Here is a 265,582-nt window from a genome sequence, read left to right on the forward strand (position 1 = left end):
AGGAGGAGCACGTAGGTTCCAACTTCTCCAGCCGGCAAAACGCCTCCCTCTGCGCTCCCTTCACCGGCAGACAGAATAAATAGAAAGTGCAGAGCGCTGGAGGCTCGCTTTGACGCCAGGTATACACGTTGCATGCTCTTGCACCTGGAGCAGAGCATTGCCATGACTTCCTTTCATGCTGCATGTGCTTTCAGAATTCAAGTGAGCATACAGTGACATCTAATTGTGACACAGAGGCATTTAATTAGATTAAATGCTCTAGTTCGATATTTCCATTCTTTGCAGCAGTCACAGCTTTAAACAAACACCTTAGCTTGAGAAGGTAACTTGGATTCTTTTTCAAAAAATGATGGAATAAACGTAAGGGCAGATAGAAAGTGTTTGTAGTATGGAGTGGAGCAAGGTGCTGGGTTTGGATCTGTTTTATTCGACACATACCTCTTTGTGAGCTAGAATCAGGATTCAGGTAAAAGTCTTAGGTTTTCAGCACAGATTTTTCTTTTGTTTGCATCTCCAACAGCTGAAGCATACTACCTTTAACTAGCATTTCATATGGTAATGAGCTGACTTTTAAATACATGGAAAACGAATCTATAAGTAAAGAAAGCTGTATGACGCTTCTGGTGAGTCACTGCTGGTTAATATCAAAAGTAGATCTTCCACTGCAGTCAATTTGTTTATTGGCTGTAATTGTTAAGTGATTCCATATGACTGCATTCCCATTGCTCTTGACATGCAGATGCTGGGTGCTGTCTGAAGCTGAAGGGGTGCTTCCTGAGAAGTGAAATATTTCAAGATCTATTTGTACAACCAGTCTGTGGTATTTTATTGGGAAAAATGTGTTTGAAGCAATTAAATTAATTCTTCTCTATTATCTTTCAGTAGACAATTGACAAAGATTTGGTAGTTTGCTTAAGTTATGTTAAGCTACATTGTGTCCAACCATCCTAGGTGGCTTGCCAGTAATCCTCTGGGATTCTAGATGCTTTCTTTGTAGAGTCTATGAAAGTCACTTACACTTTTAAATTAGCTGCCTTTCTGGTACTGTCATCGTAGTATATAAGCAAGCAGCAAGAAGGCTTTCAGTGGAACACCATCTGAAGTTTCTGTGCTTAAGCTGTAGCAAAGGTTAATTTGTAGCAAGTGTGCAGATGCCATTTTTTAATATGAAATACTGACTTCACTGCTTTAAAAGTGTGGATGGATAATATAGATGGTTATTTGACATCTGCTTTTATTGGAAAAGAGGAATAACTGTTCATTTGTGTTGAGATAATATGTTAATATATATAGAATATGTAGTGACTAAACTGCATATTTGAGAATTCAAGGATTTGATTTGTTTTATACAAACCAAGATAGTAATAGAGCATTTTGAAATGTCTTGTCATTGATGCCTCTGTGCTGTAAGTATGTTCTGTTTTAATCTGGTTCTAGCACACATAGCGTGTGCTGGCTGCTGCTGGTTCTGAAGGCAGACTGGAGTAGTGGGTGGGAGGTGATTTGGGTTACTTTCCTTCCTTGGATTTCTTTCCATCCAGCTTTTCCATTGCTGTTTTTCCTTGCAGTCGCTTTGCCTCTCTTGCTTTCATTTCTCCAAAAGAAGATAAAAACGTCCCACTTTGTAGAGTACTTTCACATATAAAAAGGGTCTTTTGCTGAATGCTGTGTCAAGTATTGCCATGTATTTCTTTTTTCTCCCACAGTAGAAGAGGAAGAAGTATTTTAAAGGAGTAGTTCCTTGAGCAGTAGAAGCCTGGTTTCTTACGCTTGGTTTTTTGGTGGTTTGGGTTTGGTTTATTTTGGTTTGTTTTGGTTGGTGGTTTTTTTTTGTTTGTTTTTTTTTCCTTTTTTTTTTGTTAAATCTCATGTTTGTAATGTGAGGTGGTTGTAATTTGGATGGTTGTAGGCTCTAATGTGCTGGGGTTTTTTTTGGTTTTGTTTTTCCTGTTTGAAACACTTAGTCTCATCCTTTTGTGGATCATCTAACATCTAATAAGGTCTTAATGCAAAGTGCAGCCTTTCCTTTGCTCAGGACACTCAGAGCATCTTGATTTCATCTTGATTCTTAGGCAATTATGTTCAAGACCTTTTACCCTTCTGTCAAATTTGATTGAATTCAGCCAGCCAGTTTCTAAGTGGGGGAAGCCCCCATGCCAACACTTCCTGCATGACACTGATTTCCTTTAAAAGCTTTAACTCAACATTTCACATTTTTTCTTTTACAACAGTCTTTTTTTCCCTGTAATGGATCAAGAAATCTATTTCCCTGTGCTTTTAATGTGTTTTATCCTACTTTCTTTTCCTTGTACTTTCTCAGTTCTTTTTTCTTGCTTTCCATGATGGATGTGCTTTACCTCATGCCCTCTGTTTTCTGTTGATTTTTCTTCCCTGCAGAAGATGATGCATGTAATCCCAGACGTTCTAGTTTATATATATATATATAAAACACTTAAACTGCTATCAGCCCACTTGAGTATACATTCACTTTTCACCCACTAAGATCTGTAAGTCTGTAGTTTGGAAGGAAGTAGGGGGGGAAAAAAGGGGGGGAGGAGGCAGAAATGCTACCTACTTCCCAGACAGAGGATATAACTAAAATATGAGGCTCTATTGCCTGTAGGAAATACAGGATTTGAAGGAAAACTAGGGTTTTTTTGTGCTTTTAGTGGTTGAGAAGAGGTATCATGATGGAAGTCTTGTCAGGTTACTGTTGCTGCATTCGAGTTGGACCTTTTTATAACCCTCTGCTTGTGTGTCTGATGCATCTTATTGTACTCTATTTAACTGCTTGGTGAGTAAAGCACCTTTTATAACTCATGTTTTGGTTTTTCTTCCACCTTGGAGCCTCTGACTGCTGCAAGGGTGATAATACCTCGTTTCCAGTTTTTGCTTTTTTGGACTGTGTCCCGGATTCTCAAAGATACCAAGGCGCCAGATTGAATAGGAGTGCTGTGTTCCAGTACATCTGTGAATCAGACTCTTTAAAGTTTTTGGGGAGGGATCTTGAGGTCGTCTGACACAGATTACAGGCTATATATTTCATGTTTACAAGAAGTGGTTTCAAAGAAAAAGAAGAGAAAAGAAGAGATGAGACTCGAAGAAATTAATGTCGTACTTACTTCATGTGACTTTGCAAACAAAATCATTTTTCCTGCAGAGCCAACTCCTCCTTTTCAAACTACCCAGGTGGTTATTCAGTGCCATGACCTGCATCTTCTAATGCAAGTTGAACAAAGCATGTGTTGGAAAAGGGTGGCAAAAGGAAAACTAATTAGCATAATTAGTCTCATCCCCTTGATACTGGATTTCTTAATTCTGTGAATTTCTTTAATTAATTTTTTTAAAATCAGTTAAGGGACAGAAAATGTCATCAGGACCGTGTACATTCCAAAAATATATATTAGTTTAGGTGCTTATGTTTTTGAGGAATGGGAAGCTAAATTGAGTGCTGGCTTGCTTATGCCACGGTGTTGGTGCAGCAATTGCAAGCATACAGAGCTGCAGAGTAACAAGGGTAGTTACAGTTTAACAACACGCTTAAGCAGAGCAGAAACAATTGAATTAATTTTTACACCTTGCTGTTGATTGACTTTTCAGTTAGATGCTATGGTTGAGACAAGAATTTAGTCTTCCAACAGCAGACTCCGTACAGAAGTACATCATAACTGCCTGACACTTAAGGCTTATTAAAAAACGAATCTATTCTAAAGCCAGGTGGATTTTTTTGGCATCTAATAAAAGACATTAAATTCTCTTGAAGCATTTCTTATAGCTAGGGCATTTGTACTGTCTTTTCCCCCTTTTTTCCCTGCTCCATGGTAAGCTGCATTCATTTGCTGGGAGCATTAATAGAGTCTCTGTTCTCTATCTGGCTCATGTTTTCACAAATTTGGAGAACCTCAATGTACTTGAGTCCAATTTGGTAGAAATTGGTCAATAGATTTTAAGTTGCTGAAGGAGCACTTCTCACAAATACTCTGCAAGTGACCTCTTAAACTTTTGGAGGAAACAAACTTGAAAATTGTTGGGTACTCTTAAAGAAAAAAGCTGCAGGCATAATTCTTAACCCTTACAGTTACAACTGCTTGTAGATAGAAGTGTATGAGGACAACAAAGCCTGATGCTAGACTGAGTAGTACTAACTGCTATTACTCATGTAGTTAGTACTGCTTCTGCAAAGACAGTTGTGCCTTACTAATCTACTAGGGGTTTTGATTGCAGTAATAGCACAGCAGATTAAATTTTAATAGGGTTCTAATTTGCATACACTTGTGAAAGGTGTAATTGAAGGTTGCTCACAGCAGGCTATTAAATAAAGAAGCCATGATGTGAGAGGTAAAATACTTTTATGGGTCACAAAAATCTCTCAGATGAAATAGCAGAAATAAACGTGAAGTTATAGGAGAATTAATGTTTTGTCTTAAATCAGGAGCTGTTCCATATTTCCTATTAATCTGCAGAATTTGGTTTCTAAAGTAGAAGTATTTACTGAGGATTCAAAACTGCGTAGCCAAACACAGAAATACCAGAGAGGTCATGAGAGAAGCAAGCTGTGTGAGAGAACAGCAGGCTGAGGGGAAGCTTCATTGTTGGTATATGCAAAACAGTGTGGTTTGGAGGCAGAAAATAAGATACCATTTATATGTCTCAGAAGTTTCTAAATTAACAGTATTACTATAACAAGAAAATTTGGGCATTGCTGCAGTTGGCTGAAGTATTGTTATCCAATTTACAGCTCTAGTCAGAAGCGGGGAAAAAAGCATCAAGAAGTGTCAATCTCCACAAATTCCTTAATTCTTCTATTCAAAGTGTGTTATTAACTATCAATTAGCTTAAAGGAAAAAAAGATAAATTACAGTGTTGCAGAGGATTTGATATTAAGGATATGGCAGAGTTTTTCAAAGGATTGAAAAGATTGGAAGGATTTACCCAAGGAAATGTATTGAAGCTATGCTTTCTTTGCAAGCAGAGGGGAGCTGAGGATTTTCCCCTGCTTCCACTCAGTATACCTGTATTTCTCTCCATATATGTATAGATGTAACTGTCTATCTACCTGGCAGTGTTGGACTAGTGCTCTTGAATACACAGAACCAGCTTAAACTCCTTCCTTTATTTGCTTCAAACCAATAGCTTGAACTTTGCTTTTTCTCACCAGAGAAGACTGCTCAAATAAATTAATATTCTTCGGAGTGAGGTATTCTCAGTCTTCTGTAGCTGAAATGAATGCTGTAATTTCTGGGCTTTGGAGTCATCTTCTGGCTGTTTGATGTAATGAAGTATTTTACACCAAACGAAACACTCCACAGCAGGAGGATGATGACAGGAACTCCTACATCAATATGTTGAGTATGGATATGGCTTGTAGCATGGATGAAAATTGATGTTTGAAGAGAAGCTGTCTTAGGCCAATCCCTCAAGCATATACATATATATATATATACTGAGGGTGCATGGCAGAGGAGCATGAGCATACTTTTTAGGCTGGAGTCATCTTTCAGATTAACCCTTTTATTCAGTATCAGCACTGTGTAATAGATGATGGAAATTGAAAGAGTGATTGACACTGAGGTACTTCTCTGGTAGCAATTGGGCTAAATGCTATATTACAGCAGCTTGTCCAGCAGTACCCAGTTGCTACCTCCAAAGGAATGGCTGTGGAGTGGCCAAAATCAAAGTTAACAGCTGTATCTCTACAATGTGATACTGGGTTTGAGGGCCCAGAATCTTTTACCTGCAGGCACATTCAGGATGGTGATGTGGATTCAGATAGGTTGTCTGCCGCATCAGCTATGCCGGATAAGCAGTGTCACTATTGAAGGGCCATTGTTGGTGGCTGACAGCAGGTTTCCAAAAAAGATTCTTGTTATCACAAGGCAAAACAACACCCTCCATGGTGATTTTGGCACAGACCTTCAACTACTTAATATAAAAACAAAAACAAATTTGGAATTTAATGTCATTTCTAGTTTGATAATCTGTGTGAAGTTAAGTAGTTGAGCCAGCTCTTGTACAAATGGCATGCAGAGTCAGCTTTTCAGTAAAAAAAGGAAATGCTTAACTTGTTAAATCTTGCTCAGCCACTCACCAGCAGTGTGTGCAGAAATGCTTAGAGAGGTCTTTTACGCACAGCTGGTTCTGCCTTTTTGTTGATATTAAAGGAGAAGGCTGTGATTGATAAACTTTTCCAATTGTAATTCCATGTGAGAACAAAACCAGAAATACAAGCTCTCAGGAATGAGGGCTTTACAAAAATTAATGTAATTTGTGGGGAGGAAGTTCTCTCTTCTGTGCCTCCAAGCCTGCCTGACGTGGCAAACGTCAGGCACTGTAATACAAGACAGTGATATTTATTACCTCTTAACACTCAGCAACCTGCTCTGGTTGATTCTGCTCTAGGCAACCTCAAATGTTCTATGATTATATGGTCTTCATAGCAGGAGAGAAAAAATATCTTACAAATAATTTGGGCGAAGTGATGGATGGCCTAGGCTGCTGGAGAGGTGGCGATGAAAGTTTCTGGCATTGCAGTCTGATCTGAATTTGCTCTTCTGAAAATACATCAAAAATGATACAAGAAGTATTCTGGCTTGCAGGGGTCTATAGTGCAGCTGAAGAACGGCTTTACATGGCAGAATACACATGCATATCACTCACTAGATGAACTCATGTTATTCCATAGTCTTGGAAGATTCAAGACTGTTGTGCTCTGGAAGCTTCAGATGTGGCTACCCCCTTGAAACAATGCTGTCTGCATCCTCAGGCAAGACCACAGAATGCATTCTGTGGCTCTAGCTAGCATGAGTGGCCTGTTAAAATCTGAGTTAGAAAGGAATTACGGAATGAACTTCAACCAAATCTACCTTCAGCAAGTTCCATCATACAGGGAGAGGTTCAGTCTAAAAACAATACACTTTCTACCAGCAATGATGTTTCCAGTAGGGGAAGTTGGAGGTCAGGGATTATCTGTGGCTAGCCTTATCTAGCTAGACTTATCCATTCTACTTCTAACTATAAAAACAATTCAACTTTTTTTTGAGGAAAGGAGAAAAGGATTTATTAACAAGGAGAGAGATTTTTTTGGGTTGGTTTGGTTGGTTGTTTTTTTTTCTAATTGGAGGAGAATAGGACCTCTGTTCCATACCTGATATGCATGTCTTTAAGCTCTGGAGAGGCTTGTATTCCTCCTACACAGTCATCTGTCTGATCTGCAGGAAGGTTCGTAGACCTTCATTACTCAAACCATTACAAGTACTGGCAGTATTCATGAAGAAAAATCATTACAGTAGTGCTATTAAGTCAAAGAAGAAAAGGATCTCTTATGGGTTCTCAGTCCTTCCTTGGTGCCTTGTATACCAATTCTGTTGCACTTGAGGTAGATGGGATTGATTCTTAGGATCTACCATATTTGATAGCTTCTTGAAGCAGTAATACATTTACAGGCTGTGTTTTGGTAAACTCCAGGTTCCTCATGAGCTCACTGTCTACTTATTCATTAGAGATCTGCTTAGTGTTGCCAAAAGATTGTTCTCTTGAAACTTGTGGAACATTCTGTGATCCCTTTGCATGTCTGTGGTTTGGTTAGTGCAGCATAGCATATCATACTTGGACTGATTTTCTTGCAGTGGATCCATGTGGCTCAGTGATGAGACATCTTAATGACTGCATAGTTTTGTGGCCTGAAATTTTTCTTAATTCTGAGCTGCTGACAGCAACTGAACACGTGCTCTCTGCCTAGACATTAAGAGATTCCCCTTGGGAAACAGCCACTTAATGATCAGTGTGTCCTAGAGCAATAGCTGGTAAGAGGTTTCATGCAGAGTAACTTATTGGTAGAGAAAAATCCTTGTTGCTTTGAACACTTTCAGACTCTTGCCCTGTCACATGAAATAGTCCCTTAATTCTGCCTTTCATTGTTGCTGGGAATACATAAAAAATCAAAGCCATATGTGTATAGAAACTATCTAAATGGGTCAGCTTCTGTGTCTTTTCAAAATGTAAGCACTTTCCCCTAGCTCAGTGCCTGCATGTGGGACACTGGCTACCAAAGCTGATTTTTGAGCAAAAATGTAGCATCCAGCCCTTTTGATGTAGTAAGAAGCAAATGCTTCAGTTTTTCAGAATTCCAGACCATATGCTTGTTGTAGATACTCAAGTCCATCCTTGACGGTAGTGAGCTTCTTTACTCACAGTTAGGTATTTTTCCTTTGAAACCTTCTGTGTTATCAGAGAAAGAATCTTTTCAGAAAAAAAGTTTAACTGTATTAAGTCATGAGATAAGGATGTGATTTTAAAATGCAGACAGCTAGAAAAGAAAACCATAAGAGCTGTGAGATGCAGTCATAAAATGCGGTGGATGTTGATTTACTGCTCTGGTTGTTGGATGGTTTTTGTTCTGAAGCATGTTAACTAGAGAGCTAGGGATGCTGCCTGATAGTAACCTTCTAGAAGGCTGAGAAAGCCTTTGAAGGACAAATTCCTCTCTACCTGTTTTATGGCTCTTTTTTTCAGGAATTCATAAGCTCATGTTGCAACACTTTCAAGCGTGCACTGTAAGAGTTTTTTTAACTTTGGTTTCCCACCTTCCTCCAAAGTCTGACTTGCAGTGCAAGGGTTTTCTGATGTTTTTCATATATTCTTTTTTTTCTGACTTGCAACTTGCCTTTTTTGCAGGTTAGCAGTTTATGTTAATTTTCAAGGTGTTTTTGTCCCTTTAGATCCCAAGCCACATCTGTTAGCCTTATTTTTAGAGTACTTGGCTATCTCTAAGCTTGAGTTGCAGACAAAATGATAGATGGGTTTGATTTCATGTTGGAACACGAGTAACCCTTTGGACACTGTTGTTGAAAGGATTCTGGAGAAGCCTGATTCACCTGTACTTGAGAACAGTACTTTGATTCAAAAGCCATACTTCAGAAAAATGTGGTGTGTCAGGACCTTATTTCTGTAAGACTGTTGGAGTGTTCAAATATCTGGAGTCTTAAAGAAAGAAAATGCATGGTCAGTGCAGAGTTACAGCCCTTGGAAAAGTGCAGACATTTTAGGATGCCTAAACCAGACAATGAAACATTTGAGTATATAATGATAATAATCTTCTTGTTGTTCAGATTGGTGGTTTGGGGTTGTTTGCTTTTATGTGGTTTACTTTTTTCCTTAATGAAAATTTGTAATGGGTACATAGTGTTCTCACTGTAGTGTATATTAATTTTGGGTTAGAATTATGCAAGCTTTAGAGATAAGATTCAGTGACATGCAGATATATCTAAGAACTACAAAATCATAGGTTCATTTGGAGGTTTAATTGGACAAAATGATGCTAATTACTAATATGTAATAATATTTCTTTTGTTACAAATGCTGTGGGGCTTGTTATATAGATGAAATCAAAATTGAGTGCTTCAAAATTCACTTGGTATCCAAAGTTGGTGAAAGTTTATAGTAAAAATGAAATATTGTAATTGTTGTGTATTTAGAAAGTACAAATACTGCTAATGCTGTTATTATGCAGCTGTTAGGATTTTAAAGATATATTCTGTAATTAGAAGATACTCTGGGGAGAGGAATTAGTCTGTTAAAATTAATTAGCTAGTGTATGAAGTGGGCAGATGAGTGAATGGCATCCAGTTTGATTCTAGTCCCGGGCAGATGAGTGAATGGCATCCAGTTTGATTCTAGTCCCAGGCCAGTACAAGCCAAAGCTTGGTATTTTCAGTGGGTTGTGCTTGTGCATTGTAAAGCTCATCTTCAGAACTGGTGTTAATGCTACCACAGATCAATGAGGAATCAATTGATCTAAATCTGTGGTAGCTTCTTCTACTGCATTGTATAACCAACCACTTGAGGTGTTCCAAAGTTTCTGTGTCAAAAGTACAAATTAGAACTGTACTCTTGCCAAGTCTTGAGTTTCAATACTTCTTGAAACTTGCATTTATTTTTAGCATATCAAGCTTATTAGGGAAGTGTATTTTGAGGATTAGCTACATAAAAACCTATTTAAAAAAGCATGGCCTTTAACAGTCCTCTCCCCTACAGCACACACTGTGATTTCTTCTTCAGTTTTCATTTGTCAATGACATGACAAGCTGTCTTTGGCTGGTGAAGCCAGAATTAGGTCATGATACAGGACTCCTGCATAGTAATTTTCTAGCATGCTTCTGCTGGGATGCCACTTTCAGGCTTTCCTAATGATTCAAAAACTACTGCTCCAAAATCCCAGGTAACTAATGTGTATTTTTTCGGAGAATAATTTTAGGTAAGTTTGATTAACATCAGAGAAATTAATGTGCTGAGTCTTTAGCACAAGCAGCAATGTTAAGAAGACACCTTACTTGTGAGGAAACAGTTAGGATGCTTCCCTTATTGAGTGTGAAAGCCAACCTAAAGCTCATTAAGTTTGCAATTCATATTTTCAGTTAAACAGCTATAATTTGTCAAGTATTAATAGAAAATAATATTTTGTTTTGACCTGTTTAATACACAGTGTGTTTCATTCCCTCTGCTGCAGCTTGGAGTTGTTCCAGAAACTTGCAAAATGAAATTAATGCTTGTCAACTTGATTGAGACTTGGCTATCTTCTCATCTATTCAGAGGAACATGCATGAAAATGAGGAGAGAAGGAGGGTCAGCCTGATTTTAGTGCTAATTGAGATATGATGTGTCCAGTGTATGAGACTCTAGGATAGAAAATACAGACTTCAGACCTCAGGGATCTTGTTTTTCAAGAAGTGGTGGATTGCTAACATTCAGTCATGGAATACAACAGCATGCTACTGGTGGTGGACTTTTACCATTTGGAAAAAGGTGTTAACTGCTTGCCACTTTGGACTGTGGCTAACAATTGTCAGGCAAATCATAGCATCTAGCTACCTTTTTTTTCCTAACAAATAAAATGGAAATAACAAGGTCAAACTTCCTGAGAACATACCTTTCTTCAGTGTTTAAGGACCTTGTCTGTGTTCTGATTTGTAACGTTTTTTTGTTGTAGTAATAGACACTTCTAGAAAGTTAAGTGAATGACAGGAAAGCTCTCTGAAGGATGTATTGTGTGTCCTAACCCCTGCCACAAGGTAATGCTTGCTCTCTTCCACCATTTGCAGTGCCTTGATACCCTTAATCTCTTCTCCCTGAGCCTGGTGGTGTGTTGCAAACCTCCGCTGATGTAAGGCAGCTAATAAGAATGTCAATACAACTTTTTCTTAAGCTAGCAGTTTTCAAACCTTCTTTTCCTTGAAGCTGCAGCTTGAGAAACACCAGGTTGCTTTACCTAACCTTGCTCTGTTGTACCTCTGTGCACACCCACAGGGCACAGCTGAGAGTGAGGAGTGTAGAGAGGAAACAGTTCACTCACCACTCTCAGTGGAGAAAGGAAAATTGCTAAAACTGTTGCTTTTCAAAAGGGCAGAGATGAGCTTCCCTTAAAGAATGCTGCCTAATGCCTTCTCACCTCAGAACTTCACCATCCTTGGTCTGTCACACCTGCCCAAAATGGGTCCAGATGTTTCTTAAGAGCAGAAGAACCCTGAGTCACTTTAACATTCTGTTCTGACATGCACATAATGGATATCTCACAGAATTCCTAAGTTACTCTTTGTCAGAACATTTTGAACTTTCAGGTCCTAGAGACTAATTGAAGTGAACATTTCACTTCAGCCCTTACTGACCTCTGCAATCCACGTTAGGGCTTGGGATAGTGGTTGTGTTCACTTGGCCATTAAACAACTTCTAAAGCTCAGCTCTCTGATCTCAAGAGCAGTGTTCTTAATGGATTTTTTTTTTTTTAAGCTGGCCAGAAAAAAAAGACAGCAGCTACTGTCAGAAGTATTGAGTAGTGTGCAATGTGCACAGGCTAGTTTAACTTGCTCCTAAATATAGTTCTTCCAGATTCTTCTGAAAATAACTCTCCTCCAAAGAATAAAAATCGACACGAATTGACAGCATATTTTAGCAGTCATTGGCAAAATGTAGGTTTCTGCTTTTGGAGCTTTTAGTTAAAAAAAAAAAGTAAGCAAACCATGATGGAGTCAGTGTCCCTAGAGGTGTTTAAGGAATGTGTGTACATGGCACTTTGGGATGTGGTTTAATGGCCATGGTGGTGTTAGGGTGATGGTTGGACTCAATGATCTTAAAGGTCTTTTCCAGCCAAAACGGCTATGATTCAATGATAATTTAAACTCTTCCTAGTAGATGATGTATGTTGCTATATTACCCTGTCTTTGGTTCTTGAGTCAGATGAACACAACAAATAAGCATTTCATTTGACTTCTGGCATTTTTCCTCATCCCACCATTCATTTCTCCTCTTTTCTATGGGATTGTGATGTTTTGCTTGCTGAGGTGGTTTGAGGTTGAGGTCTAGTTTGAGCAAGAGACAACATCCTCAGTTGTGCAAACAAGTTACTGTTCACAGTTCTTGCCTTTGTTCCTTGTTTAGTGAACCAGTAACTAAAATGCTTTGTTCTCTCCTAGTGGTGGAGGTAAGTCTTCTCTGCATGATAAAGCAGAGTGATAACCTGCAGGACTTGTTTTAATCTGTAAGTGTCATAGACAAGGCTGGCAGGTAAATGTATTACAGACTTTTACACCAGGTATCAAGCTATGCTTATTCATATTGGCAGGTCACTTTAATGTGAGTATGTGGAAGGCTTAATCATGTTAGCAGCCTAATTAATGAGTTGCATATTAAAGCTATTGCTTGGATTTTTTTTTCTAATTGCTGTAAATTGTAATACTTAATTTTCTTTCTATTGTTGTTCTAGTTGTAAGGCTTATCACCTTTTCAAACATTTTAAAGGTAGGAGTGCTAATAAGATGTGTGATGTGCTTATTTTTGTAAGCAGGAGTTCATCATTATGTAGCTAAGCCAAAATCTGCATTTAATAGCAGTTGGATTTTAAAGTAAAAGATAGAAATTTGTTGCAAAATTAAGGAGATAGAAATTTGTTGCAAAATTAAGGGGATAGTAAAGGAATCTTGGTTTGACCAGTAAAGAATGTAAAGACAATAAAGGTTAGGTTTATTTGTAATAACTAGTATAATTTAAAGAACTAGAGATATAAGGAGAAGGTAAAATTTACTGTGGGAATTTTGACTTCCTTACATCAACTTAATTAGTATCAACTTCCATATACATGGAGTGTTTTTAGTGTTGTTTTTACATTATGTAAAGCTTCCTCAGGAGAGAATGTTTTTAAGTAACTCAATGCATTTTTGTATCCCTAGGACTTCAGAGAACACCTTTCTAAACAAAACTTAGTAGTTACTGCTAAACATTTTTTTGCTTGTGCCTTTATTGTTATTCAAGGCAGAACTGTATCGAGAACAAAATAAACCCATAAGCCTGAGTGGTTTGTGTGCTTTTTTCATTGTAACTTTTTATTAAAACAGAAGAAACGCGCCCAAGTTCAGAGGAAACAGTCATCTTTGGTGACAGGTGATGTATGTGTGGAATCCCAAAGGATTTCTGTGTGACCATGGACAGCTATGCTGAATATAAATATCCTGTAACAGCCTATAGCACTTAGAGTTCTCATCATGAAAACCACATAGAATTTTTAGAGCTTCTCTGCTCTCTTCAGAGCCTGGGCAGCAGCGTTGCTAAGGAATAAAACTGTTTGGGTTCATCCTATTATTGGCTCAAAACCTGAAGAAAGCAATAAGTAGAAATGAGGTTTAACAGGTGAAAAAGGCATGAACAGTGTGAGCAGCTCCAGCATCACGTGTGGCAGTTACATTCTGAAAGAGATCTGTTCAGCCTCCCAGCTGAGTCCTAAAAATTCTGCCACCAGATTAAAGGAAACCTTGAGCATAGCTGTCTGCAGTAACAGTCATATTGCTGGAAATTGCTAAATCACTATTGTAACATCTTAGTTTTGTCTTGCCTGTTAATTTGCCATGAGCTGGCTAATTTAGGCAAAATTGTAAGCCCTTGTAGGTATCATGATAATCCAGACCATAGTGATTCTGGAAAGAGATTGTAGGACACTGTGTTCTTTTTCATTTCCTTGGTTGTACTGCAAGGCAGGCAAATGCATATTCTTTTGGTCACAATTAGTACATCTACTGAAGTGCAGGTCCTTTCCTAAACACTATTGCTCTGTGATAAGAGCATTATTATTATGACTGTGTATTTTTTCTGTCAGAAGAGCAGTAGGAGGAATAATGCATTGAAATATACCAAATTATATTTAATTTGTTGCTTAGCAGCCAAAGAAAATTATGGAAATCTGGGATAGATATTGCTGTAGTAAAGGGATTTCAGATCAGCTTGTCTGGTTTTGTTGTTGCTTAATATTATACCAAAGTTCAGATTTTGGGGGAGGGAGGTGTCTTTTCCCAGTTACTGATGCTCTCATTAGCCAAAATCAATTTGATTAAGCCTGGAAGGCTATCAGGAGAGAAGGGAGAGAGGGAGGGAGCAGGGGGGAGAAAAATGAGCTAAAAACAGCTCTCAGCAGATGAGCACTTGAGTTAGGTAGCTAAATGAGAAGACATAACATATCCCTAGCCTGGGTGTTCAGGCAATTCCCTGGATCCTACAATCATTAAGGTCATCTACTGGTGTAGTTGTGTGCACACCTGCACACAGGTTGAAATTTACTTCTGCTATAGTAAGTGTATCATAGCAGTATATATGATTTGGAAGTAAAAGATGTAATTCTTTTTTTCACGTTTACAACTAAATAGCTGAATGCACTTCAGTTTCAGATGTCTTGATTGGGAACTTGGAAAGCAAAGTTTGTATGTGTTAGCAGGTATTCCTCTAAATATAGTCAATAATTCTGTCTTGCCCATTTGCTGTATTTTATCCAATGGCAGTTAACAGTTGTTAAAATGCATTTGAATTATCAGAAGTTTTGTAGCATTCTGTCAAATTATGTAAATTCAAGACATAATCCCCACTCCCCCAATTTCTTTGTGAAGAATTCAGTAGTTGCTCATCTTTTTATTTCCACAAACAAAAAAAGGTATCAAAGTATATTCAGTACAGTAAAGATGGACATTGAAATATTCAGTACTTTAGGCACTTTGCATTGTGCACGTTTGTTAGTCTTAAGATTATCAGAGTAGTTTAAAAAGATACAGGGCATGGGAGAAAAAGTGAGTGGTATAGAGAGTTAAGATGTGTGTGTGGATATACAGAAAACTGTGGCCAGTAGGAAAGCAACAGGTGTCTTTAAAAGCATGATCCTGTTTTCCTCTCCACTTTTTGTATTGGTCCTAAAGTTGACTGCAGAAGCTCTGGCAACAGATCTCAGACCTAAGCCTCTTTTCTGTTCCTTTGGCACTCTGGGTGAGGTAATGCATTCTCTTCACCCAGCAACGTGTAGCTTTTTGGTGACTGAAAGAAGAAACAGTTGGAGATCCAAGCTGCCAAAACAGAACTGGAATGCAGAGGGGAGACAGTTACGACGATAACAAGTGTGAGGATACATGAGGAGATAAGATTCAGAGAGAAACTTAGTATGAGGATGTGGATGAGGGAAAAGTAAATAAATTGATCTCAGTTGAGGTTCATCATTCTCAAGACAGGTGAACACAATGCTGGATTAAAAACCAAAGCAAGACACACAACTATCACCACCCAATAACTCCCCTTTTCCTCTTCCTTGTCTGTCCCCATGAAAAGTGTCTCTGATGCTTCTTATTCTATCTATAGTTTATGTAACTGTTCAAAGCCAACATCCCAAAGTGTTGTTAAAAGATTGTAAATCCATTCTCTCCTTTTGATAATACAAAATAAAATACTCAAGACACTGGTTTGACATCATGTAGGGCCATAAAGAAAGGAAGCTTATCAACTGTACTTGAAAGCATAGTTTATGATGTAGTAAATGTGGCTTCACTCCCTTCATTAAATATAGTAACAGAGAAGTCAGGAAACTTGCTTTTAAAATCAGGGTTGTCTGAGTTATTTTGTGAATACCCACACCTGTACTGAAAGCTGCCTGGTGGAAAAGGACCTGGGGTGAAGCTAAATAGGATGAGAGGGGATGGTTTGAAGCTGTAAGAGGGGAGATTCAGACTGGATGTTAAGAAGAAATCCTTGCCAGTGAGGGTGGTGAGACCTTGGAACAGGTTTCCCAGGGATGTTGTGGGTGCCCCCTCCCTGGAGGTGTTCAAGGCCAGGTTGGATGAGGCCTTGAGCAGCCTGGGATGGTGGGAGGTGTCCCTGCCCGTGGCAGGGGAGTTGGAACTAGATGATCTTTAAGGTCCCTTCCAACCCAAACCATTCTGTGAAAATCAGCAAATAGTTGCATAGTTGAAGACCTGAAGCATGCAAAATTGCATGTACAAGGGAACTATTGTTTTGAGTTGCACAAAGCCCTTCAGTCGCATTTATGTGCAGTGTTAGAACTGGAAAGCAGAGGAAGAGTAGGACTTAAATACTTCAGCACAACCAAATGTGAACAGTTATATGGAATTTACATGCAGCTATGGGTTTTAATCAAATTTTCAAAATAGACACAAATAGAGAAACTAAAAATATTTATAGTGCCCCTGTACTAGCAAGGTTTATGGTTTTGAAGGAGAGATAACCTGCTACCAAAAAAAAATTAAAAAAAAAAAAAAAGATGATGAATCCTGTGTAGACCAAAGGTGATTGTTGTGCTCCTGATTTTTATACTCCCAAAAGAGTAGAAACCATGAATGAAAGACCATGCTGTTCAGCCTGAATTGGTTACTGAATTCTGGGTGAATGGCTGATTTTTATTTGCTTGACAATCCTTTGAGAAGTGTAATGATTTGAAATAGATGGGGCTTGTCTCTCTTTACAGAGAGGTGTTTTATTTGTGGGTTGGACGTGGTTTTCTTTCAGTTCTGATTTTCACTGACTGTGCTCAAAGACTGGAGAACGAAGGGAGAGATGAGCAGCTGGGAGCTATGCATAGTGGGAAGAAGATGGCATTGTTCCCTGTAAGAAATACTCGTGATTCAGTTTGGACTGCTCGTGGAAAAGACAGCATGCTTCCATTTGATCCTGCTTCTGGTGCTTTAATACAGTTATGTTATGTACAGAAATGTACAGACTCACTCGGGCATAATGGGGTAAAGAAATGAAGATGGTCCATTAGGCACCTTCCCACCCCTACAGCCAGCAGTATTTCAGGAAAAAGAGTAAAAGCAAACCAGATTTCAGACTGAACGTGTCTTCTAGGGAAGCAAAGCTTCCTAATTTCCCCTCTCTTTTCTCCTCGAAGACAGCTTGCATTTCTTTGCCAGCACTATTGGGAAAATTGTTCCACAGAAGGCTCTGAGGGTGTTTCTGGAAGGAGTAGCACCACTGCCTAAAGAAATGTTAACTTTATCCATGGAAGCAGCTTATCAGATGCAAATATTTATTCCTTTTTCATTAATCTAGTAGGGATATGCGATGAATACGTAAGACAAGTTGGTTGAAATATTCACTCCATAGTGCTACTTTCACTGCTAATGCCTATTAAAAGGAAACTACAGATTTCATCAGCATTATCCTACCTCCCTCTGTACTAAGCTTTGGTATCTCTGAGAGACTGGCAACGGGAGACAGGAAAATAAGAGACAGAAGAACACAGACAAACATTGGCATTAGTATCGCCTACGCCTGTTTTGGTAGGTATTTGACAACAAATAAGGAGGGTTTTGATGGGCTGTAATTAATTATTTTGCATCTATTAAATAATGAATACCATTACCATGAGTATGACAAGCAGTAGTTTTGTATGACTGTGCATGCAAATCGCCCCTGGCAAGTTTTCTTTACATATACACAGTCCCCCTTAAATAGGGGAAAATCATGATATTACAGAGGAAAGATTGAACAGTTTTGAAGACTGAACTGCTGAGGGTGAAAAGTAATAGAAAGTGCAAATGTTTATGGGTAGAATAGTGCATGAGAAAAGCCTGAGAAGTGCAGGCTGCTCCAGATGGTGATTGCCAGGCAAAAAATGAATCTGAATTCTGTAAAAGGCACATTGGATATTAGGCTGCATTAGATGAAGTATTTCTGAAATAGCTAGAAATAAAATAGTGCTGTTTTACAAAGCACTGGGAAGATCTAATGGAAAAATGCTGTACTCAGGTATGATATAGAATGATTGCAATATATGCAGCTGAGGACTAGGAGAGTGATTTAGTTAATGCACAGAGTTAAAGTTTAAAGGAGTTGTGACAAAATTCCCTCTTCTTGTGTAAGTCCATCAGAGGTAAACACTAAAGGAAGAGGAGTTACTAAAGATACTAATGATGGCAACAGAAGGTTGGGCATGAATTACGTTTAAGTTGGAAATTAGGAGGAATGTTTGATCATTCAGAGTTGTGTTTCAGTTAAAGTTTTATCCCTTATAGCCCTTCAGGAGATATCAACTGGAACTTGGTTAAAGAAAAATCATATGACAGGATTGGCCTTGTTGGACTTCCTTACCTAAATCTGGCTGTATGCTGCTGTTTGAGCAGCACTATAGAGCCTTGGTCTACAGCTGTGGCTCCAAAGCACTTCAGTAACAGAAGGAATGATGCACATCATCCATATTCTATAAATTCTTCCATCTGAGAGGTTTACTCTAAGCTGGCTTTGTGTATAACCTGAAGGAAGTTCAAGTCCTGGTTAAAATGTTCCCTTCTGCAGAATGGTATGTCAAGATTTGCAGTCCCAGTATAATGCTTCAGGCTTCAGTACTTTCTTTAAAAACAAACAAACAGACCCAAACCCAAGCAACCTTTTCTGCTTTGACCACTGGCTCTTAACTTGGAAAACACAAACATTCAAGGCAGCTGTCTCAAGTGGACTGGGCTTTCAGAGCAGATAACAGGAATTTCATCTACTTAATGGTGTCATGCAGTCAAAGAAAAGGAGAGGAGACAACTGCAGCCATGACCTGACAAATGAATGTGCTGTGGTAACATACAGAAAATACTTAGAAATTATAGTTCTATGGATTAAAAAAGAGAGAGAGAATAAATGTACATTCTGTAAAAAAGAAGTAAGAAAACTAAACCAACAACAAACCAAAATCCAGAGGAAAGATCACTTCAAATAAATGATTGCAGATAAACTATTTACTGCTCTTGCCTAACTACTTAGGTTTAGTAGCTAAGCTCCAAGAGGAAGGTCTGCATGAACGTGAGTTCAAGGACAGTGGAATGCAGTTTGAGTACTTATCTTTTAAATATTTAAATTTATGAGAAAGAAGTGTAACCCCCTTATCACAGCCTTCATGAAGTGCATTTTTTCTTAATACTTTGCAGAAAATGGTTCATCCAAATAGCTAAATAAAGAAATCTGCACCAAACTATCTTGCTGAGTATTCTGACTCCCAACAGTAGCCACCAGCAGCTGCCCAGAGAATAGTGACAGTAGGACTTGCCAAATGATACTTCCTGATATTCATTCAGTTTCTGAACATTTTCATCTTGAAGGTTTTGTAAACTTCTGGGGATTAGTCTGTTTAGGTACCTGGAATGAATCTTTTTCACAAGTGCTTGTCTGGTTTTCCCTTGACCTCATCACATAAAGCTTCTTGCCCCTGGCACAGAGTCCAGGGGGCTGCTGCTCATTGTTTGAAGTCCTACCACATTTCCTACCTTTGTATGATATCCATGTGTTCTGTTGGAAGAAACTATGAATACTTCATCTCCAAGGTGTTGCCACTACAGATTTTGCAGATCTCTGTCCCAGCAGCTCCCAACCTCTCTTTTTTTTGCAAACAGAAGACTCCCAATCTATTTGAGCCTCCTTGTGTGGAAGAAATTCACGCTGTAGGTTGCCCTCTCAGAACCCTTTCCACTTCTATGTCCTCTGTTGAGAGCAACAGGAAAAAAGCTTTGTGCAATGTTTAAAGTCTGGAACAAACATAAGCTGATAGATTTACCTAGAATGACCTCTTCCTGGTTTGTACTCTTTTCCTTTCCTAGTATTTCCTTATTTTCCTAATGCCTTGATTTTCCTGGTTTGCCTTTTTATGGCAAGCTGCTGCTTTTATGGAGTCATCTAGCATAACCCCACTCTTCTGCTCCTTAGTGTTGCTGGTCTGCTCAGAGCCTCTTATATTATACATGAAGCTAGGATTAGCTTTCCATAGGTGTATCGTTTTACATGAATCTAAATTGAATTTCACTGGCCATTTTATGACCTGATCACTTGGACTGATAAGGTTTTGCTGGTCTTTAAGGCACTCATCCTTACTGCTTTTAATAAGTACATATCATCAGTAGATTTTCTCACCTCACTGATGTGCTGCCATCCCTTTCTCCTACTCTCTTGTCGTGTTGCTTATGCATGTGTTCAACAGGACAGTTCCCACTACAACCCCTATGCAAGTGTCTTCCCACCCCTGTGAGAGCTGAGCCTGAACTCCTATTCCTGGTTCGTCTGTTGTAATCAGTTATCTTTCCATGCCACAAGCTTTGCTTGTAAAAGCAGCAGCTTCATTTCCTGAGAAGCTTTTACTGAGGAATTTTGTTTAAAGCCTTTTTAAAAATGAGTAGGCTTTGTGTGCTTGGTCACCCCTGGGCACAAGGTTGTAACCTGTGCAGAGAACTTCAGCAGGTAAGGTGAGGCTTGCCTTTACAGAAGCTATATTGGCTCTTCACTGATGGCTTGTGTTTAGTGAGATGCCTACCAATTCTCTTCTTGACCACACTTTCTATTACCAAATCTCAAGTCTTGCCCAAATGTATTCACCAGAACTTTTGTTTCTCAAGCTTGGCATTGCATTTGACAGCTCCAGTGCCAAAGCAGTTTAGTCACTTGGTTACTTCATCCTGTGTTTCATCAGAACTCTTGGGTGAATACCATGGAGCCTAGGCAGTATGTTAATGTGTGTGTTTGTACCACAGCTTCCTGTTGTTTTCCTCTTAGTTAATTCCTTTCTGGTTGGCTCTCTGTAGGAAAGTGGGTTGAATGTATGATTGGGATATACATTTTGAAACATCTCCTTTCTCATTGCTTTGATACTGGCATTACTGTGCCAGTCTCTCCCACTGACTGTTGGATTGGATCATCTCAACACTAACAGAGTAGCTCCAAGCACGTGAGTTAAACCTTAGTTCATCTAAACACATATGTGGCAAGGACCATCTCAGTCCTAACAGAGTAACTCCAAGCATGTAGGAGTTGCCACGTTGAGTTAAATATTAATTATCTAAGCTGGCACTAGTCTTTAGTGATAGCCTGGAGCTTAAATTGGAAATGAAAATACAGATGACATAACCAAAAGAGGTTTATCCATGGTTATTTTTTATGGCCTTTTGATAAAGGTTTTGATTGGAAATCTTGCAGAAAAGCCAAGCAGTTGGGTATTTTTCAGTGCATCTGTCATTGTGGTATATAGGGTAATGCAAGGAATTTATTTACAGCTTAGTTCTTGTGTTTACTGGGGGAAATAGACATATTTAGCTTCTTTTCAGATCATTTCAAATCAGGCAGCATAGTGGTACAAAATTACTACCTCATTGAAATCAAGAATTTACTGCAGAGAAATATTATTTGAATTAATTTCAATTTGTTAGCTTTTACTGACAAAAAGGCAGAAGAGTATCTCAATTTGCTGTATGAATATTCTCACAAAGCTTTGACTGAACCATGGAATCATTGTGTAGGTTGGAAAAGGTCTTGAAGAACATCAAGTCCAACCATTAACCCAGTACTAATCCATGTCACTAAGCAGCACATCTGTGCACCTTCTAAATACCTGCAGGGATGGCCACTCAACCACTTCCATGGGCAGCCTGGTATGATGCTAGACAGTGGTTTTAATTATCTTATATTTAATAATAATATGTTGTAATTATGTCAAATTGGGAAGATAGTGAAGGAAAGAAGTACAGCTGGAGAGAGAATTTTCTAAGAAGCATGGGCAGTGAGGAACATCTTTTTATAATGAGAAAAAGTAATGCTAATTAGAAATGTAGAGTGGGCTTGGCATATCGTCTCCTGTCATCTAAGGAGTGATTTGTGCTTAAACTTAGTATTGATGCAAGGATTTAACTAGATTTAAGATGGAGCTTGGCTAGTTTAGTTCATTAGTAGGATTTTACAGTGTTGTCTTCTGCAATGCATAGGATTAGGTTTGTGGTTTAAGGGTGACATATCCTACCCAAACTGCTATTTATCTACTCAAAATGTATACATCTCAGATAGTCAAATCTATTTCTTTTCCAAGGCTGCTGAGCACCATGTGTATAAATACATTAAACTCCACCCTGCCTAGCTGAGACCTTTATCTTGAGTCACCCCCATGTGATTAGAGGTGCTTAATTTATCTAGGTGTCTGGACAGCCTCCTCAATTCTCTATCGTTCCCAGGAGAAACTTGAGAAGATGAGCTGAGGATTAGATCTGTGACTGATTTCATCTCATGTCAGAGTGGTCATTACTGTTCCTGACTGATGGAGCATTCCGTTTGTTATGCCATATTGCAGCACTGAGAAATATGAGTGCAGCACTCGAGCTGGGTGATGTAAACCTGTGTCTTCCAGTTTCTAGGGGAGAAAGGGCTAGGCAGCAGAGGAAAAACGCCTTCTGAGTAACCAGCACATTCAACTGGAAGGATGCATCTCAAATTTCCTAATCAGTAATTCTGGAGATGCTGTTATCTAATGACAATTTTAATTTTTTTATTAACACATAATTATTTTCTTAGATTAAGAGCTGGAAACTTACTTATGCCACTGGCAGCTAATTTCTGGATGAGATTTGGCTTCTTTATTTGCTTGCTCGGTTTCAAGGGCTTTCACACAAAAGCATTAAACCACAGAACATTTTGATTGCTGCAGTGAGGGAGGCATGAATTCATTCCTCTTAATCTGGCTTCAATCCTTTGATCAGTCCTTCCATTCCTCAAGTGGGTTCTCCAAACAGCAGGCAGTTGTTCTGGAGGCAAGAATCATCCTTCCTTTGGCCCCTATACTTCAAAGAGAATAGAAAGAGAGTAGAAATCTGAAATACATGGAGGCCTTTTAGATTGTTGGTTCCATACATCCTTAGTAGGGGAAAAAAAAAATCAAACCAGCAAATAGAGTGGGTTGCTCTTGATAGGCAGCTCTGATTTCTGTGGAAGTGCAGACATGGAGCCAGGAAGGGTGATTTGCCACTGCCTGTCCTCAGAGACTGCTCAAGTGACTGTTGCTGTCTTCCCAGCCATGTCCACTTCCCCTTTTTCTGTGCTTGAAACCAGTATTTAGTAATCGGGTTTCTGCACAGTTTTATTCCAATAGTGTGTCCTAAATTCTCCGATTATCTACAGCTGACAAATCTTAAATGCAGAAGGAATTACTGAGTTCCTTGGTTCTTCTATTACATACCTCAGAGGCAAACAAGTATCTTTATTACTCGGTAATTGTATGTACTAGTTCAAAGTCTAACAATTCTAAGCTATCTTTTCAGAGCTCCCTGTAGAGGCAGCTAAAGATAATCTCATTTCTCCATCCCAATTCAATCGCTATCAGCCCTGCTAAATAGCTGTTTAGAGAGAAGGAGCTAAGTTTATTAACTCTTTTACAAGGTCTGCCCTTCCTCTTGGCTGACTGAGATGATTTTTTGCTTTATCATAGAGAATAAACAGATTCACTTTCTTTCATTTTCTTTTTCATGTCTGTAAGTCCTTCGACTCCTTCAAAGGAGTCAGCAGAGATCTGTGTTGACTCAGTCTTTCCCTCATCACAGAAGATGCTGTGGTTGTCACATGTCATGGTCCTCAAGGCCATGGATGTTTTCCCTGCAGACTGGGAACACCTTTTTTTCACTTATAAATATTCACATGCAGGTTTTTTGGTAGTAGAGGTTTAATAATGTTGATGCCATAAGGTGCATGTTTACTGTCTCTTTATTAAGAAGTCTGATGTTAAGAGGAACACAGTCCTGAAAACAGTCTTCTGATCCCATAAAGATGACAGAGCTTCCAAATATGTCTAGTTTGCCTCTTCTTGAAGCTGAAATGGCTTCTCCAGTTTAGTGTCGGTAGTTTTCATTCCCATGGATTTTGTGTTTTCCTAGCCAAAATCAGAAACTACAAGAATGTGTGAATTTCAGAATGTTCTTATTTCATATTTGTGCCTCCAGTTATTTGAGCTGCTGACTTGAAATAGTTGTTGCTTGAAGCATAGCACAAACATAAAGTCAAGTTTCCAAACCTAAGGTCAAGAAGGTGAATGCAATCTTTCTCTGTCTGTCTATGATTTCTGTTTCATCCCAGCAATTTCTAAACTGCTGTCTGATTTGAACAATTTTCACAGGGGAAGAGGTATTTGAAGCATTTTTGAAGTGCTGCCCGTATGAAAATGTATGTCTTTGCAAATGTTATGGGCAATGGAAAGGTGACAGGTATTAGTTTACATGTAAGCAGATACAAGAAACCAGAGAGGAGAGGCATCTTACAGATATCCCAATTATGGGAACAGCTTTAGTTAAAGCTCACAGTAAAGCATGACACAAAAGCCTTGGGAGGAGGAGCTTTAATTAGTTCCAGTGTTCACCAAAAAAAAAAAATTGTTTTCTCTGCAATATTTATATCTTCCCTGGCAAGAATATTTCTCAAAGACATAGACAATAAAATTAAATTCTGGCTAGAATTAATCTTAGTGGTTAATGTCAGGGAAGAATACATACATAAATATGAGGTCTTTAAAATGCTGCTTGTGAAATGAAAAGGAAACATAACTTTGTCTGAGAAATAAGTTTTTCTTCACAACTCTATTTTAAGGTGTCTAAGTTATGGCTTACAGAAATGATGAAATACTAGAATTCATTTATTAAAATAATAACAAACTTTAAAACTTTCTTGCAAGAAGTCCCCACTTGCTACATAAGTTTACTAAATGAATATTGATTGTTTTTATAAGCCAAGGGTTGCAGCCTTTTTTATCTTTCATCAGAGTGTAATGACAGAAGGTGAATTCTTAATAAATATTGGCATGAGTGGTTTCTTCTATGTAAAAGTTCATTTATTCTTTGGAATTCTTAGAAATTAGGCTAGTAGGAAAGAATTCCTATTGCAAGTTCTTTAATGAGGTCTTGAAAAGAACCTAATTTCAGAATACCTACTTAAAGGACCAAGAGTTTCAGAGTCTGGACCTTAGATCTCAACCTTCAAAGGACATCCAAACTAGAAACTTAATTGGGGGGGGAACCCAAACCAAACCAACTCTAACTTGCAAAACTGAATTTGTGCAGGTCCAGATTTAGAGTAGGTGATAGCAATGAATAATTATCTAAATGTGTCTGAGATGTACCCTCCCCTGTGAGACTGTACCTGAAGGGGGTTACAAGAAAGATGGGGAGGGACTGGCTGCAAGGGCTTATAGTGATAGGACAAGAGGGAAAGAATTGAAGCTTGAGGAGAAGAGATTTAGACTGGAGCTTAGGGAGGAAATTCTTGACAGTGAGGCACTGCAACAGGTTGCCCAGGGAGGTTGTGGATGCCCCTCCCTGGAGGTATTCACGGCCATGTTGGATGAGGGCTTGAGCAACCTGGGCTACTGGAAGGTGTCCCTGCCCATGGCAGGGAGGTTGAAACTATATGATCTTTAAGGTCCCTTCCAACCCAAACCATTCCATGAATCTATGTAGTTGAAGATTTTACCCAAGAAACTACTGTAAAGCCTCTACCTAAAATAATGAAAATTTAATGGGGAAAATTATTTACCCAAACAGCTCTGCAGTGGGAGGAACCAGGCACGGGTGACTCCTCCAGTCTTTGCTTAGCAAATCTTTTAATCACTTCAGTGGGGAGTTTTTGACATACTGAGTGAAGAATTGAAATGATCAGTTTCTAGCCTTCAACAATATAAATCATCAGTGGTTCTGGAGTGTTGAATACTTAATAACATCTCTGTTCCAAAGCAAACAACTTTTCTGTGAATGTTAATACCTTTTTCCCCACAGCATGTCTGTTCAAACATGGTAAGTAGCATAAATGGCAGGGTTGTTCATCCAGGGTGGTTTTTTGCAACAAATTTCTGTGGAATTTTGTTGTTCACAACAGGGAAAAGTTCTTCCACATAGAAGCTCAGCTAGTGATGGTAAGGTGATTGTTACACATCTGTACATACCACTTGAAAGTTGGTCTATCTTAATTCTTCTTTTAAAACTGTGAAAAAATAAAACCAAACCCAAGAATCCTATTGTTCATGGGTTTGATATCCTAGCAGAAAATGCTTTTAGGCCTTTGGAATCATAGTGTAAAGTGCAGTGAAAATTTCATTTCTAAATGCATGGCTTAGCTCTGGCTCTTCCGGTGCTAACATCACTTCTTCAAACACCTGGTAATGTTCTGAGAGCTACAAAAAGCTTCTGATAGTTGCTATTGACACCTGTTGGTTTCCTGAGTACTAGTTAGTATGGTGTGTATCACTGGTGGATTAATGTATGGGAACTGCATAAGTAACTCCTGCACTGTCTGCGGTCTCTCAGTCACAGCCCCTCTGGCATTGGTCTCTTTACCACTGCAGGTTCCCAACATATTTATAATTTCAATAGCATCCAGTTCCCTTCTCGAATTCAGGAGTACAAGGAAAGGCTCAGCCTGTCGTGTTCCTCTTCCTTCCTTTCCTCACCCCTGCACAGCCACTCATGCCTTTCATTTTTGGCACATCATTGTTTGGTATTTACCAGCTGTGGTTTATTACCAATGGAACAATTCTTCCTTAATCGCTCTGCCTTCAGGGGGCTCTCCACTTGTGTCTGGGGAAAAAAGGGCAGGCTTTGGTCACCAGGGGTGAGCACTTGTGTGTGTTCCCTTTGTAAGGACAGCTCTGTTGTTAAGGCCAGGCACTGTGTGCTGAATTCTAATGCCTCTGTGCCAGGGCCAGCCCATTTGGGAGCCGGCTGGCCTGGGAGGTGTTGGTTGCCATTGCTTAGTGCTGCAGCCTGGAGCTGTCTCAGCGTGGGGAGGGACTCCTGGAAGTTGGCACCGACCCACTGCTGGTGGGGAACGTGGCAGTTTAGTGCCCCAGCCAGGGTGGAACACCACTTCTTCCCACTACCTACTAGGTTACTTTTCTTAGCATCTGGAAAGTCCAGGTGCCTTTTCTTTAAATGTTTGTCATTCAGTGCCCCAAGATAGTGTCCTTTCAACAGCAGGTTGTACCCATGCAATAGGAGTGTATTGGCATTCATTGCACATGCATTTGGTACATCTTATAAAATTCAGTTATTAAAGTGATTTGCATTTAATGGGTCTTTTCTTGAACTGATAAGGGGTCATGTAACAAAGGTAACTTCATAGAGAGAATACACAAGGAAAAAAACGTAGAAAGCTTCCAAAGGTAGTGTGTTATGATAGCTAAAACATCAGAAGATGTACCCTTAGTTCTGGTACTAAGGTTTTGATTTTAAATTAGCATTGGATTAGTTATCTGTCTCTGTCAAGACTATAATAGAGAGCTTTTGTTGCAATCCATCATAGGGCTTTTGTGTTCCACACTGTATATAGAAACTGTTAACAGGCAGACTAGATTAATGCTGGGAGAAAAAAAATGTCATCAGATAAAGCATAGGTCTCAAAAAGCAATTTCAAATCACATAGTGTGTTATGCATTAATACATTTTTAGCTGTTGGGGAACAGAGGAAAACTTGTAATCAAAAATTAATTTGAGCATTCTTGGCTGTACCTAAATTAGGACCCAGGATACTTCCAAATTTGTTTTTTAATCAAATGACCTGACAGCAGCTCCCTAGGAGAAAACTAATGAGCACAGGATAATCTGAATAATATTTAGTAAAGGTGAGCAGACATGTTGCAGCTCTCTTTTTTTGAAACCTTAAATGTAATAATTTAAAAGATTTCTCTCCGTGGGTGCATGTATATAATGCAAATCCATTATGCATATGTTTTATATTTTTTAAATTAGCTTCTTCAGAAAGCTGAACAGAAAAACTAATCCAAGCAGTCCCTTTAAACTGATTAATACCCTAACAAAGTGCTTTCTCCATTAATATATGGACACATATCATGAATTGCATTAATTATTTTGTTGCTGTTGTAAGATATCATTAGAGCTGATGTTTATTTGGGGGCAACAATTCTCATCTTTTCTGTGAAGTAGTCACAAGAATGGTTTTGGTGAGGCTTCACTGTAGTTTAATACAGTTGCTTAAGTAGTTCTGTATCTTCCAGAGTTCTGGTGTCCCCAGCATAAGAAGGACACAGAACTGTTGGAGCGAGTCCAGAGGAGGGCCACAAAGATGATCCAAGGGCTGGAGCACCTCTGTTATGTGGATATCTTGAGGGAGCTGGGGTTGTTCAGCCTAGAAGAGAGAAGGGAAGATTCCTGGGGGGACCTTAGAGCTGCCTTCCAGTACCTGAAGGGATCCTACAGGAAGGCTGGAGAGGGATTTTCCACAAGGGTGTCTAGCAGTAGGACAAGAGGGAATGATTTGAAGCTGGGAGGAATTTCAGACAAGTGTATAAGGACTCAGAGGAAGCTCAGAGGTATGCAGTGGGTTGTAGCTGGAGCCAAGCTTGAAAAGCTCTTCCCCAACAGAAGTGGAAGCACAGAACTCAGTACTAAGTGGGTGCTGCATGCTGCTGTGCTGTACTTTGTTACGTGTGGCTCGTTGACTCTTCCCTCTTGAGGTGTTTCACTCACTGAAAATAGGCTGTTGCCAACTCCAAAACCTGAGGTAGCCCCTGTACTTAGGAGCTGGTATGTCAGCTCTCTCCCCTGAAATACTGCTGTTGGTTCCATTAATGAAGTTCTGCTTGCTGCACTGATGCCAAGGGGCCATATCCTGCAGCGTTATCCATACAGAGAATTCCGGAGTCATCTCTGTGACAGCAGCTATTTAAGATCTTTTGGAAAAGCTGATTTATCACAGATAAAGCTCTTAAAAAGTCAGCATATGAATAATTAATCTTTCCATTTCTTCCCACTCTTAACTTCCTAAGATTATCTTCATTTCTGCTATATTATTTCATGATAGTCACCACCAATATAAGGCTGAAAATACAAATATTTTTCCCAGTGTATAAAATTACTGCCCTTTTGGTTTAGCTGAAGAAGGGTGAAACTCAGAAATTCTGGAAGTTTATGTCTATAATCAAACCCATAATTTTCACATGGGTTTTTTTCCATATGTTTTAAGGAAGAGTGTGCCTCTATGTGCATGCATGGGGGACAGATTGTTGTCTTATGATACACATCTGGGGGAAAATCCACTGGGTGGTAGGAGCTGAAAAGTAATTTTTTAGCACTGTCTGTGAGTATGCCTTAGAGATAGACTAGAACTCAAGTCCTACCTATTTTTGTTGCTGTGTTGTCTGTTTTCAGCTGATCTGATGTGACAGATGTGCTGAGATGGTTACAGATTGTTCTATAGGAAGGAAATAATAATTGCCACAGACTATTAATACAGAAGTCAGTCAGTACTAGATACAGGCTAAAAATTGCAAATGTATTTTAAACACATTTTATAATGATAGGGGTTAGGTTGGGGTTTACAATCTGTTCATCATTATCTTGCAAATCAAAGACTTTCCTGTGCAGTGATACTAACGTAGAGGCTTCATTGGCCCACTGACATAAATCCATCCCTGCATAACCTTCAGCAATCTAGACAACATTTGAGAGTCTGTTATTGGTATTCCTTCAGGAGCAGTGTTTTACATTTGTGACTCCAAAGTATTATTTTATTAATGACTCTGTAGTTTAATAAACAAACTAATTGCCAACTTCCTTTATATAACCTACATAGGCATTGCTCCATCCATTACCTGAATGTGTAGAAGGTCTAAACAGGTAAACAATTCCTTTAGCACTCATTTTTAAACAGCAGTGATGTCAGTACCACTTTCTAGTATTATATTTTGCATTTACTTTCTTTGACACTGCTTTTTAATTACAAGAAGGTTATATTTTGCATTTATTCTCTTTGACACTGCTTTTTAATTACAAGAAGGTCATCTTTTCCTAGTCAGTTGCAGTTAGGAAAAAAAAAAATCTGAGAGTGAGTTGCAGGAGACTGAGATCTGAGGGAAGGGTTCCAAGGAGATCCTTCTTCCCTCTGTGCCGTGGTTGTTATCAGACAGGATGGCAGAACTGTAATTTTAACACATTTTAGGTTGAATTGTCAATTTAAGACGTCAGTTGTCATCTTGTTGATTCCAAGGGGATGTTAATTGCCTTTGGGGTTTTAAAGTCATTGTGTTGGCTCAGCAGTAGGTGGTAGTGGCCTACTTTCTTGAAGACACCATACTGTTGGTGTCTGGTTTTTCCCAAGCTTTTACTTGCACTTTGATCTGCAGTGAGAGCTGCAGAGAAACAAACAGAACTGCATGAAGTCTTTGCACATCTGCCTTTTTTTCCATGGGAGAGGTGTGGATTATAAAATCCTCATCTGTGGATTTTCTGCAACTGGTATAACGTGATGATGATGTCTCACAGGGTGATTAAAAGAAAATCTGAGAAGAGAAGGAGCTTGTGGTGTTACCTGATACAATTCCGATTTTACCAGGTTCATTAACACAATCACAGAATGGTTTGGGTGAGAAGGGACCTTAAAGACCATCTAATTTCAACATGTCTGAGGATTTCTCTTAGCTGCTTTCATTCTGTCCCAAAGTCCACAGAGTGGAGATGCACTTAGTCCATGATTATGTAAGCAAATATAAAGCTATTGTATATTCTATTTCTGTTTCTCAGGGTGGATGGGGGAAGTGTTAAATTGATTGTTGCTTTTCAAATTGTGGTCTGTTCTGCCAGCAGCTAGAACATGATCAATTAAATGAGGCATATGCAAGGCATTGCTGCTGGATGTTGTCAAAGGAAAATTACAAGGAGTAGGGTAATATTAAGGCATAAAGATATGCTATGGTTGGAATGAATTTTAACTCCATGTAAGCAAGGGCATTCACTGCTGCAGTATTTGTACATGAGATGGAAGTTATAAATGAATGTCTTTCATTAATGTTAAGAAAATATCAACTTTAGTAGGGGTGAAATGTAACCTGGTCAGAAGTAAACTTGCATGAAATTTCATTGGTGTTCTGAAAGTAAAGCTGTAGTTTAATTGCCAGTTAAGCTGCTGGGTAGATTGATTAATTAGCTACTTCTCCCCACCTTAATGTTGTGCTTTCATTCCTACTTGTCTTACTGTACTTGCTAGAAGAGCTGAATCATGGCTGTGACAAGTGACATTCTGGGTATTTCACAAGCTTATAATAATGTAACATTTCTTCACACGTCTTGCAACTCTGTAATGTATCTACAGGAGCATGCCGAAGGGAAAATGATAGCTCTTTCCTACACCAGAGGTCCCCAGGGTCTTCTGGTGGCACCAGGAGCAGGGCTCCCTCAGCTCAAGAAGGACCTCAGGGAACTGCTTGAAAGAGGCCAGCGCAGAGCCACGAAGATGATGAAGGCAGTAGAACATCTCCCTTGTGAGGAAAGGCTGAGGGAGCTGAGGGCTCTTCAGCCTGGAGCAGAGGAGCCTGAGGGGTGACCTCATTCATGTTTATAAAGATGTGCAGGGCAGTGTGGGGAGGACGGAGCCAGGCTCTGCTCAGTGATGTCCAATGACAGGACAAGGGGCAAAGGGGGCAAGCTGGAGCAGAGGAGGTTCCATGTGAGCTTAAGGAAAAACTTCCACCGTGAGGGTGACAGAACAGTGGAACAGGCTGCCCAGAGGGATTGTGGATTCTCCCCTGCAGACATCCACCTGGATGTGTTCCTGTGTGACCTGCTTTAGGTGATACTCCTCTAGCAGGGGATTTGGACTTGATCTTTTGAGGTCGCTTCCAGCCCTGGCGTTCTGTGATCCTGTGAAGCCATCCCAGTGAAAGCTGTGGGGCAGCATGACTGCTGTTGTGGCTGTGGTGTGGGCACCAGAGGCAGACTTCTCAGCTGCTGCCAGCAGTGTTTGAGAAGCATGAGACAGATTGAATTGTGTCACCTGTAAGCTCCCTGACAGCTGCAGAGGGCTGTGCAGCACACTCAACAACTGGCCTGTTGAAAAAGAGGTGCAGGCAGATGTCTTCTGAAAAGGTATTAACTAACTTGCATTAGTGCTATTGTTCTGCAGTTTTTGAAGTGATAGGAATCGAGTGAAAAAGCAACTAAAGCATCTTACCTAGCTCCTAAGAAAGCCTGTAACAAAGCAGGGTAGATTGGTAACATCATCAACAGTCCTCATGTAAATGTGTTTGTATGCTGCACTCACACTCTCTGACTGTGTGTGTGGGATGAGGTCGTGCCAGCCTTTCTGGGGCTGGTAAAGAAGATTAGGGCTTCTCAAGTGGATTCAGAGTACTTCAAAGGAAGCCTAGGAAGTGAGGGAGAAGACTTTTCGGTGAGGCTCTGGAGTTTGGGTTTAAGATGGCTCAAGAGTAAAGTACTTCAAGTGTAAACTAGTGCCACTTCCTAACAATTGCCTCAAAGATGGGTATGGGACAGTAGGGAAGAGAAGATCTTAGTGTTTGAGCCTTGCCTTCCCTTCCCTGAGTTTTGAGCTGGGAAGCAGTGTGGCTGAGAGTAGGGAGGGCTCTAAGACTGTGTGATAGGAGAAGTGTAAGCCTCTGAGGAGGTGTCATGTAACCCCTCAGCCCAGGGATCTCTTCTGCACTGATGAGCTGCTTCTCTCTTCGAGCTGCTTGGGGTTATGAACAATTTCCAGGGCTTACTTGGGAGCAACATGGTACCAGGATTTTATCATCTAGGAATGAATTTTTCCTTTGCTGCCTGAGTGGCTTGGGTAATGTATAGTTTGAGAGCAAAGGGTAGGGGGTTGTGTACTTGCTTTTAACCTAAAAGATATAGTAGATTGTAACAATGCCTTCTTTTTTTCCCCCCACTCTTTCACAGCTCTAGAGCTGCACAATAAATATAGTGAGTGCAGAATTTTTTTTTTCAGCTTTCTTGATCAGAACTGCATTAGGAAAGACATCTTTAATAGGAGTGAAGAAATGGTTTGGTAGAGCTCTGTTTGCTGATCACACCTGTTGCTCCCTGTGTTGGGATCACTAAATACAACTGGGGAGGAATCATCAAGACCTTCTCACGGTGTCAACAAACTCCAGTGAATATGTGGTCTGTAGTGGAGAAATTACCAGCAGGTACTGTCGTGGTATGCAGCATCCTGTGGCAGAGTTCCACAATTAGACATTGTGTGAACTGCCTTGCCTTTGTCTTAAGCATGTATGAGTGCTGTTTTCCTTCATTCCTTGCTCTTGTTTCTGTGGGAAGTGGGGAAATAGGGAAATAGTCTCTCTTCAGGCTTTGCAGAGTTTTCAAACACGATGTATGAATTAGAAGGTGTCAGTTGCATCTTGCCATTTGTTTGCCTTCCAAGCTTATTCTTATTTTAAAATTATACTTTTTACCATTCTTACTGTTCCCTCTGCTATCTTTTTGTGTGACACTGTGTCTTGGGCAAGACCATCACAACTGTGTTATTCAGATGTTGGAAAATGGTATTTGTGGGGTTTGGGGGCAAAAACAAGTCAAAGAGCAGATGATCTTTGAGGTCCCTTCCAACCCTAACAGTTCTCTGATTCTATGATTTTCTGTGAATTCTAGAGAAGTCAAAGCCATAAAATTCCCATTGTCTGAAACAGCCTTATTCAATTTCAAAGATGCACATTTTGCTGTTTGTGCTGGGTTTGGCTGAGCTGGAGTTAATTCTCCTCAAAGCATCCTTCCAGTGCTGTGTTTTGCAGCAGTAGCTGATAGCACAGCAGTGTTTTGGCTACTGTTGAATAAGTACCCAGGCTGAATAAGCATCCAGGCTTCTAAAGAATCTGTCACTTGAGCATCTGAAGCTTTATGATCTATGCATGCTATACGCTGGATGTGTTTTTCCATGAATGATACAGAATCAAAGAGGGAGAGCAATATCATCACTAACTAACATCTTGATTATGTAAAATAAAACAAAAGAAGTGCTCTGGCCATAGCAAGCTTTTATGGTTGTTATTTGCAGGTGTTTGGGTTTATGTTTATAACTCAGCTCTACCTTTGATAGACAGAAATAGGGATTATATGTAATTTTTTGTTAAGTGTTTTCTGTGGAAATATATCTTGACATACTTGTTTGGACCTCTTTGTAAAAGACTTACCTACTGTGCTGTTTCTACAATAGTATCATTAAAGCAGTAATCAAGAAAGGGCTTAACTCTGGGATTAATATTTAATTGCTTCTGTAGAACATTGCTCATGTATCACTTGTTGTGTTTCTTTGACAGTGACAGAATGGTTCCTTTATTTTCTGATAGGCAACTGCGAGCATGAACCTGTAGTTAAGGCTTTCTTCAGGGTCTTTTCAGTGTGGGGAGAGGGGTTGTGCACTCCTGTGACAGCAGCAGCTCTGCTGGTAGGGCCAGTTTGATGTTCCTTGCTTCATGTTACACCTGTTTCTTGTACCAGCAGGTGTAAAGCCTCACTTTAAATTACAAACACTTTGTCATTGCTTCTGCCTGACTTGGAAGATTTGGGCTATGCCTAGAAAATCAAAATCTGTTCTTACCATTTGCCTCTGCCCCATGAACACTTCCATAATTTTTACAGTTAATATTGAAAAACTAAATGACAACGTTTTAAGAAGTGCCTAATCTTTTTTTCCTTAAGGCAGTGTCTGGAGGACTTATTTTAATTGGATTTTATCCATCAAAACCAGAAAGTACTTTTGATGATTCTCAAGAAAATAAGGGCAGTAGGCATGGTGTTAAAATGCAATGAATGAGGTCTCATCAGATCCTGGAAGCAGAGGTGTTCCTCAGGATCCTGCCTCAGCAATGAGCCCTGGCTTCAGTGAAAGATTATACTCCCAGGGAAAATGGCAAGGGGAAATCTAAGCAGTCTGAGAGAGGAAAATACCCCATTGCAGTCATCTTTGACTCTTTTAATTGCCTGTGCCATTCTAGGTCAGCTGATTTCAGCTCTGCTACCATGGCCTTAGTTGTCCTTAGCCAGAAGACATCTCTGTTTTAAGCAAGTAAAGAAAGAGTGGCTGAATGCATACTGTAGGGAAGATGCATTCTATGGTGCAGTATGAAGGCCTAGCAGCATCCTGGGAACATTTTGGGATAGAGCTTCTAGGCAGAGGGCAGCTGAAGCTGTGGCAGGCTGCTCTGGTTGAGGGGTTAGGACTGCAGGTTGCGCTGGGGAAAACTGTCTGGAGAAGGTGTAATCTCTTCTGCAGTGGGCAAGGAGACAAACCAGTACCAAGGGTATCCATTCTCTTTGTTGGTCATTCAGAGTTTACATGGCATGATAAGAAAATTACAGAATGTTAGGGAATCCATTTTTCATGAAGAAAAGTTTTAGTAGACATCTTAATAAGCAGCACTAATGAGATGAGAGGCATAACTTGCCCCCTGGGAAACTCTTTCCAGTCAGTGCTGTGGGTGTGCAGAACATTACAAGCCTGGGATTCACAGCCTGAGATTATTCTTATTTTGTCTGCAGAACCAAGGAAGACTCCTGATTAATGTAGTGTGGATTTGGAAAGGTGCAGAGGGTTAAGATTCCTGAGTCATGGTGGACTTTGCAATAGAAGTGAGGAGACTTTTGCATTTGGATGATGTCTTCTTAGCTGAACTTATTACCAGTAATGATGTAGGTGGAAGGGGAACATCTCTTACCTTGATTAGGTGTGATTTAGAAGTGACATTTAGACTAGAAGTGTGACTCCTGCTAGCAACATGACATATCATATCTACCTTTCAGGTGGAATAGGCAACTAGTTTGACTTTGACCTCATAATGAAGGGAATTTTCTCTTGGACTTTGCCTAGCCTGAAGAAGGAAGTAGTCCATCAAGAAGCAAATCATTCTCCAGTAGTCATTTTGTACTGCAAAGATCTTCCTGTCCTTTTTTTACAGGGAGAAAAAAGAAAAAACCCCATGAATTGTAAAAAAGTTATTTGTCACTTCACCAGCATCTGAGTCAGGTAAAGGTTTAAAGAGACAATGAAATAGTCTTTCACTGGGCAAAGAAGAAAACATTTAAGTACTCATAGAGCAATGAATTCCCTCGATGCTAGGGAGGTATTTTTATCTCATTAGGATTAGTCAATTTGACTTCAGACATAATCCCAGTTTAAAATATAATTAAATTTCTGACAATATTTTGTCTTCTTTCTTTGCAGGTTTGCTGGTCCTCTGACACATTTCAGGATGCCACTGGTAAAAAGGAACATAGACCCCAGGCACCTGTGCCACACAGCTCTGCCCCGAGGTATCAAGAATGAACTGGAATGTGTCACCAATATCTCCTTGGCAAATATAATCAGACAACTGAGTAGCCTAAGTAAGTACATTGTCCTGATAGCTGTATTTAGAACTAATGCATTTTACAGTCACAGCTTTTGTGGTGGAAGCAGGAACAGCTTTTCACATCCTCAGGAGAAAATTGCAGCTGAGCCTTGAATCTGCTCCTTCTGTGGCTAGTGCCTAGCATGGATTTCTGTGAAAGAAAGAAAAGAATTGTTCTAGCAGCACATCTTAAAACTCTTCAGCCATGTATTTCTGTTACCAATGGAGCATGACAGAAAAGGATATCTGGTAGTTAATGAAGTCACTAATTGCTGACCTTAGAGCAATCCTTGAGTAGGGAGTAAGATATAATGAGGAATATATCAGTGCTTGCTTCACTCTCCTAACTCAAACCTTTGGTCATATTGGGGTTGTTCATTAAAAAATAAAGTAGTTGCCTTTATAAATAATAACCCCAGACATTTATTTATTGCATAGTGTTTCAAACAGGTCAAGATTTTTCTTCTTCCTTCTCCTTTCTGTCAACAATTTTTCCTTTGGTGCACTCGAAGGGAGTGAATGGTTCTCAGGCTCCAGAATTCTGAAGGTATATTTCGGAGAAAGCTGCTTTCTGGGTGGTTTTAAGTTACAGCAACTTTAAGAAGTTGTGAGAGGAATCAGCATGATAGGATTTTGAATTTCCAACACTACAGGTGCTTTCTAACCACTAGGACATTAAATATTGCTACCAACACATTAAATATTAAAATGTGCATCTATATACAAGGTGAAAAGTCTTTCAGCTCTGTCAGTGTCATAGGTGATGTAGCCTATATTTGTTAAGTAGATTGATTTAGCTACTGGTTTGATGGTGTACTGTATGGTGACCCTGTTTTGTCAGCCTTTCAAAGCTCCTAGGGTGCTGTTAAGTAGAGAACTCTTAACTGAGGACACTGAACTATGCAGTGGAGACAGAAATGCTTACAGCACATAAACATGAGCATTATTAGGTATAGCTGCTGCAACAGCCAGGAAAATAACTTAATTATTTAAATTCTTTTCAGTGAACCAAGAGCATAGCAGATTTGGATGCAGTATAGGATCATCAACTGTGGTCTTACTTCATTCTGCCACATATAGCACATTTAGAGAGGTACCTTCAAGGGAATGTAACCCTAATTATATAAAATGGGATGCCTGCAGTCATAGGGATGAGCCCTGAATTAGCTGGTTTCATTTGAGAGGAGTTTCTGTCATGAACTTGTGACTCTCTAGTGGTCAAAAAGGTGTTCAGTGTTGGAAATGACAGGGAAGGGAAAGGAGGAGGGGAAATGCACTCATTTGCTCTGCCACAAGAAGCCCAGAATAGGTAATTCAGGATTTTTGATGAGCAATTTAAACACTGATGAGCAGGACTTGTTACTTCAGTCTCTTGTTCTTCCCTCCAAATAGCATCATAATCTTGTAGGTTTTCTACATGCAGTCTTTGTATCAACTGAAGTAAGTTTTTTGGTGTTTTCAACCAAAAAAAAAAAAAAAACAACACCCACCATTTTTTCCTCCAAAGAGAACACCTTTTGCAAAATAACCCTTAGCTCTCAGCAGTGTTAGGGATTGCTCTATAAAAACTGTGAGATCCTGTTACAAAGATAGGAGTACCTGTGAATTGTTTTTGCTTTTCTGCCACTTTGGGTCAGTGGCAATACAAATTCAGAGCAGAGTTAGGAGTTCTGCCGTAGGAATTTTGTCTCTCCCATGCTTAACCCCAGAGAACCAGTCTTCACTTGTTACCAGCCCTCTCGCTGTCACCGGTGCACAGCGAGGTCTGCTGGCATGCAGACAGATCTTGGGAGCTGCCTGTGAGTCACAGCCAGCAGGCAGGGTTTCACAGTGGTCCCCTGGCAACCAGCTTCTCCCTAGGCCTTCCCTTTTTGTTCTCTGTGGATAATGCCTATGATTGAGAAGCAGCCTTTAAGCTGTAGATGAAATGAGGCTTCACTCAGAGTGGAAACAGAGTTCTGGTAGGGTTTCATTTCCTTTAAAGCTGCTTTGGCTTTTGACCATAAAATGATGCAAATTTAAATGAAAGGTCTTGGACCTGGTTAGCACTTGGTCATTTCTGCCTCTAAGATTTTTCAATTACAAGCCCTCAAACAGAAGGTTTAGTGGGGGGGGCTGAACTAGGTGATATTCAGAGGTCTTTTCTAACCCCTGCCATTCTGTGAGGAGAACATGTGTGCAGAAGCAATACCTACTGCATGACAGGAATTCTGCTTTCCTCTGTTTTAACAGAAAATGAAAAGAGCTTTCCATCAGCACGTCAGCAATAGCTATGTGCCTCTGTACAAATTCTCAATCCTTTCATATTTTATTTGATGTGTTGCTTTTAATTGTTCAGTTTGAGAATTTTTTTGACCTTTAAAAGGAGTAGAGATGAAAGGGTGAAATACTTACCTCTGCTTTGAGTGATAGCCCTTGCCTTTCTCCCTGGAGCATGAAAACACATCAGTCTGTCTTGATAAAACATCAAAAATTGCAAGTAAGTAATTTTTTTCCCCCTGTCTATTCCCAGTCTTGCCTAACATCATAAAAGGATCTGCCTTTTGACAGCTTTTCTTAGCACTGTGGCAACAAAAACTCTCTGGACAACAGCAGCAGCTGTTTTGGTTTCCTAGCCATTTTTCCCTGTTTCTTGCTTTCTGACTGTATCTGCTTTGGAGAAGTGCTTACATATTTTTTTTTTTTCCCCAGCAACACTGCAGATAAATTCATGCTCCAGGTCTGCCTGAGTTGGTTTATGTTGCTGTATGTCAGGCTGTAGCATTCCAGCATATGTGAAGCACAACTGAGAGCACTGTGCAGCTGTGCCATTGTTAGAAGATGGATAAATAGTTCTCTTGTGCATGGAGCCTCCTCACTTTGTTCACAGCTATTGACCAATCTTGTTTTTCCTTTTATTCAGCTGTTCCCTGGGCACAGAATCTCAGTGCCACACAAGAAACCTAAGTGATGGGGTTTGTTCTTGGCCCCAGTGTCTGACACCTCCATCTGGGGAGGAGAACATTTCTCCTTTTGAGTATGTTCCTTTAATGAATATTTATATTGCAGGGATTCAGAACAGGGCTTTTATTCAGTCATAGCAAGATGTCATCTCCCTGTTTTTCCCTTCTACCTCTGGATATATATATAGAGAGAATGCTGCATAACTGTTTGCTAAGCTCCAGTGCCTTTTGTGTTGGTGAAAACAGTTTTCAATTAACATTGAACCTTCAGTAGCCTTTCCCCTCTCTCTATATTTCCTTTGTACTCTTTCCTATTCTTACCCTGTTCTCCTAGTTAGTTACTACTTCTCCTCACCCCTTATTTGTTAAGTTTTCAGGAATGAAGCCCTGTCTTTCAAGCTTATTAATTCTCCCCCTGTTTTTCCCCCCCCCTCAGATGCTTTTCACTTTCCTTCTGTATTTTTGGCTTACCGTGCCATCCCCACAGAGGCTTTTAAACACTGCTCCTCTTGTGAGTGACATTTTCACACCTCAGGAAAACCTTGTTTGCCATGTCTGGAGGTGTTAGCATTCAATAAGTGGGAAATGTTTCTCCAGAAATACTCAGCAGCAAGGTGTCTGGACTGCAGCTAATCTTTAGAACCAGTCCTCTTCATCCTATCTGGAGATCCTCAACACATTGCGAGGCCTCACTTATTGAATGTGGGCTGGCTTGTGATCTGCTTGGATTATCTTTTTATTTCATTTTATTTTTTTCCCCCTGTTTCAGGTAAATATGCTGAAGATATCTTTGGTGAACTTTTCAATGAAGCACACAGTTTCTCATTTAGAGTCAACTCCTTACAAGAACGTGTAGATCGCTTGTCCGTCAGTGTTACGCAGCTCGATCCAAAGGAAGAGGAATGTAAGTGACCTCCTTCCACTGTCTTATTTTGGCACTCAGGCAACAGTGACCCATGAAATGGAAGTAATAATGGTGTCAGTTGTATTTATAAGAGCACAGAGAGAATAGCCCATCCCTACTTCTGCTGCTTTTTATAGCTTTGGGCAGCTTTCTGAGCTCAACACCTTCAGGGTTACTCCATCAATTTGCATAAAAACTACTGCAGGACTCTGTGTCCCTTCAGTAGTGTTAAGTATTAGTGTTAACAATATTAATATTATAGGAGTGCTTGGAACTAAGTTTTTGATTTCTATTTTTTTTAACCTTTCTACTAAGACCTATGGGACATAACCATTTGTCCAAGCAGGGTTTTTTTGCATTTTAACTTGTTACAATCTTACTTTCTCCACCAAGTTATAGTTGTATAGCTCCATTTGTTGACATTATATATCCCTTTCTTCCTAAGTAGCTCTAAGTACTATAAATATTGGTTAGCACTGAAAGAAAGTTCTCCCAAAAGTCACTAGGGTATGGCCCATGCCTATAAGATAGAATTTGTCTTGGATTTAAATGATGCATGGGCTTGGTGGTGACTACAGGAACACTGACCACCTAATAAGTAAATGAAGGCTTTTTGCCTTTGTTAGTGGTCTGCTGGTTACAGGTGGAACTACAAAAGGTCTTGTAACCCCAAACAGTTTTAGGGTGTTCTAGACTATATAGAATCATAGAATGGTCTGGGCCAGAAGGGACCTCCAAAGGTCATCTAGTCCGACCTCCCTGCAGTCAGCAGGAACATCCTCCACTAGATCAGGTTGCTTTCTAAAACCTGGAAAGTAGAGCAACATCTTATCCTAAAAATTAAAACTCCAAATTGCTTGTGGGATCCAATTTTGAAGTATAGGAAACTCTTTCAGATCCCAATGCCTAGGTGTAACAGGAGAAAAGAAGTGCCAAACCAAGAGCATGGTCTTCAGGCTGTCTTTAGTTCCCAATGTTAAAATTTCAGTAATGCCAAAATTAAGTTAGGAAAGTTTTGGTTCTGTGTTTTGTGTGACATTAATTTTAGGAGCAGGTTTTGAAAGGCAGCTGTTCACAGAGCAGATTCTCTACAAGATCATCGTGGCTTGCCTAGGGGATTTCTGACATTAATGGGATTTTCCAAGTCTCTTGACAACAGAGCATAAATCATACCCATACACCTCTTTCCCCAATGAAACACCAAGTTTACTATGACTGGATAATGACAAAAATCCATTTTGTGTACAATAACACGTCAGCAATTGTAATCTTGTCAGAGCTGTGATAGTGCAGTGTTAGTGTCGTGCTGAGTTTACCCCTGGCAGCCTGCTTTTTGGTTTAAATCAGAGTGGGATGTATATGTTGATATGGCATGTCCAGTGTGGCAGCCATTCCCACTGCAGGAAAATGGAGAGACCATTTGAAATCATTGAGGATGGGATAAGATAGCAAGATGGAGAATCATAGAATAGTCTGGGTTGGAAGGGACTTCCAAAGGTCATCCAGTCCAAATGGCACTTCCCTGTGTGAATGGCCGTGGACAAGTCTGGCTGGAGGTTTCACTGCTAAATATCCATAGGTGTTTGATGTTAGAGAACTGCTAGAAATGTTTTTTAGCAGTATGTAGTCCCAGTTCAAGAGCTTTCCACACTGCTGTGTCTACTGTAGCATTTGCTATCTGTGCAGCTAAAGGAAGGGACAGACATTGCAATCGAAGAAGACAGGACTGAGAAGAGGTCTACTCAATCAAGTCTAGAGTGGCTAAGTGTGACTTGAATCTGATACCCTGGATTTATCTCTCACACCACAGAATGGCAGTGCCTGCAAGTACTTCAGAGAAGCACATGCAGTCCCCAGTGTCAGGAACTACTAAAGGACTGATTTTTTATTAACTTAAGAATATCCACTCCTCCAGCCATACCCAGTGCTCCTTTTCACAAACATCTGCTTGTAATGAATCACCAGATGAGGACAAAGGAGAGGAGAGGAAATTCAATCTTGTATTTCCTTTAAAAATTAGGGATCAACAAAACTGCTTCTCCTTCAGTATCCCATTTGGAGCTCTGCATTTAGCAATCCATCACAAATAGTTTGGATTTAGTCCTGATCTGGGCTCAAATAGCTGGAAGATGTTAATGCGTGAAGGTGTGGGGAAAACATTTGGATTTACCTTTCTTAACCCTCTAGGCAAGAAGTAAGCCCATTTCAGTACTTCTGCTCAGCTAACAGCATGTGTAAAATGGGCTGTGCTTGTAAAATGAGTCTCATTTGCTAGTTCTTTGCCAGCAGGCAGTAATACAAGATTTAATGTGTTCCTTTGGGCCCGTGCCATTACACAAGAGGAAGAAATTAAGATTCATTTAAAGCTAAGTGGCATGAACAAAACCAGTCAGATTCATTGAATGAGATGCAGATACTTGACAAGATGTTTCTGCTGGAGTCAAAGTAACAGAAAGCTCTGGATTTTTTTTTAATAGCTTGTGTGTTTTCTTATTTTGAATTATTACAATACCTCTCTGAAAGAATAAAACCACATGGATCTAAGGTTGAGATTGTGTCCTGAAAGACCTAACTCCTGGTGTACAATGTGTCTCAGAGGAATTGCTATGAAATGAGCTTTGACTTTAATTATTACACTGTTTTCAAATTCTTGCTTTCTCAGAATTACTGATTTCATATGGCAATCAATATTTTTAATGTAATTTATCCTTTTTATATACATGTGCTTTTTTTCCCCTCAGAAGAGATACATCTGTATTATTTATAGAGATGTTATTTAATATCTGTTACTAGGTGTTCTTTAATTTACTTTGTAGTCCAGCCCAAAGACAAGCCAGTTATTCTATCTTAGAGAATCATAGAGTTGTTTGGGTTGGAAAAGACCTCTAAGATCATCAAGTCCAACCACTGACCTAACACCACCATGGCCACTAGACCACATCCCAGCATGCCATGTCCACACACTTTTTGAACACCTCCAGGGACAGTGACTCCACCACCTCCCTGGGCAGCCTGTTCCAATGCCTGACCACTCTTTCAGTGAAGAAATTTTTCCCAATATCCAACCTAAACTTCCCCTGGCATAATTTCAGGCCATTTCCTTTTGTCCTATCACCTGATACTTGAGAGAAGAGACCTCCTGCCCAGTTCATTGTTGATTATAAATAAAAATGGGCTGGCATCTCTTGTTTCAAAGCAAAACGTATAAAAGGTTGATATTTTAGCTTTCTGACAGAGGTAATTTCTACATTTGTGGGTAGTGTTGTGTACAGAAAGTTAGGCTGACTGATGTAATTGGGTCTTTCTGTACAAGCCAAGTGACAGAGTAAAGATAAACTGCCATTTGTTCAGATTGTTGAAGGAATGTTTGGCTTTGATTGTGAACATCTGAACGTTGAAGGAAGTTATTTAAGACTCCGTTTTTTTGTTCCTTGGAGTAACCAGAAGTGATGTAACAGAGGGACCTTCAGGCAAATGTGTCCATGTGAAGTTTAGGATCTTGGGCTCTAAAAAAGTTCTGGAACTACTTAGGAACTGAGCAACTGAAAGCTTAAATTTATCAGCATCAAAACAAATGCCTGCAGCATTTCCAATTCCTCCTTCTGCCCTGTCTCTTCTCACACCTGAATTCATACATCCAATTTGTCTGACCTTGTCCTCTTGCTGTGCCAGTTTGTCCATCAGCCAAAACTAAGTGGCTGGGTGACCAGCTAGGTTTTCACGTCCTCTCCCCCACTAGAGGTGGCAAAGCCATGCAGGGCTTCTGTTCTTCAGCCAGCTGGCAAGCTGCAGCAGATGGCTTTGTTAGCCAAGGTGTGCACAGCCCAGGACTACATTGCGCTTGCAACATGAGATTTACCTGATCCCTGTCTGTAGGTGAGTGAATGAATCAGTGCCACAATTCTCAGTGATTTGTGTGCCACTGCCTTACTCCTGTTGTGCTCATGCAGTGGTTTTGAGCAGTGGCATACTTTGCACTCAGTGCTGGTCATCAGATAGCAGCATGGGAAGTGCTGTTAGCTCTTTGAAGTTCCACACTGGACGTTTTCTGTGAAGACCTTTGCTATGCCACTGAGCAAGAAGGAAATCCAGGCTGCTTGTTGGGGATTGATTGATGATCCTCAGGTGTCTTATCCCCTTGTACATGTTTACAAAGAGTGGAGATTTAAACAAGAACTTGGAGATTGTGAATTAGGCTGGCAGTGTTTGCTCACTGAGATTAAGGAATGCTAATAGAGAATTTACAGAGCAATGCTTATCTCAGTAATATGGTGTCACATTCTCTGTGGGCATTTTAATAGTAAAACAAAGAACTGTTTTCATTTATTGGCATATGTGAATTTGCTCCATTGCTTTCAGAATGCACACAGGTTCAGAGAGAAGTATATTTTTAATATGTTGGCTTAGTCTCCAGTAAGAGACAGTTGAAAGCCTTGCAGGATTGCCAAGCCACTCTGAACAGGTGAGATTTGTAAAGCCAACAATTCAAAGGGGAAAAAAAAAAAAAAGCTGCAGTATAAAAGAATCTAAGAGTTAGGTTTTCAGATGATTCTTCTGATTGTGAACTTCTGCCAGCAAATAAACTGTGTTTCATGGCAGGTACAAAATTAAACATGATTATTTATGAGTGCAGAAATTGAGACTCCTGGCTGACATTCATACTTCATAATGATTCATTCACATGCTTAAAAATGCTCCTGAGCAGCTAATTAAAGGTATTAAAATAAGAAAAGACACTGCAATTAAATAGAACCTAAGGGTAAAAAAGGGGGAAAGTTTTCAAGCCAGCTGTAATAAACTTCAAAAGCCAAAATGAAAATCAGCTAAATCCCATCTTTTGCATCACCAAGGATACTGCCAACACACTTAGGTAAGAATATAGGATATTCCAGGAATTGCAAGCCCTCTGGAAAACATCCCTGCCTTCTGCCCCTGGTCTCTGTGTGTGTTTATGTGTGATTACACTTGTTACAGGAGCCAGAGTAAAATGCAGCTTTCAGCTTACACAGATGAATGCTTTACATTGCTGCTGAATGCCACAGTGATAAGGGAAGGGGAGTGTCCTCTCATCTTGAGTAAAAGGGCCCCATTAGCAACCTGTTTGTGTAAAATAAACATAATTATTGCTAGATAAAAATGCCTGTGCTGAAAGAACTCTCTTGGCTAGTATGTCTTAAAACTGTTTCCAGTACTGCTTGTGATTTTACCAAAAAGCTCAGACCAATGTGGTGCTGCTGCTGTGTCTAGGGGAGGCCTGATGCTGGCTGCAGAGTTTGTCTTGAGACACACTTGGACTGCACAGATGTAGTAACTGAAGATCAGAGAGGGAGAAGAATATGAGACTGAACATGGACATTGCTTCCAGAAAGTTCAAGTTTCAGCAGTTGTGGTCACTTTTCCATTATTAATCTTTTTCTAGATGTTAATGATTGTGGAATAGAAGAAGATATATGGGCTTTAACAGCAGCAAGTCAATCTATCTCAAACCACTGTTTATTGTGTTCACCTAGTGATGTTTGCCTTCAAATCCTACATAAACATCATTGATTATTCCTAACTATTGTCTTAAAACCCCAAGGTGTCTCACTTGAATTGAGCAGAGGAGTTCTCAATTAGCCTGATTAAAAAGCTATTTGACTAGTTTCATGTGTTGGAACACAGTATCAGCTCTCATTAAAACTCACTGATAGCAGTAGCACAAGCTTAGGTGATTTGCTGGTTTGGCATCTCAGTTGGCTTCCAGTGGACTTGCCCCCTACATGCAAGGAATACAGAGTTTGGCTTGATGATGGTATAAAGGTAACTACTTCTAGCTAGAGAGTAATCTTTTAGTACCAAAAGCATTGTGAAATGGAGTTAGTAAATGTTAGTAGGTAGTTCTGAACTACAGGATGATATTTTATAGCTGCAGTAAGCAATTTATTGAGCTGCTTTGGAGAGAGAGCTCTGTGCATGTGAGCAAAAGTGTCCTCTGAAGCTAAATGGGAGCAAAAGTGTCCTCTGAAGCTAAACAGGGGGAGCAAAAGTGTCCTCTGAAGCTAAACAGGGGCTAATGTGCTAGAACATTCCAAAGGTGGTGTTCAGATCATCTGACAAGGCGCTGCCGTGAATTTGTATTTGCTGTTAAATGTGCATGAGGGTAGTAGTAATGCTTAACATTTATGTGCCAACCAGCATGAGGCAGCTCCAGATGAATCCAAGAGAACTGTCTCTGGCACTTTTTAAAGATGGCAATATCCCCTTTCAGTGTCACTGCAGGACATTACGATGAGGAAAGCTTTCCGGAGCTCCACCATTCAAGACCAGCAGCTGTTTGACCGCAAGACTCTGCCGATTCCTTTGCAAGAAACTTATGACATTTGTGAACAGCCTCCTCCACTTAACATCCTCACCCCTTACAGGTTAGTGAAATAAAACTAATCATGACCAATTGCTAGCTTATTTTGTGTAATAGAAGTGCTATATCCTGGCAGCTTGCTCATGTTGAGCAGCACTGCAATGTTTCAGGAGCCACGCTAGAGAACTGTGAAGCTGCTGGAGAATACAGGCAGCAGATGATGTTGTGTTAAAACTTTACTCACGTTTTACCCCAGTGTAACAATGGTAAGAAAAAGCCTTTTTTATTCTCTGTACTTATTAAACTGCTTTTGGATACAAAGTGAAGAAAAGCAGCAGTTGCAACACGTAGGAAGAGAAGTCTTTAATGGAAACAAGTGTTGTGTGCTGTCCCAAATCGATCTGAATCAGTAGTTGAACACGAGCAGCCACATAAATTTGCTCACTGTTTTAAGAGCAAGATTTGAGTCATTGGAATGGGAGTTCTCTGATTTATAATACTCTTTATTATCTACTGCTTGCATTAAAGTTGCTGTTCTAAAATCAGGACCTTGAATACAAGGAATGATAGTAAAGAATGATGGCACTGAAGGTCAACGTTTGTCTTTTTCATGTTCTTCAGTAAAATATTTCAGGATCTGAGACACGAAATATTCCTTAATGTGTCTTCCCTTTGCCTTGCTGTTTGGATTCATGTCTTGTCAAATAACTAGCATGCCCTGTTTGTCTCATTTTGTTTCAGGGATGATGGAAAAGAAGGTTTGAAGTTTTATACCAATCCTTCCTACTTCTTTGATCTGTGGAAGGAAAAAATGCTGCAGGACACCGAGGACAAAAGAAAAGAAAAGAGGAAGCAGAAGGTATGTGTGTCTCAGAGGAGACCTTATTGTGGCCTTCCAGTATCTGAAGGGGGACTACAAGAAAGCTGGGGAGGGACTTTTTAGGACATTTGATAGTGATAGGGCTAGGAGGAATGAAGCAAAACTAGAAGTGGGTAGATTCAGATTGGATATTAGGAAAAAGTTCTTCACCATGAGGGTGATGAGACCCTGGAACAGGTTGCCCTGGAAGGTGGTGGAAGCTTCATCCCTGGAAGTTTTTAAGGCCAGGCTGGATGTGGCTCTGGGCAACCTGATCTAGTGTGAGGTGTCCCTGCCCATGGCAGGGGGGTTGGAACTGGATGATCCCTGAGATCCCTTCCAACCTTGACAATTCTATGATTTTCTGTGCTAGCTTTGTTTAGCTTCTGGTTGGTTGGTTTTGCCTGTAATGAGTTTATATGCAGTTAATAACAATCCAAGCTTTACAGTCATCCTAACTGAGCTAAAACTGAATTCTTTCAGCTCCATCAAATTCAACAAATAACACTGAATAGTGACTGGAAAATACATAGAAAAGCCTAGAGCTTTTGTGCTGGCTTCATGTAACTAGCAGCAGGTTTGCCAAGGCTTGTAAGCATTCTAGCAATGGCTCAGGAGAAAAAAAAAAAGGAGAGTACAGCAAGGGTAAAGATTTTCACTGGAGGACTTCTTTATAATACAAAATTCTGACAATCTTAAGGTCAGAAAAGCTTGAATGACATTTTAACAGATATGTTTACTCTAAACTAGAAAGAAAATAGTAGGAACAGGACACTTTGTTTGTATTTTCCTAAAAGTAAACACTTATACTAAGGTAATGCAAAAGTAAGAGTAAATATAAGTGTCAGAGCCATCATTTCAGTCATAGAATAACAAGCTGCTTGTACAGTTATTTTCCTCTGTATTACTCAGCTAATTACCCACTAGACTGATGGTTCAGTCTTTTTTGGTTTCAGTATCATTTAGACTGAAAGCAAATTTTCCTTGCACTTGAGTTTGGATTGGTTCTGGGGTTTTTGTAGCCAATGTTTAAATGCAATTAATTAAAAAAAAGCCACTGTCTCAGTTATCAGTTTTCTTTGCACAACTCTCCTACAGCAGAAGAATCTGGATCGCCCTCATGAGCCAGAAAAAGTGCCAAGGGCACCTCATGACAGGCGGAGAGAGTGGCAGAAGTTGGCCCAAGGTCCAGAGCTTGCAGAAGATGATGCTAACCTCTTACATAAGCACATTGAAGTTGCTAATGGCCCAGCTTCACATTTTGAATCAAGGTTTCTTTCTTTTTATGTATTTATTTGTCTATCCTAAGTACTGCATAATTCCTACTGCATGGTGAACGTGCTTGAGAGATGGTGAATGGTGAGCTGCTGCTGCTGCTGCTGTGCTTGAAATGCACTGGAAAACATTGATTGAGGTGAAGCAAAACTGAGTATTAAGAGTATTAAGACACTTAGGCAGGGTGTCCTTAAAGGAGCAGTAATACTCCTGTTATTTTGAAGAGTACCAGGGATCCTTGGCATTCATCGTATCTTGGAGGATGTGGTGGTGCCTGCAGCTGGGAGAAGGAAGCTGTAGTGTCACTTGCAAGTGTTGCAAGCTTGCCCCCAGGTGTCTCACTGCATTCCAGTCCTGACCTACAAAATGCCTTTTATTCCAGTCTCTTGGTTTTTCTCAAGCAGGCACTGCCAAGATTACATGGTGGGTGTGATGTGAACAAAGGTCCACTTGGCACTCCAATGAGAACGCTGAGCTTCTCTTTACTCTTGAGCAAACCCCAGATTTGATTGACATTTCTGCTTATAGTCTATTACAAACCCCAACCTGCTGGATTCTCATTTCACAGCACGCATTTGCTGGTGGCTAAAAGTAGCATTTCACATGGCAAACACCTGCTGGCTTTATGCTTCTGGTGCTTGTGCAAAATTGAGTCAGTTTTACCAGCCAAGAAACATCTCACAAGAAAGAGGGCTGACAGAGAATATTATTAGAAGATTTTGGGGGTATGTTTTTTGGGAGTTGGATTTCTTAATTAAAAAGTATTCATTTTCCTGCTCTGGCAGGGGGGTTAGACTAGATGATCTTTCAAGGTCCCTTCCAGCCCCTAACATTCTGTGATTCCTCCAAAAAAATGTTTCATTTTTTCCCCTGTCCTTCACTGGCCAAAAGTGCACCATAAGAGACTATTTTGTTTTATCTTTATAAGGCCTTCAAACAAACTTAATGATGACAGTGGATAATTGTGCCACTTATTTACTGCTGCTAATCAGTGTTAGGTATTTGTATTATCTTCCTTCTATCTGTTGTACACCTACAAAGGTCTGAAGTGGGAAGTTCTCTGTATGTGTGGAATATAGATCCTCTGACAGAAGCTCAGCTAAACTACTCAGTTGTAAATTCTACCATTCTGGCATTGCTGGGTGTTCCATGAATGCTATAGAAGGATATGGTTGCAGATCTGTAGGGACTGAGGAGCAGGAGCAGTTACTCAGTATAATGTGTTTCATACCACACTCCGGTGTCCATGTACTGCTGATGGTACTGCTAGCTGAACTGAACTCAGTGTGACTAACAAACACATCCTGTAGAAATGATCTGATCTATCAAAACCATTAAAGCCTTGAGCTGCTGAGGCAGTGACATGGGAAGTGGGATCAATTAGTGAAAAGCCACGAAGCCCAGTATGACACATCCACGCAGTTCAGAAGTATTACTGAGGTACAGAACAGCAGCTGAGGGCACTGATACTTTTACTGAAGGTTCCACTGGATCATTTTTCACTGTTTTCCTGCAGATCCCAAGCATATGTGGACCATATGGATGGATCATACTCACTTTCTGCATTACCCTATAGCCAGATGTCTGAACTTCTGAACAGAGCCGAGGAGCGAGTGTTGGTCAGACCACATGAACCACCACCACCACCTCCCATGCATGGGGCAGGAGAGGTGAAACCTGTGCCTCCTTGTGTTAGGTATGAAGCTGTCAAAGCTGTGTGTTCATCACAGCTGCTAAATTGCAGCTGAGTTTTGGGTTTTCTTCCCCCAGGTCTGGATGCATTCCTGTGTGATCTGCCCTAAGTGATCCTGCTTTGGCAGGGAGGTTGGATCCTGGAGGTCCCTTCCAACCTCTACCATTCTATGAATTTTGGTTTCTATTTCTCTGTGCCTTTCCAGAACTGGATGCACAGCTATTTACTAGAGTGAGGCTCTGGTTGTCACTCCCCTACTGTTATATACCCCAACATCTTACCTTTTGGTCAAGTACATACATCTTGGAATAGAGGACAGTGAATTCAGGCATGGTTGTTACACCAGCAAGATGTCAATCTCTTTACACTTCAGGAGATTATACACAGAAATGCATCACTCTTTAGATCCATTTTTCACAGCAGCTGAAATAAATCCTCCTGTGATCTTTCAGGAAAAGAATTTTACTGTTCCCTTTTGTGTTCTTCAGCTCACCTGAAGTGCACTGTAATGAGTATTTAGCCTATAAAAATACCCCTCTGGGCACAGAATTGATGATCTTTGATATTAGCCTCACTCATCTTGTCATCAAACCTTAAATATGTATTTCAAATGTAACCCATCCTCATTGCTTGTACTGTTCTGTTACATGTTCTCACGTTGCAGAAATGAATCTATTGCTATTTTTTTCCCCACTCTCCAGCTCTAATAACTTTGTCCTGTTATTGGATGTTTCAGTTCTACTACTGGCTTGGTAGAAAACCGTCCTCAGTCACCAGCAACAGGCAGAACACCAGTGTTTGTGAGCCCCACTCCTCCTCCTCCACCACCACCACCTCTTCCATCTGCTTTGTCGACCTCATCATTAAGAGCTGCAATGACTTCTACCCCTCCACCCCCAGTCCCACCTCCTCCACCCCCTCCCACAGCTGCTCTGCAGGCCCCTGCCATGCCACCTCCACCAGCTCCCCTCCAGATCGCTCCCGGAGTCCTACATCCAGCTCCACCCCCAATTGCTCCTCCCCTAGCACAACCTTCTCCTCCTGTCACTAGAGCTGCCCAAGTGTGTGAAGCTGTACCAGTTCACCCAGTTCCTCCACAAGCTGAGGTACAGGGACTTCCTCCACCACCTCCACCTCCTCCCCTGCCTCCTCCTGGCATTCGACCATCCTCTCCTGTCACAGTCGCAGCCCTTTCTCACCCACCTCCCGTTCTGCACCCTCCTCCCACAACCATTGTCCCTGGCACTCATGCACCCCTAATGCCTCCATCTCCACCATCCCAAGTGGCTCCTGCTCCCGAACCCAAACGCCATCCTTCGACTCTTCCTGTCATCAGTGATGCGAGAAGTGTTCTGCTGGAAGCCATACGGAAAGGTAAGGTGTGGCTCTTGAGGGGCAGAGGAGTCTCAGAAACTCACTGTAAATACACGTTGGCTCTGAGAGATAGAGTGTTTCACATGGGCAGGAAGCTGGAATGCATCTTAAATCTGTTCCTGCTTTCTGTTCTCTACAGCATATGCAATGGCAAGGAGACTGGTTGGTTGTTTTTTCAGTTGGTGACTGCACCTCTCAGGTGTTTAGTTTGGATGGCAACAGTGGTTCTCTGGGGAAGGTAGATTTTAGAAAGAATAAGCTCGTGTCTTTACAGGTAACCTGTGGGGATGACCTCTTTGTTTACCTGAAAATGTTGCTGTTTCTGAGCAGTGCAGCAGAAGAGAATGTTTGCAAAACAAACAACAAATAAAGGAGAGCCTGCTGGTATAGTTTAGGTGATTCCCGAAAATGCTTTCAGCCAAGTTCTGCACAAGAAGCAAAGCCTGAAGATACCATGGCTTAAATTCCACCTAAGGACCTGTGCTTGTGTTGCCTGACAAGAGACTGTTAAGTACAGGATGTAAATCACATTTGGACTGTGTTGGTCCATGGTGTTGTGACTATAAAACCAAAATACATCCTCTCTGTCATGTTTCTAAGTTCTGGAGCTCATTTTCTCATTCTATCAGTAGGTGGTTACTTGTCTGTGTTTGATCTCTAAGTAATACTTTAACCCAAACCAGATCATTGCAAACCTGTTCCAGTGTCTCACTGCCCTCATGGTGAAAAGTTTCTTCCTAGCATCCAATCTGAATCTACCCATTTCTATTTTTTAACATTCTCCCTAGGCCTATCACTCCCTGACACCCTAAATCCCTCTCCAGCTTTCTTTATACACATTTATGAGATCCCCTTTCAGTCTTCTCAAGACTAAACAGCCCCGGGGCTCTCAGCCTCTCATAGAATCATAGAATCAGCCAGCTTGGAAGAGACCTCCAAGCTCATCCAGTCCAAGCTATCACCCAGCCCTATCCAATCCACTAGACCATGGCACTAAGTGCCTCATCCAGTCTTCTCTTGAACTTCTCCAGGGACGTCGACTCCAACACCTCCCTGGGCAGCCCATTCCAATGGGCAATCACTCTCCCTGTGAAGAACTTCCTCCTAATATCCAGCCTATACCTCCCCTGACAAAATTTCATAGGGGAAGATTCTCTTCATGGGGGAGATGCTCAAGTCCCACAATCACCCTCGTGGCTCTCTGTTGGATTCTCTCCATCAGTTCTCTGCCTTTCTTGAACTGGGGAGCCCCGAAACCGGACTCAGTGTCCCATGATCTCCCTTGTGAAGAGAGACTGAGAGCCCTAGGACTGTTTAGTCCGGAGAAGAGAAAGCTAAGAGGGGATTTGACTGATGTCTATCAATATCTGAGGGGTGGGGGTCAAGTGGAGGGGGCTAAGCTCTTTTTGGTGGTGTGCAGTAATAAGACAAGAAACAAGAGGTCCAAGCTTGAACACAGAAGATTTCACCTCAACACGAGGAGAAACTTCTTTACAGTGAGGGTGACAGAGCCCTGGAACAGGCTGCCCAGGGGGGTTGAGGACTCTCCTTCTCTGGAGACTTTCCAAACCCAGGTGACCTTATTGTGGCCTTTCAATATCTGAAGGGGGCCTACAAGAAAGCTTGGGAGGGACTTTTTAGGATATCAGGTAGTGATAGGACTAGGGGGAATGGAATAAAGCTGGAAGTGGGGAGATTCAGGCTGGAAGTGAGGAAGAAGTTCTTTCCCATGAGAGTGGTGAGAGCCTGGAATGGGTTGTCCAGGGAGGTGGTTGGGGCCCCATCTCTGGAGGTGTTTAAGGCCAGGCTGGATGAGGCTCTGGCCAGCCTGATCTAGTGTGAGGTGTCCCTGCCCATGGCAGGGGTGTTGGAACTGGATGATCCTTGTGGTCCCTTCCAACCCTGACTGATTCTATGATTCCTGTGCGGACTCCCGTGGGTGACCCTGCTTTGGCAGGGGGGTTGGACTCGGTGATCTCCGGAGGTCCCTTCGAGCCTCTAATGCATTGTGATTGTGATTGCGATTGCGATGATCACTCCCTGCACGATGGAAGGAGAGCAAGTGATGTGTCTGTGGTGTGTCCCTCAGGCATCCAGCTGCGCAAGGTGGAGGAGCAGCGCGAGCAGGAGGCCAAGCACGAGCGCATCGAGAACGACGTGGCCACCATCCTGTCGCGCCGCATCGCCGTCGAGTACAGCGACTCGGAGGACGACTCGGAGTTCGATGAGGTGGACTGGCTGGAGTGAAGGCCCCGGCCTCGCCCTCCCCTTCACAACCCAGCGCTGATGTCCGTCGTGGTGCTTGTTCTTTGACAGTTTGCTGGTCATCTCTCGTGGGGTTTTGTTTTTTTTTTTTTTTCCCCTCTGTATGTTCTTTTCTTTCCAGACTAAATCCTTGGGGTTTGTTGTTTCTTTGTTTTGTTTGGTTTCGTTTTTTTTTTTTCCTTTTTTCTACTTTTCGGGTTTACAAAACCGCTCCTAGTGCAGCTTGGAAGCTAAATGTTTTACAGTGGCTTTTTCTTACACATCTTTTATGAAAGAACAAATAACTTTGTTCCCATAGACCACTAAGTATTAAGCATGGGCAGCTGTTGGTAGAGTAGCAGTTTCAATTCTTTGGCATATCTTTAACTGTGCACTTTGTGAACTTTTTAAGTTAATGAAGGCGACTGAGATTGACATTCCAAGGGCAGCTGTATGTACTAATGAGCCTTACTCCTGAGAGGGTTTTAAAACACTAAACCTGGCTATCAAGGTATCACTGCCTCCATTACATCTGGACACTAGAAGTACATATAGTTAGCAGCACTGAACACACTGAAAGGAAAATGGATTTTTTTTTTGGGGGGGGAGGGGGGTTATTATTGTTTTATTGTTGTTTTTAAATAATTATGGCCTTATTTGAATGTTTAGAGATTTCCTCTTCCCGTCCTCCCTCCCAGGTACATATTGTGTGGTACTATTTTTGCCTGCATAATAGAAGTTTAATTTTTTTTTTTTTATTATTTTTATTTTTTTTTCTCCTTGTGAAATCTTTTGACTTAAACATGCTGTGTAACTTATGTAACTGTTAAAATAACAGTTTGGTTTAATAAATGGTTCATTTTAAATGTTCCTAGTTGTTGTTTTCAGTGAAGCCTGCTTTTCCCTGGTATACAGAATTGCAGGAAACATCCAGTTGGAAGACACCTCCAAGATCATCTGGTCCAACCCTCAAGCCCTAAGAGTCAGGCCCACACACTGCCCACACCTCCAGGGATGGTGACTCCACCACTGGACAAGACCATTCCAGTGTTTGAGAACCCTTTCTGTGAAGAAATACTTCCTAATATCCAACCTGAACCTCTCCTGGTACAGCCTGAAACCGTTTTCTCTAGTCCTTGTGCTTGACACCAGGGAGAAGCGGCTGCCCCCTCCTCACTCCAGCCTCCCTTCAGGTAGTTGTAGAGAGTGATGAGGTCTCCCCTCAGCCTCCTTTTCTCCTAAGGGATCCTTGAATATTTCAATGATTTAATTTGTGATCTACAAAGTTACAATAAACATTCTGCACTTGATCTAAGGACTGATGTTAAACAAGGGAACACATCTCATGAATGATGTCTTGCTCTGAAATCTGTCATCTATTAGTTAAGAAAAGATTAAGGTACAAAAGCAGGAGCTTGTGACTTGTACATTTGAAGGTTGGTGGTTTTTTAAGAAGACTTTACCAGCAATGTATCCTGGGCAGAGGAGCTGGAGCAGTCACAATCCTGGTTCATGCAAGATGACAACACAGGTGCTGCTGCAGAAGCATTTGTACTGCCTGGTGTGATTCCCTTCAAGTCTGAGCACACACTCAAAAGCCTGTTGAGAAGGGAAGTGTGAGAGAGTGCAAGAGCTCTCTTACCTTGTGATCTTGTTCCTGGAAGCTGGAATTGTGTAATAGAAACAAGTGTTGAAAATCAAAATGTGCTTTCTGAAGGTGGAAATGAACTCTTCTGCAGACTGCAGAACCGATTGCGAGGACATGTGGTTATTAACCTTGGGCAGAGGTACACTCTGCAGGTGGAACACCATACAGCTGCCCTTCCACCTTCACTGGCACCATCTCAGCCCCCACTAGAGTTTGGTACATTCAAGACTTTTTCCTACCATGGCAGCAATGCCTTTGCTGTGATTACAGAGAATTGTGGTCATGGCTGTTGAGTCTGCCTCGTTACAACTATGGATGGAGTTCTTCTCTCTATGCTGTTCTCTCTGATAGTTTTCCTCACAATAACAACCTCTGCTCTGTTCTGCCATTCTCAGTTACTTCCAGAGTCCATGTCCCTCTCCTAGCTCATCATACTGTTAAAGAAAAGGAGTCAGAAACACCACTGCATGAATATTTGATAGTCTAAGTGTTTCCTTAGATCTCTCTAAGCCTAAATTTCCAAATCTTGCCCAGTAACTACATCTGAGAGATCTCATTTACACAGCTGTAAAGGACTGAGCTCTTCAAGCCCAGGTGCAATCCACACACCTGCAGCTACCCTTTAAAGCAGGGAGTCAGACCTGCACTTCATGCAGTTGAAAGAAGAGCTTCTGCTTAAATGCCATGCCTGAGCAGTTCTGCTAGCTGCAAAATTAGACTTCAACTGCTCTTTATACCTGTTCCTTGCTGAACTCTAAACTGATTTTCCTGGTGGATATTGCAGACAGCAGCCTACAGTGTCACTTAAACTCAGCAGCAGCACGGCTGTGCCCAGGCTGTAACTGTTCCAAGTAGGGGATCTCCTCATGGCACCACTGCAGGTGTGCTCTGAGTGCATCCAGGGGCTGTGAACTGGGAGTAACTTGCCTAAAGCAAGGAGACAAGTTAGCAGGGGGAAAAAAAAAAAAAAGAAAGAGGAAAAGAAATTAAAAAATAAAAAGAAAGGAAAGCCAAAAGGCCCTTAGGTGATTGCAGCTCTCACATATTGGATTTGAAGGTATAAAAAAAGCCCTTATTGACTAATGGTTGCCATTGACCTGCTTTGCTGTCCTGGTGGTTAATAATATCCCTTGCAAAGAGGTAGCCAGGGCAGACAAAGCACTCATTTAATGTGGCACAGTCACACCAAGTAATGAACCTTGTCTGGAAAGAGTCAAGAGTTAAATTCAGTTAACATTTCAAAGGCAGGGTTCTTGGCCCTCTGCCACTCCTAGGGCTCTCTGCCATAGCAACTGGTCTCCTGACAGTGATAGCAGGATTCAGCAGCAGCCAGAGGTGATGCTTGCATTTGAATATCTGCATTTATAGATCCACTCTCAGCCAGGCACTTGCAGTTCCAGTGATTTGTGTCCCTTCTTAACTGTGGTCCCCGACCGCCCTTTTCATTTGGTGGAATGCTGTGCAGAGGGCTGCTGGGCTATTGATGCCTGTGATTAGGTGGTTAATAGATGATTGATTGCTTTGTCTTGGAAGGTGCTAACCCAAGTTTTCCATATTGAACTGTTTGCACAGTCTGTTGTTTACTTCTGTACATTTACAGCAGCTGGGTAAAAGCAAAGGCTCAATGTTTGCCACAAAAATGAAGTGTCAGTAATGGTCAGCTGGAGCAAAGAGAAACTTCCCACTGGTCTTGAACTGTAATTTGAGACAGTTAAAAGTCATCTGCCCCTCCTACTGCAAAATGGAGAAAAAAAGGAACAAAATGAGAAGTGTAGAAAGAAGAAACAAAAGTTACTTGGTGGCAGAACTGGAGAAGAAGGCTGGAGAGGTGCAAACATTGGTCACCTGGAGTTTTGATTAAAGGATGCAGCAGTAGCAATGGCACAGCCTCTGCAGCCAGACCAACAATAAACAGGCAAATAGAAGAAAACAAGTACTGTAGAAACAAAAATCACACAATTCTGGTTCTCTATGTTTGTTTTTTTTTAGTGATGGGAACAGCAACCATTAAATACCAGATGTCATTAAGGGATTATGTTATCTCCCATTGAACTGGGATTAAAAAAAGCAGGAGGCATTTTAAAAGAACCTTTAGTGGATAACATCATCCTTGCTGCGTGTGGCACAGGGCTGCTCTCCTCAGCTTTCAGATGGACACTGACACAAAGCTGTCCCCAGACTAATGCAGAGTCAGTTTCAAAAGGTGCCTGAGGGCCCTGAGTGTGCTAGCAGGTACCCACAGCCCTAGATGTGTTGCACTGGGCATTCTCCAGGGTGCTGGCACCATGCTGGTGGGGATGCAGCTGCCAGCCCTCAGCCACGTCCCCCTTGCTTTACTTGGTGGCCATGAGCCCTTGGCTTGCTCAGAGGCTGCAGATAAAACACTGTGTGTGCTGCCACATCTCAGTGTCCCCAGCCCATGGGGCACCACATGGGGGGCAGGGTGTCAATGCAAGCTTTGAAGTACTGAAAGCCAGCATTTGCACAAACCAGAGCAGTGCTAAGAGGAGGCACAGCCCCAGCATAGCCTCACACAGCCTCAGTACTTCCTCGCACAGCCGAGATCTGCAGCATAGCAAAGCTCTGGTGGAAATTCGACTCGAGCTCCATCAAGTGCCTGCTCCCTCTCCTCCCTGCAGGCTGGGAAGTTTCACTCTCACTCCCTTTTGCAGGTGGCAACATCAAACACCGAGAGACAGGACTCACAACAAGAGGCCGAGGGCAGCAATTGTCATCTCCTTCTGGGGGCACTCAGCTGCTTTTCCCCCTTCTCCTTTCCACTCCTGACTACTTTTCCCACTTGAAATGGGAGATGCCTGCCCATGGGACACCTTTCACACACCTTTGTGGCTGCAGCTGGGGCAAGCTTTCCTGATTTTGTGTACCTGAAAAATGGGTGTGAATTGATGTCAGAGCAGATCCCCTCACTTGTTCCTTTGGTAACGCTTTATGGACAGGCAAGAGGCAAGAAACTTGGGTATGAGGAAAAATCTCTTTATTGAAAGAGTGGTCAGGCACTGGAACAGGCTGCCCAGGGAGGTGGTGGAGTCACCATCCCTGGAGGTGTTCCAAAAAATGAGCAGATGTGGCACTTTGGGACGTGGTTTAGTGGGCATGGTGGTGTTGGGCTGCTGGGTGGACTTGATGATCTCAGAGGTGCTTTTCAGCCTTAATGATTCTGTGATTCCAAAACTGCTTCTTGGGTACATCACCAGCCCTTGGCAGACTTTACTGCCCTCCCATCTGCCCCTTGAGCTGCTGGGGACAGCTCTGCCTCACCCAGGCCAGCTGTAGTGAGCTGGGGCAGGTGTCAGGGCTTCAAAAGCAGTTTCCTGGAAGCTGCTTTTTGACAGCACACAGGGAGTGCTCCTGTGAGCAACTTGGTCATGGCAGGGCTGACCTCATGCCCCCTGCATCAGGAGGTGCTTTGGGGAGCAGCAGGGGCAAGCCCCTGCCTCAGCAGTGACCACAGTGCCCTCTGCCATGAGGCCCTAGCAGGTCTCACAGGGACTCACCAAAAGGGCTCTCCTGGCTGCAGCCACACCTGGCCAGCACCCTACACTCAAGCTAAAGTGAAGTCCTGCTGGAACACCCTGCCCTCATCCACTTCACCTCCCAGTGCTGGCATGGCCAGTGACACCAGTAAGGAGGTGTTTAATGGAGGTCTGCTGGCAAAATATCCTCCCCTCCCAACACAGGAGTGACTGTCTCCAGGTTCTCTGGTTTTAACAGCCCCTGCATTCCCCACAAATGTCATTAGCTGGATTGATGTGGTCACTGAACTGCTTGACACAGTATTACGTTCCCAGCAGGAAATGATTTGCCATTCTGGTGAAAATGAGTATTTCCTAGCTTTGTCAGCACAGGGAATTACCTTATCAGGGAAATAATAACCAGCTGAGCTGAAGGAGGGTTTGATTCATGGTAATTACTGATTATATGCAGATTACTTTATGGCTTTAATTCTTTGCTCTCCCACTGTTTGCTTGCTAAACCTCTCAATATAATTAAAAAAGGGAGTGAGCCTACAAGCATCTTGTTTGGGAGGTAAATTACAGAACCTGATTTATTGATTACATCAGCACCCAGTTCACATCCCCAAGGCTGCAGCCCTCACCTGTGCTTCTGCTTGGTTTTACTGGGGCTGGTTACATGATGCTGTTCCTTCAGCTCACACTATCAGCCTTGCTAACAGAGATCCCCACCCTGGATGCAAAATGGGATCCCTGGGCTCTTCCTGAGCACCCCAGCACTCAAAGGATCCCTGGGCTCTTCCTGAGCACCCAAGTATTCAAAGGATCCCTGGGCTCTTCCTGAGTGCCCCAGCACTCAAAGGATCCTTGGACTGTTCCTGAGCACCCCAGCACTCAAAGGATCCCTGGGCTCTTCCTTGAGTGCCCCAGCACTCAAAGGATCCTTGGACTGTTCCTGAGCACCCCAGCACTCAAAGGATCCCTGGGCTCTTCCTGAGTGCCCCAGCACTCAAAGAGCAGCCCCATTCATGAGGCTGCATCTTCAGAAGTGGTCTCATCCCTGCCTTAATGTCCACAGGGATGCTTTAATCTTTCTGTCCTGCACAGGTGGATCCACCAGCAGACTTCTACCTGCCTGTGCAGGATAGCCACCCTTTGGACTCCTGAACTTTCCCTTCTCTCTTTGCACCTCCTAAGCCTTTAGAAGAACAACATCCCCCTTGCACTGCCCATCCCCACGTTTACCACCTTGCTTCCCTGCCTTCCTTCAGTGCAAGAACAATGATGAAAATGCAATTATAACAAAATAAATATAATGACAAGAGACCTGCTCTAATGTGGCTGTGTGCTGTGGCAAGGCTGCTTCTCCCCTGCCTGCCCCTCTTGTTTCCCTCACACCCACCATCAGATAGCATCTGATCAACCACCACAAATGAGCAGAATGCAGATTAGGTGTAATTTCCATGCCCTTGGTGCCTGGAGGCAGAGTGTGTGGTTTTGCTTTACCACTGAGCTGGCTGCCCCGGGCTTAACCATAAACCACTCCAGGACGTGCTGGCTCTGGGCACTGGGGAAGCTCAAAGCCTCAGGCAGTCCCTTAAACTCTTGCTGGGAGGCAGCAGCTGCCACGGCCGCGGAGCTGGGTCCCTTCACCGAGCTGGAGATGCACATCAGGAGGTGGCAGCATTTCCCCTCCTTGCAGAGTGCTCTTTGCAAGAGACAAGAAGCCCTTTCTATTACTTTTGCTTTCAAGGCTTCCCATTTACCACTGATTTCTAATTTTAGCTCTTCCCTTCTTTTCCTTCCTTTTTTCCCCCCTTTCTTTCCTTTTTTTGTTTTTCCTTTCCTCTTTTTGATTTTCTTTTCCTCTTTTTGCTTTTCTTTTCCTCTTTTTGCTTTTCTTTCCCTCTTTTTGGTTTTCTTTCCCTTTTTTCTTTTCCCCCCTTTTCCCTTTTTGTTAATTTTTGGAAGGAGTTAAAAGAGGTAGCAAATACGCAGCAAACTGTCGAATGCCAGCTGGAACAGCATCCCAGGGTCTCACCCCAGCATTGTTGGTCACCCCAGCCCCAGTGAGGATTACACTGAAGAAGAGAGAGATCCCAGGTCACCCATGTCACCCATGGAATGCTTGCTGCAGAACCAGAGTCCCTGTCTGCTTGAGGGGATGGAGGCTGGATGCCTCTGAGCACTGGGCTGTGGTAGAGCTCCCCTCAGCCTCCTGCTCACCTGGAACATTTTTAATAGCATGGAAAAGAAATGCTCTCAGAGTCTCCTTTCCCCTTCTCTTCAAGCAAAACCATCACAAAGAGCCAGCTCTAAACCAGCACAAACTCCCTGGAGTTGTGGGGTGCTGCTGAGCATCTTCATCAAGCTGATGTTCACAGAACAGCAAATGCTGTGGGGAAATACCAGCAAGGTAAGAGATTTCCTGTGGCATTGGTCACACATGCCTGCTATGTGCTTTACCATGAGCACTGTAAAGCTGGCTCCCAGTGGCACAGGATGTGTGCAGTGGAGGCAGGACAGAGAGTGTGCCACAGGTGTGTGCTGCCAAAAGTGAAAGACCAAGCAGTTGAGTCCATAACCCTAACCTAAACCCTGGCTGTGGAGCAGGATCACATGCAAGGGACTTGGTCAACCTACTCATCGCTGAGGACTCAAGGCTTGGAGTCCTGCAGCAAACTTAGTGCTGTGAACACAGTATCCAGCTGCACACAAGGCACAATGTCCTCTAGAGCTAACAGCCATCTCTGCCCAGGCACTTGGTGCCCCATGCTGCCCTGCCTGCCCCAAAACAAGTGCCCTGTGACCCCTTTGCTCCATTTCCACTGCTCAGGGACCCTTCTGCTTTGCTTCCTACATGCAGCTCTTGTGTCACTTTGCACAGTGTGTCCATGGGATGGGCCTGAGGCTCAGACATCCTTGGAAAGACACATCCAAGTGACTCCAGCCACAGTGAAACTTGCTCTGTAACACTTCTGATCTTCTAAGTGGCACGAAGGCTTCAGTCAGCATTTAGGGTAGTGAATGGATAGGGTTTCTGCAGGGGTGGTCAGGGCACTGTGCAGCTCCTTGAGTGTTGGACAGAATCACAGAACGTCAGGGGCTGGAAGAGACCTCAGAAGATCATCCAGTACAACCCCCCTGCCAGAGCAGCTCACACAGGAACACATCCGGGCAGATTTTGACTATCTCCAGAGAGGGAGACTCCACAACCCCCTGGACAGCATCTGGCCCCTGGTCCTTATTCAAAGCATGTCCTGTCAGCACCCCTCAGAGAGCCCAGGAACCTGAATCATTGCCTGTCTTTGACCAACTCGGCAGCGCGAGCAGATTGCCTCCCCCCAGGTTTTCTGCAAGGTTCTTTGTCAGAAGTTTCTGCATTTCAGACAAATGTCTGCTGCTGTCACCAAGCCTATAGCTCTGACAAAGGCAGCTATTGATCTGCTGGGATGTGATCTATCCTGAATGAGCACACGCAGCTCCTCACTCCTCACCTCCTTATCTGCTGCCGTATTACCTATCGATTCCCTTATTTGCTCACTGTTTACCAGCTGTAGAAGTTGGTGGAGTTGTTTGGTGGTTTGGGGGACCAGCCTTCACAAAGGCTCTTTGCTTTACTCCAGTTTTCCCAGCACAGCTTGGCTGAAGTTTGTCAGAGGGATGGCATCTTGCCTGCTAGTTTCCAGAGGTTCCCTGACTGGTCTGAGCAGAACAGGAACTGGGTGAGCTCTTGAGATCCTTCCCACCCTGATCTTTCTGTCAAAGCCACAAGATCTGTCCCCTGAGGCTGCAGACAGTGACTTGTGCACACACACCATAATTCTGCTGTCAGACACCATTATAATTAACATTAGTTAAAATTAATGGCTGTATCCTAATGAATGGCCTAGAAGTTGCCCCCATTTGTTCATCCACACCATGGTGATTTAATTAGAAGTCTCTAGTGCCATGCCAGTTGCTGCAGAGCATGTACTGGAGCAGCTCAAGGAGGTTTTCTTCCACTTGCTGTTATTCACTTGCTGGAAGCACTCCACTCTGCCTGGCAGGGGTGGTCACACACATCATGTTGATGGGAAAAGGCTCAGGTCAGTGGTGCTGAGCAGGAGCTAGCAGTCTGATACTAGGAGCTTGCAGTGATTCAATAACCCTTCCCTTCCATCAGCTGTAAATAAAGAACATCTCCATGGAAATCACTTCACCTGGGACATTTTTCCTAGGCTGTTATTTGTTTGCCACCACTTTCCAAGCACAGCTTTAGCTGGAGAGGAAAGATGTGCTACTCCATCTCTTTGCACAGCATCTCAAGGAAAGAGGGCTCCAGCTTGTACCTGCAGGTACAGCTGTCCTCAGACAGCTTCAGCCCTTTCTCTATAGCATCTTGGAGGTCAGCTGGGTCCAATCATTACAGGAAATGTCCCAAAGCACCTCCTACAGTGAGGGATGATTTGCAGCACTCCCTCCTCGCAGTGGGCTTGCACACAAGGAAGTCCAGCAGAAGAAAACTTGATTTAAAGAGGATGTGTATATGCACAAGAAAATAAACTTGATTTAAAGACAATGTGTATATGCACAAGAAAATAAACTTGATTTAAAGAGGATGTGTATATGCACACACAGGCAAACCCTGAGTTTGGTGCTTGATGAAGGAGATGCTGGCACTCTGCAAGAAATATTTTGGGGGAAAAAAACCTCCTGCTGTATTTATCCATAAACAATTCTGCCTATATGGACTCCATTCTGGTGCCTAGACACTGGATGAAGTGGAGAAGAATTGGAGAAGAATTGCTGGCCCTAGGAGGTTGGCAATACATAACAAAGTCATCACAAAGTCTGGCCTAGACAGAAGGGAGGGAACTGTAGCATCTGAAGTATCTGACCACCTGCTCCTCAAGGATTTGCAAACAGCAACTTAAAGAAGTCCTTGTGGCTGTACCAGTGACATACTAAAACAGTGCTGGGGGAGACCTCAGGAGTTTATTCAACCTGTTGTTCAGTCTGCAGACAGACTCATTCTCCCTGGGTTGCTCCTGGTGGATGTTTGCAGTTTGCTATGAGAGGTTTCCAGTGAGAGAGAGCCTTACAGCCTCCCTACACAGATTGGTTTCATTCTCCTTTATTTCTGGCAGTTTTGCAGAGTCAGGCCTGACTCTTCCTGGTTGCCATCATTCCTTGTTCCATCATTCTGGCCATGGATGTTGGATGCACAACATCCCTGTTCCATCATTCCAGCCATGGATGTTACATGCACAACATCCCTGTTCCATCATTCCAGCCATGGATGTTGCATGCACAACATTGTCCTCTCTTTTAACAGCAGCTTTCACATGCTGAATGAGCTCCCTTGAGCCTTCACAAAGAGTGGCATGGGGCTACTCCTCTTCAGGTGCAGGGCTCTGCACTTGCCCCTGTTGAACTTCATTAGGTCCCTCTCTGCCCATCCCTCTGGGCTGTCCAGGTTCTGCTGAACTGCAGCAGAGCCCAACGGTGAGTCAGCCGCTCCTCCCAGTTTGGTCTCACCAGGCTGAGGGCACAATCCCTCCCTTTACCCAGGGCTTTAATGAAGATGGTTAGCAACACAGAGCTTGCAAGCAGCTCTTGAGACACACAGCTTGCTGGAAGCTGCACCAAGCAATCTTTCTTCTCTCTCCTCTGCTTTTCCAGGGGTGAGCTGGGGGAACGGCCCCGTCAGCCGGAGCAGAGCGAGCAGGCTGCAGTGGATCGATGGCCCAAGGTGCTGGAACAGCCAAGAAATGGTGGCTATGGATTTATGCAGGGCTATAAATTTGAGAGAGAGGTCACCTGAGAGTAATCTTAAGCAGCAGGAACAGCAACTTCTTTTCTATGTGGCAGCTAAGAGAGGTGAGGCCAGGACAGGCAGAGTTGTAAACATGGCATTAAAGCGTTTGGGAAGGGAGCAAAGGCAAGATGCTGTAAAAGCTGGCTTGGGTCGTTTCAAAGATGTTTTTATTGCCCGTGGGTGATACATTCAAGGACATAAAATGTAGATTTCTCTGTCTCAGATTCTGATTAAGAAAGCCAGCAAGTTGCAGGGCACAACTGGAGTTCCTCTGAGGGGCAGCAAGGCAAGAGCTGAGGAGGTGCTTGTAGCGGAGCTGGCTGCTGCAGCTCCCCTGAGCTGTCTTGCCCAGTTTGTGTCCCCCCCTGCTGCTTCTGCCTGCAGCTGGGCAGCCAGGATTCTGTGTCTGTATTAAAAGGGAGTCATCACCAGAAGCACTGCCATGGAGAAAGAGCCTCTGCCTCCACCAAAGTGTGGTAGTTTTAGAGTTAGGAGCAAGGGCTCCTAGGATGGATTGCTCTGCCAGGTAATGGTCTGTGCCATGGAGCAGCTCAGATCCCTGGGAGGAAGGAGTCCATCTTCAGCCATGCCAAGCTGGGGAGCTGCTAATTCTTGAGTTTACACCTGGTGCACTCACTGATCACACTGCAGCCCCAAACTCTCCCTGCAAAAGGCTTTCTGATGTGTTGATTTTGACAGCAAAATTTCATCAACTTGCTTATTTTCTTTGAGCCATTTATAGGAACAGCAGGAGTACAGGAAGGTGGAGCCCTTCACTTATTTGTCTCCCATTTTTCTTATTTGCCACTGCACAGTGACATTTAATGCAGGATACACCACTGCTTACCAAAATGAGAAATGTTTCAGGAAAAATCCAACTTTCTATTGATTAAGGCAAATTAGCAGAGTATCAAAAGTCAGAGAGTGATATTGGGAAGCAACAGGCTCCCCATATTTACTGATACTCTCAATTGCCAATGGTAGAGGCCTCTTTTGACAGCAAGCTTAATATTACCTAGATGCACTTCCTTCTATAAATAGCAGCAACAACTGGAAGTGACAAATGGCATCTGCCTGCAGGTATGCAATCACATCAGCTCACTGTGATGCAAAGGATAAAGTGTCACTGATTAAAAACACAAATGATTAAAATAAAAAAAATCAAAAATTTCAGTCCCCCAAAGAGTGTCATAGATCTAATCACATTTTATAGGAGGCTCAACCTTTATTTCAACAATCTACGTCTTGGAGAATGTTTTCAGAGCCTTTCCTTCTGCCTGGGTTTTAAGTGTGATTATTAATCTGCATGCCATCATCTTGTCAGTGAGAAAATGAGCACTGATGCATGCAAAGTATGTCTTGTCTCAAAAAAAAAAAAATCAGGAGGTTCAAGCTACTTTTTAAAAACCCTTTTCCAAATCTTCACCAAAACCAGACTCAACCTTTTGATTAAGCTCCAACCTCAAGCATCCACACAACAAGCAGGACACTTGGGAAAACAGCTTTTCTAAACTAGACAGGACCCAGACAGAGAGTAGCAGGGAAAACAAATAATGAAAATATTCCCCCAGATCTGAATTGCTTTCCTTCTCCCAGATTTGATTCACCTCCTCCTGACTCCATCTAGCCTCTGTCTGAAGCATCATAGAATCATAGAATTGTCAGGGTTGGAAGGGACCTCAAGGATCATCCAGTTCCAAACCCCCTGCCATGGGCAGGGACACCTCACACTATAGCAGGTTGCTCACAGCCACGTCAAGCCTGGCTGCAAAAACCTCCAGGGATGAGGCTTCCACCACCTCCCTGGGCAACCTGTTCCAGTGTCTCACCACCCTCATGGGGAAGAATTTCTTCCTAACATCCAATCTGAATCTACTCATTTCTAGTTTTGTTCCATTCCCCCTTTTTAATTCTCCTTTTGCATTTTTCCCTTGGTAAATGACTACCACAAAAGCTAGCTGAAGAGCTCAGGAGCAGCTGAACGATCAGAAATTGTTTTTACCTCATTAAAATAATTTAAAATGCGAGCAGCAGAATGGAGATTAGAACTTCCAGTGCTTCACTGGGTGCTACTTAGTACCTGTGGATCATTACATTGATAAAAATATGTACAGGCTCACTGTCCAGGTTTAGAAGTGTTTTGTCCTTTTGTTTGCTTAGCTAAATACAGAGGTTTTATTTGACCTGTGATTTCTGAATCCAGCTGGCTTTTTAATACCCAGTGACTCACACAAAGCAGCCTGCAGGGTCAGTCTCATTTTCACTCTTACACCACACAGAAAACCAAGCAATGTGTGGTGGGGGACTTTCAGCCCAGGTCTTCCTCACCAGAGCTGTGTTCTTCTTGTAATTGCTCCCACCAAAATGAGGGAGCTAATCATCACAGAAAGAGGTACTTCGTGCAAGCCAAATTGCCAGGAGGCACTGCAAGTCCTGTAAGGTTTTCAAGGTTAGTACTAAACCATCAGTTTCTCATCAAAATTGGAGCTGGGGCCAAGGGCTTCCTGCCTCAAAATGGTAATTGTTTGTAATGAGACACTGTCATTATCTTGGCTGATGTGCAATAGAGCATCACTGGCTTTAGTGGGAGCAGGCTGGGAGTTCTCCAGAGCAAGCCTGACAATATTTCATCTTTGGCTTATTTCAGAACAAGCCAAAGAACTTTTAAGGGTGGTAAAGAAGGAAATCTCCCTTCTCTTCTCAGTAAAGGCTACATATCATATGTCATTATCAAACCATAAAGGTGCCAAGGTAAAAGTGCCATCACCTGAGAGCAGGAGGAGTTTGTGTGTCCAGACCCTGCAAGTGTAAGACCATTTTCTAGAACAAATGCCTGCTGTGGCCATGAAAAAAACTCAGCAAGGAAATTACAGGCATCAGGCTGTACACAATTCCTGGACTTCCTCCACCAGGATTGCAGCCCTTCTCTTTCTGAAGTGAGGTGTTGTCTGGGGAGACAGATTATGGAGCTTGCTTTATGTTATTCTGCTCAGGCATCCCTGCAGGTCAGGACTGGTTTGGAAAATGAAAGGCCATATTTTCCTGCAAGTGGACACCAATTCCACTCTCAGGGCTAACCAAAGCCCATCAATAAGTTCTCTCCTCTTTTGCCCTAGCCTTTCCCAGAAATTATGAGTCAGCAAAAGCTTTCTGAACAACAGTGTGCATCCAACCCCCCATGTTTGTACTGTCTCAGCAAAAACAATGGCTAAGATCATCATAGCCCAAATTTGCTTCCTGGAAGAGGGAAAAGAATGTTCAGGGAAATACCTTTCAAGTGTCACATTTTTAACAGGAGGGATCCAGCTTTATTTTGTAGGTAGAGTGAATCCACTGGGGAAAGTGCCAAAGTGAAAATGCAGTCATACAGTAAAAGAATGTAACAAAGCAAATAACATTGTTGGGCTGAAAATAGAAAAGCAGCTCACCTAAGCCCTTTTCACTCCTGGTTTATCACTGAAGTAGGATTCTAGCCACTGGGGGATGTTGAAATGTACTTTTTATGCAGGTTGTCACTGCTTGATGAATTTATGCTGGAAACCCCTGACACCCAGTTCCTGACAGAATTAATGCAGGGAGGTGGCATCAGGGGTGGTCTCTAGTAGATTGTGTCTCTCTCTCTTCAGGATCTAAATATACATAAGACATTTCTCTCAGGGGTTCTTAGAGCCAGTAGTGGTCTAGAAAGCCTGCACAGGGCTCCCAGGAGCCTGCTCAGGTACTGCTCAGCACCTCACACTTTGGTGCAGGTTTAATGCTGGGGTGTGAGAAGCTGCATCCCAACCTAGAGCACTGCCTGCAGGAAACAGTAGGGGAACTGATGGCAACTCTGCCCTCAGGTCCTCACAGGAATGACAAAGATTTATGAGACTAGAGCCCAGCAGATGGGAAGTTTCCCAGTTTTACCAGAAAGTCTTGCCAAATGTCACCAGTTTGAGGCACTGGCTGATCTTTTCCCTCAGCAGTCACTACTGTCGGTGATGCAGCATTTGTGGCTGGGGCTCTGCAGGTTGCTAGAGCAGGGCTAGGATGCTCCAGCCAGCAGTTTGATTCCCTGGCTCTGCAGGGGGAAAAGAGCTTAGCACTCCATGTGCACCCAGCCACAGAGCTGGAGGGCAGGCTTTGGTCCATGAGATGTAATAGATGAGATATGGGCTTAGAAAGGGTGGGATGGAGAAGTCTTTCTCACTAGCAATTTCAGGGGGTTTTATTTGAGCAGTGTTTTGACCTATCATAAGATCTGGTTTAAGTCATATTTGTAATATGTCTACAGCTGATGACTTGTGTGCCTGATGCTGTTCATCCATCACAACATCACACTTGGGACTGTTTGAACTGATAAGAAGGTTAGGGCTAGCAGAGTCTGGGATACAGTGAAAGTTGTAAATTAAATGTTTCTGTATTAGCAATGAAATGATCATTGTCTTTCAGAGTCCTTGCACTCATACAGACGCAGCACTACTGATTTGCAGAATCACACAGAATCACACAATCACCCAGGTGGGAAGAGACCTCCAAGATCATCAAGTCCAACCAATCACCCAACCCTATCCAATCAACCAGACCATGGCACTAAGTGCCTCATCCAGTCTTTTCTTACGCACCTCCAGGGACATCGACGCCACCACCTCCCTGGGCAGCACATCCCAATGGCCAACCTCTCTTTCTGGGAAGAACTTCTTTCTAAGATCAAGCCTAAACTTCCCCCTGCATAGCTTGAGACTGTGTCCTCTTGTCCTCTTGCTGGTTGCCTGGGAGAAGAGACCAACCCCCACCTGTTTGCAACCAGGATCACAGGATCAGAGGATGTTAGGACTTGGAAGGAACCTCTGGAGATCTTCCAGTCCAACCCCTCCTGCCAGAGCAGGACCATAGAATCCAGCATAGGTCACACAGGAACATATCCAGACAGGGCTGGAAAGTCTCCAGAGAAGGAGACTCCACAACCTCTCTGGGCAGCCTTTTCCAATGCTCTGTCACCCTTACAGTGAAGTTCTTCCTCCTGTTGAGGTGGAACCTCCTGTGCTGTAGTTTCCATCCATTGCCCCTTGTCCTATCCCAGGGCACAAGTGAGCAGAGGCTGTCCCTGCCCCTTCCTTCCTGACCCCCAGCCCTCAGATATTCATAGACATTGATCAGATGCCCTCTCAGTCTTCTTCTCTCCAGACCACAGCCTTGCTGAGCTTTGTTGGATCCTTGTGACCCCAGGAGCTCCAGCAAACAAACGCTCGATGCATCGCCCTGTCAAAAGCTGGAACACATATTAGTCCAGACTTTATATGTGGTACTGTGCACAGAGAAGTTATCTGCTTCAGCCCTTACACACAAGTTGACAAGATAGTGATAAGCTGTAGTGGAACCAGGATGGAAATGTAGCCTAAGTATAAATAAATAAGCAGCAACACTGCCTCTGAAATGTGCCACCCGCATTACTGCTCTGAATAAATCAGTCACCAGGGAATTGGAACCTGAGCGGAGGTTTCTGAGCTCTGGGCAACGTTGACCTCTGATGGGCTCTTTGAAGCCACTAAGCCATGGGATCATCAGAAAACTGTATACTGTTCTGAGACAGGCAGACAGCAAAGATGCACTTAAATGATTTTTCTGCAACATGCAGTCAAAAAAAAAAAAAAAAGGAGGAGGAGAAACAATTCAGGTTCCTCCCTGAGCTCTGGAGGATAAGGAAAGGCAATTTATTGTTGTATATTACTGGCTTTTAAGAAAGAATATTGTGACTTTTTCCTCCCCTTTTTTCCCTTTCAGTGTTAGACTTAGAGAGGAACAAAAGAGCCCAGCTTAGAGCTGGATTTTATCCCCCAGTCCGATAACTTTTTTATGGAGCATTAGCACTGAGGGCTAACTTACAACTCTGAGAGGAAAGCTACTGGAAACCTGGAGAACAACTGCAAGGAGCAGCCTGTTTGTCTGGGCTGTTTGTTTCTTTGGTTGCTGAAGAACAACAAGGAATTTGTGCTCTTCCTTACTCTCTCTTTGCCAGAGTAAAGAAGAGAACAAACAAACAAGCAAGCAAGCAAGCAGGAAGGTGCAGTGTTTCATCTCCATAGCGAATGATGATCTCTTTAGGCAGAATTACATAGGAGAGCTTTCAAAAGCAAACAAAGGGACTTTGCCCAACTGGCAAACCCTGCCAGCTCCTCTTTATTTCTGCAAGCTTCAAAAGACACCAAGGATGTCTGAGACGTCAACTTCTCTTTTATTTGTATACAAAAAAAAAAAAAAGTTATAATTTATCCATCTTGTGCAGCAAAGTCTAGAGACACACACACAGACACACACAGACACACACAGACCCCCTCCCCAACACACACCCCTACAAACACGACACAAACACAACTTCCTTTCTCCCTGTGCCCTTCAGGAAGGCAACACTGTTTTGGCAGGTCAGCAGCTAGAAGTAAGGTGCTAGAACGAAGCAGCGTTGGAATGTCTTCACTTGACAAACGTGTGGGGTGCAAATGTATTTACAAACACCTTGGGGTTTGTCACAGCACCCCGAAACTCCGTACCCTGAACCACTTTCAGAGACACCAGCATGTGTAAAGTGCTAATAACTTAAGCATGTTTCCCACGACCTCACGATGTAGTTTGAAGTTTAGGACAGGCACTGGGTAAGATTGTCACTCGGGGTGGGACGACAGAGAGAAAAGTCACTCAGACATCACTGGGGGACCGAGAGCGGAAGGACACTTTAGCCTGAAAGCAGCCGCAGAAGAGCACCCACATGGACCTCTGGATTTCCTGGTTCCTGTAGGCGTAAATGATGGGGTTGATCATGGAGTTGTAGGTGGCGGGGAGAAGCGTGGCGTAGGTGTAGACAGAAGGGTAGTCAGGATCCCCCACTACACAGTAGATGGCAAAAGGCAGCCAGCTGGCTCCAAAAGTCCCGAGGATTATAGCGAGGGTAGAGACTCCTTTTTTGGTGGCCACATAGTGTGAAGCAGTCAGAAAGTGCTGCTGGAGAGCTATCTGGTGGGCATGCCTGCAAACGATCTTGCAGATCTCAATATAGAGATGGAGCATGATGAGGAAAATGAGGAAAAAAGAGGCGGAAAGCAGCGTCACATTGCTCTTGGTCAAGGGTCTGACGACGCTACAGGCGGCGTGGTCATGGAGGCAGTTCCAGCCCAGGACGGGGAGCAGTCCCAGGCAGAGAGACACCCCCCATGCACCCGCCAGCATGGTGTGGATGCAGAGCACTGTCCTCTCCGAGTAGTAGGTGAGGGCGTTGTAGAGGGAGAGGTAGCGATCCACCGTGATGGCTAGCAAGCTACTCACGGAGGCGGCGAAGGAGGCGACGAGGAAGCCCACCGTCAGCAGGCTGACCGTCTCGGAGCGGATCACGTACTGGAAAACGAAGTTGAGAATGAGGCCGAGTCCGGCCAGGAGGTCAGCCGTGGCCAGGCTGCCCACCAGCACGAACATGGGGGTGCGCAGGGCGGGCGAATAGCAGATGATGGCCACGACCAGGGCGTTCTCGCAGGCGATGGCGGTGCCGGAGACGCAGAGCATCACATCCCAGGGGTTGAGGGCAGCGGGCGCGGGGGGCCGCGATGACAGCTCCAGCGAAGCGTTGCCGCCGCCGCCGCCAGCAGCGGCCGGCAGCCGCGGGGCGGCCACTGCGCTCTGGTTGAGGCCGGTCGCTGCCTGCATCGCGGCGGTGCGGGGGCACAGGCGCTGGGTTAGCGGAGGCGGCGGGGGCGCGCATGCCGGGCGGCGGCGCCGCGCCCGCCCTGTCTGTGGTGCTGAACACGGAGAAGTTTCCCGCCGGCCCGGCCGCCCACCCGGGCCCCGCCCCGCCCCGTCCCGCCCCGGCCTCCCCCGGCCGGCGCCGTTTGGCGGGAGCAGGCGGGGGCGGTCCCCGGGGGCGGTCCGGGTTGCGCGGCGCTGGCGTCAGCGGCGTTCGCCGGGGAAGCTGGAGAGGGGGCACGGACGGCAGCAGCTGCTGTGCGGGGTGTGGGACGGGCAGTGAGAGCCCGAGCAAGGGCTTTCGAGGGGCTCGGGGTGGGCGCTGAAGTGGGATTGGGTGGCTCTATGGCGTTGAGGCGGGAGAGGCATCACCGGCCGTTGCTCCCCGGCGGCGGAGCGAGCCCGGGGCGCAGCACGGCCCCGGGACTGGAGGCTTGCTCAGGGGCGGGAGTGGAGGAGGGAGCAGCCGGTGGCCAGAGCAGCGCTGCTCCGTGCCGCTCTCCTCTCCCGCCGCTCTGAGCAGGTTTTCCCGTTCTGATGGGTTCGTGGGGAGTAAAGGGAAGTTTGGTGTTGGTGCAGCACTCGCGGTGACGGCTCGGAGCTCCCCGGGCAGCTTTTGCACCACCCAAGGTAAAGGTGTCCGAGCAGCGCTACGGATCGCTGTGAAGAGCCCGCTCCGTGCCTGCTTTCTCCAGGCAGTACTTGCGCTTGGGTGAAGAAGCTGTTTACCACTCAGTATCGCACGATGTCCTGAATTCCCCCAAAACAGTGAGGTCAAACCAGAGAAGACCCAATTGCAGGAACAGAAAAACTACCACCTCTCTCCTGGTCTCACCCTCGGTGTCTCGCAATGAACCCGCAGCAGATCTATTTATCCTCTGAAGCAAAGGGTGCCTGGCTCATGCCAGTCCCTGCCAAACCCAGTGTCAGACAAACGCGGCCAGCAGGTAGCTTCCACCTGCAGCAACGTAGCTTTTCCAGGACTGAGGGGACAATCCGCAGGGTGCCTCGTCCCCCAGCCCCATCCTAGGACAGCATGTTTGTTCTGTTGCTGCTGATCAGAAGAATGGGGGATGGGGGAAGACCTGCTGGTTATGGAAACAGCATGCAACACATTTAGACACTATTGTGAAAAAATCATTGGAAGAAATAGAGTCCAAATAAAGAAGTCATGCAGGACATGCCATGGGGGAAGGTGGGCACGTTGGAATTAGAGTTGTCAGGATTTGTTACATCCATCCCCATTCATTACATCCATCTCCATCCCTGTCCTCCTGCAGGCTAAACACTGTTCTCAGGACAAAGTGAGGACATTTTGTATCTCTGAAGTCATTGCTTCCCAGGCTTTCTGAAACACAGGTGTCAGAACAGTTTAATTGGAGGCCCTCTCAAAGTCTGTGCCAGGTTCTTACAGAGCTCAGTCAGCAGTGGTAGGTATCACCCTCACCTCTCACATTGTTGAGTATCAAATGGCAGGGGTAGGGACCAACCCCACATTTAACTAATATGCTTACACCTCCTTAGGAACTGTTTGTATTCCCAGAGCTATCATTAAAGGCCTTTTTCTTTTTTTCTCTCAGTACATCTTGTATCAGTCATTCCAACAAAAGGGGAGCCATCTGAGTTTCTCTTAATTTTAACTGGTTGTGGGAAAAAGAGAATTCAAAGAGCAGATAAAGGAGCAGCAGAGAGAGAAGTCTGGCTGGACCTCCCACATTGCCATCAAGATGCTTCCATCTTGGCCTCTCAGCTGCGACTGGATCCACAGACCACACAGGAGAACAAAAAGCTGTGTCTCAGCAGTGCACACCTAAGCACAGCATATGAGAAAACTCAGTAATTATCTCAGCACATTTCCAAAAAATTAAGTAGCAACAAAAATTAAAAAGTTGCTGAAATAAATGATCTAAAAGCTCTCTGCTTGGCTTCTCCATCTGTTCTGAGAGCTGAGCAATATCATGCTGTAATCTCAATATGTGATTACTTAATTTTGGTTAAGTATGGATTATTTTGATAGTGGGTGCTCTTTAGTGATCAATGAGTAGGCTGAGTAGATGTGAGGCATTATGAAATGTGCTTTACATACCATGAGCTGGAACAAAAAAGCACTTCAAAATATATCTTTCCAGTAACACACTGAAAATATTGAAGAGTCATTTTTCTTCTGGCAACCTAAAGAAAAGCAGGAAGGAGGGGAAGAGAGAGGGGGGTAACACAGATGGTGAGCTAACCAGCACTGACATTTCAGAGCTTTCTATGCAGCTGGCATCAAAAGATGCTTTAAACACTTAGCAATGCGTTTAGGGTTATGAGTCCTCTCCTCCTACTTCAGATCGGATGAGTTTTTGATGCATCTTTGACCCCTTCAGCTGAGTCAGGCAGGGACTCTACCTTGGGACATGTCTCTGCTGACTGCTCACCACCCAGAGACATTATTTTTCTTTCAGGTGTTTGAGCTTTCATCAAATATCTTGGAAAAGACCTTTAAGATCAAGTCCAACAGTAACCTTGGACTTAACAGTAAACAGTAAACCTAACATTGCCAAGTCCACCACTAATGTCCCCCAGCACCCACCACATCTACACATCTTTTAAATACCTTTATGATTAGTGACTCAACCACTTCCTTGAGCAGCCTGGACCACTGCTTGACAACCCTTTTGGTGAAGCCATTTCTCCTTATGTCCAACCTAAACCTCCCCTGCACAACCTGAGGATGTTTCCTCTGCTCCTATTGCTCCTTACTCACCTTGCTCCAATCTGCTTTCAGGGAGCTGTAGAGAGCAATAAGGTCTCCCCTCAGCCTCCTCATCTGCAGGCTGAACAACCCCAGTTCCCTCAGCTGCTCCTCACAAGATTTGTGCTCTAGACCCTTCACCTGCTTCATTGCCCTCCTTTAGATGCACTCCAGCACCTCAAGGCCTTTCTTGTAGCAAGGGAGATCCAAGACATGAGGGAAGAGTGTGAACTAAAAAGACACAGAAGGTAAGAGAGGATCTTGTTTGTTAACAGTGAGAAAGTGGATGAAGAGCTACTACAGAGAGGAAGGCTGAACCTTCAAGGAGTGGGACATGACACTGAAAGCAAGCAAGCTCCCTGCCCACCAGTGGGCACACTGCATATATATTTATATATATACACACACATACCTGCTGGGTGTGTAGATAGGTTTGGTACTTTACATATTTTAGTCTGAGCCTTCCAGATACGAATACAGTTTGATATTTCTTTACATGGCAGCTTGGCAACACTTAGCAAAGACACTTTGTCTAAGAGAACAAATTAAGGCATCTTCAAAACAAGTCTGTTATGCCTCAGCAGCCTGGGCCCCTGCCAGCAAGAAGCAAATTGATGATTATTTAGCTGTGGCAGTAAACTAGAAATATAGATTCTCAGAAAATTTCTCCTTTTTGTTTTTGTTTTGTTTGCATATAGTGGTTTCAGCTTTAATATAAAAATAAACCAAAGATAAAAGTGGCAAGGTTGAAGGTGATAGCATCACAGGGTGGTTACAAAGCAGAGTGTAGGGACTGGGATGCTTACATCTCCCAAAAGAGCAGGAAAAGCTGGAGAAAATGCCTCTTTCTGACTCTGCAGGGAAGCACACACTCAGCTCAGCAGTGGCAAGTGCAGGGGCAGGGCCCAGAGGTGCAATATCCATCTGGGATGTATCCATCTGAGCTCCCTAGGAAAAAATCCTCATCCTGATGTATATCACAGAGCAGCAGTTTTCCAAACAGATGGACAATTGCTTCATCTCTGCATCCCTGCAGAGGGGCCTGCTTCCTGAGGTGACCATCAGAATGGCTTTTTAATACACATGTTCAGGCTCTCACTATTTCCAAAGAGCCCTGTGAGATAGCAGAATGGGTTTGAAACCCAGTGCTGGAATATAGAGAGCTTTAAACTCAGGCTGATGGGGTGAGTCACTAGCCAGAATCTGTTAAAAAAGAAAAAAAAAAAAAAGAGGGAGTTTGAAGAGGCAGTAAAGTGCTCTAGGGAGGGAGGGAAGACATAAAACACAAGCTGAGTGTCAATACTTTACTAAGGTGTTGATATATGTGCTAATTGGCAGCATCCACTTTTTATCTAATCAAGGAAGTGTGTATATGTGCCATGAAAACTAAAAATCAATTGCTTCCTGCTCTGGCCACTAACACAGCAGCACGATGCATGGCAGCTGAGCTGAGCTGAGCTGAGCTGAGCTGAGCTGAGCCTTCAGTTCCTCTTCTTGGGAATCCTGGAGTTGGGCAGCCTACCTAAGAGACTGCTCCCTCATGGACATCAGCATTTCAACCAGGAGAAAATGCAGGAAACATCCCTGGCCACCAGAAATCATGGCTTTCAGTGACTAAAAATAGCAAGAAGGCCTTTTTTTTTTTTTTATAGTCCAGAAAGTGCTATATTCAACTGGAGATAATTTGATGGTAAATCACGTTCTGACAAAGAAGAGTTAATCACTGACCTCAAAATTAGCTGTTGCCTAGGTACCCCTGGTCAGTTTCTGTTGACATTTATGTTGTGCAAACAGAATGCAATGCCAGCCACCCAGATGTATATTTAGGGCTCTGAAATTGCTGCTTTTCCAAAGTATGATACAATGGCTGGGAACCTGAGTTTAATGGGGGAAATGTTGGTGCCACCTGGACACCACTCAGATAATTCTACAGATGCTCTTGCAGGTACAATTCCAGAAATGTTGTAAAAAGCTCCCAAGCAAACTGTGCTTTCCTGGGGAGAAGCCATCCTGGTTAAAAGAAGGTGCACAGGTAGCTCTGGCAGCTAGGCATTGCATGCTGCAGATCTGACTAATGTGGTTTGTATGGCTGCTGCTGCAGAAGACAAATCACATTGCTCAACCTTTTCTTTCCCTCTGGGCTGGGATTAGACATCCCCCTTTGATAGGACAAACAGAATTTTGGGTTTCTCCAAAGTGTGTGACAGGGTACTGTGGGACATGGTGACATTAGGGATTTGCATGACCTGGTGTCAACCAGGAGTAGGGGTCAAAATCTGATTCCTTGTCAGATCACAGCAAGTAGTGCAAAGTTGGGGCAGAGGGGAATCAAAGGCTCTTGTCTTTGCTCCTAGTAATTATTACTATTTTTTTTTCAGAATCATTCAGGATCAGCAAACAGGAAAATGGGAAAAAAAAAAAAGCCCAACCCTAGGAAAGTTCCTATCCAACTCCAAGATTAGTGGTGGTGTAAAGAGCAAAAAGACAAGCTACCACTCTGGGAAGGGTGAGATCCTCTGTTTGAAGGATTGGCAGTGGAGCAGATGTATTTCAGTTACAATTAAAGGCCCCAGGAGCCACTGGGAACAACGCACAGAAAGTCTCCCTGGAGAGCGCAGCCCTGTCTGGGAAAGCTGCAGGTCACAGGAGGATGGTGGTTGACATACATGATGCCATAGATACAGTGACATAGGGGCTGATATACATGAGTCTCTTCTTTGCCCAGAGAAGGACTGGCAGACCTGCCATATGAAGAAGGGCTGACAGAACTGGGTTTGTTCAGCCTTCAGGAGAGAACAGTTAGGGGAGACCTTATAGCCATGTACCAGTACATAAAGGGTGGCTAGCAGGATGGTGGAGACTGTCTTCTTGCAAGGAGTCCCATGGAAAAGACAAGGGGTAATGGGTACAAGTTACTGCTGGGGAGATTCCCATTGGACTCCAGAAGGAAATTTTTCACAGTGAGAACAGTCAGACATTGGAATCATGTCCCAAGAGAAGTGGTGGAACCCCTACACTGCACAGTTTGAAGACAGCTTGCCAAGGTGCTAGGCCAGCTCCTTTCAACTGCACTATCACCTAGAAAGGTTGGACCAGATGATCCTTGAGGTCCCTTCCATCCTGGCATTCTGTGATTCTCTGACTATTCCATCTGGGTTTTGGATCGGGTAGGATCCACATCCTGTGGTCATCATGAACCTCATGTACAAGACTGACCTCTCATAGGGATCTTCTTGAAGCTCAGGGCTTGCTCATTTTCCTTTTTCTCTGTGTGTGCACAATGTGCAGGTGTGTGAGTGTGTGTGCATATAAATCAGGCTTAATAATATCATCAAATTAATTCCTCCTGTTGCTATGGGAACACACACATCAAGAGTGTGCAGCAGAGGTTGGTGGTAAGGCTGACATCAGAGCAGATCTTTGGGCTTCTCTCCTAACACATTTTCTTTTTTAAAAGCAGACTGAGGAAAAATCAGACCAACAGCACATGAGAAAAAACAACTTGTCCCAGCCATAGCTGCTACACTCTCATCTTGTTAGAGCAGGGAGTCAAGGTGCTGAGGCAGAAAATATGGAATCATCATCACCAAAGCAGCTGATATAAATTTACCTTTATTTTGGTTGTTTCCCCAACCTGCTGTTACCTCTTTGGCCTTGAGATTCCCCACTTGGAATTCATCCATGCTCCAAAAATATCTGGATATGGAGAGAAAGGCACTGGATGAGTCACCAAAAATCCAGGCTGAAGGATTTAAGAATGCATTTTAATTACACTTTGCATTAATTTAGTGCTACCTACAATGCCTTTCATTAAACAGGCATTTATTTTTAGCACCAAAACACAACAAAACAGCCTTTATTTTGGGAGTACTTGACTGTCAGCCTATGCAAGATTCGAGAGGGATATCCAGCTGTAGTCATCATGATGTAGTTTGTGGTATTATCATTTGCCAGCTCCAGTTGGGACTTGCAAAGACACAGAAGGGACACCTGTGGTTGGGCTCAATGATCTCCTGAGGTCCCTTCCAATCCCTAACATCCTGTGATCCTGTGATTTGCTGGACATCAAGAACTGAGGAACACCAGTGCACAGAAATGAACTCAGTTCCCCATGAGTTTGAGGCAGTGCACAGTGAAAAGGCAAAGCTGCTGAGTTTTTAAAAGCTGTTTGCAGGTCACTTTGAAAAAAACAGCTCTGGTCACAGTTAGCTCCAAAAAAATCTACTTTTGAACCTGATGGCTTAGCAAATAATCATCTCATATCAAATATCCCTTTCAAAGCCTTAATGCTGGGACATGCAATGCTGATATGGCTGAATACAAGCACTTAAATAAAGGTTATTATTTCCAGGTCTGTGGGGAAAAAAAAAAAAGGCAGCAATAGGGCAGCTGTGTTCAAAACATGCTGAATAAAGTTATTAAATGCTGATTCTGGTCACCTGTTGCCTTCTATTAGCTTGCTGCAAACCCAGGAATCGTTCCTTGGCCCAATGGTGCTGGCAGCACCTTCTTTGACTGGCTTCAGGGGCAATCATGCCCCAATTCCAGGGGTGCCACTGCACTCTGCTTACAGTACCAGGACAGATAATATATCTAATGTACAATATGTAGTAGCTGTAGAATATATACAATCCATAGATATGTAAATGGTGAATCCTGTCTTCCTTATAGCAGCCAGAAATGTGGAATCATAGAGTTGTCAGGGTTGGAAGGGCCCTCAAGGATCATCCAGTTCCAACCCCCCCTACCATGGGCAGGGACACCTCACACTAGATCAGGTTGCCCAGAGCCACATCCAGTCTGGCCTTAAAAACCTCCAGGGATGAGGCTTCCAGCACCTCCCTGGGCAACCTGTGCCAGTGTCTCACCACCCTCATGGTGAAGAATTTCCTCACAGTATCACAGTATCACAGTACATTAGAGGTTGGAAGGGACCTCCAGAGATCGTCGAGTCCAACCCCCCTGCCAAAGCAGGATCACCCAGGGCAGTCTGTACAGGAATGCATCCAGGTGGGTTTTGAAAGTCTCCAGAGAAGGAGACTTCCTAACATCCAATCTGAATCTACCCACTTCTAGTTTTGCTCCATTCCCCCAGTCCTATTTCTTCCTGCCACCCTGAAAAGTCCCTCCCCAGCTTTCTTGTAGCCCCTTGCAGATACTGGAAGGCCACAAGAAGGTCTCCTCAGAGCCTTCTCTTCTCCAGACTGAACAGTCCCAGCTCTCTCAGCCTGTCTCCATAGGAGAGGTGCTCTGTGTTTCTATGTTGAAGGCATGGCAACAGCAGCTCCAAGTGTCTTGCTGCCCTACCATGAAAAATTCCAGCCTGAAGAGTCTTCAAAGGTCAGCAAAGGCACAGAACCCAAAAACTAGGACTCTGGAAATGGTCAGGGAAGCACAGTGGATGTCACTGCCACCTGTTCTGCTGCTGAGAAGATAAGCTGACACCACAACCACAGTGTGAGATGCACATGTGCTGCCTCCAAGTGTTTCATAAACGTGCACAATCCCCTGGATACATTTCAGAGGAAAACACACAGGGGCAGTGACAGGTTGCATGCTCTGGTTATTTTTTATGCCTGTGTGCACCTTGTATGATGTGTGATGGGTAATGTGTCAGGGTCTGCAGGATAAACACTCTAAATGAGGCACATTTTCAGCTCAGAAGGAGTGAAAGGTAAGCCAAAACACTCAAAACACAAAGCAAATGCAAGTCAGCGCTTTCCTGAGCAATCTTACTGAGTAATCTCAAATGTCATTTCTGCCATCAACTCTTGATGATTCATCCTTAACCCAGACTGTTCCATCCTGGGTTTTACTGACATTTTCCAAAATGGTCTCTGTCTGGTTGCTGCCAGGTCAACAATGCCTCTATTCCTTGAAACTATTTGTTAAACTATCGACCAGATCCTATCTGCTGTGCAATTTCAAAGTCTCTGGGAGTCAATTTATCTAGGCAGCCCAGGCTCAGGCTTCAGTGCTAATGGAACTAACTCCAGTTCAGAAGAATACACCCTCTCTTTTCCTGAAGTTAACGATTTTCTCAGCTTAAAGTATGGTCTGTTGAACTCTCTGCTCTGAGAACAAGTTAAGTTCCTGATTGCTTAAGTAGAAAGTTATTTATTTTATGCCTGGTAAGACTGAGCCTCGACTCATCCCACTCAATACAGCATTCCTGTAGTGTTGTAGTTATTGGGTAGGAAGGATGAAGTCAGAAATTTATTCTACAGAAGTCCTGGAGTCTCCATCTAAATATACAATCCATCAGCAACAGCCACCTGAACCTAAGCCACCTAACTGTGAGGCAGAGACCATGCCACTCCTACAGCCAAGGTGCATCAGTGTGCCCCAACTCCTGCCTACCTCACCAGCACACCCTGGGTGGGGGGCACAAGGGCTCATCATCACTTGACAGAGATGTAGAGAAGAGCAGGGATAAAAGAGTGTAAATTAGTGAATGAAAGCAAGCATGCTGTTCACACTAGGGGAAACGAGGGGAAGCCGTGGTGAAAAGAGGATGGGGAGAACAATTATATCATGTTCCTACTAGAACCTGAAACCAACACAGGATTCCCTGGACTTGGTGCCCCTTTGCCAGGGGATACATACATATATATATATACAGATACATATCTGGTGTAGGTGATCCTGCGCTGGCAGGGGGGTTGGACTAGATGATCTTTCGAGGTCCCTGTGAAATTCTGTGATTCTGGGATACATATACAGTATGGCATCAACCTGCTGGTCCTGCAGACCAATCTGCACCTCCAGAAAACGGCTCTGTGAGTTTCAGGGCATGCCTGCTAGGTCAACGTTTGGTCACCTCAGCCATGTGCCTGGTACGCATGCCCCTCTCCTCAGGCGGAGAGCAGACAAGCCGGAGGCCTGGGTGGTAGCCCCGTGCCGCACTTCTCGGTTACAACAGCACGTCCCGAGGCCACAGCAACAGGAGCAGCTGGAGACGCTTGTTAATGACAAATGTGACCTTTGGAAATGGAAATGACACTTGGCACATGTATCTTCCAGCCGAGCGCTGCGACTCCCGCCGGGGTCCGTGTGGATGCAGGGGGTGGCACACGCTGCCTGCGTGCCATGTGCTGCGAGCCCGAGCCGGCCTCCTCCCTGCCACGGCAGCCCTAGCCCTTGTCCCCACGTGTGCCTGTGCGTGTCGGGGTGTGTGAGAGGCTGTGCTGGGGCTGCGTGGCACGGCTGCTCAGGCTTTGCCAAGCCACCCACCTGCCTGACAACGTGCAAGCCGAGCGTCCGCGCCCGGCCGGGCTCCTGCGCGCCTCTCCCGCTCTCCCTAGCAACTGAGCCATGACCTCCACACCGGAGACAGGCGGGGGTTGGTCTCTTCTCCCAGGCAAGAGAGCAAGAGGACGCAGTCTCAAGCTGCGCCAGGGGAAGTTTAGGCTCGAGGTGAGGAGAAAGTTCTTCCCAGAAAGAGTAATTGGCCAGTGGAATGTGCTGCCCGGGGAGGTGGTGGAGTCACCGTCCCTGAAGATGTTAAAAAAAAGACTGGATGTGGCACTTGGAGCCATGGTTTAGTTGTCAGGAGGTGTTAGGTGATAGGTTGGACTTGATGATCTCTGAGGTCTTTTCCAACCTGGTTGATTCTGTGATTCTGCTCAGCCCTCTACCACACTTTGTTGTTCAAATACACCTCGCTGAGGTCCTGCCCTCTTCTCACCCAGGCAGCTCTGTTTCTTCCCTTGCTTGCCTTTTTTCCTCTCCCACTTGCCTCGCTGAGATGCCAGCTCTCGCTCACCCCTGTTTTCAAGTCCATTGTAACAGGAAAGAAGGGAGAGCAAAAGGAAAAAAAAATACTTAAAAACTCCCCTAGGCCATGCTGTGGGAAAGTTATAAGAGTTTTGGGGAAAACCAATTTCCTGCCAGATGACAGATCTAAATCCTCCTTCAATCCCTGCCTCTATCAGGAGAGGGAGTTGTCCCTCTCTTGCTGAACAGGGACTTTGGGATCCTACAAAATGCCCTTGTGGGCTGTGGAGAAAGGAAACAGAAACTCTCAAAATAGGATGCAGAGCCTTAAAGCCAACGTCAGGATTTGTAGCCTGGACTTGTGAACATCTGAGTTTATTATCCAAGTCAGGGAAAAACCTGGGAAGAGACAGGCATGGATCTTTTATCATAATTATGGGAGAAATTACTATAGGATTTTTGGGCTGTGGAGAATGTCTGCATGCAATGAGTTGGGATTAAGTTTCACTTAGAGTTGAAATCTCAACACTTTCCTTTGTTTCTTCTTTTCCTTTCCCTTCCTCCTTACATGATTCAGGCTGTATTTCCAGGGAAATATGTGAAAAATTGGACATACTGGGAAAAAAATTAAACTGATTGATAGATGGCAGCTCTGAATACATCAGTAATAAGACAAGCAAGGCAAAGTAAGAGACATGCAGACTGAACAACAATGTGCAGACCCTGCTCTCCTAGCACCTTTGGCATACTATCAAAATAACGCTGAGTTGGGATTTTACCACAGCTGAATCACTGTGTTGGGGCCACCAGACTCAGAAATCCCAGGAAAAGTGGAAAGGGCCTCTGTGGAACTTCAGATCCCATCCATTCATAAGCTAGTGACAAAAAGAAGCAGGATCAAGCACAAGTATAGGCTAGGGCGTCCTGCTGGAAAGCAGCTCCATGGAGAAAGACCTTGGAGTCCCAGTGGACAGCAAGTTCTGCATGGGTCAGCAATGTGCTCTTGTGGCCAAGAGGGCCAACAGCATTCTGGGATGCACTAAGAGAAGTGTGGCCAGCAGGTCTAGGGAGGTTCTCCTCCCCTTCTGCTCTGCCCTGGTGTGTCGGTGTGAGCTGAAATTCCCCCCCCCACCAACAATAACCAGGCTAGCTCAGTCTGGAAGCAAATGAAAAGCTGTATTTACAAGCAAAGTCTAAAATCTACAATGAAATGCAATGAATATGTAGAAATATACAAAATTCACAACATTCACAAATATATACAATCAACAGAAAAGCACAATCGATCTCCCTTTGCTTCCCCTCAAGGGGACCCTCCCAAAGGGGCCTCTCTCTCTCAGGAGCTTCCCCCCCAGACCCTCCTGGACAGAGAAGCAGAGTTAGTTAAGCAGAAAGTTGTTAACTTAGCTGCCAAGGTCAGTGTGTTATCTTCAGCCAGAAAGAAGAAGAAACAGCAGCCAGACAGCCCAGCAACTGCCCCCACTGCCGAACGCAGAATGTGCAGAGTGCCTACTTTGTTTTGGGTAATAGTTCTTAAACATTTCTATCTATCCAATGGAAGTGTTTAGAACAATCGTTATTTTGCTTTCTTACACCCAATAGTGACTTATTTACATTCTTTCACTTTCTCTGTTCTGAACTTTGCAAGGAAAAATTAAAAAGACAGTTTCAAACCACCACACCTGGTGAAACCACACCTGGAATACTGTGTCCAGTTTTGGGCTCCCCAATCCAAGAGAGACAAGGAGCTGCTGGAGAGAGTCCAAATGCCTACCCCAATCCTTGGAGAAGCACACACAGTAGGATGCAGTGTGCTGCTACAGCAGGACAAGAGACAATCAGAGGGGACCACTTTAAATGCTCTCCTACTCCCTCAATCAGAGCAGTGCTTGACTTTCTCTAGAAGAAACAATTTTAAGCAGTGTCTACAATTTGTTCAAGCACTAACATCCTGTACCCAAGTAGAGCACTTCTCAAGAATACGTTACCAAGACACAGAGAACTCAAGAGAGACAATGTGCACGTCTGTAGCCACCACAGGAGGTAGGAAATCAGGCAGGGCAGATGATCACAGAATCACAGAATGTTAGGGGTTGGAAGGGACCCCAAAAGATCATCCAGCCCAACCCCCCTGCCAGAGCAGGGTCACCTAGAGTGATCACCCCATTCAGATGATACATCGTATTGGGGTTTAATACTACTGCCTAGTGAGTGTTAGAAGAAAAGTAAGAGAGTTCCACTCATGGGGATACAACCTGCATTTAAAAAGGAGGGATAGGGGTTGCTGAAGAAAGCATTAAGGTTGTATAAAATGGCAGAATTTAGAGACCTTTCAAGAAGTGAAAGCTCCAAAAGGATCTGGGCAAACTGCAACCTGTGGCACAGCTCTGGGTAAGAGAAAGGACTCTGAACTGCAGGTGGTGGAGAAGGAAGGGGAAGGGAAATTAACAACCTACCAAAACCCAAGCAAACAACCAAAACCAACCCCAAAGTAAAGTTGGACAACAAAAGAGAAACCCTAAAAAAAAAAGGAAACCAACCCAAACCCAAACCTGGACTGGCATCAGAGAACCTTCAGCTCAGAAATTATGTTGCCCTAATTGATGTCTGTACCTCCTGATGCCACAAGAACCTAAAGTCATTATTCCCCAGGTGCACCTTTTAGTGCTGGGTATTTCAGTGCAACCTTCAAAAATACTGAAACAAACTAAGTGTATTTTGGAGGAAAACCAACACATTTCTCATAAATATCTTATTTGGCCACATGGGTTAATGTTAAAGGTGATCACCAGCACTGAAAAGTGAAAAAAACAAACCAAAGCACTATGTCTTCAGAGCCAGCACAGCACATTTTTTTGGTGTGTTTATATTAATTTTACACACTTTTGCCTCAGCTTCTGGAAGGGGAATACAGGCTTCTAACATGGTTAGGAACTGAACTGAACCTTCTTATCACAAGAACAGGAAACAGTGGGCAGCATGTCTGGAGTCTTTTGTACATCTGAATTTGTTAGATGAGAGATCAGAACTATTTTCCTTTTACATTAACCCTTTACCTGCATCAGGCAGCGGATCTGCTGGGGGGACCTTAGAGCTGCCCCTTCCAATATCTGAAGGGATCCTACAGGAAGGCTGGAGAGGAGCTTTTCATGAGTGTGTCTAGCAAGAGGAGAAGGGGGAATGGTTTGAAGCCGAGGGAGAGCAGGTTTAGACTGGATCTTAGGAAGTTCTTTGGTAGGAGGGTGGTGACACTCTGGAACAGGTTGCCCAGGGAGGCTGTGGCTGCCTTCTCCCTGAGGGTGGTTCAAGGCCAGGCTGGATGAGGCCTTGAGCAGCGGAGTCTAGTTGAGAGGTGTTCCTAGGCATGGTGGGGAGGTTGGAGGAGATGATCTCTGAGGTCCCTTCCAACTTAAGCCATTCCATGATTCTATGATCTCTTCAGGTTATCATTCAGGCAGTGTCGAGCTAGGAGCCCTGGTTTGTGTGGTGGTTTATTTTTTAAACAGTTGAGATGAGCACCCTGAAGGATCCTTAGCAGCTGCTAAGAGTACAATGATGGTAGACCACACAAGCAATCACCTCAGTATTAAATCAAGTATCTCATCACATGAAGTAACACACATGGCTTAAACCCCTTGAAGCAGCTAGGAGGAACAAGCAGCAGTTCCTCACACTAGAAGATTCAAGGGGATGCCACACCAGGGCTGCTACTGCACACCTTTAGAGAGACACTGAAAAGCCTGGCATTGTATCACAGATAATGGACTGAGATGTCATTCATCTCTCAGAACCGTGGAGACAAAACCCTTTAATCCTCTTTTCCTGAGGAGTGTTTGAAGTGCTGCGAGCTGACATGTTTTACATTAGAGCTGGAACATCAACACAATTCCTCTATTTTGCAACAACATTAGATGCTGAAAAGGAAGCACCATCCTTCCCTAGCTGTGGTTAAGTGGTAATGCTTTCAAGGGCAACATTTATAAGTTATCAGTATCCAGGAACAACAAAAGGATTGTGATAGTCTGGAAAAGGTTCTTGCCATAGCTTAAGTGGAAGAAGAACAGCAGGCATTTGCCTCTCTAGGAGCAGGACTCCAGCTCTATCTTTTTTCCAAAGCAAGCATTTATTTATTTTATCCAATTTAATTATCTCAATTTATTTTTCATGTTGGGCAAAAGAATTCACTAGAGGGGCTTCTTTTAGATAAAAAACAAAACAAAACAAAACTGAGTTTCAGTGAAGCATTATCTAATGTGCACATTTCATTCCTGCACCTCCTAAAATACATCCATTGCTCTCAAAACAGAGGCTGGACATCAACAGTTTGGTAGCTTCAGGGGCTGTGTTCTCTGACTGCAAACAAATCCCTGAAGAAAGTTTGTTTCCTGTCATGGAACACAAAGGAAGCAAACTATTCTCTTCTGATTCTTATGTAAGAATCACTTCAGCTTTATTAGCAAACATACCAGTGTAAGAAATTAATACAACCCCCCCCCCCCCAAAATGCAATATTCTCATTGCCATAAATTGCTCCACACTCCTCCTTGACTGCAGCTGCTCAGATTATTCACTTAATCTCTTAGGACACATTTTCAGCTGAGGAGTAGACATTAAATCACTTTTTTTTTCTTTCCTGCAAAGCACAACAGTGTAAATGGACAATAGAAAAGGATAATAAATAGAAATGTTAGATAATCAATGTATTACTGCAAAATAACAAACCCAGACTGCCTTTCTGAAATTGATTTTAATGACCTCTCAGGACAGCAGAGCCTTGGCAGAAGAACCCAGCTGGTTTTCACATGTATCTGTTTCTGATGTACTCTCGGTACATGAGGAAGTCATCTTTGCCCAGGGGCTGCATGTTTCCTCTTCCAGCCTGAATGTGTGCATGAAAAATCTCTATTGATTTCCTATCAGCTCTTGGAGGCTGGACTTCATAAATATTGTCTTGAGAAAAGGAGGAGATGGGTACTCTGGAGAACAAAAACAAAACAAAACCAAACATGTAAAATATTGTGAACTTTAGGTACTAATTTTTCAGAGAGAGAGAGAGAGAGAATGAGAAGAGTATTTAATTTCCTTGGAATATAGATAAGAGTCAATGAAAGGGCAATTCCCCACTAGATAATTCATTTACCTAGATTTGTATCACTACTGCAGACCTGAGAAGACCCAGCTTTCCAAGTAGGGTAATTAGGTAAAGTCATCACTAATCACATTACAGAACACTTCCACTCTGTCCTCATTTCTTCGTCCTCCCTCAGATCTGCTATGGTCAAGCTGAAGCAGATCTGTGCCATGCAGTAGAGCAGAAAAGCTTTACTGAGCTATCCAGCAGTCAGTACCAATTATAAACAAGCAAGTGATTAGATGCTGAACCAACATGTAGAAAGAATTTATCAGGTAAGAAATTCCCATCTAATTTCCAGCAATTAGACAACTCATTACCAGCACCAGCACCCTGTACCTTGGGACCACTCATGTTTTATTAAAGTCTTTTTTCAAACAGCTTCACACAATAAGTATTGTCTTTGAATCCTAAAACTGAAACACACTCAGCAGAAAGCCATGAAATTTTGAAAGTTGTCAAGCACCTGAGTTTGCCATGACCTTTTCTAAGCACTCCTGTCAGTCAGAAGCTGGTGTTTGAACTCTAACTGTTGGCAACTGCACAGCCAGCAGGTCAAGGAAAGTGATTACTTCCCTCTATGCAGGGCTTCAGAAACCATTGCCTGGAGCACTGTGTCCACTTCTGGGCTCTCTAGCATGAGACAGACAAGGAACTATTTGAGTGAGTCCAGCAAAGGTCACCAAGATGATTAAAGGGTGAAGCACATGGCATACAAAGACAGACTGCAAGCACTGGGTTTGTCTAGCCCAGAGAGGAGAAGCTGAAGTAGACTTCATTGCCATCTGCAGCTACCTAATGGGAGGGTGTCTGTGGAGCCAGACTCTTCTTGGAGTGTGTGATGAAAGGCCAAGTTTCACAAAGGGAGTGCAAATTGCAATGTGGGATATTCTGATCAGATATCAGATATCCCCACTGTGAGTGTTGTCAGTCACTTCTTGTTGCTCAGAGAGGGAACCTCCATCCCTATGGATATTCAAATGTACATAGCCCTGAGCTTTCTCATCTAATTTGGTCCTGAACAGGGGACTGGATCAGATGACCTCCAGGGCCCTTTCTAGTTTTCAGTATTCTATGGTTCTAAGCCAAACTCTTCAGTATCAAACGTGCTCCACACAGCCAACTGCAAGGTAGCAACAGAACTCTTTATACTCACCCATGGTGTAAAAGCAGATTGCTTGACAAAGCAGCCACAGCTTCTGCAGATACTCACCTAGTTTAAAGCAGTCAGGCTGCCTCTAGCAGTGGCACCTGACACTAGCACACTGCACTAACTTACCCATGTCACTATCTAACACCAGAAGAGTGAGTTAGTTAGTTAGTTACTCAAATGCAGCTGCCCTGTCTAGTCCACCAGCAAGTGACCAGCTAAATAAAAGAACAAACCAAAGCCATACCCCTGATTTGATGCCCTCTCTATTTATATCTCTCAATATATTTATGTATTTCTAAAGACAGGATATCTCTGAGGCGCTGGTGAGTCAAAAGTAATTTCCTTAGGCATAATAGAAACTAGGACAGCAAAGTGTATTTAATTTTGAGTATTTAGTAACTAAAGCTCAATTTTCCACCTACTTGCTTCAACATGATAAAAATATATTGAAAGAACCTCATGTTCATGCATGCCAGTTTTTATTAATAACCCTGTATTAAGCTGTAACTATTTGTAGAGTGCTTGTATTATCCAGTCAGTTAATTAAAGCCATTTCTCTAACACTATTCATGTAAAAATCTAATCTACTTCCTAAGTCTAATATCTTACAATGGACTCATGAAGGAGAGCACATTATTTATGACTTGGCTATCAGATCTCCCTAGAGACCTATGGCCTCCCAATGAAAATTACATAGACAGGAACATAAACACCATATGGAATACTGTGTTCTGGGCCCCTCAGTTCAAGAAAGATCTCAGGGAACTGCTGGAAAGAGTTCAGCACAGAGCCACAAAGATGATGAAGGCAGTGGAACACCTCCCTTGTGAGGAAAGGCTGAGGGAGCTGAGGCTCTTTTACCTTGGAGCAGAGGAGACAGAGGTAACTTCATTCATGTTTATAAGGATGTGCAGGGCAGTGTGGGGAGGATGTTCTGTGGAGGAGGCTCTGTTCAGTGATGTCCAGTGACAGGACAAGGGGCAAAGGGTGCAAGCTGCAGCAGAGGAGGTTCCATGAGAACATAAGGAAAATCTTTTTCACTGTGAGGGTGACAGAACCCTGGAACAGGCTGTCCAAAGAAGTTGTGGAGTCTCCTTCTCTGGAGACATTCAAAACCCACCTGGATGCATTCCTGTGTGACCTGCTCTGGCAGGGGGTTGAACTGGATGGTCTTTTGAGATCCCTTCCAACCCCTAACATTCTGTGATTATGTGTCATTATTTTCACCCCACTTGTGAGCAGGCTTCATGGTGTTATGGTTTCACCCAGAGTAGCATCAGCTCTACAGTAAGAGAAGATACAGCTAAAACCTTCAGTTGCAAGCAGCATGTCCCATACTTTGAAGGAAAAGTGCACAGTGATGTGCTTAGCTCTCAGAAATACAGCAGACATCAGTAAAACTCACCACATTTGTTTCAACATTGATTAGTTCTCCTCAAGTCTCCAAAGCACAGCTAAAGAAGGAGTCAAAATGTACTCTGTTGCCTTGTTTGAAGCCTGAACAAATGCATCTGATCTACTCTGGCACATCAGTTTTTGTTTGTTGCTGTTTGAGGGTTTTTTTCCCCCATAAATACTATCTCTTTAAATTACTTGCTGTGCTCTTGAAAAGGCTTTCAACAGAACTCTTCTTCCCTAGGCACCAACATCTCCACCCAACAAGGTTTCAGTCACATTCTTTGTAAGTGAAGAGGGCTGAAAATGAAGAAGCTTTCTCTGTCTAGTAAAACTGCAGCTTGTATCTTGCAGACCCAACCAGCAGCAAAACCTGGACTGCATCCTGGTCCCACAATTACCTGAAACTCCAACAGCACATGCAAGTTCAAAACTTAGAGAAAAAAAAAAAAAAAAAGAGACCTTCTTTACCTAGCTATACATCCAAAGGAGCATTTTACAATCCAGATTTGAAGCAGCTTCTCTACAGTGCAGACAGAAGGAATATGAGAGGTGGTCAGAACACCTGATACAGAAAGGTGATCTCTGAGGAAAGATGAATCTTTTAAGAAGGGATGACTTACACTGACCACAAACTCATTCAAAATTTAGAGATCACAAAACAAAAAAACAGGACAAAACAAACCAAGTATCAAAAGAACTCAAAAAGAAATAAAGGGGAAAAAAAAGAAGAGGAATACTGTGCTTCTTTTTGGGAAAGGATTTACTTTTTCCTGTTATTTGAGGAAAACAGTTCTCTCAAATTGATGAAGAGACATTCATCACTTCTAGAGAAGACAGAGGGACAGGTTGAAGAAGGGTACTGAGAATATTCATGAAAAGGTCTGAGAGCAGATGGGCCAAGGTGCCATATAGTTTAGTACTTTCTGGTTTTTGCTAGAGACTGTTAACCCTACAAGATCCCCAATGGAACAGAACCATAATAAACAATTTACTGTCATGTTTCACAGCATTTTGTTACAGGAAATGATTTGGGGGGTTTGTTGCATTAGTCTGCTGCAGACTGATGGGCTGAAGTGATCTATGGAGCACTGTACCAAGTAGCAAAGGCTGCAAAAGTAAATGAAAAAGTACAGATAAGGAAGGTGGGAAAGAGCAGGACCTCCCCCTTTTGGTGGCAAGGAGCTGTTAAGACTTGGCTCAGCTATTTTGGCAACTTCTCCCATTAAATCCAGTCATGCTGGGACTTAAATCACAACACCAAACCATTTTACCTCACAAACTTCAGTAGAACATTTCACAAACCATCACGACCTGGACTTCCTTCTTTCAGTCCCCCAGCCAGCTCTCTTCTGGAGAGTCCTACAACTCTAATCATGCTATTCTCCAGAAGTGAATCAGAACACTGAATTCCCTCTTTGGGAGGGAATCAAACTCCTCATACTCCTAGACATAAGAAGTACACAATGGCAGTGACTGAGAGTATGTTTTTCTACAGTAGTATTTATACCACCCCACAATGAGTACAAAGGAACTAGGAACAGCTCTACTGTGTCAGTAAAGCTAAGCACAGCAAAGTACTCAAAGTCTCTCTTCACATATGAGATAATAAATTGTGCTAAAAGCAGTCCAGCTCTTTTTAGCTCTAACTCAAATTTTGCCCTGTTTCCCTTCATTGAATTTCTATGAACAAGGAAAGGAACTTCAATATCCTTCCACACTCTCTACTCCTCTTTAGTATTATTTCACTGCATCACTGTAGTCCCTGTTCAAGTATCCACTTTTTGTTTCTAACCTATACTTAGAGTTTCTAAATTTAAGCCAGAAGTTTCTCTTCAGTATTTCCACAACACATATTTGAGTTCACAAATATCACTGTAGTAGCACTGTTAAAATAAGAAACTCTGACATCAGTGACACAGATGGGCAATGAGTGCACAACACAAAGCAGAAATCAATTCCCACTTGACCTTACTTTCTCCAGCACCCATCTGACCTCTCTCAAGGCTCCTGAAATGTCCATTAAAACAACTACAGGGCACTCATAGCTTGCTTAGAACAAGATAAGTGCACACCAAAGACTGAGTTGCAGCTTTGGAGGTTGTTTTGATGATGAACACCACAGGTCAACCAACCCCTTTCAAACTTTCTCTTTCAAAAGCAATCACAGCAAGAAGAATTTTGCCTTTGTGTTGTGGTAATTCGTGACTGCTAAGAGTTTTGAATATAAAAAAATCCTGGCATTGCAAAAATAATAATCCCACAACAAACATCAAAAAACTAACTCCCTCCCCAACCTCATAAAAAAACCCCAAACACCCAAACCAGTAACTTTTAAAAAGTTATATGGGAGAAGTAGGAACCTAATTCTTCATGCTATGCATTGAATCCCCTTGTGCAGTAAAAATAATAGAAGTATAACTCTCAAACAATTTAACATCCTATTTACCTGGTGATTTTTGAGGTCTAATGACAAAAGTAAAAAGAAACAGGCTGAAAGGAAAAAGAAAATACTTACAAATTTATAACTTTATCCAGGTGGTGCTTTGAGCAAAATTGCTGGCTGCTCTTGTCTATTTTATGCTGGCTCTGTCCCAGTTGAACAAACCTAGGAGAAGCAGGACAACAAATCAAAGAAAGTTAAAGAACTATCCCCCAAAACTCATCAAATGAAAGAAAATCACACCCCAAAATAAGTCTTTGAGTCACGTTATAGAAGTCACTGATCATGGACTACCTCCCTGGTAAATTAATTTGCTGATTACTCTTGGGGAGCTGACAGTTCACAGCTCCTTCAGGAGAAGCAGTAACTGTCTTGTAGAGGGTTAAAGTCCAAGTTATCCTTGAATAAAGGCAGCTGGGTTTGTGTAGTTGGGAGCTAGGAGGTGGGACCTTGATGCTTGCCTACCAACTCTTACCTCTAGCTGCTCAGCGTAAGGCAGCAGCTCCCAGCTGCTGAGGAGAGCCTGCAGGGGCCATGCAGTGTGGTGCCTCACAGGGCAGCAGTTTACCTCCAAGTGCAGGAATTGGGTGAGAAATGGCAGGACTTTAAAGATCATCTTCTCCAATCTCCCTGCCATGGGCAGGGACACATCTCCACTAGCCCAGGCTCCTCAAGGCCTCATTCACCTCCAGGGAGGGGACATCCAAAACCTCCTCGGGCAACCTGTCCCAGTAGCTCCCCTGTCAAGTAGCTCTCCCTGTCAAGAATTTCTTCTTAATCTCCAGTCTAAATCTCCCCTCTTTCAGCTCAAAGCCATTGCTGCCTCACCCTGCCACTACAAACCCTTGTAAAAAGTCCCTCCCCAGCTCTCCTGCAGCCCCCTCCAGGTAGTGGAAGGCTGCTCCGAGGTCTCCCTGGAGCCTTCTCTTCTCCAGGCTGAACAGCCTCAGCTCTCACAGCCTCAAACCACAGTCACTCAGACACATCTCCTAACTTCCACTGCAAGGTGACACAGACATCTGAAAACGTTTTTATTTTAAACCCAGAGGAGTTTATATACACCAAAGTACCTCCAAAATTCATAATTTAAACAAGTTTCATCAAAGGCAGCACTTTGACAAGCTGCTCAACCAGCTCCAGTTAGATTTCTGGTGGTAATCAGTAAAAGATATCTCACCTAGCATATATTGTGAGATCATCCTCTGAAGGAACATCTGAAAGATTGACTCCATACACATCTTTGGTTGATTGCACTACATTCTGGAACATAAGATTCAGACTAAGTTTACTGTAACAACAGGCAAAGAAAAGTTTGCTTTCAAGGAAGGAATTCTTTCTGAGCCTGAAAAGCCTTTCAGAAATGCAGTTTCTCTTACACCCAGTGCTCTGACCTTGTGCATGTTCTGTTTTTTTAAAGCAAAAATGATGTACTCAAAATGTTATTCAAGACATGTGTTCAACAAGGAAAGGAAAAGCTTCTTGAAAAATAAGATCAGATAAAACATCTTAGGAGAATTAATTATCTTCATAGGGCATTGAAGGATGTAGATACTAAATTCTGTTCTGTGTTGAAACTCAATATAGAATAAATCATATTTGCTGAGAACATGTTCCCACATTTGCTTTCACATTTCCTGCTGTCAATTGTGAAATTAATTACAAACTTTAGGTTGAACAGAACTATTTTTAGTTTTATACCTTACACAAACCTGCCAGCCAACTACTGCAAGGATCCAATGCACTTGCAATACTTCACTAATTGTGTCTAGTGATTCAGTGTTAAATTGAGGGGTTTACTGACAAGAAATGTGTGACTGCAAGGAAGGTAACTATAAAAATAGTTTTCTTCTAGTTAAAAAAATCCAAAGTCAAAGAAGAACTTTGGAAAGATATACCCTGTCTTGAAGCAGTATAAAAGCATCTTGTTATTAACTAATAATCCAAGCTAGAGGAGAGTAGATTTAGACTAGATGTTAGGAAGAAGTTCTTCCCCAGGAGGGTGGTGAGACACTGGAACAGGTTGCCCAGGGAGGTGGTGGAAGCCTCATCCCTGAAAGTTTTTAAGGCCAGGCTGGATGTGGCTCTGGGCAACCTGATCTAGTGTGAGGTGTCCCTGCCCATGGCTGGGATGACCCTTGGGAGCCCTTCCAACCCTGACAGTTCTATGATAATGTTATTATTTGAGTTAGTTTTGTGTCTTTGTTTGTTCATTTGTTTCACATCAGACCATTTAAAGATGTTCACATAAACCAGGCTGAGATTTAGCCAGGTTGAAGAGGAATTTACAGTTACATCCACCTTTGCAAGTGCCTGCTACAGTAACTTCTTACCTCTGTGATTTTTACACTGTCTCCTGTATCAGTCACCTTTACTGGAGTTGACCGTTGAGAAACAGTGCCTTCATCTTCCTTGTCTGTCCCAGAATCATCTTCAGAACTACTTGACACTGCTTCCTCACTTGGAGGTGGAGGAGCACTAGCAGCTGTTTTGCGCTGCAGCACAGTTTCCTCTCTGTTACTCTTGTTCCTGTTAGGAAAGGCAGTGAGCATTTATGAAATCAGTGAGATATCGGCAACAAGTATTTAATTTAAAAGCCCTAATTTTGGTTACAATCTTCCTGGGGGAAATAAGCATCCTCTGGAGCAACTTGTTGCTTATCTTTTGATTCCCCCAACTGATTTTTCTTTAATCTCTTATCCCAGAGCATTTAAAGAGAGCTGGAAGGATTTTGTCAGCTTTTCTCCACCAATTCTCTGCTTTTTTACTTAATGATAGAACTAAAAATGAAAGAAGGAAACTAGCTTTCTTCATATTAGTCCCCAAAATCTTCTGCATAATGTCACATTTTTCCCTTGCTTTTCTCAGCTTAGCATTTAACTAGCAACATTTATTTCTGCAGGGTGTATTTCTCACTCCAGAAATTCTAGTCAATATAACGAGCCTTATTTCATTGAATCATAGAATGGCTCAGGTTGGAAGGGATCTCAGAAATCATCTCCTCCAACCTTAGCATTCTTCCAAATACAACATCTATATTTTAGCAGGCTAACACTGGGCTGAATTCAATCCATAATTTATTGCTGGTTCAGGATATGTTCTATTTATTCACAGAATCACAGAATGTTAGGGGCTGGAAGAGACCTTGAAAGATCATCCAGTCCCAACAACCCTGCCAGAGTAGCATCACCTAGGGCAGATCACACAGGAACACTTCCAGGCAGGTTTTGAATATTTCCAGAGAGGGAGACTCCACAACCCCCCTGGGCAGCCTGTTCCAGTGGTCTGGCACCCTCACAGTGAAAAATTATTTCCTCATGTTTCCATGGAACTTCCTATGCCTCAACTTCCACCACTGCCCCTTGTCCTGTCATTGGGCAACACCAAGAAGAGCACAATTTATTAATTATTTTTCTTTAAAAAGACCAAAATAATATATGCTTTCCTGTCATCTTTGACAGAGAAATATGAGTAATATGAAGAGATGACCACATTGTAACAGCCTCTGTATCTTCTGGATAAAATTTTCTCATGGGTTTCACTTAGAGAAGTAGAAGAAACCAGATAAAAAGAAACAAGTCTGAATGAAGAATTCCCAGTGTCAAAAATCTCAAATTAGAGATGATTTTCACAGTGGACAACTCAGCAGCTTAACACCAATGATTTATTTCCCATGTAACAGAGAATAGTCTACACACACATATGAAGTTTATACATTTGCACTACAATGTTAAAGCAGAACAGCATGTCCTGCTTCAGACTTACCCCAACACTGATTTTCCAGTTTCATCAGGTTTACGAACAGTAAATGGACTTGGATCAATCCCCACATTTTTAGGCATAAAATCTCTAGTAAAATAGAAAGGGAAAAAAAGTGTTCATGAGCATAGTTCAACACATAAAATGTCATCATTTTCTTGACAAACCACCTCTGAATTAAAAACCAAACAACAAACAACAAGCCCCCAAAATAAATACCGAGTTCTAACTTCGTTACTACAACTCATGTAAATATAGACCCCCTAGGTACTAAAAAAACCTCTCAATTGCACCATTTGGTCCCATAAAACAGCTGCAAACATTACCATTTGCCAGGGAGGCTCCAGCACTGTGCTCCTCCATTCCTGTGCTGAAGAAGCTCTGTTAACAGCTACCTTGTTTTCAAAATGCTGCCCAACACTCAAATTGGGTCAAAAAGCCACATGAAACATAATCTGCCTGCAAGTCTTTAACTAAAGCATGATTAAGAGTATGCTTAGAATATCCATCTGACTGCTGCCAACACAACAATCTCTATCCAGCCAGCTGTGAGAACCTGATGAAGAAAACAATTGTAAAATGAGAGCTGAGCAATTAGAAAGCAATTGCTTTGAAGGTAGCTTCTGTGATCTGCGTCCACAGAGCTCACTTCTCCCGCTTCAAACCATTCAAAACCTCCAAACCATCTGACATCCCACAGTGGAAAATAACTGGAAATTTAAAGTGCTGTCTTAACAGATATTTTTTAGAGTAGCATTTCCATGTCCCTATTGTGATTTAGTTTCTAGAATTTGCTAAATTTGCTAAATGTGAAGCTTAAAACCCAAGCCCCCCCAAACCAAACACCCTACAAAACCTATGGTGTTACACAGATTTCATAGAATCAGAGAATGGTCTGGGTTGGAAGGAACCTCCAAAGCTCATCCAGTCCAACCCCCTCTGCAGTCAGCAGGGACATCCTCAACTAGATCAGGTTGCCCAGAGCCCTGCTGAGCCTCACCTCGAGTATCTCCAGGGATGGGGCCCCAATTACCTCCCTGGGCAACCTGTTGCAGTGTTCCACCACCCTCATGGTGCAGACCTTGTTCCTAACATCCAATCTAAATCTGCTCTTCTCTAGTTTGAAGCCATTGCCCCTTGTCCTATCACTACAGGCCTTTGCAAACAGTCTTTCTCCATCCTTTTTGTAGTCCCTGTCAGGTACTGGAAGGCTGCTATTAGGGCTCCCCAGGTCTCCTCTTCTCCAGGCCCCAGCTCCCTCACAGCCTGTCTTCATGGCAGAGGTGCTCCAACCCCCTGCTCATTGAACCAAACAAATCAAAAGGACATAGAATTGACACCAGCTAAGGATTTCTAATGCCACCCTCCCCCCACCATACCTTGTAGAACTGGTCATTGCCAAGCAGAAGGTCTCATCAAAGCTGCTGAGCTCATGTGGCCGAAAAAACTCATTGTGAATATCAATTTCCTCTTCATTCTTGTGGAATTTCTTCACTGTCAACTTGCGTCTGTTTTCAGCACATATCACTGAGGGGGGAAAAAAACAGAAAGATCTTTTTACTAACAGTTACTGACTCTCTAAAAATCTAAACTAACAGTGGCCTGCCCACCTAGGCACCCTAGTTTTTCTACAGTCACATTCTCTGTTAAGACAAGAAATATGATGTGCAGAAGATGCATAGCACATCTTTAATAAATATGCACCATCAACCATCATCATGAGACCTTTTTGTGGCCTTCCAGTATCTGAAGGGGGCTACAAGAAAGCTGGGGAGGGACTTTTTAGGATGTCAGGTAGTGATAGGACTGGGGGAAATGGAGCAAAACTAGAAGTGGGCAGATTCAGATTGGATGTTAGGAAGAAATTCTTCACCACGAAGGTGGTGAGACACTGGAACAGGTTGCTCAGGGAGGTGGTAGAAGCCTCACCCCTGGAGATGTTTGAGGCCTGGCTGTATGGAGGTCTGAGCAGCCTGATCCAGTGTGAGGCCTCCCTGCCCACGGTGGGGGAGCTGGAACTAGATGATCTTTGAGGTCCCTTCCAACCCCGACAATTCTGTGATTATGTGATCACTAGATTTCCCATCATGAGGACAATTCCTAATCAAACATGCTCCACAGTATCCTGGAGACACACTAGTTAGCTGCTGTCATCTCTAAAAGGAATGTAACCACCAGCATGTCAACAGGCAAAGGAAAAGTAAAAATGGAAGAAATAAGTGTTCCCTGGCACAGACATATGGAGGTCAAGTTTTAGCCAATTAGGTATCACTTGCACCCTGCACCTGAAAATTCATAGGGATAATAAAAAGACCCCAACATTTAGGAATAATTTGTGGTGTTTTTTAGCCCAGATTTGGGATCTAAAGCACTTTGTGACTAAAACTTCTTCAAGATACTCCATAAAGCAAGGAGCAAACATAGTTCCTACCTTCATCAAAAGGAAGAGGCAAATGCTTCAGCACACCTGTGGTCCACCAGTAAGTATAGCTGGACAGAAAAAACAGACACACAATTGATACAGAAGATTCAATCTTGTAGATTGACAGGAAGAAATAGAACAGCAAAATACCTTCTCCTGCTCTGGGACAGACTGAGGGTGTTCTTGTGATGCAAATAAAAATCAGTGGGAAGTTCCCAGAGATGAGGCTTTCCTTCTGTAGGCTTGAATACTCCCAGGAAGAGATTGATAGACTCTTGCCTGTCTGCATCTGTTAGACAAGAGGTAGACTTAAACACTGCAGAGCTCAAGTCCATTCACACATTTGCTTGTCTGTTGTTTGCTCCTTACTGAGTATGCACCTCCTATGATTTCCACAGGGATCTCTGGGTTTCAGCCACCAAGTTAATTAGACCTGACCTTCTGCCACAGTGCACTGCACGTGTGGCAGGCACCAGCACTGCCTCTTTCCTTGGCTTCTCTCACAGGTGCTGAGGCAGAAGCTCTGCTTGCAGGCTTTGCAGAAGTAAGACCTCACGTTGCAGCTCCATTTCCCACCTCTGCATGTATGTGTGTGCATGAAGCATGTATTTATATTTGTTTCATGGTGAATTTACTGCAGTCTAAAAAAGAAGGACTTAATGAAATTAAACAGTATCCACACAATAGTTAAGTTTTCCACATAACACAAATTATGAATCCTTTGGAGTTTTCTACCCAAAATATCACAGCACCACTATAGTTGGTAATAACCTTCAAGATCATCAAGTCTAAGCATATAGCAAATAAAATGATAAAATTTCACAAACACTCATTTGGATTTTTTTTTCCTGTTGGCTGAAATCATCAGTTTCTCTTGCCATATTCTTAGTGTCATCAAACTAAATGAGACAAGTGCTAAAATCCAGTAGTTAACCTCCCACTATAGATGCAAGATGACAAGAAATATTGCTGTTCACTTCAAAATTGCTGTTCATCTTTAAAATCTCTCTGGCAACCTAGGCACAGATAGGATGAGTTACAATAGATATGAAGAAAACCTGAACACTCAGATGAGGGCTGCTGAAGTGAGTGAGCTGTAATAAAGACAGCTTTGCAAGCAGGAGCAGAGGAAGGCTTACACTCAAGGGATCTTCAGATATGGGGGAGTATGTGGAGAACTGAGCTCTGTTTATGCCCTGAGGAATTAGCACGTGGAAAGCTCTCATCTCCGCTCCCGCTGGCACTTCAGTAATCAGGTGAGGAATAGTTCAGACAGGTAGTGTTACTCCTTCAGTCCTCTCCACGCTTCAAAAAGAGTGTTATGAAGTGTCCTTTTCAGCAACACACTACATCAAAAAGACAAACTGAAGACTCAGTACACCAGAAAGCATGTGAAAAATAGGCAGAATCCAACAAAAGGGTGGTACGACAGCAATGGCAAAGTTGGCTTCTGGCCACCACCAAAGTTTCTGTTCCCTTCTCCCCAGAGTTTGATTGTCTATTCCTTCTGTGCAACATATAATAATTTCTATAGAGAATTAACAGACTAGCAGCTGACAAATGGTGCTGTGTAGGAATCTGGTGACAAAAGGGTACTTTGCAGAAGTGTGCACCTGTGGAGGTCAGTATTTGGAAGGGGGACCTTCAATAGAATCAGTTACACGGTGTAACAGGGCAAGGCACCAGGAAAAGAGAAAGAAATGGGAAACCTCTTGATGCTGCATTGTCTGAAATGCTCCATAACAACTGTTCATTAAAGCATCCTTACCTTTCTTCCACAGCAAAAAAAAAAATTGCTGTAAAATGTCACATTGCAAAAGGACTCAATGCTCTATTTTGCATTTGTTGTTTCAGGTGTGTATAGAACCCACAGCCAGGACATTTATCAGAAAATATCCTTCTCCTGTCTTACTTCTCAGCTCATAACTTAAAAGAAGGTAAAAAACCATAACATTAAAGACTCTGTGCACAAGTCTTCAGGCAGGCACAAACATAAGTGTGACTGGGGAAGCAGACAGTTGAAAGGTGACAATCCTCCCCCATTGCCTTACTTTAAAGGTTGAACAATTTTAGGACTTAATTCGGAACACAAATACCGAAAGCTTTTGTCTTTCTTTGAAACACGAGCCAGAGGAAACAGGATATTGACCTTTTCAGATCAATTTTCTTATCTAGATAGAAAAACCTCTCTTTTCAGAAATAAATCAGAATGTGACAATGTACTGTGGAACTCAAAAGAGCAAGCAGGTTTTCTCCTTTCATTGTTAACAACAAATGTTAGAACTCTGTACAAGGAAGGAGAAAGACTACACTGATTTTTCAAGAGGTACTGCAATGCCTGTGTGTATCATCACACTTTTAAGACCATCTGAAAAAAAAAAAAACAATACAAGAACTGAAGGGGACATTTAATTGAATTAGCCTAAAATAATCTGCTGCTCTCAATCTGAGTGTGCAGTGCACTACATGACAAATCACTAAATCATGAGAGATTTAGTAATAGATAAACAATCCCATTTAGTAACAGACCCTGTTACAAAGCAGTTTACTATGTCCAGTCCTGTTTGTGGATAAATATATCCAGAAACTTATTATGGGTGTGGAAACTCTAGCACTGAAGCCTGCAGATTTGATATGGCCCTGCATAGGCTGATCTAGTTGGGGGTGTTCCTGCTCACTGCAGGAGGGTTGGAAAAGATGACCTTTGAGGGTCCCTTCCAACTTGATGCAGTCTGTGATTCTATGAATAAGTGCAGTCCAGCAAATCAGAATCCTGTTCTAAAAATGCTCCCTTTATCTCTGCTTTCTGAAAACATTTAAAGAACAAAATTCTCTCTCAACGTGCCACGACAATTGAAACATCACAAGCAAGATGCTTTTAAAATAATGGCTTAAAAGTAAGCACTTAAATTTACCTGAGAAAGCATTACTATAATATCTTGAGAGTGTCTGCATAATATCTTTGGAATGCTGAGTCCATGGAGCTATCTTTCGATAGGTTTTCACTCTGTGGACAAGTTGAGAACCTCCATATTGCAGGGAAAGGGTGTCCCCATGATCTTCATATAACTCTTCAAACAATCTGAGGGAAAAGCAGAATGTGTCATCTATCAAACTGCTGAAAAGAGCTTTTTAAGAGACCAAGCAATAAAGTCTTTCTGATTAACAAGCAATACTCCTAAGTACTTCTGCCACTTTACAAAGCCATTTTATTTATTAAAACATTTATTTCATTAAAGCATGCTATGAACTTACAAACATTGAAACTTCAAGCTAGGCCTCCATTCTTTCTACAGTTAAATACATGGAGATTTTATTCAGATACAAGAATTGCTAAGACAGTTTAGACTGTAGGATTTCCACTAATTTATAACACAGCAGAATTCATTCACACTACAGATCATGTGCTTCTGTAGATCCATGAGATGAACATGTCCTCTTCATCTGTGGGGCCACCTGCACAAACTAAGGTATTTAGAACACACTACACAAGACAGAACACATCAATATCTCAAGGCTGTGTTTTCAGTCAAGTCCACTGGGAATGAAGTTAGCATAACTTTGCAAAAATCTCCCTAGCTACAATAATGATGGCCAAATAAAACACAACTTGGAAGAAACAGAAATGGCAGTCAGATACCATTTATTGGAGCTGGGAAAACATGCAAGAAGGGTTGGATGTTGAGAGGATCAAGGAGAGCTGCCTAAAATCAATGCAGTCCTCTAGTATCAAGAAGCTGACAATAGATTCCAAACTGAGAGCAGCCCAGACAGTAAAACTTATCAAGAAGCTCCCTGTCATTGACAGGAACAAGGCATTTGTCAGTGATTTTCTGAAATAGGAGCTGCATCTCCATGTTCCAAAACTATCAAACCACTGGTCAAAACCAGCAACTAGGCTGTCAGCTTCAAGGAATCAGCCATCGGCTTTAAGGAATAAAAACCACATCACCTCAAGGACTCTTACATTAATTTCTCAAGCAAGTTAAGTAGCAAACCCCCTGACCCCTAAAACATCTCAATTTAAATGCTGAGTTTTCTTAAAATAGTTTGAGGATGTTTGAATATTATTGGCAGTTGAAAAAAACAACTTTGCTGTAAACCTTTCTTCAATAAATCAATTAGCACACTTTTTTTCCCCAAAGTAGGAGATAGCTAAGTAAAATGTACATGTATAAAATGTCAGCCTGACATTCTCCATAAAAGCATGTACTTATTTCAATTTTCTTTTTGACTCAAGCAAGTAAAGTTAAGTATAAAAGACCAGGATTATTTTTTTTTTGTTCAATTTATTTACAAGGAAAACTCTTGGCTTCAAGTTTAGGCCTACAAAGAGAACAAAGTCAAGCAGTTATCTTGTAAGAGAATGTACATTTTATTACTGTATCTTACCTAACAGCATCAGTGTCAAATTGTAAATTGGGTTTATCAATCAGTCCCAGTGAATAGAGTTGGTATGCCAGAGCACATTTTCCCACCATAAACTGGGCTGTGTTGGTGCGGTCTAAGCAGTCCACACAATTGGTTCGCAGAACTCCGGTCTGATAAAACAACCCAAACAAGAGATTTTTCCTCATTAACAGATTGCTACACTCATGATCATTACGTTTTTCCTACTATCCAAGACTTGTCAAATTTCAAATTATGTCACTTCACAAAAGACATCTCTAGGAGATGTTCAGGACCAATTAATCTCTAGCAGCCTACATCAGATTGCTGTACTGCCTACACTCCACATATTCTTGCTTCTATCATGACTGCATCTCTCCTTCAACTCATAAATGCTGTTTACTATAAATATTCATTTAAGAGCACACTGTGAATAGCCAACCAGATATTTAAGTGAAATTGTTCCCTGGTACCTTGGGACTGATGATCTACATCACTGTAGCTAGGAATTAATAAAGTGTATTTTAGTACCTGCAAGCGACCCATGGGAACAACATAACCTCCCAGTTCATTCCACCTGAAACAAAGCAGAATGACTTAGAAATCATTGAAGAAAATAACAAAGCATGCCATGCATTGATCTGTTCAGTGAAAAGAGGTGACAATTAAAACCCTGCCAGCAAGAAAAACTGATGTCTCTGAAGAGCAGAAAGCAGTGAGAGCTCTGTGCAGCAGTAAGATGTATTTAAACTACACCGCAGAAAAATAAAGTAGAACAAGTTAGTCTTGAAGTAGAAATATTCTTCAGCTACACAAAGTACTTCCTTTGCTCCCCATAATGAGCAACAGAAATGTTGCCAGACTGGGTCCTGAGTGCACAAAAAAATTAAGTGGGTACAATGGCAATGACTGAAAGGTAGAGGCATGTCCTACACAGTAGCACAGCTGGTTGATTCACGTCTGCCCCTCTCCCTGGTTCTAGGCAGAGGTGCTGGAGATAAACACACATACAGATCGTCCAGGTCTTGCAATCCTGTAGAGACCTTAACTGTACCCCAGTGCCAGAGAACATAAATCAAAAATTAATGACATTCTGAGGCTGAGGAGCAGTTATACTCAGGGTAAGACAGCCCTGAGCTACTGAGTATTTTCAGGTTAGCCTGACCAGAGCACTGGTGCACTGAGGCTATGCACTACCATTCAGACTCACCAGACTTATCTCTACAGACTGTAACATTAAATGGATGTTATCGATCTTGTTCCTGCTAGTTTACAGTTGCCATGTTTGTTGCACTGCATGGAAGAGAAAAGCTGCAAGACAGCCTATCAAAGCCTTAGCTCAGACCGTTTCTAAATGAAGACAGGCTAAAAAAAAGGCAAGGATGCCTATTTAGGTAATGATGAATTAGATCACCAACATGAAAACTTGACTCAAAAATTTATTGCACTTCTAATGTAGAAGTTGTTTTACTCCTGGATTTTCAGGCATGTGGGAGAATTCAGCTAATTAAGCCACTGTACTTCTGCAGCAGGCTAAGCAAATACAGTTTCTAGTTTTGAAAAAGTTTTAATTTCTGTATGTATGAATACCATAAAATCCATTGGAAAACACTGGACTTAGTAACATTTACATAATAGTTGCCTCAGGAGTATGCTTCAAAAGAAGCCATTTACTAAATTCCAAATGCTGTTTGCTTTGTTAAATTTACCCCCAAATGTAGGATTCCTTTGGTTAAGGTGAAAAAAAACCAAAACAACAAACCAAACCTTTAAATAGATACAGATGGCACAGATCACAAATTACAAATAATGGCTTGAAGTAAGACTTGATTTTAAGTGGAATAGCTGCAGCAGAATTGTACTCTTGCAGCGTATTAGTATTTCTTCGCATGTGCCTCTGACTCCAATCCTTTCAGCTGTAATATAAACTACATTTTTTCATATTAATTTAAACCTCAAAATAAGAAACAATGTAATAGAGAGAGAAATTCTAGACAACTTTCCAAGGGAGTGATGTTATTCCTTATTATGCATCCATTAAATTCTAGGTACTTTTCATCTGGCCGCAAGATATTGCAGTAGGAATCACATCGGTTCACAAAGAACCCAGTCTTCTTTACCACACTTTCTGCAATCACATTCAGTCTGTCAAGGACATTGCAAAGTTTGCTGAGGAGAGAGAAAAAACAACCAAACATCACAATCAAGATTTGTTAATACTTTAAAAAAAAAAAAAGAAAAGAAAAGAGTACACTGCTTGGAAAGTCTTTTAATAACAAAAATGACTGAAAGGAAGACTCTTAACAGCTTTATCCAACTGTAACTCTGCCTACAGTTTGATTTTTCAGACATTTAACTGTATCTAAGCAATTGTAGATTTAAAATCATAGAATCATTAAGGTTGGATAAGATCTCTAAGATCATCGAGTCCAACCATAACCCAACCACCATGGCCACTAAACCACATCCTGAAGTGCCATATCTACAAGCTGCTCGAGCACCTCCAGGGATGGTGACTCCACCACCTTCCTGGGTAGCCTCTTCCAATGTCTGACCACACTTTCAGTAAAGAAATATTTCCTAATATCCAGCCTAAACCTGCCCTGGCACAACTTAAGCCCATTTATTTGTGCCTTGTAACTATTTGTACCTTTAGGAAGACATTCATACTCTTCACATGATACCAATACTTTATTCTGTTGTCCAAAATCATAGAATAAAAAGTTGGAGACCATCTTTGCCTTTCTAAGATACATGCTTCTAATAAACCAAATTTTTATAACATTAATTCCTTCTTTTCCGCTTGGAACAGGAAATGGAAAAGACTGATTGATATGAACACCTTTGCTTGCCAAAATATTATAACTCAATAAATGCAGTAACAAAATGCAGCGTTTTGACTAATTCAAAACAAATAAAGCAAATATTGATGCCTTTTCCTTTGCAGAGAAGTTTTCAAGCCTTGCTCTGCTTTGGTAAGAAACCACAGAAAACATCCTTCAAAAAGCTGAGGTTTTATTCTGCCTATACATATTAATAATATTTTGCCATCATTCCTAAGCTTACGTAGAACTGAAAAGCAAGACAGTAGCATGCAGCTCCTTGTACTGTGGCTAAGAGCAGCAGTACAAAGAAGGATTTTTTTTCTACCTTTTGGTGTATTTGGCCATATCCCAGGGTATATATATAATTGCATGCTCTGGGGGTAAAAACTGGTTGAGATACGTCACAGCAGCAACAAGTTCTTCACTAAGAATCCTTTCATGTTTTCTTTTTTCACGTTCCTTTAGCAAAAAGAAAGAGAAGTTAATGTTACAATTCTCATTACAAATGTACATCACCACATACACATCAGAAATTAAACATCAGCAGGCACTTCTTTATAGCCAGTACAATTAAATTAAGGACAGAAGAGTCAGAAAAATCTAAACATTCTGCATTTTTAACAATGTGTATTAGTAGCAAAAGCCACCTCTTTCAACTGTGCATAGTCACTGGCTGAAAAATGGAAACCTGTAAGAGGAATGAAGAAGCACAAGGATGGCAATACAGAGGAAATGGATGGACATCATACTGTTGGAGGGGATCCACAAAGGTATCTGATGAGAGGGCTGGAGCACCTTCCCTGTGGGGACAAGCTGAGAGAGTTGGGGCTGTTCAGCCTGGAGAAAAGGCAGCTCTGGGAAGACCTTATAGTGGCCTTCCAGTACCTGAAGGTGGCTACAAGAATGCTTGGAAGGGACTTTTTACAAGAGCTTGTAGAGATAGGATGAGAGGGAATGGATTGAAGCTTGAGGAGGGGAGATTTAGACTGGAGATTAAGAAGACATTCTTGAGAATGAGGGTGGGGAGACACTGGAACAAGTTGCCCAGCGAAGTTGTGGGTGCCCCACCCTGGAGGTGTTCCAAGCCAGGCTGGATGAGGCCTTGAGCAGCCTGGGCTGGTGGAGGTAGAAGTACTTAGCATTGGTGTAAGAAGAAACAGCAACACCTAAAAAGCTGTTCAGATTTGGGAGATTCAGCCCCCCCCTTCTTTTTGCTTGGGTTGTTTGGGGGTTTTGAAGCTATATATAAAGTAAAAAAAGGGGAATTAATTTTAGCATCTTAATATTGAGCATGTACAGAGAGGGAAATAAAGAGTTGTATTATCCACCACTGTATCAACAGCCCTGTGAATAAAAGCAGGTAATGATTCACATTTCAAGGTCACACGAGCCTAGGCTCACACTACAACAATGGCTTTTGAAAGCTATGGCTGCAAGAGAGAAAATCATTTTCTTGTGCTATCCAAAGCTGATTCCACAGACTCTTGGACAGTCTTAAAAGAACTCCTACACAGGAAAGCTTCTAGAAATAGAAAATAGTTTTAGCTAGTTACCATTTATTATAACCCTGAGTTTTGAAATGCTTCCTTTTGTATTCTCCATATTTTTTTACATTAGGAATGGATCCTACATGCATAGATAGATCCTTCTTTCAACTGAATAAACTTCTACATGATAAATTAATTTTTTTTAAGCCTAGAAGTAAATATAGTATGATTCATGCAAAACAAACCAATACATTAAACTTGGATGTGGAAACAGAAAATAGCTGGATCAGAACAAAAAAAACCCCACAAACAAAACAACAACAAAACAATCAAAACCCCCCAAACCACAGAAGAACCCCCAACACAACACAAGATTTAATAACCAACATTACAGAGCCACCCAGAACCCAGCCTTTGCACCACAGCCTCTCACACATCAGTGAATTCAATGACACCAACTATGACAAAGCTCCCCCTATTAGTCCAGCTCTGCAGCTAATGGCACTGCCCTTTTTCTCTCCCACTCATACTTCCACGGCTCTACCAGCCAGAGCAAAAAACAGAGGATAAGTCTTTATCACAATAAAGACTTATTTACACCTAAGGAGTAGCAAACCCACAAAAACAACAGTTAAAGTTTTTTGAAGGGCAGCTGTGGAAGCAATTAGAGACTTTACCATGTAGGATGAGATTTATGAAGAAAATATTCCATCTATAGGCTAATGTTAATTTAGAACACAAGCAAAATTAAACAAAGAAATAACCATAATCTTAAAAATAAGAAATAATATAGAACATAATCAAAATACTGCACCTTCACAAGGTTCAAAATAATAATGGGAGAGCCAAATCTCTGAAGCATTTGGTCAAAGTGAAGAGCAGCAACATGTGCAAAAGGATCTGCTTGGTCCACTGCAACAAATACATATTCAGGATGATATTAAACAAGCTGTAGAGTCACTTAAAGATTCTTCCCTCTTCACAAAACTCATACTAATTCTGATAGTAATGATACAACTCCACACTTTCCCCTATTTTCATGCAAAAGGTCTTAACATAAAAATCTTCCCTTTTTCTAACTGCATTACTAACCAAAACTTTAAGATGCTTACAAAGAGCAATTATTCTGGCCCCATTAAAATTAGCCCAGACATTTTTCACTACTTTCAAAAGGTTTGACATTTTATTTGCAATACTGATAAATGGAGCTAACTCTGTGTACAAAATAAGCAGAAAGCAAGCTGATAACTTCAAACAGAAGTCTATTCTGGATTCCATTTCTCAATATGAAGTCTAAGATGAAGATTTTTTTTCTAATCAGTTTCATCAAATGCAGCTTTTTAATAGGGTTGAATGTTTGTATGCTGTGATTTATAACAAAGAGCACTGATTTACCTTAAATTATGTCTTCCCAAAGAACAAATGCAGGATAATTTGTTCATTTTTGCAGATTGACTTTTCACTTACTGTTGCAGGTGTTCTTTTAGAACATAGTGCTAAACATAATCTGTCACAAAGAATAACTTGTACATACATGTTATGGGTGGCTTAGGCATCATAGTTGAAATATCCTGAGACCAGTACAGAGGAACAGATCCTCGAACCTGAACATAGGAAGAATAACTCCCTCCAGAAAATGACATAACTGAAGCATCATAAAGGATTTGTTCAGTTTCCACTTCATTGGCAACATCTCCCTAGGACAAACAGAAATACACACATGACGTGGATGTGACATTTCAGGGCTGCAAGTGTTACAGAGAAGTGATCATTACACAGTGCAATTAAACTGTACAACACCAAATCATAGCAGTGAGAACATCCCTGGTTAAATTCCCATTTGAGCCTAAATGTGTATTATCAGATATGGCTTTTTCCCTCCTATTTGGGAAATTACATCATCTCTAAGTGAAAAAAAGAAACCAAACATAACAAAAAATGCTGATTAAAACTTATTATTAACAGCTTTATTATCTCAATTAAAAATGTCATGACAGCTGTAATAACAGACTGGATGAGGCCTTGAGTGACCTGGTCTAGTGGAAGGTGTCCCTGCCCATGGCAGGGAGGTTGGAACTAAAGGATCTTTAAGGTCTCTTCCAAGCTAAACCATTCTATGAATCAAATAGCATGATTTACAGCCAAACTTTTAACCACCCTTTAAAGCATTTCAGTTCTCCAGTCAGTCAAGCTCAGGCTTGCACATTGTTGGGGAGCAGGAAGGAATCCCTCATATCAATTTTCATTTACCTCACAGTTTGCTCCTCGTTTCAGGAACCGTGTTCCAGCAAATTTGCTTGACCTTCTGGCTATCAGAGTGACATATATAGGGCGACCATATATTGACAGTTCTTGAGAGAGAGGTCAAGGTTTACATCTCACAGGCAACTTTTTGTTCACTACTTCACACATGCAAAAAAAAAAAAATTCTACAAAAGGGTGTATGAACCTGAAACATCCGATTTTCTGAAAGCTCCTTAACAGCTGAAAGACATCACTGCCCTTTTGAACAATCCTTCTTAAGAACTCTGCAAAGGGAATCTACATTACAATATATCAACCACTTCTCACACCATTCAGCAAAGAAGTGTTTCTATTTTATGAAGTGACAATGGAGGCTCTGGTTTGAGTTAGAGCACAGCTAATACCGGTCAGTGACTTTAGTTTCAGTTAAGACTCTTCCAAGTAACTGCACTTTCTGAGGTTAACAGCATGTTTTTGCAGACAGTGTCTGCTTCTAGCAGTGATGATGCTCAGTGTTTATAGTTACTACCATGGCTCAGTATGCAAAAAGGCTCCAGCCTATGGAGCAAGGTCACTGCTAAATCCTGTGTGCCATGGGGTGCAGAAAGTAAAAGGCCACACCTACGAGTTTTGGGTCAGCCAGGACTGCTAACCTGAGCTGGCTCACAGGTGTAGCCCAGACCATAAACACCATGCTCAGTCTGAAGTGGGAAGTCTTCTGAGGACTGAGATCCTTCTTCTCTGCCTTTTCCTCATCCTTGGAAGAGGCTTGCTTACCATCCCACTCCCAGGGCCTGCTTTCCCGTTGATGGTGACTGCTGCACATTCACTGGGCTGGGAATACCTTCACACGCTTTGTATTGCTATTAATTTGGCTGTTTCACTACTCTGTTATCATTTAAATCCATGACTCTGCTCTCCTTTTCCTGATCCCTCTTCTCTGCTGGGGAGGGGTCATCAGATGATGGAGTTACTGCTGTAGTTTAGTGAGCTAAATGTAGACACCAATCAATAACTCTGTTATGTAAATACTTTTCCATTTTAAAGTAGTAATTCAATGTATTTCATATGGTCATTTGAAAAAAAAATTTAAAACATCTATAACCCAACATTTATTACACCAGCAAAGGATACTTGATTGCCCACAGAACCCATGAATAATATACAGCAGCCAGTCACGATGAACAGTATTTTTCACTGCCTCCAGAAGCTTGCCATTCCACACATACTTTTCATAAGGCTTGCTGCAAATCCCAAAAACACCTAGGAAGTTGTTACAATGAAAATGCATTAGCAATTAAGAAACAAGCCTTACCTAAATATGATACTGTTTTAAAATCCAGGTCCTTGGACCTTTATTTTGATTATCCCTTGACTGCAACTCAGCATACAATTTACTCAACATCCCTGAAGTTTGCCAGACACAGATAAAATCAGGCACATGCTGAAGAGCAGCATTTTGGAGGATTTACAAGTTTTCTATGGTTGCCAGCCACTGTAGTATTTGATTTTCTTCTGATACTTCCAGTACTGAAAAGAGATCTCTGCATGCTAGCAGGAGAGGATTTGATAATAAGGAAAATGAATGAAGCTGTGAATTCCAGTTACAGCAAAAACACCCTCAGAGGAGGACTTTATAAGGTTGTCCAGCTCTGGAGTTACCTATTAGGCTCTGCAAAATCATGCATAGCCATGGCTCCCACTGCACAAAGCATGTCAATCCCCTTCTCACATACTTGAGGGTAGTTTTCCTAATTTGCACTGACACCACAAAATGCACCTATTGTAGACCTGCAAATTAAAACTCAAGTTTCTGATCTGTCTGGAATCCAAGCCTCTTTCTGTTTAAAAAAATCCAGATCAAGATGAAAATTGGCACTAAAAAGGTGGCAAAGAGAATTGAATTGAGTCTGAATCTTAAAGAGGAGGAATAGGACAAGAACTCTATTACCTATTCTTTTCAAATGGAGTTTCTGGCAGGATGAGTTATATCACAGCATCTCAATTAGAGCAGCCAAATGCTCTGCTGGGGGAGTTGTTTGGGACCACTTTTACAGCAATGTATTCCTTATGAATCAAAGGCAGAACTGTTATTTCTGATATTTCACAATTAAAGAAAAAAGTGGTGTCATACAGAATATAGAAAAGTAAAAAAAAAAAACGTGTGGGGGGGGTTAAAAGCATTCAGACAATTACTAAAAGTCACAGGCCAATAAAACATGAAAACCATTGGCTTCAAAAGAATGAAATACAATATTAAGAATTTCAGGGAAAATTTTGTGTTTGTGTGTGTGTGCACATGAAAGGGAAAGAAAATACTTTTCCTGTTTGACTGATTATCTTTACACTCTTATGAATATGCTGGACCCAAACTGAAGGCTGTAGTTTCCAACTGAAATCAGTAGTTTCTCTTAGACTTCCTGACAGTGCTTGCTACATCAAGTTGATCCTAACTTCATACAATTCCTCTGTCATCAATATTTTCCAACATTAAAAAAAGGGAAAAAAAGATTTATTAGTACTTAATCTGTTGTTGCTTCCCACTCTCTTTGTAATTCATTCCTGTCGGGAGTCTCACAAGTCACTTGAATAATCAGTTCCTGCAAAATGTCAGCATGCTCAATTATCTCCCTGACTTGCAATGTAAATTAACAAATAAATGACTAATCACCTCTAGAAGTTGTATTATTCAAACCCTGTAATGGCTGCTTTATGTGATCTTTTATTAGCTCACGACTGTTATGAGCAACACAGAAGGGTCAAATGTTTCTCAAAACTCCAGTGGGACACATTCTAGATGACCAATAAAATTCATTAGGTGCATTTGCTTACCACTTCCACCCTGTGTTGAAAGTCCTTCATCTTCAAATATATCAAAACTCTCTTGTCGTGTCTGGGTTGTTTCAGTTTTTAATGTCTCAAGTGGCATTCTCAGGACAGTGAGATTATACTGAAGGGAGTGAGACAGATCATAGCTGTAACTGATAAGACAGTTAACAGTTATTAATCAACTGTAGATGCACAGGGGTTTTCTGAAAGTCTTTCCCTTCCATCTGTACTTGTATTTATCACAGTGCTATTTTAGCCATTAAAAGAAAGGCTTTTAAAGAAGATACATGGACTCTGATCCTATAATGCCAAAGGATACAAAAGAAGCTTTGCAAACATAAACTGTTTACAGTACAATACCTGACACTGTATTTATGTTCTTCTTGGAACTGAAACTTGAACTGAATGCCTTTTTAACAAATTGTATCAAGAAACTTAATTCACTTTGTCCCAAGAAGCAGTCCTGAAGATCAAAAACAGCTATTCCCACAAAAGCATCCATATATATCATGTCATTTTTCTGATTTAACTACTACTTGAATTTAAAACAGCCAAAAATTTGGTCCACAAAAACCGGATCTGTTGTCAGTATTAAAGATATAAGATGCAGAATTTGTTACTGTTATGGAACTAATAAATAAACACTTTTATTTGTTTAGTAGCTACTGTGTTAAGGTGCATCTGTGCTGCAATCACAAATTGGAGGACAGGACAAGCAAACCCTCTTAAATTTAACACTTTTCCAAAGGAAATTTAACACTTTTCCAAGGAGAGAACTTGGCAAGGCTGAACAGTCAATGGAAGCTGTAGACATTTTCAGTGCCTACCTTCTACCATGCCACTAACAGTTCTATAGTCTTTGGCTTCATAAAACCAAAATCCTGATCAATTTGCAGAAGGAGAAAGCAGGTGCAAAAGACCAGATGGAAATGAACAACCAATGTCTTATTTCCCCAGAATACCAACCTAAAGATCTCAGGTATCAAAATCCATACACAGAATCTTAAAACAAGTGTAACTATACTTTTTTTTTTTTGAAGGAATTAGTAACTGATACCTACCTAAAATAGAAGTTGCTAGAAAGGTCCACATTTTGAAAGATTCTCAGATACCTAGCAAAATAATTCAAGTTCAAGGGAAAATTATTAGTTTAAGCAGTTAAACTGTGCAGTGGGTCAGTTAATCACCCTTTACTCATAGGATTCCAACAGCACAGAGTCATTAAATAATCTACTCAGCACCTGCTGAAGGGTACAAAAGGTCTCTTTAGGTGAGGTCAAAATGATGCTAGAGCTACCAATAAAAAGAACAGTGCCCCAAACCAGTATTAGCACTACTTAGCCCTCGTAAGAACAATGATTATACTGGTTCACATTTGCTAGGATGTAGCTATGACATGTAGGTGACATGGAGATGTAGACAAAAAGCTCTGGAAGACTGCAACAGTTGTATTTACCTTGCAGGTTACAGAGCACATAATTTGTGGCCCATTTTTCAATCTTCCCCAATTACTTATCAACTAAGATAAAATGGCTTGAATAATGTACTAACAGAAGGGAATCCGTGACCAAAATTTCTAGTTGCAGTTCACAATTGCTTAGAAAATACTCCCTGGAGGTGTTCAAGGCTAGGTTGGGTGAGGCCTTGAGCAATCTGGTCTAGAGGAGGTGTCCGTTCCCAGGGGTAAGGGGGTTGGAACTAGATGATCTTCAAGATCCCTTCCAACCCAAACCATTCTACAAATCTATTATTTACCTGGCTTCATCAGGATGAGTGACTCTAACAGAATCATTTGGAATGTAGATCATATTTGTATCTTCTATTTTATATATTGCATGACCTCCAATATCTGCCATTTTTCTTCTTTTTGTTATTAACACAATGTAGTAGCCTTCTAAAAATCTGACAAAACCTGTTAAGAGATCATTAAAAATGCTATGAGGTTGATGCTTGCCTTGATTTCACCAAATATATTTAGAAAAACAGCTAAGCAATGAAACAGACAATTTTTACTTCTTTTTTCCCTTCCACTGTGCATATTTCTAATATCATGTAGCAGATATAAGACACTGGAAATTCTGAGTAAATTGCTGTCTACTTATAATAGTCTTATTTGCTTTTTATAGGACTCTTACCATTCAGAGCAAGGCATAATTAATTAGTTCAGATACCAAAGATTAATTTTCCAGGGCAAGGAGCAATCCCAATCCTCAATTTTCTTGCCAGTTTTATGTATTGTCTACTGGGGAAGGCCAGAGAATAGCAAAAGGAGATGAGAGTACTACAACACCTTTAAGCTCTCTCTCCTTAACAGGAGGGAATTAAATTGTCTACAGCAACACCTCCTCCAAATTAGCCATTCAAAGCATCATTCTTTCTATTTCCTCTGTCAGATACCAACACTTGGCCCTGCTGAAGTCCAGAGGGCTAAGGAAGCAGAATAGGCAGTGTCTGGATTACTGCCTATAAAAAGATAAACAGAAATACATAACCACCTCAAAATCAAATTTGTTTCTAATACAGTACAGGCAGTGATACAGCAGCACTAACTTTTAATAACTAATAAATCACATTAATTAGCTCTTGGAGGTAGCTACTTTAATATAATAGTAAAGAGCCTGAAAATCCCTGCCACAGTGTCAACAAATATATTAAGGGGAAGGTGGGGGAGCATGTGTGGAACCCTCACAATTCACTTTTTCACTTGTATATTCAGTTCTTTCAGCTTTGCATCATAAATTAAAGAAGAAGGATGAGCAAAGCACACGTTTCCCTCCCTGTCACTGCTGGAGGCTGCAATGTGATTGAGTGAACTGCAATCTTCTCTTCTGCCTTATTAGCCCCCCTTGGAAAAATGCTCTCACCTGCACAAGGACAAGAGACCCTGCTGACAATAAGAAATAAAGCCTTCCATTTGAGGCAGCCAGACTATTGAATTGCAGTTGTTAAAAGGCAGTCAAAGTTCTTCCTGCATCCTCCAGGTACTGAATTCACTTACGTGAATAGTCTTTATCCTTTGAATTTCACCCAATATCATACACCAAAGGCTGATTAAGTAACCCAACCTTTCCTCCTGCCTGGTCCTCTCCATCTAAAAATTATTTCTACTTCTGAACATTAATGAAATAACCAGAGAACAGAACAAAGCCCTACAAAAGATAGCCAAAAATCTAGAAAAGATAGGTCCTGCCCTCCTGAGCTGAGCCAGGAGGCAGAAATGAAGGACCAGCTGCAGTCCCTCAAGTTACGTATTTCTACAGGTATGATTTGGGTAGGATCAAGATGGAAGACACCTACAACATATCCTTTAAAAGAGCAAGGACAATCTGAAGATCACTAAGCAGGTTACTTCTTAAAAAAATAATTTAGAAATCATTTTTAATAACCAATGAATCTGTCCAGCTATGGAACAGAAGGTATCCTGTTATGAAGAGCACATATAAACAAACATAAAACTGGGAAGCAAAAATTTTAACTGAATACAACCACTTTCCAACCCAATATATTAACACATATTTACAGAGTGAGCACTGATGGCTTGTGCAAAAAAATAGCCAATGCTGCAAGACTGTTCTTTAGGTTAATAATACTCTCAAATTAATAAGGATCATCAACTTCATTTGAGGGATTTCTGAGAAATGTGATCCATTGAAAGGTTCCAAATTGGGCAAAAAGAATATAGAAGAATGTTTTCTTAATCTGCCACTTTACATTAGAATACTAGTAATTTTTTTTGTATTTTGGTTGTTAGACAAAATTCAGGAGCATCTTTTAAAGTAATTGCATTCTCTGCCCTCTCTGGGATCAAAATCTTTGGATTTAGACGCCCCTGTGTATACTGATGCAAATAAAGCACATACTGGGGGCTGTTAGAGCACACACTACCACTTTGGAGACATGACCCATCAATATATTGACCTCAGTATCTGACAATAGGCAGGAAAGTAGAGACTTTCAGATGAAGCTGGAAGCTATTAAATCCTTGAAACAGTTCTCTAGGATTATTGACAGCTGATCAGCATTTTAAAAGTCAGAACTGACTAAGACAGCAACTCCTTGTTCAAACATGAAAAAGAAATATTTCATCACTGCAAAATGTTAATCAAAAAGGAAATTAAGTCATCTTTCTGAATAGCATGTGATGAAGAAATAACATTTAATAAAGGATATTCTCTCTTGAAACACATCCTGTATGCTCTGGAATTCAGGAGGCTAAGTTCCATGTGATTTGCATCCTACAATCAGCTGAGTTTGGTTAGATCTTCAACCAAGCATTTAGAATTTGGCTACTTCCTAGACCTCTCTCTTAGTGGCAAAAAAAAAAAAAAACAAAAAACCAAAACTAGCTCCAGCACACCTCTCACCTCCATCCTGGTCCCCTCTTTTCACAAAATACATAGGAACTTATTTGCTATTGAGAATGAAATTTCTCAATCCTCACCAGCTGTCAAAAATAACACCAGGGAGAGATACACAGCATGACAGTAAGAAATAAAAGGATTTGCCAAACCAACCCAAACACTTACCTACTACACCAAAAGCAGAGACAGCTCGAGATAACCCAGAGGAGCCTTTCTGCCCAATCTTTGTTCTGTTTCCCAGGTCTAAACGGCCAAGAAGCTCCCTCACCTCTTGCTGGGTATACACATGCTTTGAAATAAAAAGTCACTCAAGTTACTGCTTTGGTAGTTAAGTGTCAGAGAATAGCACTTAATATACAATAAAGCAAACTTCTGCTCCACGTCCTGTGTCTCCTTTTTCACTGCTACCAGCAAGTACAACATGTTTTCATGCACAAAATTCACTGTAAAAGAACTAGTCATGATCTCATGTCAATTCAAACATTTCTACATCTCAAGTGTTAAGATTTTAAACTATATAAAGTTCCTGGAAAGGAATAAAGTTTTAGTCTATTGTGTACATTAGAACTCCTGTTGCTGTTGTTTATTTTGCTTCAGACGTATCAGAAATACTACAATGCTGGATAGATAGTACAAAAAATGTATTTTGCACTCAGAACAGCATAGCTGAACACAATTCCATATATGTAAGCACATATGGAATAAATGGAAAAACTTGCTGCTTGGAGATCTTGTGGCTACTCCCATACTATCACTAGTTATTTTCATTCTACTACTGACATAGGAGAGGTTGAGAGTTGATATTGATCAGCTTGCTGAAGAAAAAGCTCAGAAGGGATCTTATCAATGTGTATAAATACTTGGTGGAAAGGAGTAAATAAGTCTGAGGCAGGCTCCTTACAGTTGTATCCACTCAAAGGAAAAGAGGCACTGAGAACCAACTGAAGTACAGGAAATTCCACTTGAAGACAGGAAAAAACTTTTTTACTGTGAGGATGGTTGAACACTGGAACAAGCTACCCAGTTGTGAAGTCTCCTTCTACCTTCAAAAGGCCACTGGGGATGGTCTCACTGAGCAGCCTAATCGAGGTGATGTTGCTCAGAGCAGCAGAGTAGGACCATCTCCAGAGATCCCCTCCAACCTCAACTGCTTTGTAATTCCATGACTCTGTGACATACTGTTGTTGGAAACAGATTACATGTGTAGTATTGAAATCCAGTTCAGTATAGACAGTATGATTTGGAATAACTGAATAAAAGCCTCCCACCATCAGTAGAGAGACACCCACCTTGTCATCAATTATAACCAAATCCTTTGGTTCAGTGCGGTCTATTTTCAAAACACGGTATTTGGTTTCTGCAGGATTGCTTCCAACCAGAAAATATCTCTACAGTAATGGAAAAAAAAAAAAAAAAAGTCTGAATTCCATACAAGAAAAAGCAACCAAAGTCCACTGCAACACAAGACATCAACAATGCCATTTACACAATTCCTAGACTGGATCCTTTCCAACCAACAGCAAATATGGTAATAAACCATTCTAGGCATCAGTACTTTAGGTAAATACATTTGTATGCAATCAACCCTTACAATTTCAAAGACCTCATTCTCTCCACTCTACAAGGAGGGAAACAAATTAAGAATTGAAGAAAAGCAAAAATCTGTTTAGAGAGAGGAAAAAACATAACTTAGAGTAGGCACTGTCCAACTACATCCTGCTCCACCCATTACTGTCTTCCCATTTGCTTTGTAAAATGCAGCAGAAGCTTATACACACGAGTTTGGAACCTTCCACGATCCAAAACTACTGTTGCTATACTGTAGTCTGTTGCTATTTCTGCCAAATAGTCTTCCTACAGGAAGGCTGGAGAGGGATTTCTCTTAATGGTGTCTAGAGCTAGAACAAGGGGGAATGGTTTGAAGCTGAGGGAGAGCAGGGTTAGACTGGATCCTGGGAAGAAGTTCTTCGGTACAAGGGTGGAATAGGCTGCCCAGGGAGGTTGTGGCTGCCTCCTCCCTGGAGGTGTTCAAGGCCAGGTTGGATAAGGCCTTGAGCAGCCAAGTCTAGTGGAGAGGTGTCCCTGCCCATGGCAGTGAGGTTGGAGTAGATAATCTCTGAGGTCCCTTCCAACCTAAGCCATTCTATGAAAGGGCATCAAACTATAAATTAGAGGAGCCAGCAGTAAGCACACAGGCTGAAAGACTGACTTTCTCTAAGCAGCTTTCATTTTACTAACTCATTTAATCAGTGTGGTGCTACCACACAGCAAGGTGTAACTCATTAATAATGCCCAGCCTAGTAGGAAAGCATGGCAAATTCATGTGGATCTATGCAGCCAGCTCTTAAATTTAAAAGTCACATGGATTTAAGACGTGGGAGAGGAAAAGCAATAACACCGTTCACACAAACCTCAGAATTTCATGATTTATACCAAGTAGATGTTAATAAACATCTTTACTCTCAGAATGTTTAAGGTGAAAGAAGAACTTAAAGACCTCTTCAGCTTCTTTGAAATTAGATAAGCATTGAGTTCGGTAAGCTCTTAAAAAAAAAATTGACTTTTTAAGCTAGAAAAGGAAACACCACCAACTCCTGGCTCCACCTTGCACACTGACATTCCCGTGCTTACTCATGGCACATTTTGCTATCTACTCCTAAATAATGGTACAAGAAGGCCCTTCAAAGCCATGCCATGGAGCACTCCTGAAGCCTCTGAGGCAGCAGTTTGGCACAGGAATCTCTTTCCCAGTTTTTTAGCAGTGATGTGATGCTGTTCACAACCCAGGCTCCCCAGTCTGCCCCTCTCAGAGTACCCTCTGCAGGAGATGCTATCGAAACTAACAATGCAAAAATCAAACAACAACAACAACAAAAGACATTTCAGGATTAGCTGCTTCTGCTGTGTAATTTATCCATCTACTGAATAAATAAATGTCCTACTGGATGATGTGGAACACAAATAAAATCACATCGCTGACACGTACCACAATTAAATTTGCCATCACATGAATACTAGGAAACAACAAAGATAAATACCAAATCAACACAACACTGAGCATGTAACATCAAGGAAATTAATTTCTGAGGCTGCAATATCACTGTAAAATTAATCAAATCTAAAATGCATTTGTACTGTTTACATCTATTTTGATTATTAGAAATCATTACAGTAAAATAAATGAGAAGCAATAAGTAAGATACAGAAACCTTTCTGAGAATTTCTATCCTTATTCTTTTATTCCATTTGTTACTAAATTGAACTGAATAAATGGAAGAATTTTTCAAATGCCTCCAACAATTCTACTCCACAGCAAAGCCAATGCATGGAGATAAATGGACAGCCTTGACCAACAAAGTATTTCTCAGTAGAATAGTATACAAGGAGAAACAGTGCAGAATTCTTCATACTACTCTTCTAAAGTGCTTCAACCATCAGCTTAGATGAAACACAGTTTCCAGATTTAGTATGCCCTTGGCCTTTGCTGAAACTTGGTATCAAGTGCACTTTGCCAACCATAGCAGTGCACCAAGCAGCTATGAGATCTGGACTTGCACAATTATCACTAAGCAACCACACAGTAGGAAGAATCATTACTCACTTCCACCTGGGACAGAGTTTTAAACAAAGCAATCTAATTGAAAAGCTTCACACCCTCTTTTATTAATGTTTTGATTCAGCCAAACCAATAAAAATAGCCTCTTCTGAAAGGAGTCTGAACGATGTGCCCAGGTCCCTCCCTTACAGAAGCTGCTCGGTAGCCCCGCAGCACGTAGACACGTGCCTCCAACACAGGAAAGTATTTCTGTGCCAGTCACACTTTTTGTCAGACTAAAGAAACATGCTGGGTTGCCAGATGAGAAACCTTCATGTGAACATTGACTTTGGATCAGCACACCATCATCTCTCTGCTTTAATTTAGGCTTCACCGGGCAGCGCAATGGTAGCTGTCACCTGCCATCAAACCTTCACAATGGGCATAAAGTTATGCAAGAAAAAGCCTCTTCCTCAAAATCTTCTGGTACTTCTAACATGTACAGAACTTGACTGTGGATCAGAGACCTTCAAAGAATAAACAAGACGTCAAACAGAGCTTAAAAAAGGTACAGGTTCAGCCTTTTTTCTCTGCTACATTGAACGGAAGAAAAATAATTACACCCGGATATGAGATACAGAAAAAAAAACTCTACTATGTTCTTTCTTTCTATCGAACCTACAGCTGCTTTTCATCTCTCACAGAAGCTGGTAAAATGACATGAATAGAAGAGATGATAAAGGGCAAAGAGAGGTACCTGAAAAACAGCAAAAGTTCAGCTGGCATGCTTGGCTGCTTCCTGGAATCTGCTGAAACCCTTCAAATGAAGCTCTTTCAAGATGAGAAATTTCAAGGACATACCCTGCCAAGCACCACTTTCAGGGCATGTATGAGTAACCACCCACTCTGCATCCTACAGCCACAGCATTCTGACATTCCCATTTGTCCCAGCACAACCAAAGTCTTTTAATCCAAACAGGACTTTGCCTCTCGTTGCTCCACTGAGAGGATCCTCAAGATTCTCCCTTCTAATTTTCAGCTAAATCTACTAATCATCAATCTATACATTTTCCTTTAGCCAAATACTTCTCCCCTCTTTATAATCTGTTCTGCTGGAAATCTTTCAGAAACAGAAGTAACTGGATGCCTTTTCAGCACTCACCTCAACAGATTAAAGAAATCTTTCTATCTCTTTGCTCCTCCAAAACATCTCTAGCATCTCAGTTACCTCACTGGACCTGTTCCTGGTTGAATTCTTAAGTTAATATGCACAGAAAATGTACACAACATACCATACAAGGTCTTATTATGGAGCTACATTACTATTTCTCATCAATGACCATGCCACAAAAGACCACATCTGCCTTTTTCAGAATTGTATTTCAGCAGTAGCTCAACTTCTCACCCCTTCTTCAGATAAAACATCCCCAGATCCTCATCCTTCTCCTCTACTGGTTCTGAAAAACACTGAATGAACTTCTCCTGGTGTGTAATCTATCCTCAGGTGCACAAACCTTCATAGCATATCATTCTATTTTGAATTATTTACTTTACCCACTCTTCAAGGTCATCATCATTTCTTGCTATCTTCTGCTCTCATTATCCTAATTATTTGCAATATTTCAAAACTCTAATCAGAGCTGACCCACATTCAGGGTTAAGCAAATTACTGAAAGTGATGAAGTATATTGGTCATAAAACCATTACTTGAAAAAAAAAAAATCAGCTTTATGAGATGATTCTCTATTCACTCCACACTAACTTCTCTACTAACCTCCCTCTTTCCATTAGCAAAACCAGAAGTTTTCTTTGTGGCATTGCACCCCCATAAAGGATTTGGTTGAAATGCATAAGGCCATTTACTTTTCAGATGAGTATGTGCAAAACAACCATCTTAATGATAGCAACTTTGTAAGTCTAGACTTCATTTTATGTGATTTACCTCAATTTTCAATTAGTTTCCTACAGAAAATTATGTACAGGACTTCAGAATGGATTAAATATTCCATTTGTCATGTTCCTGTCACAGCCCTACCTTTGACCTAGCTACCTGAAAATATTTACAGTCATTCCACTTTTAGTATGCCTATGTCTTCAAATTTGCATGTTGAATACATTTAATTTTATTTCTACCCTAACACTGATTCTTCCCTTTTTCAGAACCTCACCCTCGTTTCTCCTTTTATGTTCACCCCTCATGCAGTACATTTATACTCATAAAGTCTTACTTTAAACAAGGGAAAACACTCATTTAGTTTTAGGTTCATAACAAGCATTGCTTTGAAAATAAAAAACAGCTATATAAAATGTCTATTTTTCTTCATCCTTCTGATACATTTAAAGATATAAAATTGTGATCGTTACCCACCAGCCTTTCATCATCATTCCATCCAGAAAAGCAGAGCATCCTGTTGATCTAGTGACTACTTGATGACAGCCAGGACAAGAGAAATAAAACATATGTCACCAAACCAGTTTAGGCAGACACCTGAAGGCACACCTTCCATATGCAGTGTGGTGCTACCTTCCTCCTCTGCTACCAGCTAATGACTGCCTAGTAGATTGTTTACTGCTTTCAACATTTTTCAAATGCATCAGAAAATCACCTAGAGAAATCAGTGCACTTCACAATCCTGCAAAGCTTCTTTAGCTTTTTCTGTGCAACCATCTTCTCCATTAAAGTTTCTCCCATTTGACCACAGCCTAACTTCAGCGAATCTTGGATTTTGTTAATATAAAAATGTTCAAATTATTTGTAAAAAAAATCCCAACAAAATAACCCACAAACAAATGAATTCAACAATGACAAAAACAAACAAACAAACATAACTAATCCCAAAACAAACTACTACATAGTTTTCCCTGGGGAATAGGGCAGAAAAATCTACAGGTAATTATGCTAGTCACACTGCTTAATAAGCTTGTGCAAGTCATTTGGATACTGTGGAGATGGAGAATGTAGAAGAACCTGATTAGAATAAAATAGTATTAATTAAGCCTCGTAATAACCTGAAAGATAGGCAAGTGATATGCCTTTAGAGAGGTGGCACAAATTGACTTGTTCAATGTCACACCACTTCAGGGGAATGATAATTTCCAAAGAACTAACCCACAGCTTTCAGGTGGGCTTCATTTTGGAGGATAAAGAAAAGTTCCATCTTCTCTGAAGAAGAAAGGAAAACATCTTTTGTTTCTTCTTCTTCTTCTTATTGCTCCTCAAATATCTTTACTGCCCTCTGGTGTGCAGTTCAGCAGTAAAGAGATGCAAAAAATAAAGGATAATTGACATTGATCTGAGTACAGTTGTTTCGGTTCATTTTTCTGACTACTTCTAAACAAACATTCAACTTCCCTGGACAAACAGGAGACACAATGCACATCTCCATGGTATTTATTGACCCAAAGCATCAGTGTAGAAGGTAGGTCTTAGAAACTACCACAAATATAAACATTACCAGAAAATACAGAATTTTGCTCCCTATTCCTTCAATTGACACTGTGAATTCACTTCTCCTCACCTCTAGGAGACTTTCTTGTTTGACTCCAATATTACTAACAGAGCCTCTCCTGTTTGACTCAAATGATGCTGCTGTACTCTTAAAAGATAACAACCAAAAAATCATCTACCCTAAACCATTTCCACTTTCTCATCCTTGAAATCTCTTCCTGCTTTAACAGAGAGGTTTTACAGGACTCAGCAGTATGATCAGTGTGAATGCCACCATTTCTTCCACTGATGACAAGTCATCCCTTCCTTGCACTCTCAAGGTTTCATGCAAAGAATCTCAGAATAGTTTTGTGCTACCTTGCACCTGATATAACTCTGGATCCTACAGGCTTATGTTGTATTTAGCATGCATATGGCCTTAGGGAAATCAGAAGAGTAACCTGAACCTGGAGAAAGCTATTCAATTTTATGTCTGTGTGATGCTTCCAGACTGTCACAGTTGGAGACTGCATGATTGTCACATTTTATGCATGAGGGGTACCTCGGGGAGAAGCGAGAAGTTTGCCAGCTGCCCAATGTGACACTGAATCAGCAGCAAGTTCCCCTTTAAAATTGTCTGTGACCTGATCAAGTCTGAAGTGCCTAAATCATGTCCCTAAGCACCAAATCTACACATCTTTTACATATCTCCAGAGATGGCAACTCAACCATTGCCCTCGGCAGCCTGGGTCACCACCTGACAACCCTTTCAATAAAGGAATTTTTCCTAACATCCAACCTAAACCTCCCCTGGGACAACCCAAGGCCATTTCCACGTGTCCTATCACTTACTACTAGGGAGATGAGACCAGCACCCTCTTCATTCCAACCTTCTTTCAGACAGCTGTAGAGCAATGAGGTCTCCCTTCAAGCCTCCTTTTCTCCAGACTAAACCACCCCAGCTCCCTGGGCTGCTCCTCACCAGACCTGTTCTCCAGACCCTTCCCCAGCTTCATTGCCTTTCTCTGCACACGCTCCAGCATCTCAGTTTCGAAGTGCTGTATGCTAACAGGAATTTTAAGTTATTCGCATGTTTCGGACGTGTGAGAAAAAACAACCCCGACAAAACAAAACCCCAAAAAACCACAACAAAATAAGAACTTTTGACAAGCTGCAGGCAGCACCACCGAGCAGGGCCGGGCCAGCCTGACAGCTCTGGCCCAGGCACGGCGCTGCAGCCCCCAGCGCAGGGGCCGTCAGAAGGGGTTCGGGGGCTCCTCCCCTCTCCCCGGCGGCGGTGCGGACGCTACTTACAGCCCTGGTCTCGTACAGCACCAGCTTCTGTACTGAGCTGATCATGGGCGCGGCGACAGCCGCCGCAGGCATGACGGCCGCGAGGGGCCCGAGCCTTGTCACGGCCCCAACGCACGAGGGGGACAAGATGGGCAGGGGGCTACCCGTCAGTAGCCGAGGGAAAAGCCGACTTCCTGCCGCAGGCTGGGGACAGGGCAGGGCAGGGCAGGGCAGGGCAGGGCTGGGGACCGGGGATCGGTCCCGCCAGCACAGGGCCGAGGCGCGGGAAGCCGGAAGTGGGGGCTCGGTGCCGCGCAAGCGCGAAGGAGCGTCTGGGCAGCGCCTGAAAGGTGGCGGACCGCGGTTCTCCTATAGCGCTGCTGCCGGCCGGGCAGCGCGGGTCAGCGGGGTCGTTGCTGCTCCTCCCGCCCCTGCTCGTTACGCGATCCGCCCCAGGATCGGTTCCGAAGCCCCGTCCCCTGCCCACTCCGCCCTGCTGCCTGCAGGAACCCCCACGGCGCATCCCTCTGAAGGGTGTGGGGGGGTCCCCTCCTGCATCCTCCTCCCGAGGAGGCGGGCGAAGGGAAGCGGGGTGGTGCTCCTTGGTTGCCCGGGCTACTGGAGTACACAAGCGGGTGGCGGCGGGGTGCGAGCAGCGGCCTTGGTGTCCTCGCTAGTCCCCTTACTCCCCAAGCTTCGCTTAGCGTAAGTGTCCCCCACGCCACGCTCCTGTCTGTCCCTCAGAGCCACCGGCACCCTCTGTGGGGGACTGCTGGAAGGGGCTGGAACTAAGCCCCGGCAGATTTTAGTCAGGGTGAATGGGCTGTATTATTCCTTTGGCTTGGTTGAGGTGGGGTTTGTAATCAGGAGATAGCTCTTTAAAGGCTTGGGAAGGAGTGAATCCGATGGAAATCCCAGGTGAAGTGCAGCCAGTGAGTTCCAATGAGAGAGATTGAGGGTTGGTTGGTGTGAGGTGGGGTTTTTAGTATTAAAAGACTGACCCTCGTTCTGAAAGCATCAGAATGTTTCAGTTTGATGTTTCAAAACAAGCTTTTTCAGACTTTCAACCCAGAAGTTTTTCATTTAAACATTACTGAGGTGGGCAGGAATCATTTGAGACCTATGTAGCCTTCTAAAGAAAGGCGGGGGGGGGTTAGTTTGCCTTCTTCAAACATGCTTCATCAGGCTCCTCATGTTTTTGGACTCTTACTTGTTTGAAAGGTCCAACTAAATTTTGCTCCAGCTCACCTTAATTAGAAACTTTCAGTTTCAACATTGCTGCATAGCACTGGATGTGCAATCTCTTGGAGTCCTGGAAGGCCTGGAATATATGAGAGGATTACAGAATCTATCATGAACCGTGATTAGATATTGCAAAGCCTTATTCCTGTACCTGACTGTGCACACAGTGAGTGGTTGCACTGACCATGATGGCGCTCTACTGCGTCTGAAGCTGACAAGTGAAGGTCTTAGGAGGGCCGTGGTCCACTGCAAGGACCTGAGAGAAGTTACAAGTGTGTGGTAGTTGGAATAGGAAGGAAAAGGCAATGAGAAAATTACATGCTGCTCAGGCACTTGAAGATCAGGAAGAATTCATTTTCCAACAACCATATAGCCGTGGGTGGGTATTAAGGGTGGTTCTGATACTCTTATTTTTCAGAAGCAGTTCATCACCCAGTAACGGGTGCATTGTGTATGTTCTCTCAGTGCTTTGTGTTCTTACAACAGCTTTCATTACAGAGCAATTCACCTGGTATCACATAATTATTCCGTTCCACCTCTAAGTATGTGTCATTTCACACATGTGTAAGCTATTGTATTTTGTAACAGATTCTTTTTTTTTAGCTCCCAGTATTGGATAACATGGCTTCACAAGAGGAAAAACAAGCTCAGCCCTTTGCAGGCATCTTTGATGAAGATGAAGCTGAGAAATCCTTTCTGTTATCCAAGCCTACTTGTTTACTTATACTTGGAAAGCCAGTAAGATATCTGACAGATTTTTTCTTCAGATATTCTGCTAACAATCTGACCTTTCCATTCAAAACATTGCAATGTGTCAAAGTGAGAAGAGAACAGTGTTACGAGAGTACATTATGATTTATTTATGCTTTTTTACTACCTTTCAGTTGCAAAATTTATCTAGGGCAAACAGACTATCAAAAAAAGGTCTTTAAGTATGCTCTAGAAAAAAGGGCATAATTCCATTCAGGTAGCTGTACTCTTAGAGGCCTCATTATTCTTGGTTATATTGGTTCCTCATGATTCCTTTAAGTGATAAAATATTTTGTCAGCCTCAAAACCAGATTTGTGGACTAACGAGGGCAATTTTTAGTCATAGTTTTAGGCAAAGAATACCAGCATTGCATATCACACTCAGAAGCTTCTGAACAGGTTTGCCTCAGAATTTGCTTTGAGACTGAATAGATTAAATTTTAGTTCTAGAAAGTTTCTCTTAGGTATTTGTGGACAAATCATAGCTGAGTTTTAGATAGAGTTACTTGGAAACAAAGTCAGTATAATTCCTTTAGATATAATTAACTGCAAAGGGCAGTAATTATATAATAATGCTAGGCAGTATGAAATAGAGGAAGGCATTAAAAAGAGTGTTTCTGTTTGCCTAGTACATAACCCTACTGCTGATGGTAGCTTTTAACTGGGTTTATTGTGTGAAAATATATTCTTTGTTGTGTAATATGTTTAAAATGTTTTCCTTCTGCTTTTTCTTTTCCATTTTTCTTTTCACTTCAAGGGCTCTGGAAAGCAAACATTAGCTAGAAAACTGGCACAAATGTGGAAATTCATTTTTATAGAAGGTAAACATACACTATATTTGAAATATTTTATTGGCTGCATCAGACTTCTTAGTTTTGAATATCCTTGCTGTTGCTTGTAATTCAAATTTAATATTTAATTTTAGATAGATTGTATAAAGACCAGGTTTGTAAGAGCTTTTTTTAAAGCAGATGGCTTCTTCTAAAGCTTGATTTTAAAATTTGGGAAGTGCTTGAGCTCAAATACCTCTGGATTACACAACAGTAATACTTATTTTCTGTAAATCAGTAGTTAAAATAATCCTACAAGGCTGCTGTTGTGCATTTGTCTGTAGTAGCTCTCTGGTTAAACATCTACCAAGACACAGAAGGCATCAAATTCTGGGTGGACAAAATGTAATAATGGCTCTAAATATAAGGGCTGTTCATTGAAAAATGGTCTGGCTGCTTATAGCACACATACATACTCCTCTGGGTGTATGTATCTGCATGTACATGTCTGTATATAAAATATTGTTTATTAATAATTTCTCTCTGATCTGCTTCCTCAGCTTCAGAAGTAATTCAAATGAATATTCGTGAAGAAACAGAATATGGGCTCAAGGTAAAGATCTAATCTCCTAGAAAGTTTTGTCACACTCTTGACAAATACAGGTTATATAAAACTGTTTTTTCATTTTACCTTAGTGCCAAGAATTGCTTTTTAAAGGTCAAAGTGTTTCTGAAGAACTGGTTACAGAAATGATTCTGAAAAGGATTGAGTCACCAGAAGTTGCTCATTTTGGTAAGTATATTTAGAGTCTTAATAAAATGAGCTAGCTACGATTTGGACACACTTTGCATCCATTACTGCACAAATACAATTTATTTTATATTAGTGGTAGCACATTTTCTTGTATTTCTCAGGTTATAGAATATTCATAAACTATGAGTGCATTTAGGGATTAATTTACCACTATGAGAGATCAGAAAGTGTCATACCAGTCCTATGCTCTGTTAGCTGTAGTCAAAACCAGAGAAATATGGAAGAAATAAGAAAAAAGGAGGTGATGGGAAACAAAAAGTTGAGGGAAGAAGTAGCAGAAGAAATATCAGTCTCTTATCCACATGTCAGGACTTTAACAAAGGCCTGAGGAGATGTCTGTGTCTTCTGAGTTCCCTGCTTTAAGGCAGTCTGGTGATGAATGCCCAAAAAGTGTATCACAAAGATCCTAAGCCTGTAAACATGACTATAAAGTTGATAGATTTGGTTCTTCTAGCCAAGCCATTTTCTGCATTACATTCCAAGGAAGGAGGAATCTTCTATCCTAATACCTCATGCAAAGACTGCTGCTATGTTTTAATGCTGCACATTCACTTATATGTTACCACATAAAACTCTAAGTGTTTGGAGCTTGCACCATTTGTCTAGTGTCAAAAATGGTGAATAAAAGCTTGTTACATTTTAGGCACTACAATGAGCTGGGCAGGTGGGGTCTGTTTGTTAATGTGTATTAACTGAATTAACAAACTGAGAGTCTTACATGGAGTTGAAAACACTTTTTTGTCTGTTTCATCTGAAGTAAGATGTAGGAGGATGATTTTTTGATGGTGTTATATCACGTGTATGGTTTAAATTTATTTCACTAAACCTATGTATTGTTTAAAGGGGATTTGTATAGCCTGTGTTGGGCATAACCTTCCTAAAATATATATTTAATAAAATTTATTTGGCAGGTTATGTTCTCAGTGGATTTCCTTCTCTCTCAGAGGAATACATGACAGTTTGCCAGCAAATAGAGAAAATAAAGAGTCTAAAATTAAAACCAGACTTCCTGATTAACATTAAGGTAATGTCACCCTACCCCCTAATCTGAAGTTCCAGGAAAAATATAATATTATTATAGCAGTACAATAAACACCTGGTTTCCTTTTAATTATTCCTTCCAGTGTTCAGATTATGATTTATGCCAAAGAATGTCAGGACAAAGGCAACACCCTGATTCTGGGCAGGTATACCAGAGGAACCAGTGGGATCCTGATGTTATTGGCAAGCATAAGAAAGAGAAAGATCAGCAGGAAAAAGAGAGTGAAGAAGATGATGAAGAGCAAGAAAAAGATGAACAGCAGGTAAATATTGCTAATTTCTAAAGAGTGCAAAATATTTTAATCTACTATAGACAGACCAGAACAAATTCTGATATTCAAAAATATCTTCCTACTACTTTATGAATTGATTTTGCTTGATTTTAATCTTAATTCAGTTTCTGCTCCACTTTAGAGAGATGTGGGATAATACTTAAGTGGTTGGTTTAAATGAGTGCTGATCAAGGCTATTGTGTAGCTTAATCTGGGTTCAGTCTGTACCTAAGAAGTCACTGAAATGCTTCTTGCCATAAGTTAAAAGGGAGAGTTAAAATATCAAAGTTATCAGGAGAATGGTGACTCTATATTGACTCTTCCTTGGTCTAAGCAAATAAAAGAGTTCTGAGTTCTGTTTATTGCAGCAAGTTTTAGTAGTACTTTCAGGATACTAGCTTGTATTCTGGATTTGGTGGGGTTTGGGTTTTTTTGTTGTTTTGTTTTGTTTTTCATGAAGGTATTAATTTTGAATTCAGGTTGAATTGTTCTGGTTTATAATGGTGGCCAATGACTTATCAATGGAAGCTCCAGGCACAGTCCTCTCAGTTTGCAGAAACTATACTTCACCAGGATAGGATCATGGTCAGCAATCACTGGACTCATACTTGTTGCAGTTCTCTGGAAAGCTACTTTATTTACCTTTGAGTAAAGGCAAAAATGAGTTAAGTACATTATTTTTGTACATTGAAATATTTAACTATTCATTCTGCAGACTGCAGAAGATCCACTTCCAACGTCAGAATTTTTGCATCAATTAGTGCAGAGGCCAGAAGATATTCTTGAAAACGCAGAGGAAAGAATTGGAACATATAAGGATATAATGCTTCGTCCTTTAGAAGTAAGAAAAAGCAAAATAATATGATTATGCATAACAAAAGATTATTTTTTTAATATCTTGCACTGTTGGGGTTTTTTTTTTTGAGTTTTATTGTATGGAAGTGGGTACAAGGCATGCTACAAATATCTCCAGGGTCTGAAATTCACATGGAAATTAATGATTAAAAAGATTGTCATCTGATTCTAGCCTTTGATGTGTGTAGCAAGAGAATGAGCTTCAATGGCATTACGTGGATAGCTATACTCATTTGATGAGTGTGTCATTGTTCCTAAACAGGACTGGATGGCTGAACAGGACTGTCAATATCTCATTGAACTGGATGGTAATCAACAGCCAGATGATCTCTTTATGGTAAGCAAGCTGGAGGTATTCAATGCCAGGTTGGATGGGGCCTTGAACAATGTGGCCTAGTGGCAGAGGGGTTGGAACTAGATGATCTTTAAGGTCCCTTTGAACCCAAACCATTCTATGATTCTATGCAACAGCTTAGTCAACCTCCACTAGAACATAATTACTTGGTTCTGTGGATTGTTTCCTTCATTAAGGTGCTGGCAAAATTTTCAGTTGTGTGTAAAAGTCATTTGAAAGGCTTAGGATTCACAGCATAATGAGGAGATAGAGAGGCTGTGATTCAGCAGTTTGCACTGCCTGTATATACTAAATATGTTAAAACTAGGCTCAATAGCTAGTTTGACTCCAAGCTAATGTACATGTAGTCATTATATAAATAATAAGCTGCCACTTAAAAAATACTTTGGGGGTCCTTTTGGGTCATAAAAGCAGTTTTGGTTGGTACTAAGAGTTATTTTCTCTTCAGTCAGTGGTAGCTCGACTTCAGTCTCTGGGTGTTCAAAATGGAGCTCCTATAACTAGACTTCAAAGTGAGGAAGAGGAAAGTCAGCTAGAGGGATTGGAGAATGTAAGTGTGCTTTTCTAAAATAAGATTGATTGTAATAATTATAAAAATCAAATATATTTTCTGCTCTAAGCTTGTAACATCTTTGTTTCACAGCAACCAGTTTGTGCAATAGGGGCATTTTTCTGAGCCTTCATTTTCCAGAAATGTGAATTTAAGACAATTCTGGGACTGAAATCTACTTAAAAGAGTATGGGGGAGGGGAGGAAGTTAGATGTTTATAACAAAATTTTGTGTGTCTTTAGCATTTTTAACTTCCGAAAATAATAAACCAAGGCTACAGGAACTATTTCAAGTACTGTTTGCATTAAGTAAAATTGAGTCACCAAACAGTTTTCTTCTTAGGTTTGCTTATTTTCCAACAAAATATTTCAAACAAAGGCTCAGCACAAGGCATATGTAGCTTCAGACACAAATTTCATATGCTGTTATTGCTGTTTTAACAAACAGGATGAACTCTTCAGGGTTCTGTCTTCTTACAAACTGATAGCACCTAGATATCGATGGCGCAGGAGCAGGTGGGGGCAAGCATGCCCTGTGGCTCTAAAGGAAGGTGATATCGTAATGGGAAACCCAGACTTGGCTGTCAGGTTAGCAGAATTTGAGGCTTTTTATTTTATTGCTATTTTATATGATGTCTGTATCTCTTAGCTTGTCTTCTCTTTTAAGTTTTCTAGGTAAAATGTATGTCCTATCATCTCCAGAGGCACTGAAAACCTTCATGTTGAATCCACGGCCCTACCTGTTACCCCCAATGCCACTTCCTCCTTGTAAAGTACTGGTATTTGGTCCTCCATTCTCTGGAAGAACAACTATTTGTAACCTCATTGCAGACAAATATAAAGGGAAGGTAGGTTTATAAATGTCTTCTGTATCAGTTCTGAATGTCTTCTGAATCAGTTAAGCATATTCTTACTCCCGTTGTGATATTAGCATACACATTGCAAACATATGGATTACAGAGGAAATATAATAATGAAATTAATGTATATAAAAATATATAAATATTTATCTACCCTCTATTCAAGACAAATATTTGTGTCAGCTATTTGTCTTAGCATAAGAATTTCTGTCTTAGAATAAGAACCATTCTACTCCTGTATCTGAGATAATTAAGTGTAAGTGCAAATCATTTTTTTCCCCCCCAAAACAACTCCTCCGCACTTGAATTGTATGTCAGTTTGAAGAGCTTTTCCAAATTATTTTCCTCGTGTAGAAGTTGGATCAGATGCTGTATTTCTCTTCTGTGGTATTTGGATTTTTTTCAAATCATTTCACTAGGTTCTTGATATGGCTGAACTCATTCAACCCTGTATGGAAGAATTAAGAGAAGAAAAGATGGAGCAAGTGCGAAGGGAAGCAGTAGAAAAGGCTATAACAGCGGTGAAAAATAGGTTGGAATTAGAAAAACAGGCAATAGAATCAGGTGAATAAGGTGTTCCATGGTCTTTGAAAGTAATGTTATTTGTTTTATATTATATAACTGAAGCAATTGCTGTCACATTGACTTACAAATTGTCGCAGAAGTTGTTACGGTGGTTGTGCATTAAATGTGAACTAAAAGAACATGCAGTGAAGGAGACAGCTGAGTAGAATTCAGTAAATCCTCTGAAGTAAAGGGCCAGAAGTATTTAAGAAAATCTTCTGAATTCTTTTTGAAATAAGAAATTGGTTCTGACTGAAACTAGCTGGAAACTTTCCATCTGAATGACCTTCTGACAAGTTAAATGTCTGCAAAATGGATATTTTTGTCATGAAAGTAGCTTGTCATCTAGGCTGATATGAAGCCACAATCCACAGATTTTCCACTTTGGAGTAGCACTCCAAGATTCTGACTCAGGCGTGAATTCAGCAAATATTTTGGAAAGGTGAAAACAATGTGTTCTTTTAAGCTCTTTTAAACAACATTTGGATTTTATTTGTGCAGGAAATTTAGTTGGTTTTTTTTTTTTTTAAGATGATTTCTTATGAAATGAAAATTTTCCATTGAACTGGAATTGCCTTTTCCATTTATCTCTAGTTATGGTTCAAATGGACAATCAGGCCATTTTGCTCTTACTCAACTAAGCAAGGACTCATCCTATTTGACTTATCTTTATGAAATACCCTCTAGAACTGCAATCAGAAGATTTGATTCTTCCTCAGTGTGATTGTATAACATTGCTTAAAATGATCAATGCAGTGAAATTATGAAGTGGCTGGATTTAGTTGGTCTCCTGACCAGAGAAAATAATTATTTCAGAATTTTATGAATCTGCATTGTTAGGTATGTCAGAGATAACTGCTGACCACCCAGAAGCTCAAGTGGTGGTAGAAGAAGCCGTAACTGCTGAGCACCCAGAAGTTCAAGCAATGGTAGAGGAAACTGTAACTGCCAATCACCCAGAAGTTCAAGCAATGGTAGAGGAAGCCATAAGAGGTGCATCAATCTCTGAGGTTACATTGTCACCTGAAAGATATGCTGAAGTACTGGAGAGGGCTATTGCAGAGGTAAAGCTAGAAGTATTATATAGGAAAACACTTCTTTTTCCTCAGCCTCTAATAGTTTTTATATTATTGAGAGATGTTCTTCATTTCTCTGTTTGAAAAGGAACTTTTTACAAGGGCTTGTAGAGATAGGTTGAGAGGGAATGGATTGAAGCTGGAGGAGGGGAGATTTAGGCTGGAGATTAGGATGAAATTCTTGACAGTGAAGGGTGGTGAGACACTGCAGCAGGTTGCCCAGGTTGGTCATGCATGCCCCCTTCCTGGAGATGTTCAAGGACAGGCCAGGTAAGGCCTTGAGCAGCCTGGTCTAGTGGAAGGTTGGAGGGGGCAGAGGGGTTGGAACTAGATGATCTTTTAAGGTCCCTTCCAACCAATTCTATAGATCTATGAAAGATCAGTTTAGTTGATATCACATTGTGTAAAAGCTTATATAGGATCGAGGAGAGACTGAGGAAGATTATGAATGTCAGGTCTATTGAGGACTAATACATAACATACACAAATTTCTGTTGTGCAAAATTCCTGGGCTACAGATTGTGAAAAGCTGGGAGAATTACCTGAGGGAAGTATCACTGTATGCATGCCCTGTTCTTAATACTCTTAGTCACTATTAAACACCAGCTTCAAGCTTTTGAAAAGAATTTTATATGAAGTTTTATCCAAGAATCTTGAATTGTTTTAGATTTGTTCACTATTGAAACTGAGATCTAAATTCTTTGTGGGCAACCTTAAAAAAATTACCAGCACATTAATCTCTTTCTGTTTAACATGTTTTTATTTCAGACACATGAAGTTCTAAATGTATTAGCTTTATTCACCTGAAATGACACTAGAGAAAAATCATAACATTTAGGAACTTGTATGGTGCAGTGTTTTTGAGCAGCTTTCAGACTATTTTAGTCTTTTTCTGTTACTCAACCTGACATTTTGTAACAGCTTAGGAAGAAGAACAAAGATAGGTTTCCTGGTGCTCCAGAAAAAGGAGGATGGGTAGTTGATAACTACCCTCTCTCAGCAGCTCACTGGTCAGCTTTATTAGAAAAAGGACTTTTACCTGACACTGTTGTCTGTCTGAAGGATACAGAAAGAGATGGTTAGTAAATGCAACTTCCTATTTTCTTTCTCTATGTTAGTGCTCTACTTAAATCACACTTCTAAGAAAGTTGTGTATCATCTATTAAATAATTTTCCTAACACAAGTTTAGTCTTATACAGATACATAAACTACTGTTGTGTAATTGTGCTGCAGGAGCCTGTATTCTGGCCAGAACATACTCAGCAAACAGGGATGAAATCAATGCTAAGATTTTGAAAAGGCTAACAGATGAAGCATTAAAAAAGGAAGAAGTAAGGTAAAATATTCCAAGTATCTGAATGTATAAAAGGAACACAAGAAGGTTCTAGTCTTACTTGGCGTAAAAGATATCAGTGCATTTATCAACAGAAATGTACTAAAACAGTACTCTAAGCTTACTAGTGATGTGTAGGAAATAATCCAATATGTGTTAATCTCATTTAGATCAGTAACTATGGTGGCAGTAGATTCTCTTGGTAAATGCATTTTCAGGAGCCTTTCATTAGCCCAGCCTCTTGATGCAGAGTCAATTACACTGTAGATTAACACTTGATTTTTATTTTGTACAAGCCAAATTATATTTTGATTCCCAGCAGTGTATTTCCACATCTGGACTTTACATTTAATATACCTGCAACTTGTTTCAGTAGTGTTTTAAATAAGACTTGAGATGAATAATCTTTTACTTACAGGAAAGAAATGCAAGAAATACAGACATCAGAGGAAAATCAGTTTCTAAAGGCTTCTGAGGAGAAAGGTGAAAGTATTTATCATTTGCCTTCTATTTTCTCTAATTATGTGTTCCAAATCATTTAGCTGTTTGGGGTTTTACATGCATTTTATGGGTTTGATTTCCTTTTTACGTTCAGCATCTGGAAAAACGACTTTATAGCTTTGCTTCCTTCACTGATTCAGACACTCATTTCTATGTGTCATTCTTAATGGATGTTACAGAAGAGAGAAGTGTATTCAATCTCCCAGCACAGTTGCAGTTTTCAATAAAGGAAGGAAAGGACTCTCTATCTCCTCTAGTAACTTTTCTAAGTGGATTATTACTTGGATGAAACTTCCTATACATTAAAAGTATGTATCCCCTCACAAGTTAAAGCATTGTTATAACTTAGCCAATAGCTAATGACAAAATTGCAAAGCTGTCTGAAGCAGTTAAAGGAATGGAAGTTATTTCAGAATTGACTCTCTTAACATGCATTAAGAATTGCTCAACCTGGTAGCAACAAACATTATTGAACTGCTGAATCCAGTAGCTCAGTACTAGTGAGGCTGCTGCAGCACCATGTCCCCAGGACCCATGCAGTAATAGTTTTAATTCCCATTTTCCCTTTCACTCTATTTTCCATGCTTTGTTCCTCCCCAATTCACTCTGATCCTTTCTCCTTGATTTTAGTCCTTCTCAGAAGTGCTTCATAATGTTATAAGTCTCACAACCCCAAACTACTTTTCCTGGCATCCCCAAATGAATCTCATACCCTGCAGGCAGTAATCCCTCGGAGAGGGAGAGCTCAGTAGATCTCACACACAGACAATGCCTTCATCATCCTCTTCTAATGACCCTGAGGGGAGTCAAGTCAAGGCTGTGTTTGTTCTGATTAGATTATTTGGGTTCCACCTGTCATGGTTCTTCCCCTCCTTCTTGCTTATAGAATCAAAGAATCATTTAGGCTGGAAAAGACCCTTAAGATCATTGAGTCTAACCATTCACCAAACACTACCAAGTCTGCGGCTAAACCATGTCCCTAAGCAACATAAAAAATAATGGAATTATGTGTATTGCATGAGATTTTTCCCTATAATAATAAAACTTTTTTGGTAAAGACTTTTTTATTTATTTCTGTTTGACAGAACTGCAAAGATCCTACTTTGCTATCAAAGTTATGCTGTACTTTGTTTCTAGTAGGTTGGATTTCTACACCTCAGACTGCTCTGTCAGTTGCTTTAGAATTAAGTCCAGTTAGTTTTGGTATTTTTGAACCTCAACAGACAGAAAATTTGCAGGGTTGCACTTTCCTTTTTGCCTTCTTTAATCCCTGCCTACTTCCTTAGAAGAATGTTGCTGCCTGATTTGGGTCTTCATCAAGATGCAGTACCATGCATGAGTGTCTGCCTCTACATTAAGAAACAGGCTGGGGACTTCAGAGCTTTTTCTTCCTCTGCTGTGGGATCTCAAGTTTTCTACACTAAATTATCATCTAGGGCCTGGAGCTGGAATTAAAAATTGAAGCACATTAATTCCCATTTCTTTTCTCTCAGCAGTGAGGGGGCCTAGACTGCTTTTTAAGGTCTTCCTTTCAAACAGAACATACTGGCTCTGTTATGTCTAATTTTTAATTAGGTAATATTTCACCTACTCTGAAAAAAATACTCTTGTGCAAGAGCTGGCTGAATTACACATAAATTTCTAAACAAATGCTACTTTATAACCTTTTATAGTTTCTAATGAAACATGCAGCTCTCCTCCAAAGTGAATGAGTTCTCAAGTATTAAATATGAAGAGTTCTACATAGTTACTCCATCTCTGTCTCAAACAACAGTTTGTCTTCATTTTGAATATCTAACTCATTTTGATCTGAGTACATCCAAACAACAGTTATTAATGATAGAAGTAATCATGTCATATAAACACTCGTGCTCTTGACACGTGTAAGTCCTCCTTCAGAGAAGTTCATGTTTTCCTACGCCTACATTTGATACCAATAATCAAATAGTGACTCACCAAAACACTTCACTCATGCTGCTCTTAGCCTGGCATCTGCTTTATTTCACATGTAGTGCCATCAGCACATTGACTGCAGCTTTTCACCCATGTGACATGTCTTTACAAAAATACAAATGAATGATATGTTCACAGTTTGGGGAGTGTGTGTGGGGGAAGTATATAACAGTTAGTTACAGTATCAAAATGAAAACTCAGAGCCCCTCTCATGCTCTTTTTATGTCTCATGTATCAAATGGGCATGGTTTGAAGCTGCACCAGAGGAGGTTTAGACTGGACATCAGAAAGCTTTTCTTTACCAGGAGGATGGTCAAACCCTGGAACAAGCTTCCTAGGGAGATAGTTGATGCCCCAAGGGTGTTGGTTTAAGAAGCATTTAGATAATGCCCTTAGCACAGCTCTGAATTGCTCAGGCAGTTGGACTAGATGATTGTTGTGGGTCCCTTCCAACTGGAATGGTATGTTCTATATAGATGTTCCTAGTCTATATTTTTTAATAATTGCAATTTTTTGTAACCTCAGTGGGACACAGAAGTAAGTGGGATTGCTTCAGGACTGAACATATTCAAATTTAGAACACTGTGTTGAAAAAATGGTTCCAGTAATGAGCAAGGTATTTATAGATGGCTTAGTAAAAATGAAAGTAAATGGAGATGAAGACTTGGGGTAAACTTAACAAATGTATTTAAGTGAGTTGCAGAGCTGAGTTCAATGCTGAAAACGTCTATCAAAGGTGTACAAAATTTCTGTGGTAACTCTTGCCTGTAGTATCTAGCTGAAAATTATAGGCCCACATCTTTTCTTCATGTCCCTTGACACAATTATTCTGAGCTTAAATTATTTTCAGGTCTTTCTTACTGTGTTTAAGCATTTTTTTTCTTAGTAGCTTTGCATGAGTATGGATTTATTTGTTCTAGGAGACAGCTATATGACTTCATGAGAATGTATTTCAGGCATTGTAAAGTTACACAGCTTCAGGTAGATCTCTGGGTTCATTCCAATCTTCCTAAACTAAAACCTGGCATATTTCCTGTCATTTTTCAGCAATAAAATACCCTTACAATTGATCTTATGCACTGATGCAAACAGTAGTGTTTTTAGTATTTCTTTTTCTGTCGTTTGTCAGCCTTGCTTTTCTGCCAGAGATTACCTCCTTCCTTTACCAAACTCAACAGGAGCACACACATACATGCCTGTGTCTTAGTAGCTCAGGGTGGGATATTAGCACAACCTGATTTTCACTGATGTTTCCCCTGCTACTCTTGCTATTTGGCCAGAAGCTCTTGCAAGAAACAAATGGGTAGCTGGGGCTGGTAACTGAAGCTGTTGCCTGTCCTTCACAGCTGTTAATATCAATATTTGCTATAAACTCTTTAATATTGATTCCCCTCCACCTTCACATATTGCAGATGGTGGAGGATTGAATCAATACCGATCTCTTTAGCTTTTATTTTTGTTTGTCTTTTTTTATTTTCATCATTGTGTTAAAATCAGTGATTTTTAAAACCAACAAATATGATGATTAAACCTATCCATATTAGGACATTTCCTCCTTAGTCTTTGAAGAGAAAAGCTTTTTGGAATCAATTTTAATTATAACATTTACCAAGGAGTTGGATGTGTGCTCAGTCCTACAGCCTCTAAGTATATTTGTTTTGCTTTTCTTGGCTGGATTGCATTCTGATTTTTTTTTTTCTACCTCTAACTGGAGGCCTTTCAGTGGGAGAGTTTGAACAAGGACAAAAGATAACAAATTACTTGTATCATAAACTTCAAAGCAAGTTGCACTAACTTCACAGTTTGTTCAGTCTTTGAGCAAAACTGCATGATCTTCAAAGCCTCTTTCTGCATTTCTTCATAAGCCAGGTATGATAATTACATTTTAACACTTGTAATCACAGCATTTTAGGCAGAGAAACTTCAGCTTTCATAACAGGAAGGTAATGAGTGACTTTCTCAATTAGAGCCCAAATAGCTTCAGTTCTTAAATCCTCTTAGTCTCTCATTCAGCAAAATAAAGGCTAAGGTATATTGGTTTAGTACAACTAAGAATTCCTTTGCAGGAAAAAAAGTAACAAAAGCCTATGATTAGAGTTTTCAGGTTTTCTCAAAGCTCTTATGACTTTCTGCACATCTATTAGAAAAATGACATTGTCTTAATTTAATTCAATGTCTGTCCATCTGTCTTCTTTGGCACTATCTAGCACCAGTCTTGTAAGTGAAATCTCCTAAGTGTTTAGCCAGTGCAAAAATTAGATATGCTTAGCTTCTTGCCACAGCTATTTCTTCTGAGGCATCTGAAGAATCTGCATGTTGACAACCTTAAAGTGTCATCCATTTTGCACTTATTTTCCTGCATGTCATCTGCCTCTTGATTTATTTATTAGAGAGCATCACAGTTCATTTTACTTGACTGCATTCCTGTATGTATCAAAAGCAAATAAAGAACTAGAGTAAGTGAAGCATTTTCTCAGTTTGACACATGCTAAAAGTTGTGGGGTTTTGTCTGCTAACCACATAAGGTGTTTGTTTACATCATAGAATTTCCTGATTCTGCATAAATCAATGTCAATGTTTCCAGTCTGGTTTGCAAGATGTTTGTGGTTTCTTGGCAAAATTAAAAAAAAAATAGTGTACATGAAACCAAACACTGTAATTTCAGATTTTCATAGAATCCTAGAATGGCTTAGGCTGGAAGGGACCTCAGAGATCATCTACTCCAACCTCCCTGCCATGGGCAGGGATGCCTCTCAACTTGGCATGGCTGCTTAAGGCCCCATCCAACCTGGCCTTGAACACCCCCATGGGGGAGTCATCCACATCCTCCTTGGGTAACCTGTTCCAGAGTCTCACCACCCTTGTACTGAAGAACTTCCTAAGATCCAGTCTAACCCTGCTCTCCCTCAGCTTCAAACCATTTCCCTTGTCACTAGACACCCTTAGGAAAAGTCCCTCTGCAGCCTTCCTGTAGGATCCCTTCAGGTATTGGAAGGCAACTGTAAGGTCCCCTTGGAGTCTTTTCTTTTTGAATTACAATCTTGTTTAACAGGAATGAGTTTGGGGTAATTGTAACCTGAGATGTACTAGTGGTGGTTTATTATTCTAGCAGTGATCTAAAGACATAAGGAAGGCAGGGCTTGTAGGAAAAAGTAATATTCTTTATTGACAAATGGATACAGCTGGAAAAATTACACCAGCCTTCAGGCAGACACACCCTGCTTCCAGGCTGAAGTGCTTCACCCAGTAGGAGCTGTTCTGTAGAACATCAAATGTGCTCTTTTGCAAGGTCTTTTTTTGAGCATAGTTTGAGCACAGAACACACAGATTATAATGAATGAAAGGTACTCATATGTATAGACAGTGAACTCCATAAAGTACTCCTCACTTTATTCCTCACTGATCAGGTAGCTGAAGATGTTTTGGCCAGCGTGTTATGTTTTGAGTACTAGAGAAACTAACTCACTCCTTTTTTTTTTTTCAGGTGATCAAGTGTAAGTTTTGTAGAGTGATCCAAAAATAGTTGTATTTCTATATTGCCTCCATCATCCCTCAAGATGGTTGTTAAAATTACTAATGATTGTACTTGTGCCAACAGAAGTTGAGGACAATGGCAAGCAACTTCCACCTGAAAGTGACCAAACACCTCAGAAAGAGCCCAGTGACTCAGCAGGTTATGAAGAAGAATCCAAACCTACAGGTGGGCCTTGCAGCACATAAAATCTCTTTTAATTTCTACTACCAAGCATTGTGTGCCTTCCTTTTCTGCAAGATTTGAAAATTGAACGTAAATATCATCCCTTACCTTTTTTTTTTCTTTAAAGCCAGGTTCAAGTTACCTCTGCACTTCTAAATGCAATTAAAACCATGTTGTTATTTCCTGTTAGAAATAAAGCCCCAGGTTTGTGCACTTTCAAAAGCAATCTTAAATTTGAATGAAAATGATCAACACATGTCCTGTGTTTTCCTTCATCATCCATTGTCCTGCTGATGGCTTGCTAGAATTCACATGGAGTGATGTTTTCTTCTTTTTAGTATAAGGTAAAATTCTGCAGCATATGGAGCTCCAAAGAATCATGAGCTAATGAATATAATACCTGAAATCCTATGATTTCTTCTCTCTTTGAAGGCAGCTCATCCTTAATGGGACAGCCTTCTTTTTAAAAATGATATAGTTTAGCTTTTATCTACTAGAATTTTTAGAACCTGTTAAAGTCTAAAAGAGAAATAAATCCAACATAAACTATTTTAAACAGCAAGTTGTTAAATATATACATTTTTTTATGCATTAGAGTCACCTTAATCTGTAAACCAAACTGCTTTTTCCTCCCTAAGCACCATAAATCTGTGCAGATGTATGTTTGTCAAAATAAATTTCACTGTAATATGCTGAAAATTAGTTGGCAGCATATGTTTATAAGTAATTAAAAGTCTATATTAAAAAAAAAAAACAAACAAAACCAAACCTACAAGGTCTATTTCAAAAAGACAAATGAAAATCTCTGTGTAATGAAAGAGATGTCAGTTCCAAGGAATGGCACTGTCACTGTTCCTCTATGTTTTTTGTCCTTCTGTTTATTTTGATAGCTAAACTCTAATGAAGAAGGCATGCTGGCTTTTGGTTTCTCTGTCCTAGCCTTGGAAGGGCTTAGAGCGTGGAGGAAAGAAGGCTTTTTTCATCCTTCCAGTTGCTGAAAATGGACTGAGGGCAGAACAAGTAATATCTAATACTAGCAGAACACCAGAAAAGAGACATTCAAGCCTTTCCTTCCCCAGCAACTCAATTGGAGAACATGGGGGCAGAAAGCCTTTGAGGATTGTTTGTCTCTATGGTAACTATGCAAAAGCAAAGACACAGCAAAAGGATATGAGAGACTGCCACAGAGGCATTCCCTGTGAAAACTCCAGATCTAGGGCTGGTGAGGATTGTCAGCTCTGTGATAAGGAAAAGAAGTAACGAGCAGCACTGTTAGATAGGCCACCACCTCCTCTGAAGGAAACCTGTTTGCATTTTGAGATTATTTTTAAACCATTTCCTGTCTTTTCAAATGTTTTTCTTGACTATATTTCTTTTTTCTTCAAGAATGTCTTCTCACTATAAGTCTTCTCTGCAAGCAGAATCATTATAACTTATATCTGATGGCAAAGGTAAAGACAAATCTCACTTTAAAAAAGTTTCAGTATTTTTGATCCCTGAGACCCAGTCTGGAACTGACATGGAGGCAACTTTTTTGTCATAATAAGGTTCAAATACCTGAACCCAAACCAAACAATGTTTAGGTTGTCCAATTTTGGGGCTGTCCCTTTTCCATAGGAATGTAATCCTTTTTTCTTTGTTATTTTTCCCCTTTTCCGGGGGTAAGTTTCTCCAGTTCGCTTAGGTTTGTGTGAGCTGTTTAAAATCTGTAAAAAACTGCTGCTGGATACATTTCCTGAAGCAGGAGAACTCTCAGATAGAAGTAATCTAGTGGAGTTATATGCCTAGAGTAGAGAATCAAAGCTGGAACACATTCTGGTCCATCATTTGGAATACTGTGTCCAGTTCTAGGCTTCCCAATCCAAGAGACAGGGATCTGCTGGAGAGAGTCTGACAGAGCTACAAGGAGGATTGCAGTACTTGAACATCTGTATTATGAGGAAAGACTGAGAAATCTGGGGCTGCTAAGTCTGGAGAAGGCTGAGAGGGGATCTTATCAGTGTCTATAAAATACCTGAGGGGTGGGTGTCAAGATGAAGGTGCCAGGCTCTTTTCAAGTCGTGCACAGTGATAGGACATTAAACAATGGGTAAAAGTTTCCACCTCAACATGAGGAGTCACTTCTTTATGTGAGGGTGGTAGAGCCCTGGAACAGGCTGCCCAGAGAGATTGTGGAGTCTCCTTCTCTGGACACTTTCAAAACCCACCTGAATGTGTTCCTGCCCTAGGTGATCCTGCTTTGGCAGGGGGATTGGACTTGATCTCTGGAGGACCCTTCCAACCCCTAACATTCTGTGATTTGCTAATTTGGTAAGGCCTGTCAGGAGAGGTGTAAAATAAATTGTGGGAAAGCACTCTATTGAGTGGATTTGTTCAATATTCTGTCTCAGATTATATCAATTATTCATTTAAATCCATTATTCTGCCTATATATTTCCAAAGTTTCATGACCTAGTCAGAACTGAGAGGTTTTTGAAGGACAGGACTATAAAAAATGATCCAAACAGTACACATTACCATCTCCCATACTTTATTGCTTTGGGTCACAAGGCAGCACATGTGATTTCTACAGTGCCAGGGATAACACATGCAAAAAGCAGTTAGTGCAGCCTAGCTATTAGTGTATCCTTGGCTGGCTTAAAATCTGTGTTCCTAATAAAATTATCATTACATAATGCATTAGAGTTGCCCAAATGTAAGCAGGTTTTACTTGGCTACATTTCTGTCTCCTTTGGAACACATCACTGCAGAATGCAACATAATTAATTGTAGCATTTACACAACATCTTTTAATCTACATAAAAAAGGAAAGCATTTTCATATTCCTATTTAGAAGCATGCCAAAAGACAGAGATATCAATGCAGGGGCTAATTAATGGAATGCCATATGTAGAATGAATTTACGGATTAGTAAAATGAAAATGTTCATAAACATTTTCAAGAAAAGAATGATTTCCAACTCAAGATCAAACTACTAGAAATCTACATGATGTTTCTGCTTAATGATATGCCCTTTTGCACTCCTGTTTTATGTTTAGACTAAAAATAATTCAAATAGAGGGAAATTTGGCCACTGATGTCAGTCTAATAGCTGTGGAGCTGTGGTGTTGAAAGCTTTAAAAGAGAAGAGATTCATTAAGTGTTCTTTGTTATAAAAGAACACAGAAGTGCTTGCCAAAATACTTATTTGTTAACCTGTTTTTTAGAAGTGACTCAATTAATAAAATCAAGTTTTGCAGTCCATCGTGGGGACAAGTAAGGTCATGGTGAAGGCCAGCTGCTCCCAAAGGAACAGGGAGCTGGGGCACAGTGTGCCATCAGGACAGAGCCCTGCAGCCAGCACTGGTTCCACCACCCCAGCCAGGAGCAGGACAGCTCTGGCCTTAGGCACTGGGTGCCTCCCTGGGGACAGGGGTGAGCTGAGGCTGGGGTGAGATGTTGTTCCATGGGTAGGCCCAGCTTGGCAGAGACCAGGGCCTGGTAGGGCTGTGAGGAGCTGAGGACCTGCCCTGCTGCAGCATTGGTGGGCCAGTGGCTTACACAGGGTTTTGGGTCCTGGGTGCAGGTGGCAGGAGCCCCAGGGACCTGGGCAGGGAACAAGCACACCCAGGGCTGCACTCAGCCAGAATATGAGTTGCTATAGAGGGTCTAATTTATTTCAAATGTCAGTTTATCATATATATAGTAGAGGTAAGTGGGGATTGTGAAAGAGTAAATGTTTGAGCCTCATAAAAGAAAGAATAAAATTCTTCCAAGTATCTAGAAATGTACTGTATTTCTAGAGGAGTGCACGTTAAGAGCCAGGCCCATGAGGAGATGTGGGCATTGCAGTGCCCAAAACTGCCATACTAACTTCTAAGTGCCTGCTTTCATACATGGGATGAAGGGTTGTAGAAACAGGCACAACGAGCAGCAAACTGGCAAGGGGCTAACCTTAGTGAGCCATGAAGGAATGGCAAAAGGGGGCATGCATTTGAAACTCTGCATCTTCATTTGGCTGATGACTAAAAGATGGAGAGTCCCTGACTTGCTCTTTGGCAATTAAGTCACCAGAGGCAGGGGACTGGGTTGCATTCTTCTAGAAGACAGGAGTGCCACTGACCTTTGATGCTATAGCTTCATGAGTAGCTTAGACACTCAAACCACAAACATCTGTTTGATGTGTTCCTTGTCCTGCAGGCACTCACCTATCCCAACTGCTATTGATGCTTCCAGGTGATGGTTTAGTTGGCAGCATGTTAGGCAAAAGTTAGGCAGCACCTCTGCTCCGGCCATTATGTTTAGTCCTGTTCCCTGCTGAATGTTACTGGTACCTAATCACTGAAATCCAGCTCTATTTTGGAAAATTTCTTCAACAATCTACAAGAGAATATTGAGAGACATTCAGCTCTGGGAGGAAACAGTCAATTCCTTAAAGAAGGGAATTGTAACAGGGCAATCTGACTCTTCATGAGGCAGAAAAATGGTTTGGATTTTTCAGGTTGGGGCAAGCTCAAATGTTACAGTGCTGCAGCTTCACACAGTGAGCATTGACGTGCTTAATGCCAGGGAGTAAACATAAAACTCTGTCTTTTAAATGGTTTGGGGGGTTGTATTTGAAAAAAAAAAAAAATGGACAGATCTTTTAACATACAAAGCATTGCATAAGGCTTTCATTTTTAGTAATGCTCCTTTTTACTTGTAGGAAGTTATGTAAAGAAAAATAGTAGTAATAGGCCTTTTTTTGTCAAAATCAATGAAACTGCGTTGAAATAGACTGAACCTGTTGTTGCTTCTGTCAAAATCTGTTCCTGCCCTTTCACTCAAAACAAGATAGAAAGAAGAAAAGAAAAGGAAAATGATAGCAAAGTAGAAAATCACTCCATCCACTGTTCAGGCTCTTTCTTGCAGCTTCATTTCTGGCAAGAGATAAACAGCGTGCACCCTGTGAGTCCCAGCAAGCTTACAGCAGTGTCAGACCATTTAAGTCATTGCTATCAACTGCTTTCCTGTCTGTTAGGTGAAGGCACTGATAGCAGACTTAATTAAACATCACACAAAAGAAAAAGTACACGAAAAAGAAGAGAATCAGGATTGAAAATTATGAGTGCAGGAAATGGGAACAGCAGCAAAAATACCACATTGCTGCTGCTAGAGACTGTTGGTGGTTTAGTAAGGACAAGGTGGTGATGACACCATCTAGGCACCTCAGTATCCTCTTCTAGCTGAGCCACAAGGTTGTCTCAGGTCTTCAGGGCCTTACAATGTCTAAATGGATGCTAGTTGCAATCTTAGGAACAAATTAGTATTTTTCTCCTTTGCTGTTGATGTGTCAAAATCAAGCTTTTAATTCAGAATCTGGTTTGAATGCCCTCAGGCTTCTCCAGCAAAATGGATGGCAGTGGCAGCAGCTACCCTTTGTTATTTTGCTCACCCATTGTGCCAATCCATCTGGTATGGTTTTGCCACATTTACCATGAGTACCATATGCAAATGTGGTTAAGTAATTTGACTTTGTTTGTTTTCCTGGAAAAGCCTCAGTATATATTGTAGCAACAGAATGAATTTGCCATTTTCAAATTGTCTAGTGCTATAATAATTGGAATAATAAATGGAATAATTCATAATTCTAAGGGGGTGGTGAGTGGGAGGAAGCAACATTAAAAAAATATGCCACCACAGCTGAGGAAAATAAAAAGAAATCCTAAAGCATAGTGATATTTTTTTCATGCAAAACATTTGAGAGCATCATTGCCTTCAATGCACTATCTGATTTTTCAGAAATTGTACTACCTGAGTTTGCAGAGGATGATTTCCCAAATCTACCAGAAATGGAAACAATTAAAAGGAAGCTGGACCTTTTCATGCATGACTGGCAAACAGTGGAGTCAGAAATCAAGCAGTCATCTCTAGTTCAACTTGTTGGTTTAGAGATTGCTGAGCAAACTCCAGAAAGTTTGCTTAATCAAATTGTGCTGGTTATGGAAAGTAAGTAATACTGTTTGTGATTTGCACTTCTAGTTTGAAGAGCTTGTGTGATGAATATACTGGGTGGGGAGGGGGGGCTAGATTATGCTCAGTTCTGTATTATTCACATGAAGTGGGAACAGGACATGCTGTGTTCTGTGGGTGACATGAAAAGCACACTAGCAGCCTTTAAGGCACAGGAAGAGTGAGGAATATATATATTTGACAAATATATGTATCTATAGTTATACAAATGTCTGCTTAATAGCTGCCTAAATGTTCTGACAGTGCATTTCCCCAGTTGATTGTTGTATCTGATCATGTTAGGATACTGGTTTGAGAACTGGATAGCTAACCAAGGGTCCCTTATAGACAATATCCATGGAAGTCAATGAGCCCTTCAGGAGCTGTAGCAATCTAACCTACCTACCTGCAGAGATTGTCTTTCAAGCCTGTACTTTTTACAGTACTGATTTTTTTTTTTTTTTGGGCAAACTTCCTTTCTTCACTTGTGTGCTCCTGTCTCTAACAACCACTGGAAAAATTATATTAATACATTTTTCTTGCTATTACAATAATTTAGCTGGTTTATTAACCAAAACACCTATTGTGCTAGCTTTATAACCAAATAGAATTTGACTGATTTTCCCCTCCTGCACAAATGGGCAAAACCTATTGCAAACAGTAATGGCACTATCTCTGTGTGTTTATGTAACACATTTTTACTACAAGTTCCCATTGTAAAGACCAATTTACTTCAACCCAAAAATTACCAGTAGAAATTTCCATTGTTGGAGGAAGCAAAATATTAATTCCTACATCCAGGGAGAACATTTTATTCTATGAGTGGAGGAGATGCTATATACAGTTGACATGATTTGCTTTCATGTGTGTGCTTACTTCTAACAAAGAGAATGTATTCTGGCCTGGCCAAGTAAATACTGAAACAGGAAAAAAAAAATTATCCTTTTCAGAACCTTTTAAATTCCATGGTTGGGAACTGTCTGCTGAAGACTTACAGGAGGAAGAAGATGATCTGGCTGCTGAAGGGGAAGATGAAGAAGCTGAAGAACAAGAAAATGAAGATGAAGAAGAAGTAGTAAGTGTTCTGGCTTTGTCTGTTTATGCTTTTAATTAATTTATTTTCACTTCGAACATAACCCCAGAGAAGTCAGAGTTTGCAGCTGATTTTTTATGGTCCAGTTTCAGCCTTCTTAGGAAATGAGTATCAGCACATGCTCCAATACACTTCATTGTATCCCTGTGTTCTGGCTGATGGTAGTTTTACTCCAGTGAGAATCATAAATACCCCATGCTAAGAGAGAGAATGAATGTGCCTAGTTCTGCCAGATGGCAAAGGGGGTTTTGTTAAAGAAACAAATGTGAACTTTGATTTCTGTCAGCTAACAATGATTTTGTGAAGCATTACATAAACATCAGAAGATGCAGAGTCCTGATGTGCAATCCTCTGTTTCATCTCAGCTATTGATACTTTTCAGATGCCTAATTTAATGAAATTAAAGCTCCAGCTTTGCCTTGCTTATATTTTCATCCTATATTTGAAGGTTCCCATCCCCAAATCTAACAGTACAGGGTATCCATATAGTGCAATATAGCAGTACTGAATTGATTTATTTCTTTTAAATCAGTTTTATTGGGTAACTATTCTGACTTCATAATGCCATCTCTCACTGCCTTTTCTGAAGAAGTCTGCTTCTGCACATTTAGAAGCAACAGAAAAGGAGTTTCCAGAACACAATAGGAAAAGATTTTATTATAGATATTTCTAGCCTAATTTTGGTCATCAACAGCTAACTCTGATACCATTTCAAATTTTAAATGATCATTCTTTCCTCAGTATTTCTCTCACTAGATTGGACAGTAAGACTTTCATAATATTTTCAGGATGAAGAAAAAATTAAGGAAAAGAAAAGGCACATGGGAGACACAAAACACTTTTGTCCAGTCAGTCTGAAAGAGAACTTTGTCCTTTGCCCAGGACTCTATGAACATGCAGCTAAATATCAAGAAAAGCTTTACTACTTTTCAACTTCTGAGCACAGAGAGAAATTTTTGAAGAACCCAGAAGATTATGTGGCTCACAATGAACCAATACAAGTGAGAAGCTTCAAAATTATTCTAAGTAGATAATAACAGATCAAAATGATAATTTATAATTGTTAATTATTGCTGGGTTTTTTTTCTAGGTAGCAATAAATACATCAGGCAAGTCCTTGAAACAAAATAAACCACACTGCTTCCCTAATGACTCTTTATTACCACATTGAATTAATGATGCAAACAAAGCAGAAAAGAGAGGAAAATTATACAGGCTTACAATAATCGTAACAACATGTCATTAACAAATCACACATATTGGAGGAGTCTTACTCACTTTAAAGCTTTTATTTTATTTGTAAGTGGAAGAAAGATAAAAGAAGGGAGAATTTTACCAGTATTGTCTAATGAAGATTCATTTGTACCTACAGTGCCTTTGTTCAGTATTTGCAGAGAGCAGGTTGTCTGTTTGGAACAGCAATAGAAAGCCTGGGAAAAAAAATAAAATGCTAAATCATTTGACTGGTTTTGGTGCAATTTTTAGAATGGAAGTGGAAAATGGTAGTAAGTGTGCTTTGGACTCCAAACTGCTACAAAACATTCAAATTTTTTCCTGTAGGCTCCTCCGTTACGGGTATGCTTAATTGGGACTCATGGAGCAGGTAAAAGTACTTGTGCAAGACAGGTAGCAGAGAAATTGGGCATCTTCCATATTCAGTTTGAAGAATATCTTCAGGAACTGATCTTACCCAAAACTAAAGGGAAAGTTGGGGCCAGTTTTGAAGAAGAACCTGAAGAAGATGATGATAAAATCCCAATTCTAGCAGAGGAACTGGAAGGCTTCTCTCAGAGCATGACTGAAACTGAGACTGAAAAAAGCAAACAGGTAATAATCAGATTTTTTTTTTTAATGTCACAGATCGTATTGGGTTGGAATCAAATGAAGATAGTGCTTTAAACAATAAATGTTTCAGGTAGCTTTTTCTTTCCTCTCTTACCTTTCTCCTTTTCCTCTCTTTCCTTTCTCCTTTTCCTCTCTTTCCTTTCTCCTTTTCCTCTCTTTCCTTTCTCTGATTGTTTTGGTCTTGTTTTCATTATTTTTCTTTCTTTTTGTGGATTTTCTTTATGCAAAGGAGGTGGAGTTAACTGATGAGGAAGAAGCAATCAAAGCAAATCTGGTGGATAATGAGGCACTGCCTGCAGAAGTCCTTGATAACATTGTTCCTGACTGGTGGAGGAAAGAGCCATTCCGGTAACTGTAATTAGATTCTCTCTTTCTTTAATTAATCTTAGGAAGTATATCATCCATTGTGTCCACAATTACAGGTAACTATTTCAGAGATTATTTCAGTGCTCTTGTTATGAATCATGACCCACCTCTCATTCTTGGTTTTGTTGCTGTGTTTTAATGAATATTTTGACAGTAACAGAGTATCTCTTGGGCTCTGGACAGAGCTGGACAGAAGTACTTAATGACTTGAATTGGATTAAACCACCTGAATAGCTGGGTGGGTTTCATTGGTTTAGAGGCCAGAGATGTAGAGAAACCTTTTGTGTTTTCATGTAAAACATGGAGAGCTCTAGCTGAATACAGCTGTAAGTAGTGGTTTCCATATATTCCAAATATTGTGTGAAAAGCACAGATAAGTATCTGTGTTCTTCACAGAAACACAGAATCAGCTTAACTTGTGCATGCATCAGAATCTGCACTCCAGTGATGTATCCAGCACAGACTTCCTTTCATATCAGAAAGCACATCCATAACAGTGATACATGTGGATTATTGTTGCATAAATAAATAAGATCATCAGCTCCTAGAAAGAAGACTGTCTTTTTAGGATGTCATGTCAGCAGTAAAAAAAATCCCTTTTTCCATATCTTACTTATTCCATTCATTTACATCCACTTCCAACTACATTGTGTAATGACAAATACCTTGCTTTCCAATTAGGTCCACAGGATTTATCCTGGATGGTTTCCCTCGTACTTTAGATGAAGCTCAGTATTTGTCAGAGAGAGGACTCTGTCCTGATGTTGTAGTTTTTATTGAAGTAGAAGAAAATGACATTCTTGATCGTCTTTTTCCTCCATGTCTGAAAAAATGGAAAGAAAGACAACAGAGAAAAATGGAAAAGAAAAAGAAACTGAAATACCTGAAAGCAAAAATAAGGGTAAGGTTGCAGTCCTGTCTACTTTTTCTTTTTTTTTGTAATTTCAGCAGCACAGGTCTGCACACAGATTGTAAAAACTCCCAAAGCAGTGAAAAGAAATGGATAAGGAGCCAGGAGACACAGTAACAGCATTCTCAGATTTACCACAGGAATCAACCAGAGTTTGGGGCTCCTTTCCTCCTCTGTGCAATTAATTAGTGCAGGAATATAATTATCTTGCAGCCCAAGAAATGTCTGATAGAATGGTAGACATCTGATAAGTCCTGGACAAAAGGCAACTAGGTGTAGAATGTGAATATGGCCATAAGAAATATTTTTGCTAACATATATTGCAATAGAGTTCTCAATTACACACTGAGTGTTCTTCCAGAGCACCCAGTTGTGAGGAAGTCAATGAGCAAACATCATTGTCTTTTTATATCTTTTTTCACTAACAGGATGAGAGTATTGCTAGAAGAAGGGAAGAACTTTTAGCAGAACAAAAGCAAAAGAAGCAGGAGGTAAGAAAACAAGTTCGTAAAAAGGATTTGAAATAGAAGTGTTTGCATTCGTGTCTTAGAAATCTCTAGAACTTTTAATCACAGATTTTTCAGGGCAATGCAGAACACTAAAGAAGTTAGAACACTAAGAAGTTTACTGTGAGAGTAGTGGAACACTGAAACAGGTTGCCCAGGGAGGTGGTTAGGGCCTCATCACTGGGGATATTCAAAGTGAGGCTCAACAGGGCTCTGGGCAATCTGATCTAGTGGAGGATGTCCCTGCTGACTGTGGAGGGGGTTGGACTGGATGATCCTTGGAGGTCCCTTCCAACCCAGACCATTCTATGATAGATTGTCAGAAAGTTCTACTTTCAAAAGTAATTTGACATGATGTTTAAATTGGTTTAGAAACTATTGAGTCATGAGCACTAAAAACAGTTTTAACAGAGTTCTCTACATGGCTCCAATTTAGCAATATTCTTACTTTTTATGTATCTAATTTGTAAGCATGAGAGTAGCCCCACTAACTGCAATTATTAGGCATGTTTTTAAGTACCCTGTCAAATCCAAGGTTAATCCAGAACAGGACTGTGCCAGGATTTCTGCCAAAACAATTACATAGCATCTTTATAAATGCATTGGTGTACTACTTGCCTGCTCCTCAAATTCTGGCAGCTACCCTTTCAGCTAGCAAGCTTGTTTAGAACAAAGCCCTGCCAAAGTACAGTACTGTGGCTGAAATAAAATACCCCTCTTATCAAAACTGCAGTGTAGCACTTGGGGTTTTTAAAGCACTCTTGGGACTGGTTCAGTGCTCTATGTGCATTGCAATACCTCTGTATTTTCTTTTGAGATATGATATACCACAAAATGAAGATTTGTTGAATTAATGATTTTTCAAGTTATTAAAAAAAAACCAAAAATAACCCAAACAAACCACATGTTCTTTCAAAACAACTGTATCATAGACATGAAACAATAACATATTTTACCTTTCCAGGCTTTAGCAAATACAGAGCATTATGAAGCCTCTGAGGAGGAAGATGAGAATGAAAATGAGGATATTGAAGCTATACTTGAAGAAGAGTTTTTAGAAGAAGAAGAAGAAGAAGAGGATGAGGATGAAGAACAGGAGAGTGATGCTGTTGAGCGCATACAAAATGAAATTACAGAAAAGTTTGAATCAGAAATAGAGAGTTTGCAAGCTGTAAAGGTACCTGATCTGCTCCTTATTATACCTAATAATGCTACAGATATTATATGTAAGGTGAGAAATCCCACAGCAGTAGTATCATATAGTATGGGTAGTGAGACACTGGAACAGGTTGCCCAGGGAGATCATGGATGTGCCTTCCCTGGAGGTGTTCAAGGACAGATTGGCTGAGGCCTTGAGCAACCTAAGCTGGTGGGAGGTGTCCCTGCCCATGGCAGGGGTTTGGAACTGGATGATCCTTAAGGTCCCTTCCAACTCAAACCATTCAATGAGTCTATGAATCATAGAATTACACATCAGAACTGGATACTGATAATATCCCCTAGCTGCAGGTCCATGTCCTTCCTGTGTTGAGGGCTCCAGAGCTGGACACAGTACTCCAGGTGAGGGCTTACTAGAGTAAAGTGGCTTCTCAAGCTTTAGCTTTATCATGGTAGATTCCTCAGAGTTAATTATCAGATTGGACTTTTTTGGTTTGTTGGGTTTTTGTGTTTGTAATAGTGTGATACTTACTAATTTAAACTGCAATGGGCAGGAAGAACAACCGTCACCTGAAATCAAATTTTGCTGCTTAATGGTGACAACATGCTCAAGAAATCCTTGACAGTTCACAGAAAATCTTGCTGTCAGCCATTATTAAAAAAAAATCTGATGGTGTTAATAATTCTAATAGCTCATTATGTTTTCATTACCCAGGAAGAACTGGAAAAAATGTCAGTCCCACAAATGGAGATCAGCGGAGGCCGGAAGCCTCGCGTTGTGCTCTACCAAACCTACAGCAAACTGCATTCTCTGGTGGCAACCCGTGGAAGCATTTTTGAGAAGTGTTACCCAATAGGTTTGGCACTTGCACACAAGATGCTGGTTTTCTCATATAAATTTCCAAGTGCTTTTGGTCAGTGGGATCCAGTCAAGGTAATGTTCTTAAATAGCTGAAGAATATTTTCAAGAAGTAATACTTTTAAAAAATATCTTTCATGTGAAAATATATCCAGGACCTGAAGGGGGCTACAAGAAAGCTGGGAAGGGACTTTTTAAAAGGGTTTGTAGCAATAGGATGAGAGGAAACAGCTTTAAGCTTGAGGAGAGCAGATTTAGATTGAATATTAGGAAGAAATTACAGTGAGGGTGGTGAGACACTGGAACAGGTTGCCCAGGGAAGTCACGGATGCCCCCTCCCTGGAGGTGTTCAGGGGCAGGTTGGATGAGACCTTGAGCAACCTGGGCTAGTGGAAGGTGTCCTTGCTCATGGCAGGGAGGTTGGAACTAGATTATCTTCCAGGTCCCTTCTAACCCAAACCATTCTATGAATCTATGATTGCTCCCAGGCCAGTGACATGGCTTCCCCAGGAAAGATAGCAGCCTTGGCACCTGAAAGAAACATATATTGGTTATTATTTACTGTGCTCATCAATCAAGTAACTTTTATGCTTTTCATATAATTGTCATATTCAGTCTTCACCTGTTCCAGATAATGTTTATCTTCCTTTAACCTTGGCCATCAGAATTGTATACATATCAGCTCTCATTACAGCTTTATATAATCAAAATGCTGAAAATGCTTTAGGATCAGAATTGCCTTTTCCATGGCTGCATCAAATTGGCATCTAATAATCTAGGGACATATTAATAGAAGTAAATATTTCTTCTGTCATTTGCAATTACTGAACCTCAACTTATACATGAAATTCCTATTAGTCCCTACACGTTAGCCCTTGCACTTTGTTCTCTTAGATTTCACTACATTTTTTGTTATTCCATTTCTCCATCTATGTGCAGTGGGGTTTTTAGCAACCAAAAATACAATTCAGTGAGATGAAAGAAGTCAGAGAAAGCTATTAGATAAAATCAGAGTGGTGTGCTGATCATGAAAATGTATATGTGGTAATAATGGAATGGAAATAGAGTCATTTGGAGGGTATTTTCAGATATAATTGATTAAGGACTGGAGTTGGTTTGTGGTTTGTTTTAGAAAGGCAGATATGCCAATTACTTTTAGGTAGGGGGGAGGGAAGTAGTTATACAACTGATTAGATAAGCAGAGAATAAATACTATGAGATGAGGGAGGAATGGTAGCAGATGAACAGGAGAACAGACCCCTGACAACTTAAAAATTGAGGGAAAACACCCTGAAATGACTTTGTGCAGGAATAGGAACCTCAGAATCAGAGAAAGTTTTGGCAAGGTAATGCCATGCAGTAGGACAGTGACATCTCTTACTGCAACAACCAGATCACCTTACCCCTATGTATTTACTGACTCCTTAAAACAAAGATTGTGTTTCCCTCTGCAAGAAGCTGAGTTGGCTGTCCCCCATTATTTCATATGTGTGCCTGTAACTGCTGGTTTCTTCCTCAGCATATTTCAGTTTGCTTAAGACAGGGTCAGATTTACTGCCCTACGTTTGCCACTATCCAGGCTGGAGGCCGTTTCGAAAATGGTCACTTTCTTCACCTTCCTTTTTTGTGGAAGGCAGGCCAATAGCTTACACAGTGATCAGCAGCAGTTTCACTCCTGAGTCCCTTTAGAACTGTGAGGTGAATGCTATATGGGCTGGGCAATTTCTTCCACAGATGCCAACAGTTTGTTCTAAACTATCATTTCTCAGCACTTCAAGGCAGTTCCTCCAAGAAGGGCTGCAACAGGGACATGACCAAGTTCTTCCACAGTGAACACTGGTGCAAGGAATTCATTGAACATTTCTGCAATGACCATTCTGCCATTAGTGCTCCTCTTACATCTCAATGAGCCACCAACCCTACAGACTTCCCAGTAGGCTGTGTGATGTATTTGAGAGGATTTCAGCAGCAGTGCATGGATTTTAACACAAGCTTTTTTTCATTTGCTTTGTGATTTTACCCTGCACCATACTCCTTAAGTATTGATATTCTTTTTCTGGTTTCTTTATTTGTACCTGACTTCTGCTGAAAAAAATATTCTTAGTACATCTACTGTCAGGCAGATAAGAACGGCTTTAATTGATGTATGAATAAAATTATTTTCTTTATTATTTGAAAATGAAAACAATATATATTATCATTTTGTACCTCTCTGCACTTGATGGCCAGAAAGTGTTATGGTACCACCTGCTGGAAACAGTGAATATTCTTTCTCTCTTCAATGCTTGCTTCATTTTTTTTGTGTGTGTACAAGAATTGCATGTGTATGGGAGTTCCTCAGAGTCAGACAACACATTATGTCCATATGTATGAATTTCAGGATGCTTTGATGGTTTGTTTCATGCAGTTTTTACTCCTCTAGCTACAGGATGGAAGGAGAGGAGGCTTTGTCAAACCTAATCAACTGCTTTCCATTTTCTATGTGTGCAGCTCAGTGAAGGAAATGCAATCAGGCCACAACAAAGTCATGAAAAAACAGTCTTTCCTCTGATCCATCGACAATATATTTATTTCTTTTCAAGTAAAGAGAATCAAGAAACATTTATGAAAAATCCCATCAAATATATTCGGCAGCCAAAACCTAAACCAGCTGTGCCAGTGAAGATTGCAATTGTAGGACCTCCAAAGTCTGGAAAGACTACAGGTAGGAGCCAACATTATCTCTAAAGTAAAACTTTATCTGATGACCAAAGCTGTCTGTCATTGCTGCTAGTAAGAAAACCACAAACCATTAAGGTCATTGGGCTCCTTGCTTTTCTTGCTGGACATAGAATCCTTTATTTATATTCTCCAATGTCTCATTTTACAGTCAGATATTTATGCATATTCCTTCTGAATTTTATCCCAGCTCCTTAAGAAGTCAGTGAGCTGGTCTGGCCCTTAGAAAATCCAGATTTACACTCTTTATACCTCTTGCATTATTTCTGAATATTTTCCAATTGTTTCTTATTTCAGTCAATATGATCTAATGTAAAACAAAGAAACAAAACAAAGAAAGGATAAGGGCTGGAACCCAAAACTCCACATTCCCCAGACTCTTTCCAAACTTTAAAAAACCCTCAGAATTTCCATCTTTTCTGCACTTCCCTTCTTCCTCTGTGACTCTTTCAATCCACAGGTCTCATCTTTTTACTGAGGGAGAAGAATAATTCAGTTTACATGATAGATTAATAAGAAGAAATGGGTTCAAATTATCTCATATTAAGGAGGCAATTTAAACCATATTTCCCATTTCCTGGAAAAATTATCTAACTCTAAGCTGTTCTGTAGAAGAGGCACAATGGAAGTGTGTTTTCTAAGATATTTTGTAATAATATTGACTATTGCTGCTGAGGTTTGTGCTGAACTGAGCTGTAAGCTCCCTGGGCATGCTCTGCACATCTGCCAGGCTCTGAGCCCTTTGGGGTGACCTAAGCAGGTGCCTGCTAACTCATGGGAAATGACCCAGGGAATGAGCTGAGCAGCTGGCTTGTAAGACTTAAGGACAGACTGCTAGGTTGTGGTGTTACTCACATGAAAATTGTGTGCTGAAATCCAAATGTTTTGCAGTTGCCAAGAAATTTGCAAGCGTGTATGGGCTGCTGCGCCTGAGCATGGGAGACGCCATCCGGCTGGTGTTAAACAGCCAGCCAGAGAGCCAGCTGGCACTTGGGTTAAAGTGGCACCTTCACAAAGGACAGGCTGTGCCTGATGAACTGGCCATCCAGGCTCTAGATGTGGCTCTGATGAATCACGTGTGCAGTACCGCTGGGTAAGAGTGGTATTTTCTTAAGTTTGGGTTTTGTTTTTTTTTTTCAAGACATGCCAGTCCCTTCATCGGCTGTGATTCCCATGTTCCCATCACTGGGTTATGAATTACAGAAATATTAGATATTAGGAAGAAATTCTTTACACTGAGGGTGGTGAGAGTGCAACAGGTAGCCCAGGGAGGTCGTGGATGCCCCCTTGCTGGAGGTTTTCAAGGACAGGCCAGATGAGGCCTTGAGCAGCCTGGGCTAGTGGGAGGTGTCCCTCTCCATGGCAGGGAGGTTGGAACTTGATGATCTTCAAGGTCCCTTCCAATCCAAACCATTCTGTGAATCTATGAATACACAAAAAGTGTTTCTTCTAGATGATTAAAAAAACTTTTCGAGGACTTTTGACTTTGAAAACTACTCCTCCCAATCCAGGTAGAGATTTGCTATAATAAAAATTATGTTTCTCAATGACTGGTGTGTCTGAATTTAAGTCCATTTTCATAGGTGGCATCCATCCTCTTACTCCTATCTATTCTCCATTCCTACATCTTTTGTCCTTTGTGTATTTCCTCACTTCTATTTTTTTATTCTATCTACCTGATTTTTTTTTAATTATAATTTCTTAAAAGTGAGGACTGTCTCTGTTGAGTCAGGGCAGTGATAACTTCATGGCATGGATATAGACTTTTGCCCCAGGGATGTACACAGTCTACATGGTTAATTAGAAACTGACTTGATAGGAAAACTGCCTTTCTGTTTTCATGCAGAGTTGTCATTGATGGATATCCTGTAACAAGAAGACAAGTGAACCTCTTAGAATCAGCAAGGATAATTCCAGTGAAAATCTTTGAATTAGAAATGGATGCAAAAGAAGTGTTCAGAAGGGCACTGCTGGATGAGGAAAGCACAAATAGGTAGTGATGCTCCCTGACAGCAATCCTTTTACCCACACCTCAGTGCCATGTCTAGAGAGGCTGCATCTAACCTGGTGCATAACCCAGCCATGTCCAAACTCCACATATGAAAAGGCAGGGGTACAAATCCCTCTACATTCTAATGCTTTGTTCTCATAAACCAGAAACAGTGACATAAGAAACTTGGGGCACCCTCTGGTCAGACCCCCAATAGAATGACTGAGGTCACAGATTTGCAGTGCTGTGCACTCACTGCTTACTTCAGTTGGTTTAATGAAACCATGCAGCAGAAATCTGACTAGGTCAGTATGCTGCTGAAGTTTAATATTCATCAATTATTATCATCATAAGGGAAACTTCATCTAATGAGCTTCTGTAAGTCTTTGAGTTCTTCTTAAAAGATGGGGCAAATGTATATTTGAGTAACATACAATTCCTCAGTTACTCTCTAAACCTTTAAAATCAGCTCACTCCCTTCTTTGTTTTTCTAAGGAGATAAAGATTCTGTCCAAAGAGCTGTTGGTTGTTTTGGAGGAAAAGCAGTAAGTAGTTTACAAATGGACAGAGACTTACAAAGAACAGAACATTCACCTTAAAATTAAATTGTATAAGAACCTGGTTCTCATTAAAAGGAAATGTTTCTAAGAAGTTCCAGATAGCTCAGAGTGTCACTGCATGTCTCTTTCATTTTGTCTCTTTCTTTTTATCAAGTAATCAGTACAGTCTTTACTGAAAGTCTAAAGACACTTTGCATTTAAAAAAATATTAAATTAATGCTGCATTTCTGAAAATATTTACTTTAAACTTTTCATGTTAAATACCAAACTAATTACATTTCATATGGTTAAATACAAATCAAATATACAATATCAGATAATTATGAATGATACAACTTGCAGAGAAATGAATCCTATTAAAACAGAGGTTTGGTTTTGTTGGTTATTTTTCTTTTCATCATTTAAATTAAGAACCAGAACTAGAAATGATTCTGTGTTCTAGTCAAAATCTCTCTTCTGGTCTTGCATCAGATGGATTATTTTCATTTATGTATATGTAAATATGACAGTTTTCAAAATATATCCAATGATATATCTTGGAAAATATAATCACCCTACTTCTTGATTTCAGACAACAGCATAATTAAAAATGAAGCCTGTTTTTCAGTAAACATTTGACTTCCATTTCAGAAGTCTCACAGCCTTTTGTCTAGGGTACAATTTAATGGTGTATTGTTTGTTTGTGTCAGTTAAGATGTGCTGATACATTCCAAACCCTTTACAGAATGAGTGAGTTGTGTTTGGGGCAGAAATAGCAAAAGTTTTGTTCTTTGTTTCTGAACCTAACTGATCAGAAGTGTGCTACTTTTCATATGTAACTGGTAATAGTCTCAGTAAGAAATTTGTATTTCTTAAATATGTTCAGCAGTAGCAAAGAAGCAAAATTTTGTGACGGGGACTTAAACTGAACTCCAGCATTTACATCTGAAATTGAGTGAAATGATCTACTCTTCACACTTAAATCAGTGTTATTTTTCATTGTCTACAGACCACCTTACCCTAAACATGACAGCTTAGAGAGTCTAGCTGTTAAAAATTCTTGCTATAAGCAGCACATTGATGCAATTAGGACTTACTATGAGAAGGAGCATCAGAACTGGTGTGTGATTGATGCCTCACAGAGCAAATGGTGGATCTGGAACAAAATACTGCAAGAAGTTGAAGTGGTTGTTAAAGAAATTCAGATATACCTGGAAAGAATAAAAGAAGGTAAAAGAAAAGCAAAGTTTCTCAGAATAATATTTGTTACTTTAAGAAGCTGCTTGTAATGAGTGCAGTTCAACTTTAATTTGCTTTTGGGTGAAGCTAATTCTTGGGCACATATATGTCCTCAATTTTTTTGATGTCATCTTGAAGAGAACAAGAGCAAAGCCAACTACAGGGCAGTCTGAGACCATCCTCCAAAGAACAGGGTAACAGAACACAGCTGAAAGAGGTCAGAGGTCTTGTGGTCCATGGTAGCTTCCCCAACACTGGGTGATAAATCACAAAGGGTACCCCAAACTGTGTAAGGGGGACTGTGACTTGCAGCTTCACTTTAGTATCAGTGGATGAAGAGAGAAGGAGAGGGGAAATGTTAATTATAAGTTCAGAATTAAGGTTAAATATGCCATCTGAGTTAATTTCTGTGCTGTGGAAGGAAAACCACTTGAGTCTAAAATGGCACAGTTCCCAATTGAATTTTTGAGTGTCAGCACTGGTCAGGAGTAAACAGGCCTTTAAAACATGCCTGTAAAGTTTAGCCTGAGTTCCTCTGACAGGCAAACAGACTTCCTTATCTTCTATCCAACCATTGGTTTCAACTTCTACAGTTCTGTGGCTGCACCCTCCTTAAAAATTGCATCGATAAGCCAAAAATAGTTTAAAATGCAGTTAACTTTTTTTTTTTTTTCATCATCTTGGAAAGCACAACTTTTAAAATGTTTGGGCTTCATATGACATTGCAATCCAGACTTTCAACAGATTTCATCCAGACAAACTTTAGCATTTGCAAGACATGGATGAACAAAGGGGAGGCTTTCAACACACCTTGTGTTCTTTTCCACCGATGTAAAGAACTAAAATAATAGCCAAAATGTTCTTTAGCAACACAATGGAGTAAAACAATAAATCATACATAAAACTCTCCCAGGGAAAACAGACTAACGCATTAAGTATGCAGAGCATCCCACATCATTAATAATAATTGTTTCTGAAGTGCTAGAAACATTTGATTGCAATTGGTAAAACAGGTTGCAATTTAATAGGTTCAGTTTAATATTAGCCTATAAAAACTGGCATTTGAATTCTCATTATTTCCTATCATTTTTCACAGTGAATTATAGTATCTTCTGAACTGTATTAGGAATGTTTTATGGTCCTATGCCTTTCATTAATGAAACATGAATTGCTTTCATTACCAGGCAAAGCAGCTGGCATTGCTGATTTGTGTATCACCCCTGACGAGCTGCAGCACCGGCTGGGGGAGTTTGGACAGTACTGTCCTGTCAGCCTGGCAGAAAAGGGGGAATTGGTTGATTGCTCTGCACTGTCACTGCAGTTTGCTGCAGAATTTCGAGGGCACTATTACAAAATGGCTTCTCAGGAAGAACTGGATGTAAGTGTCAAGCAGGAAGAGGGGGAGACATCATTGCTTAGATTCTTTGATTCCCCACAGAAACAAGGCAGATGCGAACTGAATTAGTGTCGTTAGTCTTCAAGCTTCTGCTCTGTACACATCTGCTGTCAGATCTCTAGGCAGACAAAATGCAGCACAGAGTCCACACAAATTGGCATAGATCAAACACTCATTCTAAAACAACTGTGTTCTCCTTTCTCCATCTGTTTTGGGGAGACTGGGGGTGAAGAGTGGCTAATGATAGCAATAGATAGCGATGGATGGTGGGTGGACAGTGATGACTTCAACTGAGAGTGGGTTGGAAAAGAAATTAGTTACTCCAGCACACCAAGAGAGGTATTGTAGAAGAAACAAGTATCTAAACTGTGTGAGCCAGTCCTTTGGAGCTTGACTCACAGTGCTGCTCACACTATAAAACCATTTTCTTTCTTCTTCTACAGAAATTTTTGAGCCAACCAGAGGTTTATGTGCCTCCACTGGCACCTCACCCTCTCCCACTCCCAGATATGCTACCACAGAAACTGACTGCGGCAGAAGTCAAGGCCTTATTCCCAAGCAGTGCTGAAATGCAGGGCTACTGTCCAGTCACTTACCTAGATGGAAAACTGAGGTACACCACTGCAGTTCTCATACTCTGAATGTACAGCCTGGCTCTCTTACATTAACATATTGATGAGGAAATACTTTCAAAGTACTTTTTAATAGCATTCAGGATTTGGACAGGAAAAGCAATTACAGTTCTCTCCATTGTGGCTGCACTTTGGAAATCAGTGTCACATGTTTTGAAACTCACAGGGCTACAGGTTCCACAAGGCTCACAGGCTGACTGTCTTTTGTGATGAAGACTGCTTAGATACAAGTTGGGTTTTCTTTATCATAAGCCTTCAAAAGTTCAAATAAATCTCACAAAACCTCAGCAGATGCAAACCCACCTGTTACCATCTCTAGAAAAGATCCAGAAAGTCCTACTGATATCCTCAGTGTGCTGGAATTACTCATCAAGGTGGAGCCACAGTCAATTCTATCCTGCCCCTTCTTAAATCTCCTGAACAGCTACAATTGACATCTTAACTAGAGGAGCTCTGAAGAAGCACTTTAATGAAAGCCCCTTAAGAAGCAGACTTTTTAGGCAGACTCTTGGATTTTGAGCCTTTTATCTGTCAGTCAAGTGATGGAAACATGGATGATCTAATTGCAGCTTTTCTGTAGTTCTTACACTTGCTAAATAACCAGAAGGCTGCCAGTAGCTCATGAATTTACACCTCATGAATGATGTTTTACATTTCTTGTGAATTAATAGTCTTTCTCACTCTGTTTCTTCAGGTATGAAGCTTTGGTGCCTGGCAGTAGTGAGTATGCAGCAAAGTATCAAGAGAAGGTATATGTTTTTGAAAGTGAAGAAAAACTGCTGAAATTCATGAGGTGAATATACTAACTAACTGGCTTTTCATCTTTAATCATGTCAAGGTTTATACATCTTTAAAGTGCTTCCTTTTTATCTGGTTAGGTTACCAGAGAAGTACTGCAATCTGAAGCTTCCACGTAAACTGCCCCCAGTAAAGGAGCCAATACTCCTCACTGCACTTCCTCTGCTTGGATACCTTGAGCAGGCCAGTGTTTGCTTTTCCATTTTAAAACCTGATTTTGCAATGTATTGTGTATCTCACCCAGTTTAATTCTTTTTTAATGCACTGGAAGTCTTATGTTTATTAACGGGATTATATTAAATTGAAAGTTGTTTACTTATGGTTGAGAGGAGAGCTTTAACATAATGAGTGTGTATGGCTTTGATGGGGGAAACACAGATGGAGGCCATCAGAGGGGAATAGTAAACTGCAATAATATATGATGGATTCTCTGGCTCTTTTGTTTATCACACCCTGTAAGATTACATTTTGCTTTGCTTTTTAACACCATGATAGACACAAGCTTACCTGGAATCATTTAAGGATAGATGGCTACATTTTGAGACATGAATATGACATTAAAAATGACTCATGATCACTTCTCTCCCTATTTTATACTATTTGTTATCTCCTGCAATTCATCAGCTTGGGAATCATGCTGTATTGTTAGATTTGCAAGACAACAGGATGAAGTTTGGAATATATATAGGTGTAGAAGAGTTCTGTAATGATCTTCTAAAACCATTTTCTTTCTTTAGGGAGTAGCAACTTCTCTAATAAAAGCTCTGAGTGAAGTAGGCTGCTTAAAGCCCAAGTTTCCATTCCTAAGTGTAAAAACCACTGCTCTGCTGTTTGTCGCCTGCCATTTAAAAGGTAGTGTATAAATTCATGTGCTATAAAAACAGTGAATTATATAAATGCAGGAATTCATCTGATACAACACTGATAACCAATTTCTGTAGTTTTCTTATGCCCAACTTGGGAAAGTACCATTATATGCTGATTAAAGAACTTGCTGCTAAGTTTCTTGGCAATATGTAAGGAACAGGGAGGAAAACAAGGTTAATAGGATAAGTAAAGTGATCTCTCACAAATCATGAACTTCAGTGACACATAGAAGACCTGCCATTTTCCCAAAAAGCCCTATTTTTGCTTGGGCTTAGTACTGATACACCAGTTTTAACTGTAGGAAAGGATAGATGTTCACACAGATTTAATTAGATTTTTCAGGGGGTTTTAACACAGGGCAATGAAATGTTATTTATCAGTCTGCTTAGTTGTGAAATGACTTGGGAAGACCTGAATCTTAATGTGCTTCAGTGTATCAATATGTTGATTAATTTGTTTTTTAATAATTTAATCAACAGTCCAATCAACCACCTTACTTCTCTATAACACACAGCTCAAAATCAAAATTAGGGGGTTTGTACTCAGCCCACAAAATAAAGATGAAGTAAAACATCTCATGGAGCTACCACAGGTTAGGACTACTCCTTCACTGAGGAAGGTTGCTCAGGCTTTGTCCTCTTGTGCTCATATTTGGTATTTTTTAGAATTTTTGGTTGATTAGTTGGTTTTGGGGTGTTTTTGTCTGGTTGGTTGGGAGGGTTGGTTTGTTTGTTTTCCCCAAGACAGCGGTTGCAGTTAATAATCTTTCATAGTTTGCCATCAGCCTAAATAGTGCCAGGTTTCAGGATTTCTTCAGCCCACTTTGCTGTAGCTTTGGTCTGGTTTTCCAGTACTGCTGGAGATCTCTGGAGCAAGACTGCTATTTCTTCAACCCACTAGTGTGGTCTTTTCCAAGCCAACTTGTTCAAGTGGCTTGAACTTTACCTTGCTTTTTGTTGCTTTAAATTTGTACTTACTCTTTTTGATAATGATAGTCGTTAAGTTCTTCACATCCTGTGTTTCTTCATGCAGTTTCCAGACTCTCCCAGAAGTTTAACACTGATTTTCTTGCTAGCATAGGGAAGACCACTGAACAGCACAGGCACGTAAGCCCCTGTGGAGATGTACAGCTCTTAAGCCAGCAAAACTGCTTTTATCCTGGACTTCATGTCCCCCACAAAGGGTGTTCTCAGTCTATTGTTAGCATAGCTTTGCTAACATAACCATGTCCAGACCAGAAATGCTTTGCTCATATATTACATCATTAAATCATTATTAGCACTGGAAAGGTTATGCAAGTGCAGAAATCTCTTCTCTTCATGCAGTGGCAAACAGTATGCCCACTGGAATCCAGGAAAACAAGTTACCTTCTTCTAATACTGGTTAGAACTGCTTCCAACTTTAAGATACAGCATTCCAGTATGCTGCAAACCCAGCTTTATTTATTATTGGGTGTCTCTTCAGAGTAGTCACACTGTCCTTAATCAAAAACCTGATCAAAGTTGTGGTTCCTTGGAAATTTTTTACATCCTATTTCTACCTGAAGTAAGATTTTTCTCATCAACTAATGTCAGTCTCTAATGTCACATTCAAATAGGAGACAACGGTGGTTTAGTTGCTCTTGCAGCTTTCCCAGCAACAATACTGGATTGCTTTCAGTATCTGAGAAGAACCAGTACAGGCAATCCATCATAAATGCAGAGAGATTTACTCCTGGAAAAAAAGAGTAGGAAGCCATGCATCACTAGAGTGATTTAGTGCCCTTCAAACTTCACTGCTGTAAGAGTTCTACGTACAGCTTGAAAAACCACTCAGGAGCTGTTAAATGCAGTTGTCTACGATTTAAAGCTTGTGTACTAAAGTGTCTCATAGCACAGTTCTTCATGCTGTCCAGTTTTGGTAATAAGCTATAAAGTACCATGCATGGGATAAAAAATGGGTATTATTTGGCTGTCTTAAATTACTCCTCTTTTCCCTTTGCCTCAGGGTAACAATTAAAATAAGAAGGAATACCTTGAGGATTGGCACTCAATACTAGTGCACACCAAACTATGGCTTAGGGCAGAGAATTGAGAGAAAAGAAATTATACTGACTTCATTGTAAAGTTCTTGGCTTTGACATTTTCTTCATTCTCTGAACTGTCACTCAGCTCTTGCTTTTTTGCCTTTTTTTTTTTTCAAAATGGGCAAAGCATTTGGGCCATAGACCTGCCATGCCAAGGACACACAGGGACCTCACACCAGCCACACTGTGCCTGGGCTGTCCCTGCATGGTGCCATTTCAGGGTATGTGCCACCTTATCCGAATCTGTCATTGCCTGGAGTGCTACAACTCCCTCCTAACCTGAGGAATGGGAGGTTGATGGCAGATGAGTATGTGTTTGTTGGTTTTGTTTACAAAAGCCTTGATCTTTCAGACTGCAAAGTCAGGGACTTCTGGAAATACCAAACTCCATTTGTTGGTTTGGCATCACCAGGCACAGCCCATGGCAGTTTGATCTGTGCCAGGGATAAAAACAGTCAGTGTAGACTCAATCCCTTTTAAAATGTCTGTAACGTGATTCCACCAAGTTAGACCAGGACACTAAAACATGGCTTCACCTCTTGCAGCACACAACCCCAGGAGCTCGGAGCCGGTGCGGCAGATATACCAGAGGCGGCTGGCACAGTTCACAGAGCACTGCAGGCTCATCCCCTACCTGAGGGCAGCCATGGCTGGCCCCTACCTGGAGCCGTCGTGCAGGCCCCTGGGCTTTGACAGCAGCTTGCAGACTTTCCTTGCCCTGAAAGAGGTTGGCCCCAGCTTGGTGTAGGGGGGGCTACGACTTCCTCCTTCCACTCCTCACTGTGTTCCCTCCGCCAGCAGCTGCCTGGACAGATGGGGAACGTCAAGCTTTCTTAGTCATGGAATCTGAACATTAAAATCTCATCTTAAATCACACTTTGTTTAACACTCATTGCAGCAGCCCGCGAGGACGTCGTTGTGGGTCTCTTAATAGTCGGTCTCTGCTCTTAAGGAACTAACAATAGGATGAGAAGAAACGGCCTCAGGATGCGCCAGGGGAGGTTTAGGTTGGCTATTGGGAACATTTCCTTACTGCAAGAGTGGCCAGGGAGGTGGTGGAGTCACCGTCGCTGGAGGTGCTCAGCAAACATGTAAACGTGGCACATAGGGACATGGTTTAGTGGGCATGGTGCTGCTGCGTTCGCGCCTGGACTCGATGACCTCGGAGAGCTTTTCCCCCCTCCCCGGTTCTGCGCCTCTATGTAGCGGAGGGGGCAGCGAGCGGGGCGGGCAGCGAGCGGGGCGGGCAGCGAGCGGGGCGGGCAGCGAGCGGGGCGCGCCGTGCGCTGCCCATGACGTCAGGACGCGGCCGCCCGCGCCGGAAGTGCGGCGGCGTTTGCGCCGAGGCGCCGGTGGCGGAGTGGTGAGTGCCGGCACTGCCGGGAGTCCTGTGTCGTGTGTCCCCCAGCGCCCCGCGGAGGGCCGCAGCCGGGATGGAGGAACGCGGAGCAGCGCCCGCTCCGCCCCGGTACCGCGGAGTTGGGCCCCGTGCTCCGCCATGTCCCTCGGCACCGCCTCGCCCCGCTGACGGAGCGAGGTGGCTTCCCGGGGCGCGGTCAGAACCTGCGGGAGCGAGCTGCGGAGCTTGGGGCTTAAATGGGGCGCTGGGACGGGTGAGGCGCCGTCAGGTCTCTCGTCACCACTCCCCGCTGCGGGGTTTTCGGCTTCTCCCCCACGCAGTGCGGCGTGCGCCGCCAGCGCCCCTTGCACGCCAGCCTTGCTGTCACTGCCTGTGTCGAGGAGCGATCCGAGGCCGTGCTCTGTTCCTCGGGGTCAGCCCCTGGAAAACTCCTGAGCCCTTCCAGAGTTCACCAGCACCTGGAGCGTGTCTGACCACGCTGCTGGCAGCTTGCGTGCCGTCCTCTTACATAGAGCCTTAGTCTAGAGTTATTAGGGGGTTTAGGTAAGTGTTCTGGCTTGGATTTTGAAGTCAATACTAATGATGTCCCCTCGTGATTGAATACCAAAGTCCTTTACGTGATCAAAACCACCTACTACTTTATCTGAGACAAGGGAGATGAGTTCTGATTGAAGAAGCAGCTGTACCCAGGAAGATCTGTGTCAGCATTTGTGTCCGGTTTATTTTTAGAAATTTCAAGGGCTTCAGCCTTTCTTCAAAAACTGTTGAAATCTGTTGACTTGTAAAGCAAATTATATTGGTTATTTTATAATGCAGATTTCTAAGATGCTGCTTCATTAAAGCTGTTCTGTTCTTGTAGGCAGCTCCTTTCATATCCCCAACCAAAATGGCAGAAACACCTCCTGATGCTGCTGAGAAACTGGTCGTGATCCACTCCAAAGCTCACAAGGACACCATTCTAGCTAATTTTGAAGAGCAAAGGAAGAAGGATTTTCTGTGTGACATTACTCTGATAGTGGAGAACGTGCAGTTCAGAGCCCACAAAGCTTTGCTTGCTGCCAGCAGCGAGTACTTCTCCATGATGTTTGTGGATGATGGTGAAATAGGGCAATCGATTTACATGTTGGAGGGGATGGTTGCAGACACCTTTGGGGCACTGCTGGAATTTATCTACACCGGTTGCCTCCGTGCCAGTGAAAAAAGCACAGAACAAATCCTGGCCACTGCACAGCTGCTGAAGGTGACTGACCTGGTGTGGGCCTGCACTGACTATCAGGCTGGCCGCAGCCCAAGTACCGCAGTCCCGGCTCCGGCCGTTACCACCAGCGACAAGAAACACGAAGAGCTGCCAAAGAGAAAGCGAGGGCGACCCAGGAAAATCAGGAGTGTCCAAGAAGAAAAATCAGCAGCAAATTCTGCTGAGGATCTGCAGCTGAGAGAGAACAACTCGGTGCAAAACGAGCAGAATTTCATGAAAAAAGATGCTGCAGCAGAAGAAACAGCTGCCAGCGAGCAGGCTCCGGCAAGGAAAGAGGCAGAAGAAAATGAACCTGCTTGTGGCTCAGAAGCTGCTGTTGATCTGTCAGCTGAGAAAGATGAGAATTATGATCCGAAGTCTGAAGGAATACAGAGCACTCAGAGCCGTTACAGCAAACGCAGGATAAGGAGGTCAATCAAACTAAAAGATTATAAACTTCTCGGTGAGGAGGAGGAGAAAGGACTGGCAAAGAGAAATGAGGGGAAAAGGAAACGTGCAGGGTCTGAAGCTCGCTGTAAAGACTGTGGCAAAGTGTTTAAATACAGTCACTTCTTGGCTGTTCACCAGAGGAGTCATACAGGTGGGCATTAAGAGGCTGCTGCTTTTGGGTTAGGGTACAGTGACTTGTTGCTAAGCATGAGCTAGTTGTTAATTGAGGGTGGTGAGACACTGCATCAGGCTGCCCAGGAGAGCTTGTGGATGCCCCCTCCCTGGAGGTGTTCAAAGCCAGGTTGGATGAGGCCTTGAGCAGCCTGAGCTAGTGGAAGGTGTACCTGCCAGGGGGGTTGGAACTGGATGATCTTTAAGGTCTCTTCTAACCCAAACCATTCTATGAATCTATGAAATGTGGGCTGTCATCTACAGCAAGAACTGTCCAAGACAGCATCCTGATCCAAATGGTGGTCTGCTGTGTTCACTGCTTTATTCTTGTCAGTAAGACTCTTAGCCTTTAGGTCTTACCCTGATTACAGTTTATTTAATCATTTTTCAGTTTAAATGTTACATTATGTGGCAATACTTAATGAATTATTTTATTGCTATGTGAAGCTTGACTCTTAATTCTCTTTACTTAGAAGTAATATTTAGTAGCTACTGCATTGCAATGCATCTCAAGGGCTGGAACACCTCTGCTATGAGGGTAGACTGAGAGAGCTGGAATTGTTCAGCATAGAGAAGAGAAGACTCTGGGGGGGACCTTAGAGCTGCCTTCCAGTACCTGAAGTGATCCTATAGCAAGGCTGCAGAGGGACTTTTCATAAGTGGGACTAGGAGGAATCATTTGAAACTGAAGGAGAGTAGGTTTAGACTGGATCTTAGAAAGAATTTCTTCAGTAGGAGGTCGGTGAGACTCTGGAACAGGTTGCCCAGGGAGATTGTGAATACCAGGCTGGATGAGACCTTGAGCAGCCAAGTCTGTCTGAGAGGTGTTCCCTGCCCATGGAAGGGAGTTTGGAGTAGGTGATCTCTGAGGTGCCTTCCAGCCGAAGCCGTTCTGTGGTTCACTGTCAGAACACCTAGTGACAAACAGTGCATCTGTGCTCAGTTTGCCACCTTGTGCTTCCAGGGGAGCGCCCTTTTAAGTGCAGTGAGTGTGGCAAAGGCTTTTCCCAGAAACATTCCCTTCAGGTCCATGAGCGGATGCACACGGGGGAGCGGCCCTACACCTGCACCATCTGCAGCAAGGCTCTGACAACCAAGCACTCTCTCCTGGAGCACATGAGCCTACACACAGGTGAATATTCCCAGGCAAATGCCACCTCTTTCCTCCCCACCCAGAATTTATCTTCCTGTAAAGCATTTCTGCTCTCTCATGTGTGCCACTGTATTAATTTATTTAATTGTGCTTGCTTTGGGTGCAGCTTATGTTTTAACAAGTGGTTTTTTTTGCAGGGCAGAAGGCTTTTACCTGTGATCAGTGTGGGAAATACTTCAGCCAAAAGAGGCAGCTCAAGAGCCACTATCGAGTGCACACAGGTATAACAAGTTTGGGGTGAAGAGCTGGCTGACAGCCAGTGCTGGTTTGTCCTCCTAAAGATTGACTAAGGCTGAGAGTTCTTCTTGGGTGTTGTGTTTCATGATGCATTGTTGACAGAATGATGCACAGGATGAAAGAGACACAATGATAAATAAAATGGAATATTTAGAAAATAATAGTTAAGGGAGAAGGTCTCTTATGATGATTAAAAATTGCTTACACTGCATTTGGCAGACAACTGAGTTCTTTCAGCCCTGCTGTCTGTGTTGCACAGAAGCTAGGAATTGGGTGAGCAGTGATGTCCACTGCCTGTTGTGCAGGTTGCCTCATGTTTTCCTACTACTTTGGACTGGTAATGGCAAATAAGCTTTAAGAAATGTCCTTCTCACTTCTGGAGCAGGATGGAGGTGAAGCTACACAGACAGAAAGTGGTGAAGAGAAACAGAATTCAGAAAGCTTCAAGAGGAGGCATTTGTGGGGGTGAAGCAGTGTCAGTCACCTCTTTTCCCATGATAAATGGAGAAATAAGATAGGCAGGAGGCAGTGCATCTCCTTGTGTTTTATCCCTCTATTATATCCCAGTGGTTATTTTCCAGGACAGTGCTTAACAAAGATCACTGAAGAGCTAGAGAGCATCACTTAGGCACTGACACTTTTTTTGTTGTTGCGACAAGGCCGCTCGCTGCCGGAATGCAGCCAGTGTCGGCGCAAGTTCATGGATGCAGCTCAGCTAAAGAAACACCTAAGGACACACACAGGTAATGCCAGCTGACATGGTTTCTGTTGGTTTTTTTTTTTTTTCCTCTTGAAGTAACACAGGCAAAACAATGTGTTAGGCAAATGAGATTTGACTCTGTGGGATGAATTTGTGCTCTAATTCATAGAATGGCCTAGGCTGAAAGAGACCTTAGAGATCATCTAATCCAACCTCCCTGCCTTGGGCCAGGGACACCTCTCATCTAGACCAGGATGTCTACATAAGGATGTCTGGGTTGGAAGGGACCTCCAAATGTCCTCTAGTCCAGCCCCCTCTGCAGTCAGCAAGGGCATCCTTAACTAGATCAGGTTGTCCAGAGCCCTGCTGAGCCTCACCTTGAATATCTCTAAGGGTGGGGCCTCAACCACCTCCCTGGGCAACCTGTTGCAGTGTTCCACCACCCTCATGGTGCAGACCTTGTTCCTAACATCCAATTTAAATCTACCCTTCTCTAGTTTGAAGCCATTGCCCCTTGTCCTATCACTACAGGCCTTTGCAAACAGTCTCTCTCCATCCTTCTTGTAGGTCCCTTTCAGGTATTCGATCTCCCCAGAGCTTTCTGACATAAGAATGCAGGAGCACAAAAAGCTCAGATTGCAGCAGCACAAAATCTGCATCTTAGAGGAAGAGGTTGGGTTTTTCCCATTCTTATAAAGCCTGATGCAGAAAATGACAGTTGCATCTCCAGGGTTAGAATCCCAGTCTTCAGAAGGCTGAGTGGGGATCTTATCAACATCTGTGTATATCTGAGGGGTGTCCAGATGAAGGTGCCAGGCTCTTTTTGGTGGTGCCCAGTGATGGGACAACAGGTACAAGCTAGAGCACAGGAGGTTCCACCTCAGCATGAGGAGATACTTCTTTATGGTGAGGGTGACAGAGCCCTGGTGCAGGCTGCCCAGAGAGGTTGTGGAGTCTCCTTCTCTGGAGACTTTCAAAATCCATCTGGATGCATTCCTGTGTGATTTGCTCTAGGTGACACTGTTTTGGCAAGGAAGTTGGACCTGATGATCTCTGGAGATCCCTAACATTCTGTGATTCTGTGAATTCACTGTAGTACACATTTGACACTGTGTGTGGTAAAATACAAAATGCTTTTCAGTACCTGTATGGGAAGTGCTGTATAAAAAGTGATGGCAGATTTCTTTTTGCCAGGTGAGAAGCCCTTCACTTGTGAAATTTGTGGCAAATCCTTTACAGCTAAAAGTTCTCTTCAGACTCACATCAGAATTCACAGGTAGAGTATGTCTGCTTTTTAAAGTGCAGGTTCTTCTCTGACAGCTGTAGGCAGAGCTTGTTCAAACACAGAATGGTCAGGGCTTGTTTGTAGTTTGGATGGGTGGTTAAAGATTAACATTTTCACTTAATCTATTTACAGAAATCATTAGCAGCTTAAGGTTCTGTTTTTAGTACTAGTGTGCCAAGACATTGTAAGATTCTCTCAGGTGTACTGTGTCTGTGTAACTACAACGTGCTTACCACCACATCAGTTATGTGAAAAGTTCACTGCAGATTTTTGTTTGACAGCAGAAGAGTGGCCATAGTGTGACAACAGAGCACTGTCCTCTTGCCCTGTAGTCTCATGTCTCTTTACTAGTAGTAGTTCCCTTCCACCTGTGTCAGTGTGATGTATTACACAGAGGCATGTCAGGTTTTAAATCACTGAAGAACTGTTGTGGACCTTTTGTTTCCAGTGAAATTTCTTGTCCCTTTGTAGTTGGGCAGCAAGTTAGGATTTGGACACTTCTTAATTTAAAGCCCACACTGTCAGTAAACATTCTTAAAGCAGTCAGTGCTTACAGTTGTGCAGAGGAAGTTGTTGCATTCTTGCCATGGTCTGGCAGGCAGAGAGTTTGTATCTCTGGGTTTATGGCAGGAGTAACTCTTGAGTATGTATTCGTGGAAGTGTGGTATAGTTTGTGAAGTCAAATGGAAGTAATGAGGAAGTCACACAGAGAAGGTTTTTATTGTCACTGTTCTGAGGTGCTTCTGATTTAGCAAAACAAGATAATAACTCAAGTTTTGTAGCCTGTAATGAGCTGCAGAAAGCAGCAGTGCCAAGTGCCTGTTTCATGAGAGCCAATCCCATTCTTTTGCAGAGGAGAGAAGCCCTATTCTTGTGGTACCTGTGGGAAGTCCTTCTCTGACTCCAGTGCCAAGAGAAGACACTGCATCCTACACACGGGCAAAAAGCCTTTCTCCTGCCCAGAGTGCAGCCTGCAGTTTGCTCGCCTGGACAACCTGAAGTCCCATCTGAAAATCCACAGCAAGGAGAAGCAGTTCCAGGAAGGCAGCAGCGCCCCCAGCACCAGCACGGACTCGGAGGTGAGAAACATCCTGCAGCTGCAGCAGTATCAACTTGCCACCTCCGGAGGGCAGGAAATCCAGCTGCTGGTTACAGATGCAGTGCACAACATCAACTTTGTGCCTGGTCACAACCAAGGCATCAGCATTGTTACTGCAGAGAGTGCCCCAGCCATGAGCAGCCAGCAGGCTGCGAACCTGGCCCTGCTTGCTCAGCCGCCGCAGCAGCTGCAGAACTTGTTGCTGTCAGCTCAGCAGGAGCAGGCAGAGCAGATCCAAGGCATCAATATGATACCCAGCCAAATAGAGACTGCCCAGCCTGAACAGATGCATGTCATCACTCTTTCCAAGGAAGCACTGGAACACCTCCACGCTCACCAAGGACAAAGTGAAGAAATCCACTTAGCAGAATCTTCGCATCCAGCTCAGCACGTGCAGCTGACTCAGGAATCGAGTCAACAGTCTCACTCTGCCCAAGACACACTCCCTTCCCAGCAAGCCAGGGAAGAACAGAATCCAAGGGTGCATGTTTCTGAGTCCCATCAGCAGCCTCTGTCAGTCAATGAGTCATCTCATGAGCATCCTGGTCAAGGACAGGCTTTCTGAAGTGCTAATTTGTCACCCAAGGGCTAGGCTGGCACATGTTTTTAATCCTTTCTTTTCTGCAGCAGAATCTGTCTGGAGATGCATTTTGGGCTGATTTTGATGTGTGAATTTCAATTTCTTAACCTTATTTATTTTAGACTTTAGTTTTCCAGGTGACTGTTTCTCTACCCACTTGGTAGAGGTCTCTCTGGACCACTCGGTCCGTACCTCACAAATGATTCCTGTGGGGGTTTGTGCCTCATGCACATCCATACCTACTGAGAAGATACTTGTCCCTGTAGCTGTGTTTCTGAGTGACTCTGCAGAGAAGTGTACCTTGCTGGTAGGAGAAGTGTTTGAGGTGTCTGCTGATCCCAAAGTACAACTTTCTGTGAGGCTGCATTACCTGAACTGCTGTCAAGCTTGAGCCAAGCAGTACTTCTTGCAAAGCTGTCCAATGAGCTTGCTCTCTGCAGAGTGTCATTTTCTGTGTGATCAGTCCCTGAAGTGCATTTGGATTTGTTGACTACCAAATTGGTTTGGGTTGGGTTGAATTGTTGCAGCTTCTGTCTGGCCTGGATCATCCCTTCTGTTCCCTGTGTGCTGTGTGAGTTTTGCTCCTCAGAAATGCTTAAGTCACTGCACTCCAATAATGGCAGTGAGGTGTGGTGGTTACACTGGACAACTGAAAAGCCCAAACTCTTCTGTTAGTTCTGCTGCTCACTCTCTGTGTGACTGTGGGCAGGGGAGTTGACTTCTGTGCCTTATTTTGTCATCTGGTAATTGGGGGATGGTGCTTACATGCTCTGCCAAGCACTTTGAAGAGCTCCTGATGTTGAAGGCACTGTCTATTGAAGTGCAAAATTCTCTTCCTGACAGGATTCAGTCCAAGCTTAGGAGCCAGTGTACATTTAAAGCATTATTTTTTTGTACTTTGGAGAGCAGAATGTAATGTTAATATGTGTAAAAGCTGGTGATTGGTTTTGTGGGGACTTAAAACAATGCCTGGCAGCATTCAGAGCATCATGAGCTATATAAATGGGGCATATCAAGTTAAAGGTGTACAGCTATTTTCATTGACTAGATTAGATGTGTACAGATTGTTTTCAATGACTGACTGCTAACAAAAAGAAGAAAGATTTGACCACCTGAATAAAAAGCCATGCCAGAAAACATGTTTGTGTTCCAAGCTGGGCTGCTGGTGACATCTCACGTAGAGATCAGATGCCACTGGTGCTTAAGCAGTGTGCACAATCATCACTTCAGCTTTAAAACACCACACTTGTGATTGACATTGATATCTCCTGGCTTAACAAATGAAAAGCTGTGAAAATGAAGGTGAGTTTATTCCTAATCTTTTCCTACTTCATCTCAGTTGAAAGCTAGGATGGGATTCATTCCTCATCACTGACCCAGTGCCCATTTTCTGTCTCCTCACATCTTCCACTCTGCAGCAGACTGTCTCTCTGGCTCTGTAAGTGTCCACAACCAGGAGCATTGTGTCTGACTTGGGAGTGGCTGGGAGGAGATCAGTTTGCACAGCAGGTGTGCCCCAGAGGCTGGGCAGCAGTCAAGGGTGCTTCCTGGATACACTTCTCTTCCCATGGTCAGAAGTTCCTCTGTGCAGGCTTTTTCCCAATCCTACTGCAGGTTCTATTTGGGAGTGGAAAAGGAACTGGCAAGGCTGCATTTGCCCTAGCTGTGGTTTCAGGACTTCTCTTACCTATTCATCACAGGCATACAAGAGTCTGCTGCTTGCAGACCTGCAGTCCTGTGAGCTATGGCAGTCCTATGTGCTCCATCCCTTCCCAGATCCTCCATAAAACACAGTGAACAATGAATGGTTTTCCACAACAGATGGACCACCTCACCTCTGGCCCCAGCAATTCTTCTGAAAGGCAAAATCCACACACAGGCATTTGGGGTGAACCAGCATCTCACTGCAGTGAGCTTACTGCTCATTTCTGACTAACATTTCACTGCTACCTACCTGAATGTCCCTTTGGAATGGTGGGATGCAGAGCTCTGCTTTAGCAGCTCCCTACCCTGTCCTGCAAGTTCCTCTAATGCCTGCAGCTGTATCCCAGTGCCTGGGCCTTCCTGAGGGGCACTGAATTCCATGTTCCTGGCTCTCCCCTTGCCCTGGAAGGAGCTTGCTCAGGCCTGTCACAGCAGTCACCTTGAGCAGAGGCTCACCAGGGGCTGGCAGAGTCATGGGGAAGTGCTGCTCTCCTGTTCTTCTATTCCTACCTCTTGCTGGGTGTCTGCCATTAGCCACCCTTCATTCTCTCATTTAAACTATCCCATGCTGGCAGCATCTCTCAGGAGCTCCAGAAAGAGCTCCAGTCCTCTGCTCTGCCACACAGTTCTGCCTAACCTCATTTTGCTTTCCTCCTTCAGGGGAGAACAGGAATCAGAGCATTTCCCACCCTCTGGCAGGGTTTGAAACCCGCTTGGGAAGTGCTTAGAAATGCAAGGGAGGTGTGTTGGTGTCTGCTGTTGCCATGGAGCTGAGCTCTGTTGACAGACTCAGGCTGGTGGTGGCCAGGGTGCCACAGGCTGTGGCAGGTGATGGTGGTGGTGACCGTGGTGGGGCTCCTCCAGGACCCAGCTTTCCATGCAGCCAAGTGCACAGCAGAGGTAACCTCTGGGCTACAAACTCCAGGGTGGGTTGGGAGCTGTGGGGAGCAGCATGGCCTGAAAGTGAGCAAGCAGAGCACTGCCTGCTCCTGGCAAGGCTCTTAGGAAGAATTCTTATTTCTATGAATAGCTGAAGGGTGGCTGTCATGAGGGTGGGGCTGGGCTCTTCTCAGTGGTGGCCACTGATAGGACCAGGGGCAGGGGTACAAACTAGAATACAGCAGGTTTCACTTGAACTTCAGGAGAAAATTCTTCCCTTGGAGGGTGCTGGAGCAATGGATCAGGCTGCCCAGAGAGGTTGTGGAGTCTCCTCTCTGGAGACTTTCAAAACCTGCCTGGACACAGTCCTGTGCACCCCGATCTAGGTGCACCTGTGTTAGCAGAGGGGTTGGACCAGATGATCTCCAGAGGTCCTCCCCAACCCCTGCTATCCTAAGATTCTAAGAATATAATCAAGATTTTGAGTTTCTGCTCTTCTTTGGCACTGCCAGGTGCAAGCAGAGGCACTAGCACCAAGGACTCCTGGCTCAGAGCTGCTCAGGGCAGGGAGTCTGCCACACAGCATCCTCATCTCCTTGTTCCTACAGTTCTAAGATATGCCACAGCTGTGCAGTGCTGGCTGAGATGTCCTGCACATCACACTGCTGCCCAACTTGCTCAGCAGCTTGTGACAAGCCCCTTCAGGCAGCTCTGCTGGCACAGATGAGAAAGCAAAAGTCTGCAGCCCTCAGGAGGTTGGTGGACCTCTCCCCAGCAGCTCAGCTGTGCAGCAGATGCACAGTGTGCAGCCCACCTTGGGGGGCACAGTGAGCCCCCCTCTGCCAGGCTTGTTCCTCAGCATTATCTACAGCCCACCAAGCTCTTCCATCTATCAGCAGCCCTAAGGACAAACCAAACCAGGAGCTGGGGCTGTGCCTCTTGGCTTTTTTCCTTTTTTTTCACCCTTTTCCCCCACCCACCATCCCAATGACAGCAACAGGAGCCATGAGCTGAACAGAAAGTCACTTCTTTGCTTCTTTTCTTGGCTTCCAGGCCAACTTGGGGCACTTTAAGTCACCTCTTGTGGCACTTGTGTCCCCCAGCCCACAAGGAGTTGAAGCTAAATCTATGGACAGGAATGTCCCATGTCTAAACAGTGGTGAGCTCATGGGACAAGCAACAGAGACTGGAAATATTCATCTAGCAGCCTTCACCCAGCCATTCACTTGCCCCAAGGCCCTAGGCCAAATCTCCTGGGTCAGCAGAGGGCTGCAACTCCCCATGCATGCAAAAATTGATGCAGAAAATGCAGCTGATGATGCTCAGTAGCTTCTTTGAATCTCTCACCACTTGCATCCCTCTCACATGGAGAGGAGTTGTGGAGGGAGCACCAGGAGAATTCAGTAATATTTGTGAGCAGCCTTTCAGAGAAAACCAGGACACCAGCTACTTCCACAAAGAGGGATTTAGAGCAGTTGGAGGTACTTCTGCAAGTGCTGGGAAGTACTCCAGAGGTATATAAGGGGTGCAGAGCAATATCTGGATTAGAACATGGCTGTGGTGTAGTTCCTGAGGGAAATAGAAGCTGTGATAGGACAGGATAGGGTGTGGGAGGCTCTTCAGCTGCTTGTAACCAATTTTTCTTTCCTTACCTTGAAAACACAGGCTCTGAAGCTGAAGTTTCCACACAAGTTTGCAGACCCTGTGATACAGCCTTTGGTAGAAGTTGCATGGCATGAATATCTGCAGAAGAAAAAGAGGGTAACTCAGGAGTCCTGCTCCCAGGGCTGCAGCTGCTCCCAGCTTGGTGCCAGACACTGTGGCAATCAGTTTTTCCACCCCAGTTTAGTTAATGTTTTGAGGGACCCTTCAGACGGGATGGGGCTCTCCAGCTGCTTTTCCTGTTTATTCACTCTGAGCTGCCCCTGAAGTGTCACCCAGATGACTCTCATCACAATGATGTCCCATAGCAGCAGATCCCAGACCCTGAAGGCACACACCCCTTACTGAAAGCTGCTGCCCAATTTCTTTCAGGGACAGGGTTTGTGGGTTTAAAAGCAGGAAAGGCATAAAAATGCCCCAGGCCACCTCACCCGTGGTGGATATTACGGGCTGCTTCTTCACAGACTGTGTGAATAATCCCTGGAGGCTTTGTTGTCCCTCTGAAATGCAGGAGCTGAGAGGTGAGGTGTGGGCATACACCTCCTCAGTGATGTGCTTCATGGATGGCCAGCTGCTGGGGGATGAGAAGGAGCTGCTCTCGTGGTCTTCCCATGAGTGGAACTATCAGGACACCAAGCCCAGCACACTTCACCAAGCAGCTGCTGGGGAATTCTACACCAACTACTTGAAACAGAGCCAGGCAAGTAGCATGGTTTTAAACCTGGAGTACAAGGCCTGCTGAAAGGGCAGGTACCACCAGGAGGAAGCAGAGCAAGCACAGCACTGGCAGGTTTTTTGGGTTTCTGCCCTGTGATGGTGGGGCCAGAGCTGGGGCTGGAGAGGCTGATGGGCAGCATCACCAGGACAGCAGAGCCTCTGTGCCTCTGACAGCCAGGAAGGGACAAACAGCAGCCTGGGTGCCCAACACCTATGAACTGCCCCAGGGCTGACCAGTCTGACCTAAGCACACTGTGACTGAGCTGCAGCTGTGCTGCTCCAAAACCCCAACGTGCCCAGCCCTTGGGGACCAGGAGCCCAGCTGCCAAACCTCTCCTTTCCCAGCCAGGAACCCCCCAAAATTCCACAGTCATAGTATCATAGAATGGCTTAGGTTGGAAGGGACCTCCAAAGGTCATCCAACCCAACCCCCTGCAGTCAGCAGGAACATCCTCCACTAGATCAGGTTGCCCAGAGCCCTGCTGAGCCTGACCTTGAACATTTCCAGGGACAGGGCCACAACCACCTCCCTGGGCAACCTGTTGCAGTGTTCCACCACCCTCATGGTAAAGAGCTTGTTCCTAACATGATGATGTTGGCACTGACATGGTACTGAGAGTAGGGAAAAACACAATGTTATACCAGAATGATTGCCATAGAGGATGTAGCAGTGATGGCACACAGATCTGAGGCTGGCTGGGAAGCATGTCTGAGGCTGAGGAGGAATGTCCCTTTGGGTGGGATGGACATCATTCCTCTGGATTTATTTATTCCTCTGGATCCATTGATTCCTCTGGATCCCTTTATTCCTCTAGATCCATTGACTCCTCTGGATCCATTGATTCCTCTGGATCCCTTTATTCCTCTGGATCCCTTTATTCCTCTGGATCCCTTTATTCCTCTGGATTCATTTATTCCCCTGGGTTCCTTTATACCTGCCTGCGTTGCATGGGCTGCAAAGGGCATGGAAATGAAGAAGAAAAAAAGATGAGAAGATGAAGGAGCCTGGGAGTTTGCTTTTAACACACTGTTGGGATTATTTCTGCCCAGAATAAAGTGAAACATCTTCCACTCTTTTTTTTTTAATGCTGTTGTGCAGTGACAACCCCATGGATGTTTGCTGAGACCTCAGAAAATGAATGAGACCTCAGCATGGAGCAGCTGGACCCTGGCCTGTGTTGGGAAGGCAGCAGAGTGTGGAGAGTGAGCCTTTCCCTCACTGCAGTTGTTTTTCTGCTCTAAACAGCACGTGTTTGTGTACCTGGAGATTGCCATCGAGGAACAGCCCATTGGGAGGCTGCTGTTTGAGGTATGTTACAGAGGAGAAAAGTAGAAGTGAGGAACAAGCATCCCCAGCGTGGTGGTTCCACCTGCTGAAGGAGGGAGGATAGAAACCTGGCCAGGGGACATCATAGGATGGTTTGGATTGGAAGGGACCTTAAAGATCATCCAGTGCCAACCCCCTGCCATGGGCAGAGACACCTCCCATTACCCCAGGTTGCTCAAGGCCTCATCCAACCTGTCCTTGAACATCTCCAGGAAGGAGGCATGCATGACCAACCTGGGCAACCTGTTCCAGTGTCTCACCACCCTTCACTGTCAAGAATTTCCTCCTAATCTCCAGCCTAAATCTGCCCTCCTCAAGCTTCAGCCCATTCACTCTCATCCTATCCCAACAGGCCCTTGTTAAAAGTAAATTCCCAACTTTCTTGTCAGCTGCCTTCACATGTTCTCAGCCAGGAATTTCACTTGTGTTTCCCTCTTCTCCTCTTCTGCAGCTCTTTTCTGATGTGTGTCCCAGGACCTGTGAGAATTTCCGTGCCCTGTGCGCTGGAGGAGCGAAGTCTCCCCGGGACGGCCGAGAGCTCACCTACAAAGACTCCGTTTTCCATCGCCTGCTGAAGAGCTGGTGGATCCAAGGAGGAGGTGTGTCTCCATCCAGGGGTCCTGAGTAAACCCCAGTCACAGCAGGAGCGTGGGGGTGGGATGATCTGCATGAACAAGAGCAGCCTTCATCCACGGAGATGTAGCTGAAGTGCAGGGCAAAGCAAACCTCTGCAGGACGAGGGCTCAATATTTATTTAGTTATTTCTTTACAAAGCAGAAAGCAGTTGCTCTTTTAGCTCTCCTGCTTTCCAAACAGAGGAGAAGTTTGGGTCATTTCTTCTTCTCATTATCCAAGGCCTTTTCCAAAGAATTCAGGAAACTAATTGAAAGCATCATGCTTTTCCCTGAAGTTCTCTGCTAAGTCATTAGGAAACTAATGGGAACCATGAAAACACTAAGAATATCCATAGGGAAGCATAGCACTTGTTTTATGGAGAGATTAATTTACAGAGGCATTGAGCCAAGTGTCAAAACCCTTCCAAAGGTGCTGGTGAGTTGTTGGAGTGCCAGCATCATGCCTGAAGTTTGGCACTGACAAGAAAGCTCCCACAAACGATGGGTCCTGCAGCTTGCCCCACAGCCCCAGGGACAGCACTTAGGTGCCTCAGCAATATCCTTTATTACTCCATCTCCATTATATCTCTCATCCATCTTACCTACCCGTGTTTCTTGCCTTGCCTGCCCCAAATGTGAGTGCTTCCATCCCTTTTCAGTTTTATACTTTAAAGATGCTCCTCCTTTCCATGGATCACCATGCAGGTATCTATAAAAGCAACCTAAAATTGCAGGCTTCCACTGTAGAGGACTAAGCATAACCAACATAAGACAATGTTCAAAAAGTAACTAAATAGAAGTTTCGAAAGAAGTTTATATAACAGTAACTAAACCAGACTTCATTTAAAAAAAATATATAAAATATAAAATAAAACCAGTTTTCTGTAGTGCCTCACCCATCAGAAATCTGCTTCAACAGGAATTTCTCTCTCACCAAACCTCTCTTCTCAGATAAGTCTTACCTCACCATAAAACCACAGCTGCATTTTTGTCCTTCCTGCTTCTAACCCTGCTCCCTCTGAGGGACTCCCTTCTCCAGGGCACCCCTCAGGAGCTCTCCCAGGAGCTTCAGAGGGGCAGTGATTAAACACACCATGTGAAATAGCTCTCCATAGAGAGACTCTCCTGGGATGGAAGCAGAGCTCTTCCCCAAGGTCTGCTCAAATGTCAGTAACAGACCAGAGAGGGGGATGCAGTTCTTCCCCACTCTACACCTCTGAGCTCAGCTGAGCTGCTCCCTGATAACCCCTGATACCAGCTGTGATAAGCCTGGTCTCTGATGGTTACTTTGATCTACCCTGCAGACATCGTAACTGGAAAGGGAGGTGGAGGAGAGTCAATTTTTGGCCCCACCTTTGAAGGTATGTTCCCTCAGCTATCTTCCTGCACAAGTGGCAAATTTCCACAAAAGATCAAGTTGTTGATCTGATCTTAGTCACAGAATGACCTGGGAATTTCCTTACATCTCCCTAAAGCAAAAGGGTTTGCTTCTCAGTCAGAGTTATCTGCTTGTATTAGCAGGAGCAGACTGCTTCAGTGAGGACACTTTTTGATCTGTTATCTCCCTCCTCTGATGTCCCCTGCCTGAGGCTCAGCTCCACCAGCCCCTTCTCTCTGTCCAAAGGAGGGGCTGATGGTCACCTAATTCAAACTTTGAACCTTTGTGGACAGGACCTTAGAAATGCAGAAGTGGCTTAGCTACAGCTCTCCAGACGCCCCATACCACTTTGAGAAATGCATTCAAAACAGGAAGGAACTCAGCTTTAACACAAAGTTGCCTGAACCTCAGTCAGCTTTTCAGGCTTGGGGACACTGCAGGTGTTGCTACCAGCAGCTGTGACTCTGTGGACATGAGGGGAGCTGCTTCTGAATCTCACCTACAACTGTGAAAGCCCAGAAATGACAAATGTGAGCTAAATTTAACAGCAACCACCAAAAAATGTTCCCTCATACTGGCATAAAGTAATACAACATCACAGAAAAGCAACATTATCAGTTGCAATACTTAAGAAGAACAACCCATTAATTGATGGAGATGCTTGGGATCTTCTGGCTAGGTTAAATGTTACCCATAAGGAGGGGTTATGACAGTTAAAGCACTTTTGAGCCCGATTTATGTTTCCTTATATAAAAGCTCCCCCACTGCCAATGGCACAAAGGAGGTGACATTTGAGCAGGCTGGGCAGCAGCCAACAGTGAGATCAGGACTGGCAAGTATAGCTCAATACCTTCTTTCCCAGGATAGAATCACAGAATTGTTTCAGCTGGAGAAGGCCTCTAAGATCATCTTGTCCACCCATCGACCCTACGTGGCCACTAAACCATGTCCCCAGGTGCCATGTCCACGTGGCTTTTGAACACCTGCAGGGATGGGGACTCCACCACCTCCCTGGGCAGCCTGTTCCAATGCTTGACCACTCTTTCAGTAAAGACATTTTTCCTAATACCCAACCTAAACCTCCCCTGGCACAGGTTGAAGCCATTTCCCTTGGTCCTATTGGTAGTTCCTTGGGAGAAGAGGCCAACACCCACCTCACCACAACCTCCTTTCAGGCAGTTTTTCAGCAGGATGTTTTTTCATTAGCTTCTTTACTGGCTTCAGCACCAGGCAGTCGTAGGAAGTTCTTTCTAGGAAGCAAGGACTTGAGCAGCTGAGTCTAGCTGAGAGGTGTCCCTGCCCATGGCAGGGAGGTTGCAGCAGATGGTCTCTGAGGTCCCTTCCAATCTAAGCCATTCTGTGATTCCATGATGATGATTCAAACCAGGATTGAGCTCACATGAAGAGCCTTAGGGGAAAAGGAGAAGGGAAAGGGAGAGGGGGGAAGAAGGAAAGGAGCTTGTGGGAGCTGGGAAAAGGGAGCTGCATGGTGAAGAGCAGCAAAGGGAACAGCACAACTGCAGCCTTTCACCCCCAGGCTCTTTCCCTAGATGAAAGCTTCGCCATCAGTCACAAGGGCAGAGGTGTCCTGGGCATGGCCAACCAGGGCCGTCACAGCAACAGCTCACAGTTCTACATCACCTTCCAGCCAGCCCCCTACCTGGACAGAAGATACGTGGCCTTTGGGTAGGTACACACAGGCTTGCTGCCACTGCACTGCCTGGGAGCTCTCCCTGACCCTGCAGGGCACTGCTGACCAGGAGGAAGCAGCCAAAAATCCCTGTGGCAGCTGCAACGTGGATGCCTCTGGCCAGTGGCAGGATAGCTAAGTCAGCTCTGAAGCACCTTTCCATCCCTCCTTTCTCTGCCCTGGCCTGGCTTGCTCGAGATGGAAAACCCCATGGCAAAGCTGCTGGGGCCTCTCCAGGATGAAGACTACAAATCCATGCCAACATAGCTTGGTGTTAGCCAAAGGTGGGCCCTGAAGGACAAGGGAGTGTTGGGCAAAGCCCCTGGGCTCTGCTCTGTCCTCATGAGCTGAAAGAAACAACCTCAGCAAATGCATGCTGGGGGGTTATTATCAGTAGGTTCATTTATGGGGGTGACCCTGTTAAGACCTTTAGGTTTTTCAGGAGGGTAATAGGGAAGATTATTGTTCTGAGCAGTTTGTAAGAGAGCAAAATATTACCAGAGAGAGAGAAATTCATGGGGCAGCTTCCATGTAACCACATCATGGAGAAAGGCAGCACTTGGAAAGGAAGAAAAAAGCAAAACTGTTATAAGCTACAGAGAGCAAACCAAAAGTGTTTGCTGGCTGGATGTTTATAACCAGCAGTGACCACCTCAAGTTTCTGCCTTGCCACTGGCTCTGTGTAAGCTGAAAGGTGCAGGATCCATGGTTTTGTAGCCAGGCCCTCTTAAATCTGAGCAGGAGTTTCATCTGAGGTGGGAAAACGCAGCCACAGCAGATGAGGAGAACAGCTGGGCACCATCCAGCTCTGCTCTGCTCAGTCCTTCTGATGTCCCCACCTGTGCAAGGGCAGCCTGCAGAGTCCTCCCTGCTTGGTACCAGTGTGCTGGATGGGATGGGGTGGGATACAGTGTGAAGCTTTCCAGAGCACTGCTGGCATCCATCGCCATGCTGGTGCCTGCAGGAGGCACAGCTCCTGCCCCCACACTGCTGGAGCAGGACAGGCTGAAAATCACTAACACTGCAAAACATTGGACTCTTTCCAGACTGGCACTGTGAAAGAAAGAAGCAAAAGATGTATCTCAGGCAGTCACTTCTAATACTGTCACTTCTGACAGCATGGGTCTTGTCTTCTTTCTCCTCAGAGGTAACAGCCACTGGTAGCTGGGGCACGTGGTACGATGCTTATTTCTCTAAACAGATGTAGCTGCACAAAGCCAGGGCATTCTCACCTCTCCTAAAATGACAGCCACAGGCTGCTTAACCAAGAACTGATGGAACTGTGAAGAACAACTTTTTAGAGAGCAGAGTGGCTGCAGCCTGTCAGTAGGAAACCAGAGCCTGCATTTGTTATGGCCCCGCACAGGCTGGAGGCTGCAGAGCTGGCTCCAGATGGATTCTGATCATATGTGCACTTTCTCCCTCCCACAGGCAACTGATTGAGGGCACAGAGGTGCTCCAGAAACTGGAAGATGTACCTACATGTAATGAAAGGCCCACAGTAGCCTGCAGGATTGTTCAGTGTGGCACCTTTGAGCCTTGATCACCAGCCTGCTGGAAGGCAGAGAACTATTTCCCACTCAGCTGCTTCCAGACCTCGATGGCTTTCACTTAAGGCAAAAATAAAAAGCACTTCCTGCACGTGTCAGTGGCTTAGAAATGTTCTTTGGGCTTAAAAAAAGCTGTTAAGAAACACTTTCATGGGAGGATTGAAAAAAAGGCTTGTGAATACATCTCAGTGCCAGTCTACAGCTTATGGGAAATGGTGTTAGTAACAATGATATAGTGACAGGTGGGGATGGCACATATGGGTAGAGCATGTTGGATAGAAGGATGCACACCTACAGGGTAGAGCTAAATTCTGCCTCTACCACAACCTGCCCTGCCAGGTTAGTCCTGTCCAACTCAAATACCAGATCCATTCTGCATACAGAGGAAAGGAGGGGAAAAAATATTTCTTGCAAGGATTTTTAAAGTCAAAAAAGGTCATTTTAGCTATTTAGGGAATAGAGGACAATGCTAAATGACCAAATAATTGGGTTTTAAGGTTTTTAAATTTCTTGTTGGCTTGGTCACCTGTGGCAGGTCTGCTCTGTAGGGAGCTGTATGCTGGTGTCCCCAGTGCTCCCATGAGGGACTGAGCCAGAGCACAGTGTGTGTTTTGAGTCCAAATGACCTGATCTGAGCAGCAGCCAGAGCCCAGAAACTCATGCAAACTGGCAATGGGCAGTGTTCAGGATCCCTCAAGGCATTTGCCTGATGATGTCAAGTATCAGAAAGCTGATCCTGTGCCAAAAGTCCAGTATGATGGCTGGATGTATGAAGCACAGGGTGTCATGCACAGGGTGACTGGGCAGGGGATGACTGTTTAAAATTACACCAGATGGAGAATGAGGAGAGTACAGCCAGGAAATGTTTTGAATTTCAGGCACACTGATCCTTCAATAAACCACAATTACTGTTTAGGCATTGGTCACGACAGGACACTCTGCCAGGAAAAAAATGTGGTAAAATCTTTCATCCAGTATTAAGGAGGTCACCTAAAAGTCTGTCTTTCAGCCCTGCTTCTCAGTGCCTGCATGTTGGATATGCTTAAGGAGCCCAAGGTGATGAGCAATGAACCAGGCAAGGAAGAATTGTCTTAACCTCAAACCAAAATGATGCTTTGTGCCACATTTTCTACTGTAACTCACATCTCTGACCAAGTCACTAGCAATGCATTGTCTCCTCTGAGAGAGCCAGACCAGAGAAGTGGTGTGCACAAGCATCCAGAGCACATGCAAGTCCAGGTTCAAGCCACAGGGTCTGCTAAAAAGCCGTTTCTGAGTGATTACAAAGGCAGTGAACGGCACCAGGATCATTATGTAATGGTGTGGAATGCCCCAAAAGCTCTCGGGATGGTGAATCTTCCTTGTTAAGTGCTCGCCAGGTACTGACACTTCACACACATTTGAGAGTGAAGTGACAATTTGTAAATGAGAACCAATGTTTACCAATTGAAACAAGTGTAATTTCCCTTCAGGGTGCCTACTAAATTGGTTTTATTTATTGCTGCCACCCCAAACTTCAGTACACTCCTCTGGAGCCTCTTAACAGCCTCCTTATCATATCTGACCAAGCACTTGATCTGAGAATCCTGGGAACTTACTGCATTTAAAATGTGCTTCCCTGAAATGGACAGCTGCAGACCCTTAGGTTTTACTCATTTTTGCCAAGGGCTTTCAATAAATTTCTAGCAACACAGTGCTTGGAATTCCTTATAGATTGAAAACAGAAGTGAATGCCTTACTAACCACTAAGTATATAACAGCACAATGAGAAATGAACAGAGTGCTGAATGTGATTATTTTCAATCCAACAACAACAACCCAGGCTGCCATGATCCTGCTGACTGTGTGCTACAACAAAGTCCCAAGATGCTGACTCCAAGAAAAAAACAAAACAAAACCCCCCAGACAAACCACATTTATCATTCACTCGGATTCCCATCACCCCCAGGATTACAGGACAGACATGTTGTCACTCACTTTTGGAGGTGTGCTCTAGCTGTCATTTTTGCCCTGCTGGTAATTTTAGTTCTGTTTTATTTTGTACTTAATTTTACCCCAAATTTTCCATATATATATATATCTATATCTATCTACATCTATCTATACATCTATTTATTTAGATAGATAGATACACACACATCGCTCTTTCTCATTTCTATTTCTATCTCTCTAGATAATCTCTATCTCTATATCTATCTATATCTATCTTGATCTAATCTCTATTTCTATCTACCTCTTTGTCTCTATTTCTATCTACCTCTTTGTCTCTATTTCTATCATCTATATCTGTCTATACAATTTTTATTTCTATCTCTATCTCTATCTAATCTCTATCTATATCTATCTCTACCTAATCTATCTCTATCTCTATGTCTATCATCTATCTCCATCATCTATCTCTATATCATCTATATCTACATCCATCACCTATATCTATACCCTAACCCTTGTCTTTCATCACTCACCTCTTGACACATATCCTATTTGTTTTCCTGCTCAAAAAAGAGATTTTTACTATGTAGTCCTGCAAACTGCAGCAACCATCACACTTCGCGTGTCCAGCACATCAATTGAACTGCCACTGCAATCCCTCATAAAACACTATGATAACTGCTGAGAATGTATTTAATATCATAACTGACAAGAACTGCAAAAAAAGGGGAAAGCCTGAGTTCACATAATGTCACATCTAGTGAAACCACAAGATATCCTGTGAATCTAGCCCATGTCTCCTGTTGGGAGATGCTGATTATATAAAAATCTCTGCAGACATAGCATTCAAAGTTAAAAGAGAAGAACAGTATTTAATAAAGAACGTGAAAGTTATTTATTCTCATTAAAAAACCACTTTAATCATACTGCAGGAATAACTGAAGTATTTCACACTAACACTCTAGGAAAAAGTACAGGCAGAGTAAAAGGTACTTAAAGGGAGTGTGTGATTTCAGCCACCTTATCACTTTTCAGAACTAAATTCAAGTGTCACTGACATTTAGACCAAACAAAACCATGTTTAGTCATTTCACTGCAGCAGCTACCAGGTTCCTGTTTATACTTCAAAAGTGGTTATCTGCTGTTCTCTTTGCAGCCCTTTTTTATTTTTCTCTAAGGCTCCTTTGCAAGAAGGCAAAGCATAACCATGCTGTCCACCAGCAGAGGCACCTCCCCAGGTGACGGTGCAGAAGCTTGTCAGAAAGCTCTACACCCAAGTGATGCATTCCCAACAGTTCTGCAGCACACACTGCAGTCATGACACGTAGTTTCTGAGTTTGTATTGGCCTCTTGGCAATAAAATACCTCCAGGAAAAAAAGCAAAATGGACGATCAAGCTGGGATTTATTTGGTGCTCTCCTCTTTCCTGCCCAAGTCCATCTAACACTTAAGAGAAACCAAGGAGAATTTTCCCAATTATGTTTCTCTTTCATGTGCCTTTCCATTGTGAGGACACCTTTCTCACATCAGGGTCATACTAAAATTTGCTTTACAGGTCTTGATTACAAGCAGGCATGAATGTTTGTTTTGGTTTCCCAACACTTGCCTGTGTTAGCATTGCACAAAATGTTGAGGCAGATTTACACAAATTTTTATTTGCAGAGTCCACTGTTGATGATACACATTGATTCAAGCTGCCTTAGGGGAGAACAAAGGACACAGAGATAGGCAACATGACAGACAGAGGGGGAACTCTCCCCAGGGGTCAGAAGGGAATCACAGAATCATTTAGTTTGGAAAAAACATTTCAGACCCAAGTCCAACCACAAATGTAACAGCACCAAGTCCACCACAATATGTGATGGGATGACCAAACATCCTTCTCCAGGTGCTCTCTACCATGCACCGAGAAAGTAATGAAGGTAAGGGTTACAATTTTTACTGTGTTTCCTCTATAGTTCCAAGCTGTGGTGAGACTAGCAAAGACTGGAGCAGTCACCCATTTGCAAATATTGCACACTGACTGCTAAGCTTCATGTAATTACTTCTGAGTAATATTTACTTGAAGTACTATTGTGTTCTACGTTTTTTCAGGGTAGAAAATAGAGAGGAGGGAAGTGATGAACCTCACACCAGTGCCAATCACTCTTCAAGTGAAATCCACCGCAAAAAAACAACCTGTACCGGACGTGGCAGAGGCACAAGAACCCGTGCCTGAAACGTGGTGAGAAGGACGTTAACACGGTGGGAACAGCCCTGCCCTCAGCAACTTCGAGGTAAGTCAGAGCAGCTCAAACGAACGGCTGCACGCCTGCGAGGCAGAATCCGGCTAAGCAGCGGCGAGCAGCTGGCGCCCGGGAACCCCTAAGTCAGGGAAGACCAGAGGAGGTGCCGGGCCGTGCCTGGCCATCCCTAGGCGGTTGGTTTCTGCTGAAGTCTGTTTCGTTCTCTGCCGTTCGGTAGCAGCCCCGCAACCGACACTCCGCACACGCAGGGCTCCGGAGAACAGCAATGGCCGCAGCCACCCTCCCGCGCTCCGCCCCTCACGACCCCCAGAGCCAATGAGCGGCCACCGCGGGGAGGAAGTGGGGAGGAAAGGGGGAAGCAGTGGGAGAGCGCGTGGCGAGCGGGAAGCGCTCTCGGGGGGCCACGTGAGGAAGTGACGCCACGCTGCGGTGGGGACCGTTCCATTACCCGCCAAACGGGGGCGGGGGGAGGAGGAGGAGGAGGAGGCTGGGCGGAACCACGCCACCGGCCCCAGGGCTCTAGCGGGTCCGCCCGGGGGGGAAGAGGCGGGGCCAGATCGAGGCGCTGGTGCTCACGTGACAGCGGGAGGCGGGACAGCAGCGCTGAGAGGGTGCGCGCGCGGCAGAGCGGGGCGAAGGGAAGCGCTGAGGGGCGGGAGTGCTGACCGCTCGCTGCACTGCCGTTATGGGTCGGGTATTCGCGCTCTCCCTCACCGTCGTCTCTGTCACCTTCTACCTGTCCTGCATTTGCGGGCTGGCCGCAGAGAATAACGACACCGCGACCGCTGGTGAGTGCCGCCACGGACAGTTGCTGACGGGGCAGCCCCTCCCCCCTCCCGCGCCCCGCCCGTTGTTCGGCGTTGAGGGGAGCGAGGCGGGCTCCGAACCAGGCCGGGTGGCTGGCCGTCTGCGCTCGTTACTCTGTCTCGCCCGGCGGGGCGAGAAGTATGTTTGTGTGTGTGGAGCTTCGCGGTGTCGGCCGCCTGCGGTGGGGAGCGGCCCTGCTTTCTCGCAGCTCGACCGCTTCCGTGCGGCAGCAGCGTTGCCACCCTTAGCGCCTTGGCCGCAGCCCGCCTACAGCTTTTAGCCCGCTTCGCTCTGCCTCCGTCTTGTCTCGCTTTCGTGCTTCGCTTCGCGGTGGAGTGCATTGGGTGTGAGATCCGTTAGCATGGCTTAAAACGCCGCCTCCAGTGCCCCCTTCGCAACAGCAAATGGCTACTCGTGGGTAGCTGCTTTGTGCCCGCTGAAGCACACACGGCACGTTGGTTTCTAGCAAACTTAGTACAGGTGGAATCGCGGGTCTGGCACTGCTACCCATTGCTCCTTATCCAGACCTTAGCCTCTTTATTCGTCCTGTGGGTTTGTCTGATCTTTCTGGCTCGGTAAACCGTTTGCTAAAGCGTTTACATAGCCAAAACCCAGAAAAAACGCTGCATACCCCGAAGAGCTAAGGGAAGAAGTTTCTCTGCGAGTGTGAGTTCCCTGGCCGCGTTGCGTTATGGCGCTGGTCGCGGCTAAGCGTGAAGCCGTCCGGTAAGCTCTGCTTCAGTCCTAGATTTCCTCTGCAGACCTACCACCGAGGACGGGCACCCTGTGAAAACCATGAACTGCTTGAGCACTGCTAGGAGTCAGAGGTGGACAACCTCTGTGGTGCAGCGGGAGAGGGCAGTGTTGGTCCGGCAGGACAGGCTTCAGTTACTGTTTCCCGGTTTCCTCAAGTGTAAGAGGAAAATCTGAATTTACCCTGTGTGAGTGCCAGTACAGCAGACGGGTTTATCTGGGGAGCAAACAAGGGCTTGCCTGCGCTTAAGACCTGATTTCGTGGTACCAGAGTCAGGGTTGTTTTTTTTTCACTGAAGGGTAGACATCTCTTTGATGGGGGAAGGTGGGGAGCTTGCTGTTATGCCACGAAATGGCATCAGGTTACACCAGGGGAGGTTTAGTTTAGACATTAGGAAAAACTTCCGTACCAAAAGGATCACAGGATTAGGGGTTGAAAAGGACCTCTGGAGATCTTCAAGTCAACCCCCCTGACAGAGCAGGACCGTGTGATCTAGTGCGGGTCACACAGGAACTCATCTGGGTTGGTCGTGAAAGTCTCCAGAGAAGGAGACTCCCCAAGCTCTCTGGGGAGCCTGGTTGTCAAAGATTGGAACAGTCTGCCCAGGGAAGTGCTTGAATCGCCATTGATGGTTGTGTTTAAAAGCTGTCTAGATACAGTGCTCAAGAATGTGGTGTAGAGTTAGGTAATGATTTGACTTGGTGATTTCAAAGGTATTTTTCCAACCATGGTGATTCTGTGGTTGGTATACAGAAAGAGCCTTTCACAGCAGGAGTAGCATTGAGAGAACATCTGACGCCCTGCTGCTGATTCTGGAGTTAACAGCTCATGCTTGAGGCCTGTTACTGTGATTAAAAATATCTCCTGATCCTTTATTTTTGCCAATCTGCTCCTCCCCCAGGCTAGGCAGGGAAAGCTTGTTTTGAAGGTAAACTAAAAGTCCTAGTGCACCTGGTATTGGCTGGCAGCACTGACTGTCTTATCTCCACATAGGAGAATACTGAAATTTCTGTTTACCAGTGAGGAATTTACAGAAGTGACCGTTGCTTGTTTGTTAAAAGTGCATGTGCATGCTGCAATCGTTCTTTAGATGTATACCCAGAGTAATAAATGACTACATTTTTGAAATCTGTTAGCCAGAATCTGTCGTAGAGCTTTTGAAGAGATTTTGTTTCTGCCGTACTGATGCGCTGCGAAGGTCTTTCATATCTTGTTCTACTCCTTGAAAGTGAAGAAATAGTGCTGATATTTCTAGCTTGATCTTACAATAACCAGGAGAAAAGCCAAGGTGGTTTAGGGCTTAATTCAAATAATTGGATTTGTTATTGTGATATGCAAATTACCATGCTGATTGAGAAAGATCAGTGGATAGGAGCATTCCCTTCACCAGGGAGCAGAGCAAAGAAAAGTCAAAGGTCACCCAAAGGTGCCTGAAGGAGGTGGATATGACGTGAAATGTGCTGGAGAGTATGTAGCATAAGGACTTGTGGGTTGTATGTGGGTTTTCAGAGTATGATGGCTGTATGAGTAAGTCTTAATTAAAACTATTGCAGTAAAATTGTGGATTGGGTGGAGATGCTGTATGATCCAGATAGTGGATGTATTGTCACTGTGGTTTTAAGGCAACGATGTTTGACTGAGATGGGCATTAAAAAAGCAACTGGACTGGTTAGGTCCCTGGCTCTTGCTGTGATAAAGATAGAAGTAGATTAATTTCCTTTCTGCTCTCCTTCATATGCACTTGTATATGAAGTCTTCTAGGTTCTTGTCTTTATTTTTCATACTTTAGTTACTTCACTGTAGAGTTATTTCTAGTTGGCTGTATTACCCAAAAGAAACAAGGCCCTCGCCACCTGAAGTTTCAATGAAATGAATTCTGCAAAGTTAATTTGGTGGACCTTGGTAGCTGTACTAGAGTAATACACCCTCTATTACCTGCAGTTACAGTAGTCAGAGGTTGCATGAGGCAAAATCTTTGTGTAGATATGGGGTCTGGGTTTGGAGTATCAGTAGTGTCTGGAGGGAAATGTATTTGCCTTGTCAAATGCATTCCTAAGTTGTAGCTTTCAGTCACAGTGCAGTGAGAAGGATTGTGCCTTAACCCAGGAGATGTACATATGGGAAGGTATGGATCTAAGAGTTTTTTTTTTCTGTGGGTGAAGCTGCTCTTTCAACAGTGGTGATTTTGTGCTAATTAAATGCATTTATTTTTTTTTTTAGGCATCTGTGGAAACTTTTCTGACTGCAAATCATGTATTCAAAATGGAACAGGCTGCAAGTGGATCAAATGTGAATGTAAGGAAGAGTTCACTGTGCAGAACTTTGCTGAGCCATGCAGAACCTTAAACCAAGCTAGAGCTACTTCATCTGCATTAATGTTCATTACCCTAATACACTGTTCTGCTTGATAACCTGATGGAGCACTAACTCCTAAGTTGTGTCTGTTAAACATTTCAAGCTCTTATGTGGAGACAGCTGAAAGTGTTAAAATAATCCCAGATTTTTAAGGCTTCTGATTTAAATCTGTGCTGTCACTATGCTAATGTTTTCCAGATGGTGCAATATTTTTATTACAAAGTAGTCACTTGCATTTGCAGTCAAGGAGTCATGAGTGAATTCTGACTTGCAGGCACATCCCCATGCTAGTAGCATTCCTAAAACCAGGAATTGCAGTCCACTAAAGGGAACATAACAGAGCTAAAGGAATGTTAACTGGTCTCATTCAGAGCTGTGTCCTTCTCAGTGCAGGAGAGTTGGATGCAATTACATTTAGGTGACCACTAGTGTACTCAGTCCTGGAGGAGCTGAAGTTGCTGTTGACAAGGTCATACAAAGATTGAATAAATAGTCCTCAGGTGGATTATTTACATTTCTTATGTAGGGTGGAAACAAAAGTAAGAGAGAATGGCTTGGCTGTTGTAGCACTTGATTTTAGATGGCCAAGGAAGGTTATGTAAGATGGGAAAGGTTATGTAAGCTAAGATGCTTCAGAACTGATGAAAAGGGTTTTGGATGTAACTTGTCCAGTGCAAGAGTGTCCTTCAAGAAGCCCTTTTCTGAATTCTGAATGCATTGTCTGACTGGAAACACCCAAGAGATCTGTGTTACTTCTTTGAGGGAGAGGCTGAGATCTTGAGTCAAAGGAGGAAAAACGTTTCCAGGCAGAGAATAAGAAACTGATGTCTTCAACAATTTCAAGGTCAAGGATCTGTTTAAAAAGCTGGAACTATATTTTGCTTGCATGTGGAGTTTAGACAGTAAGATGTTTTTTTATGATGCTACCATAGAAACACAAAATGTTTCCCTTGAAAAAATGCCACAAATAGTTGAAACACTGTCTAATTTTACAGTCTATGAGAAAAAAATGTCAAGTTACACTGTTAATGCAAAATGATGCATAACCATGTATAAGTATTGCCTAAGTGTTGAATTGAGTTACAGAGTAACTGTAGTGGAAGAAAATACTAAACTAAAGCTTATCTAATTATTAGTATAATACTAAAGTTCTGCTTATTGAAGTGGATTTAATGCTAGAAGATGATTAGTTTGTCCTATGAACAGTTTATTGGTATTTAAGAACAATGTCTCAAACACTTCAAATTCTGCTGCTGTAAATATTTGTCTCTTTTCTGACAGCTGAAACTACTGAGGTGTGTGTAAATGGAACAGAGGAGCATAACTGTACAGCTGTAGAACAGTGTTCTTGTAAGTATATTGATCCTCAGCTTTCCCGTTGTTTGATGGAGTTAACTGTTTACCTTTGTTAATATAGCTTTTGCAGTTTACATGAGCACATACAAGTATGTAAATAAGCCCTTTGCTTCCAGCTTAAACCTGTGATCTGTGATACTAAAATACACAATTTCATTGTTGCTGTTCCAGGAAACCTGAGATATTTTACTAGACACATGTCTCTGGTTACTGCCTTGGAAACATCCATTTTCATCTAAGAAACCTATTGTATACAGCCTATACTAAGGAACTCTTCAGCATCCTCAAGGCAGTAAGCTTCATATTCAACAAAAGTTTCAACTGCTTCATCTGAGATGCAGCAAAGAGGATAAACTTAGGAACTTTCCAATTTTAATTAACTAGTACAGCTCTTCATGCAGTCCTGAAGTACAGGGTTTGGGTCATAGAACTGCATAATGTAAATCCCTCATGCTAGGAACATGCTCAGTGGCACATCTGCTAAAGTCTTTTCATTAATTTGTGCTTGCTGTGCAAAGCAGATTTGCAGGATATGAACAATTTAGATTGCATCTTCTATTTTACTTTTGTGTGAAATTGAAGTTTTAAGTTTTTTTTTTTTTTTTTAAAGTTTACTTTTTCTGAAAGCTGACAAGAAATGGACTTCAAAATGGTATTTTCTGGTTTAAAAATCTAGAACAGCAAATGAAAATTCTTAATACTTTTATCTAGATGAGTTCAACAGTGCTGCTAACAGGGCTGCCTCACACCAATAGGAATGAAGCTTCCATGCTGCAAAGGCCTGTGTTGTCGTGGCAGCCAGGCAGAAGTAATTCCATTTAACTTGGACTTCTGTTGTAAAATTGTAGCAGTCACCTTTTAATCAGGAACATTTAAAGTACCATTTTTCACTGCTTCCAAGAAGAGCATGCTGTTACAGTGCTTTGCTCTGTATCTAAGAGCAAAATTTCTGCAGTCTCTGTTAAACTTGTAGAGACTTTATCAGGTTGTAGTTTGAGCTTCTACATGTCCAAGGACACTTAATTGTCACCTTTAATAGAAGATCTCTGCTGCTGCAAGAGGAACATGTATACTTTAGCAGCTCTTACAGTGTCATGGCTCAGCACTATGTTCAGAGGTTGACATGGGGGGAAAAAAAAAAACAAAAACCAAAACAACCCAAAACATTAAGGTGGCCCTAAACTAACTTGATGCAAGTGAGATCTGAGAGAATGTAGATTCTGATCTATTCAGCCTATCTGTAGAAACAGTGGGCTCTGGTTTCCTGCCGTGCTGAATTGTTTCAAGATGTAAATAACCACATTTAAATGACCCTGAGCCTTAAAGACTTCTGGACATCATGAAGTTTCAGTAGGAGGCTCGCTGATGCATCAGTGTATGATTAAGCAGCAGTTTAGATAAGCTGTCCACATGTGATTAACTCAGTGAATGCAGTAAGTTGCAAAAGGCTTCACAGTTGTGGTTTTTCAGAGCACCAGCAATGGCTCTCAGAAAGCATTAGCTAAGCTTTCCAATGACTCTGTCTTGATATTCTCCCCATACTGCTGCAGCTAGATAGGTGGAGTTCAATCTTGGTGGCAGTGAGGTTGGGAAGAGTACTGAGTACCTGGTTTCTTGTTGTGTAAAGCATGCCCATTGCATGCTTGGACAGTGGGATTCTTTCCCTTCTGTTCCTGTTAGAGCAATCTTGAGTTGCCAGTTGGACACTGGCTTGGTTGGGCTGCCTGTGAGCAGGGTTTTCATGCATTCACTGGTGCAAGTTTTGCTGCTAGTGTGGTGGATTGAACATTCAGCTGCTTTGTCACTTCAAACCAAAAGTACAACAGAACTTGCTGCTATGTAAGTTCCCTAAAACTCAAACACCTGCTGTTGTGGGGTTTTAGTTCAGTGCTGTCATTAATTTATTTAACATAAATCTTTATTCTTTCATAGCTCCTACAAGTGCTCCTGCTTCCAATGCTACTACACCACCCTCCAGTGCTACTACACTGCCTTCCAACAGTACCACTGCGTCTTCCAATACTACCACAGCTACTCCTGCTACCACAGCCCTTACTACTATAGGTAATACAGTAACACTGAACACAGAATGGCACTCAAATAGGAACTGGTGAATAAAGTAAAGGACAAGAGGTTTTTTCCCCCAAGGGTCACTAGTGGCACAACTACTAAACATCTGATGTAGGGAAGAATAAATAGTCCCAAGGTTTGGAAGAAGTGGATTGTAAAAATCTCTAACAGAGAAAATGTTTCTTTCTAAGATAACTAAGGGGAAAAAAAGAAAAAGGGAAACTCATCTTTAAAAGCATCTGCTACTTAAGGAAGCTGGGAGGTAACAACTTAGTACTAATTAGGCTCAGAACAGCCTGATGAGGTGGTGTTTAGCTTTGCGTAACCCTACAAAGATTGGCATCTGTCCTAGGCACATAGTGGAATACTGATTAATTTTTAATAACACTGATCTGGGGAGGGGGTTGTCAGAGACCCAGTGTTCTGGCTTGATAATGGAAGAGCTACAGGCAAGTGTTTGCTCATTTCAATGATGCCATTCACAGTTAGTGTTTTGGGGATGAGGAGAGAGAGGAAGTTTCGCTATCCTGTCTAGAGATTCCTTTTAGTACTCTGAATACTAACTGATTCTAAGGGCTGTTACTGAAAGTCCTCTGCCTTGTTGGTGGAGATTCTCAATTGTCTGGAAGCAGGTGTCCTGATTCTTGGTCAATACCAGCATTTATATCAGTGCTTGAAAGAAAAGTGGTTTTGTCTGAACAAAGAATCACTGTCTGATCTGTGGAGAACCTTGAAATATTTGGGTAACAATGATACGCAAGTTTGGAAAAAAAATCTTTATTGCAGAAACTTGGCTGAATGCCATGCAGCTGAACATCTAAATTCTGTGGGGTGCAGTGTGAGGTCAAAGCTTAGCCTTGTTCAGAAAAAACAAGACAAATCATTTAAGTAAGAACTTCAGCTCTTGAAGTTTATGGTGTGCACTTCCTGTCTTCTCTCAAACAGCTAACGTCACCAATGCAACCACGCATGCTCCTCTATCTACAACTGCCATTCCTTCAGCTACCACAACACCCACTATTCCAGGTAACTCTTACTACTAGCATAATTAAAGCATGAAATACTGGGAAATCAGTGTTGCTTTTAAAGCATTCCTTCAAAAGACTCCCTAGCAAGTGAAAACATTAAAGTAGAATTGGTATACTTGCTACTGTCACTTCTAACTTCATGGCACATCTGATTTTACCGAGGTGGTGTTTGTATGTAGCAAGTTAATGCCATGAGAAACAGCTAATTGGTAAGATAATAAACATGAGAAGCATGTTGGTGAAATGAAATCAGCTGGCTGTCTTTAACAGGCTGTCTGGAAGTAACTTGTTACCTGTGTTTTGGGGGATGCTATTTTTGTGTTTTTCACTTGCAGTGAAAATGGGATACCTATTAAAAAACATCAAACTGAGCTAAGTAATGGGAAAAAACTGAATTACTTTATTTCAGCATCAGTCCTGACTGCTGTTTCATGGAAAGCTCTCATGAAGTAAAGCTCTTTACAACTAGCCATCAGCAGCTGGCTGTTACTCACAGATTCACATGCTGTGCTCCAGCTGATTCCTTTAATGTTTGGGGTAAAGTACAGTAGGTGGAAGACAATTTAAACTGAATTTAAGCAAAAAAATAAATAAAATTGGAGTAAGCAGCAGAGATTAGAAAATGTGTTTTGAATGCAAGTGTGCCAGTAAGATACTTCTATGTAAATTGGGAAAGCTTTGGCTTTTTGAAGTATGAATAAAGTCCAGCTGGGACTTACTCAGTATTGAGGTCCAGAGCAGTTTGGCTGTAACTAGCTCTAGCCTTGTATAAACAGGATTTAATCAATTTTAGTATCAATAATCTAAACACAACTGCTGGCATATCTTTAATTTTGAATTTTTTTTTGTTTTGTTGTTGGTGTTTGGATGTTTAGAGTAATCTTAATACAAGGAAGCCAACAGTAACATCAGTAAAACAATTGTGAGCGTTGTGCACTCAAACTGATGTGGTGTTTAACAGGTACTGTGACTCCTGCACCTTCTTCACGCAAGTCTACCTTCGATGCTGCAAGTTTCATAGGTGGAATTGTCCTTGTCCTGGGTCTGCAGGCTGTTGTTTTCTTCCTGTACAAATTCTGCAAGTCGAAAGACCGAAACTACCACACGCTTTAGGACTTGCCACTTTCCCAAGGACTAGTAGCTCAACACCTGTAGTTCACTGAACCAAAATATTTTCTGTTGCTCATGGAAGACAGCAGTTCGTAATATCCTTTAAATCTATAAAAGAAGACTTTCAAAGAATATTTTTGCAACCTTATACTTGGCAAGAGGTGATATGAATTTCTTCAACAGGATTACTTGCAATACGCTGCATGGGTTCTAATGGCTGTCTTATTTTCCTTTAGTGGCTGCTGCTGTGGGACTTTTTTTTTGATATGCCAAATGTAGATGTTCAGAGATGATTCAGTAGCAACACTGTCTTGAGCAGACAATCTCATGATGACTTATTGTGATGGCTAATCAACATTTGATACAGTATCCTTTCACTTTTATCAAAATGTGAGTTATTGGTGACTGACTTCAGGGAGCGAAATACCATTTGTGCTAGTTTATGGCTGTGCTAGAAAGGTGAACAAAATTGTAGCAGATAGTATCTTAAAAGAATAACATAATCCATAGTTGTTTTTACATGAGAATAAAGGTTGCCTGTTAAAATACTGCATTCCAAACAGAACTCCTCTACCCTTTCCAGTTAATGTTGAGGGTGGAAAGGGGATGTAGGGATAATCCTTCTAAAGGGGAAATGAAGATTAGTGCCTTAAAAAGACTAAAATTCAGTAGGCTGCAGAAGTGTCCCACCCATCTCAGATAAATAAGACTATTAAATACTAACTTTGTGTAGGAGAATGGAATACATGTGACTTGAGCATTCCAATTTAAAAACTTTTTACACTAAATAATTGTCCCTTGTTGACCTTGTTTGAGGGTGAGGGAGCATGGTACAGTAATGCTGAGCTACAAAGAGAAGCTTTAAGTTGTTTACTTTTTCTGTTGTGACCTACAAAGACCAACCATAAAAATAGTGATAAAATTCAGTTCACACCCTGTCTAAAAAGGCAACAACTTAGATTTATACTTGAAATATTGGTGTTTAGAAAAGCCTGAAGTCTTTCTTACTCAGATGGTTTTTAAACTCATTGCAATTAATTTCAGGGTCTCGGTTGTTGGGTTTTTTTACCTGCTGAAGGAGCAGTTAAGGGTGGTTCAGCAGATCTGCTGATTCATCCTAGTCAGAATTGCTGTAGTTCTGGGGCTGCCAGGGCTACACCTGTTTTCCTTTCCCCTCCTTGCTTCCTGGCATCAGATGCATGGCACCCTGCAGTGATCTGCTTAAGAAAATCCGTTTGGCCAAATAGTTGTTTTTCCCTTGGTTGCATCAGCCATGTCATCTGAGCATCAAAGGTACGTCATCTCCCATGCAGAATGACTTGAGCACCTGTAGAAATAAACCCACAGGGAAATGGAAGTTGAGGTGAAATCAAGTGGTGGGTGTAGCACGTAGTCCGTAGCTTTCAATGCTATCCCTTGATCAGCCATTTCAGGGTAATCTGTAGTACTGTCTTGCTAGCTCTGACTGAACTGGAATTTGGCACCCAATACCAAATGATAGTGTCAAAGCAGCGGGCAGTCACGGTGGTGGAACTTGGGTAGGAAGCAAATGGAAGTGCACTTCAGTTGGAGACTTAAAGCTCAGTGTTGCTTTCTGGTGTTCTTCTAGTTTGAATGGCATTGTTTCTGTTGTGCTGCATAGGAGACTCAAATGGCTGCAAAATACAGAAGTTACTCACCAGTACTGTATCTTTCAGTTCGTTAGCTTTTGGTTTTCTAAACAGAACTTAAGACAATCAGCTCAGGTTTATTACCATGGCAGAGTGAGCAGCCAGTTTCCAGCAAAAGCATATGTGTGGGTTAGATGTTATATCCTTGGCCTTACTGTGTAATCACTTCAATCTGTCCTTTCCCTCAGCTATTTTCTTAAATTTATTTGTTTAAAAAGATACCCATGAGCTTGTATTCTGTGCTTTGAAGTGGGCAAAATGCTCTCCTAAAGCGTGACTCAGCAAAGTAAACTGTATGCCTAGTATGTCATTTTTTTTTTTTTGGCCTCCAAGGGCTGTCTTTTGGGAAACTCACAGACACTTCACAGCATGGAAGACATAGCCACAGAAAAGTTGTTGCTCTGTAAAATGTTGCTAAAATGCTTATTCATGAGCTGTGCTGGTCCTCATTTAGGTTGCTGATAAAGTATACTGGTAAAGCAAACTAAGAAAAAAAAAAATATGTTTGAAGTGCCTTAAAGTTGCTTAATCTTTTGCCTCAGATTTTGTTTGAAAGGGTAGAAGAGATAACACCTTGCCTTAGTTACTGAATTTTTCTTGGTGCCAGCAATTGCTACTTCCCAAGACTCTAGGAAACCCAGGATCTCTGACACATACAGATGCCAACCTGAAAAACTCAAGCTTATACTCTGTCAATTCAGTTCTGCCCTGGAAGGCCTGCACTATGCACTGCTTGCTCCTTAGCCTTGCCAAAAACATACAGTCCACAGTTTACAGAGTTGTGGCTTGGATTGTTTCCCTTTCAGTTGTTTGGGAGGAGGGGAGGCTGGGTTATACATCTTCACCATGTGCTTGGCTGCCTCACTGTAGAAATTGATTACTCCTTTGAAACGGCAGTTTCAGCTGATCTGTACTGCGTACTAGCAAAACAACAAATCCAAACCTGAAGTAACAACTTGCAGTTTTTCTTGGCCTTGTGTTTTGAAGTGGAAGGTAGCTCATAGATTTGTAGTTTGTATTTGCCCTTAAATCAGTTTCAGGCACTGAGCTGTAGTGACTCAAGGTTACCTGGCTTTTTCTTGAAGCCACTTTGTGCAAATATGGAGCTGTTATCTTATGAATGTTCTCTGCAAGCATTGCTGTAAAAGTTTGTATTTTGTCTTCAGTGGAAGAAAACTGAAACAGTTGTAATCGCAAAACCAAATTGATAAATAAAATCTGTTGGATGGAATTTTACTTTTAAGTTTTCTTTAATGTGAGCAATCCCAGCGGTGACTTTCTGCTGACTTCTTGGAGATAAGAGCTGTTTTCCACAGGAGCTAGAGCACCCAGGGAAGAAGGACAGTGAAAGGTGAAGAGTTGAGTTAAGGTAGCTCTCCTAAACACAGTATTAACTTTGCATGTGGTATGTGCAACAATACTGATTCTGGTTTAGAATCTCCTCCAGAAGAATTCTCATTTAGGTCATGTTTTCCATGTTAGTTTAACCCTGTTCTCCTCTTAAAGCCAAAGAGGAGGAAGGCATTTAGTGAGTGTTCCAGTTGCAGCAACCTGTAAGGCTTTAGTGCTTCTCTTTCCAATGGCAAAGAGAAGCTTGCAATGCTGATGGCAGCCTGGAAGGTGAAAGAGGGACTGCAGTCTGTGGTTCCAGGAAGGCTGTCAATAACCCCCACACTGAAGCATCTTTTCACACTAAGGTCTTGGATAAAAAAGGTATTGCTCAGAGGCTTTCCTGGCTGCATGAGAAATAGGAGGATTATTTGCTAGGCAGTGCTTGAACCAGAGAACAGAGGGGGTGTGGTTCAGTCGTTGCATCAGCCCTGAGTGAAGCAACCTTAGTGTCACATCGTGACCTGGCAGGGATGATTCTGTGGGTAGTGAGGGATGTGTCAATGTGTCACTAGGTTGTACTGGCATAACTCAGCCTCATTACAGGAAACTGCAGAACCTTTAGTAATGTTTCTGGAAAGGCTGTAGAATGGAAATGGAGGAAACCTAAAGCTTCCTGAAGTGCTTAAAATTGCTGTGCCTTCCAGAAAAGCAGCATCCATTTACTGCACGCAGTCCAAACCTGAATTCAGTGTTTGTTGCAATGCAGCATGGAAAGCCTGTGCACAATTTTTTATCCCTATAGTAGCAGCCTTGTGTAGCTGCTGTCCTTTGAGGGTGGCCTCCTGCAGGTACAGCATTCATTCAAAAAGGACCTTTGAATTTTGCTTCATTGAGTAATTCTTGAAGAAGTACTTTACCAAGAAGCTGTAATTAGCCTGAGACAACCCTTTTTACTGTTGCACTGGCATGTAAATGCTGCCATTGTTCTACTTCCAAATTGGTATCTGATTCCTGGAATGTCACATTTGGTGGCTTCTCCAGTGACAGCTGACCTTGCATTGTTACCAGGCACCTTGTCATTCATTTAGGGTGTACCTTAAAAAGAACTCCTGTTACTTGGTAACTGATTCCATGGCATTCTGGGTATATTGTGACTTGTTTTGGTTTAGCAGCAAGCTGAAGTGAAGGAGGGCTTGCTTCAGTAGTGGGGGAGGATGTCAGTCTTACTCTAGGAATCCTCTGTCTTTAAACACTGCAGCATTGCTAACAGAAGAATTCCTTCACTCGGTGTTTAACCAATGCAATGCTGTTAAGGGTTGCCTGAATTTAATTCTGGGTCTGAGTTATTTTAAACAGTGTTGAGCCATTTGATTAGTCATGTTCACAGGCAGCCAGGGATAGGGATGATGCTAAAAGGCACACAGGGTGGTATTCTAACTCAAGAGCTGCAGTACAATTTGACACATCTCTGAAAGACTACTCTGAGTCTGTTATTGGCTGGGCTATAAAAACTTTTTTTTTTTTTCCCATGCAACACAAGTACAGATAAATTGATGTTGGGGTTTTTTGTGTGTGTGTTTTCTTCTAGTTAGTGTAGCATTGTGCAAGAAGCTGCCCGTCTTCCTCTTTCTAGAGGGAGAGGAGAGAAGGTGGAGACACTTTTCATGTGTCATCAGTATACAGGCAGCAAACTCTAAGCTTGGGAGCACTGCACTGGGCAGGATATGGTCAGGGGTTGCAGTAGGAAAACAGCTGAAAAGAACAAACCCAAATACCAGACCCTGTGCTTTTTGCTCTGAGCACAAGGCTGTGCTTTGCATCCCCATGTTCCAGGGTTACCACAACAAAAGGAAGGCTTAGCTCTGACTGTTCTTGTCCTTCTGTACTGTGGTTCATTGCCTGTGAAGGGAGTGCTGCTCTTGCTCCAAAGGAGGCTCTGCATTGCTCAGGACCTCAAATGGAGCAGCAGATGAACTGCCTTGGGGTGGTATTGAATGCTGTGTCCAGGTAGGTTGGTTTGCATCATACACAGCACTGGGCTATCACTGCCTCTCTGGTAGGTTCAGAAATCCTTTTCCTCCTACGCCTAAGCTGCCAGTGCAGTGGCATTTTTTAAAATGCCCCAGACTGATAAAAATACATTTAGGTTTTCTTCTGGAGCAGCTTTTGTTTCTGTAGCTTTCCATTTAGGTGTGGCAAGAGCTTATCTGCATCACATGAGCCCAGAAAAGTGCAGCAGCTGTTTCACATCGCTGAGACAGGCCATAGCTCAGCTGCGCTTGAGAGGAAAGAAGTGAAGATGGAGAAAGAATGGAGGAAAAGCAGTTGCCTGACTTTTCCTCAAGATTGTTTTAGGCCTTTCTGCTCTAAATGCTTTCATTACAGAGGGGGTCACCTCTTTCCTATGTGGCTTAAGATGCCTGTTGCTTCAAGAGTTAAAGAGGGATTCAGAGCCATGGACACATAGCTCCCCCCAAAAGCAGGTTAAAACACACACCCCACCCCTACCTGCAGTTGCATTCCTCTGGGAAACTGCAGCTTCCAGGTCATAAACTTGGCACTGCAGTTCATCAGCCAGCTGGAAGGCCTCCCATTTTAAACTGCACTCCTGGGTTAACTGGCTTCTGCTCTGAAAGGTGGTGAAAGGAATAATGGCAGCAACAAAAATTCATCATCTGAGAGCTCTGCCTGAAAGCAGGGAAAGATGTTGCTGCCCTCTGCGCTCTTGTGAATGAGAGGCCATCACTTCTTGCTGGTTGAAATAATCCATAATTACAGCTTTGCTAAACATGCAAACTACAGCCCAACTGCTGCAAATTGATCCCCTCATTATTGGTTAATAGGGATCTGGAGGAAGATAAAAACAACCCGGAGGCCTCTTCTCACGGTTGTCTCCATGTAACCCTAATTAGACAAGACCCTGGCTCTATTTTCAGGGCAGGGGTTATATGGAGAACACAGCAGCTCTCCCCTCATCTTTCTCACAGACTCTGTAATTTGCTAAGCAAGTTTAAGTACAGGGTCCATTAGTGTTAATGACCACATAGGTGCCAGCTGCAGCTGGGACTGCTGGGTGGCAATAAAAGCCTGCACACTGTGGTTGCTGCCTTCCTTTCTGCTCTCCTCCAAAGGCTTGACCCAGCTGTCAATCTCTGCTCTTTCTCTAAGGGTTATTTTGTAAACACAGCAAAAAACAGTTCAGAGTCCTCTGAACAGCAGTGTCCTCTGACAGCAGTGAAATCAGCAGTCTGCTCTGGCTGTGTAAAAGTCTCTCATGAATTTGGTCAGAAAACATGCCAGCAGTCTGAGGAATTGTTCCCAGCAGAATGGCGTTTGTCATCCTGACTCTGGAAAACAAACAGCCTCTGCTTTCACCTGGATGCTTTGGAAGGCTGAAGACAGAATATGCTTTGCTAGGTCTCCAGGAGAAGCATTTAAATACACTTGTAAAGTTTTGTTGTGGTTTTTTTTTTAACTCTCTAGACCAAAAAGCAAGGGCAAGGAGACTCCAGTGGCAGCAGAGTTGTCAGTTAGTAGATGGATTCATCTAGTTAAACTCAAATCAAGTGGTGGCCAAACCATATTTGTTCTGCAGGCTACAGTGCAAAAGAAGTGTTGCATGCCTCGCAGCCAAGAGCCCACTCCACCAGCTGTGCTAAACACAGAGGTTGTATTTACTTGGCCAAATAACCTTTGAAATGGAAGCAGTTAAAGCTCTGCAGCCCCTTTTACAAGGAGGTGATCTTCAGAGTGGATCTGGTTACTCAGTTACACTAAAGCAATGAACAGCAGTGCAGCATCCATGCTTTTTATTACCACACTACAGGGCCAGTCCTCTGTCTGAAATGGCTCCTGTCCTGCCCAGGGATGCTGTTTCTTTAGCCTCTCCTTGTTTGCTGGAGGTTTTGCAAGAGCTTTTCTCACAGATATGAGCTGCCCCTGAAAGGAAGGCACTTCTGGTTCTGCCATCAGCTTTGCATTCAGATGTGCTTTTTGTTTTGAACAGCTTCTGTAAGCAGAAAGTACATAACAGAAACAATGATGAGAGCAGTGATTTTCTCTTTCTCATATAGCAGTGGATTTCTTAAAAGGGAAATCCCTCAGAGATCTTTAGGATTGAATTGTTCCTATTTTCTAATAAAGGGCTGAGTGGAGAACAGGTTGTACAAGAGGGGTCCTCTGAAGAGGAACACATAAGATAATTATTTTTATGGTTACAACTTCACAGAATTAATTACATTCACTTTTCAAGAATTCAGATTCTTTTGTGCAAACAAGCTCAAAGCCCTGCAAAACTTGATCTTATCTTTCTTACCTCTCTTACACATTAGCCATACCTGACCATCTACTGATCTGCTTATTCATTCATTATCTCTAAAGTAAAAATGTGTATCATGAAGTTTGTTTTCCTTCTGGGCAGGGTCTTGTCTGTTTTAACCACAAACATAAATGTGGATGTACATTGATGTTACTGTGCCAGGCACAGATTTAGCAGCCCTCTCTCCTTGCCCAGACATTTCAACTGGAAAAAAGCAAGGCCCAGCATCCTCTGCACTTGGAGTGGAGGACAGCAAAACAGAGATTCTTGCATCTGCAGGATCATAGCAAAGTCAGACACAAGAAAGCTCTGCCTGAGCAAGATGAGCTAGGTTCTCATTTTAAAAAGGCCAAACTTTCCCATTTACTTTTCTCAGTTCCAGCCTTTTCTTTTAAATCCTGTGAAGATAGCTCTTATTTCTTACCTACATTGACCAACTTGCCATAATGCAGTCTACCTTTGACTGATCTGCTTAATAAAATATTCTAATGGCTTAGCATCTCCCTGATATAACTGAACTAAGTGGATGCACATCCAGCTTTATTTGGGTTTTAAATTAACAAGCACACAAACCCCATATTGTTTTCACTCTTTTTAAGCTGGCAAATACAATCCATTCTGCCTTTCCTTTGCTAATTGACCTCTATCACAATCAATAACCTATTTGTTCCATTCTAATCAGCCTCATTTAAAGTAGCAAGGCACTTTTCTTTCCATCCATCTTCACTTTAGTTTAATTTAGTAACTTTTGTGCTTCATCTTGTATTTCTGTAATTAAATTTACAAGCCTCATGCTGTGTTCTGCTTTCTTTAAGGAGAAGCCCATTTAAAAGTAAAAAAAAAAAAACAAACAAAACAAACCCACAACTCAGCCACCTCCCAAGCCAACAATCTAGCTCATTTTCACTTCATGTCTGCCTTTTTCATACATAGAATTGTTTTGGTTGGGAAGGACCTCTAAGATCATCAAGTCTAACCTAACATTAAACCATGTCCTCAAATGCCATGGCCACACATTTTCTGAACACCTCCAGGAATGGTGACTCTAACACCTCCCTGGGCAGCCTGTTCCAATGCCTGACCACTCCTGCAGCAAAGAAATTTTTCCTAATATTCAACCTATTCTTCCCCCAACTCTGGACCAATTTCAGGCCATTTCCTAGTTGATTTTGATACAACAATCAGGTCTCCTGAGTCAACAGCAGAGTTAGAAATACTACAGGCTACTCACACTCTCTGTATTCTTGCTTCAAGCAGGCATCAGGGATTTGCTTCACACTCAAAGACCACCACTAAGCCCATAGTGAAGAGGAGGAAAAGTTCAGATCTTTACCTAAAATCTGCTTGCTGAACCACAGTGGCTCTGCCCAACGCAACCATTAGTCCTGCAGAAAATTGAGACACTAATAACAGATTAAGGGGTAAGGAACATCACCTCCTCAGCATCTCTTAAGCTCTGCAGAGAACTGTATCTTCTGAGTTGTTTGCTTCCAACAGTTCAGAGGCTTTAGCTGACTGAGCAGCTCGCTTAGCCTGATGTTTTCATCCCACAAGAGCTGCAGCAGTTCCTGCTAAAGAAGAGGTTGGTGAGAGTAAACCCACAAAGGTTGCTTTGCCCCAGGAATAATCATGTGATTTGGAAGCAAATACAGTTAGTTGTAAAAGCACTCCACTATTTGTATTTCATTTTAATTTTCAAAGGCTCAAACTTTGCAGTTTGAAACAGGGCAGCCTCTGGCAATAAATTTCTATTACTATGCCTCCAGGGAAGCAGGAAATGTGAACATTGCCCAGAAACTGGGGGGAAAATTGAAGAAATTTAATCCAAACCAGCAAGCAGGTAGGCCCCTCCAAAATGGTAATGGTGATAAACACTCTCATGCCAACTGGGGGTGCTGGTTTATACCATATTCAGAAACCTTCTTTATCCCAATTACAGTGTGCTTAACAAGAACAAAATCAGTGGATTTCTGAGAAGTGCAGTCGAGTCACCACTCTGCTTTGTGCCAAGGACCAGACTTCCTCCTGAAAACTGTTACAGAGGACTGCTGGAGGTCCTGGCCCCCAGGCAGAGGTGTCTCTCTGCACAGAAGCTCTACCATTCAGAGCCCGCTCACCCTCTTGTTCTTTGTGTCCCATATTAGTTTTATCTGCAGCTGGCCTTTGGCCTTCCCAATTTCACCACTATGGGTCTGAACTCTGCTACTTTCCCTTTGTTTCCTGTCCTCGATTCCTCTTTTGCAGTGTTTCTGTTTGCATTTCATCCTTTAGCAAGCTGCTTGCTAAGGCAAGCAGGGGCAAGTATCTGCTGAGGTCCCTGGTCTTCTCACATAGCAGGGGTGTTGGGTTTGACACCTCTTTAAGTTTTCTTTACTAATCAACCAGCTTTCCTCTGCACTTCCCCCCTCCTGGCGGTTCCCCAGGGCTTCTATCTAGCAATTCCCTAAGTAAGTCACACTCTGCTCTCCTGGAGTCCCAAGTCCTAGCTCTGCAGAGTAACTTTGCAACCTTTCTCCTGCTCCTGGAATGCCTTCATAGTCATAGTCACTGCCTCAGGTGACACTCACCAAGAGTTTTTCCTTGTTTGTCACTGTGGTTGGCTCCTCTACTGTTTGTTCTCAGGATAGTCACCAATGCTGTTTAGGAACTGCCTAGGCTTTCACAGTGCTCTGTCCTCCTTCCAGGTGGATAAAACCTCCCTGAACACCAAGGCCTCAAATGAAAACTACTTTTCCTAGCCCTCTGTAGACAGGCACATCTGGTTAATTCTCTTGACCAGGCTGCCTGCAACAGCTTCCTCAGTCATTAATCATCGCCAACATCCCTCCCTCCTCTGACCTTGACTCAGTAATGTACCTCCACATACATACACAAGCTCTGTGCAAGGAAAGAACTTCTTACACAGAGTGCAGTTCTCACTCTTCCTCCCTACTGAGATCCTTTTTAAACACCCTGCCACCACCCATGACCATAGTGTGCATCAGCCCACCAAGTCCTCCTGACTCTGCTCAAAGCAGAGCCCTGAGCTCCCCACTCTCCTTGCTCACTGCTCCTGCACACTGTCCTTTCCAAGGGGGGAATGTGGAAGTCTCCCTGCAGCCTTCTCACACATGGACCTTTTCCATTTCCACCATTTTCTTATTCACTTCTGCCTGTTCCTGTTGTGCAGGTTGACTGGGAGTGTTGAAAAGCCCTCACTCTGTTGGCATTAAAGCTGTATCCTGCTCTGCAAGCTTCTCTGCTTGAGAGGTCTGCAGGCATATTTCCTTTAGACAGAAGTATTTAGCCATTATCCATTTGATCACATTTGTATTCACCCACTGCCTGCCACCATTCCAGTACAAATTGAACTTTGCTGAGGAGGAATATATTTGACTATAAAAGGGATTGATTTGGAAGCTGTAGTCTGGAAATGACTTTCCAGGCTTTAGCTTATAACTCCCAGAGCGTGAGTTGTTTGGGGGCACAACATAATTGTGATCCTAAGTAACCCCAAATGGAAAAAGAGGTTCTGTCCCTGTTCTTTTATGTCAGAAGCTGGCATGACAAGAAGATCCATCATGTTTATCAGGGGCACTCAGCATCACATTCTCTTTCCCCCACCCCCAAAAAAGGGACAATGACAACACATGACAATGCTAAGTCATGAGTTCACATTCATACTTCTTCAGATCCAAGTTCAACCTCTCTGATGTTTACCTGTGTAGTAAGCATGATGTTAGTTTCCCTCAGAACATACTGAAGGCAGAGTTCCCAAGTTTAGAACCAAATTCAGTGCAGCCCAGCTCCACTTCAACAACTTCCCAGCCTAACAGCTTGACTTTATATTTCTACTTAGCAACTGCCTCTCACCCACAGAAACCACCTTCCCCTCTTCTCAAGGAGTGGAATCAATGCTCTGAGCATATTTGTTCTTAATGGTAAAGTAAATGATAGTAAATGATCTCCAGCTGCTGCTAGAGAAAAACAGGGAGGAGGTCTCAAAGCTGCTGCACTCTCTGCCCATGATCATAGAATCATGGAACAGTCTGGGTTGGAAGGCACCTCCAAAGGTCATCCCATCCAAATCCCTCTGCAGTCAGCAGGGGCATCCTCAGCTAGATCAGGTTGCCCAGAGCCCTGCTGAGCCTCACCTTGAGTATCTGCAGGGATGATGTCACAGCCTAGTATGGTGAGACACTGTGGGTAACTGCTTGTTAGAGTAATGTAGGAAAACAAACCAAGAAACCTTGCAGGTTGCCTGAGTCACAAGAGTTGCTCTACACAGCATACATCAACATGAAACATGGTCACCTTATTGTAAATAAAATGCTTCTGCAATAGCAAAACAAAGCAAAAATAAAACTATTCAGGGTAAGTGGTTTTGTCCAGTCTACAGTTTCACTGAACTAATGGAAATGTAGCTATATCCTGTACTGTTTCTTTTTTCCATCTGAAGCTAAAAGAGACTTTTCAGTTGAGAAGTGAAATTAGCAGCTCAGCAACTCTCTGCTGTTTTTCAACCAGAAGTGGTCATATTTTCAGACAATTCTTCAGATTTCTTTGAAAGAAAGCAGCCTGAAACTGCTTTCTAACATGGTGCTGGACCCTGGGTTTAGCAGTGACCCCAGAGGCAGAGTTCCCACTCCTGAATCCATGATTCAGTCCTGCAATCCTGCATTGCAGTTGCATATAAACCTCCAGCCCTAACTCATCTGCCCATTATTGCAGTCCTGAGAGCTGAAATAAACCTGTCAGAAGGCAGCAGGGCAATACACAAGTTTGCTGCCAATGCTGCTGTTACAAACCAACATTATCTGAAGCTAAGCTCCATAAGCTTAAGAAATGTGCTTCTCTTTTGGGTCACTGATTGACAAGAGCTTTAGTAGATAAAGCTGTAAAGATGATTTAGCTCCTGCTTAGGTAGAAGTGCAGAGCATTTACCTCTGTATGTGATTCTTGGTAGTTTTCCATCAGCCTTTGAAGAGATGTTTCAGCTCTCTGTGCCTGCACAACTTGGACATTTTCTTGCCTTACTCTGTGTTTCCAGAGCTCTGCAGGAACAGAAGGAGAAAAAAAAAAAAAAAAAACCAAAACCAAAACCAACCCCAACACACACCCCTGGGTATCACTGTCACAAAATATTGATCCTCCAGTAATCCCTGGGATTTGACACTGGCTATGCTTTATAGCTTAGAGTTTGTCAGCTTGCCTAAAACCTTCACAAGAAGAAGTAAATGTGGTTGCAAACAGATTGCAAAGCCTGTTGTTGAGCAGCAACATCAAAGCCATTCTGGCAGCAGAGCCCAAATGCAGTTTCATCTCGGAGCGGTTCTGTCGATAACGACCTGGCACACGATTGTGCACTGGAGTATTCTGTAAATAGGGAGTCAAAAAAGCCTGGCTTTTGTGTGAAATGGGACATTTCTGGCCACTCATTCGTGCTGCCTCCCAACTACAACCAGTAGCAGCAGGGCATGTTTTCAATTCCTTTCTGTTTCCCTTTTGTCTTTGTTTTACTGTTGGTGCCTGTGAATACCCGAAGTGTCCACACCCACACAGCAGCTGTACCAAGCAAACACCTAACCTGCTCAAAACTCTGGCAGTTAAACTGCATTGCTAGTCCTAGAATATTAACACTCCAACACAAAGAAGTCATTTTCTATCAGTCTGTTTCAAGCTGCCTGCAAACTGAAGGATAATTAGTGTCCAGCCTGGTTTGCACAATTGCTTTTGCAATGATTGTGGCCAAAGGGTCACTTTATAAAGAGAAAGCAAACTCTGAGACTTAGAGAATTTGAGTTTGCTCAACAGATAGAATAACAACACACACACACACACACACCCCCCCTTACCTGCTACAGCTTCATTTTGATTTCTGGTGCTGAGGGCTTGTAATGGATTCTCCAAACTCCTGCTCTGTGCCCCTTTGTCTTTCATGGATGGGTACAGGACATCTGTGCTGGAATCACCAACACCTGAGGATTTCACACATTCTCTTTCACAGATTTGTTCTCTATAACTAGCTGAAAGGTGGTTGTAGTGAGGTGGGGGTCTGTCTCCCCAAGAACAAGAGAAATGGCCTCACATTTTGCCAGGGGAGGTTTAAGAAAAATGTCTTTGCAGAAAGAGTGGTCAGGCATTGGAACAGGCTGCCCAGGGAGGTGCTGGAGTCACCATCCCTGGAGATGTTAAAAAAATGTGTAGACATGGTTTAGTGGGCATGGTGGTGTTGGGTTGATGGTTGGACTTGATGATCTTAGAGGTCTTTTCTGACCTTACTGCTTCTGTAATTCTCTGAATCTCTCTCAAAATTACTGTGTTTGCATTTACTGACTGTAACCTTTTCTTCTCCTGCCCCTATCCCTGCCCCATGCAGAACATGATTAAGTCTTAGCTCACTGCATTAGCCCCACATGACCTACAAGTGGGACAGGACAGGCTCTTCTTCACTGCTCCTGCCTTATGTACTTCAGCAATTTGCCCTAGTTTATGATAACACAAAGCTAAAACCAAGGGGAAGGAACGAGGGGTCAACCAGATAAAGCATGGAAATCGGGTCACTGTCATTCAAACAGACCAAGAAACTCCTCCACTTCCTCCTGCTGCTCTCCTTGGTAGCTGATCATAGCTTTGCTAAGTGCTTCTGAGTGCTAAGTGCCAAGGCAGACAGCACTTTGCTCTCAGAAGCAGAGGAGCCATCAACAAGGCATGCATACCTCCTAATGTTTTATTGCTTTAATCGTGCTGCCTTTTAAACCCTTGATGGCAAGACACAGAGGTTAGGACAGAGCTTGGAGAGGCAAATAGGGAGCTCTGTGTCTGTGGAAGGGAATGGTGAGGATGTGGAGGAGGGAAATAGTATGTCCCAGGTGCTTTAAAACAGTCCCATCCCTACTGCAGGCAGATCTCCTGCTACAAAGGGCTATTCAGCTGCCACTAGAGAATCTCCTCCTGCTCAAAGGCTAGTGAAAGCAAAACTGGGGGCAAGAAGCTCACCTCTCTTCCCAGGAGGCAAAACCTGCCAGGCCTCAGACATTGCCACGAGAGAGCTATGGGTGAGGAGGGCCTAGGAGATGCTGAGGCCAAGGGTCTCCTGCAGCTGTCTGGCCCCATGGTGGAAGCATGAGCTGTTGATTGCTCAGCATGGAGAACTCCTGTCCCTGACCCCTAGCCCTCCTGCTACCCAGTCCTGCTCTGCCCCAGAGCTGCTCCCTCAGCAGAGTTTATAAATTAGAGGCAGAGACTATGGGCACCCAGCTTTGGGCTGCACCCCCTCTGATCTGGTGGTGCTGCGTGGGAGGTAGCACTGGGATACAGCTAAATGGTGACCAGAAAGGAGCAGATCTGACAGCAGCTTGTTACAGTCACACATTTCCTGTTGCAGATTCAGGCTTGTCAGTCTGCAATGCCTTGGCCTTGTAGGGACAGACCCACTGAGCTTTGCTTCCTCCGTGCTCTGCTGCATGGCAACGATGTTTTCTAGTGCCCTCCTGCAGGGACTTCACCCTTGCTCTGCCTTCTTGCTCTTTCACTTCCTTTCTTGTGGTTTCCAGGGACAAGGCTTTTTAAAAACCCATGTTCCATCTTCTACTTTCAGAAGGGCCTCTCTAATGGAAATCTTCCCATTTTCTATTCTTGACTGCTCAAAGTTGAGCCAAGTAGGAGGGTTAGGAAGAATTCTGCTACAATTCAGCTACCAGGCTTCCAAAATTTCCACCTATTCAAGTGCTGTATTGAACATTGTTTATGGAGCCTGAAACACAGAGGTGGGTCTCACAATGCACTTGGAAAACATCATCAACAAACAGTCTGAATAGACATTGAAAGAGGGGGAAAAAACAACCACTCTGAAACAAAGAGGCAAAAAGTAGCTCTCAAGCTTCCAGAGAAAAACAAAAGGTTAATTACAAGCAAAAAAGAAAGAAAGGTAGAATTTGTTTTTTTAAAGGCAAGTGAAAAGGGGGGAAAGTGGATGGAGAAGGCAGAGCCTTTTCTCATCTTTCATCTTTCCAGTCAGTCAGGAATGTTCTTGCATCCAAGGTAACTTGCTCACATTACTCACAAAAGTCTCTGTAGAGAGGAACTGTACTGATGTTGTCAGTCCTCAGCTTGAACTGGCTCCGTTCTGCCTCAGTATTTACTCAACCTCACTTTCCCTGACATGGCACCACCTTCTTTTTTTGCTGGTGTCACAAGTGTGCAATTTGGCATTATGCAACTCTGTGTGATGCTACAGCTGAGAAAACCATTAGACCTAAGTATTTTGCACACAACCATTAAGAGAGACATTGGGCAACCAAAAGCTGCTGCCAGGCAATGAGAGAGCTCAGAAGGGTAATTACCCCACATGGGGAGGTTGCTAGGATCACCAGCATCTATCACACAGAGTAATTCCATCTTGGTGACATCAGCATGTTTGCATTCCACCTCAGATTTTCATTATTCACTTCTCCAGAGAGTGGTTTCTAGAATTCCTCAAGGTGAACCAAGTTAATAAGTTGTGATGATGGGAATTGTTTTTAAATTAGCTATTAGTGGTTAGGTTGTCTGTACTATAGTAAGGAAGGAGTAAGCACCCCAGCAAGCACTGCAGAGGACTTTGTTGTCCAGGGAGCACAGTGCAGAGGAAGAGAGGGTCTGAGGGAATGCTTTACTTACCCTGCAGCTTTCAGGATTCAGAGGCTGTGGGAGCCTTAGCTGTGAAGCAAATGCTCTCTGAACCACAGAGTTACTCAGGGGAGGCAGGGCATGGTATATCCTGTCTGTAACACTCTGGTAGGCTGAAACATTCCCTGAAGACAAAAATTACTCTCTGTGAAGGAACCAAAATGTTTGAATTAAAAAAAAAAAAGAAAGAAGAAGAAGAAGAAAAAAAAGAAGTAAAACAACTTCAAATTTCTGCAGATGGTCTATGACAAAATTACCTGCACCTCATCAGAACCCTTCATGGTAGTGACTGATAGGGAGAGTGGCAGATGTGGCTCCCCTGCCTCCTGTTCCTGATATTAGCATAATTTCTTATACAAACTGGGAGAGCCACTGAAGTTTTCCAGAGTTTTCAAAAGTGCTTGTGGAGCTTTGGAACCTAAGCTCTAGGATACTCAGAGTCCAGAGCTAGGTCTAGCAGCAAATACTCCTCACTCATTTTCATGAGATCTGGTCTCACACAGGCACACCAGAGCCCAGCTGAGCAGCAGGAGCTGCTACACCAGCAGAGCCTTATTCCAGCCCATTTCTGTAGTGCTTCTGGGACCCAGCTGGCTCCTCAGGCTTGGGTTGCATTGTGCTGTGCACTCCCATAAAGCTACCATCCACACATCAAGCTGCTTTTTACAACACTCTGTGCATCATGTCAATATATTACTCAACCAAGCTTAGAAATGTTGTCATTTCATTGCAGCTTCTTTGTCACCCTCAGTTCTCCTGCACTTCATTCCCATGCTTTTAAAACACAGTGTCCCTGTTCAGACAGTTCTTGTGATAGAAGCAGCAACCTAGACTGCAAATCTTTCTGCAGCTGCACATCTGCCCTTGAATGGCAGCTGTCAGGATTTGTTCTTTGGGGTTTTGTCAAACACACACACACAAGTGCTTTTGAAAATGACATAGAGTTTGTATCAGCTGCAGGACCAACAAAGGAACGACAGGGACAAATAACAGCTTCCAGGATCAAACTTGGCAGAGAAGTTCAAAAGAGATTAAATCTGATTTAGTGCCACACTCTAAGACCTGGTATGGGGAAAATGGAAACTAATTGTACTGGCACCAAGGAACAAGAAAGATGAAGCATCTGATACCCTGCATTTCTTATTTCCTGTAAACACACAATTCCTGATCTGAGGAAAACATTGCCCTCACCAGGTGCCTTTAGATCATTTTCATCAGGAAATTAGAAATAAAAGCACAAGGTAGTTTTGTCTTCTTGCAAGTCTCCAGAAAAATCTTTAGTCTACAAAGAAATGCAATCACAACTCCACTGGATAGCACAGGAATGGTCATACTGAGTCAGAGCAAAGATCAGAGTCTTGTCTCCCACAGGGATCAAAAGTGGACTCATGGGAAGACTACAAAAGCCTTCAGAACAAGCATATGCTAATATTTCCCACAGATATTCTCATAGCCTCTAAGAATTTTAGCTTGGGCACTTCCTCAGCCAGAGCTGATTGCTAAATGTTTAACAACCCTTGGTAGATTTGTCTTCCACAAGCCTATGCAGTTTCCAACTATGGATGTTCACCACCCACCACATCCTGCATCAAGAGATCCCACAGCCTAATTACAGACTTTGTGCAGGAACCACCTCTGTTGTTCAGAACCAGCTAGCTGCTGTTCACTTGGGATGCCCCTTATGCTGGAACAAGACCATGAGCAAACACTCCTTGTTTACCTCCTGCCCTTGACTGATGGTTTTACAGAGCTCTCCTGCAGCTGTACTGTTTGTTCCACCCAGCAACATTTCATCATCTCTGTAGCTCCTTTGGGAACCTTTCCAAGTTCTCTCTCCTTTCTCAGGTTAGGGACCAGAACTGCACAGGCTCTTCAGCACAGATTTATTCAGCAGTGTAGTGGTGTTCTTATTTCTGCTCTCCTAAAGGGAGTCAATTTGCCTTTTATTTGTTATCACTACTGAGCTGAAATTCTGACAGAATTGTCTGTCCTAACAACCGAGAATATTTCTCTGATTCTATGATTTCATTACTGCCTGGTGGTGGTCAAGTCAGAGGCTATCATTTTACACACTGGTATTGGTGCATCATTTTCCTAACACACTCAACTTCAGCTGCTGTTTTATTTTGCAGCCACTCTGTTCTGTAAGGTCCTTCTCCAGCCAGCCCTTGTCCTTGGTACCCTTTCTTTATAAACAAACTCCCACACCCCTCATTGTACCAATCCAGTGCCAGTCCCATCCCCAACAGGTTGCAATTCCTACTGTAGTCGGTGCCTGATTGCTGGATCAGACTGTAGAAGGATCACATCTCTGTGAACAGCCAGCAGCTGGGCTGCTTCACTGGGATCCAGTGGATTCTGGAGGCTGTCACTCTTCTTTTGTATGTCGTGAAATACAGTTCCTGGTGTCCCAAGAACAGTAAATTTATCAGGTGAGGTGTCAGGAAAGCACATAAAAATATCTCAGTTATGTAAACTTGTCTTCCCTCCAGGAGTTTTATAGTTAAAGACTTTCTTCCTTTTCTGTCCCTAGCATTTTACTTACTCCAAAGACCTAAACTAGTTACTGCTGAGAAGGAATGATAGGGACAACTTCTCCAACTGCTTTTAATAAAAGGTAGAGGAGCTCAATTCTGCAAGCTAATGAATATTTTTTCTGCTGAGGCTCTAAGGTTTTTGTATTTCCTTTAAACCTAGCAAAAATCTTCTCAAAGCAATGGGTCCTTACAAGTCCTTGCCCTCACAAAAACACCTGCTGTTAGTTGGTGTTTGTAGGACATGGTTGCCTCCTAAGACAGGGCCACCACCACAGAAGTGATTTAACTTGGAAGCACCTGTTCCAGAAAACCAGAGTTCTCCCTGCTGGCCTGCAGGAGCTGCCATCCTTTAAGGAAGTTAAATGATCTGATGTGGAGGAGAGGGAAATGTGTCCTCAGCAGCAACTAAAAAGATCACAAGCAATGGGGTTAAAATGCCTGCACAAAATGTGTCACAGAGACAGTGCTGAGGACCAGAAGTGTGGGAGCCAGGCACCCATCAGATATGTCTGAAGCTGAAATACATTGCACATAATACTCCTCCTACCTCTGGCTGTGTGGTTTCTCACTGATCACTGAGCTCAGGCTTCTTGATTGTTTCAAAGCTCATTAAACACACTAATTGACCTGAGCTTTCCAGCCACATAAAATGAAGCTGCTAATATGCACTTGGTGGTACAATGAGCACACACCACAGAACAGGCAGGGCTTGCTGTTAGAGGAAATAAACCCACTTCAAAATCAAAACTTCACAAGCACAGTGTTAAAAGAAAAGCTGTAGTGAGTATTTATGATTCACTGAGTCCTTTCTTCCCTCCCCAAATGGAATTTCAAGAAGAGAAATTCAGAACTGATAATAAAAGCTCTTGCTCACATAAAAAGAGAAATACATCAGGGATAAAATCTGGAGACACTAAAAGACAAAGTTGGTCTTTGATATATTTTCCCCAGTTCTTGAAGAATTTAATATTTTTACTCAATTATCATAATAAGTTTTTTTATTTTTTAAAAGACAGCAGGGTAGGAGGGAAGCTGTGCAGGTGAAGTTTTCACTCCTGAGGTGTGTCTGAGCAATGCTTAATAAACTGGTGGAATGCTTTCAGAAACAGGAAAAGGCAGCACAGCATGGCTGGGATTTGATTTAATTACCTTTAATCTTTCAACTAAAGGATCCTTTTCTTTTTCTTTTGTTTCTACCTCTAAACTAAGAGGATTGAAGCTCTCTCCTTCCTGGCAGGCCCCTTTCACCAACACCCTTCATCAGTGGCACATGCTAGCTGCATCCAGATTAAACCCACTGAATAGTTATTTCCCCATCTAAATGGTGATGTGCGTGAGAAGATGTGTGTGGCTTAGTGCCTCATTAGCAGATAGTGACCTTCTGTGGAAGGGCTTTGAACTTGATCAGCACTGCAGTAAGGTGAGGGAGGAACCACAAGTTAAGGAAGATGCATTCATCTGGAGACAGCAAAGAGGCTCCCAGTTACTGCACGAAATGAGAGGTGCTGAGCATTTTGAGTCTTCTTTCTCAGAAAGGTGCTGTTGAAAGTTTGATAGAATTGTGACTTGCACATAGAATTTGCCTCTAAGATTTGGAGCCAGGGTATTTTAGACACAGCATTGTTTAGCTTTGCTGTGTAGAGTACAAGGTAAAGGTTTGACCTCCAAAACCTGTTGAATTTGAGTGAAATTTGAAAGAAACTTTCTTAAAGTGTCCACCTTCCAAGGCAAGGACATGAGCTGCTGTGCTGGGGGCATTCAGAGTCTCTTCCTCCAGGAACACGCCAGCTTTTGCTGGCCAGAACAGGAGGCAGGCAAAGCAGGAGACAGGCATTAAAAATCAGCATCATTATTTTACAATATGATGTGCAATCACTAGTAGACAGCCCACATGTTTTTGTCATATGAAAATACAACATTTATCCCATGAACAGTATCTTTTCCTGGGTTTATATACAATATACCATTTCTTGTCTTCACAGACATGGAGATGGACTGGGAGAGTTGGGGCTGTTGGGGCTGGAGAGGAGAAGGCTCCAAGGACACCTTCTTGAGGCCTTCCAGTATCTGAAGGGGGTTTACAAGAAAGCTGGGGAGGGATGTTTTAGGGTGTCAGGTAGTGATAAGACTAGGGGGAATGGAGCAAAACTAGAAATGGGTAGATTCAGATTGGATGTTAGGAAGAAGTTCTTCCCCAGGAGGGTGGTGAGACACTGGCACAGGTTGCCCAGGGAGGTGGTAGAATCCTTATCCCTGGAGGTTTTTAAGGCCAGGCTGGATGTGGCTCTGGGCAACCTGCTCTAGTGTGAGGTGTCCCTGCCCATGGCAGGGGGGTTGGAACTGGATGATCCTAGAGGTCCCTTCCAGTCCTGACAATTCTATGATTCTGTGCTGGGTTAATGGTTGGACTTGATCTTAAAGGTGTTTTTCCAACCTAAACTATTCTCTTTAATTCCATGAAGATGAAGTACAATATGCAGCTGGTACATTCCAAAATAAGAGATATACCAATTCAGCTTGGACATTAAACTCAGCTTTTTCTGGACTTTTACAGGTGGTTTAATATTTCTTTTCCTCCTTTTATCTGAAAAAAAAAATAGAAAATAAAAAAGCAAGGCTGAATGAAAAAAAAAATAGCCAAATAGCCCTTTGGGTTGGGTGGTAGTAATAAAAGGTTGTAAGCAAGGCAATTACATTTGGGCAGGGTTTGTTTAACCAGCTGTACCTTCCCAACTTTTGCACTAGAAAGATAAGCAGGAATTGTACCCAGGGAAAGCAGACCAAGTGACGCTTTTCAGGGGGAGATTAGTACTCACTCTCTCCATTTCCTCTGCTTTACGTCACAGCCCAGAAATGAAACCAGCAGGGAGAGAGCAAAGAGAGCAGCAAGGGTTTCCTCCAAAGGCAGCCCAGATGTGCTTTGTCTCTACAGACTTCTGTGGCAAGGACTCTGGGCAGCCTGTCACAGATGTGGTGCTTCCCCAGCTCACCACAGGATGTTGAGGGTTGCTTCTTGCTGTTTGCAACTGAGTTCCAACACTGTGTCACCCTGCTATGATGTGGCACCTAACTTCTCCACAGAGAAAATAAGGACAGTCCATGGCATCCAGATAAACCCCAGGTGCTGCCAGCCTCAGCACCCCAGGAGTGATTTGCAGGTTTTTTACATCATGGAACAGGCTCCTCAGGGAGATGGTGGAGTCACCATCTCTGGTGGTGTTCAGAAAAAGTGGAGTCATGGCACTTTGGGACATGGTTTAATGGCCTTGGTGGTGTTAGATCGATGGTTGGACTTGATCTTAGAGGTCTTTTCCAACTGAAACCCAACCCCTCCCAGCCCCCCCCAGAGATGCTGTGCTGTGCTCACAGAGTGACTAGCACTTTTGAAATATGTATGGCTAAAAGCTCTGACCTACTTTCACAAGCCAGATCTGGGAACAAAGAAAAAGGCATGGGGAAGAGAAGACCAGGATGGCACCACTGCACAAAACCCACAGCCCTATATTTTCCTCCACCTCTACCACATACTTTGTTTCTTCCACCCAGCTGCAGGTCCTTTTAGAGAGAGGCACAGGGGAGGCAGGACCTGCTTACCCCTCAAATCCCTGGCAGCCACAAATGCAGGCAACAAGATTAGTTCAGAAGATAAGAAAGCAATTGAATCAATGTCCTGCTATGACCCTCTCAATGCAGGCAAGATGGAAGCTAAATTTCTGCTTTCATCATGACTAATTGACAGCTGCTGTCTACAAGGTGCTTCTTAAAGCTTCAGTTAAACAACAACAGAAAATGAAACATTAACTGATAATAACTAATAAAGAGGGGACAAAAAGGGGGCAGAGGGGTTTAAAGGGCAGGAGCTATTTTTAATCACAGACTTTTCTCCAGCTCCCTTCAGCTCCATTTCTGGCCTGCACACCAATTTGCATGCTGGCCTGGGCAGGGGTAGGTCAATGCACCAGCATGATAAAAATTAGGGAAGTGGCATTTAAGAACCAAGGTAAATTATAAATGTAATGCTTTTCATCACACAGATGTCTTTACAATGCTCTAGAAATATCCTCACATTAGTACAGCAGCCACTTTGTGATAGCTGTTGATAGCTACCTTGCAGTAAGGAAGCAGAAGCAGGAAGGAGGTAAGAGAGGTGATGAGTTAATTGCAGAACTGGGAATTAGACTGTGACTCTGAGTCAGTTGTGATCATCACCAAGCTGTGCTGAAACTCCACTCCAACCCCTGGCTGCAAGCTGCCTCCAGAACCATTGATCTGACCTTACTCACACACTTGATGAGCTGTACCTGGGTTAAAGGTAGTCTGTAGCTGCAGCATCACACAGATCTGTGTGCTGCTGGGCTGACAGCTGGACTTCATCTTGCAGGTCGCTGCCAACCTCAGTGATTCTGTGATTTGCAAAACATGGCTTGCAGAAGCAGCTGCCTGACTTGTGACTTGCTCCTTGCTGTGCTCTTTCCCAGGGCTGCTCAGTGGCACCTCTGCATATGAGGATAAGACAGATTTGAATGCTGGCTACATGCCCAGTCTTTTGACTGAGTGGATCTGGAGTGTACAGCTCTTGGGTGGCTTAAATACAGGCTGCACACTCCAGTGGAAAGGTAGTGCATAAACTAGTGTAGGGCAGTATAACAACACAGGCTGTTCCTCAAAGTAGAATAGAAATAGATCTTTCTTTCTTTTCTTTCTTTCTTTCTTTCTTTCTTTCTTTCTTTTTCTTTCTTTCTTTCTTTCTTTCTTTCTTTCTTTCTTTCTTTCTTTCTTTCTTTCTTTCTTTCTTTCTTTCTTTCTTTCTTTCTTTCTTTCTTTCTTTCTTTCTTTCTTTCTTTCTTTCTTTCTTTCTTTCTCTTCCTTCCTTCCTTCCTTTCTCTTTCTTTCTTTCTTTCCCTTTCTTTCTTTCTTTCTTTCTCTTTCTCTCTTTCTCTTTCTTTCTTTCTCTCTTTCTTTCTCTTTCTTTCTTTTTCTTTCTTTCTTTCTCTCTTTCTTTCTCTCTTTCTTTCTTTCTTTTTCTTCTTTCTTTCTGTCTCTTTCCTTCTTTCTTTCTCTCTTTCTCTCTCTCTTTCTTTCTTTCTTTCTTTTTCTTCTTTCTTTCTGTCTCTTTCCTTCTTTCTTTCTCTCTTTCTCTCTCTTTTTCTTTCTCTTTCTTTCTTTTTCTCTTTCTTTCTTTTTCCTTCTTTCTTTCTTTTTCTTTCTTTCTTTCTCTTTCTTTCTTTCTTTCTTTCTTTCTTTCTTTCTTTCTTTCTTTCTTTCTTTCTTTCTTTCTTTCTTTCTTTCTTTCTTTCTTTCTTTCGTCTTTCTTTCCTTGTTTCTTTCTTTTTTTCTTTCTTTCTTTCTTTCTTTCTTTCTTTCTTTCTTTCTTTCTTTCTTTCTTTCTTTCTTTCTTTCTTTCTTTCTTTCTTTCTTTCTTTCTTTCTTTCTTTCTTTCTTTCTTTCTTTCTTTCTTTCTTTCTTTTCTTCCTTTCTCTCTTTCTCTTTCTCTCTTTCATTCTTTTTCACTTTTTTAATGACATGTGGTCAATCTCATGATCTTGTGTGCAAGACAAAGGTCCCAGAAACATCAGCATACAGGAATGAACCCATAAAATACTGAACATTGACATTGACACAGGACTACAAAAAATTAAAACCAAGTCCAGGTTTGAACCTGTTTTCAGCTGTAAACTCACTGACGGGGTATCTGGATTTCCTCTCTTAATCAACAGGGTATCTCTGGGGTTTAATGTGAAGCCAGAGTCCCACTGATAGGCTATGGTGAGACAACCACTGATTCACAGATTGCATCAGGTTGGAAGGGCCCCTCAAAGGTCATCTTGTCCCACACCCCTGCAGTGAGCAGGGACACCTCCAACTCGATCAGGCTGTCGAGGGCCAGATCAAATTTGCTCTTGAATGTCTCCAGGGAGGGGCCTCAACCATATCCCTGGGAACAACACTCTGATCACCAGTTCCCACCAAGAAACATTGCATCTGGGAACATGCCCTTATGACTGAGGGCCCAGTGCTATGTTTTGTCACAGTGGAGGCTCAGGGCAAGGTAAAACAGGTGGTGCTTGGGGGCCACACATGCACCTGCCTGACCCCTACCCAGTGGCAGGGGCTTGGCCAGTCTGTAATGAAACACCTTTTGATGGTACTGAGTAAACCTGCAGTGTACCAATGTGTGGCCAATGTGTCTGCTTCCAGCAGCTGATCCTCTGTTTCACCTTCAGATGCTGAATTTCTTCCACTTGCTGAACTGCTCCAACTTGTAAGGCTCCCATTTCTTTCCTAAGGTATCATGAATATCAATTCTGTGCTTGCTCTCATAAGGACTGGCAGCTCTTCCTACTAAATCTGTGCAAATTTGCAATTCTCTGTGCTTTCATTTACCCTAGCTTTATGATATAATAATTCACTGGGATCACTGAAAGCCACAGAAAAAAAACCCCAAAAACATTTCTCATTGAGCACAGGCACAATGAAACCAGCAGCAGCAGACTCAGAGGCAGCACCTGATTTATAAGTCAGACAACATTCTCCACATTCAGTCAGCTGCAAATGAAATATGAGTGTTTCCAGATAGTCACATTTCCAAGTGTGTACAAATAATTGTATATCCAGGTCACTTGTCTGGAGAAACAGTTTGCCTCCCCACAAACACAATAATTTACAGTCATTCCCCTCCACTGCTTATTTAAGTTCTGGTGGCTCCTGGGATGAAGGAACCTCAGAGGTTTCTGCCTACTTATATTGAAGTAATCCTAATTTTCAAGCAGGAACAAGTGGTGGTGTGGTTCTGAGTTCTTGACCAGTGGATCTCAGCTGTACAATGCTAAATGTCTGGCTCATGTTAGGACAGGATGCAAACCAGGCATGAAACATATTTATTCTGGTGCAGCTGATAGTTTCTGGGGTGAGTTTTGGCCCTAGGACCTCTCTTACACACACCTCTGATGTAAGGAAAGAAAGTCTATAGGACACTGCTCTGGGAAGAGTCATTCTCAGAAGCTTTCAAGTCACAGCCACATGAGACATCTTTCCCTCCCCTTCTCACACTGCAGCTCTGAGTGACCCAAAAAGAGACAAGGAGGAGTCATGATAACATCTATTTCTGATTTTTAAACTCAGAAGGAAACTGGTGTCACACAGGAAATGCTTTAGCCTTGTTCCCTTTGCTGGTTCAACCCATCTCTAACGACTTCTGAACACTCATTTTGAATACATTTGACATAAGAACAGAGGTCTCAAGGGTATAAAGCTCCTTCCAGTTCTGCAAACCCAGCATTCAGCTGGTGAGGAGAACCCCCTGCTCAGGGAAAAGGCAAGGAGATTTTGATCTCTAGCTATTTTGTTTGGCTTGCTCAGCTCCCAGGAGGCAAGCAGCCAGCTGGGCTCACAGTACAGCGTCCAGGAAGAGTCAGCACAGGCAGGGCTGTGATCCTGCTGCAAGCAGTGCTGCTTCTTGCCCTGATAGACAGCAAAGCATGGGTACTTCCCATGCACAGGAATGAGCTGAGGACACTAGTAGCAAAGGACTGAGCATGGGGAGCATGAGGGGGCTGAGGGGGATGGAAATAGTGTAGGAAGATGCTAAAAAGAGTTTGCCTTTTGGATACAGACTGCAAAGGAATAAGATTCTCTCTTTCTTCCTCCTAACATCTAAGCCAGGTGTTTTATCAGTCAAAAAATCAGGTCACAGAGAAGCTATGTTGTGAGAATGTGGTAAAGGCACAAATAGGACCTAGAAGAAAGCTCTTTGTCCACTAAAATCAGACTGCATTCCCTGCCTGTAAAGTAAGGGAGAGAAAAGAGGAGACAAAATAACACAAGAAATAAATCATGAGCATCAATCAATAATCATATGGAGCACAGCCACTATCAACTCTAAAGGTCTTCGAACAAAGAGCTCTCTGTAGTTATTATGAATGTTGCTCTCTTGTGTGACCAGCAGAGATGTATGGAGAGCCTGCACAGAACAACCATCAGCACACACATCAGCTTATTAATACTGTGCAAAGAGAAACAAAACAAAACAAAAACAGAGCAAGAGATCAAAAGGTCAAGGTTTTGTTATGTGTGAAACAAAATCAGAGAGAAGCAAAATTCAGAATAAAGCTGCAGTGTCTAGCTCTACTGTTCCTCCAAAGGATGGGAGAAGACAAATACTGAGGAACTGAGGAACATTGAGGAACTTTCCACTGACTGCCCTAACTAGAACCTTTCCACTGACTGAACCTAACTAGAAAGCTGAGTAACCATCTAAGAAACACAAATTCCCATGGAAGGAGATCTTCCTGCTTCATGGAACTGCTTGGGTTTAAGTAAATTAACTTGTTTGTAAGCTTGCCCAAGAAGGTTCCAGATACCAATTATGGCTGTTCAAGAAGTGCTTATTTGAATGGAAAAGAGTTTTGACTGAAGTTGAGTGGTCATGGCTGATATATCTTAGAGATGTCTAAGTTTTCAGCTGCTGAAAATAAATGGTACTGGCTTTTTTTTTTTTTTTTTTTTTGATACAAACTCTAAATGTCAAGAAAGCCAGAGAAGAGCTAAGACAAAGAAAAGTCATGGCTTGAATGTCACTCCTCCTACACAATTGATTTTGCTATTGTAAGCAATCACATCCCACAAATCCTTTTCATAAATGAATCAAGCCCCATTTTAAAACTGTTAGTTGTCTAACCCTTTGCTCTTTTCCTTCCAGAACTTTGTCATCTAATTCTTAGAGATCCTCTTTTAATTTCCAACTTAAATTTATTCACAGTGATTAAATCCATTTGTTCTGCTGCCAGAATTGGCCTTTAGCTTAAAGAGCTCCTCTCCATTCCCAGTGATTATCTTGCTGGTGTATTTGTAGAGAACAATCTTATCTTCTCTCAGTCTTCATTTTGCTGGGATAAACAAGCCAAGATATTTCATCTGCTTTTGGAAAATGTATTTTCTGTTTCCCCTCAGCATGCTATTAGATCATCTTCACTGCTATTCACATCTGAATTTATCTTGCCTGAACACAAATCTCCAAATTATATTTAATAATCCAGGTGAGGCCTCAGCAGAATCAAGTCCATGGTATCAATTCTCCCTCTCTCTCCTGGTTACAAAACTCACTGCCTGATTCACAGGCAGATATAACAGCTTTGCAATATGCTGACAATCATCCCCTGGTCAGCTATGCTCCCAGCTATATCTCCTCCTCTGCTGCTTCCAGCTAATAAGCTCAAAGTTCACAGGAGAATTTCTTATTACCAAGCATCACCTTAAGCTTTATTGACGCTTATCTTCCTTTCTACTATTCCAGTCCACAGAACTGACTCCTTCCTGTGAGATATTCCATTGACTTTCCACATCGGTTTTATCTGCCAGCACTACAATGTCCTGAATTTAATAACACCCTCTTCTGTTTTCTGCTGAGCTCATTAATAAAAATGTCAAGTAACATGGAGCTGAACAATAGGAATTTCACCAACAACCTGACTCCAAGCCAGCAGTGCAACACTACCCTTTGGAGTCTCCCCATTAGCTTGGCCCTTATCTTCTTTGTCTTCTGGCACAAATTGTCATCTCTTCCAGCTGATAGCCCCAGAAATACGTGACTTTGATTTCCCTTGTGTGGATTATTTCATTATCATTGTCAGGATCAGCATAGCCAGGACAATTTTTATGCTTTTCTACCTCTGGCAGTGAACAAAGCTTGTACTTCTTGTACTTCTTTTCTTACATTGCACCACTCTTCATAAGCAGCCAGTTAAAATAAGCACCTGTGTAGAACTCTGCAGAAGGAGACATCTTTGTGTTCATTCAGTCAGTGAATTCCTCCTGCTCCTCCTTTTGACAAAATGTTGGTATTTTCATGGCACAGCTATTTGTCTCCTGGGAATAACAAGTCTAGCTAACCCTGGCTTGAAGTGAGACTGAAAGATCTCACAGCTTCACAGAGATTATTTAGTCTTGGAATTCCAGGATTCATTTTTCATTTGGCACTCTGATACTTTTACATAGGACAAGTTCCTGGTCCCAGACTGGTAGCATCTGTACCTCAGCCCTGGGTAATTTGTTTATTATGACATTGAACAATGTTTAGGAAGTGAGATGGGGAGTACAAACTGAATCTTGTAAACCTATCCTTGTCGAAGAGTTGGAATAATATGAAAGAAAGAGGTCCAGGGTCACAAAAGGAACAGTCCAGGAAGGATAGAAATGTTGATTTTAGCAAACCAGGCCATAAAGAAAAACAATGTGATCATGTAAAGGCTGCATCATCATGCCTATGCAAAAGGAAACCAAATTAAATCTCCTCCAGCAAAGGTAAATTTCCTAAAATGTAAATGCTTGGCTTTTACAGCCTGAGTGGCTTCTAAACAGTGCCTGCTTGCGTGTGCTTGTCTCATCTGCAGCTTCTCTTGGAGGAAAAGGAGCAGGCAAGCAGTAAACACAATAAAATCCCTTCCTTTTCCCCTTGGGAACAGCAGTGTGGTTACTGGAAGATTCATCACAGAACTCTGCCACTGACTTTCAGGATTCAAAATTTAAATAGAAAGGAATTGTTTGTGATTTGATCTGGGCAAGAGAGTAGTGGGACACTGGCAGTGTATTCTCTTGGCAGCACAGAGCTGCTGGATAAGTAATTTCTGGGTTTTGCTTTAAGCCAGAGAGGGAGGTATCCTAGGAGGCTATGCCCTTCTGCCTTTAGCAGGACTCTGCATTCCAGCACTGTCTTCACAGTTTCTTCATGCAACCAGCTCTGTTTCCACACCTTAAACTTATCATTTTCATACCCACTCCTTTGATTAGCAAGTCCCAAAGTTGAAATGTACACTCCAAAGCTCAGCTGTATCACAGTCTTGTGGAGAAAACAGAAAAAATACTTTCTATTTCTTGCTCTCAGCAATAACTAAGCTGACTAATTAAAACCAAACCAAACCCCCACAAAACAGAACAACCTGATGGAGACATCCAGCATTGATAATTTCATTCACAGTAATTAGCATTCATCAAAATTATAGCCAAGAAAATTCAGAGTTCTACACCAGGAAATGGTGAACATTACAGTAATAACTGCCTCCATCTATAACAATATTTGCTTTAATGTCCAGCCTTTTTTTTTTTCATACTGTACACACACACAAACGCAGAACCTGGAGGCTTACCATGATCTCATGTCAGTTTAACTGTGTGCCTTTTCCTTCTCAGTAATCTGATTGTTCTTACTTTCTGCTGGCATGAGATCTTTCTGCGTTCCATTACAATAAGAGGAAGATGCAGAAGAACTTAGGAGGTAACTCAGTAGCTGAGAATTCAGATTTCAGTCAAGTTCTCTGATTCAGACCTGCCTGACCTTAGCTGTTCTGGAGGAGGCTAAGACACTGCTTAAGCAACAAGCCATGAGTAAGTTTTATAGTGGCTATGCTAAGCTGTCTCAGCTGCTGACAAAGAGCTGTTGGTTCCTCATTCAGAAAGAACTCTATCCCAGCTGGAAACAAAACTAGCAAGACTCACTTCCATTTAATTTCAGCTAAAAGCAAAAGACCTCCAGCAACAGTACATCTGCACCTTTATTTCTGCCTAGAGAGCTGGGTTATGAGAGCAGTTCCAGAACATACTCTTTGATTTTTTTTTTAAGTTAGTTAGAGCATTGGTGCTGCAGAAGTTTCATTCTTCTCTACTGGGAGCTTTTCTTCCAGAAAGCAAGCAAGTTACCATATAGGGAAGGGCCATGATAAAAATAAAAGGTAGCTTCACAGAGGTAGCATGATCATACAGCAGTGGAAAGCAAATTCTATTGGGATGGGAGCAGAAATTTAGTGAACTAGGCAATTAGACAGCATTTTCTATAGCTCCAGCACACAAAGCTCCTCTATGAAAACAGGAGAGTGGCCTTAGGAGATTTCCTATGCTGCATACAACTGTTTTAGTTTAAAAGGTTTTCTATTTAAAGGCTCTTCAGTGGTACCCAGGAGATTCCCTAACACGCTCTAGCATTCCTGTTTTGAGAGCTGCCTTGTGTTACTCCACCACTGAGAACAAAGCATTTCAAGTGTGTGAAGACAACCTCAATTAGTGCCATTTCTCCCTGCTTCTGAAGTGGACTGTCTGCTCCTTTCTGCTTCCTGACATTCCACAGCATTCTCCTTGGGACTGATGAGTCCCACAGAAATACTCTGCCAAGCTCCTCTGGCTCCCTTCCTTTTAACTTGTCTAATCATCTTCTTTCAAGGATGAAGTCGTCCTCCTCGATCCATTTCTCCATTCCCTACCACTAGGTAACTATAAACACTGATTAGCCACCTCCTGAGCCTTCTCTGGGCAGAACACTCCCAGTTCTCTCAGCCTCTCCTCACATGAAAGAATTATTTTCAGGTAACTTCAAAGAAGGTCCTAGCAGGCATTTAGGATTTCACAGGTTTGTAAAGGTCTTTGGTCATTGTAATCCTCAGTTAATGCCCTGTATTCTCTGTCAGTACATGCAGGAATTTTCAGGCAGCATGCTGAAATATCAAAAACATTCTCCTATCAATAGAAAATAATTCGAGTGACTCAAGAGATGCTTTGTGCAGTTCTCTGAATATCATAAATGTTTGTGTCCTTTATTCATTTTTCTACTGGCCCTCCCCTCAGACTTTCTGCAATTACAAGCTTCTTCCTCCTGACTCTTCAAGAAATACAGCTGCTCGTTTTAGAAATCTGTCTCAACTCAGTTCCTACTTAAAAAAAAAAACAAAGAAAGACAAAGAAAAGGAAGTCTGGAACCTCAAATATTTTGCAGCTTCTTATTTACAGACGAGAAAAGTTTAAAAGTGGTGGGAGGTAAATTTAGTCCTGCAGAAAAACACTTGGATACATTAACTAAAGGCTATTCAGAAACAATTAACATTATTCTTTTCTGACTCTCTGTGCCCTGAAGATGTGCTCACTCATTATATTACTTAACTACATCAGTAGCATCCCTTCTGTGTTGTTTTCCCCTCCAGGATGACTTTGATGTCTATGACCCTGCATAAGTGCAAAACTGTGACATTAACAACATGTGACAAGCACTTCTGTGTGCTCAGCTAGGTCCTTGCAACACATTCAGCACCTGGCTAAGTAGCAGGATAAGGTAAGGTTCCAAAAATCCAGGTAGAACTTGGTCCTGCAGAAATAGAGCAACAACTGAAGAAGTCATAAGATCAGCCTGTCTTGAAAACAGGTGTTGTGAACCTATAGATATCTTACTTTTATCTTCCTCAGTGTACTGGCTGACCACAGGCAGCACCAAGAAGTCATCACAGATTCATCGAATGGGTTGGGTTGGAAGGGACCTTGAAGATCATCTGGTTCCAACCCCTCTGGCATTGGCAGGAATACCTTCCACTAGACCAGGCTGCTCAAGGCCTCACTAAAACAAGAACATTAGCCCTTGAATTAAGGTAGATTCCCACCCCCCTCCCACTCCCCCACCTCCCCAGCCCCCCCTTTTTCTAATTTAGCTCAAACTTGGCAAAAAGTGCCTTAAATTCTGACAACTCAAGTAGGAAGTTAACATTTGTTACAGCCTTCTTGGGAAGGTCACACTTGCAAGATTTGGAGATAAGCTCACAGACACCAAGACTAGAAGACAAATTACAAGGAATGCCCTTTGACTGATGTCTCAAATTGCTGTGGCCCCAGCACAACAGTTCAACAGAATAGTTGACCAGTTACTTTACTTTTCTGAAAGAAAAAAAAAAAAAAGCCATCAGCAACTGTAAAAGAGAATCATCTACTTTGGCAGTTAGTCACTAGTCAGACCCCAGGCAAGAGTCCAGTACTGCAGTCAGCAGAAGTGGTTTTAGCTTGCAAACTCTTCTGTTTCTTGCCTAGGAGTGCCACAAAGGGAGTTACACACAGCTATCTCCAGGTGTATCCTTTCAGAAGTTAATCTCCCAGGGTAAATAAACATTTGTTGTAGGGTTATACCCACAGAATTCTTGGAAAATGACTCTCTCAAGAAGCTAGCAAGCAAATATAAGCTCCTTGTTTTTCACTGTTTTCACTGTTTCCTGGTATGTAATGCAACTTAGTTCTCATTTCAGTGCCAAATAATAATGCACCATCTGTTGGGACTCCTTCCTTTCATTGGTTCTCCTAACATTTGCCTTTACAAGATCCCCAGTGCCAGCCAAACTTTACCTGCTAGTATCTGGATGTCTCAAATTCTATTAAAAGAAAAGATGGAGGAAAGGAAAAGGTATTTGCTTTAGTCATGGAAATCTTAGTTGAATTTAAACATACTGGGAAGGACAGCTTGCCAGCCTCACAGATCCATGCTGGATCTTTACCATAAAATTAATGAGGCAGCCTACAAAATAGATGCCTAATTTGAACATAATGTTGGATCAGCCTGGTCAGATTCCTTTTCTTTTTTTCTAAACTCTCTGCTCTGTCCTTATTCTTCTCAACAGACTGTTTGTTTCACTGCTTTTAGAGACGGGCTGCAGATTTTGCTCAAGGTTAAACCAAAATACTTTATAGAACTAAATTCAACTTGATTTAGCTAAGTAACTGAGTAAATATCAGGCTGGCTTCACCAAAGCAGGTAGAAGGGGTTTTTGGTTGTGTTTTTAAAGAGGCTTACAGAGAATATTCACTGAAATATCTCCACTTTCAAGCCCTTGAATTTATTTTTTTCCTGCTGATTCCTGCTCTGTCTCACTGCAAAAATCTCAGTCAAGACTGCTGCATTCTGCAAAAGGAGCAGGTGACTACAAAACTGGAGCATTCTTACAAAACAAAACCAGAAAGAAATGAAGACTTTCTTCCTCTCATGTTTGGTTTGGCATTCATATTTTAAAGAGGTTTAGGGACATGAAGTTTTTTTCTGGTTTTTTTTTTTTTTTTTGAAGAGGGGAATTGGAGTCTTAACATACGCAACAAACGGGGGCAGGAAGCCCACTTCCTTTTTGGTTCTAGCCACAATCCTTCTGTGAAGTGGCTTGGGTGCTTGGTTCTGTGTGTTTCTACAGAAAAGGGGGGGGAGAAAGCCAAGCAAACAAGTTTTCAGTAAAGGAGAATTAAATGTGACCTAAAAATCCTGGAAAAAACCCTTCTTTTAAAATGCTGTTGAGCTTCTTCAGGCTTTCTGCATGAGGAATTTTGGGGTGAGTGTTAGGTAGCAGAGCTGCAAAAAAATTCTATAGATTAAAAGCAAAATGCTGTACCCTGGGACAGGTTGCCTAGAGAGGTTGTGGATGCTCCCTCTCTGGAAGTGTTCAAGGCCAGGTTTGATGAGGCTTTGAACAACCAAGTCTTGTTGAGAGCCATCCCTGCCCATGACAGGGAGTTTGGAGTAGATGATCTCTAAGGTCCCTTCCAACCTAAGCCATTCTATGCTTCTATATCACAAGAAACCACTAATATCAGCATGATATATTGACTCTGTTCAGTGCATTTGACCAAAAAAAAAGAAAAAAAATCTGGGGATACCCAAGTTTGATAAGCCATAGGAATTTAATTTGAATTATTCTTTTCCTAATCTGTGAAGCTAAGTGCACTGAACTACATCACTTCAGCCACATGCCCTCATCCAAGCTTAAAAAAACCAAGAAGCCCTCAACAATACATTTTAGAAGTTCTTAGGAGTTACTTCAAGAAGCATTTCTACAAATTGCAAAATGCCTTAGATTTTTCAGGAACATCTACTCTGATAATCCTACCCTTACAAAGGTCCTTGTTTAAGCACAGCCAACAGCATGGTCTCAGTAAACATTTATCTGGCAGGCAGTGTTGACATTGTACTTCTAGGTGCCTGAAGTTTCCCAGGGGTTTGCTACAGACCCTTGCTAGACAGACATAGGCATTTAGTTCATTAAAATGAGACCTGTGGTTCTGAGTAAAAAGCTAAACTGAACCTCTTAGATGATTCAGAAATTGATCACAACATATCTTGCATGGAAGAAGGAGCTGGATTAGGTTGTTGAAGCCTTGTGGAAGGCTAAAGGCTGGGTGTGGTATCTTACTTTGTAGTTAGCTGGGTGTGTAGTGAACATGTAGCTGTGAACTCAAGCCACCAAAACCATCAGTGCCTCCTTTGGCAGCACTAACCCAGGAGGTGTCTTCTGCACTGGGAATTAAGAGACCAGCCTTGAAGGAGAGGCTGTTGGTACTGGTGGTCAGGCTTCTCCCTGTGGACCTGAAGCAGATTCCCAGACATGCTCACCGAAACAAAGAAGTGACACAGATGAACTCAGGACTATGTTGTCTGTTTTGCAGATTTGCAAGCTGACATGAATATATTGCCTCCAGAAAGTCCTTCCCACAAAATATCCCTTGATAAACTGGCAAACAGTAAATTCTTTACATAATCCTTGCAATGATTGATTGCCCCTTACCTGATTTTCCTATCCTTATCTTATTCCCAAGCATGACCATCCTGTTCTCTTTGACTCCAAAATCTCTTACATTTTAGAAAAATTAGGCCTTTGGATCTCTATTATTTAAAATAATAGAACTGAACTTTCCCGAATCAACAGCATTTATCAAACATCTCTATTAAATATCACAAGAAGGATACAGATGAAACATTTCCACTGCAAATTTCTGCTTTAAAAAGGTACAGCAAATGCTGCCTGAAAAATGCCAGTGAAGCGAGGAGCCTCATTTGAGATGGATGAAACTTTATTTTAAAAACATTGAGACTTGGACAGCATTTTTTTCTTGGGTGGAGGATCTAATGCTAGCTTTTCAATAAGCACCCTGACCAGACTCTTTCAAAATCAAGGTCAGTCATGTCCCTTGCATTGTCCCCAAACAGGCACTCTTGCCCAACACAGTTGGAGGCTCAGTGCAGTTGACAGAAGACATACAATGCAATCCTGTTTTCCTTCTGTTTTTCAATTAATCGTCTTGTAGGTTGCATGAGCCAGCCCAATTTTTTTTTTTTTTTTTTTTTTTTGCCTGAGGTTTTCATTAAGTAATCAAATATTTCCTGGTCAAGGTCAGCCTGAGCTAAGACCTGTATGTTTTTACATGTGGGAACTTTTCTTGACAAAAAAACTGCAGGTTTATTTTTGAACACAGATAAGGAGAAGGGAATAGGGAGAGACTAAATGCTGGTGCTCTCTCTCTGTTCCCTCTCCTTTGCTCTTGTGTTACTCATTGCCCTGCCTGGTCCCAGCCAAGAGCAGGGGAGCAAGACCTTCCCATCCACATTGGGGCTGCATCCAGCCCCAGTAGCTGAGACTTTCCTCTTTAAAAGAAAAACAGAGCAAGGAGATTGTTCAGTCCTTTCTTAACTTCCCACCAGGGTCCACTGGTGCAGGCAGGAGGGCATGGGTACAGTGAGCCAAAAGAAGCACCAGGCTGCAGAGCCAGGAACTTCTGAGGTGTGACAGCCCTCTTTGTAATGCTTTTCTACTCCTCAAAGCAGCAGCAGTGAACAACGGCTGAGTCAGAAGGATGATAAAGCAGCAGGTAATCACCTGTAACCACCTTCACCAAAGGGATGCCTTCAGAGGCAGGGGATTAGTCACAGAACTCTCCTCTTAAGGCATGTCAGTTGCTACAGATTACACAGACATCAGAAGTAGATCGATCTTCTTATTCACCACCCTGACAGCCTATTTCTGTTGGGTTGGGGTTTTTGGGTTTTGGTTTTTTTTGTTTTTTTGGTTTCTCTTACAGCTTCTGCTCTCACAGCTACTGAACCTCCCTGAGGCCATGCCCACAAATACCACTTCCTCCTTTGGAGGAGGAACTTGCTGTCACACCTGTCCCTGCTGAAAGCAGACAGCTACTGTCAGGTTTGCTGGATCTCAAATCACAGAGTGAAGGTAGCTGATAAGAAATGTCCTGATGTTTAGCCTGGAGAGGAGGCTCAGAGGAGATCTTATTGCTGTCTACAACTACCTGAAGGGAGGTTGCAGCCAGGTGGGGGTTGGTCTCTTCTCCTAGGCAAGCAGCACCAGAACAAGAGGACAGAGTCTCAAGCTGTGCATGGGGAAGTTTAGGCTTGATCTTAGAAAAAAGTTCCTCACAGAAAGAGAGATTGGCCATTGGGATGTGCTGCCCAGGGAGGTGGTGGGGTCAGCATCCCTGGAGGTGTTTAAGACAAGCCTGGCTGAGGCACTTAGTGCCATGGTCTGGTTGATTAGATAGGGTTGGGAGATGGGTTGGACTTGATGATCTTGGAGGTCTCTCCCAACCCGGGTGATTGTGTGATTCAGCTGCTGGGCAGCCTCCAGCAATCAAGATATGCCATGCCATGCCATGATAATATGCCACATTCCAGTAAGTGCTGGGCCATAGCTGAATTTCTTGTGGCCTGTCCCTGCACTATTGGCTGCAGGTGCAGCCTGGCACTGCTCGTGCTGCCAGAGGACCATGGCTGCCAGGCAGGCCTCGGCTCTGAATGCCCATGGAAGATTTCTCCAAGGAGGCTGGCTGGCAGGCAGCCTAAACAGAGCCATCCTGCAGAACATCTGCAAAGTGGACCAAAACAGCAACGTATCACCAGAAGCAAGAGAACCTGTGAAGCTAGAACCAAAGCAGAGACCCTCGGTGAGGCTCTCTGTGAGGCACATTGTGCCTCTTTTTTAGACTTGTAGCTCACTGTCAGAGCACATCTCCTTGTCTTTTGAGCACAGGTCTGAACCTGGGTAACACCACAAAAAAGGCTGTTCTGAGCAATTCCTTCAACACAAATTTCAGGGCTTATTTTGACAGTTTAACAGTTCTGCATCTCTTTTGGATGCAGTGGAGATGTTGGATTGGTTTTGCCTTTTGGATGCCAGGAAAGATGAAACCCAGAGTTTTCCTGCTGGCAATCCCCGAGCTGCTGAGGCTTGGTGAGGTGCTGGGCAACGGTGTGCCGCATCCGACCCCTAGTGGAAGTACCACAGCTTGGGGAGACACTGAACAAGGGCAGGAAAACTCGAGAAAAACACACAAAAAGCACGAGTGAGAGCTGGGAAAACAAAGGTGTGGACTCACAGAGCCATGATGCTGAAAATACCAACGTCAGCACTTGCTGTAGCTCAGTGGGAGCGAGCTGGGCTGTGCTGCTGCTTCCTGCCAAAACCCAAAATGCCCACAATCTTCTTTTTCCATGACGTAAAACACTGACTTGTAAGCAAAGGAACTTCCTTCCATACTTTTTTAAAGACTTTTTTTTTTTTTTCCCCACCCCATATTGAGAAGTACATTTCAGTTACTGGGGAAAAGAGCTCCATCTCCCCAGCTGAGTTCTTGAGGTCCTTAACGTTGTAGTCAACACCAAAATGAGAAAGCAGAAGCTAGAGCCTGAAGTTGCAGCCCCTCAGTTTCAGTGCTGTGCTGGGGCAAAGTGAACTCAGTGTCTTGTGGCAGCGTTCTGCAAAAAATAAACCACCATCAAACCAGCTGGAGAACATCAACACTTGACTGCAAGCAATGCTGTCGGGGCCCTTTGCTTTGTGTCCATGTAATCATGTAATTCTCTTTTTTTGTGTGTGTTCTGAAGCAGAAATATGTCAGAGAATAGAATGTGGTGGTAGTGTTGAACCCAAACTCAATGGATTTTTATTATATTAATTTCTTCTTCAAGAAAGGGCCTTCCACCAGACCCTGAAAGACTAACAGCTGATGCAGACCAGGGCACTTGCACTGTCCTTGGAGGAGTGCCTATCTCCTAGCATGGAAAGGATGCCAGGTAAGAAGAAGAAGAAACTCCTGGCTCAGGGGTGTACAACATTCTTCTCACACACACACCCCTCCCACAGGAACTTCAAGTATGTTACTATTTCAGGGTTATCACTCCTCTGGTATCTGATTCTGGCATGATGCTGCTGTCACAAACTTCTGAATTCAGTGTGTACTGGAGATGGCTGAGTTTGGCCTTTTATCAATGTTGAAGAGTCTGATGGCAACCTAGCACCCATTTTTAGAAGAACCAAAGTGTTTTCTCCTTCTTCCTTTACCTCATCTCAGGCTTGCTCAGTGCTTGGAAGAAGATCAGGTTTCCTTGATCCTTAGCCAAAACTACTGAGTTCCTGTAAGTATTGTCATCTTTTCTTGCCTTTTCTGAGCTCTTTGGCAGGAATATTTAACACTAGTGGGCTGCTTAGCTGGTTTGGTTGGTTTTTGTCTCAGACCAAGCCATAATAAACAGCAGCACATCTTCTACTACTTTTCCAAAGATTTTTGTAAGTCCAAGTAAGTCTCAACCCATCCTCCTTTACCCAGTACTGGTGGGTACTGCTGATACAGGTGAAGATGCTCATAGGCACGTTGCAGCTTGCTAAAGCTCAGCAAACCTCTCGGGGTTTAGTGGAACTACATGTAATCTAATTTATTATCTCTTTGTTTCAGCAATAGAGGGCCATCTGCATTTCTATTCCATGCTTTTAATGTCTTGTTTGATCATTCTGCTGTTTCGTGTCTGAAGCTCAGATCTAGATAGCAGATGAATGAAGCTCATGATGGTAATATGATAGTGTTCCTCAAGCATTAGATAACTAGATGCTGAAGATCAAAACGAGCGACAGCACTTCTGAATTGCTTTTTAATACCAGTAAGGGTCTACTACAAGGCAAAATAGTTGGCTCAGGTGAACTCTGCAAGGTCTTGCACCTTTCTCTATACATTAGTAGCCCACCATATCTGAGATCAAGGATCATCTCTCTACCCTACCCTGTAGAAGCAGCTTCATCTGAAGTGAAGAGTTTAACCCTCCTCTCCTTGCACCTTCACACTGGTAGTTCTGTGCTCCTGGGAGACAGTGCTGCCACACTCCAAATTTCTCAAGCATACAAACCCAGGGTGGCAACATTGGCACTGTTGACCTTTCTCAAAGAGTATACACCAACAAAGGCACTACCTGTAGGACTTGGGGGTTTGAAGGAAAGCTGGTAACTCCTCACCATTTCTGCTTAAAAGTCTTGAATTCTTGTCAAAAGCACTTCTTAATTTGTCCTACTTGTCTTGGACCACATCAGGACGTTTCTTATCAGCTACCTTCATTCTGTGAGAAACAGGCAAATGCTGGAGAAGCTGGAGTTAAGAACATATCTGTTATTATTCTCAGTCACTTAGAAAGCAGATAAACCATTCCTTTGCAAGTTTAGGAGTAAAAGAAAACACAAAAGAGAAAAACCAAACCATAGTTACCTGTTGTGTGTAATCTGAGAAGTTTATTTACTGTCAATACCTTGTAGCAGGTTTGAAAAGTGATGCTTAAATAAACAACTACTCCTCAAGTCTACAGAGTAGCCATTGAGAACAGGCTGCCCAGGAGGGTTGTGGAGTCTCCCTCTCTGGAGACGTTCAAGACCCACCTGGATGTGTCCTGTGTGACCTGCTCATGGTGATCCTGCTCAGGCAGGGGGTTGGACTGGATGAGCTTTGGAGGTCCCTTCCAGCCCCTAATAGTCTGTGTTTCTGTGTGATTCTGTGAGATGACTTAGCCCTTTGACAGTGTCTGACTCTATCAAAACATCATCAGAGTAATAACACAGGAGAAAGTCTCCCCAAGCAAAAAAAAAGCAGTTAGTGCAAGGAAACCAGCAGAATTTAGTCCACTGGACCTAGAAATCTGAACTCCACTTTGAAAAGGAAAATAAAAACAACCTGCAACACAGCTATACTAGAAAATCACCAGGAAATGAGGACCTTGTCCCAGCCCTGGGACTGAACTGGTCTGGTTTGGGTTTCTAAACCGGTCTAGATTTGAACTGGTTTAGGTTGCAATCCTTTAAAGAAAGAAAGAGGAAGTTTTCACATCGTACAAGGAAACTGCAACATAGCATTTTCTTGCTCGTTTTCAGGAAGGAACTGCACACTGATTTTATTTTCCCAAGTGCACAGTGCAACCTGCTGGGCCAGAGGAAAGCTCCTGGATCTCCTCAGCAAGCAGCAGTCCTGCCCGGTGCAGCCGCAGAGGTAAGTTTGCTGCTGTGTGCTCCTTTCTCCAGCAGCTCTCTGACTCCCTCTGTACGACACCAGCCTGAATAACAAGAGGGTTTGCTCCTGTCAGCTGCAAACCGAGCACATGGCAAATGGGGAAAAGTTTTTAGGCTTTGAATTTAATGGGCAGTTGTCACATAAACAAACACCGCCAGGCCAGATTCACATTATTATTCAAATAATGATAATAAAAAAGAGGTTAGGCTGTTTTACTGCTGTGCAGACAACATTATAACCCTCCCCATTCAGTCTCTAGACTGTTCTTCATTCAGAAAATCACATCACTTCCTGTGGTTCAGTTTCCAGTTACTCCTTGGCAAAGAGCAAAAGGATTTTTTTTAAGCTAGTGTATGTTACAGCTACCTGCCTGTAAGCCTTTCTTCAGGATTACCTCTCTTTCTTTTCTGAAAGAAGATGCAACCTTTGGAACATGACTGTAGGAAAAAAAAAAGTATTAAATGCTTCAGAGGATGTTCCAGGGTATAAAGGAAACATTTGTCAGGCCCGGACTTGGATGGTGAAGTTAGCAGCAAGCAAGTTGAAGGGTATGGAAAACCTATATTAAAGCAGCAGAACTGATTTCATTAGCAGACATTTTTTGGCAAGCTGTTTTCTTCCACCTCCATTTTTTAGTCAAAGATGTTAACAAGTCCATCTGGATGCTTATCAGTTCTATGTGCACATATCCACCCCACAACCAGGCAGTGGAGCTCCTTGAGCTGTAACCCAAGGGAGCTGCAGAAGCTTCACCTGGCCCCAGCAGATAGAGGCAGCCTCGCCCAATTCAGTACAGGCAAGTCAAGGAAAATAGAAAAAGCTTCATCAGAAATAAGGGCTCATGTTTTATTATCCCCATTTCCTTGGTTTTTTTTCTGCTATAAAAATCACCATGTGTTTGTACAGTATTCTTATTCTGGGAATGTCTTTGGGCCCACACAAACATCTGCACTTAGTTACGTTAGTCAGTATCCAAATCGCAGCAAGATCCTGCCCTGATTATTTTGCTGGGAGTGTTTTTGCCAGCTTCTATTCCCAGAACACACTGGATTTATAGCTATGTCCAACCTCCAGCTTTGCTGGTTAGAAGGTTGTAACACACATGCTCAAACTGAATGCTTTTTTGCTAGGACCAAGTCTTTCCAGCAGGCTTAGGTAACAAGGCATTAATTTGTGCTAGCATATTTCATTAGCAGTGGGAAAGTGAACTATTGTTGGACACAATTTGCTGGTCTGTATTTTTATTTATGCTGTTTGACCTACACCTTTTGTCCAATTTTCTTACTGTCTAGCCATAAAATATGCCCCTGGATTCAAATCCTAACAAAACTTGTGGCAGTTTTGCATAACTCAGTGTAAAAGAACCTGGATTTTGAGTAAATAAACCAATTAGGCTCTTTTGAGATCATTGCTTTTATCTGCTGCCCTGTAAAGCCAGACTCAAAACACTCATCAAAAATAGAAATGTACAGTTTCCTCTGAGGAGACAAACAAAACCACATAGGATATAAATCAAAACAAGGATCTGTAAGAGTGGAGCAAGCACTTCTGAAGCCAATACATACTGTTCTTGTGAAGAAGCCTGCTCTGACCATTGTGCTTTCCCCAAATGCATATTCATGGAGTTCCAGGCCAGAACTTTTCTTGGAGTAGAAGACACAAAGCATTCAGAGCCCAGTAAAATTCTGCAATCTGCCTGCCTGATTCTTGTAGAGCTGAACCTCACCAACACTTGTGCACAGGCTTCACTTCTCTGCAGTTTCTGGAGAATTCTTAACTGCTGTGCATTTCTTTGAAGAATCTACTTTTGGGACTGACAATTGCCTCAAACTGTGATTATGCTAATAAATAGACACATAAGCTGTTCTCCTACTCCACCCTCCAAGACAGATTCTGAAAACAATTTTTCTGTGTGTTTCCAAGCAAGAGAACTTCAGCTGCACTTCCTTTGTGTCCAGTTGGACTCTCTCAGCCCATGCTGAAGTTCATCTGCTTTGCTTTAGTGTGTGGAAACACACTCAGCAGAGAAAGAAAAGCTACAGGAAAAAAGCAGCACAAAAGAATGATTAAAATAAATGAAGTCTGCCAAGCTGAAATATCAGTGATCATAGCCCTGCTTACTAATGTCAGCTTGCATATCATCCATTCCTATTGTCCCCTCTCACATCCCAGCTCCTGGCTCTGAGCAGCTCAGCTTTTTTGTTCTCCATCCCCTCTGAAGAGGGCAGAGATGCAAAATGTCCAGCTGCCAACAGGACCAGCTCCAGCCCTTTCCTTTTTCTCTAGCCACTCACTCCACAGAAAGGCAAACAGAGCAGTTTTATTCTGGACAGACTCTGTCATCACACACATTTCAAAGACTGTCTATTCATTGCTTTCATTGTTTAAGCACTTCCCCATGCAATACCTGTCTGACCAACCCAAAGCTGCTGCTCTCCATCACAGCTCCTTGTCCAAGAGAGGAGCCAGGGTTCTACTTCTCCAGCTCCAAAATGGTCCCTCTCCCTGGGCTTCTATAGTCAACAAAAATGCCAGGTCAAGGCACAGAGGGAGCAGGTGATTGACATGCCAGCTCCCTGTCCAGACAGGGCCAGCTATTCCTGTACCAACTCCAAGCCATAGGAGCTGTGATGGCCTCCTGGGGTGCTTCCTGCTCTTAGTCCTGCCATGTCCAGCACACAAAGTCATTCCATCCATTTTTATGCCTTTGGGGCAAATTGCTGAGCATTTTTCTCTCTCAGCTCAGTGCCTGATGCTGGACCTCTGGATGAAACCAAATGCTTTAGGCTCCTTAGGGCTTGGGAAGGCCCTTCTCATTTGCTGTCTCACAGAGAAAAGGAAACCCACTGCTCTTATTTGAACAGAAGCAGTAGTCCAACTCATTCTGGAAAAGCAAGCCCCAAGTATCTCCTTGGCAGCAGGAGGAACAGAACACCAAAGATCACAAACTATTTTAAGTGTAAAAAATGTATAGTTTTATTTGACAAATTCACAAGCAAGCATTTAATTAATCCACTAAACCACTTTATTACAAGTCAGTGTAGTTGAATTATAGCTACCCTACAAGAAAGGTAATTCTGAGGTGAACAAACTGACTTACTGCTGAGTAGGTGGCTTAGAATGGATCTGTCTATGCTATATCTATTTTATTTTTAAAAGGTATTGTGTGAAATAAAAAATTTCCTGCCTGTCAGGCAACTTCATAAATTTCTAAGACAGTAAACTTCAGAACTACTGTTCTCAGGTACTGTCACATTTTCTCAGTCTTGACTGAAGTTTCTGCACAGTTTTTAACAGCTGAAGAGAGCTTCTGCTTTTCTGCCCAGGACAAGACTTGGACACACTTCTCTTTACAATCTCCTTTGCTTCCTTTAGATCACCACACTTTGGTTGGACATGAGCTGCCCCTTGCTTCAGTTCCTGAGTTTCTCTCCTTAATTTCTGCACCTAGGGAGAAAGATTACTAATTAAGATGTTATATATTCAGGAGACCTACAGCTGTTGAGCTTACTGGACTTCTATCAAACTCCAAACTAAAGATGTCTAAGCGACATTACAAAAACAAAAAAACAAACAAAAGAAAACAAAATAAAAAAATAAAAAGAAAGGAAGGAAAGGAAGGAAAGGAAGGAAAGGAAGGAAGGAAGGAAGGAAGGAAGGAAGGAAGGAAGGAAGGAAGGAAGGAAGGAAGGAAGGAAGGAAGGAAGGAAGGAAGGAAGGAAGGAAGAAAGGAAGAAAGAAAGGAAGAAAGAAAGGAAGAAAGAAAGGAAGAAAGAAAGGAAGAAAGAAAGGAAGAAAGAAAGAAAGGAAGGAAGAAAGGAAGAAAGGAAGAAAGGAAGAAAGAAAGAAGAAAGAAAGAAAGAAAGAAAGATAGAAAGAAAGAAAGAAAGAAAGAAAGAAAGAAAGAAAGAAAGAAAGAAAGAAAGAAAGAAAGAATGAAAGAAAGAAAGAGAAAGAAAGAAAGAAAGAAAGAAAGAAAGAAAGAAAGAAAGAAGAAAGGAAGGAAGAAAGGAAGGAAGAAAGGAAGAAAGGAAGGAAGAAAGGAAGGAAGAAAGGAAGGAAGAAAGGAAGGAAGAAAGGAAGGAAGAAAGGAAGGAAGAAAGGAAGGAAGAAAGGAAGGAAGAAAGGAAGGAAGAAAGGAAGGAAGAAAGGAAGGAAGAAAGGAAGGAAGAAAGGAAGGAAGAAAGGAAGGAAGAAAGGAAGGAAGAAAGGAAGGAAGAAGGAAGGAAGAAAGGAAGGAAGAAAGGAAGGAAGAAAGGAAGGAAGAAAGAAAGAAAGAAAAGAAAAAGAGAGAAAGAAAGGAGAGCCAAACCTACTAATCTTGCACAGAATTGTCTCACTGTAACAGAAAGCACTACAGAAAACTGCCCTCAGCCACACTCAGTAGGTTGTTGAGCCCCCATCACTTGCTTGCTTGAGATGGACAGAGATCATCAGTTACCAGTTTCTATTTACAGCAGCCTTTTTCCATTTCAGATTGTACCACTCTAACAAAAAACCCAACCCCACATGCCTATAAACTGTGTGCTGTTTATCATCAGTTACTGTATCTAAGCAGCTTATTTTGAAGTCTCATAACATGATGTGAAAGCAGAATAAGTAGGGTTAATTGCTAAAGAGTGTGTGGGGGTTTAAATGTCAGATAATAAGTCTTGACTTGAACTTGGCATGAAAAGGTCACTCCCCAAGACAAATTTAGGCTGGAAGCACTCCATATGCCAATTTAGGCTTTAAGTCCATTTCTAAAAATAATTAACTTTCAGTGCATTCTAGAGCACATTATTAACTGTGAAACAGAGAGAGGAGTAGAGTATTTTTAGTGTGCCAAGTTCTAAAAGCAGAAATATGCATCAGAAATGCTAACAGAATTCATAGATTCACAGATTCATAGAATGGGTTGGGTTGGAAGGGACCTTGAAGGTCATCTAGTTCCAGGCCCCCCTGTTATGGGCAAGGATACCTTCCACTAGCACAGGTTGCTCCAGACCCCATCCAGCCTGGCCTTGAACACCTCCAGGGAAAGGGCATTCATGACCTGTCTGGGCAACCTGTTCCAGTGTTTCACCACCCTCACAGTAAAGAATTTCTTTCTAATATCTATTCAACCAGGAAAGTCTGTGTGCAAAAGCACCAGAAACCCCAATACAGGCCAAGGATCACAGGAGTGGCCTGCATTGACAACCAGGCCCTGACGGACAGCAATCAAGCAGACAAACACCAGGGAAGTGTTATTTACACTATGACCCTGAGGCGTGTGCTCTGATAAGGCTGTACCAGAGCACAGGTGACATGCCAGCAGATCTGCACCCTGATAATAGACAAGGATGACAACAAGATTGCACCATATCATGTGTGCTGTGCCACCTCTCATCATCCCAGAATGAATACAGCTTGGGGGTTAAAACAACCTGAAAGGCTTGCCTGTGATGTTGGAGAAGCTGTGGTCAATAGACTATTTGGTTAATAAAAGCTTCAATACTTCAGTAGCATAAAAGACATTTAATCCCATTTGTGCAGGAATGATAGCTTTTTCATTTCCTATTCCCCACAGGGACAGGAATGAAATCTCAATAGTTCATCTTAACACAGTGAGCAGAAGTGACAGACTGAGCAGCCCAGCTCTGCAGTGCAGAACTCCAAAGGACAGGAAGCTTTCCCACTAGCACCCAGTCCTAGCTGCCAATGGTAAGCATTTTTCTTGATCAATACAGGAATTGGAGGTGCAAGAACACCAAGCCAGCAGCCTAATTATAGCCACCCACACTGGAAGATCCTGCCTCAAGCATTCCAGTAACATTCTAGTTAATGATAACAGGAGTTGTGGCAGCCTTCAACTAGAGTGTTACTAGCTGGAGAGTTTGCATTCTATTCTTACAGTAGCCTGATGCTTTTCCAGCTTGGATATTTGTTCTCCTTTAATCTCCATTTGTTTTACAAGGCAATTCAGCTCCCATTCCAGGTCTTCACGACCTTTGGAGTCTTGAGTCTCCTGTAAGTGCTTCAGAAGCTCTTGATGCTCACTATGAAAGACAAGAATGGCATAATAAGTATTTATGACATAATCTCTGGCTTTTTTTTCAATACTTTTCGGGTGCTAGCCATTTTGTCCAGCATGATTTACCCCCTCACACAACATACATCAGGAATATACTTACACTAGAAAAGGAAATTATCTTCCAGTGGGCCTGATTTTCTTATTCCAGATTTATAGCTGATGTGCATCTTGTTCCTTCCCCCTGTCACAGTCATAACTACACGTGTAATAGTGTGCAAAATGAGAACTTGGAGAGTGAACATCAGCCATGCAGCATGGTATTTTCACTCTCTGCTAAATTTAGTGCAGACTTTAAAAACTCAGTGTAACACAGGAAAGTACTGTTTAATACATCCAGGTCATCGTTTTTCTGACAGCTTATTCAAATTAAAATATTCTGCTCAAAAGCAACATGTAAAATGTAATTGACCAGAAGAAGTTGTGTGGGTTTACTTCATACCTGAGTACCTCAACTAGTCAAAAACAAAGGCCCTCTCTTAGGTAATCTCTTTACAAAGGTCATGGCTTGCTTTCTGACTTCCAAGTACTGCTGCTCCCTGACAGTTTACTTGAAGCAACTGATTGTTGATGTAACAACAACAGCAAAAACCAACAAAAACCCCCCAACCAACAAACAACAAGAATCCTGTCCTTGCCTTGCCATGGGTAAGCCAGGCTTTGCTTTTTGAAGAAGAGACTGGTTGTCAGTTTAAATTTTGCCACATCAAGGATTTCAGCTCAATGTCACCATCCCAACTGGCTTAACCAATACCTTCTCCTCTGTTCCAACCACAGCTCATCCTGTCAACATGTCTACTATGACCAGCTACCTGGCCCACAGTTCTACAAGCTTGCCTTATAATGCACATTTACTTGCATGGCTAGAAAGATACACTCCCAGAGTTAGCTGCTTCCACACCCTGCCCATTTCTGGCAGGAGACTGTCTCTCTTTCACAACCTCCCTACAGGACTTGGCAAGTTCTCTTGTTCCCAGCAGAGGAAGGGAACAAAAGCCAGGCTGTCTCAGCACAAAGGCTCATCAGCTCATCATGTATGCACGTACAAGGAACACTGAAAGAGTGTGGACAAAGTCATAGGCTAGATGTGACAGGACTAATCCTGCCATAGCTGTACTAACCTACCCCACCACCCAGACTGACTACGTGCTGCAGGCCTACTCGACATTAACACCACCTCTGTACCTTCTCCAGGAGAACATCCTTGGTCTGATCTGTAGATCTCAGAATATTTAAAAAATTTCTACAGAGCACAGGCTTGGAAGATTTCTCATTTGCTGCATGTGCTACTTCAATAGCAGCTCAGTGAAGCACAGGATGTGGAAGCAGAAAATCCCAGCTGAGCAGCAGTATGTTGCTGGCTAACGAGACCAGTTAAACATCAGGATAGGAAGAAATTTCTGTGTGAGAAAAATCATAGAATCCTGCAATTGTTATGGTTGGAAAAGACCTTTAAGATCATCAAGTCCAACCTTTGTAATTGTTTAGGCTGTCAGGGATGAAAAAGGGAAATTGTGGAACTGTTAAATAGTAAGTCTAATAAGAATAAAAACACAAACTAGGCTGTAACTAGCTAATAGAAACAAAACGTACCAAAGATGTGGCAAGAGTGAATCTTCAAATATAATAAAAGTTAATATCAATATATCCAAGAGTAGGCAAAAAAAGGTTAAAAATTCCATCCAGGCCTGCTCAGACCATTCTGCAAACAAGTGGTGCTACACTAAAACCAGACTCAGTTCAACTATAGCACACCTGTATCTCAACAGGGCTACTACTGAAGTCACTTTTACTCATGACACCAGGGATGAGTACTCACAAACTCATTTGGCCCAGATCATCTTGTATGGCCAACAGAAGGTCTGAAAGGCTTCCAGCAGCAGTAGGTGATGTGGAACAGGAGGATATAGATTTTGAAAGTCCATTGTGTCTTGAAATCCCAGATGTAGCTCCTCCTGGGCTTGGTGATGAGGCTTGTGGGTTGAGATGCTTCATAATATGCAACACACTCTGCACGTTTGCACTGACAGAATGGCTGCAGCTGACAGACTTAAAGCAGAATCATTAAGTGATTAACAATTGCAGTAAAGAGATTTATTCAAACTGTAGATGGTAATTTAGTGACAACATTGGGTTTCACTCACCTTCCCAGCCACAAAGGGTAGTTCACCAGCCTTTATATGTAATTGTGAAAGGTGCTTTGTCTTCATTGTAGGATTTTTTTGCCACAAGATAGACAGGAAAAGTGAGACAAGAATTTCAATCTGCTGACCCAAAAGTACAACCTTAAACTATATCTTTTAATGAGTAAGTCAAATAAACAAGCAGTGAAATCATAGAATTGTCAGGGTTGGAAAAGACCCTAAGGATCATCCAGTTCCAACCCCCCTGTCATGGGCAGGGACACCTCACACTGGATCAGGTTGCTCAGAGCCACATCCAGCCTGGCCTTAAAAACCTCCAGGGATGAGGCTTCTACCACCTCCCTGGGCAACCTGTGCCAGTGTCTCACCACCCTCATGGTGAAGAACTTCTTCCTAACATCCAATCTGAATCTACCCATTTCTAGTTTTGCTCCATTCCCCCTAGTCCTATCACTACCTGACATCCTAAAAAGTCCCTCACCACCTTGCTGAAATGCATCACTTCAGTTTCCCTGTAGTTTGAAAAAAATCATTTCCCTGCAGTATGTGGAAGCAGTAGGACTTTCCAACACCTGAGAGAAGCAAATTTTATTCCAGATGCATTCAGCAGATAGTTTGACAATTAGGTTGACATATAAAGAAATCGAACATTGCCTACTTAGATTTGCAAAACCATGGTTGCAAAATTTTGACTGACCTGTAATCAGTGTTGCAAAATGAATGCTCTTGATGTCAGCAATGCCCCCTAAATGCACCACCTCAAGATGCCTAGTTGCAATTACCTTGGAAACTGATTTTGCCAGATAAACTGAAAGGCACTCAGGACAAGACATGGGGGATGGCAGTGAGACTGTAACAGAGATTATTGTTATGCTGATAAGGGAAAGTTTTCCAGTGAGGTGCTACCTGCTCTAGCAGCATTTTCATTCCTAAAGGAAAGAGGTATTCAGCACTGTTCATCACCTTGGAAATGGAATAAAGTGCAGCAGACAAATGAGGTGCCTTTTACATCACTGTTTTTCAGAAATTCCAATCTCTGTGCAATTCAGATGCTGGCAGCAGCAGTACACTAATAAACACCTTCATGTTACCTTCTTATTTTTTTTCTTCTTCCTATTTCCCTTTTTAGGTTCATTTTGAGATGTTGCTGAAGACACTAAAATTCTGTTTCTTTCAAATCCTGTTTGAAGCTGTAAGAACGAGCAAAAAAAAAAAAAAAAACAAAACAACTTTTCAATGTAATATTAGAAGTATGAAATCACATGGTTAATTAATTTCTTCTCTCATGCATGAAAGAGACCCAGTTAAGGACACAAGTCCTGCTTGGAAGGCATAAGCTACACTCAAAAACTGAACAGATTATGAGGATGTCAGGGTATCAGCAGATCTTGCAGCTCTGTCTTAGAAGTCTTCATTTTCCTGTCCAGCTGCAGCAGTTGTATTTTTCCACTGTACCAAGGAGCAACTGAGATAAGCCAATCCTGCCACATGCTGGGATCTGATCAGAAAATCCTAAGAATATGAACATTTGGATCTTACATTCTGGCAGGGGTGGAGAGAACTGAGTCCATCTGTGTAACACTGAGGTCAAACCTGCTGGCCAATCCTCAGTCTGCTCTGTAGCTCCAAGCTGCTGCAGAGGCCCATGGTAAACAGGATAAGAGCCATTCCCAGTTAGACACAGGACAAGGACTTTGTTCTGGCATATGTAACAGTTCCGGCCAAACAATGCTGGAGGTCCACCACAAAAGTGAGATTATTCTGACTTCTCTGGCATCAGAAGGAAGTGAACCACCCCACACCCTCTGATTCCCAAGCCAGCTCCAGCAGACCTAAAAGTATCCTGCAGTGAACTAAGGTGGTACTAATATTCAGTTTACTGCACCTAAGCCCCTTCTTGAGTAAATGTTCATACTACTGCTAAAGTCAGACTATCTGCTCTGGGAAACTCACTCTTGCTATGCTTCTCAGAAGAGAAACTCTTCATACTAGGCCTTCTGCTCTGCAGTAGCAAGCAGTTTAACAAAAAAAAGTACCCCAAAACCTGTTCATTTTCAGCTGTGTGATTCTGGTCAGATACCCAGGCTACAGTCTGCACATCCTTCCAGGCTACAATCTGCACATCCTTCCAGGCTTCCTGGACCGATACAAGCCCATCGTGCTTGGATGAGATGTAAAAACTGACAGCAGTCACAAATTATTCAAGCTGCCAGCTTTGCTTGTGGCCAGGTTCTTTCACTATTATTCTGCAGCTCTGCATCCCCACCCCAAGGGAATGCCACCACAACTGCTCTCTTTCAAAATGGCTGCTACTACTCAGTGAAGTGAGGATTGGAATACTACTTCTTTGCTCCTTTAAGAAAAGGTTTGGGTTTTTTTAATTTTACTTTCTCTGGCAAATATTCCTCTCAGATAGATAGTGGCCCAACAAACTGGTTATGACTTCACAGAGTAATGAATTATCCAAGCTCTCCCTGATTAAAAAACTTTTCCAAGCATAGTTCAATATATTAGATTTCAGTAGAAGTTAACAAAAAAAGGGAAACAAAGAGAATAACTAATCTTACCTGGGGTATAGGATTTCTTAGAGGATCACTTTACAGTTACTCTAAGTTACCTGATTCAGTTGCAGATTCTCTAGAAATTCATTCCAGCTTGGAAGCTGATGAACTGTATCATTAATAAAAATATCAGGTAGGATCTTCCTTGATTGAGATATGCAACTGGCAAGCTTTCCACTGTGTAGTTTCTAACTGGCCTAGGTCATTTTCCAGGAGTAATAAATACATGGAGTTTAAATGTAATTAAAAAGAAAAGAGGGTATTTTGGACAGAGAGAGTATCTTTCTTTGGTCATCAATAAGATAAAATAAACCTTTTTCAGTCTACCTGAGCAGTTTTGTCTTGCATTAGCTTACGTTGATGCTCTTCTTTACAAAGCTTTTCTTCCAAGCATTTGATCTTCTCCTGAATTTGAAGGCAAGAATGATTAGTGACACTTCAGTTTGTCATGTTGAGTCAGAAGTCTGAAGCAGCCTGCAATTTTCATCTGGACTAAAACAAAACTGTAGGAGTTTTTAAAGCCCAGACTGAACAAAAGACTCATCCAAGGGAAGCCAAGGTGGCATTCAGTCAGGTCTGCTTTATGATCTTAGCTTTAACAGAGGAAACTCTTGCAAAACTTAGTACTACAGCACGCCATACCAATCCTATCATAGAATCATAGAGTGATAGAACATCCCACGTTGGAAGGGACCCAGAAGGATCATTGAGTCCAACTCCCTGCTCCTCACAGGACTAACCTAAAACTAAGCAATAAAGTAGAATCATTGGCTTCACACCACATCCCACAGTTTTGAGAGAGTGCCTGAATCTCATGACTTTCAAATTGCCATTCCATGCATGCTTACTTCTGTAATTCTCTGAGTAGCAGTAAGTTTAAGACACTCTTTCTCTAGCATTTCAAGCTTCTCAAGTTTTGCATGCAGTTGCAACCAGTTCTGATCTTCCTCTTTCTGAAGCTTGGCCTGGCAAAAAGTAAGCAAGATTGGAGCTGGCAGCTGACTTAAATTGTTTCAGACACAAAAAGCCCCCCCCCAACACACTCCAGTAAAGGTGTTAAACTAGATTAAATGCCAGAATTTTTTAAATTGCAAAGTGATGAAAAATACCAGGCAGACAAAGAAGACTTAAGATTCCAGCAGCCCTTTTGTGCAAGTATTAGCATGGTTCTGCTCATTAGAAGTTCCACCTAGGGAGTCTTTTCATACAGTTCATTGGATGGTTGTCATCAGCCAGTCAGATGGTAAATTGCTTCTGTTTGCTACTGTCCTGAGCACAGCTGAGGCAAAATGATGCCCAGAAAAATGTTCAGATCTTACACATTTATGTCTTTTTAAACTACATCACTACTTTGTTAGTAGGCTAGAAAGACCTCACCTGTTGTTCTAAAACCTTTTTCCTTTCTTGTTCTGCACTGGAAACCATTGTTCTCATGTAATCCAGCTGCTTCTCCAGCAGGGAGCAGCGAGACTGAGCTGCATTTAGCTGCACCCTTACACCTACGGAGAGAAACAAAAGACATTCACTACAGCAGCAGGAGACCACCTGTAGCCACTCTGTCACCTCACTGAGAAGTCCTCTCTCTTGAAAACATGCAAGGAAAATTTTGTTAGCCTGAACAAGTCATGTGGTTAAAATATATTTTATATAAAGGACATGAGAATCAAGATGTTTTTTCCAGAGCTAGTCCCTAGCACAAATTCCAAAGGTGTGAGTACTGTATTTACTTTGATTTAGATCAGAGGATACCTAAACAGAATCTGGTTTCTTCCCTTCTCCTCACTTTTCTGAAGTTAGCAGTGTTATACATGTAAGCAGCTGCTTGCTTATTGTAGGAGCTAAACATACTACCCGAAATCTGCTTATTCTTTCAAACAGCTTTATGGGTTACACAATATTTGGTTGATATATGTAGAAACAAGATCTCAACTTGATTCACAATTACCAGGCTCCTGCCCCTCCCCAGTTCTGAAGTAAAAAGAAAAGACAGGCTGCATTAATTAGCAGTTTGTCAAAATAAATAAACACTCCCTGGATTATGCAGTCCTGGAGTTGCTGTGGCTACATCTTACCACTCAAGAGAAATACCTTCCCTCTGTTGCATCAGTTCTTGATGTGCTGTATTCTTTTTGTAGGATTCACTCTCTAAGGCCTTCTTACACTGAGCAGCTGCTATGGAGAGGCTGCACAGATTATCTTCAGCCTGGGACTTCTCCAACTCTAGTAGGTGGATCTTTTCTTGAAGAGTTTTCAGGGCTGCCACCACAGCTAGAAAACAAAGCAACAGTTACACTTCAACTTTTAAATTAGAGAGGAGTAGATTTAGATTGGATGTTAGGAAAGAAGTTCTTTACAATGAGAGTTGTTGAGCACTGGAACAGGTTCTCCAGAGAGGTGGGACCACTTCTTCCATTTTTCTATTGGTATGCCAAACATTTATTTACATAAACACCTAGCTGCATAATGTAAAACTGAACCCTTTCATCCCAAAAGTTCAGACTCTCTATGACACAAGATGACTACAGAAGTCACAGATCCTTCAAGTGAAGAACAAGGACCACAGGCACACACACACAGGCTATGTCTGTGCAGTATTGAAAAGCTGCCCATGATAGTAAGTCCAAGTATGGCATCCCTGTGATTCACTGAGCTCTCCAGCTAAGCTAAGCCACCAAGCATTTGCCTCGTGAGCTCCACACAGTAATTACCCATCAAGGCACAAGACAACCCTAGTGGACCCATATTTCATAGAGTAACTTCCATGCTGCTAACTTTCCTGAGAGCCTGCAGTTCTCCCAAGGAATCCCACCACACAAAAAAGACTTAGAAGTGACTTTAAACTAGAGGGCAAACAAATAGCACTACAGAAAGTCCATTTTAAGCCAGGGTACCATATTAATAATTTCTTCTTTTTTTTTTTTTGGGGCTGTATTTAAAGCCTTCTGCTGAGTTTGAAGGAGTTTTAGAGGAAGTCTGACAATTTTAAGGTAAACAATTTTCAAGGCCAAAGTTTATAAGGATGTTAGAAGACTTGCAGCAGTTTCCATTTCAGACATCTGACTTTGAGGAGACTACTCCCTCAGGACACATATACATCCTGTCTCAATGTCATTCTGATAACTGCAGCAAGTCACTGAACTAAGTAAAACACAAGAAGGAGTTTGCTCAAGAGGTTTCACATAGAACAATTAAAAAGTCCACTTTAAGGACTTTACCTTGGTTATTTGGCACAGAAGGCCTGTCACCACCAACAGCTGCCAACTTCTTTGATTCTGCAGAAGCAAAGGCTGCAGGAAGCATCTTACTTGGTGGCTGAAGAAAGCTTCCTATGTAATTGTTCTTTGATTCAGAATCCATAACCTGCAATACTCAAGACATGGACAGTGAAACTTGCAGATAGTGCTGTAGGACTATCTAGGAATACTACAGCAAGTTTTAAATCACACCTCAGCTACCTAGCAAAGTGGCACCAAGCATTTCAGTTGGTACAGTGTAAGAAATGGAGACTATATACAGCTTCAGCTGCTAGGAAAAACAGCTTATTTGATGTCTCAATGACATCACAGTTATGGTATCACTCCAGTTAAAAATACAGGGCATGCTACTGGAAAAGGTTTCCCATTTGGGCAAGGCTATTTACAGACACTAGTTCCCAAGGAAAGTCACCCAAAGAAGGTGTCTAGATGCAGGAGGAAGAAACTCAAACCAAGACTGGATCCTGCTGATGAAGCACACCCCAGGGAAAGACATTCATATGGGGTGGGTGGGGAAGAAATTTTTCAGTAATGGAAAAAGTTTCCAGGAACATCTCTTTGAACACTGTTCCAGAGACCACATACAATTGAAAACTCTTCATCCATCCACACCATCGCTTCAAGATATGCACTAAGCCAAAGGTACATGGAAATACTTCCTTCCACCACCAAGTTGTCATCACAGAGACATCAACATGAGTATCTCTTTGCCAGGGCTTGCTTGATGTGAGGCCTCCCAGACACAGATGCCTTTGTGTGCTAACACATCCAGGGCAGATCCCACAGCTCAAGGTGACTGCCCCTGGCACCAGCCTGGCCCTGCCAGCACCAGCATGGACACCCAGACCAGCAATGAGGGGGCTGCCCAGTCTCCCTTTGCAGGCCTTTTCTGGAGAGTTCCCTCTGAAGCTCTGCTGCCATCCTGCCCAAGCCCAGGTCACAGGCTCTCGGTGCTGGGTTGGCAGCTGCAGGCAGCCAGATGTGTTGCCACCCCTGCCAAGAGGTGCCACCTGATGACACTGCCACACTTACAGCCACACAAGCCATTTATGTGCCTCCACAGGTACCTCCTGGAGGGCCAGGAAACACTGTGAAAGGAGTCCAGACCAACTCTTGACATCCAGCTGGGCCAGGCAGGAGCACTGGCCATTTCCACCAGTGCAAGGGGCAGTGGCAGTAAAGGGAACAAGGCTGGAGCAGCAGAACTCTCAAAACATGGATGAGACAGTCCTGTGGCCATAGGCAGGGCCAGCAGCAAGACAGGAGAGGAGTTGGGCTGGGCATGGCACAGTGGATCAGCAGGGCATTCCACAAAGTGAGAAATAAGCAAGACTTACCAGTCCCCATTGCTTCTCAATCCCTACACATTGGTGATGAAATAGACTAACAAAGGCCAGAAAAATACACATATGAGCATGCAACAAGCTTCCTACCTCTGCTGTGATCACAGGAAAACAACTCTGGAGACTCCAAAGGCAGAAGGTGGATTTAGCTCACACCATCTAACCTTCTGTCTGTCAGCATAAGTGGAGATTTGCTCTTCCAGTGTCTTCTGGTGGAACATGGCCACCTCGCATGCCTGCTGCTATACATCAATTAGTTTCCTCATTACTGTCACACAAACAAGTTCTGCTGTTCCCAAGGAGACAGCTCTGTGGACAGTTGTAAGGAGGTCAGTGATCAGAAGCAAATAGTGATTAAGAGAGGGAGGGAGGATATAAAACAGCAGCAAACTTGTGCAGATCCACAGTTTTGCCAGCACAGCAGAGGGTGACATGCACCCTGTGGCTGGAGGGGGAGCTCCCCAAGCTACTCCTAAGAGCACAGGCTCAGCAAGGGGTGTGAAAGAGTACACCACCATGGGACCAAGACACCTGTGTTTGCACAACTGCTGCTGTGGCCATAGTTACAGACTCCTTGCTCTGCCACAGCTCCCTCAGACACAGAGGCTAAGGGAACAGTTGCTATAGTGCTTGGAGGCTCTGCCAACATAATTCCTCCAGGAGAGGTTCTCTGGTGTAGACAAGTCCTTTAGTATCTTAGCAAGTCAATGTCATTTAGAACAACCATCCTGGACAGGAGTAAGCTCTACAACACTGCAGGCCTCAGGCAAGGACACAGGCCAGGAGAAGGACAAAGTCACTACACTCTAAGACATCACCAAACATCCTTACTGCTTTCAGCTCACTAGGTCAAGCAGACTATCAGGAAATAATTAAGTAGCTTGACATATGCTTGGACATCAACTGTTCTACCATCAGCTTCTTGCTCTACAAGTATTTAAGTTCCTATAAAACCATGACAGACAGGTTTGCTTTTCAAAACAAGACCCACAGTCATCTCAAACTTCACTTGTCACTCTCTAATTCCGTGCTGTCCTGGATGCTGGTACACAGCCTTAGAGAGGTGCTTTTAAAGCAGATATTGCATCCTGAATGGCAATGTTTGTACTAACAGAACTCCACAAGGCTTAGGGGGATTTAGCAGTTGAACAACACTTGTTAATGCAGCCAAAACACTGTTGTTTAGACAAGCCCTTGGTTGAGGAAATTAGCACACTCTTTGAGGTTGGGGAACAGCCAAGGGAGAAGTATGCACATTAAAGGGAGGCTGGCAAATTACTCCATTGCAGGGGGAGGGGAGAGGAAGAAAGAAGAAAAGCCCCACTCCTGCCCCAGCAGTCTGCACCACTGCAATGAGCAGGATAAAGCACTTATACCATGCAGGTTGGATCAGGAGTTACCACCAGCCCTTTGGAGAATTGCCCCAGCCTGTAGGGGTGGACTCAGGGGTGATGGTTCAATGCCCAGTGTTATTTTACACAGAAAAACACAAAGTAGCTGGTTCATACATACCCTGCATTAAACATGGGGCAATTTAGTGCTTCCTAAGGGCACACTATAAACTATCATCCCAGCCTAGCCACCTATGTTGTCTTCAAGCTTCTGCCAGGAGGCTCTCGAATTTTAGTGCCACATGGTTGCAAGTCTGCTCATGGTGCATGCTGCCAGGCAGGCAAATTAGCTCTGTGACAGCACTGCACTACTGCAGTTACACTCCTGCCCACCCCTTGGGTGTGAGGATGAGCAGGGCTGGTTCCTTTAGCAGGAAAACAATCAATCCAAGCATTTTTCAGACAGAAATACAAAGATATCCATCTTCTGCCCTGACCTACTGGGCATGAACAATTCATAGTGCTTTTTCTCATAACTGAAGACAAAGTCTTGGATGAATTAAGGAATGATTCACTGTTTATCTGACATATTATATGAGAAATGTTGAAAAATTGTCCCAACAGAGGCTATACCAAGAAACTCCTAAAGTGCTGGCTGCTGCCTTGTCTATTTGAGCCAAGCCTTGCTGGTGAAAGGTTATGTGAGAGGCACTTTTGTGACACAATCCAAATTGGTCTATTTTTTTCCCCTTTCACTTTCCTTTGAGAATCAGAGGAAAAAGCCTGGTCAGCTGCACTGGCTGTGCTGCAATGCTCTTTCAGGCTTATTCCCAACAGACAAAGAACAGCCCTTCCACTGACAAAAAGAAGTAAATAATGTTGTAGGCAAAATGTATTGTTGTTTGGGGAACACCCAGTCTCCAGCATCCTGACACAACTGCTTTAACCAGCCTGAAACAGGGGACCTTGCTCAGGACATAGCTGAGGAGCTGGTACTTCTCTGTCTTCTTCATCTAAGTGGGTTAGAAATGAAGTGGTGGCAGCTGCAAAACTAATAGGAAGTTGAAACCTCACTGAACCAATCAGACAGTTCAACATGTTTTTAAATTCTGCTGAGTCCCACTTGAAATGAATTGAGAACAAATGGCTGAAATCTGTTAATTAATGTGCTGACTGGTGTGGAAAATGAAGGTGCTCTTCTCAGTACTTTACATGAAGAATCTCAAAAGTTCTTTTTGCTCCTCACTGTTATTTTGTGCTGCTGATGCCATCACACTGCCTCCATATGTAGTTTGCCCAGCTTTGTCACTTCACCCTCAAAACTCTGCTTCTCCTCATTAGATTGCAAGCCCCTCTCATGACTTTCTAAGGAGGAAAGCAGAGCACCTGTGTCCTAATAGATGAGAAGGTAGAAGGAAATTGCTGGCTTTGGCTATTGACCCTTAATTAAAAAGAGGAAGACTTTGCTTTTGTGGAAAGGGAAGGTTTTCAAGGGCAGCTGTCTCATGTATAAAAGACTGCACTGTGCAGAGGCAGAATAATTAAGAGATTAGAAAGACAAATGCAAAAAGAAAAAGACATTCTAGGGTAGGGTGGGGCCAATGTAAATGTGAAGAAATGTAGAGGATGGTTATTGCAGGTACTGACTCATACAATATCATGCAGTGAAAGAGTTTGATTTTCACCTTTTATGTCCCAAATAGTTAATGGAAACATTGAAAGACAGTTCTGAATGTTGCAACTTGCCCTCTAGGCAGATGAAACCCAGATTGTGTCCCCACCATTGCCTTGCAGCTTATTTTCAAAATAAACATCTGTTTTTACCAATACTTTCTCAGGGAAATTGTCAGTCTTGTCAACCAACATACTTCAGTATAGAGTAGGAGGTAGATTTTTAGCCAGATAACTAGGAGAGCATGACATGGATGAAGAGAGAAGCACAAAGAGGGTAATCACTCATCAGATTTGTCTCTTTTTACCTACTACCACCCCCACATATTTTTTTTTTTCTTCTATTCCTGTGCTGCTGCTAACTAGGCACCTGGCAGGGAACAAGAATTCCATTCTGCATTTGTGTATCAGGCAAGCTAAGAACAAAGATGAGGGGGGAAAAAAAAACAACCAGAACATTAACAAGATGAGTTTCACTCATCATGAATCATGAAATGATTCCCAAAGTAATCTTTTGTCAGCAACAGTTGTCTTTAAAGGTGCAGAAAAAAAATGCAAGCAGATCTGAGTCAGAGCAGCTCCTCAATCTTATTTTGGAGACATATCTTGTTGAGGAATAGTTTTAAATTAACATCTGTTTACATGACTCAGAATATTCCAATGCATGCTGAAGAGGTACAGTACCCTAAGCATTAATGCCAAATAGTTTGGATATCACAGGGTATAATGAGTACACTAAAAAATGCAAAAGTGGCCTGCTTCTGCCCTGAGTTGTCTGGGAAAACTTACAACCAACCACAGCCCCAGCCAAAGCTGTGCAGCAGAGTATTTGTTTCATGTAATCTGTATATTTAAACTTGCAGAAGCTCAGAGATGCAGGGGGGAGAAAAGAGATCTGAATAAGAGGCTACAAAATCCTGCACACTGTTGCATATATAAAACTAACTTCCATTGCTTACAAATAATTTAAGAGACATTTCCCTTCCCATTAACTGGATGCACAGTTCCTGACTGCCAGGTTGTTTAGTGGATCTCTAGGGACTTTACTTGCGTTCTTGCTGTTCTGTGTGACCTTAATACATCACAGATGGATGGGACTGATAAGGGACTGGTGTTCCAGGATACATGAACCTTCCAGCCTCAGGGCTGAATCCCGAGTTTGGTAATGATAGGCTTACATACCCTGTGTGTAAAAGAAGTGCAAGCATAAGGCCAAAACAACCAGCACTCAGTGAGGAGCTAACAAAAGCTGTGTGCAGGGAAACTTTATGAACATAGATGGGTGTGAAGTCCCACCCTTGATGCTTGGCACCTTTTTCCTCCTGGGACTCAGAATCTGGAGTCCTCTTCTGGCGATGAGTGCCAAAAATCTGTTCTTTATAACAATGAATAAAGAGTCCCTGTAGCTTCTCTGGGCTGTGACTTCATGTGGCTGCTGGCCACAGCATTTTTCTTTGTGTTATTACTGGAAAACACCAAGGTCTGTGTTAAGACAGCTTGCCAAAGGTGTTTAAAAGGCAGATAAAAAATTCCCAATAAGTAATACTCATTTTCTTTCAACGTGTAGCTGCATGAAATGGCATTCATCTTCTCTGTGCTGGTTACCCAGTGGTTAGAGCATTGGGTGGGAAGGAGGAGTTCCTGGGGAGCATTCATACTCCATCCCTGACCACCATGCTAGTCTGGGAGGAGGAAGAGCAGGAAGGAAACAGGGAGTCACCACCTTTTCGTTTGAAGTTATGACCCTGTTCAGAGAGGCGTGTAAGAACCCAGGGCAAGGAAAAGGCAGCTGAGACAAAGGAGAGAGAAAAACAAGGATGTGTCTCTGTCATCCAGTTTAATTGTCAAAAGAGAGTCCTGGATTTTATGTATACATTTTGGTAGCAAATAGCTCCCAGATAAAACACAGCACTGGCCTGGGAATAGCTACCAGAAACCAGAAGTGCCTAAGGCTCCCTGCGTCTCCCTCCTAGTTCATTCCAGTGCCACGTGTTTGCCATCCTTTCCAATAAGGTCACAACTTCAACAGGTGAGATGATGAAGGCTTCTCCTCCGTTTTGTGGTCCTTCTGAGCACCTGGGACATACTCCTGGGACTTGTGAGATACTGATGTAAATCCCTTTGAGTTAAAAGCTGATTTGTTCATCCCTGGGTTACTGCACTGAAGGTGAGCATTCAACCAAAGGCAGTTGGGCACTGAAGCCAGAATGTGACTTGAGCTCAGGTGAGTTCCTCTCAGATAGCACTCTCTTGGAGCTGCTCTAATCCACCTACTAGACCTCAAGTGGGCACAAAGAGGAGAGAGGTGCCAAGATGCCCATTTTGGGGCAATTCTGGGCAGCACTTGCATCCAGAAACAGAAGAGCACAGTTCAGGTGGCTGCTCAGGGGAGATTTTTGGATCTGAATGTTTACTTTACCCATACTCTTTTCTGGAGTCTAGCTCTTAGTCTTTCTGGCTACATTTACACAGCTAAATGGAGTGTAGTCACAGAGCTGGCAAAGTACAGCAGGACTTTAAGCAGGCTGTAGTTCTACATAGCTCTCCTCAGACCAGCCCACACTTCAGCATAAAACTTCTTCATAGTCTTTCAGTGAGAAAGTTTTGGTCTCCTGAGAAGAAGTTGGTGGCTAACTTACTCATCCCTGCTGCAGCTGTCACCTCTAAGGAGGCAGGGTGGCAGAGTTTGATGCAAAGACACAGATGCAACTTACAGTAGTCCAGAACACATAGTAGATGTATGAACATGTCCTCAGCAGTCAAACAAGGCCACCTTTCCTCCCTCATCTTACACTGTAGCTTGCTTGATCAGTGAGGCCAGTCTGTTGAGATGATAACACGAGTCTGTGCTTGACATCAAGCATGGGCCTGGGTTCAAAAGACAGGAGAGGAGTAGCCTCTGGCATTCTGGTGTCTCTGCAAAACAAGAGTCATAGAACTTTGCTTCCTCGGAAAAACACATTAAATACTGGGTAGTACTCGTTTATTGTGCCAGCGTGGCAAAGCTCAGATCTAAAAAGGGAGGGTGAACTTTTAGAAGGCAACAATCCTATCCCAGGTGTTTACTAACTGGAATGAAATAAGCCCCAACCAAACGAGGTGTAAATAAAAGCAGCTGAAGGAATCTAATCTAATTTAAAAAGCAGTTCCTTCTAAGTTGTACAAGTTTTACTGTATCATTACTAGTTCTCCAGTAACTGACCAAGTGTATCCTGTGGTAAAATGCTTTTTTGTGACAAACAAAAACTGGAAAACACTTTTTAAAAGCAAATATAATACAATTTAGATCTCATCTTAGAAAGGATATGAATACAACTACTATATAATGACCTTTCAAAAAATAATTCTGCCTTCAGCTATCATTTGCATATGGCTATAGAAGTCCTTATCTAGGTTAAAAAAAGAAGGAAGTTGATAAATCATCAAGGAAGGAAATACTGGGGTTTAAAACAGCCACAAATTTGTTTTTCTGCAGCTTATCATTTCAAAAACTCAAATGCTGTAATTCTGGATGAGTTGCCAGATTGTTTCCTTCATAATTCCGCCTTTCTCTTTTCCATTCTTTAGGGATCAAACCCAAGCATATTAACTTCAGTCAGCAGACACACAAATCAAACAAACACATCAGGGTCTGATTAATTCCACTGCTAGCCTTTGACCTTGATTTCCACAATGTCTTGCAGTACACACAGGAGCTTGACCTGCTGTTGGAAAAATACAGAGATTCCGTTTGGGAAAAATAAAGCCACCTTCATCTCCATTACCAAAGTATTACATTAAAATCTATAAAACAAAGAGCTGAAATTTGAAGTTTAGGCCTTGGAGCCAGTTTGACAATCTGTTTCCTGTAGCCAGAGTTCATTTGCAGCCAGTGGAAAAAAACAACTTCTGAAAGATAAAAGGCAGTGCAGTGACTTCCACTCAATCTTAGCACTCAGTGTGGGAATACACCCATCCCACAGCCTAACACTAACGCTTGAGTTCTGATTCTGGTTCACTTTATTGATCTCAGATGTATGTAGTCATTGTCAGAGACACCCAGGAAGCACAGACTGGTGAGGAGAAAAATGAGACCCATCCACCTTCTGAAGATGGAAAATGTAGATAGAAATAAAGCAAGCATAGGTGACATGCTTATTCCCAGGGAAACTGGGAGACCATAACACGTGACAACAGGACAGGAAGCTGAGGTTGTAGCTAATGAAAAAAAAAAAAAAAGAAAGGAAAAGAAAAGATGAAAGGCACTGGCAGAATTAATTTCTTTGAACCCATCAGTTATGATGGGTGGAGGCCTTGAGTGCTTAGAGAAGTCAAGACTCCCATTTATTACAGGTAGTGATGTTCTCAGTAGATACATTGTTCGGGAAGGTGCCAAAGACCTAGAGGAAGCAGCTGCACAAAGCAGTCCAGGCCTGTCCACCCCTCCAAACAATGGCAACACAGACTCCTAGCAGAAAGGATTTTATGGAAAAAAAAAGAGATTGGTCTTCCTTGAAAGGTACAGGTAATGAGAGAATGACACTGATTTTGCAAGCTTGAGAGAAACAGTGCCAGAAAACAAAAGGAATGTCAGATGAAGAAACCAGATTCTCTACAAATAAAAGAGCTGTTGATGGCTGGTGATGGTGTGCCAGCCCAAGCTCTGCTCCTCGACTCAGAACCAATTTCTGTTGGTTTTTTTGGGTTCTTTTTGGTTTTCTCCTTTTTTTTTTTTTTTTTGGTGGTATGCAAATACTTTGTTCTGCATTTAACTTCATTTTCGCAGTGTGAATTCTAGAGTGGGGAATGTGTACATGACAAATGGAAAGTAAATATGTGAGACTGTTTCTGATTTACTTGTAAGCTTTCTTTTGCCTTCCACAATACTCAAAATTGTAGGTTTATGACTGTCTTAATGTGACAGCTGCAAACGGGTGGTTCTGCCTTTGCTTCCCTCTTCTTGGCCATGACATGAACTGGATCAAGGAATTGACTTGGCTAAATAATAACTTTATCAAAAAGAGTGCTTTATCCCAGCTGGAAAAGCAAGGGAAACAGCAATACTTGTCCATTTGGTGGCAGATTACACTTAGACACAGAACAGCTGAGGTTGGAATGTCATCTGGTCCAATGACCCAGCTCAAACAGGGGTTACCTTGAGCTGGTTGCCTAAGACCAAGAATCTTTTGAGTATCTCCAAGAATGGAGCCTCCCCAACCTCAATGGGCAGCCTGTGCCTGTGCTTGGTAACTCTCACAGTGAAAAAGTGTTTTCTGGTGTTCAGAGAGAACCTCTTTTGTTTCTGTTTGTGCCCATTGCTTTTGATCCTGCCATTGGGCAGCACTGAGAAGACCCTGGCTCCACCCTATCTGCATTCTTCCTTGAGGTATTTACATATGTGGATAAGATCCACCAAGCCTTTTCCTCTCCAGCCTTATCAAACCCAGCATAATTTGAATTAAAATCCCCTTGGTCTTACTTTGATAAAAAGACTGCAAAACTCAGTTTGAATATTCTGGGGATTTTCTTCCCCCTTTAATTTCAAGTGTTGAAGGTGCTGTATTTTGCTTGCATCAACTCTTTTTCCTTCCTGATGATGTGTTTACTTAGCTACATCAAAGGCTTCTGTTGAAGCCTGTATCTGACAAGTCTTTACAGTTGCTTTAAGCATGTGCGCCTCACTTTTTGCCAAGGCAAATTTCTAAAGCACATCCACTACCAGAATTGCTTTACTCCTAGCCATTAGAGAATCCTAGAATCATTTTGTTTGGAGAAGACCTCTAAGATCATCAACTGCACACAACACCGCCATGCCCACTAAACCATGTTCCAAAATGCCATGTTCACACGTTTTTTGACCACCTCCAATGGATGGGGACTCCACCACCTCCCTGGGCAGACTGTTATAGTGCCTGACCACTCTTTCCGTAAAGACACTTTTCCTCATATCCAACCTAAAACTCCCCTGCCACAATGGGAGGCAAGCCATCTGCTTTTGATAACCTGCTGCATCGGACCGAAAAAAAAAAAAATAAAAACGACATCACGAGAAAACAGAAAACTGCACACAGGTGCACGCCTCAGCTGGGCTCGATTCGGCTCGGCTCGCACTGCGCGCTGCCTGCCGGGACGCGTAGTTCCCTTCCACGGCCACAAGCGCCGGAATACAAATCCCAGCACCCCCTCCCGGCCCTGGCCGTTC

At 42.4% G+C, this 265,582-nt stretch overlaps 8 protein-coding genes across 8 annotated transcripts; 5 read left to right on the forward strand and 3 right to left on the reverse strand.

Annotated features, from left to right (window-relative positions):
• Window positions 1–36,061: 36,061 nt before the first annotated feature.
• On the forward strand, window positions 36,062–53,851 carry WASF1 (WASP family member 1). Its single transcript, XM_054393111.1, has 8 exons — window positions 36,062–36,215; window positions 39,932–40,066; window positions 46,314–46,467; window positions 47,145–47,262; window positions 48,361–48,533; window positions 50,054–50,233; window positions 50,967–51,604; window positions 53,694–53,851. Exons 1-8 carry the CDS (start codon window positions 36,083–36,085, stop codon window positions 53,849–53,851), a joined length of 1,689 nt encoding a protein of 562 aa, XP_054249086.1. The 5' UTR covers window positions 36,062–36,082.
• Window positions 53,852–71,441: 17,590 nt separating this feature from the next.
• On the reverse strand, window positions 71,442–72,440 carry GPR6 (G protein-coupled receptor 6). The gene has a single exon (XM_054393140.1). It carries the CDS (start codon window positions 72,438–72,440, stop codon window positions 71,442–71,444), a length of 999 nt encoding a protein of 332 aa, XP_054249115.1.
• A 15,216-nt stretch (window positions 72,441–87,656) lies between these two features.
• On the reverse strand, window positions 87,657–125,727 carry FIG4 (FIG4 phosphoinositide 5-phosphatase). Its single transcript, XM_054393113.1, has 23 exons — window positions 125,641–125,727; window positions 118,654–118,752; window positions 117,530–117,653; window positions 114,759–114,915; window positions 114,065–114,115; window positions 113,007–113,155; window positions 111,309–111,437; window positions 110,181–110,281; window positions 109,465–109,627; window positions 108,745–108,842; window positions 106,769–106,902; window positions 105,671–105,787; window positions 104,150–104,195; window positions 103,622–103,770; window positions 102,145–102,311; window positions 99,380–99,518; window positions 99,239–99,297; window positions 98,187–98,334; window positions 96,814–96,897; window positions 95,382–95,577; window positions 94,229–94,311; window positions 93,127–93,216; window positions 87,657–87,905 (listed from the first exon to the last, which is right to left on the reverse strand). Exons 1-23 carry the CDS (start codon window positions 125,710–125,712, stop codon window positions 87,728–87,730), a joined length of 2,733 nt encoding a protein of 910 aa, XP_054249088.1. The 5' UTR covers window positions 125,713–125,727; the 3' UTR covers window positions 87,657–87,727.
• A 1,755-nt stretch (window positions 125,728–127,482) lies between these two features.
• Window positions 127,483–167,951, forward strand: AK9 (adenylate kinase 9). The gene is given in 36 exon segments (XM_054393029.1): window positions 127,483–127,599; window positions 128,369–128,432; window positions 128,942–128,994; window positions 129,078–129,174; window positions 130,107–130,219; window positions 130,320–130,499; window positions 131,224–131,349; window positions 131,626–131,700; window positions 132,167–132,268; window positions 132,716–132,855; window positions 132,935–133,115; window positions 133,547–133,700; window positions 134,532–134,755; window positions 135,689–135,845; window positions 136,002–136,104; window positions 136,520–136,584; window positions 142,154–142,255; window positions 148,013–148,219; window positions 149,173–149,294; window positions 150,104–150,316; window positions 150,876–151,142; window positions 151,390–151,508; window positions 152,208–152,427; window positions 152,865–152,927; window positions 153,907–154,119; window positions 154,816–155,034; window positions 157,450–157,663; window positions 158,569–158,770; window positions 159,524–159,670; window positions 161,216–161,436; window positions 162,630–162,823; window positions 163,285–163,454; window positions 164,168–164,266; window positions 164,352–164,454; window positions 165,009–165,123; window positions 167,749–167,951. Coding segments are annotated over 36 exon segments (5,364 nt in total).
• A 1,498-nt stretch (window positions 167,952–169,449) lies between these two features.
• ZBTB24 (zinc finger and BTB domain containing 24) lies at window positions 169,450–175,460 on the forward strand. The gene is made up of 6 exons (XM_054393030.1): window positions 169,450–170,401; window positions 171,386–171,553; window positions 171,712–171,795; window positions 172,471–172,554; window positions 173,706–173,787; window positions 174,650–175,460. The coding sequence occupies exons 1-6, from the start codon at window positions 169,450–169,452 to the stop codon at window positions 175,458–175,460; spliced, it is 2,181 nt and encodes a 726-aa protein (XP_054249005.1).
• A 2,550-nt stretch (window positions 175,461–178,010) lies between these two features.
• Window positions 178,011–186,989, forward strand: PPIL6 (peptidylprolyl isomerase like 6). Its single transcript, XM_054393031.1, has 8 exons — window positions 178,011–178,079; window positions 179,724–179,819; window positions 180,232–180,420; window positions 181,684–181,746; window positions 182,216–182,363; window positions 183,683–183,739; window positions 185,307–185,442; window positions 186,878–186,989. Exons 1-8 carry the CDS (start codon window positions 178,011–178,013, stop codon window positions 186,987–186,989), a joined length of 870 nt encoding a protein of 289 aa, XP_054249006.1.
• Window positions 186,990–191,859: 4,870 nt separating this feature from the next.
• Window positions 191,860–203,541, forward strand: CD164 (CD164 molecule). The gene is made up of 6 exons (XM_054393032.1): window positions 191,860–191,962; window positions 194,956–195,030; window positions 196,372–196,440; window positions 198,379–198,510; window positions 199,462–199,542; window positions 200,506–203,541. Exons 1-6 carry the CDS (start codon window positions 191,860–191,862, stop codon window positions 200,655–200,657), a joined length of 612 nt encoding a protein of 203 aa, XP_054249007.1. The 3' UTR covers window positions 200,658–203,541.
• A 40,744-nt stretch (window positions 203,542–244,285) lies between these two features.
• CEP57L1 (centrosomal protein 57 like 1) lies at window positions 244,286–255,159 on the reverse strand. Its single transcript, XM_054393033.1, has 10 exons — window positions 255,018–255,159; window positions 253,891–254,070; window positions 253,180–253,301; window positions 252,651–252,767; window positions 252,130–252,207; window positions 250,335–250,431; window positions 249,242–249,321; window positions 248,917–249,146; window positions 246,921–247,065; window positions 244,286–244,492 (listed from the first exon to the last, which is right to left on the reverse strand). Exons 1-10 carry the CDS (start codon window positions 255,157–255,159, stop codon window positions 244,286–244,288), a joined length of 1,398 nt encoding a protein of 465 aa, XP_054249008.1.
• Window positions 255,160–265,582: the final 10,423 nt, after the last annotated feature.

Source organism: Indicator indicator, chromosome 27 (assembly GCF_027791375.1).
Source record: "Indicator indicator isolate 239-I01 chromosome 27, UM_Iind_1.1, whole genome shotgun sequence".
Taxonomy (NCBI): Eukaryota; Metazoa; Chordata; class Aves; order Piciformes; family Indicatoridae; genus Indicator; species Indicator indicator.

Coding starts and splice junctions, on each gene's coding strand:
- CEP57L1 (XM_054393033.1), bottom strand. CDS start 255,159: ATGGATTCTGAATCAAAGAACAATTACATAGGAAGCTTTCTTCAGCCA. Junction 250,432..252,129: donor TGCAAGACAAAACTGCTCAG/GTAGACTGAAAA, acceptor TCGTTCTTACAG/CTTCAAACAGGATTTGAAAG. Junction 249,322..250,334: donor GAAGAAGAAAAAAAATAAGA/AGGTAACATGAA, acceptor CTATCTTGTGGC/AAAAAAATCCTACAATGAAG.
- FIG4 (XM_054393113.1), bottom strand. CDS start 125,712: ATGCCTGCGGCGGCTGTCGCCGCGCCCATGATCAGCTCAGTACAGAAG. Junction 110,282..111,308: donor TGGGTTCTGTGGGCAATCAA/GTATCCTTTGCT, acceptor CTCTCTCTCAAG/AACTGTCAATATATGGTCGC. Junction 94,312..95,381: donor ACAGTGTAAAAATCACAGAG/GTAAGAAGTTAC, acceptor CTTATGTTCCAG/AATGTAGTGCAATCAACCAA.
- GPR6 (XM_054393140.1), bottom strand. CDS start 72,440: ATGCAGGCAGCGACCGGCCTCAACCAGAGCGCAGTGGCCGCCCCGCGG.
- WASF1 (XM_054393111.1), top strand. CDS start 36,083: ATGCCACTGGTAAAAAGGAACATAGACCCCAGGCACCTGTGCCACACA. Junction 46,468..47,144: donor AACATCCTCACCCCTTACAG/GTTAGTGAAATA, acceptor ATTTTGTTTCAG/GGATGATGGAAAAGAAGGTT. Junction 48,534..50,053: donor GCTTCACATTTTGAATCAAG/GTTTCTTTCTTT, acceptor GTTTTCCTGCAG/ATCCCAAGCATATGTGGACC.
- ZBTB24 (XM_054393030.1), top strand. CDS start 169,450: ATGGCAGAAACACCTCCTGATGCTGCTGAGAAACTGGTCGTGATCCAC. Junction 170,402..171,385: donor TCACCAGAGGAGTCATACAG/GTGGGCATTAAG, acceptor TTGTGCTTCCAG/GGGAGCGCCCTTTTAAGTGC. Junction 173,788..174,649: donor ACTCACATCAGAATTCACAG/GTAGAGTATGTC, acceptor ATTCTTTTGCAG/AGGAGAGAAGCCCTATTCTT.
- PPIL6 (XM_054393031.1), top strand. CDS start 178,011: ATGGTGGTGGTGACCGTGGTGGGGCTCCTCCAGGACCCAGCTTTCCAT. Junction 181,747..182,215: donor TTGGGAGGCTGCTGTTTGAG/GTATGTTACAGA, acceptor CCTCTTCTGCAG/CTCTTTTCTGATGTGTGTCC. Junction 185,443..186,877: donor AGAAGATACGTGGCCTTTGG/GTAGGTACACAC, acceptor TCCCTCCCACAG/GCAACTGATTGAGGGCACAG.
- CD164 (XM_054393032.1), top strand. CDS start 191,860: ATGGGTCGGGTATTCGCGCTCTCCCTCACCGTCGTCTCTGTCACCTTC. Junction 191,963..194,955: donor TAACGACACCGCGACCGCTG/GTGAGTGCCGCC, acceptor TTTTTTTTTTAG/GCATCTGTGGAAACTTTTCT. Junction 196,441..198,378: donor AGCTGTAGAACAGTGTTCTT/GTAAGTATATTG, acceptor ATTCTTTCATAG/CTCCTACAAGTGCTCCTGCT.